The following is a 288,358-nucleotide window of genomic DNA, read 5'->3' on the forward strand; positions in this document are numbered from 1 at the left end:
CACCCCCCCCTCACCTACTATGCCTTGCAGATAGCATGCAAGGCATGGTTGATTCCATCCATCATTTTGATTTAGACATTGATTCATTTAGATCATGGAGGGAAAGCATGTGTGCCTTCTACTTTGATGGCTTATCATACAGAGAGGTTTATAACCTGCATATAGGTAAAGGGAATTTTCAACATTATTTTGTAAACCCTAAGATGGGTGAACCAATTAGTGATAAGAAGCCTCGCATTTCCATTAGGTGGTGTACACATCCATGCATAGCAGCACATTTTTGGGAGTGGTGGTGGATGGTATTTGACCATCCACCACATGCTAACCATGAGGTGCTCATGTACTTCCTTAAGAATTTATGGGCTGAGTTTGAGTTGGGTTTGAAACCCAACTATTTTGATATGAAAGCATTTCAGGGGGTTGGTAGAGGGATGCCTCAGGATAGGCCTAGGGCAAAGCTAAGTGACAGAATGAGAAACTGTAGGTGATCTGAGCCCCTTGTACCTCTTCATGCGCTTGTTGTGCCTGCTCCTCACCATCATCATGCAGTTTCATCTACTTTTACCCATTTGAGTGCCCTTTCAGGAAATTTAGTACAACAGTGGATGCAGGTGGTACATGCTCCTCCACTTGGACATGTTTGTACTAGCTGTGGAGGCATATGCACAAGCCCCCAGAGTGATCCTAGTGCAGCACATGATCGCCATTATGCTGAGGGTGCAGATTTTGATGATGATGTATATGCTACCCATGGTGATGGTAGTGACGAGATAAATGTGTCATCATTTGTTGACCTCATGCAGCAGGGAGAGCCTGGAGAGAGTCAAGAGCAGCAAGTAAAATTTTAATTTCAATATAAATATAAAGTGCACATAATTATTTACTTTCTACATACATGTGTAATTGTATTAACTATATTAATTTGTACTTTTCAAATAACAGAGGATGGATGATATTGTTCCTCCTAGGAGGCAGTATAGTCTTTTTTCGAGACCTACAAACATTGGCGTCCCTTATATGGTATGCAATTTGAATTACATTGTAAAAATGTACATTCATATTCGAATTTAATAACATGTGCTCATATGTTCTTTTTATTTGATTTTGTAGGGATTGTCTGCATCTACACATATTGATGTTAGTACAAGTCCTACTCCAGTTACCACTGAGGCACAACCTCAAATACATGTGGTATGAACTTTTGATTGAAGACAAATAATTTGTATTATTTTTATGTATGTACATTATTATTAACTTATAATCTAAACAATTTTGACTCACATGTATATATATTTTATGTGTTTTGATTTTACAAACAGGAGCATGGATATCATACTCATCCATACAAGCCTTGGTATAGTCTATTTTTGACTCCATCTTATGATTATCATGCTAGCATACCTATAGACACATTTGTGACATTGGCTACCACTCAGGTATGATATATACATTATATATACATATTAAATTTATAGTGTATAAAAAATGTAGTGTAAAAATTATGTACTTTGTAATTATTCATGTATATTTAATTTTGACTAAATGTTTATGTATCCATAATTTTAGGACTACGTCACCACGAGTGTTGTTGAGAGCATAGGACTTAGCCAGATGGAGGTACCTACATCATCATTTGAGGTCAGTATTGTAATTTATGTACATAATGTATAGTTCATTATGCTTTAAAATCAAATTAAAAAAATGAATGTATTGTAAATTACAGGACCTCACCACTGCTGCATTTGGTAGTTTTGATAATGCGCCTCCTCCCGTTACTGAGGGACACCCATCTCATGTGGTATAATTTATTTTATTATGTAGTGAATATTTAATTTATTTGTAAGCTAGATTTTGAGACCCATTTCAATTAAGCATGTACATGATAAGACGTGCCTCATGTTACACAGGATGATACATCTACCTCATAGGGTGTCCGACATGATGAGAGGACTCATATTACACATGATGACCCATCTGATTCCTCTTTGCATGGAGCAAAGAGGACATTCGATCAGATAGATTAGGTCTTGTTATAGATTTTGTTTTTATGATGTATATATTATTTATGATGTATACACTTTGTGTTAGGATAGTTAAAATTGTATGTTAGACCATGTATTTTTTCACTTCATAGATCATGTTATGATGTATGTTAGACCATGTACTATTTTTTTACGACTTCTTATCATGCTTGTGTATGTAGTACATATATTACTATGTTTCACCATGTTTTAAGTATATTCAAACTATTTTCTTTATTTTGACATATTTTATTCATGAACATATGACACATTTTGTAAGTATATATGCAAGATGAACAATAATTTTAACTATCTATAGAGCATTATTGGATAAATATCACATCAAATTTATGCATTAAGATTCATACAAATAAAATTTACCTACTAGATTAAAAAATGTATTGATAATGTACCTAACAATGTATCATAAGTGATCTTAATGTGTTGTTTGGTAATGTAAGACTCATTATCACCTAATAAGACCTATTATGTGGTAGTAAACATATGAATACCTATCATAAGCTATAACAGACATAATGACCTATTAGGACTCCCATGTCCGCTTAAGACACACATGTATGCATAACGTACCTAACAATGTACATCATAAGTGATCTTAATGTGTTGTTTGGTAATGTAAGATATAATCAATACAATGAATACAATGAGTAATGTTCTAACATATAATCAATACAATGAGTAATGATCTTTAAATTATCATGTGCAAGTAACTTTTTTTTAATATTACAATCAATAGTAATTTGAAACTTCAAACAAACATTAATTTAAACATGCTTGAATGCAAAAGTAATGGAACAAAATAGGAGGTCATTACTTAAATTGACAATTAATTATAATTTATCAAGTGCACATACCTTTAACTTTCAAATAGAAGTAAACTCTCATTTTTGAATTAGTTTGTACAACATATTTCACAATATATGTAAGACAATGTCAATAATATATTTATAGTTCAGTGAACTCATTTGAAACATAAAATTGGTTGAACATATCTCTTCAAATGAGGTCCTATAAAATAAAAATGTAAAACAAAAACACACATGTTAATAAACACATAAATTAATATTCAAGGTATCTAAACTATGTAAATATATATGTGTAATTTGTATGTACTTACTATGTGAAATTGCACAAGATGTTGATGTTCGATCCACTTTAACATTTAAATTTGCATAAATTGTAATTGAGACCTGAATAAGAGGTATATAAGTTCTCTAAATTGGTATTGACAACACAAACATGCATGTAATTAAATTATATAAGTACATATATATAGAAATAATACAATAATGAAAAAAATTACATGTGTTTGATTTAAATGTAGTCATCCCACTATACCATCTGCATCCTCTCTCTTTTGCAATGCATCTATGATTGTCTCGTGCTCGTCCATTGAAATTGTCCATAATACCTTATGGGCGAGTCTCCCTTTGTATCTTTCTAATTTGATATTTGTTGCCACAGCCAAATGAGAATAGTGTAAAATCTTCTTTTCGGTTTGGTAGTCTTCAAATGCTGACAAATCATTTCTTCTTGTTAGGTATCTACGTAGCCAGGTGCCAGCTACAACAAGAGACCCGATTGGATACTCAAAACCATCATTGTCTACTTGATGACATGTTAATTTTTTCTTAGGTTCCACACATCTAGCTATCCAATACTCAATCTATTCATCATTATCACTAGGTGCAATAATAGCATAAACATGTCCTACAAGATAAGATAAAGTATGGAAACACTTTAATGACATGAGTGTACATATGCAAATTATATAAATTGAAGCATGAGATCGCAAAAAAATCTAATTAAATTGTGCATACCAAGTTCTATGAGGTCTGAAATATGATCATAGTCTTCTGATGCAAAAGTAACATTCTGGCCTTCATTTACTATATCATCTTCAAAATGTGTGTCACTAGGTGCTAATGATCTTTGTTGCCAATCTTCAACCCATTCTGTATTCTCACATTCTTCCCATTCACCTGCAAGACAAAATTGACAAAAACAAGCAAGCTCCCTAATCCATATAGTCCAAGTGTTAGAATCTAAACTCCTAAATGAATGTCATTTAGCTTAGCAACTAATGGTATCACAATCATATCTTGAAGGGATATTATTTTCTTCAACTAGGTAGAAGAAATGTTTGATTGTAGAGTTTTGACTTGATCCCGTGTATAAATATTTGTTACACCATTCGACAATCTCATGTGCATTTTTGAATTTAGCTTTTTCCTCAAATTTTAATTGCTCTCTACTAAGGGCTCTCTTCACACATGCACTAGCACCATCATGTTCTCCTTTACCATGTCTAGCCTCAAAAAAACTCCACACATGTTGGATGTTAGTTTGCTTATGTGTCCTACTAAACCAATAGAACATTCTAGCATTCTTGAATTGTCCTGTACAATTATCTGACCATATCCAATGTTGTGTCATTTGAATTTTTCTCTCTTTTAAATTATCATAAAAGACCTTGAAACAATATTGGACAAACTCAGATGAATGGAGTTTATTATCACTTAAATAAAAATGGTACTCTCTCAATATTTTTTGATCCTCCTCTGTACTATCAAGTGCATGCCTATAAACTATATGAACATAAATTGTTACTTACACTGAATTGTAATATTGTGGTTGTACCTCTTCTTGCGGTGCAAGCGTGTAGTTCTCTGCAAAGTCAACAACTAAAAGTATAGTACCAATTGGAAATGTATTCTTACATATGCGAAATTGTCCATCAAGCCATCTAGAATATTGTGAATATTTAACATATTTTGGTATGATCACACTCTTAAACTCATTCATAAATGCATGAAAACTAACTTTATCTATAACTAGATCACACCTTCTTCCAATCTTCCCATCCTTCAATGGATATTCAATAGTTTTGAATCTTTTTACCTCAACTAATTGTTGTCCAAAAGTAGTCAAAGCATTTTGATGTAAACATTCATCTAACAAAGAAATATTGTCGCACATATCACATGTACTAGAAAGACATGCATTGAAAAGAAAGTATTGATCATTAGGTGGCTTACAAAACAAACCTGATATGAAATCTTTTATAGTTTGAGGTGGTATTTTTATACCACATTCTTGAAACATTTCTTTACTATGCATGATACCACGTATAGATTGAAATACGTCATAATGGTAACGAAATTGAATATGAGTTTTACAACAACATGTGATTCTTTCCTTGTTAATCCTTACATACCATGGTTTACACTTTTCAAAAGACCTTTGACTAATGGTAATATTTAATACCTTACCATCTACAAAATTTTTAAACAATTCAATTTGAGTCATGTCCAAATGGTGTTTAGGATGTGGATCACATATTTTTGACCCAATTCTCAATTTAAGAACATCTCTTGAATTAGGTGATACTCTTGTATTATCATGCCAAAATTTTCAATCAAAAATTTGATTTCACTAGTAAGTTTCATATCACATCTCGGGAGTCTACCACTAGAAGTCCATAAAATATTTGTTGGATCACATTCAAAGTTAACCCTTCTCTTCACAACTCTTTCTAAAGTCTTACGATTCATATTAAGATATCCACTTATGTTGGTAATCAATCTTTTGTCAGATGTTGATTTGTTAACTAAAGTTGTTGTTATTGCTCATCGTGCTGCATTCTTATCTTTAGACCGACTTCTCTTTCCGATAACATCAAAGACACTAGCAACAGTGGAGACAACTTTTTTTAAAGACTCATTTTTATTCTTGGGTTTTGCATACATTCCCAACCTTCTCATTACTTTTCGCATTTTAGACATTTTAATTTGTTGCAACATCAGTTGACATTGAAATCCAAATTTCTTTTTAAAAAAAAAATCTATTAGCATGTGTCCTGATTTGTCTCCATGAAACCAATCCCTCAGGATTATCTAACACATCATTAGGAATATGAAAATTATGTTCAAACACTTTACTATCATCCTAACATGTTTGTTCAGTAGTTGGTGTTTCTATGTCTACATTCATGCAATTTTTATTTTCAGACACTTTACTATTTTCACTGTTATTTGGGATTTGAATATCATTTTCAAATTTTCTTAGTATTTATTTTGAGGCAGGCATTTCAATTGGAGTGTTTTGTGCATGATCGTTTCACAATTGCTTCTCATGAAGAAAATCTAAATCATTTAAATCATAACCTGCTTCTAAAAAATCACCAATTTCATCATGAGAGAAAATTCAAGGGTTCGGAGACACACCTGTATTGAATGCATGATTAGAATGTGCACCTGAATTTTCTTGTATTGGGTTCTCTTCTTTGACCTCTTCATCCATCATGGTATCCTCAATGTCTTTCTCTTTTGAAACATTGTTCAAGTCTCTAATTCTCTGTCTTCTCTCTCGTTGACGTTGTGCTTCATTCTCTTTATTTGCTGCAATCTCCTCATCTGTCAGAACTCTTGCTTTCTTCTTTCTTCATTGTTTTGATCCCATGTTTGCACCAATTTTGAATTCGAATCAGTAGCCTGCAAATTGTATAAGAGGACAAGAAAATAGAATAAGCATGATGAAATTCGGTGTTGCAGGTCAAAACTGTTGTTCAATCATTGAAATTGGGTCAGTGGGGCAACTTTTGGGGCCCAACAGGTACATTAGAAATGAGTACCCAATTTCTTAAAAATCGGGCACCTGATTCTTTAAAAATCGAGTACCCGTTTATAAATTGGGTACCCAATTTTAAAAAGAATCAGGTACCCAATTTTCAAAAAGTTGGGTACAATAGTTCAAAGCAATCGGGCACCCAATTTTTGAATTACAATCGGGTGCCCGATTTGTGAGACATGAGCGGGAATTTGGTATGGCTCCCTAATTTTGCATGGGGTTTTGCCTTGAGGAAAGGAATGACATAGACTTGGTCCCACCAAGCCATGCCTTTGTGATCCTTTTTTTCTCTAAGGCATTTAATCGACAATTTCCAGTATTGTTGTAATTTTTTTATAGTCATTCCTATTGAATTTTTTGACGAGACAAAAACCTATTATAGGTCTTACTGTTCTGATTTCAAAAATGTAAAATTTATAGTGTTATTAGTTTATTTTCTATTTTTCCATTATTTATTAATCAAAACTATCTCCTAAATGTTAAAAAGTGACATTCACTAAAACTTTAATAACTTTTATATTTTATATTTGTTCTTAAATTAATTTGTATGTCATCAATCTACATACAATTCTTTTGATGTTAAAAATAAAAATAAAAAAAGTGAGATTTTGATCAAATTATGTGGTCCGTACATGAGAGGTTTTAAAATTTACCTTTATAGCCAATTAATAATTAATAATAAAAAAATTATTCAATAAAAAATTAAGAAAAAATATTGTCATCAATATTAGATGTATTAGGTAACTCCATTTAAAAGGATTTGCAAACTTTCATTTATTTGTGTCAAATTATGGTGTTCGTACACAAGCATGGTATGGTCCTGAAATAGGCATTTTGAAAAAGTGGTTTTTAAAGATCTATACCAAAAGAAAAATCTATCATATGGGTGCACAAATAAATTAGATATTCAAAAATTAGATTTTGAACACCAAAAAAATTATTTCTAGAGTTTTTTAATATTCAATCTCTAAATACCTCAAATTTTGACATCAATTGACAAAAAATTTCAAAAATAGGAAAAACACTTCCACTTTTTTGCCAAAAGTGAGACCCAACTTCTTGCACTGACCCTAGTGTATATTGTAACCTTTAATAGGGTTGGCCTTTCACATGGCATCACTTAAAAAGAGTGAAAAGGAGTAGCATGTTACTAGTGGTTTTTCTCAAATTGAGTTTCTACATAAATCATTGTGTCAAGTGTGTTGATGAATCTATTGTGTTTCATGCTTTACATTTTTGCAAATTGATTTGACAGTAACATACAAGTTTTAGTGATTGCATAATCCAGTAAGTTGCATGCATGGATAGGAATGTTTTATGGGTTCACTAAGTTGTGAAAAGTTTTATTTATGCATTTGGACCTTGGATAACTGATTCACCCCCCTGCCCCCCCCCACAATTATTATAAAGTATTCCAACATAAAGGAGTATGGTCATTTCTTCAAGTGGCAAAATTAGAAACATATAAGGTGATTTACTTAACATTTACAAGAAGTCTTAGAAAGAATGTGTGTTCATGTATCTTAGAGAAAATCATATGGATAGAAGAGTATTCTCTTCTCCCTAGTGGAGAATACTAAATATAGACTCGAGCTATTATTTATCCTATTTACCTATTTACACCTTTTGAGAGCTTGTTAGTCGAGGAAAAAATATCCCAAGAATGAATCAAGTGAGAATGAGTAGACACTTGATCTTCCACCCCACTATAAAATGAAAACCTCCCAAGATTAAAGTCTTAGAGGACATATCTAGTTCTATCCTTGGTGTTTACACCATTGATTTAATATTGATATTCATATGCATGAGCATCCCAAATCCTTCTTATAAGATTGATATCTTGACTACTCATAAGGCTGAGAGGCCTTCATCTTGCTTGAAAGACTATAGGGTATAGTTATGAATAAATTCCATCATACAACAACTTATATATTGTTTCCATTCCACACTATATTTCAAAGCGCTATTCCTAGCAACTAATTGGGAATGAAGTTCAATTTGTGACTCTTTAGTGGAGACTCTTCACTTCCTATTAGAAATCCTTTTAATTGTATGTATACTATTAACTTATTTGATTTTGAATTGTATGGGCATTATGTAGGTGTAAATTAAAGTTTGTCAATATACAAAAATCAATCAAGAAATTTTTATTTCTTTAAAGTGAATTGAGCTAATTGATGAACCAATATACGTCCACACCACCAAATGAGTCTTTGATATCTAATATTATAAATGCTCTAATTTGTTCATTTGTCACAAGAACAATTTAGTCCCCTAACACTAATACCTAATTCCTTAAACTCTAAATTATTGCAACCTAATGAATGTAAGCTTTAAAAACAATGAAAACCAAAACATTGAGCAACAATGAAAGCCAAACAATAGTAGACAACCTCGAGATAGCCAAGCAATATATACAATACAATATCAAGACCATCAATGATGAATAATCCAATAACCCCAAATAATGAACATATAAAAGAGTTGAAATCTTCTGAATCCAAAAAAGTAGATCCACTTGAAGTGCTAAATTGAATCCTCGAATCAATCTGGAATGGTAACATACTTTAGGAATAGTGATCAATTTTGAAGAAAGGACCTTAGACCTTGTGCTCACCACCTTCTAAACCTTGAGATTGCAATGAATATGATATCTTAACAATCAATAAATTTGTGTTAGGATATAACAACTTGTAATCTTATAATAACAATTAGTTTATTTAGATAAAATTTTGTAGCTAAGACTATACTAAAATCTTGAATAACAACAATATTAAAAACTAAAATGTCAAGGCTAATTTTGATGCAATAAGTATTCATGAAATCCAATCATAGTCCTAGAGTGTTTTCCTTGGGGTCACTATTTCATTGAGCATTGGATTGCATTTCCTCTAAAGAACCAAGAGGTTCAATTTTAACCCAACCTATTCTCTTAATGTATTTCTATACCAAGATGAGGAAGAGAAATAATGGTAGTTCCCCACATAGGCCATATTTTGAATGTTGTTTTTAGTACACTAGATGAACTATAGGGGTATGTTATTTAGGTCTTTAATTGAGACCTTAGCCACAAATCTATTTAAATATGAAGGTTTAGGAGGAAAAGTTGTCGGTTATGTAAATTATTACATGGTTGGACCCAACTATGATTTGGATATAGTAGTTTTGGGAAATAAAGGTCTTGTAAATATAGGGTTGATTTGGAGTCCTTTCTCTATTTTCTTCAACAAAATATAAAAATAAATATTTTAGTTCAAGTTTTAGGTATTCTATCATTTTTGGAATTTCCTTAACTTTTATAGTTTTGAACCCATTGATCTATTTGATTAGAAATGTTTCTTAGGTTTATTCACAAAATCCACAACTATCCTTATGCTCCATACTTGAAGGTGGCTAGTAAAATATAGGATTAGGTATAACCTTCTCTATTCACAAAAAATAACTAAGGATTTTCTCACTATTGAGCTCTAAATTATTAAATTATTAAACTAGGGGGCTACACGATGGAAGCTTTAGTTGAGTTGGGGGAATGTAAGGGAAACTAAAAGTTATTAAATTGATTAAGTTATAAACTATGCCCCCACCTAGATTTTCTATCCATTCATTCATTTAGGATTCAATAATGAATATATAGTGTCTCTTGTTGTAGCCTTCTAATCTATGTCTCTATAGTGATATTTTTTCAATAAAAGCTTTTCTTATTATTATATATATTTATATTGTATAATTCATTTGATTTTTTTAGATGCCACCCTTATTGAAGAGATGTTAACATTTAGTTATTTAATTATTTTCTATTTTATACAAGATACTACTAATTCTTGTATGTTTATATTTGATATAATTTTATAGCTCGAATATTTGTCTATGAAGAAAGTGCACGCCTAACAATATGAACACAAAACAAAATAAGGTGACAATTGCTAGATTTTGGTCTTAGTTCAAAAGAAAAGGTGATGGAAAATGTTATTTTCCTTGCAAAAAATGCAAGGGCTTAAAGAATCAAAAAATTCTAATCACAATAGCTTAGAGACATTGTAGGCAACATGGTCACATTGAAGGGGAAAATGATTCTCGTCCTTTGGTGAATGTGAATTTTGAATTGGTGGAACATGGAGGTGTGAATATCAAAGAAAAAGATAATACTACCATGGAAGAAGAAGATCCTGAGGCAGAGAACACAATTGAAGATGTTGGTATTGGCACAATTGATAATGTGTCAGAGAACAAGATTGAAGAAGATGTTACTGGTGCAATTGATGAAGATGATGAAGATGATGATATTAGTGCATCTAATGATGATGATGAAGAGAAACTTGATATACCTATAATTAAAAAGGCATACAAGCCCCTGTACCAAGGCTCCCAAAGAATTCTTCTCTCTATTGCATTGTTGTTGCTAAACTTCAAGGTTATGAATGGTATATCCAATGTATCAATCTCACATATGCTAAAGTATAGTGTCATTTATATCATTTTCTATGTTATTGTACCATTAATGTTATTTATATTAACAATTATTTTTCCATAGGTTGATAGGTGAGTTTTTGTTACCACCATCAACTATTCTACCTCATTCTTACTGAGAATTATCGACTATTATGAAAGATATTGGAATGGAGTATTAAATAATAGATGCATGTCCCAATGATCATATTATATATCATAAACAACATGAATTTGAAACAAAATGCCCTAATTATCACATTAGTAGATATCAATAAGATCAAATAACCAAAAGGGTTCCTCACAAGGTTCTTTGATACATTCCAATTATTCCACATCTACAACGATTATTCAAGTGCACTAGCTTGCCACTATTTATGGATTACCATGCATACAATATAAGTCAAGATGATATTATGAAAATACCTATGGATGGTTCTTCATTTAAGGAGATAGAATATAGGTGACCAATATTTTTAAAAAAATCTTGTAATTTGAAGCTTTCATTGGCAGAAAATGGTCTCAATCCATTTGGAGAGATGAGATATGTTTACTCGGTCTGGCCTTTTTTTTGGTATTAACAATAACATTCCTCCTTGGATGTCCATAAAGAGGGAGCACATAATTTTGACAATGATTGTACCAAGTATTTCTCCATTTAATAGTCATCTAAATTAATTTATAAACACAGTATCAAAATGACCATAATAATTATATTTTGTTTATGTTCATTCAACTAGGTAAGCACCAAGTAAAATATATGAATGTATCTATTGAACCCCTGATTGATAAGTTGTTGGAGTTATGAAATGGGTCACTATGTATGACATATATAGATCAATTGGTGAAAGAAAATTTCAATTATGTGCAATGCTTATATGAACAATACATGATGCCCCTGGACTAATATATTTTTGTGGTATGTAAATTTGTTAACACATATTTTTGGTATGTAATCATGCTAATGCATTTTTTTGTATGTTTAAGTCACACAAGATAATTGTAAATATGAATCTTCTAGCACACATGTCATCTGATTATACACAATCTTGTAGGTCTTCAGACAAAGGGAAAATTTGTATGTCCAATTTGTGGTCCAAAGATGAAATCTTGTCTTTCAAAAAGTTTAGGAAAGTAGGTGTTTGATGAGAATAGACACATTTTTCACAAAAAATCATAAGTATTAAATAAACCAAAAAATATCTTTCAAATGGGAAATAAGAGACAACATCAAAGCCACGTAGAATGACTCCTCACATATGGAAGTTAGAATATGATAGAATGAATTGTCGAGGTAATGTCATTCCATCTGATACACATTTTTGTATAAAATTTAGATTAGGATAGTTCCTTTTGTTTAATAATGATGTAATTAATGTTTGTGAAGGTCATTAGGGTATTGATGAGAAACTTCCAAAAGGACTTAAAAGCTATCTTAGACAGTTTAGTAGGTTGTCATACTATGAGCACCTCTCAATCATTCATTTGTTTGATGCTATGCATATTGGAAAGAATGTAACAAAGACACTATGAAAAATATTGGATGGAAGACATGAAAAAGTAAAATTGGTCAAAATTTGTAATGATATTGATGAATCCAATCATGCATTGAAGTTTTTCCTTGAATCAAATAGAAATGGTAACCAAATTAATATGAGTGCCATTCCTTGGTATTAATGCAGCAACAAATTGATGCCATATTTGAAGCCATAAAAAAACTAAATTTCCCACATGATTTGTTGCAAACATAAGCAATCTCATATCAAAGAAAGGTGAATTTGGGTCAAGGCTGAAAACACATGATTGCCATACCTTTGTTAAGGTAAGTCATGTTCTTCTCTATTTACAATAAATTTGTAAAACATTATGTACTTTTTATTATTTTATTTTATAATATATTGAAAAAATCATTTTATTATTATTGCAATGTGTTCTACCTCTATCTCTCCCATGCAAATTTGACATGAGTGTCAAACAAGCTATATATGATCTTGGGAAATACATGAGGTTAGAATTTTTATTTGTTAGATTTGTTGTATAGATATTATTTTTACATCTTACTCTTCTTTTTCTATAATTTATTGTATATTTTTGTAGAGTCTCATTAATATATTCTTACATGATGAATATCTTCTAGGTGGTTGTCATCTAAAAAAATTGATTTAAAAATATATAAAGAATTGGAAGAGAAAAATTCCTCAACTTTTGTGTGAGATTGAAAAATGTCTACCTTCAACTTTTTTCAATGCACAAGAACAATACCTCATACATCTAGTTGAGGATACCAAGGTCAATGTGGATGGTTGAGAGGCATTTGCAAATTTTGAAGGGCTTGGTTTGATAGAGAGCACGTCTTGAGGGTTCCATGGTGGAGGGATATATGGTATACTAGACCATGGTGTACCTTATTGAATATCTTCTTTAGTTCGCATCAAAGATCCATGTAGATTGCATTTGGGATCCCAACTCCATTAATAGATTCAAAGGGGAGTACTTTATGGGGAAAGGTAGATTGAGGAAAGTGAGAGGTAATTATAAGATGTTATTTTAGTTAATTAATTCTTATCCATCATCAATATAAGTTGTTTCTAACTGGTCTATTTATTTAGATGCACTTTATTTTTATATTGTAAACAGTCTTGATTGGATGGCAGTATGGGTTGAATGATCTCAAAAAAATGGCCACGCATTAACATGGGAAGGTGTTGCTTCATTAGTTAAAGAAGCTCATCATAATGGAGATTCCAATGTTATGCCAGTGGTAATTGATCTAGCAAATGTTTTAAGAGGTGGAAAGGTATGTATAAGCTAATCTATCATGACCCATTTGTTTAATATCAGCTCACAAGTGAATGCATAATTTTGATATGTTTAAAAAATAATAGGTCAAGCACCAAAAATATATGTACTACAATAATCGTAAATTTCACATAAAAAAGATGGACGACACTAAGAGGAATTGTGATTCTGGGATAATTGCAGTCTTTGAAGTCACTAATATTTCATCTAGAAATGACATGCATCCTCAACAATTTGAAAACATATACTATGCTTTTTTGGATGATATAGTTAAGTGTGACTTTAATTCCTTCAAACTAGTTCTATTCATTGTCAAATAGTATAGGCTACAACTCAATCAAAATGATTCAGATATAATTGTTATTGAAAATAATAATTAATTCAAAGTCATTTGAGTTAGTTGGAAATGAGCCTGATGTTCTTCCAAGCCAATATGAGCAAGCATTTTACTTTGGCATTCCACATAAATCGGGTTTGTCATTTGTTGTTAGACATGATCCAAGAGGAATACTGGTAAAGTATAATATGATTGAAGAAGAATACATTGAAGAAGTGGAATATGAAGTAGATGATGATGAATGGTGAAGATGAAGAAGGAGATGATGATGATGATGGCGAAGATGTTCATGATGATGGTGATGACATTGATGATGGTGGTGGTGGTGGTGATGATGATGAGATGGACAAAGAAGATGACCAATGACATGATCAATGGAAATGTATTAGGTGCTAATTAGGTGCAAATATTCATGATGATGCTCAATTTTTGGTGTTGATTACTTATAATATATATTTTCTATAGAGGCAATGAATTAAAAAGTATGCAATGATTATGATCTATGCATATTTTTTAGGTTATTTTCTATGTAATTTGTAGCATATGTATCATGTAATTTGTAACTAAATTAAGACAAATGATTTATATATGCAGGAAACTATACCCATTTGACGAGGATTGTACACACTTACATGGATGAAGAGGTATAAGATTATTACATGCTTTTTTCTCTTTACCTTCAACATTAACTTTAGACCAACTTCATCAGTATTAGCCTCATTTTATAGGAAAATATTGCACTCCTTCAACTATATCTCTCATTTGATGGGCTACAAGTACCACCAAATAGGTATCTGTCAGATTTGTCTTCCTCGAGTAAGGGAAATGCACAAATAGAAGAGGATAGTGAGACACATAGTAGGTCTACAAAAGAGAGACAAACTAGAGGTCAAAAGATTAGAAGAAAATTGAATAAATACATGCAATTTTTCCTTTCTCAAGGGGGGTCATGTTCTTATGATTATGAGACAAAGGGTAACTTCAAGGTTCCCTTGAGGTACACACATCTTCAAAAAGAATGAGTACTAAGGAATTACCTCCAATTAACATTGATTTTTGTGTTAACGAGAGGATATATTGCATAGCTCCATTAGCATTACATGGTTTGGGCCTATTTTCCATGGATGGCATAAAGGTTAGTTATAAAAAAGTTGTTGAATTAATGGAGTATCTAGGACCTTGTTACAATTAATTGGATGCAGATAGTTCAATATTGATGCAGGAACATCCAGAGGTATAAGGGCAATCCTATGTCACCCAAAAAAAATGTACTTAGACTTAGTTTCTGTTTGATGTGTTTTCATTTTTGGATACCCATTTGGGTCAAATAAAGGTTCCAACTCTCACAGTTCCACTATCAGTGTGTTTGAAAATCTCAAAAAAATAGGAGCATGTATTTGGGCCATCATTTTGGTAAACTAGAAGGTGTGAATTGGCCAAATGAATGTACTCATGATTTAGAGCATTCCAAAAAAAGAATCAGGTCAATAGGCCCCACGGTTTGAAAGTTATTGCAGTATTTCGAGTTTTGGAGACCTCCTAAGAATGCTTCAAAGTTAGGTTTGGGGCATTAAATGACCTTGAAAAGGGTCAAAAAATGGGGGACGAGCAAAGCTGTCCATTGGGCTATAGAGTGCTTCAAGAGCTTTCCGAAAATGTAAACGGTTCGTCAATCAGAGCTACGGTTCAAAAGTTATGCCTCCTGGAAGTTTGATTACCGTTTCTGGATTCTTCTAGATTTGCACCGACTTCTAACGTAGCTTCTGGAACCTTCTATTTTGTCGGTGGATGCCTACTAGCACTTTCTAGAATGTACTCCTAGTCCTTAACCCTCCGGGGTCTATTTAAGGAGATTTCTGGCATTGTAAAAGGCAGTTTTGGAGTGGAGTTTGAGAGGAGGTGCCATAAGGAGAAATTATCTCCAGATTTATGCTATTGTAAGCCCTAGGGCATGTTTTGAAGTTTATTTTCCTATATTGTTTGTACTAGCTTATTTTCTTAGTTAATATAATTTCCCTTTTTTGTTGTTTCCATTCTGTTCTTGGGTCGTGTCCCCATCAAGTGGTATCAGAGCGGGTTTTCCTGAGTGTGTAGACAGAGCGCCGACTGTGAGGCAGTTTGCACCAGGACTATGTGGTTGTGGGTTCGAGTTAGAAAATGCCTCCACAAAGAGAGAGTGGTGGAAGGGCCAGAGCTATTAATCCCAAGGAGGTTAGAGCCCTCCAGAGGCAGGTACAAGCATTGCAAGAGGAGCTTCATAGAGGAGCAAATGTTGTCGCAGGTGACAATAGTGAGGATGACAATGAAGAAGAAGTAATGGGACCAAAAGAGGAAGTTGATGGGGAAGTTCTGAATCCTGTAGAGGAAAGGCTTTTTAGGGCCATTACTAAGTTTGGGAAAAGACCTACAATTGAAGTGGGTGTATTTTCAGGAAATCTGAAACTAGATGAGTTGATCGATTGGATCAATGAACTGGAAGAATACTTTGAGTATGAGGATATTAGGGACCTAGATAGGGTTAAGTTTGCAAAGGCCAAACTAAAAGGCCATGCCAAAATCTGGTGGCAAGAGGTTCAATTGGAAAGAAATAGAAGACGAAAGGAGAAGATCACAAGATGGGATCGCATGGTGGACAAATTGAAGAAGCAGTTCATTCTTGTGGACTACGAGCTGGATCTGTTTAAGAAGATGCATGCGTTAAAGCAAGTAGGAAGATCAGTCCAAGACTATACAGAGGAGTTTTACCGACTCTTGATTAGAGCAGGGCATGCAGAAGCAAATAAGGAGAAGGTTTCTCATTATATCAGTGGGTTGCGACCAAGCATCCACGAGGAATTAAGTTTGGTAAGAATGACCAGCGTTGAAGAGGCATACCAGTTTGCCCTACGGGTTGAAGAGAAGCTAAATAAAAGGTTTGAAGGAAGACAAAGAGGGCACGGTCAAGGAGGAAGGGGAAGCGGTAGGTCATCTGGAGGCTGCAATGAAACCCAAAAGAAAAATGAAGATGAGGGTACTAGCAGGAACCAGAGGAATGAGGGTTTCAACCACTCCTGTGACCAAGACTTTGGAAATCAGAGAGGAAGAGGTAGAGGATGTGGACAAGGAAGAGGAGGCTTCTGTGGTACCTGTTTCCATTGCAATGAAGAAGGTCATCGTGCCTTTGAATGCCCTCAATGATAAGGAAGGATAGATAGGAGAGCTGAGGGCCAAGCTAGGGTTGCTCATGTGGATGAGGAGGCAGAATCATCACATTCAGAGGATGCAGAAAGAGGAGAGACCTTGGTAAATGAAAGAGTCCTACTAAGTGGTGAGATTGAACCAGGACAACGGAGGAGTTTGTTCCGTACCAGATGCAAGTGTGAGGATAAATGTTGTGACGTGATCATTGATGGTGGTAGCACTGATAACTTGGTATCAGAAGAGATGGTCTCTAAGCTGAAGCTCAAGAGGGAGAAACATCCCCAGCCCTATCGGATTTCTTGGGTAAAAGATGATCATAAGGTCCTGGTAAGTGAACAATGTTTAGTAAAATTCAAAATTGGAAGTTACCATGATGAAGTTCTCTGTGATGTTATTTCGATGGATGTTTTCCATCTATTGTTGGGTAGACCATGGCAGTTTGATAGACATGTAGTGCATGATGGACATGCAAACACATACTCTCTGACAAAGGATGGATTTTGCCACAAATTGAAGCCCATGAAAAAGGAAGGTGAAAAGGTATGTAGCAGTGCTAGGATTTGTCTTGTTGATGGAAGGAAGTTTTTAGATGGCATGAAACATCAACATATGTGCTATGCTTTGATTCCTAGGAAAGATAAAGAAGGTAGTAGTGAAATACCATTTGAAATTTCAGATTTACTAGGGGAATTTGGAGATATTATCTCTGATAATGTTCCAGATGGATTGCCACCAATAAGGCAAATCAGTCATTAGATAGATCTGATTCCAGGAGCTAGTTTGCCGAACAAGGCTGCTCATAGGATGACTCCTACTGAAATAGAGGAGCTAAATAGACAGGTTCAAGAGCTATTGAGGAAGGGCTTGATTCGAGAGAGCCTGAGTCCATGTGCAGTACCTGTAGTACTCGCACCAAAGAAGGATGGAGAGTGGAGGATGTGTACAGATTCTCGAGCTATAAATAGGATCACCATCACGTACCGATTTCCTTTGCCAAGGATGGATGATATTATGGACTGCTTGAGTGGAGCTCAGTACTTCACAAAGATAGATCTGAAGAGTGGTTATCACCAGATATGGATTCGAGAAGGAGATGAGTGGAAAATAGCCTTCAAGACCAAGGAGGGTCTTTATGAGTGGTTAGTCATGCCCTTTGGATTGACGAACGCCCCAAGCACCTTCATGCGGCTCATGAATGAGGTACTTAAGAAGTTCTTGGGAAAATTTTTTATTGTCTATCTGGATGATATTTTAATTTTCAGCAAGACTTTAGAAGAACATTTATTTCATATTCATAGTGTCCTTGAAAGGCTAAGGGAAGAGAAACTATTAATTAATCTGAAGAAGTGTAACTTTGCAAAAAGGGAGTTAGTCTATTTGGGGTTTGTTATATCACCTGAAGGTATAAGACATCTTGGAATGGCCTACTCCAAGGTCTGCTACTGAGGTAAGAACATTTCATGGTCTGTTTAGTTTTTACAAGAAGTTTATTAAGAATTTCAGTGGCATATGTGCACCCCTAACTGATACAATAAGAGGGGATAGAAAAGAGTTCAAATGGACTGCAGCAGCTGTGAGAAGTTTTGAATTGCTGAAGAAGAAGGTAACAGAACAACCTGTATTGGCACTTCCAAATTTTAGAAAAGTGTTCCAGGTGGATTGTGATGCCAGTGGCAGTGCTATTGGGGCTGTATTAAGCCAAGAAGGTAAGCTTGTTGCATATTTTAGTGAAAAATTGAATGATGCAAAGAAGAAGTATTCTGTTTATGAACAAGAGTTCTATGCAATAGTTCAGGCCTTAAAGAAATGGAGGCATTATTTATTGCCAAAGGAATTTGTTTTGTATACTGATCATCAGGCATTACAGTACCTAAATAGCCAAGGTAAATTGAATCAGAGGCATATGAAGTGGGTAGAATTCTTGCAGAGTTATACATTTGTGTTGAAGCATAGAAGTGGAAAATCTAACAGGGTTGCAAATGCACTAAGTAGGAGACAATTGTTGCTTACAACAATGCAGGTTGAAGTAGTTGGGTTTGATGAACTCAAGAATTTGTACCCCGAGGATCCTAATTTTGCTGAAGCATGGAAAGCTTGTAAATAACCTGTTGCTGTAGATAGAACCAAGTGGTTAGACTATTTGATTCACGATGGCATGTTGTTCAAAGGCAATCAATTGTGCATTCCAAGGAGTTCCATGAGGGAAAATCTGATTAAGGAGAAACACAGTGGAGGGATGGCAGGACATTTTGGTCGGGATAAGACCATTGCCATTCTTAGAGAGCATTATTTTTGGCCTCAAATTACACAGGATGTGAAGAAGTTTGTACAGAGTTGCCAGGTTTGTCAAGTTGCCAAGGGGTTTAGTCAAAATACTGGCCTATATCAGCCATTGCCTGTTCCATCAAGGCCATGGGAGGACATAAGTATAGATTTTGTTCTTGGATTGCCAAGGACACAAAGGGGTAATGACTCAGTATTCGTGGTGGTTGATAGGTTCTCCAAAATGGCACATTTCATTCCATGCCACAAAACTCATGATGTTGTCCATATTGCAGACTTGTTTTTCAAGGAGGTGGTAAGACTACATGGTCTTCCAAGGAGCATAGTTTCTGACAGAGATACTAAATTTGTGGGGTATTTTTGGAGGACATTGTGGAAGAATTTGAGAACAGACTTGAAATTTAGTTCCACGCATCACCCACAATCTGACGACCAAACAGAAGTGGTAAACAGAAGTCTGGGCAATTTGCTGAGATGTTTAGTTGGGGATAAGCCCAAGGAATGGGATTTGATTCTACCACAAGCAGAGTTTTCTTACAATAACTCTGTAAATAGGAGTACTGGAAAATCACCATTCCAAATTGTATATGGGAATAGCCCAAGGACTACACCAGAGATGAGAAAGATAGAACAAGGGGAGAGGACAAGTGTTGAAGCTGAGGAATTTGATGAACATATCAAGCGTCTACATGAGGAGGTTCAGGCACACATAACCAAGATGAATCAAGAGTATAAAGCTAGGACTGATCAAAGGAGAAGATATAAGGAATTCCAAGTAGGGGATTTAGTCATGGTGCACTTACAAAAAGAAAGATTTCCAGCCGGTACTTACAACAAGCTGAAAATGAAGAAATTTGGCCCCTGCAAAATTTTGATGAAACATGACTCAGGAAATGCATATGAAGTGGAGCTTCCAGATGGTATTCACATTTCTCCCATTTTCAACATTGCAGATTTAACAAAGTATCATGATGATGGTGCAGATGAGGAGCTGGTGTTAGAGCCATGTCCAATTCCTTCTTCTAAGAAGGAGGAGATAGAAGACATTCTAGATCATCGTGTGGGTAGGAGTACCAGAAATAGGCAGTATGAAGAGTATTTGGTCAAATGGAAAGGACAGTCGATCGAGGACTCAACTTGGATTTCAGCAGCTGAGGTTTCCCATTTGGGATTTCCTCTACCATCCATAAAGTGACAGGGTCACTTTTCAATCTACCCTGGGTGTCTGATGCAGGAGCATCCAGAGGTATAAGGGCAATCCTGTGTCACCCAAAAAAAATGTACTTAGACTTAGTTTTTGTTTGATGTGTTTTCATTTTTGGATACCCATTTGGGTCAAATAAAGGTTCCAACTCTCACAGTTCCACTATCAGTGCGTTTGAAAATCTTGAAAAAATAGGAGCATGTATTTGGGCCATCATTTTGGTAAACTAGAAGGTGTGAATTGGCCAGATGAATGTAATCATGATTTAGAGCATTCCAAAAAAAGAATCAGGTCAATAGGCCCCACGGTTTGAAAGTTATTACAGTTTTTCGAGTTTTGGAGACCTCTTAAGAATGCTTCAAAGTCAGGTTTAGGGCATTAAATGACCTCGAAAAGGGTCAAAAAATGGGGGACGAGAAAAGCTGTCCATAGGGCTATAGAGCACTTCGAGAGCTTTCCAAAAATGTAAACGGTTCGTCAATCGAAGCTACGGTTCAAAAGTTATGCCTCTCGAAAGTTCAGTTACCGTTTCTAAATTCTTCTAGATTTGCACCGACTTCTAACGCAGCTTCTAGAACCTTCTATTTTGTCGGTGGATGCCTACTAGCACTTTCTAGAATGTACTCCTAGTCCTTAACGCTCTGGGGTCTATTTAAGGAGATTTTTGGCATTGTAAAAGGCAGTTTCGGAGTGGAGTTTGAGAGGAGGTGCCATAAGGAGAAATTATCTCCAGATTTATGCTATTGTAAGCCCTTAGGGCATGTTTTGAAGTTTATTTTCCTGTACTGTTTGTACTAGCTTATTTTCTCAGTTAATATAATTTCCCTTTTTTGTTGTTTCCATTCTGTTCTTGGGTCGTGTCCCCATCAAATATAAAAAAAGGCATGCGTAGGTATGCACTATCAGTAAATTATCTACAATGGAAAGAAAATGATCAAATTAAAAGACTTGCTATGTACATTGATGGAAGGCTAAAAGCAATAGGGAACATTGTAGGTTTTATAAATAGTACACATCCTAGGTCAACTAATAAGTGACCCAATTTCATTTTCAAGGTGTGTGAGAGAAATCATGTTTTTGTATATGCAATAAAATCAATAAGTGTAGGGATAGAGCTACTAATAGATTATAATTTGAATCACATAGATACAAAGAAAGTTACTATTATGGGACTTGTAAGTACTATATATGTAATATTTAAACTAATTACTTTCAATTGATAACTTCCAATATGAAATATAATATTTAATTAATAAGTTTTTTTGCTAAGTCAATTATTCCTTTCATTATGCTGATGTTTTTATATATATTCTTTGTCATAGAGCGATATGGTCGATCCATCAGATGATAGAGGTAGAAATGTTGCTCCTACCCCTTCTTCAGCATAGGTAAACCTTTTGTATAAAAATTGGTGTAGTTGTAATTTTACAAAATGTCATATTATTATGTTATTTTCTTAAGGTTTTGGACTTTCTTTGATTGTTATATTGATGTTTTTATCACAATTTGATGCTAAAGGAAAGGGAAAAGAATCAATTACACTAGAGAAATTAGTTGTTATTATGCGATGATGACATCACATATACCGCTGACCCTATTAGCATGTAAACAGAGCCTAAAAAGAATCAATCTACAAATTCTTATGCTTGTGATGGATCCAAATCCAACTGAAGAGAAAGAGGTGACAAGAAATGAATTGTGTTAGAGAGGGAAATGTCTGTAAGTAAGCAACAATGAATCTTTAGCTAGGACAATAGTTCAATAAAGCTTTATGTTTTATACTAATTTGTGGATCATGAACCAAAATATGTATGTGTTGTTACAACATTTTTTGAGACCTCACCGAGTTGTTCCACCCGACGAAGGTACCATTACAACTCCTAAGGTATGTGATCTCTATTTTAAACTATCAAAAGGGACATCATCAAAATCACCAATGCTTCTCTATTGTAGTCCATTAATAGTCAAAATTGTACCATTATTTTCTTCATGATTTTTATTGACAATTTTATATTATTGTTGTCAAGTTTTTGCAATCTATATTTTAAAAAGACAATGCATTGTATATGTGATTATTTTTCAGGTCTTCATGATGTGCATATGCCTCCTTTAATGAGGCTGGCCAACACTCTGAGATTGTTGACTACAAGATTGACAACAAGGAGAATGAAAATATTCATGTCTCCTAGAACTAGAGTTGGTAAATCCTTGTTTTGCTACTTTTTTTGTGTTAAATATGATTTTATTTGTACTTTCTTGTTCATTTGATCATAATATGAAATTGATTAACTTTTTGTAGTGATAGGTACACCTCATAATGATAGAATAGATACCAATACTGGTGATAATTTACCATCCTTTCCTGGAGCAACTTGTGTTACTTCTACTAGATTGTTGGAGGCATCATTGTTGATGGACAAGAAAGATATGATTCCCTTAAAATTGCCTAAGCTTCCAGGTACTTCAAAATTGTAATTATTTAGAGTGTAATTGTAGTTTACTTATTCATAAATCATTTTTGACTAATGATCCCATGACGATTTTGCAAGAAACAATCTATTTTGATGAAACTTTTTTTGATTTAACATTGAAGATATTTGGGCCCACATTACGTAAAAGGTACGTAGCTTCATATAATTGGTAGAATATTTTTTCGTTCATCCATTTGTTGTAATATATTCAAGGTACATAGCTTTAACTAATTTTTAATCTAATAAAAAAAAATTGTTAAAAGGTGGAGTAACCAAGACCTCAAATTAAAAGATCATCTCATAAAATCTCTAGAGGATCTCATTGGTCAAAATATTTTTAATAGAGTCCAAATTCTTAAAAATGCTTCCAAACATCTAAAGACTATGAGAGACCAATATAGAAGGGCTCTAAAGGTCAACACAAAGTATGGGAATCCTCCTATGGTTCCAGAGATGGAATGGAATGAAATCATTGAAGATACAAAAGAGATAAGACTAAAAGATGAAGGGATCAAACCACCACCCGAAAAAATTAGGTATGTGGTAGTATTAATGTAATTATGCACAAATTAGTTATCTTTATATTTATGTAATCTAACATATTTCTAACATATTTCAAATTTTACATATATAGGCTACAAGATACATCAAAGGCTACACAAGCTAGAAAAGATAAGGTTTATCAACACCATCTTGGCTCTAGTGGATATATGATAGTTCATTCATGAATTGTAAGTAGTAGTAAATGAAATTTTGTATCAATTTTTTTTATATAAAATTACAAATAAGAAGTACATTCAATATTGATGATAGTATGCAAAAAATGTAGGGCATTAAATTTAATGTAGTGCCTATAGAAGAGGACAAACAAATCAGCTTCAAGCAAGGCTATATAGTAGTGGTTGCCTGCCACTACACAAATTCTAGTGGCCAAAGAGATGTAGAAGATTCTGGTGCATAGGTTCACACAAAGGTACATAGGCCTAATGAATAATAACTAAAATTGAAAAATTCATGAGAAATAATCTATTTGATGTTAATTCTGAACAATGATAACAATGTCCATGACATTTCACTACAACCTTCTACTCCTAGCACATATCCTACTCATGATGAAGGCACAAATCCTACACATGACGAAGGCCCTGATGTGCATCATAGTGATATTGGTACATATTCAATTTCTATTGAAATTTAATTAGGTAATTATAAATAAAATTTAACATCTTAAATTGCAATTAGTGTATCCTTTATGTGATAATTTTTGAATATGCAGAACATTGTGGTGACAGAGTCGAGGGTGATGTTAGTGTTAGCATGTTGTGTAATGCTACACTAAGCAAAACCCAAAAATTTGAAACAAAGAACAAGTACAAAGAACATAACAATTTTTTTATTTTTTTTAATTCAACTTAATATAAGTACAAATACAATGATTGAACCACTCTCAATCTGGAAACCTCAAAAAGAAAGATGATATCATCTAAATATGATTCCATTAAGATGCCAATACATATAGAGTTCTGTACAATAATGAAGTACAATAACATTCTTAAACACCTATGTCCAACATATGGACCCTACAAGTAACAAATATTGTTACAAGAAGTAACATCAACAGTCATCCTTAGCTATGTGTTAATCAACCTGAAGCACCTAAAAAAAAATACACAGAAATGCAACACAACACAAAGGGGGCTCAGTACACATTGAGTTGAAAAGCGTAATCCACCTACATACATGTTAGAATAAACATATACATAGCCATAATGCAGATATCTGATCCACTTAACATAGTGCAATTCCAAAATTAATATGCAAGAAGTAAACATTTACTTAATAATGCAAAATTAATCTCGCACTAAGAATAACCCATAAATGAATCATATATATACTGAGGTGTCATCATTATGGCACTAAGATTCTGCATCCATATATGGTATGCTCATAGTCAACACACAACGAAATTCTCTATTATACTTGTCCATGATAGTATAGAGATTTTTCTTGTTCTCTGTACTTAACCATACAGGTTTAAGTCATAGGTAAGGCCAATTATCTTTTAATATATAATTAACCCACCCAATTCATTTTAAAGTTATCACTTAATTAATTGACTGAATAGGATAAACCAAATTCAGCCACCCCGATATATGTTCATCACAACTATTCTTAAAATACACATCAAATAGATTTACAAAAGAATGTACATGCAACAGATATAAAATTAGTATAAAACATGATACTACATCCTTTAATCCATTTGTAACACATCTTATTCTACCAATTTCAAAGGTATAGATAGATAATTATAACAAAAAACACAAAACCTATAATGTCAAGATTACACAAACACATTTGAACTGTTGTCTCAGCTCAACGATACTTACTTAATCTTAATACCATACATTCAATTTCCTGCTCACATAACCATTTACACTTAACTTCAAAATGACCAAGATAACAAATCAAAAATGCATATGATATTCTTGTTTTAAATGACATATCATCAAACATATAACATAATCTGCCTCAATACTTGAAACAACTTCCATTTCAATTATGAACTGAAAACATCTTTATAATAAAAGAATTTTGTTTTAGACATCTTATCTCAAAACGACCCATAAATGAAAATTAGACACTTTATAAAAAAATTAAACATAATAGAAACTAAGTACAACCAATGCTTAACAAATGACCATTAACAATGTTATTAAATACTCAAGTGTCTATTGAAGTTATAACCAAAATACGATTCACAAAATGCAATATAACTTTCAGCATGCCATCAACCAAAAGTAATTAGGATGTAAAATCCCTAAGCTTTAAGATGCACACTAACTGTTCACATAATGTTTCCCTCAATAACCATTCACAACAGACATCTTTTCCATCCAACAACTAAAACACAGCTAAATATAAATTCATAATTCCATATTAAAACAATTTCAATTTTAAAAATAAGTAAATTATGCTATCACATCGAATTCTCTACTTGATTCGAGCTTTCTCTAAACTGGTTGATTTAATGTCACGACTGGTGTTGATAACAACAATAACTAAGTTTCCAAAAACTTATGATTACCATAACACTTGATAAGAAATTCGAACCACTTTACATTTCAACATTATCGGCTGTCGACAACATTTAAAACTCAATAACACAATACTGATAATCGCCAATACAACATTGTTTATGTTTCATACTAACTGTTTGACCAAATGCCTGCCCCGATTTCATACAGTTATTCGCTAAGTTGTCTATGTTATAGGTTTCATGTAACTCACATACCATTTAAGACTATTTTATTACCTGTGTTTTAAAACAATCACTTTGGGTTGAATGTAACTTCACACCCATGTTTATACTTTCATAAAACAATACACCTCCAAACTCATACAAACTATAAAACAATAACTGTGTCTCAACCATCATATAAGCTTTTCAATATTATAACTATACCCATGGTCCATGCAAACCTCTAAAATTGTAAGTGCAAATTCCTTACTGGTTCAACTCGGTTAATCCTCATGTTATTGCAAACAATGACACAAGTATTTATATAAACTGTTTTACCTAAAACCCGAGCCCAAACCAAAAATCCAATTTTTATTGCGACTGTGTCCTATGTCATGTGTCAACTATATGACAAAATGCCAACATCTCACATGGTGGTGAAACACACAAAAGAGAATCTTAGATTTACATAACTAAATATGGAGAACTTGATTTAACAACCACAAAATCCAAATGCAAACAGAAATACACGATAGTACATAATACCCATAGCCAAACATGGACATATACAAAACTTAGCACTTAATTTGTCCAATCCTGCATACACCCATGCTTGGGTATTGATACATTTTTAAAAAAAAATTGCAGCATCTACTAATTCCTTCAAACAAATTAACACTCAAATAACAGTAAAGGAATAGGTAAGAAAATGCCCCCTACCTCAAATCACAGTAGGTGGAAAAAAAAAACTCGACATGAAGCTCTACAATAAAACTTGTTGCCAAAGCCCCCAAATGCCCAAATCAAAACCACACTTCCAAACTGGAAATACCGATATGCAACAGAGAGATAATGAATGGTAGAGCGAAACCCAACAATGCTCAGCCCCATAAGTATGAATTCCTTTTTAACAAATTCCTCCATGATGCTGATTCTTAGCAACATGCATCACAGAGGCATAATAGAACAGAGAAATGCAGCCAAGTTTCTAGCCCAAATACAACAATAAACCCAACTCGCATATAGAAATGGCTGACCAAACTTCAAAGAAATAATTCCTCATAAATATGCATTTAATACAACTGAGACACTTCACTACCGAGTACACATGACAGTCTATCTGCCACCACCATTTATGGTTTCAAAAAATAGGATATAATACCTTTTCAAAGCATTCGAAACCCATCTAGGGTTACTTGCTAAAAGAGATATTTAAACCTATTTTATTATTTTATTTATTATTATTTTTTTTAAAGAAATAGAAAATGTTTATGCCACTTTCAACCTAGGGTATTTAAACCCTTTCAAACACAAGTATATAAGCAATGCCATCTGCAGTTATGACAAGAAGTTAATATATGTCATGTAATCAAAACCAACATAGGGTGATATGTAATAATTCAATCCCTTCTCAGTCACACATACGTGAATTCAAAGACAAGTTCCAAACACATAGAGCATATTAACATACAATTGTATTTGCAATTAACAAGTTAAACATACAACTTAAAATTTTTCTTTCCAATCTATTCAAACACAGAATGCAGTTTACCACCAATTTGAAATATAATAAACATAATTGTTATATATATATATATATATATATACCAGTTTCAAATCATGAAATCTTAAGTAATCCCCAAAACTAATATAATAGTTCAGAATAGAGAATACATTCAGCAAGTCTCGAGTTCCTAATGACACAAAAATATAACCAAGTTTTACAGTGAAAGACAACATATCTACTGAAATGAACTCCAAACAGTAAAGTCTTAAAATGCATTTGAACAGAAGTAGTGGTCAGGCTTGACACCCTCCTCCACTAGGATTCGACTTTCTCTCGAAAGTCAGCAAACAAGCGTAGATGAGCTACTCTCATCATTTTAGTATCCTCCCAGGTAGCAGATGTTTCATCATTGGGGTCAGATAGGACCTTTACCTGCCTTATTTATCTTCCTCTTAAACTCATAGTTCTGCTTTGCATGATCTACACTGGTTCCAGCATGATTTGACCATCCAATATCTACAAATTTTTCCAATCAAGCACGTGAGCAATGTCAGGAATGTACTTACGTAAAACTAAAACATGAAATACATTATGTATGCGTGAAAGACTCGGTGGCAAGGCAAGTTTGTAGGCAACAGGTCCTATCCATTCCAAAATTTCAAATGGACCAACAAATCGTGGTGCTAACTTGGATCCCTTTCCATAATGAATTGGACTCTTACGTGGTCTTACCCGAAGAAACACTTTATCACCAACCAAGAATTGACGATCGATTCTATGCTTATCAGCATATTTCTTCTGTCTATCTTGAGCAGTAATAAGGTGCTCTCTAATCCTCTTAACCTGCTGCTCCAAATCTTGCAACATATCAGGTCTTAAAAGAGTCTTGTCTTCCAAATTATCCCAGCTGAGAGGTGTCCTACAAGGTCTACCATACAATGCTTGAAATGGTGCCATACCTATGGAACTGTGATATCCATTATTATAAGCGAATTCAACCAAGTGTAGATACTCCTCCCATTTATTTTGTCTATCCATTACGTACATCCTAAGCATGTCTTCTAGAATCTGGTTGACACGTTCAATTTATCCATCTGTCTCTGGGTGATAAGCTGAACTGAAATTCAGCTGAGTACCAAACTCTCACTGCATGGATTTCCAAAGAGACAAAGTAAACACTAGATCCCTATCAAAAATAATCTTTTTAGGAATTCCATGTAACTTAATAATCTGTTCCATATATACTTTGGCAACCATTGTTGCATTATAGGACAATCTAACAGGAATGAAATGAGCAACTTTTGAAAATCGGTCCACTACCACCATAATAGCATCATGCCTACGAGCTATCATAGGCAATCCAGTAATAAAATCTATTGAGATGGTATCCCATTTCCATTCTGGAATACTATGTGGCTGCAATAATCCTGCAGGGTGCTGATGTTCAGCCTTTACTCGCTGTCATTCCAAACAACGAGCCACAAAATCTGCTATGTCTCTCTTCATTCCAGGCCAATAATAATGCTGCCTAAGGTCAGCATGCATTTTTTTTGACACTCAGATGAGCCGAATATGGTGCTTTGTGGGCCTCAACCATAACCAGATTTCTCAAATCGCCCAACTCAGGAACGTACACACTCCCTCTATACAACAGTAAACCTTCAAGGTTTACTGAATACCCCTCAAAACACCCTTCCAAAATGTTGCCACTGTCCATAACAGCCTTAACATCCTGAAACCAATGATCTGCAGAAAGGTTCTGTAAAATCTTATCCTTAAGATCAACTATTAGAATTAAAGAAGATAATTCATGTCGCCTTCTGCTAAGTGCATTAGCAACCACGTTCTCCTTCCCTTGCACATATCTAATCTTGAAGTCGTACTCACACAGGAACTCCATCCATCTTCATTGCCTAGCATTGAGGTCTGGTTGTGTGAAAAGATACTGAAGGCTTCGGTGATCAGTATGTAACTCAAATCATTGACCCAAAAGAAAATGTCGCCACTTGGTCAAAGCATGCATAATCGCAGCAAGTTTGAGATCATGAGTAGGGTAATTCACCTCATGACTCTTTAGCTTTCTGGACTCATAAGCTATAACACATCCTTCTTGCATCAACACTACCCCTATGCCATCCAAAGATGCATCAGTGCAAACCATGAACTCCTTAGCAGAATCAAGGACTGCCAGAACTAGTGCACTAGTCAAACATTCCTTAAGTTTCTGAAATGCTACCTCGCACTCATCATTCCATGCAAATTTCTTCCCTTTTCTCTGAAGAGATGTGATAGGATGCACTATTCTGGAGAAATTTGACACAAATCTGCAGTAATAGCTTGCTAAGCCCATGAAACTTCGAACCTCAGACACATTCGTAGGTGCTGGCCAATCAACAATAGCTCAAATTTTGGATGGATCTACAGAAATTCCATCCCCTGAAATGATATGACCTAAATAACAAATCTTCGATTTGAAGAATTCGCACTTCTCAAGATTGACATACAGTCTGTTCCTACGAAGGCATTCCAAAACCTGCTCTAAATGCTGCTCATGCTCCTTAGCAGAGTTAGAATACACCAAAATATCATCCAGAAAAACCACTACAAACTTGTCTATGTAAGTCCTAAACACACCATTCATTAGGCTCATAAAGATAGAAGGTGCATTTGTTAACCCAAAAGGTACCACTGTGAATTCGTAGTGCCCATATCTGGTGCAAAACGTTGTCTTATAAATATCAATTTCCTGGATTCTAAGTTGATGATACTCAAATTTCATATCAATCTTCAAAAAGACTCGGGCACCCTTGACTTGGTCAAACAAGTCATCAATTCTAGGCAAAGGATACCTGTTCTTAATAGTGACCTTGTTTAACTGTCTATAATCGATACAAATTCTTAAGGAGTCATCTTTCTTCTTGACAAAGATTACTGGAGCACCCCATGGCAAAACACTAGGAAAAATCAAACCTTTTTCCAAAAGCTCCTGCAACTGAAATTTAAATTCAACCAGCTCTTGAGCTGTCATCCTATATGGAGTCTTGGAAATTGGTTCCGTTCCTAGCACTAAATCAATTCGAAAATCAATTTCTCTTCTCGGAGGTATTCCAAGAATCTCCTCAAAAAAAACATCCGAAAAACTCTGCAAAACTGGATGATCGAGAGAAGATCTCTTAACCATAGAATCTTCTAAATCGTTTACCGAAATGGAAAACAAACTATAGCCTTTCCGAGCACACCTTGCCAATTGCTTGGTAGAAATTGTCCGCAAAGAGATGGGTCTCTTGATTCCAGCAATAACCCTAGCTGATCTAGAATCATCAACACAATGGATTATCTTATCCTTGCAATCCAAAAAAGCTTGATGCTGTTCTAACCAATCCATACCCAAAACTATGTCATACGATCCTAAAGGTATAACCCTAAGGTTCGCTGAAGTAGTAAAAGATTTCATACGAATCTTACAGTCAAGAGCAACAATATCAACATTCACCTTAGATCCTGACACTAACTCCACTTGCCATCTGTTCCTTGTCTTAATCATAGGAATTCCACTATGTGCAACTAAAGCAGAAGAAATAAATGATTGATGTGTTCACGAATTATTAATAAATGTTTATATGTATTAATGAATTGTATTTATTGTTAATGAATGTTATGTGATTATAATGATTGATGTGTTTACAAATTATTGATGAATGTTTATACGTATTAATGAATAAAATGTTGTGTTAATGAATGTTATGTGATTATAATGATTGATGTGTTCACAAATTATTGATAAATGTTTATACGTATTAATCAATTGTATGCCATGTTAATGAATGCTATGTGATTATAATGATTCAATGTTATAGTTCTTAAATGAATAAAATATTTACTTAGATGTTAATGGGGAATTTAGAGCGATTATTAGGGGTGGGGGGGGAGGCCAAATTAGCTTCCACCTTCATGTGGTTGGCCTTGTTATGGGGAGAATATTAAAGGACTCTTGAAACCAAGTGAAGCTCAAACTAAACCTATCAAACCAAATACCAATATATGGTCCCATCATCAAGTGGCTGGTGAATTTCACCATAGTCACTAATGACTAATTTCTTCCATGCTGATGTAGACATGTTTATGATGTTCGTTGCTATAGACTCTATATCAATTGCCATTACAATTTCATCACATGTCTACACTATTAGTTATTATCGCTACATTTCCATAATGAATACCATCTCTTCTGTGTAAATATTATCTATTGGTAAATAGACTTGTCACTTTGAAACTCTTAACAATGTGCCCAATGGAAGTGTGAAAAAAATAAATACAACTATAGGATAAACCACTTCATAGTGTGATATTCCTTTGCATTTAGGAGGGGAAACTCCCTTATATATACTTTAAGAATGAAACAAGAACATTTGAATACATTACAGACTTGGTACTGATAAGTGTAAGAATTTTCCTTAGGGAAAAATTCACCCAAGACCAAGAAATTCAAGCATAAGCACAACAATAGACCAAAAGAGTATGATCAAAATGACGATATGATATTCATTCAATATAATTGATATGAATTGATGTGATATGTACGCTAGAGGTGCATGTATATAAAGGCCTCTAAGATGCATCTAGAATGTCTAGGAGTTAGCAATATGATAAGCTCCACAACTAAGCACATGTCCACCAGGAATGGGTTATCCTCCATTAAGCATAGGAGTTAGTGCGATGATGAGAGGATAAGCCTACAAAGGTGTAGCACATAAAATTATGTTGTAGACATCACATGCTAAAATAATAATGTGAACAATTGTGTTGTCTACATGACAACTCAATTGATTATGCATATTCCAGTGTTATAGACACCATGTGCTAAATTAGAGTTGCTTACTCTAGTTGTCAACATGACAACTCATATGAGTACACAAACTCCTAGGTGTCTCACTTAAAAAATAATAAAATAATGCATAATAATAAAATAATGCATTAACCTAAGTAAACTTAAGTAAAGTGTAATAAGTAAATACTTATTTACACCAACACCCCCCTCCCCCCCTTAAGTGCAACTTAGGGGAATGCACTTAAGCTTACGAAAGCTAGGATGAAATGTAAGAAGGGTCCTGACTATTACACCATGTTAGGTACCCATGTACATAATGAAATGCAATCTCTCATAAAGTGGATAAAGAGGGAAAACCTCATGGGAAAAATCCTCCCCCAAAAAGAGAGATGAAGATGTATGAATGGATGGAGTAATCAAGAACCCCCCATTATGACATACATCAACTATATATAATAGAGAAATAGGAGAAGGACAAAACCAAATAAGAGAAAAAAGTCCCCCCCATAAAAGAGAAGGAGACAAGATAGTTCCCCCCCCCCCCAAATGTAGTGTATTGATCAGTGATGGTTGCTCCAATGTAGAAGTTGATCTAATGTTGTTGAACAATGTTCCTCCCATTTGGAAGAAATATTATCATAGGTATATTTGAGATGCTTCCCCTATGTGTAGAAAGAATCCTGAAGATCAATGATGCTTTTGAAACCTAATCAATTGTCCCTGTGTCGATATTGACTAATGTCCCTTATAATGTTGATGAAAAGAACATGGTCAGATCTAGCAAGGATGGATGTAGAACCTGCCTCAAAGAACCAAGTGTCTCCTCAAATGATAAAGAGACCTCCTGCAACTACTGTACATAAGAATCCACAATCATATCAACCTGTGAAGACTGATCATGTAAAGAATGGACAAGAGGGTCAGGGTGAGCCATTGCAACAACTGGAGAAGGATCTTCTTCATCAAAGAGAAGATGTATATCATTAATGATGTTTCCCAAATCCACTATGTGTGACTCCACAAAAAAACCTAAAATATCTATCAAGAAGTCATCCACTAATGATGGAGCTGGAAGACAAGGTGCAACCTACTTTTCTAGACCTATCACTGTGGCTATGGATGAAGTATTTGCCTCAACAAAGAGAAGACAAATATCATCGATGATGTCTCCCACATCTTCAATGTGAGACTCCAAGAATATACTTGCAATGTCTGGAAGGAAGTCGTCCCATGAAGCTAAAGTAGGAAGATAGGGTATATCTCGTTGCACTAAATTAGAAGCATCTGTGGTTCAAACTAGATCAGTAGAATCAACAGGAGTATCAAGAGGTGTGATCTCATCTAGAGTTGGAGGAACCATAGTTGAAGTGACTAATAATAGAATGTCTTCTGAAAAGGAGGAATTGTGGGATTTCCATATTCTTTCCAAAGAGCCATCCACATATCATAAAGGTGAATGAGCTTTTTGATGACAAGCCAAAAATCTGAACTGATATTCAATATAATGTTATCCAAAAGTCTATTAACAGGTGGTTGTTCTTCAGTGTTAGAGATCAATTCATTGGAACATAAATAAGGAAATACTTCCTTATGTTCACTTCTTAGATGATCAATGATTAAAGCACTCCATTTGTGATAGTTCCTTTTTGTCAACGAGGGTCTAATTCACCGACATGTGTGAAAAAATTCCTCCATGAGATCAATGAATGTACCCTCCAAGATGCAAGAGAGAATCAAAGAAAACCCCCTAATGGATGATTCAGGCACTTTATAGCCACTTGCCAATTTAGGGCCTATTTCTAAAAGTAGTATTTATGTCCACACAAGCCTATAATATGATTGTAGATTTGGAAAGTAGATGAAAAATTATGCACTTTCAAAAAAAATGAAACTTAATTATGTGTCCAAATGAGCCCGTAATAAGCATTTGAAGTGGCAAAAATTGAGATTTTCGAGTTGCAGAAAAATTCAGTAACAAAGATCTCAAACCACCTGCACCAATGTGTAGATCACAAAATTCTACCCCAAAACAAAAAAAAATTCTTTAAAAAAGGAGTCTGTATGAGGGAGATATCGCTATTTGAAAATCACCTCTATTATTATTTTTCTTGAATCGCCATTGTCGTGCCTCCAAAAATTAATTGACTCTAGATTTCACGTCAAATGTCTGATTTTGATGAATCAAAAGTCAATTTTGATGAAACAAAAATCAATTGACTCTAGATTTCACCTCAAATTTGAATATGGCCCAATATAGGCGAATTTACAGTTGATTTTCATCGAATCGATGTTTCAAACATAATGGTGAGGTCCACTTTAGCTCTAGACGCTCTCAATATCTACAGATTCTCTGGATCTAGTTCGAGGTGCTGAAGCAAGAATGGTCTTGAATGGCTATGTGAAGAGAATTTTCCCAAGCTCTAATACCATGTGAGAATTTTCTTTAGAGCGAAATTCACCCAAGACCAAGGAACTCAAGCACAAGCACAATAGTAGACCAAAAGAGTATGATCTGAATGATGATATGATATTCATTCAATATAATTGATATGAATTGATTTGATATGTACACTAGAGGTGCATGTATAAAAAGGCCTCTAAGATGCATCTAAAATGTCTAGGAGTTAGCAATATGTGTCATGCCCAAAATATAAGGGGCAAAACACACACACAAATTTTTTTTAAGAATAAAATAATAAGGTTGACAAAGGTTCAGATGATTATCTATAATGGAACTAATTGATCAAGTAGTTTGAAATTCAAATAACCGAAGGTACTAGAAGATAGAAGAAAGTTCATATTATTATAGAGGGGGTGACAACTCGGTTAGAAACATAACATAAAATAGATGTTTTGGATGAACTTAAGTTTCTTAGTAAATCAATTTATTTAATTTAGATGACGAATTCATTTAACATTAAGAGACTCTGAAAACTCTAGAAGGTCAATAAAATTTAACTATTCTACCATGCTAACTACGCTTACCACATTAATAAAAAATCTAACTAGCTTTTAATAACATACCATAGAGATAACATAATTATTGATGATACTATCTACATTTTAATTTTATAATTTTCCCCAACATACCCATAACAATTTCATTCATTAATTTATCCTTTACAATTTAAATTTGAAGACTAAAAGTCAATTCACTAATCTATAAGTTAAATCTAAACTCTATTTAAAACTTTTACAAGTTTTAAGTTCAACATTAATAAAGTTCGTATAAAAAAATCTAATCTAATAAAGCTCACCATAGTATTTAGCTGATTAATAAAATATTAAAGTTATTCTAATTAAGATATCCTAATTTCCAAGTTAAAACTTTTAAATTAATCTAATTTAATATTCAATCTCCCTAAGACACTATTTAATACTAACATCTGTATAACATAACATACTCTAATACTTCCTAATAGTATCAAAGGTTACTAATCTAATTATAGATTTTGATACCCTTCTTAATTAAAAGTATGACAACCTAAAACTAACTAAACAATCTTAAGTGTATATATATACTTAAACAATGTCACTAAGCTAATCAAGCACATAAAACTATTATACTACTTTTTTTAATTGGATAAAAATAAATACTGACCTAATGATTAACTCAATGCTAATCTTATAAAAAAAACAATAAATCTAAAACTATTCAAACAAACCTATATTATCTAGTCTACCTACCATCCAACCTCCCTATCACTATCCTAGCATTAATACCACACCATTAACATAAGATCTCCCACTAACCTAGGCCCTTCCTACAACCTAGGCCAAGTGCCCTTTTGACCCAAGGGACAGTGTGCTGCCCCATGTACCTGTGTGTTGACGTAGGCCTGGCAGCGCAGACCTATTCCCTTAGATTGCGTGAGGGGCGGTTATGCCTAAGGAAAGAGCATGGGGAAGATGGGCTCATAAGGGGGGGGGGGGGAGTTAATGTGAGTTGATAATTAAACATTAGAAATCCCCCAAATGTCATTGCCCAGTCAGTACTGCGCAGTACTTGCCCTTCGTACGTACTTGTTCAGCTACTCAAAAGTGCACTAAGGATGGGAGAGTATACAGTTAAGATGTTTATGATGAAAGCCAATGTAATTGCATGGGATTCGATTGCCCATTTCACCCACTACTTTGCCCACCCACGAGGTCCATGTCCAAGCTGAGGGAGTATGAATTTAATTTCGTGATGACTTCTTTGGCCATCATCCCCATCAACTCCACGCTACCACCTTCGTTGGAAGGAGGATAGAGTTAATGCCAAAAGTTATATGGTTGAGAGGAGAGAATAAACAAACATTAGCACAAGAATTTAGTTATATTTTTTAAATTTATTTACTTTATACTATTTAGAGGGCCTAACCATGACTTTGTTGAAATTTAAATGAGAATAACTTGAAGAATATTCTCTGTGGCTTGGGGGAATTTATTTTTTTTTTCCATACATTTTTCAGAGGGGTTTTTGAACTCTTGGAAGTGCATTTTTTTTTGAAGCCACTTTTGTTTTCTAAGCGATGATATGTTTTGCTATATACTTAATTCTTTTAATCATAAGAGTGAATCCTAGTCTAATGATAACATAAATTTCCTATGAACAAGTATACTAATACAAGGAGGTGCAAAGGATTATGCTCTTCTTTACTCCTATAATTCATGTTTTATCAATCATCATATATTCAAGGTGTGTGTTCCATTTATTCAGAATTCATGGTGAAGCATCATTCTTAATTAAATTTTGATTGTGTCAATTATGAATTTAAACAAGAAGAGAGATAACGTTGTGGTCACAATGTAGGATTTATATTTCATCTTAATGCTTAAACATCAAATTTGGAAATTCACCATATCAAATAGCTTCTCATCAACATAATTGAAAACTTGAACATTCATAATTCAAAGACATTATCCAATGAGCTATTTTCTCTCATACATATGCAAAATCTAAAATCACATAAGAGCAATACAAGGAGATTTTCATAATCTTTTTCTCTCTATTATTCATCCTAGTTCAAGGTTCCATTGGGAAAGAACCAGTAAGAAAACCCAATGTCTTTGCCATTACATCAAAATTCAAATACATTTTACATAATATTACAATTCAAAAGAAATCTCTTCAAAATCCTTCACAAGTACTCTCTTCCAATACCTTCAAAACTTCAAGGAAACACAAGGAGAAGACAAGATCCGACCCGGGTGAATCATCACAACATCAAGAACAATTCAAGCATGCACCCTAATCGAGTTTTGCTCAATAGGTCCAAACATAGAACCTGACTGGGGGGAGGTGGATTTTCTCAATGGGAGATGTCAATCACCATGCCATAACATAGCCCTTTAGAGGCTAAAACTTCAAGAACTTATGTTCTTCTACAAGGGCCTTTCGAGGCTAATACCACAAGGATTTTCATTCCTTTCCATATTCAAAAATTCACAATATCAAACAAGGCATGTGATGACAAGTAGGGGCCCATACACCCTACCCTCTTTCCCTCCTCTCACTATGAGAGGAGACTCTACACCATTGAGGACAAACTAAGGCCCTTCCCCCGTACATGGCCACTTCTTCCCTATCCAAAGGTGAGTGATGCCAAAAAAATCCCCATGAAATCCTCTCAAAACACAAAACATCAAGGCAAGCATAAGAATAACATCAAAAGAAAAACAAGTTAAAATCCCTCCCAATCAACCCCCAACACACAAGCAAGCAATACAAAAACAACACAATGTCTTATGCATGATTCAAGCAAGATTCAAGCATGAACAAATGAAGAAAACAATTCAAAGAAGTGAAGAACTCCTACCTTCACCAAAAGAGTTATGGCAAAAATGGTGGGTTGAGAAGAGCTTTTCCTTTTCTTCCTTCAATCTTCCAATTTTCTCCAAATCTAGAGATTGGGTAACAACCCCAAAACTCCTCCAAAATCCTCTAAGTATGATCCTTAACTCAACTAGACTTCAAGCAAACTCAAGATGGAGTTTGAGTCACCAACACATGGAGATGGAAATCAATTTTCGCAATCCATCAAAAATAGGGTTTTTGAGTGACCCTAAAAGTCAAACTAAGAGGCTAAGGGGGTGGAAAGTACTCCTCACCCATACCCTTACCCCTAGGGCACTTAAATTTAATGATTTTAAGCCTTAAAGACTTAATATAAACCAAACAAAAGCTAGGAAAATTTTGAGACCAATTAACAACCTTCAAAGAAGACAATGCAAAGATAGCACAAATTAACAAGGAGTTTTAGTTTCGTCTTTCCATTAGGTTTCTTGGCTACATATCCTGCACACTCATTGCACACATTAGTAGGTTCAAGAAATCACATGCATTATGAAATTTACATATCAGAAAAATCATATAAATTAAAACATCCATTTTTTTAATAATCAATTATTTATCTACTTCTACTCATATTTTCAACTATTAAAATTGCATAATCAAAATGTTGGTTTTGTATTCATTTATTTCATCATTATACATGTTCGTAAAGCATTAAATGACGAAATCAAATAACTAAAGTAAAGCATCACACAACGTAAAATAGCATAATAATGTTCAGTGCATCAAATAATGTTCTGACATATCGAGTCACGAGTATCAAAATAATAATGTATCATCGTTGCTAGGATGGTTCGGGGTGAGGCCTCACAATATGATAAGCTCCACAACTGAGAACATGCCCACCAGGAATGGGTTATCCTCCATTAAGCACAGGATTTAGTGCGATGATGAGAGGATAAGCCTACAAAGGTGTACACGTACAATTATGTTGTAGACACCATGTGCTAAAATAATAATGCAAACAACTATGTTGTCTACATGAAAACTCAATTGATTATGCATACTCTAGTGGAGTTAGTGCGATGATGAGAGGATAAGCCTACAAAAGTATAGCACGTACAATTATGTTGTAGACACCATGTGCTAAAATAATAATGCAAACAACTGTGTTGTCTACATGACAACTTAGTTGATTATGCATACTCTAGTGTTGTAGACACCATGTGCTAAATTAGAGTTTCTTACTCCAGTGTTGTCAACATGACAACTCATACGAGTATGCAAACTCCTAGGTGTCTCACCTAAGAAATAATAAAATAATGCATTAACCTAAGTAAACTTAAGTAAAGTTTAATAAGTAAATACTTATTTACACCAACAATAAGTTGTTTGTCTTCTATTTCTATTTCATAGGTATCTAAAGTAATTGAAGAAATACTTAAACTCTTCATTGCATCTACATCAGACACTTGTTTTTCTATCTATGAGTTAATCCTATTATTGAACATATTCAAGAGAAATTGGTAATTAATATGTTGGGTATCCTTTACTATTTATGTTTAAAAGAAAAATCAAAATATTATGTTTGAGTGGGCCAAATTAATGGAGATAGCGTTCAATGTTAACTGTGTCAATCTCTTGGTTTCGTGCAATGTAGAAGGAGGCCATAGTTCAACATGATATCTCAATTGATATGCCTAGGACATTGGGTGGAGTTGAAAAATACACCATATTTGCATTTTTTTTACATATCATTAATGTAAACGTGGTGCATTTTTTCAGCTCCAGCTATTGCCCATGCATATGGAACACAGTTGCATGTGTATTCTCGATTCAGAGTGGTTGAATCTTATTTTGGACAAGAGGGAGAGAACCCAAAGACATATGGATGCTTTACTGGCTACAAACAATGATTCTTCACTATTTACATTGTAGTTCTATTGTTGAGTTCCTTATTTTGACTATTGGTACATTCTACATTTTGATGTTATTAAAAGTAGTGTTTTGTTTCCTTTGTTGAAATGTGTCATGCCTTCATTCACTAAAATTGATCTCTACTAATTGCAACCATATTGGTAACATGCTGATCTTAGTCTTCTTAAAGTTGTTGTTATAACACTATAGATCCTAAAATGTATATAGCACACTCACCAATGCAACAAAACTAAAACATATCTTGAAAATTTTCAACATCTTTTGTAATGCTAATTGATCATGATTTCATTTTATTTGGTTGCAAAGTACCTAGCAATAGAACTAATGAGAAATTGAGGTTGTAGGGTAAAGAAAGCATCACTCTATCATTTGAGGGTAATTCTAGGCAAGGCCCGAATCTATTTATAGTTTGAATGTAGAAGGTAAGTATCGATGGCAATGTTTTTTTAAAGTTCCTGCATAATGTTGTCTTGTTACATGTTTGGTGCTTAATAAGGGATGTTATCTACCTTTACCTCTCTTGCTCATGAATTACTTTTTTTGTAAATAATTTCTATATTTCTAAATCATATCCCAACCATTCTCTTTTTAGAACCTATACCTCTCTAATGGTTAGCATACTGAGGTAATTGGTATCTTGCATTTATAACCTTTATTTGCTTTTCATAGTCATCATTTTAGCCTAGAAAAATACAAAAACATAGCTTGCATATCTTAGGGAGAGTTATTTTCTAAATTAGAAGGAACATTTTCATAGGTCATTCCTTTAGGGTTTGTTTGGCTTGTGGAATTGAAGAAATTGAGATTTCTACAATTCTAGATTTAGCCAAATCAACGTTTTGCAAATCTTGATTCCTATTTTGGGGATTTTACTTGAACCATTTATTTCACTTGGAAGATAAGTAGGTAGATATATTTTTATCCATTTGGTTCTTCAAAATAGAATCAAAATTTGAACAAACCAAGAAATATTGGATTGAAAAAGTAGGAGGAACTATATTTAACTTATCATTATTGTACATGTAATCCAGAAGGGAAAAAGACTTAGCAAAACTAACTAACATATCTTGTATACAATAAAAAATTGAAGACTACAGTCAAAGAATCATTTATAGTTCCCAAAGTAGATCCATATGGGAAGATAGGAATTTCCACAACTCCAACACCATACACTATAGATATCTTCCAAATTATCCAATCAGGCTTTATGCTCCACTTTCATTATCGTTTCAACAACTCTATTTGTTGTCTATCTATATCAACAAAATCTAATGCACAAACAATTTCTTAACAAACTAATGGTGGGACCCTCCTTATTTGATTCAAACTATAGTTTATTAGATTTCAATAATCTACAACAACAATAAATGTTTCTTTGAAGAGATTACACTATGGTGCAACAAGCATCGAATTTTGTTCATTGTGAATCAATTCTTGATCAAAAATGTAGCAACATTTGGACACCTAAATCTTCCAATTCCTCAATACTTCAATTATGCACGCAAACGCTAAAAAGGGTCATGCATCCTCTGTAATTATGTGCACAAATGCAAAAAAATGTCTATTTTTATTATTATCGGGTTCTTAAAAAGTGTAACTGGGTTTTTAATTTCAATTCTTGGTCCAAAGAGGGAAGTATGATAACCTATTTTTGAGGCAAAATTAGAAGTTGATTATTCTAATTCCATTTTTCTAATTTTGAAACAAATGCAAAAAAATTCAAATTTGAATTATGGAGATGTCGATTCCCATCATCTTCCGCAAACCAAACAGACCCTTAGTGATTATAAATATTGTCTTGATTTATCAAACATCATTTATATTCACTCACCTTGGATTAGGCACCTTACATTTGTCTTTGACTGACATTGTTATCACCTATTTGTCCTATCTTTTTGAAATCAACAAAATCCACAATCCTATAAAACTAGTCAATCTTCTGTCAAATGTAGGCAACTGGAGCTAATAATTAGGATTATGGTTTATTTTCAATATTTTGAGGAATTTCAATGAACCCCAACACAATGGTTATGATGCTATTAAGCTCTACAAAATATTTTATGTTTGGTCACAATAGGGACCAGATGTTCCACATTCTCAGTTTGGTCTTAGGACAAATGAAATTTGTTTTGAAAATTCACCATCTAGTAAGAAATCATAACAATAATATTCAATGTGTGTCTTGGTAGTGTTTTGGAATTGCCATCCGGTTCAATGTGTAAGCCGAGCATATGGGGAAAGTTGACTTGGGATCATACCTTTATAAGTTGGGGAAGAGAACATGATCTCATGATGTAGAGGGTTCTTATGATTTTTTTTTGGGTACAAAACAAGGATATCACCAAAGTTTTGATGACTATTCGTCAATCTATTGACAATAGTTGTCGTCGATGACATGACAATGTCATCAGAATCTTATAGGATTTCGACAAGGCCTATCGTCGATGGCATGGAAAGCTTGTTGATAACCATTCCTAATCATTGAAGTTTTGACGTCTATTGGTTATGGTCTAACACCATCTCCTAACAGAGATTGGGCTCATTTTCGACAAGGTTGTCTGTCAATAAATAGACAGCCCTGACTTTCATTGAATTTTGACAAAATTATAATGATAGAAGATTTTGACTAGTGATTTTTTTAGTGGCAAATCTTTGCCAAATGTCAATTCTGTCTCTTTGGGAAATCACAATTTGGCGAATAAAACCTACATATGTGGTCAAATAGGTCATTGAGATATTAAATAATTTGGGTCCAAATCCCAAGCTAATCTCCCATTAGTTTGACGTGTATCTCCAACTACCCTTGTTTAGCCAACTATTTTATATTTTGAACTTTGGGACACGTGTCTTGATTTCGAGAAGAATTAGAATTTATTTTATGTTTAAAATAAAGCTCGAAATAGAGTCAAGGCCATTGATCTATCTTACATCGACAGTCTACATCAATTCCTTTCATGATAACAATGATAACATCATACATGCAAAGTGATGACGACCAAGTTGGCAACAAGAACGAGCACATTATTAATTGAATCTTAATCGATTGGAAGACTACAAGTACATTGTACATCATATACTTGGTGTATGGGTCATGGCACACACATGACTATAAATTCACTAAAAAATTAAATAATCTCTCTATAGAAGCTGACAAATTAGCCAACTATACTAATATTTGTGCTATATAAAATAATTCAGTCGCCTCTTACATTACAAAAGTGTTTATGACCAACAAAAAAACTCCTACATTTATTCACATGCCATTTTTTTCAATAATTCGCTACAGTTATTATTAAATTTTGATACAAAAAGGAAAATTTTGCCAATAGGAAATAATATTTTGCATTGCCTCAAACAAAAAAATCACCCTCAATTAGAAATTTTCCCTTCACATTAAATGTTGAATTTGCCAACACTTTACATATTTTTCTTGGGAGGGGTTTCTTAAAGTTATCCCTGGTTTTGAGTTTTGACCATTGGCTATCAAAAATTCAACCAACCCTAGTTGAAAAATAGGTCCAAATTTACTAGTGTTTGTTATATGGTGTATCCCTTTCTAGGTTATGAGAACCATTCATTGGGGCAACAAAATTATCCAATATAAACTCATTGTATTTGATATCAACTCTCTTTCTAAGGATTTCGAAAAAATGTTCAGTTGAAACCATCCTAAGAGTGTTAAAAAGTCTTCAATACAAACAACCTCTTGTTTAGCAGTCTCAAGGTCACAAACCTTACTTTGCTTGAGATAAAATTTGACCTCCGGATGCAATGTTGCAATGAAAATTGATAGTAAATTTTCTTGGGTGGGTTGGTTATTTTGTTGGATCTTAGCTTTTGTCTAATTAAATCTATCCACAAAGCTACTTATTTCTTCATTTTCCCACTTTTGGGTTTTGAAAAATTGGCATAGAAGGGAACCCACATTAACTTCTATTTTGAATCTTGCAATAAATTTACTTTCTAGCATATCCCAACTGTTAATGCATCCAACTTCTTAGTGCTAAAATTAAATAGAAGCATCAACAACAAGGGATCCAATGAAAAGATGAAAAAAAAAAAATTCTTCGTCTAAAACCCCAAGAATCCCACAAGCAACTTTGAATGCTCAGATCTGATTGTCGAGATCTTGATTACTTCCTCTAACAAATTTTGGAGAGTATCTTTTTTATCTTGTTGGCATGGTCATGTAATGAAGCAAACCAAAAGGACAAAAATGTGGCTGCCATGATCGAGTTGCAATCAAAGCCATGTTCACACTTTACTTCTTGTACTAAATAAACTTAGAGTCACCAACCTCCATCCTTGGGGAGGAACCTTTAGATTTCTAAGAAAAGAAAGCACTAGAGCTTCGTTTCCTTTCCCCATTGGATTTGCCAAAAGTTTGTAGTTAGTTAACATATTTGTCCTTCTGAATATAATAGAGATTAAGATTCCAAATGCACAAAATAAAGACCACATCTAAACCAATATTTGTGACACTTGCAATAGTTACGTGCAAGTGTTTCTGAATGTTTATGTGAAGGTACAACTCCCTTCTTCAGATGTGCGATGAATAAATAACTAGTCATGCCTTTACCTTGAAGACACTTGAGGTTGATAACCATGTATTCATAGATATGCAATAGATGGGGAAAACTTGTATTCAAAACTAAATGAATGCACAAAGAAAACACAAAGATTTTATTTATGTACATTTATAGGAAAGAAACTATAGAAGATATTTGGACAAAACTATATAATAAATGATAGTCATGAACTCAAAGATTCAAGACACACATCTTTTCTTGGCATCAAGAAGTTTGCATTTAAGATAACAACAATGACATTGAGATTTTACAATTTAGAAGAAATTAAATCCCACACAAAGATGAATATGCATTTCTTTTGCCTCTTTCTGCAATTTGAGTGCAAAGACTTGATTCTTTTACAAAAAACATGAAATGGAAATTAAATTAATTGTTCTCCATTTTTTGTAGTTTCTCCCTTCTTATTAAAATCAAAATCAGAAGAATATCCCTTCTCCTATAGCTCAAAGACTTTTCAACCCCAAAAAAAGAACCCATGTTCTTCCAAGTTTCTTACAATAAATAGTTGCAAAGTGATATTGTTCAGTTTTTAGAACTGAATCTTGGAATGGAACTTGAATAAGATTTCCCATCTTTGTGATTCCCATTTTTTATATTGTAAACATAGTGACCTTATAATTTATACCTTTATATAAAATAGATGGAATTTGAATATGTTAAAACAAAATGGGGATATTCCTTATGCTGGGCAGATTAAATTATTTCTAGCAGTTAAATTGGTTCTTGATATGGGGGGCATAACTTTCAATCTCATTGTTGGATCTCCTTCATTTTTAGATATTGTGGTGAAATCCTAATTTTTTTGTGTTTTCAATAGTGTGTTTTGCAAAATAATACTCAAGTCAAAAGTTTTTCACCACTATGCATAGATTTATAAACCTGTCATTTTGAACTACTAAACTGTTTAACTTGTTGAACCAGTTTGAAATAGTCAAATCTGTGTGATCAATATTGAACCAAAATGAACCCATGAGAACCTCATTGAACTTTCCTGATCATGTTTTGAACTAGTTTGAACCTATTGAACTAATTTGAACTTTATTGTACCTTGCTAAACCATTTTGAACCATTTGAACCTCTGTGAACTAGTTCTAACCTCTATGAACCAGTTTGAACTGGTTTGAAGTAGTTTGAACCTATATTAACCTAAATGAATCATTTCAAAACGGGTTCAAGGATCAATTCCTTATCAACATTTAACATGTAAATTAGAGATGAAATCTCCATCAAAGCAAAGCATGCCAATGGGGAAGTCTAATTTTAGCAGTTTTAAAATGGTTCCATAAGAGGGCTAACGGTGATGTAACTAACAATGTCTCCTCCCTTGTTTCATCTATTTTTTCTTGGATTCTACCTAAGAATCAATTTCCTATTCATTGCTTCATTGTAGAACAATTTAAGAATGAAATTCCAATTTTTTTCTTGCAAGTACTAAATCTTGTAATATATGGTCTTTGACTTCATATTAGATAACATGCTAGATTTGGTATCCTCTTGTAATTTGCTAGTAAATTTGGATTTTTGGGTATAACAACATTGATCATTGCATACTCATTTGTTTCATGCTCTTAAAGCAACAAAAATATTGAGGATTTTCAAATACTAGAGTTTGATGCACCATATTGTATATCTTGATCCCTCAAACCAATTGAAGCCATTTTTTAAGCCCTCAAACAATACACTCAACGAATCAGAAGAAGAAATGAAAATCACATGGAGTGAAAACCTTTGATTTCTCTTTGAAGAATCAAAAGTTGGAAAAAAAAGGAAGAAAAAAGAGCAAAAGGACATGATGGGTTTGGATTGAAAATCTCTACTATTGACCACTATATCACTCTCAAGAACCTTAATGTTAAATTTTGGGATTGTCGAGGTAGAAAGATATTTTGATGTTTCATAAATTTCAAAAAAGCCCTTGACACAATTCCTAGAGACAAGCTTTGGAAAAGAATGGAGGAACTCAATATTTCAAACAAGCTTAGAGCACCAGTGCATAGAATTTACCAGTGGGTTAGATCCAAAATCAAAACTAAATAAGGTATGTTAGAATGCTTTGGTTGTGATATTGGGTTAACAGAGGGATACCCCATCTCACCCACCTATTTGGCTTATATATTGATAAAATTTAAGATTGGCTAAATGAAACTATGAGGAAGAATGTCTATGTTTTTATGTATGTGGTGAAGTTACTTCTGTATGCAAATGATATAATTTTAAGTGTACAAAAAATTGAAGATCTGAGAGAACACTTAAAATATCTAGAGAGTTTCTATTAGAAGATAGGGATGCATGTGGCCACTTGTAAGACTAAGATCATGATTTTCTTGTTAAATAGGAGGAATCATCTAGCTAACTTCATTCTTGAAGGAAGTCCACTTGAGATTGTGGATGAATATAAATACTTGGGAATATACTTTCAGTAAAAACTCAACTCAGAGACTTGTAGAGCTAATAGATGCATGGGGGACAAAGAGATTATTTCTTGTTGCAAAATAGTTGTAGACAAGCTATATTATAGGATTGAAAAACTAAGAAGAATATTTTTGGTTTGTTGGCCACCCTAGTTGTGTTACATGCTTGTGAGGTCTAGGGGAGAAACCTTTCTAACTACAAGTGTAAAATATTTGAAAGAATACAAAAACATCTTATTACCACTAGCCTTAAAGCCAAATCAACAATTCCATATAAGATTCTCTTGGTTGAAGCATATTTGTTCCAATTGGAAGCCTCAATAATTATCTCTTCGTTAAGCTATATAAACAAAACTGAAAATATGAATAATTATTGATGGTTCAAGTTAGTGATTAGAGAGAGCTTATTCTGTAGAAGGAAGACATGGGTGAGGTAAAACAAGAAATTGTTGAATATTTATTCGACATTGGTATAAAAAATACCCCAACACCAATGAAGAGATTAAAAGTCTTGTGTTGTAGAAATTTAGGGCTACCATGTGGACAAAACAAATATAGAGGAAATAGGGCTACTATGTGAAAGAGTTTAGTCCCACATAGGATCATGAGGATAAAGACTACTTATAGGGACAATGAGAGGTAAAGCTAGATTTCTAGTGACACAACTATGAATAAGATCTCATCATCTACAATGAGACCAATTAGATGGTCCCTGAGGAGGTTTGGGCAGAAAGAACTTGTATTTTCTATATATATATATATATATATATATATATATATATATATATATATATATATATATATATATATATATATATATATATATAAGTGGCATTGAAACATAATGACATTATTTTCAAATGTACTACTTAAATGCATATCTATGAGCAGTATGAAAATAACTTGAAGGAGGGTTGCCTAAACAAAATTTAAGCAAGGTTGCGCAAACCACTTGTTTTCTAATAAAGATTCATAACATGAGAGTTGACATTGAAAATAACATGAAATGGTTTAGCTTTTTGATGCTCAGTCCCTTAGACTTTTGGTCTCTTAGGATATCATCATAATACCTTCATTCATTTATTCATTGTTTGAAGTGTTTTAATATGAGTTGGTGGAAGAGAAGTCAAGTAGTGTTCATTGCTTCCAAGATTTTGGATTAATTTTGTATAAAGGAAGTCAAAAGTGAAGGTAGTTTGGAAGCATTTGTTAAATTTGCTTTGATATTGGTAAAGTGGTTTGACTCATGTTTTTAAATTTTGGGAGATACAAGAGCTTTTAAGGAAATTTCTCTTTGAGATTATGTACTCATAATAGAAATGATATTATATTTTTTAGTTTTGGTAGCAATTAATTGTAAATGTGTATAATTATGAAAAAGGACAACTCATGTTTATTTATGTTTTTTATTTCATTCTTTGCAATGCTCTCAAAAGAAAAGAAAAATCTAAATTTTGATTATCTTGTATTGCGCTACTTGTTTAAATACAAATTGTTCACATGATGAGAAACAAAAGGAGTGAGAATTCTTATACTATACTATTCTTGTAGTTATTGGTTTGCGGGTCTTATTTTGATAATAATTTGAGCATCTTTTATTATGTAATTGATTATTTTTCTTTGTTCAATTTTTTTATTTTAAAGAGTACATATAAAGTTAATTTAAAAAGAAGTTGAATTTACTCAAGTTGGAGAAAATTTGTCATTTAGAACAAGCTTCTTGTTTTGGAATGGTGCACCCTTTGAGAAGTGCCATAGGCACCCCTCCATAATAAAGGTGGGCTTGGTAGTTATTGAGAGAATTTCAGCTAATGTAACCTTTAAACTATGTGGAGCTATTGTAAGTAAATTGGTTTTGTTTGTGTTGTATGTTAAAGTAAGGATTTAGCTCTCACAAGCATCAGAGGAGGGATTTTGACACTTCCGAAGGAAAGTCGTTATCTAACGGGAAATCATTGAACAAAAGATTTTGACATTCTTAGAGGGGGGGAAACTGTTGGATAGGCTTTCTTTTTTAATTGTGCATGGAGTTTAGAATTGGTTCTTTCATGTGGTTAAAAGTCAATACATCTATTGATGCAATGAGTTTGATGGATACACCTCATTAAACTTTCAAATGGACTACTTTGTTTAGTCCATGGGGTATCCCATTCTTTATTCATATTGATGTCATAAGGGATGACATGTTGAGATCTTGTATTACACTTAGTCTATTAGATTAGTAATAAATAAATAAATGTCATTACAAATCTCATAGTGAATTAAGTGACCAAAGTACAGTTTGTTCTAAATAAGTAAAAATATCCCTAAGAAACATTAATGTAGCACAATACTAATATTGTATAGTAATAGTTTAATTTTTAAAATTCAATTGTTTAATTTCCACTATACTAAGATTTTTGTAGTGAATAAAGAAACCACACAATTCTTTACTGCGAGTTATATAAATCCACACACTCAATTTTCACAATATTCACCATAGATATTATTTCAATATATTCTTCAATTATTTGTTTGTCATTAAGGTTAGTTAGGGTAAGAGTGTGGAGATAGTATCATGATTGATAAGCGATTGCTTTTGGAAAATCTCTCATTCAATAATATAAAAAGTAATAAAAGACAAAACTAAACTAGGAAGATTAAACCATCTTTGTAAGAAAATACACATAGAATGGCATTATAGTCCCACACCCATTTAATGGGTTAGATTTATATCTTTATCGAGTGTAAAGTCATTCCTTTAATTAATTAATTATTTTATTTATTCATTACACATATTTATCCATTAAATTATAATTGGTTACACTCTTCTCTTTTTATGCCTTCAACCTTTATTTGTGATAAATTAAGCAGACTTAATAGCTTTATATTGTTTGGTTTGAATAATCAAATTTTTGCAAGTAGCTCATCGTCATTATATACACTCAATTATTTTTCTTCGCTTCAAGACCATTTTACACTTTACATAATTCGTTATTTGATTTTATCAATGCATAAAATAATTCATTTACATATAGATACTAATTAAACAATTTTTTTTTGTATTAAATAAAAGTATCCAAAATGTTACAAGTGATTGTTTAAAACATGTTCATTACCAATGATTACATCAAAATTTCAAAAGTACTTTTCATCAAATACAAAAAACTACTGATAAACCAACTATACAATAGTATCATGCTATACATAAGTATGAAGCAACTAGTAAAAAAAAGGATCTATGATCCTATCTTTCCCTCTTTTCTATATCCATGTAATCCAACTTGTGTGGCCATCCAATCACCTAAGCACATTGTTAAATTTTATTCTCTCTGCATATGGATGATAAACTCTTTCAACAACCAAAACAAACTGAAGGACCGGAGCAACAAGTACAACTAGTGGATGAACTACCACAATAAGTTGTACAGGGTCTGAAAGGCCTTAATTCCTTTTGTTCCTTTCCTCCCAATCCTTGATCTTAGGAAAGAAGTTTTCGATGGAAATTTTGAATGCGTTTTTATCAATTGTAGCTCAAGTCTAGGAGAAAACATTAGATATCTCCTCACTTATAATTATGACTAAACCATCCTAAAGAATGTCTTCAAACTTCTTTTTTGAGAGGCTCTTTGTAATTGTGACCTAAAAAACATCATGATAGGTGAGTCTCCTTGGAAACTCAATAAGGATTCTAGATGTGCCATTAGAAACGTTATTGTTTCTAATTCTCCAAACTAGCCAAAAAAATATCAACTAATTAGATGGAGAAAAAAAATATTAAAGTTTATTTTAAGACCCTAAGATTATTGCCAAAAAAACATCTTATGACATGTATTCTTATGAACAAACAAACCAAAGAGACTCCAAATTTCTTTGGCTACCAAAAAATCAAAGAACAAGTGCATAATAGTTTCAAAAGTTCTTCAGACATGGCATAAATTAAGTTCACCTTTAGGATGTTCCATAGGAAGTCTATGCAAAGAAGCTTCTAAAAAAAAAAAAAACCATTTCTTTTTGGGAGCCACCAACTTACCCCATAATTCATCCATATAAGTTTGCCACTAGGAGGGATTAGAGCTAAGAGATCAACAGTTATTGAGGTGAAAAAGATATCATTTTATTATCATTAAAAAAACAAGTTTTGAAGGGGCCCTAAAACCTAGATACAAAAAGGTATAAAATAAAACACCAGCTAACCCAACCCGAAAGATGAGCATTACAAACAAGTAAGTGAAATTAGGCAAAAACACAACGAAACTAAGATAGAAAGGGGGTGAACAACAAACCCCACAACAAAATCTAGTGGTCCAAGGAAGGATAAGCACTTAGAAATCAGACTGCCCAACAAAACAACAAAAAATAAGATTTCTCCTTAATCCCCAATTTTTGGTGATTAGAAGAAGAATGAGAGGGATTTTTTCTTGACTTTTTTCCTTTTACCATTATCCATCCCTCCTCGATCTTAGCCTAGGTCGATGACTTAGCAGAGCTATCAACACAACCCAAAAATTTGATAGGATCAATAGAAGCAACTCTAGCAACATAGGACCTGCCCAAAACTAAACCACATCTAATAGGGCCAACAACACTACCAACCACAACAACCTGTTGGGCTGATCCAACAGAATAAGCCAAAATCTAATCATCAGGAGTAGAAACATTAGAATCTGCAATAATAGAACCAACCATAAAGTCATGCTTATGGCCAGCTTCAACAACTTGTACAATAGTGGGGACAACATTAGCTTCTTGACATTGAAGAGCAACACTTAGGGATCATCCACATCAGATTTGATCACCGTATAATGTTTTTGCAAAAATCCTTGCCACCAAGTGGGCTTCTTGGGTTTGATCTTTCCAACCCCACAATTTGTTGCAACATGCCCAATATTAAAACATTTCCCACATCTATGCAAGAGACCCTCATAATCTAAGGATTGAGTCCAACAACTAATAGGGCTACATAGTTTAACCTCTGACGGAAAGCCTTTAGAAGCATCTATATCAAAAAGTGTCCGAGCATAGGTAGAGTGCACTATATTATAGGATTTTGAATCAACCATTAATAAATCACCTAAAGCCTCACCAACTTCCTCAAGCTCTGAATCATGTCAGAGATGAAGAGGGAGATTAGGAAGACGAACCCGAATGGGCATTTTGCAAACAGATTTAAAGGAAGGATTAAAGTCCTCGTGCCAAGGTTTAACCATCAAAAGGAAGCAATTATCCCAAGTGAAAACATGATTTGGACATAATTAGTAACGTATTGATCCTTGTGCTTTGAGGTCCAAGTGTGGAGCTCCTTGAGAGATGACCAAAACCTCCAAAATCGACAAATGAGTGCATCTACCTCAAGAGCTCAGTGCATTCCTCACTCTATAAAAGTTTGTTTAGTCAGATTGACAGAAATAGGACTACATGTAGGAAAAGGTGAAGAGACCTTAGACTTAGAGACAACCCAAAAACTGCCACCATTTTGCAAAGATTGGGCATAAGAGCATCTAGATAGGTCCTCAAAAACCGCCTTCCAAGCCCTAGCCTCTTGTAGGATAGCCACATCTAGGACAGAAAGAGAAACAACCCCCTCCTAAGAAAATGGCGTCCCAAACACTTGTCAAGGCACACCTTCACCATTCCATGCCAAAAGACCACTCACAGTTACCACAAAAGATTCATTCATAACTAACACAAAAGCATCATTACTATGTGCAGATGGACCACGAAGTGACAGACGTCCATATCCATGGTCACAAATAAGAACCCTGGATGGCAAAGATATGAGCAAAAGAGAAACTTTAAAATGAGGGTTATCTGCAAGAAGGGAATACAAAATTAATAGAGGATAACCACTCACAATTTTTAAAGTTAGATTCATTATGTGAGCCATGTAGTGAATGATATTCATGTAGGGTGAAGAAGTTTCTGGCAAAGGTCATTCCTTTGACCTTGCATTACTGAAGCTCCATCCCCTCCTACACAAACCAACTTTTTGGCAATTGTCAAGTCATTCATACTCCATATTCAATTAAAGAACTCTAAACTTGTTCAAATATAGCTCCCATTGTCACATTCTCCTTCATTTCAGCAATAAATAGTACATAGATGAGGTTTGTGGAGATGATTATGTACAATATAAACATGCATCTATATCTAGGGCATATGATCTATTGCCAAAACTTTATCTGAAGACAATATGATAAAATTTGACTCTTCTTTATATCTTCTTTTCCAATCTCAACAAGACAACTAGCCCTTTCACATCTATTGTTTACTAACCAATGAATAGTAAGATAACTAGGACCATTCAAAAAATTAAAACACTACCTTTTTATTTACCATCTTGAAATTTTGTATCCACCAAAAGAATTAGAGGTGTTGAATGGGGCAAACCACATCATTACTAAAAGACAAAGAATTCCAATAAACAAGAATCACACAAAGTAAAAAGGCAACAATTGCACTAATTGATGAAATCATAATAAAAAATTATTTTTCAAGGGACATTCCAAGAGTATTGACTCTTCAATAAATATTCTAGTTAACAAGGTGCAAGGAGAAGAAAGAATAAATTTTGAAAAATCAAGTCATTTAGAGTGAATCAAATAGCTAAAGAGGACTGGGGCCCTCCAAGATTCAAAAAGGAAATCTAAGCTCGAAAAAACTCACCTTCTATCAATTTAGTAAGTAGTAGATAACAACTCATTGCTTGACCAAAAACTAGAGAAATTCATATAAAAGGCATTGTTGTGAATTTAACCAAAAAATCACAGTAGAAAACAAGAATAAGTTATATTTCAAAAATATTTCATGACTTTTAATTTTGAATATTATAATGAAAACTCAATTTTAGATAAATTAAGATTTATAAATGTAATGTCACTATTATTTTGAGTTAGAAGTATGATTTAAAGGCAAATAAAAAGAAATGTGCAAGAACTAGACATTACATCTGGGTAAGTTCGTAGCAGCCCAAGTGCATTTAAAGGAGCCTACGCAATATTTGGAAGACCATATTATTGATTTAGAGAAACCCATCATCAATTTGGAAGAAATCTGATTAGATACTTAGTATTTAAATTTTCTTTCAAAATTTCATTTTTTTTTGAAACTCTTTTTTATTTCAAGTTCATGGACTAAAAACAAATTCAAGCTATTTTTAATTACAAATCTTAGTTGTTTTTGTGATTTGTATTTTTACTTTATAACTGCAAATTATAACTATCTTTAATATCTTTTTAAAATCTTAAAAGCCATAGCTGGTTCGATTGGAGGCTTTATTTATGGAACTAAGTTTGGCTTCAACAGATGGTAAATTAGTCCACAACTAGTTAGGGAGGTCCAAACACCTTGAAAATAAATTTGAACACATTAAAAATACACTCACTTCATTACAAGCACAATGCACATAAAAAACTATTGGAGCCAAAGTAACTTACCAATAGAAATACCAACAAAAAAAATTTAAAAGAAAATGAATTTAAAGATTATTTGGACATGTTTGTAATATCCCTTATAGTTCATCAAATACATCTGACCAACAACCAGACACTAATTAATGACTGTCTAAACTGTTCAGATACACTCTCATATCCTTTATAACAAGCTCCTCTAACAAATCAGAGTACTCACAAGACAAATGACTCCAGTCCTTAACATCCCACATTCACATGTTGAGAGGCACATTTGGCCAAACAGTCTACTAGCTTGTTCCTTTCCCAAGGGATATGACAAAAGGTAACACTCAAGAGATCAACTTAGCCTAGTAATTTGTCTGACCACACCCACCAATTGCCAGTTCTTCTCCTTTGTTTCCCCTTTATTCAACATGTCAATGACTACTTGTGAGTTAGATTCACATATGATCCTTTGCCAACCCATTGCACAACACATCTCTAGAGCATGGAGGATAGCCAAGGCTTCCATAAATTATTAGTGTCGTAGCCCTTTTCTAACATACCATTTTTATTAAGCTGAAAGTAAAGAACATATTCTAAGATTATGGCTCGATATCATAATAGAATTACATGAAGTAATTTAGAAACAATACATCATACATAAATGAAACTATTTCTGAATTTATTATACAAGCTATAAAATCAAATTTAAGTAACGACTATATCGATTTCATATGAAAGAAAACTAAACTAACTTCCATAACTAATTTTTGAAAATACATTTTGAAAGAAACAAATCAATTTAACTATATTTACGGCTATACATTTCAAAGTAATATAAAAGTTTGTACAAGTAAAAGATTTAGAATTTCATACATGAACTGAAATCAGCGTCGATGTGTTGTGCAAGCCTCAACATCTGGTGAAGAGGAGAACCATTGACATAGGCTTGACCTCCCAACCGCAAACCTTAATATATCCCCACACAATCTCTTACGAGAAAGACCCTCCCTAACCCGAGTTAGGTTTGGGGCACCATAGTCTTTCCATCCAAGCATTCCACTATTAGAGTGTCGGCTAAGCAACAAGGCTGAGGAATTCCTCCATCAACCTTTCTTCTATCAGCTAGCACTCCTGACCTCTACCGATCAATTGTGACAAGCATGCCTCTAATCTACCTTGGCCTAGGATTTAAATGGGTAAATGAACAACCCAATCACCACCACTCAACTTGACAACTGATTGTACTTTGGACAATCATGAGCCAACTTGGACTAAACAATTCTTTTTAAATGTTTATGCACTTTAGTTACTGATTTATGGGTTTTCCTTACAGAGATACCTCTCCTCTTCACCCATTCATACTTGACCTTGATGGTCTAGGGTGCATCCTAGGAGATTGTTGGTAACTATGAGATCTTTATCAATCAAAATTTATGTAAACCAATCTGATTCTTATCTCAACTTGTATATGGCTAATACTGATGTACACGTCGGTTATATACTTTGTGAAAATTGAAGGAATATTCCTTGAACAAAATGTACAATATTATGCATTATGCAATATTTGTTCAACATTCTAAATCTAACAATTTCAGATCAGATTCCATGGGTCTGTACTAGCACCTGATGTGCATGGATAAAAGAACTATTGTGTATAAAGAAGATCAGTGTTGATGCTTATCAAAATTCTTAATACATCTTGAGCCTTTACTATAGCCAAGATACATAAGCAAGATCGTGGTTACACATTATTATAATGTTCCTTCATTATGAAGTGAGATTCAAAAAGAAAAGATGCATCAAAAAAGGCATAGCATATGAAATATTAAATAAAACTGGTGAAAATGATTTCATGACCTGAAATGCAACTCAAAATCTGTTAACGTGATCTTATAACACAACTCCGCACAGAACCATTGTCTTAAGCATGGTCAATATTGTCGTTGAGGTATGGTAATTGATACCAGAATACTGCCAAAAGGAATGAAGAGAAAAAGCTTCGTCTTAGAACGATCGAGGGTGGAGAAGAAAGTGAATGATTATGTTTGTCCTCGACTGTGGGGAGAATAACTTAAGGCCTCCTGTGGCTTTTTCGATTACAAGAAAGGAAGCTTGATCATGACCAAACACTGGTTACAAGAACTTTAAAATTCTCAAAATTTAAATGAGTGATGCCAAAATGATGGTGGCAAGCACTTATCAATATGGAGTCATAATTAAAACATAAAGATTATAATTTCTTATGATATTATAAAAGAGAGGTAATAGTTCTTATGATATTAAAGACCATGATATCCGAGAGTTTATAACTAACCATTACAACAACTATAATATTATTTTAAAAGATAAAAAACTAGGATGTAATCTACACTCCCCCTTGTGTTTCATTGTTCTTGATGAACTTTAAAAAGGAAAAACAAAATTCTACATAAGTAACAAAGCATAGTTTTTTTTTTAAATAGATAGTCACAAAGAATTTATGCTCCGATCCTGGCTTAAAGACGGGGAAATGTTTGGAAGATCTCATCATAATCTTCCCAGGTGGCATTTTCCTCACTATACTGGTCCTACTGAACCTTGCACTAGGTTATGTCTCAATTTTGTAAGTGGAGCTTATGAATTTCAAGTATTTTGAGCAGCTCTATTTCTACCACCCTTGGGTTTTGTACCTACAATATATTCCAATCAATTACATGCTCATGATGGGTGATATATTTCTTGAGATATGAAACATGGAATACATCATGCATCCTAGCAAGGGCAAGAGGTAGTGTGATTCTGTAGGCCACCAGGTTTATAACTTCTAACACTTTAAAGAGTCCCCCATATCTTGGGGCCAATTTGACATTCTTTCCAAACTTTATAGTACTCTTTTGTGGTTTTACCTTTAATAGAACATTTTCTCCCACAGAGAATTCTCTAGGTATTCTTTTAGCATCTCCATTTGCCTCCCTCATCCTCTGACCAATTTGAACTACATGTTGTTCCACCTCTAATAACATCTTTGATCTAATGATAATTTTTTCCTCAATTCAATTCCACCTTACAAGAGTTCTACATTTATGACCGTACAAGGCCTCAAAGGGTGCCATCTTGATAGCGGATTGATAAGAGTTATTATAAGCAAATTCCACTAAGGGAAGATACATTTCCCACTAGTATTATCGATCCATTGAATACACTCTTAAGAGATCTTCCAAAACCTAATTTACTCTCTCTATTTGACCATCAATTTCGAGATGGTAAGTGGAACTAATATTTAGCTTGGTTCCCAAGACTAAAAATAGAGTTTTCCAAAACATGGATGTTATCCTAGCATCCCTGTTGGATATAATCTTTTCTGGAATTCCATGAAGTCTGAAAATTCCTCGAACAAACTTGTGAGCAATCTTAGGTGCTCCATCTATCAACTTACCTAGTATGAAGTGAGTTGGTTTGGTTAACCTATATACCACTACTAAGATGGTATTGTGTCTGTTCTGGGCCATGAGTAACCCTTGAATGAAATCCATGGTAATTATCTGCCACTTCCATTTAGGAACCTTGTTTGGGTGTAGTAGGACTATTGGGTAATGGTGTTATTTCTTGACTCGTTGACACTTGAGGACCCTAGCTAAGTAGTCTGTTATTTCTCTTTTCATTCCCTTACAAAAACACAAGGGTTTTATATTTTTCATCATCTTGGTCATGCCAGGATGTCCACAATAGGGAGCTATGTGGAATTCTTCTAAAATCATCATTTGGACTTCTAGAACCTTGAATATATACATCCTACCTCTATTCTCAACAATCCATCCTCTTGTAATTGATAATCTCCATATCAAGGATCTTGAGGATCTCTATGAAGTGCTTGGCTGACCTCACTATAGAAATCATCTCTGGTTAGGTATTGCAAACTTGCTCCCTAAGTCCGATAGTTATGGCTACCATAGCTGACACATGCCTTCACTAGCCCAAAGCATCTGCTACCTTGTTTTCCTTTCCCTTAATGTCGCTGATCTCAAAGTCATAATCTCTTAGAAGTTCCAGTCATCTCCTTTTTCGAGCATTAAGCCTAGGTTGAGTAAATATATATTTCAAGCTATGGTGATTTGATCAGAGCTCAAAGAGTTTTCCTACCAAATAGTGCCTCAACATCTAGAGGGCGTGAACAATGGTTGCTAACTCCAAGTCATGTGGGGCATAATTTTGTTCATAATTTTTTCAACTTCCTAGATTCATAAGCAATAACTTGATCTTCCTGAATCAATACACATCCTAACCCTTCCTTGGATGCATCTGTTGTAACTACAAATTAACCTTGGGGATCAGGTACTCTAAGTATCAGGGCGGTAGTTTACTTCTCCTTCATTTATTCAAAAGCTCCTTGACACTTTTCGGTCCAAATAAACTTCTTCCCTTTTCTTTGGAGTGAGGTAATGGGGTAAGCTATCCTAGAGAATCTCTAACAAATTTCCTATAAAATCTTGCTAAACCCATGAAACTCCTAACCTCTATCACGTTCCTAGGTACAGGCCAATCTCTAATTGCCTTGATCTTAGTGGGGTCTACAATTATCCTTTGGGCTGATTTAATGTGCCTTAAGTATTGGATCTCTTTTTGATAGAATGAACATTTGGATAGTTTTTCGTACAATTTATGTTCCCATAACCTCTACAAAATTATCTCTTAGTGCCTTTGATGTTACTCCTCATTTTGTGAGTATATGAGAATGTCATCGATAAACACCAACACAAATTTATCCAAACAATCTTGAAAAATGCTATTCATAAGATACATGAAAGTTGTCAGAGAATTGGTTAATCTAAATGGGGTTACAGTAAATTTGTAATGTCCATATCTAGTTCTGAAAGTAGTCTTGTGAATGTCTTCATCTTTAATGCGAAGTTGATGATATCTAGACCTCAGGTCAATCTTAAAAAATACAACTGCCTCTCTCATTTGATCAAATAAGTCATCAATTCTAGGAAGCAAATACCTATTCTTAATGGTACCCTTGTTAAGCATCCTATAGTCTATACACAGTCTCATGGTCCCATCCTTCTTCCTGACAAACAACACTGAAACTCCCCAAGCTAAGACAATAGGTCGGATAAGTTTCTTATCCAATAAATCTTGTAGATGCACTTGTAGCTGCATTAACTCAGTAGTGATCATTTGATAAGGTGCTCTAGATATAGATTCTACCCCAAGTACCAAATCTATGGTAAAATCAAATACTCTAGACGAAGGTAATCCAAGGAGTTCTTCTGCAAACACGTCTTGAAACTTCTTGAGGTATGGATACTTCTCCTCAAAGGATTCCCTCATTTTTTCTCTAATTCCTCCATCTTCGAAGATGTAGTCATCCTCTCAAGTAGTATCTATAGGTTCTCTCAAATCCTCAAATTTTACTACGAAGATTTCACATCCCTTCCTTTTGCATCTTTTAAGTTGCATGGTTGATATATGGCGTGATATGATCTTATGTATAATCCCCTTGATGGTTACAAGATTGTCTAGGCCATCTAAACATTCTACTATTTTGGCAAGACAATCAATCTAAGCCTTATGTTCACTAAGACAATTTATACCCAAGATGATGTTATAGGACCGAGGAGGTGCTACATACAGATTCAACTCTATAGAAAAATTTGGAAGTTCAACCCAGGCCTCAAATAGGCACTGCTCTACCTTAGCCCCTGATTAGTTTGCATACTTAATAGTCCATGAGTTTGCCATAAGATTAGTTCTTCTAAGGAATCTACTCAATAACTTTGGGAATATAAAACATTATGTCGCCTCTATATCAATTAATATAGAGATAGGCTTTCCGTAGATCTTACCTGAAGTTTCTATTGGGCTGAGTTGTTGTTCTGCATGGCAATTGTCTAGTGTTGCATAAATTCTTTGTTGGTAGACAGTCTGCTATAGCAGTAATGGGGGTCGAAGTGGTTGATTGATATTTGACTTGTTGGCATAATGATCCCCACCACAAGTGTAACATCCTGATGGTGACCCCTTCTTTTCATTCCCTTTACTGCCTCTATTTGAGTTGGAGTTACCCTTGAATTCTTTACCGCCATTTCTTCTAGGCTCTGGTTTATTGGGCTTGAAATTTTAGAAAGGCCTTTTATGGGATCTTGAATCTGATCCTTTTGTTCCTGTTAGTTTTCCTCTTGTTATCCTGGATAGAGTCATCCCTTTTTACTTTGAGTTTCTGACGAACAACTCTCTCGAGGGCTTCCTCCATAGTACGGGGAGCGAGAACATCCACTGCTCCCCCAATCATATTGTTCAATCCCATAATGAACTTCCCAACCTTTAGGATTCTTGTCTTGCTAATATGGGGGTACATACTTCTACAACCAAGTGAACTTCTCCCAGTACTTGTGTACAAACATATCTCCTTGTCTAAGGTTTTGAAAGTCTAACAATTTCTCGTCATAGAAGTCTAGGGTAACCATCGGTTCTTAAAGATGGATATGAACTTGTCCCATGTAACCTCTGTTGTCTTAATGTCAAGTTCTATCTTGGTGTTTCCACACCAAGTAGCCGCTTCACCTAAAAGGTGGTATATTCTTCATATTGCCTTTGAAATTTTAGAACACTCCTCATTTCAAAGTATTGTTCCATCTTAGTTATCCAGGCTTCTGCATTTTCTCCAAATTCAGAGCTAGAGAACCTAGGTGGCTTGATCTTTTTAATATTAGAGGAAAAGTCACTAACCATTTCAAGTTTCTTTTATTTCTAAGTTTGTGTGGGTGAGATTCGAGCACTCTTTTCAATGTGGCCAAAATTTTCATGTTCAGTTCTAGGTGGACGCGAGGATTGAATCTCCTCTTGACCTTGCTCTATCGAGGTTGCCAGATCATTCATTTTCTTTTCCATGTTTTCCATCTTTGTTTGTGTGTTTTACAAAACCTGAAGCAATAGATTCAAGGGAATCTGTGGGTTGAGCTCATTGGTCACCTCATTTTCTACACTGTTCTCGTTGCTACATGTTTCCTATTTTGAATGCCCCTAAAATGTAAATAAATTTCCTAAAATCAATTTCATGTTCATACTTTTAAATGTATAAACGTTTGTTCAAAAGAAAGTACAAGGACAAATAAAATATTACTAATAGCTCATTTTATTGATTTCATCAATTTCCCAGTTACATCTCTAACAAATATTTATTTACAAAAATCTCCTCTTCTAAGGATACTACAAAGGAATACTAATTTGAATGTTCAGATACCCTATTCCTAGGTCTTTTGTTCAGTTTTAATCCTGTGCTTATTGCACACTATCCAAGTTTTACTAAAGATCATGAGGGGATCAATTTGTTGGACATTCTATGCCTTGATAAGTTTCCCTTAGTATTGCCTTCCTCGTAGGAGTCCATCTGATCCTTTCCTTCTTCATTTGTTGCATGGCCTGAGCTAGGGTTTCATCATCTTGGGGTATAAAGCAATAGGAATAATCATGCTTCACATTGTTCTTTATCAAATAAAAGAATATGGGATGCTTGCGGGGAGTCTTCCGAGTATACATCCTGCTACATTTAAACATGTATTTTCAATTATCCTAATTTTGTTAAGTGGTGAGTCCAAGGTTCAGAGTTGAACCCAACACTCTAATACCATATGTAACATACCATTTTTACTAAGCTGAAAGTAAAGAACATATTCTAAGATTATAGCTGAATATCATAATAGAATGACATGAAGTAATTTAGAAATAGTACATCATACATAAATGAAACTATTTCTGAATTTATTATACAAGCTATATAATCAAATTTAAGTAACGCCTATATTTGTTGCATATGAAAGACATCTAAATTAACTTCCATAACTAACTTCGATGAATACAATATGAAAGAAACAAATCAATTTAACCATATTTACAACTATACATTTCAAAGTAATATAAAAGTACGTACAAGTAAAAGATTTAAAATTTCATACATGAACTGAAATAACTATCGAAGTGTTGTGCAAGCCTCAACATCTAGTGAAGAGGAGAAGCATTGACATAGGCTTAACCTCCCAACTGCAGACCTTAATATTTCTCCACACAATTTCATACGAAAAAGACCCTCCCTACCCTAGTTTAGGCTTGGGGCACCATAGTCCTCCCATCTTAGCATTCCAGTGTTAGAGTGTCAGCTAAGCAACATACAAAGCTAATGAATTTCTCCATCGACCTTTCCTCTGTCAACTAGCACTCTTGACCTCTACTAATCAATTGTGGCAAGAGTGCCTCTAATCTACCTTGACCAAGGACTTAGATGGGCAATTGAACAACCCAATCACCACCGCTGGACTTGACAACTGAATGTACTTTGGACAATCATGTGCTGACTTGGACTAATCAATTATTTTCAAATGTTTATGCACTTTAGTTACTAATTTATAATTTGTCCTTGGAGGGACACCTCTCCTCTTCACCCATTCATACTTGACCTTGTTGGTCTGGGGTGCATCCTAGGAGATTGTTGGTAACTATAAGCTATTTATCAATTAGAATTTATGTGAACCAATATGATTCTTATCTCAACTAGTATATGGCTAATACCAATGTACAAGTCGGTTATATACTTTGTGAAAATTTAAGAAACCTTTCTTAAACAAAATGTACAATATTGTTGTTCAACATTCTAAATGTGACCATTTCGGATCAGACCCCACTAGTCTATACTAACACCCGATGTGCATGGATAAACGAACTATTGTGTATAAAGAAGAACAATGTTGATGCTTATCAAAATTCTTAATACATCTTGAGCCTTGGTTGCGACCAAGATACATAACGAAGATCATGGTTACACATTACTATAATGTTCCTTCATTTTGAAGTGAGATTCAAAAAGAAAAGATGCATAAAAAAAGGCATAGCATATGAAATATGAAATAAGACTGGTGAAAAAAATTCCAGGACCTGAAATACAACTCAAAATCTGTTGACATGAGCTTGTAACACAACTCCGCGTGGAATCACTGTCTTAAGCTTGGCCAATACTATCTTTGAGGTATGGTAATTGATACTGGAATTCTTTGAGGAATGAGGAGAAAAAGCTTCCACTCAGAACAATTGCAAGTGGAGAAGAAAGTGAATGATTATGTTTGTCCTTGACCGTGGGGAGAATAAATTAAGGCCTCCCGTGGCTTCTACGGTTACAAGAAAGGAAGCTCGATCATGACCAAACACCGATTACAAGAACTTCTTTGAAGTTTTCAAAATTTAAATGAGTGATGCCAAAATGAATGTGGCAAACGCTTGTCAATATGAAGTCATAATTATAAAATAAAGATTATACATTCTCATGGTTGTGCCAAATATATATATCATCATGCTATTGAATTCTACATATAATTGTACATACATACATACATATACATATATCTATATGCGTGTGTAACTTCAGAATACATATAATTCCTTTTTATCATTATATAATTCATAGATATTACCAAAATATCATGGTGGCATTGTGTGTGTGTGTGTGTGTGTGTGCGCACGCGCGCACGCGCGCGTGTGTGTGTGAAGTTATAATGTTGACTACTTCCACAGTCTCAAAATAAAAGAGAGGTAATAGTTCTTATGATATTAAATGTTTAATATTTCTCTTGTTATAAAAATTGACCAAGTAGCTCATGACTGTCCAAGATATACTCTGTTGCCTAGCTGTTAAATCCTTCATCAAGGTAGTTAGAGTCTATACCTGATGGTCTTACGAAGGACTAAATTAGTGCCACATTCCTTGAATTCCGTTTAGCAACATTTCCTTCCATTTGTCTGCTCCTGCAACCAAAAATGCATATTCCACAATAATAACATGTTCCTCCATTTAAAATGAAATATCAAGGAAACACAATAACCGATAACCGTCACAACGGCTAACCACCACTTAATTTTTTCTTAAAATATAAGCATTGAAATAACAATAATCAACTAACAAGTCGTTTACACATGAATCAATTTTGGTTAATCATAACTTCCATTTCACAAGACCATGATATCCAAGAGTTTCTAACTAACCATTACAACGACTATAATAATATTTTAAAAGATAAAAATTTGGGATATAACACCTTATTAGTAGAGAAGACAAACTGGACCATCCCAAAAGAGTCTCTTCCTGCTACTCCAATCCTAGTAGGCCCCGAAATTCCTCTAGAAGATGCTTTAGTATTAATCATTAATACATCAATAGGGGGCTCCCCAACAAACCTCCAGCAAAATCTTATTCCTCCCATAATGAGCTTTACATGATGAGGAGCAATGAGATCGAAAACCCCCAAAAACAAATCTACTCCACTAGATATATCACACTTGGCTAGGAGAGTCTCTTGCAGACCACTAATGATTCACATCTATAATTGATAACTCATCACAGTCTTTCCCTGAAAAATCCTCCTAGTTCTTCCAACCATATTTTCCATTAAATAAAAGAGGGATCAATTTTCCATGCTATATGTTGAAATGAGGCGTGAGTTCGGGGGGGTCCCAACTAGTCCCAAAATGCCAACAAGGTAGAGACAAGAAAGCAAGGTTGATTCCAAAGTCCCCACCAACAATGCCAGAGTTCTCTTGAGCATGGGCATGAAAAGAAGATATGAGAGGAATTTTCGTCACTACCTCTACAGAGAACACACATAGAGGGACCCTTAAATCCATGTTTGCATAAGCTATCCCAACCGAGACATCTATTCTAAACCACCAAACACATAAAGAAATCACACTTAGGCCATAAAAAGTGAATCCAGATTTGTATCCACCAATGAACCTCAATGTCCCCAAAGAGCTTCTGTCATGCCCAAAATTCGGGGCAAAAACACAACAATTTTTTTTTTTTTAAAGTAAAGTTAAATAACCACTATGTTTAATACATGTTACCTTGAAAGTTACGGAAGGTTGACCAAGAATTTGAAGTGAATTTTGACTATATTTCTTTTAGATGCAAAGTTGACCTTTCAACCAAACTGCACAGGTTGGTACTCTCAAGCCAAGGTGTTATGGGAACATTGAGTTTGGGTTGACTAAACCCTAATTGTTGATTAAGTCAACCTTAATTTGACCATTTCGTACGTCACATTATTGATAAGGTTTCATAAGTTCTATTAGGTTATCAAGTTATTTCATATTCATTTGGTGTGTCAGCTCAATCTCCTAGGTGAACCAGTTTCATCATTTCAGAAAGTTTGTCTAATTACCTTAATATTTAATTTTCTTTATTAAAACAAACTTTTAAACTAGTTAAAATCATTAAATATTGATTTATTGAATTATACACATTAGTTTCATCCTTACATCATATTTCTAACCACTGTCAGGTTATCAACCTAAGATTCTTTCAATGACCCTTTGATTTGATAACCCTCAAGATTCAAATTAAAAGAATTTTTTAGTAAATGTATACAAACATTAAAATACAATAATTAATTGCTTTTTTGAATAATATATTATAGTTCGATGTGTTGATTCAATGTAAATTATCAATCCAACCTTTAACATAGTTATTCAACATAACTTCTTACTTGTAACCATAAATCGATTTAGCCCTAATAGTATAATGTTCATAAACGTTCCACCATCTTAATTAAATTTATTATATCCAATCATAAAAATAAAAAAACAAATATCAATATCAAATAAAATATTTAAATCTAATAACTAAGCTTCAAGCATTAACTTCTAACTAACCTCTAGAGTCCAATACTCTGTCTAACCATTTATCCCTTTAAAAATATGCTACCTCTAAATTCACTTTTTAAATTACATGTCATAATTACTAAATGACAAAATTACAAATAAAATAAAATAACACTAATTACTTAAACTAACACTAATCTAGCATCTAACTAACTCTTACCTACTAAACAAACCCTACTAACCTCCACTCCTTAACTAACCCCTACACCCTAACTACCCTTTCCACCAAACATGGGTGGCTTTCCAAGTGGATAGCCCACCACCCAACACCCTCCATGCTGCTCAAGAGATACATGTTAGAAATCGGTCTCCCTAAGAAGGTACACATAAAGGTGATTGGAGCAAGTTTTTTAAAAAGATTAGTTATCCCAAGTGAGACATCTATTCTGAACCACCAGCCACATAAAGAAATCACACTTAGGCCAGAAAAAGTGAATCCAGACCTATTTCCACCAATGAACCTCAACATCCCCAAAGAGCTTCCTTATCAATTCACAATACCCAAAGGCAACAGTGAATTTACCTTAAGGGTTAGGACCCCAAGCGAGCTTATCCCTTTCCACTGAAGAACTACAGACCCTAACTGCATTTTTTTATCTTTATTTAACTAGAAAAACATAAGTGTTAATTTATTTTCCATTTATTTCATATTGCAACACACTTTATATTTATCAAGGTTGCACGGGGACGGGGGTACTTGGGCTACTTAGGGTACGGGTACGGGTACGGGTACGGCTATTTTTTATAATAGGGGACGGGGGTACTTGGGTAAACTTTATTTTTAATTATACTTTTATATTTATAGAAAACTTGAATTTATGAGTCACGACAATGATTTTTCAAATCAAAAACAATGATAAAGTTTGCAAACGTAATGTATTGTTTTCAGTTTCAGATTTGTTATATGTTTGTAATAATAATTTATGATAAATGTTTAGATGCATAACATAGAAGGCAGACTTTAAACATGAACAAGAAGATCATAAATCATATGACAATGACATATTGCAAATGATAAATTTCTGGCTTTAACAATGATAAAGTTTATTGTTGATCAATATTGTATCAAAGTTTCAAACTGATTAGGTATTGAATTAAGCTTGATAAACATAAACAAAGGAAAACTTTAAACATGAACAAGATCATAAATCATATGACAATGACATATTGGAAATGATAAACTTATGCTTGAACAATGATAAAGTTTATTGTTAATCAATATTCTATCAAAGTTTCGAACTAATTAGGTATTGAATTAAGCTTGATAAAGAACGAGATGATACACAAACAAAAAATCGAAAAAAGAAATTCAGAAATCTCAATCAAGGTCCTTAGCTATGATTCTCTCCACCGAGTACCCAGTACTTGGGATACATGTACCTAGTACTTGGGTATGTGGGTATAAGTACTAGTGGTGTGGGTACAAGTACCCATGCAACCTTGATATTTATATATTGTCCTCATGCCAGGCCTACTTAAAAATTAAAAAGAATCATTCTCAAAAACATCATCCTTAAGTCAAAAAAAGAGGTGTACACAATGTCAAAAACAAAATATGCTTTGGGGATGCTTCAACTTATTTTTATTTTTTGAATTAAAGATGTAAATAAAAAAATATAGAGTTTCCAATCAAGTATATCTGTCATATCTTCCCAGAGATACTATGTGACCATGCAGGGTCAGCCGTACTAGCTATATTGAACTGTTTATCTTTATAATAAAAGAGCTTTGATATCTGTCTTTACAGGAGAGAGTAATCATATATAGACTCGATTATAATATCATACATCTCTTTAACTACATCAAAAAATTCTACTACCACAGAATGAGTCCAAATCATTTAGAGGGTCAATAGCTGATAACATCTTCATTAAAACTGACTTCTTCAACCGTAAATGCATCTCCTTGGTTTATGTGCAACCTGGGTCTCCTTGGGAGTTAATTCTCTAAAGCCTCTAAGGAGTGATGTTCATTGTAATTATTTTAAAATGCCAGATAGATTTGCACATACCTGACATCTTCAGCCTTATTGAAAAGCCACTATCTCCTGTACTTCATCTCTTCCCTGTTGCTAGCTACTAGTGTTTCTTTAAGTAACGTCTGAAACGTTTCCTTACAGATTTCCATTGTTAGAGTTACCTGCGCACCAATAGAATAAAATGAGTGCTTTTACAGACCCAATAAGCACTCTCCTAGTGCCCTAATACAAATCCTCATTCCCAGATTTACATAGAGTCTATTAAATATCAGCTGTCAGTATAAGCCAAAATAAGTCAAATGACTTTTTTCAACCATTGATATGACCAATAACAATCTCTTACAAATTCACCCCAGCTAGCCATTTTAACAAAGAACATCAACAGAATTTCTTTAGCATAGAAACAGTCAATAAAAAAATGTCTCATAGTTTCACGTTGTTTACACAGAACAGCGTTGAAACATTGGACGAAATAGAATTTTGAAGCTTCTGAAATGAAAAAAACCATCTGAAACATGGAATCTTGCATCGTAAGGTACTGCATAATCTTTTCAATGTTTTGGGCCAAACCTTGTCAGAGAAATCAATAATGCAATAGTAATTTAATAAAATTAATAAGCTAATGGGAAGTACTTAAAGATCTGTGAATGATCGCAGGAGATACTTAGTTCCATCTGACCATGGCATGCTATCAAGGACATTATCTTTGTTCAAAAAAAAATCAGGGAAAGGAATAATCTTGCAGGATTCTTTGGGGACAATGTAAGTCCTCATATGAGTTAAGTTAAATGTGTAACCCATGGTGCATCATGTTTTACATTGATTGTTGAAAACAAGGCCTTCAAAGCATCTTATGCATTTTGGGTGCTAGGTTGTTGTAGAGAAACCCCGAAGAAGCGCAAAGTGTTTCTTTTTACTTGCAAGGTTCCACCATATGGACCTTTCAGAAATTAATTAACCTGAAATTGAACATATTAAATCCCCACCTTTCAGATGTCACCATAAATTCCCCATGCTTCCCAAATATCCTTCAAGACATAAAATCTTGCTGGCACAGTTGGGAATTTGTTAAATAGGATATCATGCATTTGGAGTTGTTTCCAGCTCTTGGCCTGTTTCAAAACACCATTTTGTATGTTATTCCTAATATGCACTTTCCATGGTAGGGGCCATAAATATTCACTTGTTAGAAAGGGCAATACCATTGTTTATGATATCCCTTAAATCTAGGACACTTGTAATCATCTCAATACAACACCATTCCCATTTCACAACATGCTTTTTTATTGCCTCTCCCATCAGACCAAAGAAACTGTCTAATCCTCTTTTGAATCTCATACACCTTGTAGCTACTATAGAGCCAGACAATAGTAGTAAGTGTAGGAAGACATTTTTTTGACAAATTTGAAATCTACCCACTAAAGAGAGGTAATTCTTATTCCATTGACAAAGTTTCTTTTTAATATTGCTCTTAATCAATTACCACATCTCTTTCAAGCAAGGATTAACAGCAAGTGGAATACCAAGGTATCTAACTATTAGGTTACGTATTGAAATTCAATTTTCTTGAGCCAATAGGGAGGATCACAATTTCAACCGAGCATTTAGTCTTGGTTTTGGATATCCTACCTCCATATGCTTTGCAAAATGATTAAGTTTATTCGTAAGGCAGTTCACATTGATTTCATTAAGTTCAACAAATATGGTTTTATGATTAGAAAACTAGACATTTAACAATTCATCTCCGTTGGGAAGAAGGATACCTTTTGGTTTGGGTCAGAAGGATGAATCTTTAAGAATCTAATAGAAAACATTTGAAGCTATCCTAAAGAGTGCAGGAGCCAGTGGGCAACTTTGTCTAACGGATCTTTCTAAAGGAAATGGGTAAGAAAGGGAGCCATTGACATCAACCTGAGCAGTGCAGACATTTAATAGTGTTTTGACCATTTTAAAAAATCTCTTTGGGAAACCAAATACTTCTAGGGTCATTGTCAAGAATAACCACTCCACTCTAACATATGCTTTTTCAAAATTGAGCAAAGAAGTACCACTATTTTGTTTAGAACTTTTGGCCCATTTCATAGCTTCCCAGCTATTGATAAGGTTCTCTAGAATGTATATGCCTTTAATAAATCTATTTTGGGTAGAACTAATGAAACTGGGAAGGATATTCACCAATCTAAGAGCCACAAAACTAGCTAGGAACTTATATGAGACATTTAATAGGGTTACAGGTCTCCACTATATCCATGGACATGTCAATCACGAAAGGACTAAAGGTGGTGTTGTCCAACAAAACCTTCTTGATTAGTTCAAATCTATAATTGAATTCTCTAGTGAGGGAACTAGTTAGAAATAGGAAATACTGGGGGGGGGGGAGGGGGCGAGTGTGAATCAGTATTTCACAAACTTTTACCCAATTATGGATATAATTAACAATCTTATAACTTGCATAAATGAATAAATTGATTAAGCTGAATAGTAAACACAACCATAAAGCAATGCAACACATAACACAATATTTTGTTAACTAGGGAACCCTGGCCAAGGGAAAACTCCGGTGGGGATGGTACCCACAAAATGATCTGCTAAACAAAAGTATCTTGTGAAAGATATTGACCCTATTAGGAATCTATTGCATCTGTATAATGTCTCGGTCCTTGTTAGAAGCCTCAACCCTGTTAGGAGTTGCTATTACAATTACAGAATGTACGCAAGCTGAGCCCACTACCCAAATATGCAATATACAATGATATACAGTATACAAAAACCTCTTTACAATTGCTGATATCTTCAATATCTGATATGACCTTTGTAGCTTCTTGTATCGACTTAGCATATTCTGCCTTTTACTGATTTACCATCAAAGTTCACATTACAAAATAATCTCATACTTATCACATATAACCACACTTAAACTTCGCATTCAAAAACTTTCCTTTATACCCTATTATTCTATCTTGTTGGCCTTCATGCCTTCACACGTGTCCCAAAACACAAAATTATACTTTGCCCACTTAGGGTTAACATTTAGGATGTCATCCCTAATTAGTTAAGTAATTGTTTTGGTAAACAAAATAATTCCTTAACATAAAATATTCGATTCCATAACTTTGTCCTGTTCAGTCGCCTCATACCTATAACTAGAAAAACTGCAAGAACTCTATCTGTACTGCCTTGTGCTCTTAGGTATGATATGTTGACATATTGTACTATCACTAGGTAATTGCGCACGTGCCAATGATGACTCTGAGAACTGCACCAATCAAAGTTCTAATTGAGCTGACAAATAAACTACATGATACTCACAATTTTCAAAGTCAAACAACCAAAACTTCATCTTCATACTTTTCTCACTTTAGCATTGATTATATGTTGCCATAGGTGACAACTCTGTTGGATGGATATTTTGCAACCGATAGTTTTGGGTAAAATCCAGTCACAAAATAGGATGACCAGCCACAGCATGTGAGACAGTCTCTCCTACCTTAAAGGGAAGGCTCTCCCTTCTCACCGTTCCTTGGATCAATTCAAGGTAAGCCAGAAGTTGAGAGATTTTGTAAAGGGGTGTTACCAATATTCTTTCCCCTTAGCTTTCAAGAAAGAATCCACTTACCTGCAGAGCGAGTAATGGGCAAGATGAAACCTCAAACTATACTTCTATGATATAGTTCCAAGAATCACGGCGATTCATGCGATTCACGCGATTCGGCGATTCGATTCAAGCCAAACGATTTTTTGTGAATCAGTGAATCGAATCAGCGATAAAGGGTTTATGAAATAATTTACTCACTAAATTTCAAGGGTTTTTTAAATTTTCCGATTCATGGCCGATTCGATTCCGATTCATGGCCGATTCACGATTTGATTCGGCCTTGCCGATTTCGATCCGATTCCGATTCTTGTTACTTTGCTTCTATCTAAAGTTGTAAATGGTGATACCAATAAACCAACACTTACTCAAAGGCTAGCTGAAAGCGTATCAGTTTGGCTCTAAGTCCTATTTTAACCTATTCTATAAGAATAACATCTACCATTGGGACACAAAGACTTCCATAAGTAGGGAATTCTAACTATTTTTCGTGAATTTGAGATGGTAATACCAACTATAGTCAAAGCTCCTAGTCTATGTATTGCAACAACCGCTCCCAATCAAAGCTTTGGCTCCGATTGCTTTTTTAATCACTATGCTCTATTATTGAACACGCAATAACAACATGAATCAAAGACAATAGGCACAAATTATAGTCAAAGCTTTTAATTTGCTCTATCACAATTGCTTTCAGTCAAAGCTTCGAATCCAATTGCTTCTTTTGTTCACTTTTGTCCCAAATTCATACTACACAATCAAAGTTATGCTTATGATGTATACAACAAAAGATGATTTTTACAACGAAAGGGCACTCCTTTATATAGGCAAAGGAGTTGAGATAAAAGTGGACGAAAAAGTGTGAGCAACTCAACCAACTTTGACCTGGTCTAACTAAGAGAGAAATTATTGGGTTGCATGCAAATGCACATGCAACTTGCATTACAAGTAATTACATCCTTTCATGCTATACATCCTTTTCAATTACAAACATGAAAGAAGAAGATGAGGAAAAATGGAAAAGAATTGAAACAATCCTAGGGATTGTTCTGAAGGGCCTTGTACTTGGCGATGCAGTCCCAGATGATAACAGGGTTGGGAGTTCTTGTATTTTGTGTCACTATATTCACCTTGATAACCATGGTGTTGCGTCTTTTGATAACCTCTAACTCTCTTTGATGAATTGTTCGTTGTCATTTGAAAACTTGATGTGATTAAGCTTTCTCTCATTCAAGTTGTCGTGAATTCTCCTTTTGTAGATCAACACAAACTAGAGTCTCTGACACTTTAAAAACCTTCTTGACGGTGTCCGGATGTAAACAGAATAAATTTCCATCAGCACCTTGAAAGAAAGTGCTTGGCACATTCCCACACGAATTCAGGTTCTCAGACAACTATCGGGAAAATGGAGAACAAATGAATTCCCATTTTTTGAAGCACGCCTTCTTTAAGGGATGTCTTCATTCTTTATAGAAATCCGGGCATATCTTGACTTGCTACAACATGAAAGTTTCAATGGGATTGACTTCATAAAAGCTTTGAGATTTGAGTTACAATGACAAATCCATGACGAGTGGGTATTCGAAGTATGGATTAGATACTTATGGAACACATATGATGGCTGGAAATGAACCGGAAAGCATATTTATTTGGATGGAAAGGGCCAGAGTCAAACTTGGAAGGATGGATATGGTTTAAAACACGAAAGTGGAACACACGGGAATGTGCGTGAATGAAGACTCTTGACTTGAAAAAAGTGACTTAGGTTTTCAAGATGTTATTGCATGGAAAAGGATTACATGTAAGTGCAACATGTAATGAGGGATGGAAAGTGAGATGAGATGTGAATGTGGATTAAGGATGAGCTTACATGTAAGTGCGGATAATGGATGAGATGCAAAGTATGTAATGACACGGAAAGTGGAAAAACGTGTATTTGCTCATGGAGGCGTAAGTGCATATGCAAAGAATGAACACAATGTACCTTGAGGCAAAGTGAGCTTTTATAGACGTCTTTGAGGAAAGGTGAAGTCCAAGTACATGGGATAACATGCACATGACAATTTTTAACCTTTTAAAAAGTGACTTTTAATCAAAAACAGATTTTAGAGATGCAATTACATGTAAGACTTTTCATGTAATCGTGTCGTGCAATTGGATATGGAAAGTGAGATGAGTGAAAATGGAAATGAAAAATGGGATTACATGTACGTGCGGATGATGGATGGATTGAAAAACATGTAATTGCATTTGACGAATGAGATGCTTAGTGTTGTGACATGGAAATATGGAAATGGAATGTGATGATGCTTTTGCATGAAATGGAAGATGGAGTGAAGTGAAACATGACCAAGTTCTTGGAAAAGAACTTGCAACTTATCCAAAATGGAGAAAAACTGGAAAGCAAACACATAAAACACAAAATTAAATTTAAAAAAAAAAAAAACTTCAAAAGGAAAGCATACCTTTGGCAAATGACTCAAACATGTCAACAAGCAAAGCACTTCAATATGCAATTTCCAATTTGGAGTTTAGGGAAAAACCAAAAACATGAAAATGAACCATTTCATCATTTTGAAAGCAAAAATACACTTTCCATGGCAACAAAATCAACAAGTGACAATCATCAAGCTAAAATATGCACAAAATCAGCAAGATAAGCACAAATTTATTAGCAAGAAGGAGAATGTACACTTACATGATGATTAAGTACCAAAAATGGAGGGAAAAACTCCAATATTGAAAAATTCTTCAACTAACTTGGATCTTTTCAAACTTTGCAAGAAGAATTCGTAGTGGGCAGCAAAAGAGGCTTTTTTTTATGGACAATGCCAAAAATGTGCCCTAAGAATGCTCAAACTTCCAACGTTTTTGGCAAATGCATGCCTTTGGGCCGTTTTTGGAAAAAACGTGAATCTTTAAGGGCATGAAATAAGTTGTTTTTGACTTCCAAGTGCAAAAACATGACCCTTAGAGTATTGCAAATGATCAAACATGCCAAAACGCCTCTTTTCCTTGCAAAATATGATTTAAATCACTCTACAATGGAGGTTTTTGGAGAAAAACGTGACTGAAAATCATCATGAAGAACTCATTTTTAGCATGAAATCTCAACATTCAATGTTTGAAAACACATAGATTTGCAAAAAATGACACCAATGGAGAAGATTTCAAGAAATTTCATGGAGGAAATTAATCAAAAACTTCAAAAAAGTGTTCTTGAAAGCTCATTGCATGAAGTTTCTCCAAAAATAGGTATTGGAAGGGCAAGAGCATGTGTTTTAATGCAAAACATGTCTTTAAGTTAAAAACTCACCTTTTGGATGTGTATGCATATTTTAAAAACATGCATATGCAACTAACGGCAAAAACTCACCTTTTTGATGTCATTGCACATTTTAAATGAGTTTACATGCAATGGCATAAAAAAGGTTCACTTTTAAGTGACTTTACACTCTAAGTTGAAATTTACATGCAATGGCATGAAAAAGGTCCACTTTTGATGGAATTTTACATGTAATGACATGAAAAAGTCCACTTTTGATAAATTTAAGTGATTTAATAAGCAGATGTCAATTTAATTTCAATAAAATATTACTAAAGTGGGACATAAATTATATTTACATATCATATTAACAATATAACATGTAAATATTATTTAATAAGTAATATTTACTAGAGCATTTGATTTAAATGTTAAAAATTAAATTGAACTATATAGTTAATATAGTCACTTAACTGAAAAATCAAAAAGTAAACTCAACTTAAAAATATAACATAAAGTGCGCTATAGTTACTTTAAGTGAAAATTTAATTGATAAAGTAACTTAAAAACATAACATAAAGTGAATTTAAGTTATATTTTTCAAAAAGTGAATGTCAAATTAAAAATATAACATGATATTATTAATTCGTGCTGTTGCATCAAAAATGTCCACTTTTTGGAGATTAAAATGGCCATATCTTTTGATTGACAACTCCAATTAAGGTCTAGGTTAGATCAAATCGAAGAGGAACCAAAAGCCATGACTTCAGCAAAATCAAAGGACTAAAAACCAAGAAACGCACTCAAAAATAAAGAAAATGACAATGAAGGCCTCAAAAATCAAGCATGGGTTTGACAAAGAAAAAAAGAAAAAGACTTGACAAAAGCTTTTAGTAAAAGGATTCATTATATTAATTGGAGTTGATTGGTTGATCAATACTAACCAATTAAATAACGATCTAAACTCAAAGAAATGTGAAACCAAGTGGAAAATGTTTCCTACTGTTACCTGCATTAAATAACAAAATGCAGGACAACAAACACCAACTTATCTACCTAGCCAAATCGCCAACAATATCCCCCTTTTCCATTGATGGCAACATATGGGAAAATTGGCTAAGTCACAAAAAAAAAAATTCAAAATTTGTGAAAATCTTCACTTGGGCATTAGAAAATTTCAAAATGTGGATTATTTCTATTTATACCATCTTACTTCCTTATATCTACTCGTTATAGTATTACTCCCCCTTACATACAGATACAATTTTCCTTAGTACATTTCCCCTTTGACATCAATGACAAAGGTGAGTCAAAACTCTATATACAAATCAAAATTTGAAATTCTACCTTTATGGTTGCTGATTGGATATCTGTGAGATGCAATCAGCAAAGTTTCTCTTTAAAATAGAGGTGTCCCATTTATCCTTGACTACATCTGATATCCTTAATAGTGCAAATAATCCATATGATGCAATCTCTACTGCATTCAAGTCTGTGTATGCAAAATTTGTCATATGATGCCTTGGCTGAAAGGCATTCATCCAATTGTCTTTGTACACGATCTGTCTTCAAGGTAAGGTTCTCTCTCAATAATGAAAACCTTTTCAAAATCCTTTCCTTCTTTAGCTCTAACAACCCAATATCATCATGGACTATGCTAATTCTGTTGTCCAAATCATGAGGACTTTGTAACTCATTTACAAGGGTCTTCAATTCTTCTAGTTTGACCATCAGCTCAACTGAGATGACCTTGATAAAGTCATGTGATAAAGCACATTTTCCATATAGTGTTTTTCCTTCAGTCAAACATCTCCTTAATTCCTTAATACATATATCAAGAGTCTTCAAGTCTTTGCTTATGTTCCCACAAACCTTCCTAAACAATTCAGCATCATGAAGGGTTTGTGCCTTTGTAGCTGTAACTTTTGATAACTGAGTGAACTCATTATCAAATACTTTGATTACTTCTTTTGCCTTCATCCATGGGTCTGATTCAGTGACCATTACTGATATAGTACTTTCCAACTTTTCTATCACTTCCACTAATGTGCCTTGCAGACTTTTCACTCTTTTAATCTTTTTAATAATTTTCCTCAAAGATAATGTTGCTAAAACTGTTTCCAATGGTGATCTTGAAGAACTTGGTGTTTCTTTGCTTGCACTTCTGATATAAGTGATCAGTAAACTATCATCCTCATGCTGGAAAACAACTTTGTCAACCTAAGTCTTAGTGTGCTTCAACTGGGGTATGCTCAAAGATGTTTCATGTGTAATCACCTTCCCATTTCCTTGCAAATTCTTATCAATTTTCATGAGTTCATCTGCTAAACTAGCCAAATCATCATTCTTTTTCTTTTCTTGTTTCTTTTCTTCTCCTCATCTCCATCCTTCTCTTTATCTTTTGAGCTTGTATAACCTACCAAATTGTCAATAGTGGGGCCAAAATCCTTGAAAGAATCTTCTATTGTATCCACTGTGATGTTTGTGTTGTCAATGTCCATGGTATCTGTACCAACTGTGATCTGAGGAGCCTCTGACCCTGGTGCTTCTACCTCTATCATCTTAGTGTCCTCTGTAGCTATTGTTGTTGGTAGTGAAGGCACTGCTTCATCCTTTTCTTCTGTTGGTACTACAGATGTGACAAGAGTAGGGACTACTCCCCCTAGCTTCAAACTTTCCTCTGTAGTTGGTGTTTTCTGGGGACTTGATGGCTTAAGTTCTATCATCATCTTTACTATGTCTGCCTCAGTTTCTTTATTTACTTCCTCGTAGCTTCCTCCCATAATCAAAATAGCTCTTTTCTTGTTCCTCAAGTAAGGTTCAAGAGTTTTCATCAAACTTCCTTTGTGCTCTTCATTGTTTATTTCACACAATTTCCTTATCATGTTTTCTCTAATTTTCTTGTCTTCCTCTTGCATTCGCATCTTCCTATTCACAATCCTTTCATACAAGTCTTTCGGAATAGCTCCTTGTATGTCATTGAACTTCTTGTTATTCAAAATCATATGCCTAAATACTGCATTTTCTAACTGAAATCTGTAAAAAGTATTATACAGGTCATAGAATTTGTTCAATTGGGTCAAATTTCCATCATCAATGATTATCTTTTCAATCTTAGGCTTCCATTGTCTCCTCTATTTGCTGGCTGATTCTGTTGTTTCCTTCTCTTTTTATTTCTCTTTTAAAGTCTTTGCCCCTACTGCTTGTGCTTCCTCTTCCTTTGATTCCTCTGACTAAGATTCAGACTCTACTACTTGTGCTCTCCTCCTCTGTACTTTCATTATTGTTTTTGGTCTTTTGCTAGGTCCAGTGGCAAACTTCTTTACTTTTTTGTGCTTGGTAGCTTCAACTGCTTCTTGTTTGACCTCTGCCAACCTTGCAGACTTCCTTGATCCTTCAGATGTCTTAACTTCAAGAATTCTTACCTCTTGTTCTTCATCTCTACTGGTTTAGGCTGATGGCATGAACTATGGTTGCATTGGTGCAACTGCTGCATATGGTGTAGCTGATGCTTTTGTTGCTGGTTCAGCTACTGTGACTCCTTTTGCTAATGATGGAACTGATGGTGAGGGTCCTACTGTTGCTAGTGGTGGCACAAACATGACATTTTCCTGTCCAATTTTCTTCATACCAGACACTGTTTTCCATACTGTGTTAGATTCTTTTGGAGTCATTTGTACTTGCTCCATGATCTTCTTCATCATGCTTTCCACTTTCCTCATAGCAGACTTCTCAAGTTTCACTTGATAAGCTATATGCATGATTTCTTTATATGTATCAAATCTTTCAAATTCTTCATCTAGCTTAACTTAAAGATTTCCTTCACATATCCTTCAATTTAATCTTCAGTAGTCTCATATCCAAGGGGATTAACATATAACATCCTAGATTCAACTGCCTCAACATATGTGAAATCTGTGTCAACCATAAAACAAATTTCTTCCTTGTACTTGCTCACTATAGAGGTTGGAATCCTGAATCTCTGTTTTACCTCAGTTTGAAAATTCGTGATAATCAACTTTATACTGCTCTCAATCTTATCAATTGGATGTCTTTTACACAAGTCAGTAATTTTCTCCATTATGCATTTATCACTGTTATTCAATTCAGTAACTGACATAAAGGGAAATCTTCTCATCAAGTGGAAAAATATATAGGCAATCAAAGTCTAAAACCTAAACTGTCCATTTCTGACTTTCTTGATTCTTTCCAAGTTTTCTATCAATTGAGCTCTCAAGATTTTACACAAATTAACTTTGGATTTCTCAACACAAAGTTTGTATGCTGCATGGACAAATCCGGCTGCCATGTCATCCTCTCTAGAACTGGAACAAACCTTTGTAGCCATAATTCTGCTCACAAACCTTACATCATTCTGTTTGATCTTACTCAAAACTATTCCTCTGCCATTATACCGAGGCCGACGATGAGGATGAGGACTGAACTGGAGCCTGAGGTGATAGACTTGTTTTTTGTTAACAGTGCACACTTTTACAGTTATACATGTTTCATGGAACGTTTGATGTCATGCGTTTCATTGATTTTACATACACTTGACAAAATTTATAATTCTATAATGTGTCATTATTCATATGATTCTATGTTTACTACTTCCTTCAGCTACAATCTACATTTAACGTATGTGATGGATTTATCATTTATGTTCCTTGTTTATGTATGTGATGACAAATTGGCTTTATTTGATGGTGTTATAGTGTCTTTAAATTTTATTCATTAAAGGATGCATAGAACAAGTTTTAAATTATTCGAAATTTCTAAATTTTAAGGGTTTTATCATTTTGCCAAGTCCTAGCTAAGTCATTGCTGAGTCATGAGTTGAGTTGGCCTTGCTGAGTCCAATTTAAACTATGGGTCAGATTAATTGATATTTTGATAAAGAAAAATAACCTTTTAAGGAGGTTGCCAAAATTTTAAAACCAAGGGGCCAAAGTGGGAGGAAAACTATATTAAATCAAAGGCGATAAATGAACCAAGTAATTTTAAAACACCTTAAGTAAACTGAATAGAGAAAGAATTGGTACGATCATATTTGATATTGTAGTCTATAATGATGGGAATTTTATAATAGAACATCTTCATTCCTTTTATTGAGTTCTACAAAACTAATAATGAGTGGATCAAGGATGACTAGTTTGAAAAGTTTCACTAACTTGAATATATGTTCTACTGTCCCTGCATCCCCTTCCTTGAAATTTGGATAACCACGAACAATATAGAGGATGATTTCATAAAGCCAGTAAGACCTGATTATGTAAGGGATATCATACTTACTGCTTGAGATACCATACCTTGCATCACTTGAAGCTGAACTCAAACGATTTGGTTGTGTAAGTTCCAATCCTAGATCAAAAGATTTTTTCCCACCAAACTTTGAAACACTTTTGTGAAAACTACGTCTTCTATCTTTTCTTTCAATCTCTTGGACGATTTGATAATCCTCAGGATAGAAATTTCTGCAGACGGTATAAAAGAACCATTATTAGTTGGACATTATATGATGTCTATCTGACAAATGGAGTAACACTTTGTACACAAAACAGTGGACATTGTATTTCCTGCAGACCTGAAAAAGTATGTAAATGCCAAACTAGGTAGCAGTGCAAGTGTAGTTCCCATAAGAACAATTATATAGAAACTAGGAGTCGGTGCCATTACAGAAACAAATAGCCTCTGCAATTGGCCTGAAAGCTTGACTGGTAGCTGTCCCGTGCATACCAAAAATATGAGCCATATTAAAATTTCTCCCCAAATGGCCACATGGTGAATCCAAGTCCAGAACTGAAACAAAATACTTTACATTAGTACTGATGACTGGAAACTAGCAAGTATTTTGATGATGTGCAAAGCAAATAATGATCATGAAGAAGAGAAGAAGATCTGAATAGCTAATGATTCTACAAGGAAAATGAGAAAAGATTTTATGTTGCTAACTAGTAAGACCTTAATAATTCTGAATGAATGTTTCCACTGAAGAACTTTGCAAATCTTGGAGGATCAGCAAGGATATTAATAGAAATACAATCTGATTAATCAAGTTAGCCCTACATTGCTGCATTAAGTGAGAAGCTTCCAAACCAAAGCAATGAATATTTTGAGACAAGATCCATTTGTTCTTATATGCTGATAATGGCACATAATTTCCTACCAGATATCATAAAGTAACCTGAAATAGTTTCAACTTATACTTTTATAGATAAAATCAATATGTAATTCAAGTGTAACCCGAAAGACTGCAAAAAGAATCGACAGAAGGGAACTGATATTCTATGAGATACTAGATATGATGCTCTCAAATAATAATACACCCTCATATTAGCATTAGTGTTCCCAAACTGGAGGACAAATTCCATTCCATATTGACACATTCAACGTTTGGCATTTGTTGTTACGAGCCCAGGGATGCAAAGTTGGATAAGACCATTCAAAGAAACAATTAATTAGAGACTAATGTCAGCAACTCAAATTACTGTAATACTCAGAGGATGAGATGTGTGTGGTAAATGTGATTTGGATCAAAGGATATATTTGAAGGACATAATACAAGAGGGATTGATGTCTTACAAAGTTTGCGAATGGAAGCATAGGGAAGTGCCTATGTGTGAGTGTCATATCCCCATTTTAAGATAGAATTTTAATAATAATTAGATAATAACATGTTATTAAATAAATAATGATAATAAAGTTATATTTATAAAACTAGGAAATAATAATTATTTAATCTATATTATTAACGAAATAATATTTAGTATGATATTTTAAATAATTAAAAAATGATAAATTTTCAAAGAGTAAATAAAGAAATAAAATTAAATACAAGAGACAATATTGTAGAAAGAATGTTAACTTTCTAAATAAAATTTCATAATAAATAATAATAAACACAAATAAGTAAGTAAATAAATAATATAACAAATAATAATATAAATTAACTAAATCTAATGAAAAGTCGAGAGATTTAACAAATAGACATGACTCCTTAAAATTAAGATATAAAAGAGAGGAGAGTTTATTTTAGAGAGGGGAAAAAAAGAAAGAGGAGAAGAGAGGAGTTCAAAAAGAGAAAATGGAAGAGAAAAGTAATCTGAAGAAAATAAAAAAGTGACTTTTTGACAAGATATCAATGATATTGAAAGAATGCGAATCTTTGAAAGGGTCATAATTATGAATAGTTGTGACTTTTCAAAAGATTTGTATTATGAAAGGTTTTGACTCTTGAAAAAGAATAAGGTAAGAAAAGTATGTTTATGGATTATATTTGTTTAATTATATTTATGAATCATACTTTTGGATAATATTGTGTTATCTCATGGGGTTAACACTACGGATATTAATGAAACTCGAAGCATGGAGCATGGAGATATTAATATCTCCATTGTCCGCCATGGCCGAGAATCAATGTGAACTCGAAGTATGGAGCATGTGAGATATTAAGATCTACATTGTCTGACATGGTCGAGAATCGATATTGAAGCATGGAGCATGGAGATATTAAGATCTCCATTGTCCACCATGGCCGATAACCAATGTGCCAAAATATTCTGATGTTATCAAACATATGCATATGTCATTGGCCTTGGATAGAGGATGACCATTCAAGAAGAATCTTAAGGGATGCGCTCCCGGGATGACGGCAAGGTAGCTATGAGCTAAGAAGCTTAAACTGGAGACGTCCTTAAGATTGGGATTAACTTAAAGGGTAGAATAATATAGTTAGTTTTATTATTATTGTGATTCTAACATTTATTTTGCAAATATAACTTATCCCTGACTAACCCTATTAGTGGGGACATTATAGTGGTATCAGAGCATGATCTTGTCATCCTGTAGGGTTAAAGGAGATTTAGAAAAATTATTTATATGAAAGACTAATGTAGAGATTTAATGACTATTAAAAATGATTCAAACATATCCATGATAGCAACCTAAGAATTTTGACTAAAAGAAATATAAATTTCAACTCAACGGAAGAAGTTATATAATTGCTTGAAGACAAGCAATTTGAGGAAGGGCGGACTGTCATATCCCCATTTTAAGATAGAATTTTAATAATAATTAGATAATAAAATGTTATTAAATAAATAATGATAATAAAGTTATATTTATAAAACTAGGAAATAATTATTATTTAATAATTTATATTATTAATGAAATAATATTTAGTGTGATATTTTAAATAATTAAAAAACAATAAATTTTGAAAAAGTAAATAAAGAAATAAAATTAAATACAAGAGACAATATTGTAGAAAGAATATTAACTTTCTAAATAAAATTTCATAATAAATAATAATAAACACAAATAAGTAAGTAAATAAATAATTTAACATAGAATAATATAAATTAACTAAATCTAATGAAAAATCAAGAGAGATTTAACAAATAGTCATGACTCCTTAAAATTAAGATATAAAAGGGAGGAGAGTTTATTTTAGAGAGGGGAAAGAAAGGAAGAGGAGAAGAGAGAAGTTCAAAAAGGGAAATGGAAGAGGAAAGTAATATGAAGAAAACAAGAAAGTGACTTTTTGAAAAGGTATCAATGATATTGAAAAGATGCGAACCTTTGAAAGGGTCATAATTATGAATAGTTGTGACTTTTCAAAGGATTTGTATTATAAAAAGTTGCGACTCTTGGAAAAAAAAAAGTAAGAAAGGTATGTTTATGGATTATATCTGTTTAATTATGTTTATGTATTTATTTATATTTATGAATCATACATGTGGACAATATTGTGTTAGCTCATGGGGTTAACACCATGGATATTAATGAGACTCGAAGCATGGAGCATGGAGATATTAAGATCTCCATTGTCCGCCATGGCCGAGAATCAATGTGAACTCGAAGCATGGAGCATGTGAGATATTAAGATCTACGTTGTCTACCATGGCCGATAATCGATGTGTCAGAATATTCTGATGTTGTCAAACATATGCATATGTCATTGGCCTTGGATAGAGGATGCCCGTCCAAGAAGAATCTTAAGGGATGCGCTCCCGGGATGATGGCCAAGTAGCTATGAGCTAAGAAGTCTGATCTGGAGACATCCTTAAAATTAGGGTTAATTTAGAGGGTAGAATACTATAATTAGTTTTATTATTATTGTAATTCTAAGATTTATTTTGTTAACTATAACTTATCCCTAACTAACCCTATTTGTGAGGACATTACAGTGGTATCAGAGCATGATCTTGCCATTCTGTAGGGTTAAAGGAGATAAAGAAAAAAAATTATATGAAAGACTAATGTAGAAATTTAATGACTATTAGAAATGATTCAAACATATCCATGATAGCAACCTAAGAATTTTGACTAAAAGAAATATAAATTTCAACTCAACAAAAGAAGTTATATAATTGCTAGAGGACAAGCAATTTGAAAAAAGGCAGATTGTCATATCCCCATTTTAAGATAGAATTTTAATAATAATTAGATAATAAAATGTTATTAAATAAATAATGATAATAAAGTTATATTTATAAAACTAGGAAATTATTATTATTTAATCTATATTATTAATGAAATAATATTAAGTATGATATTTTAAATAATTAAAAAATAATAAATTTTCAAAAAGTAAATAGAGAAATAAAATTAAATGCAAGAGACTATTGTAGAAAGAATGTTAACATTTTAAATAAAATTTCATAATAAATAATAATAATAAACACAAATAAGTAAACAAATAATATAACATAAAACAATATAAATTAACTAAATCTAATGAAAAGTCAAGAGAGATTTAACAAATAGACATGACTCCTTAAAATTAAGATATAAAAGGGAGGAGAGTTTATTTTAGAGAGGGGAAAAAAAAGAGAAGAGAGGAGTTCAAAAAAGGAAAATGGAAGAGGAAAGTAATATGAAGAAAAATAAGAAAGTGACTTTTTGAAAGGATGCGAACCTTTGAAAGGGTCATAATTATGAATAGTTGTGACTTTTCAAAGGATTTGTATTATAAAACGTTGTGACTCTTGGAAAAGAAGAAGGTAAGAAAGGTATGTTTATGGATTATATTTGTTTAATTATATTTATGAATCATACTTTTGGATAATATTGTGTTAGCTCATGGGGTTAACACCATGGGAAATTAATGAGACTCGAAGCATGGAGCATGGAGATATTAAGATCTCCATTGTTTGCCATGGCTGAGAATCAATGTGAATTCGAAGTGTGGAACATGTGAGATATTAAGATCTAGCTCGTGAACTTTGATTTGTAATTTATTATCGACCCGTACAAAGGTCTTGCTGCTGGAAATAGTCTGCAAAATCCAGCACTTCAGATCAATATCGGGAATCAGGTCATGACTTGCGAATCCTTTTGGAATGATTGTGTCATTAACTATCGTATATGATATGGTTTTCTTTTACCAACTCTTTTATTTTGCATACTACTCATCGGCAAGAGTTCTGAGCCGAGCTTATACGATCTATGATGATCTCAATTTTCTTGTTGTTTTATTTGCTACACTTTGCTAGTTTGGCATTGTGTCACGGTCTTCTTTAACTATATAATCTGAGTATAGGAGCACCATATAGGGGCATAGTTAATATGTCCTTGAGATGGAGGTCTCCCTCTCTTGATGTGATAAAACAAAAATAAAGCATAGTAGCTTATAATGTCATAGGCCAATGAAGGCATTATGCATGGCAAAGGAGTAAGAGATCATGAAATCCTGAGATTTTCCTCCAAGTATCAAGGACCAACAAGGTCAAGCTAAGGGAGGAAAGAGTGGGAAGAATTCCTACAAACAAAGAAGGAATATAATCAGCTTAACATCTAAATCACATATAATGATAGCTCACGAAAATCCTTGTGAGGATTCTTGTTGTCAAGTCAAGCGATTGTTTTTTTTTAAACTTAGTTCTAGGTTGCTCAGTGATTGGGGTGGTGTCCAGGCCAATTCCCAGGGTAGGGAGGGCCTTTCTCGATTGAGATTGTGTGTGGATATTTAAGGGTCCACGGTTAGGAGGTTAAACCCCTGACAATGCTTTTCCTCTCCACCAGATGCCAAGGCTTGCACAAGACAAAGATACAATCTGCATTCAATATCTTCTGGTAATGGGTACTTTACTCTTATGATATTTTAAATTACAAGTTGAAGATATGTTAGATTGATTAATATTGTTGAATCAGTTATTTCCTTCAATGAAATCAACTTTTCCTAGTCAATGTGATTGGTAAATAGTTGGATCAGTTGATCTTCCAAATTGAACATGAAATATATCTATATGCTTTAGATAGGTCTACCTGATGGATGTTATAACTGTCCTTTTACGTGAATAATGAAAATGAACTTATCTTTTAACTATATGTTATTGCCATAATTAGCAATAGGAAAAGGGATGATATAGTGATATTTGATGCCTTAAGTGGTATTGGTCATTAACTATTTGTGCCTTAAGTGGTATATGTGGACTAACGTGGGTTCTGCAGATGCTGCCCTAAGTGGATTCTGGTTTTGGAATTTAGGGTATGGAAAACTTAATTCCTCTATTTTAGATCTATTGATGATGCCTTCAATTGTTAGTTATGATATTTCAGTTAAATTGAGTGTAACCGTTAATCACTTTCGCATGAATATAATTGTTATAATTGCCTTCTCATAAACGTGTAGTATCTATACTTCGATGTTATGCTAGTTGTCAGCTAAGATCTAGAAAATGGGGATGTTACGGAGTTACAATGAATCGACTTCTCTCTGCAAATAAAGATGAAGGGACAACAAGCATCAACACACAGGAAGAAATTAAGGATCGAAGATGTTAAAAGCAGTATAAAGGGAGAGCCTTCTAAATCAAGGCAAAGCATTAGATAAAAAATATCTAAAGTCGCCAAGTCATAAAGAGGAGATACGCATTGGATAATAGCATGGAGAATGATGTTACTATGCACTCAAATATCTAAGCCATGTAATCAAAATTATGCCCCTCGTGCTTCAGCCATTCTTATGTGAGGAATATAAAAGGACCAAAGACAAAAAAAAAAAGGGAAGCTTCATGAAGGAAGTGCTACAATATGAGTTATGAGAAAAATGATTGATTGTTGACTTTATACAAATAGGGGAAGATCAGCGATAGAAGGGGAAATAACCCAAAAAGGAGGAAAGGGAAGTTAATTGGCCAACAAAGCATAAGGAAAGATGACATATATTGCCACTCTTATAATATAATATAAATGAGATCAATGAATTTGCATATTAGATAAATGATAGTCCAAAAATAATATAAATATCACAGAGAAGAGGTATGCATATTAGATAAATGATTATTTCAAAGGAATAAAGCATCATAATTTATTGAGGCTTATGATTATAGAGACCAAGTTGGTCTTGGTAGAGGGCATCCATTATCCAATGTCGAGTTCTCGTCGGAGAGCTCAGGGACTAAGGAGCATTCTTAATTGAATTTTGGGTTCCGAATGGAATCCTAGAGAGAGATTTGTATGAGATCTCTTAGAGACAATATATATTGTAGTGATCAAACATATGCATATGTCAGAGATAAGAGACTTGGTTAGAGGTGGGATCACTACCAAGTAGTGTTATAAAGTACATAGTCAGAGATCTCAAGAGGCCTTAGGAAGTCGCACTTCATATGATGATTGCCTAATCAAGAATAAATTCTCACTAGAGGGTTAAGTGATTTGAGAAGAGATTCTTTCGAGGGATTAGGAGGGGTTAGAAACGACAGTATTGAGATTAATACTTAATTAGTTCAATATTTATAACATTCCTAATATACATTTTTCTATATTGTACTAGCGATGTGTTGCAAGTTTCCGCATTCATTTCTTAATCCAGAAGAAGGGACGTCACAGTATTAGACCATTATCTGCCATCCTAAAGGGTAAAGATGAAATAGGGTGATATTCTAATAAATAAGAAGGGAGATAACCTAGTCAGTGTAGGAAAAGTGAGGTCCAATCAGCAATATATGTCCAATCAGATAACTTGTTGACAATGAATGATCATCAACTCAAATACTTACAACATTGAAGAGTTGGTGAATATATAATATGTTTCGTATTCAGCAAGGAGTGAATAGTGACCAAAATCTAAGAACAAAAACCAATGCTAAGAGAACTGGAACAAAGAAATAGGGAATAGGTACGTAACAATGAATATAATGTTAAGTATGATTAAGGAATAATATGGAGATCAGCAATGGTTATTAGGATAGTTAATCAATTGAGTTAATATAGTTTCTCACTAACCCATTACTTGAATAAACTTACTAATCAATACCAAATAGTATAGGAACGATAAATGTTAATAAGGATAATCAAATTTCATTAGGTTCTTAATCACAAATCCAATCTAATAATGAATTATTTATACACCTCATCATAGTTGGAAGGAGAAAGTGTAAGAAGGGCATGCTCCACTCTTGGGCTTAGACTAGCCAAGTTGACAACCCCAATACAAGCTTCTTGACATTCCTTTGTGATGAGTGAAGTATATAAAGGGGAGGCATGCTTTAGAAAGGAAAGCACCTACTAAGTATGACACCTTGAGGCAAACTTTTGTCGGCAGGGTCAAAGTTCTGCCCTTGGGCTTAGTGAGGTCTCCTTGGCCAATCCTAAGATGGCCTAACCTATGTAGACAATGTTTTCTATTACCATAAGCTGTAAATATAAACACAATAGTGTATCTATAGGTTCAATGAAGTAACATTGTTAATTATTATTCCCAACTCTGATTATCCTAAGTAAGTGAATAGGATCTAGATAGGGTACACGAATGTACAAGTTAATTCTTAATCACCAATGAGATCTAATAATGAATTATCAATGACTTATTCACCTCAATCATAGTAGGAAGAAGAAAGTGTAGGTAAGAGTATATACTATTGATCTATAAGTGGGCTACAAGGTATGAGTATCACTCTGAAGATTAGACTAATTGAGCCGAGGACCCCACTACAAACTTCCTAACATTCCTTTCTAATGAGTTAAGTATCTAAGTGTTGAGGCATGCTCAAGAAAGACAAACACCTATTTAGTAGGGCACAATGGGTGGAATTTTGGCGAAGAGGGCCAAAGTCCCACTCTTAGGCTCAATGAGACCTCCTTGGTCAATCCTAAAATGGCCTAAGCCTATTTGCATCAAGACTACTTAGTAAATTGTTTTCTAACACTATAATTATATACATCCAATAGTATATTCAAGGCCTCAAGGCCAAAGAGGACCAAAGTTCTGCCTTTGGGTTTAGTTGGAAATGGCTTGGACAACCTCACCATAACTCAATTTCTATGAATCAATTTGTCTAAGAATGATAACAGTAAACTTGTGTTCCCTTTGTTACAAGGTTTATAATCAAGAGCATAGTGATGAAATAAATTTTCTCATAACCTTGGCTAATTGAATTGTAGGGTTTGATCAATGAATGTAACAATGCTTGCATTATGTGTATACACTATGTATGCTTTGTGTCTTGATGCATTAACATGTATACCTTGTGTATGCTCCATGTCTTCATGCATTTATGTGTATACTTTGTGTTTCAAACACATACTCCACGCATACCTCTATTTTTCAATAAATAAAATAGAGTAATAGATCATTACATTTAAGGATTGTATTTGAATTGACCAAGCCTTATTAGATTTCAGTATTCACCATTGGGAAAGCTGATACATGAATCAAAGATGCATCCTAGTTATAAAAGGTGGACTATAAATAAGATAATTCATGCTTGAGGACAAACAAATTTTTGACTGTAGGCCTGCCATATCCTGCCATTTGTAACCCTAATCACATAATCTCCCCAGCTTGAAATAAGATTTAATAATAAATAATAATTAAATAACAAAATCTTATTAGATTATGATTATAGAGAGAGAGCATCCCTGTGGGAATGGATCTCTAATAATCTTCGTAAAGTTTATTGGGCTTTTATAGGAGACTTCAACATGATTGAAAAAAGGAAAGACAAGTCTGGTGGGAACAATCATGAATTAAGGGGAATGAGTTTTTTCTCTGGAATAAATTTATGAGAAAATATATGTGACCCCCTAGATGGTTTGAGGAAAGATTATGACAATATATGGTTCACTTGGTGCAATACCTAATCTAATATGAACATAACTTATTGTAGATTGGATAGAATATATAATGCCTCCATGTTCGAGCTTACCCAAAACCTTTGCTGCAATCGGGTGGTAGTCATCCCAACAACTATTCATGATTACTCCCACATCAATTATTGCATTAACTTGAGAAACTCCTCATTTCAATTAGCAAAAAGGAGAAGCAATAGGCTCTTTAAATTAAATACCTCCCAACTACATGTTGAAGATTCTGAAGAGGCAATTAAAATAGCTAACAGTATTTCCAAATTTTCTCTGATTGGGGAATCCCCAAGAACAAAATGGGATCAATTAGTAGAAGTGTGGAAAAACATGTTACAAATTATTGGTACAAATGAAGCTTGTGATAGGATGGAGGAAATTTTTTATCACAGAAAGCTTTATGAGATTGAGAAGGATCTGCAAGATAGAAGATAAAATAGTAATCTTCAAGCAGAGTTGGTTCAAGTAAAAACTCAATTGAGGAAAACATCAAGATCCAAGCTCAAAAAGTAAGGTCCAAAGCTAAATGGATTAAGGAGGGGGACAGAGGGACAAAATACTTCTTTAATTTGATCAAAGCCAAACAATCCAGGAAGGAAATCAATGGCATCCAAGGATTAGATAGATATACCACAGATAATTCTGATATCATGAAGACTTTTGTTCAATTCAATAGTAATCTTTTTACCTCTAAAATTAAGGATGAAAACATCTATGTCATGGATCAATGCTTTGATTTAATTCCCAAAAAAGTGTCTAAAGACCAATTCAAGACACTTCAAAAGAACATTGATATCAATGAGATTGATGGAGCTATTGGATCACTGGCAAATGGTAAATCCCTCGGAATAGATGGTCTTCCAGCAGAATTTTACAAGCACAACAAAGACTGGATAGCAGGAGGACTTATGGATTTGTATGATTATGAATATGAAACTGGAACTCTAGGGAATGCTATCAACATGAGGATTATCAAACTGCTACCCAAAAGTGGAGAGAAGTCTCTAGTTCAGAACTGAAAGCCCAATACATTATTGAATATTTACAAGATCATTAACAAAATATTGGCTAGAAGGCTATCAGATTATCTCAAACACATAGTCACACCTACTCAGACTGGTTTTATTAAAGGAAGGTACATCCTTAACAATCTCATTACAAGTTGGGAAGACATGCATAGGGCTAAGATGAGTGGGAAAAATGTGGCAATGATCTTGCTTGACTTTGAAAAAGCTTATGATAGACTTCAATGACAGTTTGTTACTAAAATGCTTTATGCATTAGGTTTCCCACCTTACTTTTGCAATTGGGTTAACATTTTGTTCAAGGATTCTTCTACTGTTATTGATGTAAATGGAGAACTCTCTAAGCCAATCTCGTTGGGTAGATCTATAAGACAAGGGTGTCACTTGGCACTGGCTCTTTTTGTCTTAACAACATATGCTTTATCTTATATCCTCAAGAGTGCAAATATGGGTCCTCCTGTTAAAGGGATTACCCTCCCCAATAATGATGAGTTAGTTGTTGACAACTTGTAGATAATACATCTTTATTTGTGGAGTTGGAAGAAGATAACTTCAATAATACTCTCAACAGGCTCCAATTGTATTGCTATGCTTCCAGGGCAAAAATTGTTCCTAGCAAATCTACAGTGTTGGGATGGACTAAAGAGCCCCCTCAGTGGCTTGGAAGGAATGAATGGAAATGGGATGGGCCTGATAAAGTGGTTAGATATTTAGGGATTCCGTTTGTTGTGAAACCTTCAATCAAGGAAATGTGGTCTTGGATCTTTAAGGAAAATTGAGAAGAAACACCTCAAGTGATGAACTCATCTACTCTCCGTTGCTGGTAGAGCTCAAGTGGTGCAGAAAGTGCTATCCTCTCATGCCATCTACTATGCTTCAACTTGGTTTTTTGCTAAAACTCATACTAATAAACGAGAAAAGATTTTTAGGGAGTTCTTGTAATTAGATGGCATTGGTAAGTGGAAAAGACATTATGTGAAGTAGGAATGGTGTTGCTCTCCTAAGAACCTAGGGGGCTTAGGGCTGAGAGGTCTCCAGGCACAAGGTATTGCTCTTGCTTCAAAATGGATTATCAAGGCCCTAAATGGTAATGAACCTTGGAAAATTTTGATTAGGAACAATATGAAACTCTATTCCAAAAAAGGGGAGACAATGGAAGAATACACCTCTAATTGACATGGTTTTTGGGGATTTTCATAGCAAAGTGTTTGGCTCTAATGTGTTTTCAACTATATGAAAGGCATGGTGTCAGGTAAAGCCTATGGTCTATTCTAAGTATGTTGTGGGGAAAAACCCCTATTACTATGTTGAAGATAGATCATTCTGGTGGGGCATTTACCTTAACAATAAACCTCTTGCTCTTACACAATGGTGCTCAGCAAAAAATGGCATAACATAAACATTTCATTCATTCAATATTTACTGGTTGACAAGCAAATGGGGTCCTGGGAGGTTATAAGTAGCAACTACAACATCCTTGTGGCTCTGAAAACAACTTATATTTTGATTTCTAAAGTTGTTTTAGCTCTGTCACCTCTAATTTCATGAGATCCTCGTCCAGATAGATCTTAGTGGGAAGAGAGAATCACTTCCTCTTTGCCCTAAGAGTCTAAAGTCTATCAAGCAGTAAGAGAAAATGGAAGTAGAGGAGACCTTTGGGCCAAGCCAACATATATCTAGTGTAATATCAGAGATACCAGGCTGATCACTGAGGAAGGAGTATCTGGTTGAAGAAGGGTCATTAATAGAAAGAGGAAGACCCTAAACCCTTAAGTTTAGCACGCGAGAACGCCTCGCAAGCTCATCATCAATTTTCCCTTGGAAAATCTTTTCTACACCCAAAAATCAGTTTGGTTCTGGACATCAGAGAAGAATGTCTGGCAACAATTTCAGTTTTTTTGTCTTTGATGGTGTCTCGTCCATCTAGCTAGCCAATGACAAAGTCAAGGAGAGATTTGATGTCCATTGTCATAGAGGTAAATGTGGTGGAAAAACTGTTGAGTGTAGTGTTTGAATTTTTCTGTTATTTAAGTTGAAGAATTGTCTCAAAGAGAGACTCTATGTTATCTCTCAATTGGTTCTTCTTTATTTCCATTTTAAGTAGGCAATCATAGAGTCTCTGATAATTCAAAGATGGAGGTTGAGACAAGGGAGTCTCAACCGCAGCTATAACAGACATTATGGTAGTAAAAAAAGCCACACAAGAAACGCAGACAAGGGGTGACAACAAAAGAGCGGGGCAAAGCTCCAATAGTGATATTCAACGATGATAGTCAGAGCGATAACCATGAGGTACCACAGCAACACGACCAAACAAGCATCAAAGCCCACATGAAAATGATAGAGGAGAGTGAGCAACAACCCTCCAACCACTTGCAGAAATCGGATGCAAACAAAGTTTAGTCACCAATGGAAATGGACCTTTCAAACAATTGCCTGTGAAAGAAACACCTACAAGAGCACCCAAATAGGTGAACAACCCAACACCAAAAGCAGGAATTGTAAACAACTACAAAACCACGACGAGACCACTAACAGAGCATAGAAATAAGCAGCATAATGGATGGGGAATGCAACAAGAAACCATTGTAGGTGCTTGCAAGAAGGTAACGTAGAAGAGCAAAGAAAGAAACATCTGCAAGAAGAAACAAAGCACACACCAACCTACAGGAAAAATCTACACCAGAAAACAGGTAGGCAGCACCAGTGTGAGAAAGCGTCACCGGCCTGTACAAAGGATAGGAGGTAGTGCCAAAACGAGGAAGTTGAAAGAAGAGAAATGATGGTCCCAAAAACACCAGAAGTGGTAGGAGAAGCCTGAGCACAACGACAAAGCAATGCCAAACAACCAAAAATGAGAAGCTGGTGCAAAATCAATGGGGAAACAAATATGCACGACAACATGAAAATAAGAAGACACCAACAAGCGAAAGAACCTGTAATGTCCCCTCATCTGGGTCCTGAATTGATTGATGGAACCTGCAACAAATTGTCAATACAATAGAAAAAATGTATAACATTATGTTAGAAAAATTGAACTAATAGTATAAATTCTACCCCATCTAACCCTTCCTAATTCTTCGAAAGAAACTCTTCTCAAATCACCTAACCCTCTAGTGAGAATTGCTTCCCGATTAGGTAATCGTCATATGAAGAGCATCTTCTTAAGGTCTATTTCAAGATTTCTAATTAATCACTTGGTAGAGATCCCACCTCTACCAAGTCTCCCATCTCTGACATATGCCTATGTTTGACCACTGCAATATATATTGCCTCTAAGAATTCATAATGAATCCTTCCCTAGATTCCTACTTGGAACCTCAACATTCATTTAAATGCCCTCTGAATTATGAGTTTCCCTCTAACGGAAATCCTATATTTAGATTGGACATCCTCTATTAGATCTCTCTAAATCTCACTTAGTTAATAGATTCAGTATTAGAAAACATACCTCTATTTGTCAATAACAATTTGCGAATATTGACTTTTTTTAAATGGCTCTCATCACTGGATGGGATGACTGTGTTATAGTCAGATCGATCATCACTCTATTGCTAGCGAACTACGTGAGTTTAGAATTATCTGTATGTGAGATCTTATATCCTTCTTGTCTCTCTGTATATTATGGCTACTGCAATGCGTTCTTTGGTTATGAGAATGATGGGATGTTTCAAATTTAATGGTCTAACTATAGAGGCTTGGTTCCACCTACGTGTATGAATCTGGATATTACTTTGGCTAAGTATGAAGGTGATATGTACATCCCCTTCACCCAACAATGGTATTGAGTCCACGCTTGATGGCTATTCACCCTCGTATCGGCTCACACAAATGGTGTGATATCCTCCTACATTCAATGGGATGTGTCCGCTTGTAGTTTGTTTACTGCAACTGTTTGGTGTTGTGCTTCTTGGCTAATTTGCTAACTTTGTCTTTCCTTCAATAGATTTACCCCCGATAATCCTCTCTTCTTTTCTTTGGCTTACGTCATTATTATATATGCATGCCTTTGACCAATCGTTTCTTTTGGGAAGTAGCTGATTGTATTTTGTGGTTTATATTTATTAGTGGTGTAGTGGTGTTAGTATATTGTTTAGTTATTTAATTATTATTATTTATAATTTGTAACTGATCATTTGTATTTTAGTTATTTAATTATGATTATTTATAATTTGTAATTGATTATTTGTATTTTAGTTTTTTATTACTATAATAATATACATGTTTCAATTATGCATATTATTTCCTCATTTACTATACTTATTATAAAATACGAGTATTATAACTAAAAATTAAATTGCGAATCTCTTGTGTAGCAAATTACATTCATTACTTATTACGGGGGCTATCACAAAACCAGCAATATATGGTGTTAGCAACGGAGTTCATTAGTGTCGTGAAGTTGCAACGCTTGATCACATGAAGACACAATGCAGGGGATAGTCACTGGAAAGCACATTTGGGTGGCCGATAAGGCTAATGGGCAGAAGGGTAAGCACTAGGATAGAAAATTTCTCAATCTTTGGCATGAGCTATTCAGGTTGGTTGGCACTAAGTTGACTATGAGCACTAGTTATCAATCTCACAAGTATATTTATTATATTAATGATATATTATTATATCAATATTATATTATAATATTAATAATATATCATATTTTTATATTAAATTATATCATTTTTGTTTATTTATTATTATTATTTTCTATTTAATTTGATTATTTTAATTCTTATTTTGGCAGGTATCAATTATGTATAATATTACAATATAGCTATAAATTATATTATAATACAATTATTAATCATGAATTACCCGATAATTGTTATTCTTTTGATCACATTTTACCATTTAATTATTAATTATTAATAAATTGTATTCTCAAGGTGGGGACTTTAGAGTTCACCCTTCCCAAGATTGCTTGTCCTCAAGCAATTTGATATGTTCTTGTAATTTGGTCAATGCACCTCACTTTAGTCTTGCAACAACAATTCCAATTTGATATTAGATGGTTATAAATATATTTAAAGATCACAAGATTTATTTTGAATTACCAAGAATGATTCAAAAAAGAAATTTATCTTGATGTATTGTGGTGCTTCCATTCTCCTCTAGTAGGTATTGCCTTGTTCCTTGATGGTTCTTGATCAATTCTTTTCTTCCTTAGAGAGAATTCATAATCAAGTTCCAAGCTCTCTAGGGATGAAGTCCTACAGCTCTAGCTACCATCTAGCCATTCTAGAACAATCCTCAAGCTATTCACCATCTTATTACAATTATCCTCTCCTAAGGCCTTATGAATATCCAAAACATAGCATATCCATCCTTCCTAGAAGATACATTTAGCTCTCCTAGGTGTTTATAGATGTAATCTCTACCTTGTAGTGGGGTGCCCTAGCAGTTCTCCCATAACATGTAGTGTACCGTACCTGCTATAACCCCTTTTAATCGATGCACCAATTCCTGAACTGAGGCCATACAGTGGGTCTGGACAATGCAGTGTACGGTGACACGGTATGATACCCATACAGTGTGCCAAGGTCCGTACGGTAAGATAGCTATACGGTGACTGACCGTACGTTGAGACCAATGTCCGTACGGTGGGAACAAAGGCCGTACGGCAGGAAAGTGAGGGGGGTCCGTACGGAATGGCAAAGTATGAAATCATACGTTGTAGCGTGTGTCCGTACGGATTTGAAAGGTGAATGTGAGTTGTTGGGGATTGCAATGGCTGTATGTTAGGAGGTGAGGCACAAACAGTTGAGTTCTTAACAGTGCGATTTGTAGGTAGAGGAGGGGAAGTGAGCCGTACACCATAAACATCAACCGATATTATTTAATTAATGGCAAATAATAATGTAAACACCATGCAATGCCCGTACCAATTTGGATGAACATACGCAAATTGATAAGTATTTGCAAATAATGAGAGCACTCCAATTGTTGGATACAAACCAGATGAACACCGACGGAATAGGGTGAGGGTTGATTCCCACCGAAACCGTGCAAGCCAAATAGGGAAGGTCTTTCACTTCTGAAATGGCGAACAATGCCGAACTCCAACAGGAATCCGCAGTACAGAGAGATCAAATTCCAAAAGCATATCTATCAACTACTACGAGCCGTGCTTAAATACCCATCGAGAAAAGCTTTCTGAGGGTGTACAAAGATTAGCCGATGGCGACACAAACTACTATGACAAAATTAAATTTGAGTCCAAGTTAAATTAAACAATCGGCTTGTTACACAAAAATAATTAAATACATTTATTTCTGTTCGGGAACATTACAGTCCTCCCGTCCCGAAGTTTGCTTGTCCTCAAGCAAATGCAGTGCCGGATGCTGAAGGATGTGTTCGCCTTCCCACGTTGCATCGTCCAACGATAGATGTCGCCAACGTACCAAGTATTCTCTCACCGTTCGGTTACGCAAGACTTTTTCGCGTACTTCGAGAATCTCAGCAAGTTCCAAGATGAGTTTCCCCTCCTCATTGAGTGGTGGAAGATCTATAGTGACGGAGATGTTTTGCCCGATAGCCTTCTTCAAACAAGAAACATGGAAGACATTATGAATGCGACTACCTTCGGGAAGCTCCACTTCGTACGCTACCTCACCAATGCGACGAATCACGCAGTAGGGACCATAAAACCGGGGCTTTAGTTTCTCCTTCCCTGGTCCCTTCAGTGAGGACTACCAATAAGGCTGTAGTCGGAGATAGACCAAATCCCCCACTTCAAAACTCCTCTCTAATCGATGTCTGTCGGCATATACCTTTTGTCGGTTTTGTGCTTGCTACAGGTTTTCTTTCAAACTCTTCAGAATGTCCTGTCCTTCCTGAAGCCAATCCTTTGCCTTTGGAGCGCGACTGTCGCTCAACACTCTATTGAGGAAGGAGAGTGGTTTGTGCCCGTACAGAGCCTTGAACGGCATCATTCCGATCAACATGTGATAAGTGGTATTATAGCAGTATTCTCCGAGGTGGATCCATTTCACCCACGTGCGTTGTTGTGCCGAGACGTAGTTCCGTAGATAACCTTCAAGCCATTTGTTCACAATTTCAGTTTGGCCATCTGTCTGTGGGTGGTAACTTGTGCTCGGTGATAGTTCAGTTCCTGCCATCCGAAACAGTTCTGTCCAGAAGATACTGATGAAGCGTCTATCCCGGTCGCTGACGATGTTTCGGGGTAACCCGTGCAGGCGGAAGACTTCTCTGAAAAACAGATCAGCGATCTATGCAGCCTAAAGGTCCGAAGGGATGGCGAAGAAGTGAGCGTACTTTGTCAATCAGTCAACTACCATGAAGATGCAATCCCTTCCGTTCACCTTGGGAAGACCTGTTATGAAATCCATTGATATACTTTCCCACTTATGTTCGGGAATTGGCAGAGGCTGTAGCAGTCCAACAGGAAGAGTGTGTTCGGATTTGTTCTGTTGGCAAACAGTACATGCTCTGACATGCTGCAATACATCCCCTTTCAATCCCTTCCATGAGAATCTCTCTCGCATACTTCTGTAAATTTTTAGGAAGCCAGGATGACCAACTAGAGGGGAGTCGTGCACATGCTTCAGGATCTTTTTCTTCAACTTTGATTCAGGCACTAGGTAGATCCGATCCTTATAATAAATAATATCATTCACCACCTTATAACAATCATCGTGGATGTGACCATCCATTATCTCACAGGCGAAAGTATTCTTGGAATATTCCACCAGCAATTGTGCCTTCCAATCGGCTAATAAGATCTGCTCTAGTGAGCAGATGGTGGGTCTTCGGGACAAGGCATCTACAACAACATTGTTTTTCCCCTTTACATATTCAATATCAAAATCAAAAGATTGAACCTTGCTTACCCATTTTTTTTGTCGTTCGTTCAGATCCCACTGCTCCAGGAAATATTTCAAACTGTTGTGATCCATACGAACAACAAACTTGGCACCAACTAGGTACTGCCGAAACTTGGTCAGTGCGTGAACAATGGCCAACATTTCCTTATCATAGATGGAATACAAGCGCTCGGCTGGTGTAAGCTTCCTACTCTCATAGGCGATGGGATGTCTATTTTGCATCAAAACTGCTCCAATGCCTTCCCCTAATGCATCGCATTCCAAAATGAATGGTCGGGTGAAGTCGAGCAATGCCAACACCGGACAAGTGCTCATGGCCTCTTTTAACCTATCAAATGTGAGTTGCGCTTCTTCATTCCACTGGAAAGCTTCTTCGTTAGATCTGTTAAAGGCACGTTGAGCTGAGAAAAACCCTTGACAAATCTCTTGTAGTAGCTGCACAATCTAAAGAACCCTTGGAGATCCGCGAGTAATTTCGGGGGAGGCCAATCAAGGATAGCCTGGATCTTCTCCTAATGCACTTGAACCCCATATTGACTGACAACATACCCCAAGTACAATATCTCCGTCATTCCGAACTCACATTTGGATTGTTTGGCGAACAAGGATTGTTCTTCCATGATACTCAGAACCTCGTTCAAATGTTTCAGGTGTTCCTCCCACGTCCTGCTCTAAATGAGAAGATCATCAAAGAACACCAACAAATACTTACGCAACTGCTTGTTAAAGATGTGATTCATGCATGACTAGAATGTAGCAGGTGCGTTGGTCAGCCCGAACGACATGACCAGGAACTCATAGTGTCTGTAATGGCAACGAAAGGTCGTTTTCTCCACATCCTCTTCCCTCATCGGATCTGATGGTATCCGGAACGGAGATCTATTTTTGAGAAATAGACCGCACCATATAGTTCATCCAGCAGCTCATCTATCCTCGGAATGGGGTATCTGTTCTTTATTGTTCTCTTGTTCAATGCGCGATAGTCCACACACATATGCAACGTTTCGTCCTTCTTCTTGACCAACACCACTGATGATGCAAACAAGCTAGAACTAGGACAGATCCATCCCTTATCAAGTAACTCTTGTATCGTCCGTTCGATTTCATCTTTGAACTTCTTCGGGTGGCGGTACGGTGTGGTTATAACAGGTTTCGCTCCTGGTTCCAACTCTATTGTATGTTCAAATCTTCGATGCAGCGGTATGCCAAGAGGAATATCTATGAAAACCCTTTCATGCTTACTTAAAACATCCTGAAGCTCTTTATCCTGTGGAGGTGTTTGGTGCCCCTTAATAGGTTCGTCCGAGATGAAACATTGTGCAACCAATGCAACATCATCATGCCGTAGGATTGCCTCCATCCGATGCACAGACACTTCCTTCGGTCCTTCATTTGCCATCCCTCGGAGGACCACCTTCTTCCCATTAGCCACAAAAGTGAAGTCCATTTGCTTGAAACTCTGAGTGTATTCATCAAGCGTCTCCATCCACTGTATGCCGAGGATGACCTCCATGTCGGCCAGATCCACTATGAAAAAGTCCTCTGTCACCGTGTGATTTTCCATCATGATGCTCAGCTGAGGAACTAGGTGCATGCAGGGCAGGAAAGTCCCTTTGGCAACTTTGACCCGAAAGCCCACGTGTGCTTCCATCGAAAGATTTCTTCGCTGTACTAAAGATGAATTTATGAAATTCAATGTAGCTTCGCTATCCAGCATCACTGTGATCCTTTGTCCCTGAAGGGTACCTCACACACGGAAAACTGTGCACCTCGGACTACCAGCCAAGGCAATGAATCCTCCACATTTTATTAAAGCGGCAATCCTCTCCATATGGTTGAAGTTGGCCATGTCAATGTCACCGCTAGGTTGGATGTCTTCTACTGGCGTTTCCTCTCGATCCTGCTCATCTTCTTCATTGGACATCACTTCAATGTAATGAATTTTCCCTTTCCCAAGACATCGGTGGCCAGGTTCCCAAGGCCCCTTGCAATTAAAACATAACTTCTTTCTTCGGAGTTCTTGTCGGGATGCTTCATCCAGTGATGGCTTCTTGGGTGGAGGTTCATTGTAATGTCCCCTTTTTCTAGGACATTATAATTCTTTGTGGCCAGCTCACTTCGCCTAGGTTACAGGGGCGAAAAGGTTCTGTACAAGGTTCAGTCGAGATTTGGCCTAGACATTTCTAGTTCCGGACCCATCGGAGCAGTTTTGGCAGGTTGTCCAGATACTTACCATTTTTAGTAAGTAATCAAAGCTCAGTATTTTCAGTACTTCAGTGTTGGGATGGAAGCGTCTCGCCGAGAGCTTTCCAACGAGCTATAGCACGAGCTTATCCAAGTTCGTTCGGTCAGTTATTTTAATGCCTGAAGATTTTATGGTTTACTGGCTAAGTGACTTAAAGGTTTATTTAATTTGTCACTTTATTTTAAAAAGGTACTAAGTTCACTTAAGTGACTAAAGGACAAAAAGTTGCTTTATCCCACATTGCTTGAATGAGCGTGCATCTCTTTGGGAAAAGTAATAAAGGTACAACAAGCTCCACTTGAGAATATATATGAAGATTATATTATTGAAAACAAATATTAATCTGGGAGCTGGAAACAGTTGCTGGTTATTTCTTCGAGGACGCAAACCCTTGAAGAAACCTTGAAGGTTGGACGCAAACCTAGCCTTCTTTCAGGTTCTATCTATATTGCCAATCTGACTGTTATTTCTGTTTGTAAGATTGGTTATTTGGAATTTTTGCACGTTATTGTATTGCTGTTGTATAATACAGTAACGCATTTTGGGTTATTTGTATTAATCTGCTGGTTTATGAATAAGTCTGGATATTGGAGGAAATAAACACATTTTTCTGAGTTTTCTCGTTTGTATATCTGTTGGTTATATATCGGTTTAAGTTCTGAAATTTGTTTCAAATACTGGATTACTGTTTGAATTTAAAATGGGAAAGTTTTAATCGAGGGTTTTAGTAAATATCCGGAAAGGGATATTGCATTTGTCCCTCGGGAATGTCAGCGGTTTCAGATGTGAATGAATCTGAGAGTATGAGGATGATGCTGACGACAACACCATGCTTCGTGCCTTACTGATTGCTTCCGTCAAGGTTGACGGGTTGAATCGTTTCACCCAACCTTTCAGTGGTTCTACCAGTCCATCCATAAAGAGAACAACCCGCCTTCATTCAGAAATGTCTATCACCAACACAGAAAGTCTCTGAAACTCTGCGATGAATTGATCTACTGATCCCGTTTGCCTCAGCTGTGCCAAATCTTTGAAATTGAGCTCGGGGTCTTTTCCATCAAATCGTTCAATTAGTCTCTCCGTGAACTCAGCATAAGTCTTTATTTGATCATGCCCAAAAAGTGATCGTGTCGTGGTGCCACCATTCGTGCGCAACGCCCTTCAAGTGTAACGCGACGAATTTAATCGCTTCTTCTTCGGGCATAAGATTTAGCTGGAAGTAGGTGTTGGCTTTCATTACCCATGCCTACGCTGAAATGGAGCCTGAACCGTCAAATGGAGACAAGTTCACCTTACTCAATTTTCTCCTTAAGTCATCGTTAAAATATCCTCCTCTATTTCCACCTCCTGTGTATCTCATTCTTAGATCTGCGTAATCCTTGTAGGAGATGTCTTCTTCAAGATTTGCATTCCGCCAATCCTCCTATATTTCCTCGAAGGTTGGAAGTCTCTCTTTGTGATGTGTCTCAGTCCGTGGTGGGAAAGTCGGCATGGATGGTCGAGAGTGTGCAGTGTGAGGGTGTGATCTGCCTGCCACCGAATCTGCGCTATGTCCATTCGGTTCTCCAGAAATTTTATTTTTTGCCAACTTTTTGAGAGTTTCTTCCATAAGCCGTTGAGTATCAGTGATTTGTGCCTGGTTCCGTGCAAGACCCCTCAGAAGTGCAATGAGTTCAGCACCTGTTGGTTCCCGTTCCCGTTCCTGTTCTTCAGCCATTCGATCAACAGAATGTGTCCTTCGCTTCCGGCTATAAACTCGCATTCACTGATCACAGGCTGGTAGGATCGATTGCTCTGATACCACTGTAGTGTATCGTACCTACTATAACCCCTTTTAACCGATGCACCAATTCCTGAACTGAGGCCGTACGGTGGGTCTGGACAATGCAGTGTACGGTGACACGGTATGATACCCATACAGTGTGCCAAGGTCCGTACGGTAAGATACCTGTACAGTGACTGATCGTACGTTGAGACCAATGTCTGTACAGTGGGAACAAAGGCCGTACGGCAGGAAAGTGTGGGGGGGTCCGTACGGAATGGCAGAGTATGAAATCGTACGTTGTAGTGTGTGTTCGTACGGATTTGAAAGGTGAATGCGAGTTGTTGGGGATTGCAATGGCCGTACGTTAGGAGGTGAGGCACAAACAGTTGAGTTCTTAACAGTGTGATTTGTAGGTAGACGAGGGGAAGTGAGCCGTACACCATAAACATCAACCGATATTATTTAATTAATGGCAAATAATAATGTAAACACCATGCAATGCCCGTACAAATTTGGATGAACATTCACAGATTGATAAGTATTTGCAAATAATGAGAGCACTCCAATTGCCGGATACAAACCAGATGAACACCGACGAAATAGGGTGAGGGTTGATTCCCACCAAAACCGTGCAAGCCAAATAGGGAAGGTCTTTCACTTCCGAAATGGCGAACAATGCCGAACTCCAACAGGAATCCACAGTATAGAGAGATCAAATTCCAAAAGCATACCTATTGACTACTACGAGCCGTGCTTAAATACCCATCGGGAAAAGCTTTCCGAGGGTGTACAAAGATTAGCCGACGACGACACAAACTACTATGACAAAATTAAATTTGGGTCCGAGTTAAATTAAACAATCGGCCCGTTACACAAAAATAATTAAATACATTTATTTCTGTTCGGAAACATTACATAACCAAAGTGTAGTAGGGTTCCCTACTAGCAGTTCTCCCTTAACTACCACTACAGTAAGGTGCCCTTGGTGGTTCTCCCTCACTTGCTTCTACAATAGGGTGACCTTAGTGGTTCTCCATCATCAACAACTTAGTAGGGTGCCCTTATAGAAATTCTCCCTTAATTGTTGCTATAATGGGGTGCTCTTCATGATTCTCCCTTAATTACAGCCTAGGTCTCTTCTGCAATAGGTGTTCTAATGGTTCTCCATTAATCACAGAGCAGTAGGGTGTCCTTCTCGCAGTTCTCCCTAACATGTTATCTAATAGGGTGCACTAGCCATTCCCCCTTAATTACATCATTGGAAAGGTGCTAACAATAGGGCACCCTTAGCAGTTCTCCCTTAATTGCCTCTCTTTCCCTTCATTTATTTTATATTTTTAAGTGTCTATTAATAATAAGCAAAATAAATTTATAAGTATATACATCTATACATGTCAATTGTTTAGACTATTGGCATGGCTATGGTGAACCTCTTTGAACTCCATTTCCTTTTCAAATCCATAATAAGTATCACATTCTTGTGCTTGTCCATTATTGTCACGTCTCTAGTCCCAAAGGAAGCCTTCAATACTCCTTGTCATGTAGTATACCCTATAGGATGGCAAGATCATGCTCTGATACCACTTTAATGTCTCCTTGTCTTTCCTTGTGAATTTTAGAATAAATCTCTTTAAATTCAATTGCTAACTATTTCTTTCGCTAAGACTTCTACTTAATAAGGGAAATTTTAGATGTCAATGGGAATTTATTTGCATAGATTGACTTTCGTGCTTCAATTGCTATGATAATGAATGTGGAGAATGCTCCTTTAAAATTCTCAATATTCTTTACACATTGTATATGTTTTCATTCACTTGTTTTTATATATATTCCTTTCAATATTTGACATACTTTATTCTTTTCTATCTTACTTCATCCATTACTTCTATATTTGTAAGATCGTCTTATACCCACAATATTCTATCCTATCTTGTTCTATAGATTGAATGGCCATGCCTCCAAATATGAATGTTTTCATCATATATTTTCTCTCCTAATTAATTCATTAACATTTTAATAACTATATTGTCTAGATGAACATCTAATGATTGTATCATTTCTTTATTACCAACTCCCTTGTAAGGTGGCAACACTGGTATTTCTAAGTCTTTGTTGAATAGAACTTTTAACATTCTTCTTGGAGATATGATGTCGATTATTCTAGTATTATTCTATCATCTATTGTCTAATAAAATAAACATTGTATCCTCCATAATTTGAGATTGATTAGATGAGACACTTTAATTTAGTTGCTTGATTGATACTATGGGATAAACAGGTATGTTGACTTCGATGCTAATGATCTAGACTTCTTCTGGAAAAGGATATGCTCGAATTGTACTTCCACTGAAGCTTGTATGTGAGCACAACACATCAATCCTCCTTAGTTTGCCTATTTTGGTTTGGTGATGTTTTCCCTTGCTGATCTTATCTTTAGTAGAAAGAGACAACCTAATAGATGTATGAACTGAAAAATCCATGTAGGAATGACTCTTGATTGCCAATTGTTTGATTCTGATTGCTTATTAGATATTGCATAGAAGAAAACATGAGTATGAATAGGGTTTTAGAATAGTGCACATGAAAGAGGCCCTAAACCCATATTTTACACATACATATGAATTGTTATGATATGGAAAGTAAATCTAGATGACTAATATTCAAATGAATAAATAAAGGTACTTACCTCTGAAAAAATATCAGCTGAAAACCCTATCAAACGATCTCAAAATCTGTCGATTTGAGGTCGTAAATTGAAACTGCAAGATTTTCAAAACCCAAAAATCCTTTTCTTTTCTAAGGGTAGGTCAACCTTGACCCAATTAGTGGAGCACAATTGTGCCCCAAAAAGTCGACCTTGACTTGTACAACTCTGACAAAAATTTTATTTGCGGATCTCGCAAGTTCGACAAAAAGGGTATCCAAATTTGCACTTTAATTCATTGTTCCACACCTAAACCTACAAGAAAAAGGGGTTTTGTTTGTTGAATGGAAGGTTTGCCTTAGTCAAACCCTAGTTTGGAATCGATCTTGTAATTGAAATTGAAATAAGCATAAACAAAGTAAATGGAACTATACACCTTGCTTATGCTAAAATCCTTTTGCAGGATTCGAATTCTTGAATCCACAAGTAGGTATGCTCCAAATGGATGTAGAATAGGATGTAGGATGTCTCAAATCAATGGCATTAAATCTTCAACACCAATCTTGAATGGATCTTGGATTAGGAAGAGGCTTGAATGGAAATGGATGAATCTTCAACAAGAGGGCTCCATAGAGCTTGAATCCTTCAATGACTACTAATGGATATCCTTGATGAGTTGAATGCTTGAAGATGGATGCTTGCTTGAACTTGATAATGCTTGAATGCTTGATAATGAAAGAGTATAACTTCGTCTCATCTCCTTATGCCTTGTTATGCGTTCATTGGTTCATAGTAAGTAGATGTCAAAATGAGGGAAGAAGGCTTCCTTATGTAGAGATCTAAGGCACAAGCTTCCAGAGAAGGCTAACATGGGAGCATTAAATCCCATTTAACCTAAACCCCTAGAAATGGACCTAGATTAAATGCAATTTAAGAGTGTACCATTTCGAAACCTGAAATAGCTGACCCAAAAGCGAGAAAACAACTCTTTCTGAAACCTAACATCCAGAAATCATGGAACCTTGAAATTTGAACCTTAGATCAGGGTCGAGGTCGACTCTAGCCTAGGTCAGGGTCGAGATCGTCCTTGACCTAGGTTAGGCTCGAGGTCGACTGTGACCTAAAAGGTCATCCTTGAACCTGAGGTCAAGAATCTCAGGATTTCAATCCAAAATGCCAGAAAAGTGCAGAAAGAAAATGGAAAAGGGGGCAGAACAAGGGAAAAAGCCAGATCCAAGTCAAAGACCCATTAAAGGCGTTTGACATGACCCCAGACCACTTACTCAGAGGGCTAAACCAGTCCTAAATGGAAGTGCTTCCATTTTCCAACAATACAGATATATATAGATTGATGACTAAATGATTGTTGTCTATGAATGTAAAAACTCTAAGTATGCTTCTGATAGAATTGCCAATGTCAATGAACAATATTATTGTGTGTCTTTGTTTTATTTAATTTTCAATAATTATCAGAAGTACATGGCAAATGTTGAATCTAACAATTCAGCTTCAGATTACATATAATTCTATTGAAGTAAGGAAAACAAAATCTGAAAACATAACAAGAACCAAATTCTCAGTAATCAATAACAACAGTGAACCTGATTTTATTCATAGCACAATCCTTGCGATTGCCAGTTGAAAGAATAGCCCAAAATATATATCAGAGTTGAATCTTAACACAACATCTTCCCTAATATCCTCAACGAAAGCCAAGGACACTGTCAAACACTCTGATATTAATTCATATGGACTCCAATGCAAAACATGGTCAGGAAAAGAATGACGTCCACCTGCAATGCAGAACGTCAGTTGCATAGACATGGCATGTGGCAATGTAGATTTCCAATCTGCATTATTTCTCCCTGTCAAATCTCAAGTCTAGCAGCAAACCAACTCTCAGCTTGACGTCTAGCTGATATAATCTCAAATGCGGCCCAAGTAGTAAAAAATGACAGTCACAGTACGTCCAATCGATTATTAAATCGATTTCCAAATGCACAATTTACAATCAATTTCATTCAACATACCTATCTCTGTAGCCATAGTCAACACAATTGGAGAATTATGAAAATTGCTTGCCTCAACACAATTGCCAATGATGATTCCCAAACTTCTTCAAACCCTCAGCCAGGAAATTCAAGCAAAGATAATATGATATTCAAGATTATTCTCCTTACCTACAAGAATACAGTAGGAGAATGTTGGCCAACTGTATACTTCAGCACAATTGCCAAGAACTTCTCAGACGAGAACCTTATACTTCAGCAAGGGCTCACAAGTTAGAGATCAGAAAAAGCCACAAAGACAAAAAAACAAATATATTTTTCAAGCATGCTTTTCTCAATGAAATGAGCTCTCATTTATAATCCTTCATTGGCCAAAGTTTCCTAAAAAACTCCACTTTATAAATTGTGGAAGTTACCTAAAAGAAATCAACACTAGAAACTTTCCAACACACTTTTTAGAAATATCACTTAATGTCAATATTATAATAATATAAACATTATTATAATAATGCAACTTAATAATTCATGAATAAATAAGAACTCGAGCAATTATTAACTTTATTTACTACAGGTGATGACTAATTGTCGAAGCCACCCACTGCATTGCCAAAAGATAGACCTACTAAAAATAGTAAATCTATAACTAGGACCCCCAAAACACCCTATCAGCTCACAAAGATCACTATGATGAGCTAACTCCATCAAGTGCGTAGACCTACCAAAAACGGGGACATTATAATGAATAATAAGCGATCACGTTGAAACCTCAATCTAGAATACATGGACCTTTACCCCCTATCTAATTTAGAAGTCTTTGTTAAGTTGGTGTAGGAAATACTTATACGCGTGGTTGCCCTCTCGGATATCTACCAATATCTTTGATATTTTTCTTATTTTTTTCCTATTTTGTCCCCCTGTGGAGGAGAAGAGAATTTATCTAAATATCTAGTCATTCCCAATACACACATTTGTTGTCTCCAGAGATCACATCTCTCCCTACTGACAACATTTATCTAAGAGAAACCAGATTTCTCTAGCCGACAAGGAGTTTAACTTGTAAAGATGGATGGTTATCATTATTAAAAATAATGTCTCGATGTTTCAGCCATATCAATACAGCAAGTATGTTAATTTTAATATTATTATATTTATTTTACTTGTTTTTTTTATTATTATTTTTGTATTTAATTCTTATTTTTGCAAGTATCATGTATAATATTACAACATAATAATAAATTATATTATAATATTATTATTAATCATTAATTACCTTATAATTGTTATTCTTTTGATCACATTTCACCATTTAAATATTAATTATTATTAAATTAGAATTTTATTGAAACTACAAAGTGGATGATGACAAAGGGGTATGAATGTGTTTTCAAATAAGTGTTTGAATTTGATTAAGTGGATGATAGGGATGTCTTGACATTCATTACTAGAAATCAAGTTGTCTTGCATTCTGAATTCATTAAGCATCCTTAATAGCTATGCTCATAAAAGATTATCTTCATCAAGACTTGGTTCCTCAACAGTAACCCGCTTGATTTGAGGTAAAATATGAAATGCAAGTAATTCACAAAATGATGTTATGCAGGGTGAAATGGGGCTAAACATGGAAGGTCAGATTCAAGTATGAAATGGTTCAAGTGGTAAGACTCATTTGGAAACTAATTCAATTCAAACTCAAGGCAAGAAAATAAATACAAGGGCAGAGCAGAGCTGAGAGAAATTTCTAGGCAATGGTGATAAACAAGAAGATAGCATACAGCTGAATATTCCATAAGCAAGGAGATGTCAAGAGTGAGCACTTCATACATGGAGGCATCATCAAAGAAACTACAAGGTCATTCATGGAGATGGCAATAAAGTTCGAAGTAGGAGACCAAAGGTGAAATCTACAACTACAAGATCAAAAGGAGGTCAAGAATCAAGTCTACAAGCCAAGGCAGTGAGAAGATTTCCAAAGTAGAAGTTTATGAAGAGGACAAAAAGTATTTATCAAGGTTGTGAGAAGAACATGTTGAGGTGGCACCCATTCACATTTGACCAATCAGAACACGCCAAGTGTCCAATGGAAGGGCTTAATTATGTTATGTCCAGTTTCATTGAGTTTTCCAAAAGAGGAAAGCCAAAGAAAGTTATCTTCTAGAAGAGTATTTATTGTAGGCCCATGAGGCATTTTTATCAATGGCCCACCGATTGGTGCCTTCTATATGCTTCTATCTAACCTCTCTTCTCATTGGCCCACAAAGCACTGTAATTTTCTATTGGCCCACATGGTTGCTTAATTTTAATTGGGTGGGCATATAATAATTGTTGGTGGAGATTATGAAACCCTAATTAGTGTTGTATTGGATCAATCTTGGACATTCATTGTAATTGAACAATTGTAAAAGGCCACAACCTTCTCGTTTGTAACTCATTAGAGGTAGAGAAAAGTAGGAGAGGCTTGGAAAATTGTTGCCATAATACATACCAAAATTATTTCTTCTTCAATTGTCGGTTTTCATGTTGTCAATTTTTGCGACATTTGGAATATTGCATGGTTTCTTCACTTCCAAACTTTGAATAGATTTCATTTCATGTTAAGTAAAAGTAGAACTAGATAGACAAAGGTTATTATTGAATGGTGATTAATGGTGGAGCTAGTGTCCATACCTTTCGGTACTTGTTGATTGTAAGTAATAGTGTGAGGTTAGTTTGGTTGAACTTTGATTAAAAATGTTCATTTAGATTGCGCCTTCATAGGTATTTGAATGAGTATTGACAATGTGAAGGCCGTATCCACATCCTTAGAAGATAACACCCTCCTATGCCTAGTTGACACAACGAAGCAAAGACTAGTTAGAGGCTCACCCCATCATTAACATTGTCTTACATTCTTAAAGTTTAATTAGCTTTCTAAACCCTTTCCTCTTGTAGAATTTTTAGTTGGAAGAAGTTAAAGTCAAGTTGGTACCCTTTGAATGAATAGGATAAGTCCTTTTTTGATAACCAATTTATCACATCATTATAACTGAGTGAAAGTCTACAATCAAAAGGAACCTTAAATTTGTAATGTCCCTAAATTTAAATAAATGACTTAAATTAATTAATTAATTAATTAATTAAGTTGCCCCAATAATTAAATAATATTATAAAGAACTTCTTTAGTTAATTAATCTAGTTATCAAATAAAAGATGACCAAAATAATATTATAATAATTAAAATGTTCAATTAAATTAATTATTATATGGCCTTGAAACTAAATAACATCTTTCGGGATGTTTTTATTGATTAGTTACTTATTTGGTCGTGTCAACCAGTTTGAAACCCTTCGGGAAACTTTCTGGAACCCATTTATAAGGTTGAGTTAGGCATTGTTGTAGATATATTGACTTCGATATTTTAATTGCACTTGCAAACTCCAGTTGGAATTCAAAATTGTCTACTATTTTGGAGGTGCAAGATCCTCTCTACTTTGGCACTTCGCAGTTTTAGTGGGAATCATCCCTCACCCTATCCTACCTATGAATCTCAGTTACTGTAATCATGGATATATTTTCTGTAAAGTTCTATATTTGTTCCTCTGTGCAATTATCAACCATTATGTCTGGATCTGGTATAAATCAATAGCATTAAGTTTCTTATCTTGGTCATGTGACCCACGTCCATGTTCGTGCTAACATCCATATCTGTGCCCTCGTTCACATCCGTGCCAATGTTCATGTCTACAATTGTGCCTATCTATTTCCACATTCATGTCTGCATCTGTGTTTGTGTCTACGTTCACTGTTTGGTGCTCCTGCTTTGGTCGGCTCTTTTGTTTGTATGCTCAGTCCTATAAACCCTTGTGGTTTTTTGTTGGACATTAATATTATTATCTTATTTTATCTTATCTACATTCGTGCCCATGTTTGTCTCTATGCTCGTATCTATGTCTAAATCCATGTCCTTGTCTACATCCATGCCTAGATCCATGCTCGTATCTATGTCCAAGCTTGTGCCTTCATCCATGTTCATGTCACACCTACATCTGTGTATATGTCCATGTTTGTGAATGTGTCTATGTGCCTTGTCCATGTCCATATCGGTGTCTGCATTCATGTCTAAATCTTGAGGTGCGCCTTGTCTTCGTGCAATGAAAGGAAGGCCATCAGGTGGAGGGAACATATTGGTTGTACAGGGGTGGTTTTGTGCTGTCCTTGCATAGTGGTATTGACAATTCGAGAAAGAGTTGTAGGTCGTGTGGGGAGAGACAAGAGGTTCCATATGAAGGTAAGACAAAGGGGTGTCATATGGAGGTTTTGGGCAGAAAAGGGATTGTACAGGACATCACAAAGGCTGTCTCATTTGATCACACAATTCATCTACATCATTTAGCATATATGCATCCTTATTCAAGAAAGAGTTGGACATTTGACGTTTGATCCTGGAATACTAAGTATTCAGTTCTACATGTTCCAAATCCATGTATGAGTCCTTCAAAAATACTGTGAAGTCCAATCCACGGACTAATCTAGACTCAGCTCGAGAGCCTGTGGTGAGCTGACTTGGCTCGCTCATCATTTTGCAAGTCTATCCCAGTCAGCAGCAAGTCTGCAGATTTTTCCAACAATGATTGTATAGATTAAAGAAAACAAGTGAACAAAGGAAACTATAAGTGGACAAAAAAGAATAAAAAAGGGATAATCAATTTTGAATTCTTTGTGGTTTTTTAATCTGTCAAAATGCAAAGGAAACTGACAAATAAAATAAAAGTTAAAATGGAAAGGAAATGGGACTTACCGGTTCACTTTCAATGCAGTAATGAGCTTTCAGGTTGCTGCCTTTGGAGACATGCTCTCACAGAAGAAACCATCTGTAAAATAAAAAGCAAAAATAGTGTTGTGCAAAGAATATAGGTTGTGTTTGAGATTTTGCAAAGTCAAATGCCACATCATGATTGGAATCTGACAAGAACCAAGCTGGGTTTGCAACGTCATGGTTGGAAACGACCAGAAATGTTTCACTTTCCCTGGAATTGTTTCAGTGAGAGAGAAATATGAATCCTGTGTGTACCCACAAGCATTTCAGTTCAAATTTTGTTTTGGGAGCATTTTGTTCCTGAAATTGATGGCCCTTATGGCACAATTTGGCAACTAAGGTCTGATTTTATGTTCACTATGTACATTTGGAATTGTAAAATTATCTAATCATCAAAAACAATCATTAACCCAACACAAATGTGCAAAACACACAAACCTGCAATGAATTGTTAACAAGAACCAAGCTGGGTTTGCAATGTCATGGTTGGAAACGACCAGAAATGTTTCACTTTCCCTGGAATTGTTTCAGTGAGAGAGAAATATGAATCCTGTGTGTACCCACAAGCATTTCAGTTCAAATTTTGTTGCCCTTATGGCACAATTTGGCAACTAAGGTCTGATTTTATGTTCACTATGTACATTTGGAATTGTAAAACTATCTAATCATGAAAAACAATCATTAACCCAACACAAATGTGCAAAACACACAAACCTGCAATGAATTGTTATCTTATACAGAAAGTTGGATAAAGTGTTCGACAAAATTACACAAGAGGAATATGATAAAATTTGGGTTCAAACTTGTGATAATAACACAAAAAAATATTCTTATTCTTTAGTTAAAACTAAGTTTTAATTGGTAGATTAGATAAATAAGTTCAGAAAACTTCCTTGCCATAGGTAGCCAGCTATTAAGAAGAGAAACTAGGATCTAACAAACTGAAATTCTTTAAGATTGAGCTAGATTAGAAGCTAACTACAGATAAAAATATGTAGAACTTGTTTCAAAAAGGAACACTTAGTAACTTACAAAATACCATTCTCATACTTAATGATTGACTCTATGTAGAGGAAAGACTAAAAGTTATTTTCCCTCTTCTAAGAAGTTACTCATTCCTTAGAAAGATGATCATACAAATAGAAATTATTAATCTGGTACTAATTAGAGTGATGTTAAACTATGAACTTCGGTACAACAACTAGAAATATTTAACACTGGTATTAGTTAACAGCTTAACTATGATACCAATTCCACTTAATACTTCTGAGTATTTCTCTTTGTAGAATGCCAAGCTCATTGCAGATTGAAAATATTTTGATGTTATTTAGGCAAAGAGAATGGTCACCTGGATTGTAAGAGCCATTTGAAGATTCACAATTAGTACAATGGAGGTGAACATTGTTGTCCCAACCGAGTACATATCAATCATTTGGCCATTTTGCCGATCAGAATAATTTGAATAGCTGAGAAGAACAACAAAAAAAGAGAGAAGTGCCTGCCATAGTAACAAGCTCAATTAGAGAATATAAGAACATGAAAAAGTGAATATTGAAGCTGGAAACTCTGTAGAATCATAGCTGAAGGGCAGAAATTACACAATGCCCTTCAAGTTATTATGAGATCAGTGCCTGCCTGAATAATACCATTGAAGACCCATGAAGTTATTTTCCAGATAGTGAAAGATTGATTTCTTTGGCCCTACACGTCCAAGTGAAATTGAAACAGAACTTAGAAAGGGTTCTCGCAAGCAAACAGGTTAAAATGCAAGACCAAAATAATCAAAGTATATAATAGAACTTTTGTAAAAACTGCCAATTTGTCACAAAGTATATGCTTTCAAAACTTGAGAAACAACTGTTTAAAAAGAGAATAGAAATTGAAACCTATCAAATATCCATTTTGAAAATTGAGAGAACTAGAAGACTTCAAAATATGGCCAGTTTCAAACTGTCCTTATCAGCACTACAAATCTACCTGCCTATACAAACGTGGAAACTGTAACCGATAATCTGAATTCACATCTTGGTCCAAAGTAGCCACAACACCAATGGGAAATGCTGTGAAGAGTGGATTGTACAATGATAAAAACCAATCTGCGTATACTGACTGTCCTGAAAACATTGTTATTGCATTCCAGAAGAAAATGGAAAACCCAAATATAATGTTCTTGTAGAGAAAGTATTTTATCTGCAGGAAAAATGATGAAGGATCTGGATCAAATTCTGTCTAAAGAGTTTGAGAACAAATTTTATTTTATTTTATTTGTCATTTTTTAAGGCTTGATCTACAGGAGATGAACAAGCTTATTAGTAGGAAGAACAGACACAAAACTAGCATTTTTTAATACCAGGAATGAGATTCGAGAATAGCACCAGGCACCATGAACTAAAAGAAGACGTTCAAGAAAGCGGAACTGTGCCATGGAAAAGTCTGCTGCCATAGTTGCCTGCATGATTAAGGAAAATATATACCAATTCCATTTTCACTTATCATATCAACTGCACTAATATTGAAGAGCAACACTATCAGTTCCTCAAGAATTACTCTTGCTTGAATCAAAACTTATAGCTCCCCAAACGTAGAGCTTTAAAAAAACAGAATTTTTACTGAGTATTGGTGATTAAAGAAATTTTCTTATGTAACAATGAAAAATGAATGCAATCCACTAAATCTCTATCAATGTGGATCCTCCACCTAATCTATGGAAAAATGGAAGTTTTCAAGAAAAAGTATATTGGACAAGGAAGAACCTGTTGTCCTTCAACACCACTGATTCCAACACCAATGTTTGCTTTTTGGATCATACCAACATCATTTGCACCATCACCAATCGACAAACAAATCCGGTTCCCATCTTTGCGCACAAGTTCTGTGACAAGTGCTTTCTGTTTAGGAGACACCCGACAGCAAATCACAGAATCGCATTGGAGGGATAATGTTAAAAACATCTTGTTCAATTTTTCATCTGAAAGGACAAACCCAAGTGCCTTTCCATCAATGATGACTGCATTGGATGTTTCTTCTTTCCAATCACCCAAAGCAACTTTTCCTGCTTGAATTTGCTCAGATACTAATATTGAGCATATCTGTAATTGTTTTAAGATTACCAACATGTATAGAGTTAGGTTAACACATGATCCCCGTGGGTGATCCATTAGTAAAGATTTATAGAGATGCATATTGAATAAATACATATCCCTGTTTACATATAGATATTATCACTCAAGAAGCCAAGCAAATGTATAGTGTGGTGGTCTGAATTTCATAGAAGATTTTACTTTTTAACTTCCACTGCGCAGAAAACTACAGAAAATAAAAAATGATGCATATACACCTAAGTTTTTGTCATTGATTATTTATCATTTGTATGTCAAGTCCATATCAGTTTTAATTCTTTCTACACAAGTTATAAAAATGTCATGTATTGGTTTAGCATTTAGAACAAGCAGCTTTATAGATTATTGCTAATTGCATTATTATGAATAAGCACCCACCTTTAGCGCAGCTGACTACAGCAGTGGAAAGCTATAGCATAAAAGAAATGACTGAGGTTTCAAGAAAAGAGATTAGCAAGTGAGACTAAAAGGTGACATTCAAGCACAAAACAATATCCCTGAAAAAGACAAATGGTTTTTTCAAAGACATAAGGTGGCAACTGCACAGAAAAGTCCTTCAAAGTATATATTGGAATTGATAAATGACTGCAGGACACCCCCACGATCCTTGCAAGACCAGAAAAACTTCCACATGAGAAAATGATGAGAATAACTTGCTTCAACAGTGCAAGATTGATTGAATCTAATAATGGACATGAAAATGTACATGAGAGACTTTGCTTATAAAGGCAAGGTGAGACGAAGGATTAGTGTGACAAACCCTCACCACATAAGTCAAGAACTTTGTATCTAAAATTATATTTTATCATTAATATAGTGAACCCATTTCTTTTTTAAAAATTAATTAATTATCCCAATAAAGTAATCATTATTGACTTTAATTAATATTCTATAAGGCAATCATAATTATTATTAAAATTAATAATTTCAAGACCAAGATTATTATTTATGCAAAACTAAATAATGATAAAAAGAAAATCAAACAAGATATTAAGGTTAATCGCATTAAGGCAATTCCAAAATTATTTAAAGACCAAACACGAATAATGATCTCTCAAAAAATATAATTGAAGGAACAAATTAAAAGACCTGGCTTTTAAAATAACCCTTGAGCACGTATAAACTAACCATTGCGAGAGGAAAGGAAGGCAAGAGAGAAAGAAAGGACGGAGTAAGGAAAATACAAGCATTTCTGAGGTAGCATCGAAGTTTGAAGGCAGTAAGACAATCGCACATAGTGGGAAGAAGACCGGTCAAAGGGAAACAACCATTGCCAGATGAAATACACAAGTCAATCCTCACCAACATCCAACGCAACAAATAGAATCACAAGTTTACAGTTGCTACAGTCGTGGCAGCAGCAGATCCAAACACCAATACTGACGGGTTCAGGACAATAAGACTCTCAGCACTGTAGACGGCATCAGAAGGGAGGATCACGACAACTATATCCACAGTCAAACATTATGGTCAGTAACCAGATCAGTCAGAATATCCATTCCTGCAAGTTGAGAACGTACATAGACAGGAAATATTAAGTCACAACGCCGACAGACCAAATATTAGCCACTCCATACATACGTAAGAAGAACAATAATTGAATAAGGGACAAGGGATAGTCTGGACGTGAGAGACTCACTCACAAGGGTGAACTTGCATTCCTCATCTAAAAACTAAGACCCTCGGTCCTCTGAAAGGCTTTAGTAATTCCATATCTGTAAAAGAGAGAAGACTGAATCCAGGCAGAGATTAACAAACTCTGAAGGTCAGTATACTGGAAAGTTTATCATATGCATATGAAAGGATGGATACACCATCAAGGTTATCCATAAGGCCTAGTTTGCGAGAGCTTCTAGGAAGGATGGATGAATCAGGAACGATTATCCATAGGTCTTAAAGAGGGGTCAATTTGTGAAATGACGATACTTAGTGGAGAATTAGCCACAAAGAGCTAAAACCTCCCACAGGAACTAAGCACCAGATCACAGCCCATTTTTAAGAAGGAAAATAGTTAGGATTAGAGAATTAAGTTATTAGTTTTAAATGAGCAATACTATTTCTTTGATTTATAATTCCACAAAGGCACTAACATCCTTGCAGGTGCAGAATAAAGAAGTGGGAAGCCAACCAATAAACAAAGGAACATTACAGTGGTATCAGAGCACCGATCTTAAAAGCCTATGCACACTTACGAGAGGAGAACAAAAACCACAATGAACGACCTAGCAAATGAAGTCAGATCATATATGGAGCAAAACAATCAAACTATACTAAACCAAACTATACTAAACTATTCAAACAAACAATCAAAAATCATTGATGCCAAAAAATTAATACGAACCCACACTCAATATATTTTAAATGTGCACTTCATTGCACCTAATGTTATTTATGCCTTTGGTCTTTGCAATATTCACACCAAATACTTTTTGATATTACGGAAGTGGTACTAGCTTAGAATGATGCCAAATACATCAACAAAAAATAATCAGAATTCTTTTATTTCTTTAATAGTAAAAAATAAATAATACAGATTGTACCCAACAGGATGGCAAATTTGATGCTCTGATACCGCTATAGTATCCCTAACGAATATTCTCCCAAACTTATCTCTAAAACAGAATTCAGATCAGATTGCTTATGCAATAAACTTTCAAACTTGAACAGCAAATAAACAACAAATGCATATAGAAAACCTCAGACATTTCTATTGTATTACAATATTCAGCAATACAATAGCATGACCAACAAAGCTCATATAAACTTTTCAAAATACGTTATTGCATTATGCATTAGAAATACAATAACCAACTCTAAAAAATCCAATCTTAAACAAAATATTACAGTCAGAGTGGAAAACTAAGAAAGAACCTATAAGCATAGGTGAGACACTTGGTGCGACGTCTCCACGGACAATGGGCTTGAGTCCATTGTCTACCAACACGAGGATTTTTGTCCTTAGGCTAGATGAAAGCTGAAGCTTTCCAAATAGCTCCCTAAGAGAGAAAATGAAGTCTGAATCATAAACCAAGCAAGTCCAAATCAATGCAAACTTCTTTTAATGTTCGAAGCTATGACCCTTCAACTCCTCCCTCCTATCTTTTTGTTTTGTTCCCCTTATTTGTCACCTTTCGTCTCACTTTAATATATTAAATTCATCCCTTTTAAAATTTACATTAGGCTCTTAAAAGCCAATTTTAATATTTTAGTAATTCAAGTTAGGGCAGTGGCATACCCCCTACTATTTTAAGGTAAGGGCTGGGTGGGATGGGAAGAGAAAGGAATATTATGCCCGTAGGAGGCTGATTCGATTGTGGGCGGCCCTCTACAATCAGGCAGGCAGGCACATTCTATTGTTTAGGGGGCATGTTACGTCTATAATCTGCCCATAGAATAGTAGGGAGTTCCTAAAACCTAATTTTGATTGTTATCACCATAAAAGCATTCTTTTTTAGCTCAACTACATACATCCTTGCACTGTTCCAAAATTTCCAGCCATTCACCTTGTGCATAACATCCTAAAACTCATACTTGTGCGTCAAAAGACGTGCAGTGGATCCATCACATGAAGATGTTCTTGCCTTTTGGAATTTTCATGTAACAGTTATGTGGACGCACAAGTTTTCCATGTTAAAAGAAATTGCAAGAGGTAAAGGTAAAGAGAAGAAAAAGATGAAGTACCAATTGGTTCCCAAAACCACAGATTGAAAATCCAAGAGCTTTGCCAATTCTCCAGTAGGAATGCCCAATCAGTTCTGGCCAACAAACAAGAATAACCTTGATTCCCCTGCACTTTAGGCTTCGCTACACCAAGGCAGGTATATCATCATCTTAAACCCTGATTGCTGGGTTCAATGGTTTTTTTATAGCGAATTTAACTTTGTTAGTTCTTCAGTAGAAAAATCCTTGAACTCAATCAAAATAAAATTGAAAGTTCAGTGTTTGAAATAGTTGAATATTTATTGAAGGTTATCAATAATTGATTAGATGTTTGCAAGAAGGAAGTATATAGATTTCTAACTTCAACTATGCATCCGATAATTATATCCCAACGATTTAAATGACCAGAGCCTTCACTCATTCGAGAGAGAGTCCATCACAATGAAGATTATTATATACAAATTTCTAAGACAATATTTATCCATAATATCATCAATTAATCTTTAGCTTTGCAAAAGATAAATTTTTATATGCAATTCTACGTTAGCTAGAAGGAACATAACTTCTCAAGTGGGAAGTCGGAGTAGCTAGAGATGAGGAAACACATGTATATTTCACACCAACCCTTTTCTATTGAACACAAAATGTGGAAAATACCCAATGCAAAATAAAGCCTTGTCAAAATAATTCAATAATTTATTTATTGATCATAAAGGATGAATCAAAATTCTAATTGTAATCTCTTTGCCTCGAGTAGAAATAAACAAAAAGGCCTTTTATTTATTATTGAAATATAATATACAAACTTATATTAAAGTCATGCTTTAATAGTTTACATTCCTCCTACAACTAAATATGTCTTCTCTTTTCTTTTTCTTCTAAATATATGTCTTGCTCATTTTTCCATATGTCTTGTGTTTCAAAAACCATCTTCTATTTACACTTCATTGATAAGTCATATGATCGTGTCTAATAGATATGACTTCTCATAGATATAGACTTAACTAATTAATCATCACCGAGCATGTTTGCTTGATATAGTTAAGGATTAGTATGCCATTGGTTTCAAATTGCTGAGTGTAGATACAACTGCGATCATCAATTCAGCAAGGTAATGATTAGATATTAAATCATAACGATTACACTTCCTCCAACGTAACACACCCTTTGCTACTCCTACATGACGCTAGGTGATGGGATTATTACCTGGAGATGCTTGATGTCATCATTTGCTGGATATCACTTGCAAGTAAAGAACTGCCTAGTGATGCTCGTTTTTACCATTCGACAAATATTCTGGAGGATTATCGAATTCAAACACGTTCGATGCTAGTTTCCATAAACACCAGTGTTCTATTGTTTTTGTGTGATTTCCTTAATCACAATGTGGCAACAATGATTGAATTAATATTTTAGTTTGAATGCTTTCAATGAACTTTCTCTAACCCTCAATACATGTTCCTGTCTTAAACTTCATCCAAATATTCCACTCTGTTTGCCGTCGGTTAACATCATCGGGCCAAGAACTACATCAATATTCTTCATCAGCAGTTTTTTCTTTTAATTGTTTATTCCAGTATCAATGGTTGTTATAATCATCCAGATTGCCTTTCAAGCTTGAAGAGATTGTTAAATACCAAAATTTGCACCATTTGCTGAACTAAATGAGTTCAGTAATTCTCGTATAACATAGGAATCACTTCGATGTGGGACATGCAATTGAAGTGAGACTTCTGGTTTCTAGGGTGGTTCTTTTAAGATGCTTCATTTAAAACTTGAAAACTTATGAGGGAAAGGGATAGAAAGATAATTGAAAACAAAAACTAAACTTATGGTGACGCACCTAAAGTTCAAATCTGTGATATTCTTATAACTTTTACACTTAAAAACCACGAAACAATTTTCAAACTCACACAACTAGCCTAAAACCCGTCAATATTTGATCTATGGGGCCAAAAAATGAAAAAATAAAAACAACTCTAAAGTGACAACACTTTGAAAAGAAAATCTCAAAGTATTTGAAACATAAAACACTTGGTATTTGCTTAATTTGGCATTTGAAGAAGAAAGAAGAATAGAGAGGCTTTGAAGAACCCTAGCCACCATTGTTGGAAAAAATCTGGAGTATTTGCCGCATACACAGTCTTTTCCACCTAGTTTTTTGGGCATTTAATCTGTCATTCTACGCCATTCCTCACTGGGTTTTATTGTCCACCATTTGTAGAGAGAAAACTGAAGTTTGAATGCAGAAATTATGGCTTTGACTTGGGGTTTTTCTCTACTGATTTCAACGTTTTCCGAAAATCAATTTGCCTGATTTTGCTGCATTTGTTAATGATCTGGAGTTTCTGGAGAGGAAAAAGGAAACTCACCTTTATTTGTGCTGTGAATCACAAGTTCTTGCAGACTTCTGGAATGAAGAAATGTGTATGTCCTTTGTGCGATTATTTCTCTCTAAAAATCTCAAATTTTACTGCTCTATTATTTGCTAAAAAAAATGAGTTTATTCAGCATACGCACCATCTCTTACTGTTTTAGACATTTCATATAAATAATTTTCTGAGTTTACTAGAACTTCATTTTTCTGGGTTTTTCTTTAATGGCAAAACACAAAAAAACTCCCATTGAGAGATTACTATACTGAACTTTAGAAATCTGAACATTTTAATATATAAATTATCTAAATTACAATTATTATTAAAGATTATATTAAAAAGTTGGCCTATAATAGTATAAATATATAAATAATAATAGGAGTCTAATGAATTCAATAATAAGATATTAGCGGTAATCAATTATCATTTTCATTGATAATATATATTACTATTATACAAAGACCTCACTAAAGGGGTATACCTCACAAACACTTAAGAGATCAAGATAATTGTTCACATGTATGTTATGATATGATATGATATGATAGATTTTAATGACGTCCACGAGACTAAAGTAGTCTATGGGACCCATGCAATCACCCTCCCGAGTCAGGAGCCAAACTAGTCAGTTGCAAAGTTTTGGTTAACTTGTCTCTTCTTCTCTAAATTTTGATAATCAAATCCGCTGTTCTCTTCACTTGATCTTCCTTGAATAAATAGTTGAAGTCCTTGTTCTGCAGAATTTTTGTATAATCAGATCTGATGTCGTTGTAAACCAGGCATTCCTTGACAAAGTGTTGTTCTGTCTCAACTGTTCCCATATTGCAGAATAAACATGTTTTGTCTGCCCACTCTTCCTTTGGAACTTGCCATCTACCAGTTTCACATCGCAACTGATGTGAACTAGTTCTAATTTGTGCCATTAACATTTTTGCTTTCCAGTTAATAGGTGCCCTTATATAGGCCTTTTCATCATGACTAGAAGTGGGACTAAATTCTTTAATGTAATAAGATTTTTTCCGCACTATGTGTCTTGTCCACAGAATATTGCAAAATTTTTCATTGACAAACTTTTTTATTTCTTTAATGTTATCCGGGCGAGTTTGGATGTTGATATCCCATTTTTGCATCCATTTGTCATTTTGTTTCATCCATGTGCTTTTCCGCCTCACAAGTTTTTCCTCTATTATCAACTTGGGCCAACGATGTGTTTCCAGACCTTAGGTTTTCTTTAAATAGCTTAGCATTCGGATCAATGCGACGGCTTCTAATGGAAAGGAACCCACCTCCACCAAAAGGATTTCATACGGAACTGTGGTCTTGACTATAAGATTGCATGTGATGAAGTGCTTTTGAATTCTTTCTACTTGTCGCCATTTCTGTTTGGACATACTACCGCCCCACACTTCACATCCATATAGAATAACCGGAGTGACCAGCAAACCAAACAGAGTTTTCATGGACGTCCAATCCCATAATTCTGCGTTCCTGCACTTGTTTTGTAAAGAGTATAACGCCTTCCAGCCCCCTTGGATCCTTTTCGATCTGCAAGTATCCCAGTTGAGTTTGTTATGGAAGTCGATGCCCAAGTATTTGTACTCTTCCACAATCTCAAGGGGGCTATTTTCAAATAGAAACTTGTCTTGTATGCCCCTATTCTTCTTTAGTGAGAAGATCATAATTTTGGTTTTGCTAGTGTTAACTTGCATTCCTACATCATGACAAAAAATTTCTAGTGCTTTCAAGTGCTCTTTCAAACCTTTAGCTGTTCTAGCAAGAATTATGAGATCATCTGCATATAAGAGAAATCTTATCACGAAGTGAGCTAGCTGCACCCCCTCACCATTGGTCTTGTTTATCCACTCTTCTAACTTGTCAATATAGAGCCCGAATAATGTTGGAGAAAGCGGACACCCTTGCTTAACCCCGATGTTGCTGTCAAAATCTTCTAATATCCCTTCTGTCGTTCTGATTTTAGCTTTGACCTGCTCATATAATCTATAAACTGCTGACCTAAGTTCTTTAGGGACTTCCAGCTCTACCATTCTATCCCATAGTTTATTACGTGGCATTGTGTCGAAAGCTTTTTTAAAGTCCACGAAACAACAAAAAGCCTCGTTCCCCGGAGTGTCCCAAACTTTCTCTATCAAATGCCTGAGAGTGATGCCGTGATCTATAGTAGAGTGTTTCGGTCTAAAGCCTGCTTACCCTTTTGCACGTTTGCCTTCTCTTTCAGCCCAGTTGCTGATTTTTTGTTCTACCAAACTACCAAATAAGTTGCCAAATAGTGGATTGATCATGATGGTTCGGTAATTAGAAGGATTGTTTATATCTCCACTTTTGTGGAGTGGGATCACCACACTTGCAGTCCATTTTACAGGGAAACATTCTCTATTGACATTGTTGAAGATCTTAGTGATGTGTGGTGTGAGGATTTCAGCACCCCATTTTAAGTATTCCGCTTGTAGCCCATCTATATCTTGCGCTTTACCAGTAGCTAACCTCCTAATGCCTTGAATAATATCATTTTCTTTGAATAACTCCCCTGTAGTCTCTATTTCCATGGTACTGCGCTCTCTTAGATCACATTCGTAGAGAGTCTTAGCATATTCCAGCCATTTGGTTCCTATTATGTTATTCTCTATCTGAGTTTTTCTCTGCTGAAACTCTTTCCAAAATTTTCTGGGGTTGTTTTTACCAAGATTAATCAACTCTATTCTTCTCTTGTTCACATACTCTTCTTTCTTCTTTTTAATCAGTTGATCATACTCTTTTCTACTTTCTTTGTTCATGTTTTTTTCCAATTCCTTTTTGCCATTTTGCACTCTTCATCAAACCAAGGATTGGCCGGAAAAGTGTTCTTGGCTTCTTTTGTGGCCCTAGATCTTTTACACTCCTCCAATGCTTTAATGATAGTAAGAACAAGATTATCCTTGTCCATGAAATGCTGTTTTTCAGACTCAAGATGGTTTCCCGGAACCCTAGACAGCCGCAAAAGAGAGTCTTAAAAAGTATCATGGTTTTCTTGTGTCATTAAAACTTTGCCAGTCGGAATCATCTTCCTCTTCTGTAAAGGTTTTGGGACAATATGTTGATCTTTAAAGTGAGTGGCCACCCTTATCAAGATGGAGTTATGATCAGATTTTAACTCTATGGGGCAATCTTCTATCTCAAAGTTAATTATCTTTGCGACATAGTCTTACGAGCATATAACATAATCAACAACACTTTGTCCATTCTGTCTTTTGCATGTGATGCCTCCTAATTTAGGCCACTTTTCCATACCATTGCATATAACCATGTTGTATAGGCAGCATAAGCCTAGTAATTCAACACCAAAATGATTAATCTTTCCCATGCTATCCTGTGAAGATCTTTCCCATTTTTGTGTCCCTTCTTCTTCGAGCCAAACTGGATCTCTACTTTCATTGTAACTCTCCTTAAGATTGAGAGTTTGGTTGTTTGTTGTTCTAGCATTGAAATCCCCTATTAACATTATTTCCCCTAAAGAGCTAAAGGCTGCTATGTCTTTTTTTAGTGCAACGAACGGGTCTTCTCGATCCAATCTATGTTTTTTATATATTTTTGAGCCTTTTGGAGCGAAGTAACATATAGCCACCCTTGTAGAAATCTAATTCTCTGTTATTTTTATCCAAATATACTGCTTGTTTACATCTTCTTTCTCTAAGTTTACAAATCTGCTCCAAGTTTCTTTTATTAGAACGGTGATGCCTCCATGCCCCTTACCATTATCTATCTTTTCATTCCACAGTGATACCTTCTTATACCTTTCAAAATTTGGAACCCTACATCCATCATGTTCATGAGTCTCGGTAAGCATAATGATGTCATTATCTTTAGCTATCGGCCCTAACCCAGGTCCTCTTCTCCAAGGATAACCTCTACAGTTCCAGCTAACTATAGTTAAATGTTCCTGGGTGGGCCCGAGTTACTATTTATTGCGTGTGATTTTGTCTCTGATTTGGGCTTTGCCATCTTGTAGCCACGGCCACTTGCCTTTTCCTCTTGTTGTTTTCACTTTTTCCCATTCCTTCCTCCTTTCTTCTTGCTGAGTTACGGTGAGGTCATCATCAAGATATATGTGTGTGCCTCTAAGAAACTTCCTCTTGCTGAAAATGTTATTTTTATCTCCTATATTCCTCATTGCCACTCTAACATGTCTATCTTTGCCTCCTCTAATCCATTTTCCGATTCTTTGAGCTTGTATGGTTGTTCCATGCCAGTCTAATTGGTCTTTAAAGAAGTCTTTAACTAAATCCGTTGTTTTCTCCTGTTCTCCATAGTCTCATAGCCCTTTGACAACGATATTTGTTGCTTTCTCATTTCTTTCTTTTTCCTCTCTAATCTGTCTCCGAACTTGTTTTTCTATGTTGTCAATAGGAGTGTTTGTTGGCCCCTTTACTATGTTAGCCCATGATCTAACTTCTTCGATCTGTTCTCTGAGTTGATTCTCTTTTATTTCCATATTGGCCATGGCATCCTGTATATTTTTCATTTGCGGGTTTTTGTCTGCTTCTGTAGCCTCTCCTTCTCCCGTAGTACTTGTTGCTGTCCTCTTTTCCCCTACTTCTTTCTTTAACAATATTAATTCATACTCTTCTTTTTCCATATTAAATTGCAATTTTGGAATTTGTTCTCTAAATGACTTGACCTCCGCTGCCAACTTCCAGTTATCTTCGATAACTCTTTTCATTGTGATACTTTCTATTTGGCTCCTCTCTTCAAGTGCCCACACCCTTTCCTTCATAGCTACTAAATCGTTCACAAAGATGTCTGGATACCACGTCATAGGTGTCCTTGTGGGGCTGTAATTATTCGGTAGCCCATCCTCCACTGTGTCTATCACCTGAGAATTATCTGGCTTCTCTTTACCGTATATCTCTGATATTATCAAACTACTTAATTGTTTTAGAGATTTCAGTCGGCCTCAGACTTTGTTCTCCCTCCCTTGTGTTGTCTGGGGTTTGTGGAATCAGTTTCGGAAGTAAAGCTACTAACTTCCCTCTTTTTGCATTTTTAAACTTTCGTATCTTTCTCCGCCTACTTATTCTTTTATATTGTTTGGCATTCACATAGATGTAGTTTCCTCTTGTGAGTGGTCTGCTGGCTTGTGATAAGCTTAGAGTGTTTGTGGGTAAATTACCATTTGTCCCTCCAAGATTGAATGAACTTGTGTGTCCAGTTGAGGGTTCTGGAATAATGAGGAAGCTCCCTTGATTCCACTTGATGATGCTGCTGTCAATTAAACTATCCCCGTATGTCAGGACCAAGCCACTATTGTCAGAGATGTCATTGTGTTTCGTAGCTTCTTCCAGACTAGTTTGTTGTTCTGCTGTTACGGGTGCCCTGACTATCTGATTCTCTGCCACCCTGTTACTATCAGATCCTGTGTTATGCAAGGTGGACCCATCAAGTTTTGATTGTTCCTCTCTTATCTTAGGTTGATCAATCAATGATACTTTTACAAGTATCCTCTCTGCAGATGTATCTGTGATTTCCCCGTTTGTTCCATCCATGAGGACCATATCATTCCCACTGGTGCCTTGTTTATATGTTTTTAATGGTGTTTTACCGTTGTAAATTTACCAATGCCAGGAGAAGTAACAAAGGAAGCCTGAACAGGTGCAAAATCAGATGCAAGAAAAAGGGAAAAGGCGTACCTGGGATCTACCTGTCCGCCTATTGGAGGCACATAATGTTGTCTTCAAATGGAAACGAGCTAGAGCCCACTGAAAGAGAGGGACATCATATCAAGCAAAATCATCATCTGGAAGCCCGCCAATATCAAAGCCTTTCGTACTGGATGGTCCCACCGGTTGCTAAGACTACCGACCAAACCCTTAAATTTGCCCCTGCACTGATCCCGTGTCTTGTGGACCCCATACTGATTCTGGTCTGCTATTGTGTAAGATCAATATCACCGAATGAGAAGGGGGAATCTGACGTTTTGATCAATAAGCCAAAACCAACGTTGACCCGTAATTTGTCGCAGTGAAGGGTCGCATGTGGTGACAGACCCAAATGTCCAGAAAACCAAAGCCAAAAGGGATGGTCCGTCGGCCCCACCGTCTGCAGCTCTATAAACTCCCCGTTCTGACGCCTTCCAGACATCTTTCATAGAGTCATGCCGCTTGGAATAATGCACGTGGAAGGCAACGTAACACACCAATAGCAAATAGAGATAGGGCAGCGACTAGTCTATTGATCAGTCAAGGGCTCGGGAGAAAAGGGGAGCACAAAAACAATATAGTGGAAAATACATCCACATCAGTCCAGGTGAAATTCTAATAATGCCACATGAAGATATAGAGCATATCGCTTAATCGACACTGAGGAAGACACCATCATCAAGAACATATTGCTTGCATACCCACGACAAGTCTCACACACCAGTTTCCATATCACGTTGATAATTGTCTACAAGTCAATATGATTCAGTGATCATATAGTCATAAAGAAAATATTCCACAATATATTTCAGAGATGGAACCGTTGGATGAGAAGGAAGAATATGGAGCCGCCGAGAACAAAGAACATAGACTTAGCAGGTTATTACTCAAAGGTAACAAGATAGATATGCCTCTTGAGCCAAACGATGTGACCTTTCAATAATAAAAGATGTATATATTAAGATGAGGCAAGTAGCGAAGATTGGGGGAGAAATAGACAACGAACATCACCAAAGAAGAATAGCCAACAAAATGGCAACCGAGAGTCTTAGCCACGGTGGATACAGTCAACATATATTAGAGCCCAATCAGCGATTATGGACATGGAACCCCGTGCATAGATGGGGATAAACTTGACTAACGTTTGTCCTACGTGGACGCCTTAGGGGAAGATATTGGCAAACTCTAGAATGTTAACAGGATTCAATAAAACAATAATTGAAGAGACCCATCGAACAAACAGAATAATATATGTGCACAAAGATAGGGAGACGAACAATTCAAAAGCCATTGACCAACCAATCATAATTCCCACCGTAAACTAGCAGCTTCAACCCGACTGAACAATTAGCAAGGGAATGACAAATAGAAGGTAGTAGTCAATTGCAAGCCAACACTGAGCATTAGAAATGCATATTCTTGTCAGATCAATATAGACAAACAGAGGCACAGTCTAGTTAAGAAAATCACAGGAATGATTGTGCAAATTGTGAAGAACGCCAGGATGAGACTGGAATCCACATAAGCATTATTAGATATATCCACCTAACATATCTATGATCCAATGAAACACAGAAGATTAAAACAAGACAAAAATAATATTAACTAGAATTTTCGATATAGTCATTCAGCATACCTGCAGTCAAGATATTATAAACTTCAAGAATAAGGAACTTCCTAGATAAGAGTCGATGAGCTATAATTGCAAAAGTTAGAAGGGAAATACTAACAATAGTGAAATATCCTTGGAGATAATACATAGAAGTTAAAGATAATAAAGATGTTATAGATTACGAACCTAATCGGAAACGAGGGACATTACATGATAAGATTTTGTACAAGAAGCAAACATGTTAGCAATAAAACTTGATGTGATCATGATTGCCTCTTTATGTTGGTACATGTTTCTATTTTATGCGAGTGTATGACATGATGGTAGCATAGAATATTTGTGCATGAGGTGAGGTGCTTCCATCAATGCTTAGATCCATTGGATCTAAAACATTTTCTCTACATATGCAGAACTCGGACACTTGGAGGAGATACTGTTCAGGGCAGCGAACAAGCAGGCTTGAAGCAAGGCAGCATGACTACTCATTATAGGCAATGACAGGTTCCCTATGAGCTTCTCATTGTATGCTTTTCTTTCTTTTCATGTCATGTATTTTCATAGAATAGAGATAGATATCAGTAGTGTTGCCGAAAAAAGTGTTATGCCAGCGGGATTAGTTGTCTGTCAGTTAGTACCCAAAGGGTGTTCCGTTATGATGCGACAGTTCGGTCGCACCCCTTTGGAATCTATATATGTAACGAGAGAGAGAGAGAGAGAGAAAGAGAGAGAGAGAGAGAGAGAGAGAAGGCATTTAGTATGATCCATTCATGTTCTACTTGCGTATGATGTACTACAACATGGAAACATTAATAAAGTATGTGCCCGGTTCCTGAAGCATTGTATTTCTGTCTTATTCGTTTTGCTATGATATGCATTATTCTGAATTACCCTGTATGGTAAACATTTGGCGTCGTTGCCAACTCTAAATCTAGGAAGAGTGACGCAAACAATGGCATACAAAGAATAGAATAAATGGGAATACCTGTTCCGGAGTTTGTGAGAACCAATGATGATGTAGTGACCGAGCTATTTGAAGGGGAGCATGAACTAACGGCAAATTTCCAAATTTTGTTCCACACAAGTATTAAAACTTTGGTACAAAGAGAACACGTATGTGAACAAGTTCCCGAGGACACCGTTTGGGACACGTTGAACATGAGTCCTACTGCAAACCGACTGTTGCATCAGTTTCCTCGATTGTTCGTAGAAACGTTCCTAGTTTAGGCGAGGCAAAGGGAGGAAACAAAGAGGGAGCAAAACAGGCAACAAACTCTTAGAAACTTTCTGGAATGTAACAGTCAGGAATAAGAGGATCGCAATGAAACTCAAAGCGTTGTCTAACCCATGAGCCCTAAATCGTGGGAATGTAAATGGAGTGTGAGTGAAAAAGAGCACTGAAACTTTGTAACAGTCGCATAGATGACCCATGATGATGTACGGAGACTATATATAAATAAAAGTGTTCTTGTTATTTATGATGTGTTTTTAAGAATTGATGCCAAATCAATTGAATAAGAACAGAAATAGAAGAGAACAAAATGATGATGATGTCTACGCCACATCAGGCTTTGATCCTCGCACAACACGTCGAGTGGAGGCAAAGACTAAGGCAACTCGTTGACGAGTACCACGGTGGGGTCACGAAGGGTGACCACGGTGCCACAAGAGGTGCACTGAACAGAGAGCATGGTTTGCCTAACCATGTGCGACCGAGAAGTACAGAGGACTTCTAGAGGAGAGACAAAAAAGATTGAATCTAATCAAGCAAACAAGGGAAGAATTTCTAAATTTGTGTACACCACGGGTAGAGAATCTGGACAAAAGTGAAGAAGGAACTAACGTAGCTCAAGGTATCGAAGGAGCACGAGCGCAAGGTGACCACTTTGCCTATCATACACTGTACAAATGAGTATAGTATGATAATCAAACAACCCTCTTTTGTGAATATATCACAACACAGTGTAACGCATCGACACAGTCAGCATGACCACTGGTAGTACAATGGGTGGCACAACGAGTAGTCATGGCTAGGAACAAACAAGAATTGCCCAAGTTCATGAGCCAAGAGAAGGAGGATCATGTGCGTCATTGCCGAACTTGCGAAACCATATGGACCGCTAATGGCATCACCAATTAGGACAAGTGGATTAGATAGCTTCTTGCCACATTAAGGGAAAGAGCCATTGACTGGCACTCCAATGTGGATGAAACTGGTTTGACAACATGGGCGATAGTGAAGAAAGAGTTCCAAACAGAATTCAAGTTGCTAAGAGACGATAATGAGATCCTTTCCAACATTTAAAACACAAAACAAGCAAAGAATGAGTATGTTATAGCCTACGGGCAATGATTAAAGGAATTAATGGGGAAAGTGGAATTTGCCCCAGCCAACAAACTGAAGAAGTGGTTGCTCGTCAAAGGACTAAAAAATTCTATTTGAAAGAAGATGAAGGTTGTACTCCTGACATCGTACAATAATGAATATAATTGTGCAATGGACGTAGAATGCGAATGTAAGACTTCTGAGAAAATTAAGTCCGACGATGAGTCCTTGAAGGAAAGTAGTGAGGAGGAATCAAGTAAGAAAGTGCATGCCTTACAAATTGACCTCAAGACGATGATGAAGGAACTTAAGGCAACGAAAGGAGGATCAAGCAAAACTGAGAAGGATGGGATGTAGAGTAGAGACTCCAAGGAAGCCAGACACACAAAAGGCTCTTGTCCAAAGAAATCCTTTTGCAACATCCACCAGATTGTGGCACATTCCACCAAAGAATTCCCCAATAAGTTGAGGGCCAAAAACCAACAAGTGTTGTTCACGCAGGAGCAACCTTCCACATTTGGAGTTGGTGGTCAACAAAATAATAATGCGGAAATTGCAAATGGAAGGCCAATGATACAATGCAGAAATTACAACCAGTGGGGACACTTTGGCCGAGATTTCCCTAAGTAGGAAAATCCACAGAAACTGTGCAGGTGGTGTGGACTAGGGGACCACGAGGAGGCCAACTGTCTAGAGTCTAGTTGCAACCTCATTGATGTGGAAAGGAGAGATACCGAGGAAGAAATCTTGGCAATTACACAAGCACAAGTGAAGAAGGCTACGTATCCAGACCCTCGTACGGGGAAACAAAGAGTACTCGAGGCGAAGGTCGAGATTGAGAAGGAATTACAGGCCTGAAGGGACCTAAAGGATACTTGTGGTTCTTATACTCGAGCCATAGCAGAAGAAATCATCCAGAGGTAGATAATGCAATTTTAGATACTAGTGAAGGTCAAGGACCTATTGGAAACAATGCCGCATTTAAAAGCAGCCTTGTTCAACAACCCAACCATCCCAACAAGTAAATTGGGACAAACGGAGGTTTCTGGCAGTTCCAAAGCGGGCCCAATAATACGAAGTGTTAACACCAGACAAAACCCGATAATAGTGGACATGGGCATCTTGGGCACCGTGTTGACGAACACAATTGTTGACAGAGTGTCAAGGGTAAATGTACTACCCGAAGAGACTTGGAAGATTCTGGGCAAGACGATGCTCTGGCTGCCAACCTTCAACTTATTGGGGGCTGACCAATATGGTGTCAAACCCCTGGGAACATTAATGGCGCACCAAGTAACAATCGGGACACGACCCTTCACATTGGTTTCGTAGTAATCCTTCAACATGATAGATATAATGGCAAGCTGGAAATATTCATTGAGCTTTTGCAAAGTAAGTTGAGAGAATGTAACAATGTTATTTCAGAAGGCATCAACACACTTCAAAAAGTAACCATCATTGCATAGCCTACCGGTGAATCAGATGCTGCAGTTTTACGAGAATCTCTGCAGAAATTTGGAAAGCTAGTTAATACTATATGAAGATATCTTTCAAGTGTCCTACACACATTATTTGTATGCTTTCTAGTAATAGATGTAATTTTTATTACGGATTGTACTCGAAACATAATCCTTTGTAAATACAGGAAAACATGTACCTCTATAGTCGCTTCATGCAACCAGGTTGCATGTGCATTAGGCAGTGCAACTTTGAATAAGTCCTAGGTAGTTCTTGAATAAGTCAAAGTTGTTGGGGTTTTCCCTTTTTCTCTCCATTTTTCTCTGTCCTTTTCTCCTATATAAAGGAGACAGCTCATTGTAAATAAACATCTTTTGTTTTAGGCAAGGAGGCTATGCTTGCAAATTTGTATTTTTGAAAACTTTGCTTCAAGATGCAATTTTCATAATTGAATAAGAGAAGCGATATTTTCAAAACTTTGTGTTGCAACTCTTTGATTAATGTTTTTTTATGTTGCATTGTTAATGATTCTTGAGTTCATTGTTATAGCTTTAATTGTGTGAATCATTGGAGATTTCGGTTTTCCTTTTAAAAGACTATGAGCTCTTAAAAAGGGGAATCGCTGCAGTTAATAGTGGTTCTAAAATACTGAAAGCTAAAGATTTTGAACTTTAGTTTGAGCTATTGTTGTTCTAAAAGACACTAGATAAGAGACTTCGTGCCTTACTAAGGGTCTTCTTAAATTAGAGATTCGGGCTACTCGCAACTTTGTGTATGCATTATTATTCCACCAAAGTTTATAGTTAACTTCTGCGTTAGGAGTTGTTGTTATCTCAACCACCAAGTCATTAGTATTATCATAGCAATAGGACCTTTTTGTTGAATTTGAAAGTTGAAGTTGTTTGCAAATCATTCTTGAAAAAACAGGAATTGATCATGAGAGTTGTCCATTTTGTAATTTCTAGTAAGTTTCTATTACACCCACCTATGGAAAGAAGGGAGCCTCCCCTATTTCTGAGAGGAGAGATTTATCTGACTACACAGTTGCCTAAAGTTGCAATTTTGTAAGTTGTAGGCTTAGTGACTTATAAAAATTTTAGCCAACAATATTTATTATACTGTACCTATTACAATTGTAATAATTAATCAACGGCCATTTGAAACAATGTGCATTATTATATTACAAAATACTGAAATTGATCTGAAAATATTTTAGATTTGAATTTTGCTATTTAATTGTACTAGAAGAATGATAGACCTTTAACACTGAAAAATTCAATACAATTTTACACAAACGATAGTTTAGTAGAACTGACAATAGGGAAAAATAGCACTTACAATATAACATGCAATGGATAACAGACATATGTATGAGTTGAGTTGATTAATTAAGGATGTGGTAGGACCAGCGAGATGCATTCCCTAACACCGTTGTTAGAGTGAAACCAACAAAAGTTGCATCCACGACGTTCATCATTAATTTCAATTTACCGTTCATCATTAACTTCAATTTACCATTAGGATAACAATCAGAAACTTAGGGCTAAAAAGGCAAGAAATAACTAATGAACGAGAACCTTTCGATCATCTTTCACGCTTAAGAAGCGATATCAGCTGTCCATTGCACAATCCAGGTCATTAATATCAGATATGAAACACCTTTTCATAATAACATTATTCTCTTTCCATTAGGTTGGAAAAACGATGGGGACGTTATAGTGTTGGTTCCAAGCAAAACTAGCACAACAGACTTAGCTCACAAACTTGGAAAATTCTAAGACATGGGAAAAAAACCAATTTAGAAAGACAAAATTGTGGTAGCTAAGAAGAAACAATTGTAGATTACGATAGGGAGATCACTCAACTCACAGAAGTTTATCCAAATGATTAAAACTTCCCAGGAAAGACAGATCTTAGTAGCACACTGTTTGAAGGAATGGATGAAGGAGGTCTACAAATTGCACAATGTTGCAGGGGGTGTGCAGGGTGGCTTCTGTAGATTGCTAAAACATATATTTGTTATATTGCACCGGCAAGTGTAGTATGCACTGTTAATTGATTGAATTAGTTTTGGGTAATTATTGATGGATGGAATTTCTTGACAGCTTTCAACAAGTTTAAACTTTATATACTTGTTTTGAGGTTGAGAAAAGGAAATATTGTTGGAACAGCAGTCCCTTCCACATTTCTGTACAAAGCATAAAAACATTAAATGCATAAGAGAACTATTATATCTTCTCGAACATAACTTTTTTCCTCATACGAGTCACAATGAATGCACAAACCAGTTAACTTTCCTCGAGTAACTGTATGTATAGATAGTTTGATAAATACCAATGAAATATCCAATATCCTATCTATATTTAAAAACTACAATTCTACAATATTTGTGTCAATTATCTATTTGCGGTGTCTCCTTATTTATATCATTTTGGAGCCCATGATTACTATACAGGAAAATATGAGAGATCAGTTTTTTTTCAGTAACTTTCCCACCCTTACTTTTCTAACCCACTTAACTGTTTTTTCTCTTTAACTTTTGTTCTGTTCAGAAAACAAACCATTTAGATGGTTAAATATGTATAATAATTATAAAATGATAAAACCCTATTCCAAAATGAAAGGAGCAAGATAGAAACCTCATTTAAGTTTTTATTCTCTTTCATTGCTTCTGCTTGAAGCACATCATTATCTTCTAAACGTATAATGTATTTTCTCATGTTCTTTTGCAAAATTCTGCAGGCATAACCGATATTTATTGCTGTTTCCATTTTATCTCCAGTCAAAACCCAGATTTTAATTCCAGCAGTTGCGAGATTATGAATAGCTTGAGGAACACCAGCCTGCCAATGCCATGTACACTATTTTAATACAGTTACAACAGCCAGATACTATCAAAAATTTAAAATACAGTATTATGGTGTGAGCAAATCACTTAAATTATGAAAATCAAACAGATTAAAACCATAAATAATAAGCACAAATGCAGATCACATATTCCTTCCAACAGATATAAGAATCAATGTCTACATGCATTGCAGGTGTCAAGATCCAGAACAAGGCAATTAATAGAATAACAAGAGATTCGCACGCCAAAGCCTTCCTTTATGCAAGAGAACTATTATTATGGTGAAATCTTATAAAGTAATTTCAAAAACTCAGTTGATGTGGATAAATTATTGTAACCTAAAGAAAATTTTCATACTATGTCAACTTACAAATAAAAATCTTATTGCTTTCATTTGTGTGTCATACTTAAATTCATGTTCCAAATGGTTGTCAACACTGTCATTGCTTTTAACAAACTCATTCGCAAGGCAAAAAAAGGAGTTATTCAGTGTGTTAAACAACAAGGATTTTGACAATAATGGATTACAGCTTTCAAGCCGTGCAAGGTGTTTGTGAAAGTTTATTTGTAATTGACAAAGGTAGAAGTCACGTAACAGCAATACAAGCTCCTTATTAAATGCTATCAGAGTGGATTCGTCATCTCAAAAAGGCATACAGAAGTCACACAAAGATATTCTTCAAACTCGATTTTTAAAATTAGGTGCCATCTTTTGGCAGTTTGTTATGACAACAACCATGAAATAGTATTTTTCAAACTACTTGCATTGATTTCTATGGTTTATTCTCGTCATCAATTGAAAGGAACAGTATTAGAGCCAGATAACTGCAGATCCTCCATGTTTGGAGCATTGTGAAAACAACAATTTTGGATCCAGGACTCTCAAAGATATTTACATAGCTAACAATGAATTGCTGAAAACTTGACTGAGAGAACTGGGCCTGAGTTTTCCAAACTCACCAAATCTAGTAAGTCCTACTAGCAAGACTTGGATGCTTAGAAGTAATTTGAAAATTGAGAACAATAAAATCTAAGACTCTCGAGGACAATTATTTCATTTGCAAACACAACGAATAAAGAAAAATGGAGTATTGAAGGAAAAAAATACAATTTGAGCAGAAAGCATTGATTTAATGAGACTTGGGCAAGTTTGTAGCTTCCCTCGGTGTATTTAAAGAGCCCTAGGGTGCATTTAAAACATCAGTGTATATAAAGAAGCAAAAGTGCAGCAAGTTATTGATCATTCTAAAAGGTACTTATTTTGTACATACCCCCCATTCACACGCTTTCTAAATTTGATTTATATTTTCATTTTAAATTTATAAAATAAGAAATGAAAGAGATAAAATGAAGAAATACGCTTTCCTCTTTCCTTCTTGTTCTACTATGGCATTTTTTGTTTTCCATTAATCTCTTTTAATGTGCAAACCCCATCTATTTTTTTCTAACCTATAATCTATTTTTAAGCTACTACCTCTAAATTTTTCCTAAGTCTTTAGTCTTATCTCATCTAGATATCCTAAATGTTTATTTATTTACCATTTACTTTTCATTTAAGCATAACAGATTTTATTGGGCCTAATTAGAAAGGACCCCTTTTTAAACATGCCATCCCCAAGGAAGAGAAACTAGAGTTGGTTTGCAAATATTGCATGGCCAAGAGAAAATTGTGGAGAAAGCATTAAATTATATAAATATCATGTGCGCAAAGCCATATCAAAGTGTTGTTCAGTACCCAAAAGTGTCTCTAGATGTATGTGATGTACAAAGTCAACTACAAATCTCTTACTAACAAAACAAACTAAAAAGAAAGGCAAGGAGGAGAGATGACAATCATTTACAGAGTGTTCTTTAATTTCTTGACCTCCATTCCCTAGATCTTTGACCACTAACAGCAATAGCAATGCAATGTAATGTCCCCTTTTCGAGCCCATTAATTCGCGATGTGTCGTTAGCACCTTTTGCTTTCCTTCCACGGGATAACCAAGACTTTGCAAGGATTAGAGAGAGCTTTGGCCTAGGCAATTCCAATTTCAAGCCAATCGAAGTTGATTCAACAAGGTTTCCAAAAACATACTATTTATAGTAAGTAAATAAGGTTCAGTATTTTTGGAAATTCAGCATTGAACTTAGTGTGTCTTGTCGTGACCTTTCCAACAAGCTATCACATTTGGTTTTCTGAGTTCAATTGGTTATTTATTTTAATGCCTGAAGATTAAATAGTTTATTAATAAAGTGACTATTAAAATTAAGTACAATTAATCTGCCACTTTATCATTAAAAGAACATTTTAATTTAATGTGAGTTAATAAAAGACTCAGACGAAGAGACAGTCTAGGGAGAAAATGAATAGTCACAAGGATGTGTTATAAAAGAACTTCTAGAGGCTCATTCTCTTTATGTTTGGTTTATGTTTTGATTATTGTTCTCTTAGAGAATTTGGAAGCTTTAGCTTTAGAAGCTTTCCAACTTGAGCAGTGGATGAAAACCCATTTTCAGTTGGAGATATCACATAGGTGTCTTACTTTGTGCTATAGATTCATATTCCTAGTATCCAGTCTTTCTATAAGTTCTGTAACAACATCTGGATATTTTATTGTAGCTCTTCTGAAGATTTAAATGCATTATTATTTCAGAATCTCTATTTCAGCTGGATATTCTATATTTTTTTGTACATTGTCCTGCATAAGTTTAAGCAATTGAATGCAAATTATCTCTTTGAATTTCTTGGGATAAAATATGAAGAAAATATCCTAGTGGGATATTGTAGTGGTATAAGAGTTGGTTTTCTTGCCAGCTAGTGAGGTCTCTTGAATACATACAGAAAAGAAATTGACAGATGGTACCTACAAAGCCAAGGTATTTTCTGACTATTATGTAAAGATTTCTGAGACCCAATTATTCTCTTCAAACTTAGGTCCAAACCTTTATATGGCCAGGGAATATTGCAACAATTTCCAATACCATTGCATTTTTGTTTGACCATTATGTATGTGATGCTACACCCGGTTGGAGAGACCTCAAAATGATCAGTCCAATTGTGCAACAAGAGTAAACAAAATGGAAACAAGTATATGGAGAGAACAAGGTAATATCAACATTTATTCATAGAAAATCAGATGCACAGATGTTCGGCAATAGGCCTCCTTGCATGCCAGGCTCATATCAACATTGCATATCTCACATAAACTCATCCATTCTCCTTCTCACAGTTATAAATTGATCTTTCACTTATATCGATTACGACCAAAACTCATTATTTTGGTCAAGACCTAATAAAAGATATAACAATTATGCTCAAACACTAATGCGACCATAATAAGTCGGTTAGGACTTACTGTAATATCCCTTGACAATTCGGACCTCAACTTGCTGATTTATAGCTCAAGGAATATTGTCAAACACTTCTAAATTTCTAATACAATCTCTATGCTTGTTGTTTCTGAGTTTCAGACTGATTATGCTTGCTTGAAATGATATCAAAGGAATCTAAAAGCCTGTAATTGATTACTACTATATCAAAGCAAAGAACTAAATGCATATGCAATTCTCTTTTGGCCTTTCAAATGCATATAAATTAATTCTAAATAAAAAAGTGCAATTACAGCCAATTTGTATTTTGTCAAACACTTGGCATGCATACTATTATGTCAATCGTGAAAGATATAAATATGTACATTACATCCAATACATATGGACCTGCAACTTATCACTCCTTTAGTGAGATATTTTCTAATTCAATGCTTAACATAATATTCCAAGGCTCTTGGCTTTGCAACCCCAAAAATCTGAGTACAAATGAAATTATAAATCAGATATAAAATGTGCATCTACAGCTACCTTATGACAGCCACCTTTACAATGCCATATGACCAATTTAAATGATGCAAATTGAATGTAGAACATGATATACTAAGTTGCCGGATTTGTCCCTTGCTGCCCAGATTTGGGTCCGGGTCCGGATTCACCCCTAGGTTTGCTGCAGGTCCAGGCAAGGTCCTTAGTTTTGACTGTGGATTCGTCCGGGTCCTTGCTGGAGCGAACCCAGACGAACCCACAGCGAACCCGGGGCAAAAAACAACTTTAAAGAGTGTGTTTTTTATATTGTTTTCTTCTGTAACTCTCAAAGGAACTTAATAAAAATTTAAAGAACATTTCACTCATCTAATCCCTTATATCAAGGAGGAGGACGATGATATAACAGCATATGGGACTAGTGGAACCAGTTTGGGTTCTAATGATGAAGCTCTAGATATAGTTGCAATTGGGGATGAAGCCATTGATCTCTCATTTTATGATGATCCAGTTGACCCTTGAAGGGCATTTGATACTATGATTATTGATAAACTACTAAACACTTGTCATCTATCATCATGTTTCAAACTTTATTATTTGATGAACTAGTCTTTGTTTTGCAATTTAGTAATTCAATGTATTATTTGATGAACTAGTCTATGTTTTGCAATTTAGTAATTCAATGTATAATTTTCTTTACAATCATGAAGATAGATTAATGAGCGAGTATTTAATGTTTTTAGATTCAGGTAAAATCATGTTTTGAAGGGACCCAAAACCCTTTGCCATTTGGCATTGATCAATGATCAAGCAACAATTGTTCATATTGTGAAATGATTTTGTTTTGCAACTATGCATGTTTCTCTTCTGTGTGTGTGTCTATATATATATACTCACGAACCCACCCACAAACCCAAATGGAGAAAAAAAAAATTGCCTGAACCCAAAAAACGAACCCTGAACCCGAACCCGTCCCCGAACCCGAATCGACAACTTAGGTGATATACAAATCGCCCAATGAAGGAGATGAAATTGCAATCATAATCAAGCCAAGTACTGTAGCGTGGGTACTGTTTACGACACTGTTCGTGGCACTATAACAGCCAGCAATAAATGTATTCTCCAATTTAAGCACAAATGAAAGGACTGAAGAATCCCTTCCAATTTGCAACCCTTCGGAGGATATTTCACCACCTCAATTATGCTAATTTATGGGAGTTTTCGTTCACAAAGACAAAGTAGATAATATGCAGAAACCCTTGGCTCCACAAAACTCATCAAATGCAAATGACAATAATCAGATGATAAGAAAAGAACCTCTCATGTTAATTTATTCTTTCCTTGTGGGAGCTCACTTACTTTTCTCCCCAATGTTTGATAAAAGATATTCTTATATTTGCACTTTATTATAATATGATAATATGAAATTATGCACCATCATAAAGTGCCAATCCCCAATAAAACCCTCTAACCACCATATTAGCCTACATGGGTCACAATAATAAGCTAATCTCTGAAACTCTGATGCTTATAGAAAAATGGGGACATTACACTTACATAGGATCCAAATCATCAATCACAAACACACTATACCATAACTAAAGCAATACCAAGCATTAGAGCATGTTAATTCATAAGATCGATCGGGACCTAAATGAAGGAACATCCATACACTAGCAATCAAGCAATTCCGATCCTCCTCAATCAATGGGGACCACCAACATAGTTGTCACACAATCAAATAACACCACGAAGCTGCATGAATACTATCAAGAACCTTCAGAACATCTCCAACACAAAAGTTAGAGTCATCTTCAGCACCAAACACAAGAACACTGAAACTACTGAACTCAAAAAAATCAAAAGATAGATTGCGGTACTCAAAATCATGAATAACAACTACTAAAATAAAGATAAGATATGAGAGTAATTCCAGCATCACAACCTCTAAATCATTAAAACTAATTCATACTGAACCAAATACACATCCTCTAGACCCAAGAACACTATAGCACCAGTAACCAAAACTCATTCAAATAACCATTTGAACCTCTGTAAGTTGATAGCCAACAACTACAGACATCTTAAAAACTCTGACAAGAATAGCAACTGTAGATCTCCAATGTAATATTCAAACGAACAATAATACCAGAAATTCACGTTTATGTTAGCATTTGTGCAACTGACGAGTGTTCTACTTAGGTCACGTATTTGCATCTCATCGTTGAACATATCTTTAGTCATGGTTTTGAGATTAGTTTGCTGGCATTGAGGTTGGGGGAAGGATTGAGGACAATGTCATTGTAAATTCTATCTGCCATGTATCATGTCGGAGATGCAATCATTGCAAGTCTCCTGTTTTTATTAATATATAAATATTGAGAAGTATTCTATTGGTTTTCTGTATGTGTTGTTTTATTAAGAGTCATCTGTAGATGAGTATTGGCATGCATTTTGTAAGTAATGTCTGAGAAAAGGATATATCCAAGTCTGCATTATTGTAAAAGGAAATCAACATAGTGTTCATTAAAGCTTGTAGGCTTAGCATTTGTGAGATTTGTATTTAGATTCATCCATTATTCAGTAAAGTGACTTTTCTTGGTGTAGCTGGATATTTCCCACAAGGAGGGTTTTTCCAGGGCATTTCTGGTATTCATTTTCTTTTAGATATCTGTTGTTCGTTTTATGGTATTCTGGTTCTAAACTTAACAAACAGGACCTATAAAAGAAATGCATTGAAATTTATATTCTAAGCCACAACCCACAAAGTTCCTAGTGGTGTACATCTGTGATCAAGTTGTTTGAAGATCTATGCAACCATAAATTAGCAGTTAGTTTGTGGAGAGTTAAGTACCTTGTATTGGGTAGTTCATTTACATTGTTGGGGGTTGAGGACATTCTTAAGGATTTGAGACTAATTTTGCGAGCAGCCTAGTCACCTAAGAGAGTTCTAGTCTATGTCAAGGAGCTATTTAGTAAGTTGAACACTACATGAATCACCATTTGAGATTTTGTCTTGGGGGGTAAAGGTGGGTGGGGGCCCCCTTCCTTTTTGTATTAAAAGCTTGAATGCGATCGACCAATGGCTTGCTTCATTAATGTAAGTATCCCCCTCCCACCTTCCAGCTTGACCTGCCTTTGTTTGCTCTCTTCATCCGGTCATGAGCCCGGGGACACATCCGGTCATCAGTGAATTCAACACTTCCTCACCAAGTCTTCAAAATCGTCACATAAGTAACTGGATTTTATTTCTGAGATTGTAATAACCAGCAGTACACTTAAAGCAGCAATTAGTTTTGGGTCCAGGAAAACCTGTTATATACCTGTGAATTGAAGTTCTCGCCATGCTTTTGCAAAGAATTTATGTTTCTTCTTTACAAACTCTTACCGATTCGGATGCGGATTCCGAAGCGAATACAGGATGTGGGGAATTTATTTTTTTTGGATGCGGATGCGGGAGGAAACGTATATATATATATAATATTATAATATTAACATATGCAACGAAATGCAAGAAATATACAAAAACAAATCATTTGATAAAGCATAATATGACTATGAATCTATGATACTTAACAGTTAATTGAACCCTTAAACAAAATTCAAGATATTTCAAAATTCATATGACATTCATATATCAATATCAATATGTGCTTGTCCAACATTAGCGTTTAGTCTTGACTCTTAAACAATAAGTTCAAATAGGTCATGTTCAAGATTCCAACAAAATAAAATTTAAAAACATGGTAAATGATTGAAGTCTAAAGATTCAATCAATCAAAGTCTGGCTCTGAATCATAGTGATTTGCGAAAAAATCCACATTCTCATTCTCATCTCCAACTGCTGAAAGATCATTTGAACCAAGCATGGTTCCACTTATGCTAGATGCACCACGTGCCACACTAACATCATCACCGTCTCCAACTGTAACAAGATCATGAAGTGTTGCATCCAAATCTGCACACTTAGGGGCTACATCCCAAAGCTTTGTTGCCCCTTCCTTGTAATGATCATTCTTACATGACAAAAGACGCAAGTTGGTGTGGACAAAGACCAAGTCCTCAGCTTTCTTGGAGCCTAACCGGTTGCGCTTCACCGAATGGATAAAGGAGTATGTACTCCAATTCCTTTCAGCAGCAGAAGAACTAGCAACCTATATAGTTGTCACAAAACATACAAATGAAAAGCAAATTAATTTTATAGAATGTGTGAAACACTAAATTCTACAATGCAAGTGTAAACATAAAATTTTAAAACAAATTTACAAAACAAAATAAAAAACTTACTTGTGATGGGACTTTGATTGCAAGAGGTTGAAGATGCTTGAAAGGTTGACCATACATGTACCACCATGTGATAGCTCCCATTCTATTTTGGTCCTTTAGTGCAAATGGAGAATGCTTTAACCCCGAAGCAAACAACCCAAATTCTTCCCTCACTTTTTCATGCATTTCTTCCAATGGGAAGAGTCTTGAAAGGGCTTTGTGGCACCCCTCAGCAACCTCCTCATCCGCAAATGGTGCAACTCTACCCGGCATACCAGCTATCTCCTCACTATAATACCTAGGAGATAAGGCATATGCAAGGAGGTGCAATGGGGTAGTCATCTTATTCCAGCGATGGTTGATAATTGCTGGCACTTGTTTGCATAAGGCTTCACATTGTGTGGGGTCACTCTCATGTGCTTGTATAGAATGTTTTACCTTCTCAACCATGGTGTCCATGCCATCATACACATCCCCTAAGCAAGGTGTATCTGTATCAGCAAAACGGAGCATAGTCATGGTGGGCTCGGTGAAATCCGATACATATGCCACACGAGCCCACCAACTCTCATTCAAGATCAAATTCCTAATCCTTTGTGCTCTTTCTGAATTTGAGATCTTCCATACACCCCGTTGATGACCGATGACCATTTGACTTAATGCATCTTTTACCTTGAGGAGTCGTCTCATAACGATTGTATGAGATGCAAAACGGGTCTCAGCAACCTAAGAAAGTTAACAATATGTCAATTGACAATATAATTATAAATTTTAATTTTTAACTAAATTACAAAACCATGAAACTTAGTAATTTAAAAAAATTAATTTACCTTCAGCAACTCCAATTTGGAGTATGTTCTAAAAATGGATTGTGACATGTGGTGGTTGGTCACAAACATCTATATGTCCTCCCCCTCTTCATATATTTTCTTCACCCAATCTACTTCAGTGCCAATCCTCTGCATGATCAAGTTAAGGGAGTGAACAGTGCATGGAGTCCAAAAAATATGGTCATACCGACTCTCAACTAAAGCACTCGCACCCCTGCAATTTTTGGCATTGTCAGTGACAACCTGTACCACATTCTCACTACCCACCATCTCAATGGCCTCAATGAGAATTCTAGAAATGAATTTTGAATCCTTCACTTGCCCTTCACAATCAATGGCTTTCAAAAACATTGCCCCTTTGGAGGAAATTGCAATCACATTAATCAGTGGCCGGTTTCTTCTATCCTTCCAACCATCTGACACAATAGTTAGACCTGAAGTTTTTCAAGATTTTTTGACTGGTTGAAGGTCTCTCTCTATATGTGCCCTCTCTTGTTGCAATAAAGTTGTACGCACCTTTTCATAGCCCGAGCTTGTGTAGTCAGCTGGTGATTCTTTGATTGCTGCCACCATTTCCTTCCAATATGGTGATCTCACCAAGTTGAAAGAAAGCCCATTCGCATAGAGGCAACGTGCAATAGCTTCATCAGCGCGGTCTCTTGCCCCCATTTTAAATGCAGTGTCCAATGGGCCTCTTTTACGGATTGAAATTTCCACTTCTTCCTCATCCTCTTCTGGCACAGGTACCTGCAAGAATGGGTGTTGGGAGGATGCCATTGGTTCAGTGGGTGTCTTTGGCTTGCTCTTTGAGGAAGGACCTTGATAGTAGCTTTTTTTTTATCTATTGATCAATGCATCAGCAGCTTCTTGTTCTCTTACAAATGAAAGTATTTCCGCGCTAGTCATCCCAATACCATTTTTGCCTTTGCACATTCCAAATCCTTTGCCAGTAGGGCCCATAAAATGAAACTTCACTCGAGAATATGAGCTATTAAAAGGTTTTCCTTTGTTACTTTGACAATAATTGCACTTCCAATAGTATAAGCCACCTCCTGAAACCTGTGATATCCATGTTGTATGTCTCCACAAAGGAGAACCTACATCAATTTTGAAATTATCAGTCCCTTCCCCTCCTTGGCCCCCCACTGAACTTTGACTAGCACTACCACCGGTATCCATTCTTGCCTAGTTTTTGCAACCTATTTTATAAGAAAATAAATAAATTTTAATTAGTTCCTAACAACGATGAACATCAATGATCATGCATACAAGTGGAAAGAAGTGAGAAAAACTACTAAAATAGATACCCAAAGTCGCTTCTACATATCTTTCAAAAAAAAAAAAAATTGAAAAAAAATCTTCAAGAACTTAAAAAAATCATCAAAAACTCAAAAAAATTCATCTAAATACTCAAGAAAAGGATTGATCACTTACCTTGAATGGTTTAAACTTCTTTGAGAAAGCTATCTCTCCCTCTTCGATCGATCCTCTTCGAAAATGCTGAACTTAGCTTCACAATGAAGAGAGTGGTTGTAGGTGCAAACAAAACTCTAAAATGACTCTTGTGAATGCTTCTATGTTGTCTTCTAGGGTCGTTTTAGGGTTTTATTGTGAAAAAATGCTTTAAAAAATGCTTTTAGTCACATGTTGTTTCATAGTTTTAAGTTAAAATATACTTTATTTTATTGGTTTTCCGCCTAACTCCCGCGGATGCGTCCGGATGCTCCCGGATTCCCTGCGGATGCTGCCCGGAAGCCACCCGCAGGCATTCGGAGGCTTCCCGCATCCGTCCGTATCGGATGCGGAAGCCAGGGAGCAGGGCCACAAATCGGTATCAGAGTACAAACTTATAATGCATTTTTCAATATGGGATATATGAAAATTTGGCCTGTGTTTTGTGGTGTAAAACTCTGCCAGAAGGCCATTAAATCCTAAGTGGGACTGCATGTGAATGGACAATTGGCTAGTTTGTGGCATAGCAATCTGGTGGTGTTTGATGCTATTATTTGTGACAGAAAAAATAGGAGTGGTGAGAACATAGATATGGTAGCTAGCAAGTTGTAAAATTCTGGCTAGACAAATATCTATAGAAAAAGAGAGTGACAGATGCACATATATGTGCAATAATATACATATGTGTGTGCACACAGACATGTATATACATGTATGGTACATACTACATATATATGCACATATAGGAGAGCAACCTGTACACATAAACAAGACTTTCCAGATGGATAAATAATATTTAAATAAGGTGTGAGCCTCACTTTATGGAGCTAATGCCTTGTATGTGCAATGCATACATAGAAATGCGCAATAATATCCCCATTGAAATCAAGTGAGGGATTTATACCAGGTTCTATACATCTGTATATTTGTATGCATGCAACCTTCATATAAGTGTTCTAAAGATACTATTGGAGACTTGAATACAGGGAAAAACATTATTTAAGAAGAATTTGTGAGACTTGTGGTGTTCGAAATCTTAGCAGAATAAAACATGCACATCTCTGCTAAATTGTGATATTGCTATCAGGATTCAACAGTGTAGTTTTTAAGTCAAACTCATTGACTCAATAATCCCTACTTATCTCTGTTAAACTTGCAGCAATGATCCAAAGGAATCATACTATAATGAGTAAATGAAAACTCCCTGAGTGTAATCTGTAAAAGTTTGTAATTTATTGAAAACTCGAAATTTCTCAATGTTTTGCACCTGTAACTTGTCCTCAATGGCAGTGGCTCCAATAAGAGTCAAATTTCTTTCAATTTCTTCAGCTAACTGTTCCAGACTTTGACTCTGTTCATCAGAATTAATAATATCCTGTTTTGCTTTGATCCATCTCTTCTGTACATGTTAAAAATGATTACAATTAAATGAAACAAAAATAGATCTCAATGAATGAATTCATGTTTTCATCTCTATTACTTGAATTCAGCGTGCAAGAATACACCAACAGAAAACAAGACCTGCATCTAAATGCACTTGCCTTCCATTCCAAGTAGGATTCTTCATTAAGTTTTGAATATGCCAAAGCCAGCGTTCTAAGGCCTGCTTCTCCATACTCCTTCAAATGCTCCAGTGTTTTGTATCTCCACTCCTCTACTTCCGAAGAAAGTCTCTCGAAAATGACATTATCAGCACCTTTGCATAAAAGTAAAATCTCACCATGTGGATCACGGACAATCACAGACATACGCTTCCTGAAACCCAATTGAGAAAAATAAGTATATGCTATTAATTTCTTAGTAAATTTCACTCAAAACCTGTTACATGTATATTGTAAACAAATGAATTGTGACACGTAATTGATATCAACGAACCGTGTTACCTTGTACTACTAAAATCAATTGTGTTCAGCACCTCATATTCAAACTCATGGTACTTCCCAGTTGATTGATGAAATCGAATAAACAGTGAAGATGCTGACCGTTTGTAAAGGAAAAAACCTAGCATCTTAGCAGCCACAACAAAAGCTGCCTCATCTGGTGATTCTCCAACATACTTAACATTGTCATCACTAGAATCATACTCAACAACTATCGTATGACACAAAGCAAGAATTTCTAGAAATCTTTGAATCACATATTTGTTTTGCTCTTCCTGCCACCTCAGATTTTCAAGCCTATGATCTCTCAAATTATATCCTTTCTCAAAATCTGGATGAGAGCACTCTGTTTCATTAGAAGAAAGCTCCATGGAAGTCTTTTCAAGCACAAACTTCTCCACCTCAGTCATACCTGTCCCATAGGAAACACCAGCAATAGAACATTTGAAGAATTCCATTTCATTCCGTGTCAAGGTCCCTGTCTTGTCAGAAAGAATGATGCTAACCTGCATTTTATTCATGATAATCAATCTCATTCATCATGTCAATCAGATTCTGTTTTTTATTGTTACAAGTAGCATGATGCCAATTCACTGAAATGAAGAAATCATTTAAATCTGAAAGAAATTAAAATCCTTTTATCCAAGCACCACATTCAAAATTAGCTATTAGAAAAAGGTACAAATTCACATCACATGTTACTGTGAGAAGATATCATGACCGATAATTCATTCAGGTATCTTATATTGGTTCATCCTATCTAGAAAGTATTCAACATGCCATAGCTAAAAGTACCAATCGGTCTTATACTTTCTAAATAGAGATTTAGCATTTTGATACACTTCAGATGTGGATTACAGCAGATAGAACAGGAACTAAACAATTGTGTTTGTTCTCATGGAATTCATTTAAAGAAAGTTTAAGGTGGAGCCTTTTTCATACTGCGAATATGAAAAAGGTGATAAATAATTATGATTATTGTTAATTATCTGTTTTAATCTCATGGAGAAAGGACCAACACAAGTTCAAATGCAACCCAATGCAAAGCACGTATTCCATTGATATAAGGATAGCTACTATCTGATCAACCATAAAAAAAGATATCATGAAAAAAATGCAATCGAATTAAGTTGCCTTCCAGTAATTTGATGGAGCTGCAAGTTATAACCAATTAAGATGACACCAGCAAGGTGATTTTAAACTCATAAACAAAAAGATACATAAACAAGAAAATTTTGAAATGTTAAGACATTTTATCCTATACATAACCAAAATTGTGTTTTGATTATTCCACATACACTGTTAGCATCTTCAACATAGAACAGGCTTTGGAGTGACAGTGCCCAAATTGATGTGTTAGCCTCTTCCTTCTCCTAGGTACCAACATTACTTAGGCTTGCATGATAATTGGGTCTACTTGCCATGTGAGTTTTACCACTTCACATCAGATAAAAGTCATTAAAGATGACTATCCATGGATATTTATCATCAAAGATGAGACTTAAATGTACACAATAAATAAAAGATCCCACAGAAGTTTAGATCTAATTTCTTTGCTATTTTTACAACTACAGTTACATTAAACATCATCCACAAGAAAATACAGTATATATACCATATAATTATCAATAGGACAACAGATTACAGCCAATTAACACACCACAATAAAGAAGAATCAAATAAAACCATAGCAAAAGTAGAATTACAACTACATGAGAAAATGAACATAACCAAATTGAAAATATATAAACCTAATGCAAAATAACAATAAGTCAAGTGTATCTACAATAATAAGCAAGAAATTATGCTGGTTGTTGGGTTCTTGATATTGGCATTCAAAACCCATTCTGAGAGCATTCTAGTCGGGGTAATCATGCACAAACAACTAGGGAGCACCTTGAACGCCTTTGGTGTGCTCCTTGGGTGTTCTCAGGGGCTCAATGCCAAAAATAAGGGAAAAATACACTCTTCAAAAATCCACAAAGGTGCCAAAGACCCTTAAACAACCCTAAATGCCCAATTTCACCCACTTCAAAAATCAGTTTGCTCTTTTCACCCATTTCTTTCTTGTTTATGCATTTTGAAGATAAGTTGGTTTTCGAAGCAGCTCAATTGGAGTGTCAAAAGAGAAAAGATAATCTGCATGAAGGAGATCGAATTATCTAAGTAAAGCATTTTACCCGATTCTTCAGTCTTTCAACAAGTTTTATCAAGTTCTTGGCAGATTTTTTAAGTTCACTTGGAACACTGGCATTTCTTGTGACTAGCTCAGCAATTCTTAAGGATTAGGGAGCTTGTGTTGAAAGTTTGGAGTTTACTCTTATGGTGCATCAATTTGTCTTGAGGACTTGACTGAGTCTATGCAACATCTAATTGCTCATTTTACTAATGGTAATCAAGAGGTAACTTGTCTATGTAACATCTAATTGCTAGACAATGCTTTCAAAGATCAATGCCATAGATCTCCTAAGTTTACCTAAGATCTTGGGATCATTCTTGGTTTTAAATTGGACCGTCTAATGATTGTGGAGTAATATTAGAGTTTCTTAAAGACAAGCAACCTTTGGGGAGGGTGGACTATACTGTCCCCATCTTCAAGTTCTCTAGCAATGCAATAGTCACTAACTTTTGGGGTTTATGTCAATTTGTCCAGTGAGCTACAATAGTTTGTCATTTTGTGATGTCCTAATCCTTGATCGAATAGCAAGTAGCAATAAAACATTCATGTAACGTCCCTATTTTTTGCGAGTCTATGCAGTTGATGGAGTTAGCTCATCATACCAACCCTCGTGAGCTGACAAGGTGATTTGGGGGTCCCAACTATAGACTTGCTATTTTTAGTAAGTCTATTTTTGGCAGTTTCCATTTTTAGCAGTGCAGTGGGTGGCTCTGGTAGTTGGTTGTTACCTCGTATTTATTAATTAATTATTAAAATCACATTATTATAATAATAATGATGATAAGAGATAATGATTAAACGAGTTGTATTGAAAAGTTCAAAAGCTAAGTTCATTTGAAAAACATTCACAGCTTCTCAAGGTGAGTTCTTTTGGGAAACGTTTGATTATAAATATGAGCTCACTCCATTGGAAAAGGCACACTTGAATATTTATTTGCTTTTGTTGTCTTTGTGGCTTTTCCTGAGGTTGGTTCTCGTGCCCTTGCTGAAGTATAAGGGTTTCTGTATTTTCTTTTCTAGAGATTGATTTGGTCTTCCATTTTGTACTCACTATGGTTAGGAAGATCTATGTTTGTTGGAGTTATCAATGATCTGTTTTACACATAGGGAGTCTTCTTTGTTACGCTATAGCTGGAAGGCATTGAAGAATTGGTGACTTTTATTTCAAAGATTCGGAGCCTTGGTTACATCTTTATCTAGCATACACACTATGGATACAAGAGCATTTCAAATAAAGTGGATTAAAATATAGTCTGTTGTTGTGTGCATTCGCCAAGAATTCTATAAGTGTAATATCCCACTGTAAGCGTGTAATGTTTCCAATTTTTAATAAAGTGTTTTAGATAATTAATGGTCTCAAAATTTACCTAATATTATTTGGACCTTTAATTATTTAATAGAGGGACCAAAACTTTTTATTAATTATCAGTAGATGTTTGCCATGTTGACATACTTTGCAAACCCTTGAGAATTTTATCTGAAGGGGTATTTATGTGCGGCATTTAGGAAGTTGTTAGTATACGATTTGGATTATTTCTTTGTACTATGAATTCCTATTGGAGTTTGTATTGTTAGCCAATTTGGAAGTGGATGACCTTCCCTATTTGGCTATTCCAGTTTCAGTGGGATTCAACCCTCACCCTATTCCAATTGTGTATTACTTTGCTTCAAATTTGGCACATCTGGAGTGCCATCTTTGTATGTAGTTATATATTTCATGAATGAAACTACATTATCTGTATTTGGTCTATATCTGTTCGATTGGCATTTATCTGTGCAAGTGGCGAAAGTCTAGTTTATATTATTAATTCCATAAGCACTGTTACGACATCATTAATGACTATGCACTCCAAGTCTAGAATCTTCATCCATTTCCTTTCACGTATGATCATTCAGTTCCTTCCCCATACAGCCACACCAGAAGTGGGTAGGCATACAGGGATGGGAGTTCGGACATGATAATGCAGCACAACAAAAATTTGACAAGGATATTTATATTAGAATGGAGCAACAAAAGCTAGAGTCACTCTTCACCGCTATGATAGTAATGCCAACAAATATAGGTACAATGATGGTGGTGGAGTGTGAGTCGGTTGGATTCTTGTTGATACAAGACCATCCTTATGGAAGTGTCCGTTAAGGCTAAAATTTGCACCCTTTTAAACTAAACAAGTTTAATAATCTTGCTTAACATAGGATTCATTTTTGCATGTGGAAAATGCATAACTAGAAATGAAACCTTCAGATTCTAGGTCGGTTCCTATTGGATAATCACCGATAACTCCACAAAACTAACTTGAACTTATGGGAAATGAGATAGAAGTTACTAAAATGAACCTAAGATCTTAAACTCTAAACTAGAGAACTAGGTCATACACCAAAATATGATATGAAAGTTCAAATACAGGTAACTAAGAAGGATTACTAAACTATCTAAGTGAATACAAAACACTTCCTTTCTGTATAGGCTTGCATAACTATTTTGTAATAAAGTTTGAAAAAATGAACCAGAATAAAAAGGAAAACAAAATGCCTCTCTTATGAGCTTCACCTCTTAAAACATGAACTACAACCTACAAACTAACATACTTTTCTACAACTAGGTGTTTGGGTGAGACAAAACAACACGGAAAAAATGACAATTCACTAGTTGTCTTTATCAAATCACCTGAAAATACACACAGAATTATAGAAAGAAGAGAAGGCTCCAAAATAAATTCAGATAACATAAACTTAGCTGTTGTCGCTTGTATTTGATCTTCCAAAATGAGTTATAAATATCTGCACAAAACGCTAAGGACAAGAATGTCTCATAAGCCTCCTCTGCATAATCAAAACAGAACTAAAAGTGAGTCCAAAACTTCACTAAATACCCTTTACAACCTTTGGGTCGAATGTCAAAAAATAGCCTCAAAAAGAAGACCTAACAACCCATGAAATAAGGTTCCACCTTTGAACAAAGGTCCACTAAGCCATAAGAGACTTATGACTCACTAAAACTGCCCTCAAAAGACTCAAATTGTTAATAAATGACTTCAAACTGCCAAAACAAGGTCAAAATTCGACCCATAGTCCTGAAATGACTCAAAAGGCTCCTAGATATACTCTCCATGACTATAAATGATAATACTATGTCTTTGAATACAACTTTCCCCATAACTCCTAAGACTTAGTATTTTTAAACATGTCATATTGACTCACTAGTTCTAAGACCAATTCAAATTTCCCTCTTTCCCTCTTATTTGCATTTAAAAGAATAACAAACGTATTAAATGGTTTATAAAAATATCATTAAATACATTGTTTTACAATATAACCTTAATGCAAAATACTAAACACCTTTTCCTTCAATACCTAGCATGAGTTTAAAGTTTTATCACCTCAAAACATATTATTACTATTACATAATGTTTTAGAAGGAAATAAAAACTTTATTGGACACTTTCGGATTTCAAAACTTATGCAAGGTAATTGAGGGCATAATATATCTCTTTACAACCCTAAAAAACATTCATTTGGCATATGCATCTGTTTTGGAGATCTTAGAGAAAGATGCGGCTAGGGTTTGAAGGCATTTTAACTTCATTTGCGGCTGCCATGAGGTCTGCTTGACTCATTACATATTGCCATTTTCTGCGACTAGAACTTTTATGAGGCTAGAAACCACCATAACTGGAAGATACTGGTACATTTTCCTCTTGCTGGAGCCGCCATGCTTGGTTGTTTTGTTGCTGTTAGTTCATTTGGAAATGTGTGATTACAAGCCGCCATTCTTTTCCTTCCTTGCTGCTATTAGTCATGACTTATTGAAGCTGTTTTTCATATTTCGACTGGCATCCTCGTGGCTGGAAGTTTAAAGATGCATCTCTATTGCCATTTGAATCCATGGCTGCCATTTGAAATATTTACTATTGTTAGTTGATACATGCCGAGCACATTTTATTTGCTTGAAAGCTGAAACCTAAATCTGAAGTGAGACACCATAAATCTGAAGTGAGACACCATTGACATTATCAAAAGGTTTCTTGACAGCTTGCACGGTTTTCTACTGTGTGAGGGTTTATCTGTGACACCTTACCATTAATGGTTTAATACTCCATTTCTTTATCACCCGGCTGTTTGGGGTTATGCAGTTTTACCAATTCGGCTCCATTCTTTATTTCCTCCTGTGTCTACATTTACTTCGGGTTACTAGTTATTGCTTTCATTGTGATAACTAACTTGCCATTAATGTTGATTGAAAGTATCCTAGGATTTGCATTTGAGTGCCTACTTCAGATTACTCTTGCTGTTCATTTTTTTTAAAAGATGCATCTATATTTGTTTTGATACTTATGGCCATGAAAGAGGTTTCATTCACTTTGTTGTTGCAGATGAATTTATAATCTTTTTTGCTGTTGAACACTATCACATTTGCAAGCATAGATTTCTTAGTAGGTTTACATGTAATTTGCCGTACGAGACTTCTGTTTTCTAACCAGCTTTTTAATTTGTAAAACACTTTTGTTTGCTAGAAATTCTGTGACTAAAACGTGGGTTTTAGTTTCCAATCTTGCACTCTCTCTGCCTCTGCTGTGAGTTGGAATTTGAAGCCAATATACTATGAGGTAATGCTGTTGATATTACTGTCATAATAAATCTGTATTGCTGCATTTAGAAATAACAAGAAACAATGAGCTACCATTGGAGATGTATGCGATTTAGTCGGAGTTCCTCTGCTACTCTAGCTCTCTGCATTTTCTTGTGATGAATTGTTATTGAGTTGTTTCTTGTATCCATCTTATCAGCATATGCACAAGCTTTATTTCAATCAAATAAATGCAACACCAGCAAATAAAGATTATTTATGAGGTTCGAGCATGAACTCGTGACACCCATAAACCACTTTTTGTGACTTTGCATCCATAGTTTCTCGACACATGTTCCTTGTGAAATTAACATGCTTGTATTTGATTACAATGAAAGGTTTCATATCAAAAATAATGTCCCTTTAACATTATATTTTTCTGTTTCATCTTGCAGTTTTTTATATAACTATTCCAATGTGCATATCGGGCTCATACTCAAAGGGAGCCTCAGTCAGGGGCACATACATATTAGAATAGTTAAATTCCAGATTTCAAAAATCAAACACTACAATTTATTTTTCCTCACTTGGGCACTGAGGATGCACTTCACTATCTTTGATATATATTCAGAATAGGGAAAGATAGTATATATGCAGGGATGACTAGTTATAGGTATTAAGTCATTGTTTAGATCTTTCAAGATCTAACCCCACTCTTTCCCTTATGCAGGGAAATGAAAACCGGAACTTAACATATCAGGAGTCGAAGCAAGAGCAGCATCATGGATCATTTAACCAGTCAAAAGCTGAAAAGGCAATGACTAGTTACCTCTAACCTTACCTTCATATGTCTTATTTTTTATATTCTGAATATATACATGAAAGGCAGTAGTTAAACTCATAGCTTGTGTGGGATCTTCACTTTTAGCATTTCAATTCATTCCATGTTTGTAAATACCAGTTGTATATTCGAAAAATGAATAATACAAGGACATTTCTATTCCTTTGTAAATATCAAATGAAAAGTGTTTTTCAGCAGCTCTGAATACAAATTTGAATTTTCAAAACTAAATTTTAACATGAGTTAAAATTAAGTAATAGTGTCAAGATTCACCTGATTGATGAGACTCCAGAGGAGGTTGGTGTGCATGATCCCATGAAGATTTTGGATTGGAGCCCCAATGTGTTTTATGAGTGGCTCCTATGGGATCCTGGTGGTTTTGGGCATAGCATTGTTTATATCAAAGTGGCGCAGCAAAGGCTTGGTGGTGCTCTACTCATCTCAATTTAATTCAATTATGCCCATGTGATCCTAAAGACACATGGAGTTTCCAACAAATATAGCTATCCGCATCCATGCTTGGTTTGGGATCTTGGAGTTTGCGGATTGCTTGAGGGCAAGCAGTCTTTGGGCTGTAAGGATTTGTAATGTCCCCAATTTTAATAAAATACTTTATATAATTAATAGTCCCAAAATTTAAATAATATTATTTGGACCTTAAATTATTTAATAAAGGGGCCCAATTTTTGCCAAATTTATGTTGTACCACACACTTCCTTACCTGTACGACCATCCAGTTCCTTCCCTACGGCCATCCAGTTCCTTCTTTGTACGGCCATCCACTTCTTCCCCCGTACGGCCATCCAATTCCTTCCCCCGTACAGCCGTCCACTTCATTCCCCGTACGACCATCCACTTCCTTCCCCATATGGCCACCAATCTATAAATTGGGTTGCTAGATAGAATACAGGACATTACAGTGGTATCAGAGCTAGTGATCTTGCTAGCCTGTCGGGTATTGAGTTCAAATCATGGCATTGAGTGATGGGTTGGTTGACTCACTAAGAGAGCTAAGAATAAGTCAAGCTCCACAAACAAGCAAAAGAAACTCTCAACCTCTTGACGTGCACAAGGTCATCAGTGACAACATTCATTCTTAGGGCAGAGCAACAGGAAATGCAAACTCCCACGTTGGTTGAGACGCTGAAGAAAATCAAGCAAGATTGGGTGATTGGTGGATGAGAGAGATACATATCTCTCAAGGACTATAGATAATTTCGAATAAATTATCCGTCATCTCAGCACAATAAACTCTTCAACAATGGCCTGAAGTGGGAGATTGATAAGTGCCTACAAGATGAAGTCATATAGGCACAAGAGGTAAATGAAGTCACATGAGGATTTGCAAGAATCTGTTGCTATGACTACAAGTGGAGAGCACCTGATACTTCAAAATAACAAAAACCGTGAAGAAGATGCCTGTACTAATTTCATCAAACAAACACTCATCGATCAACTTGATGGAAATTCTCTATCAACAGTTGTTCAACTTCATGGAGATGCTATGAATCATTCCTTGCAAGAGCAATCGCAATTGGTTGAATATGGAGTTTATCCTTCAGTTGTGCCTAAGTCATACATGACTGCAATTTCTCCATATAAAGGGCCTCGTAAAAACAATAGGATCTACACAGGCTGCAAGATTCCTAAGGAGGTTGATGATTACATAAATATTGTGTATCTGAACATCGATGTAGTTTATGACTGGCTTCTTTAGGATCCTAGTGACTTCGGACATGACAATGTAGCACAATAGAAATTTGGCAGGGATGTTTATGGACCAACAAAAGCTAGAGACACTCTTCATCGCTATGATGGTGGTCCCAACAAATATGTGTACAGTGACGATGGTGGAGTGCAATGCATGCTGATGCAAGACCATCCTCATGGAAGCGGCAAGATTCACTTGACTGATGAGACTCCAAAGGAGGTTGGTGTGCATGATCCCATTAAGGTTTTGGATTGGAACCCCGATGTGTTTTATGATTGGCTTCCATGGGATCCTGGTAGTTTTGGACATAGCATTGTTTATATCTAAGTGGTGCAGCGGAGGCCTAGTGGTGGTGTAATCATCTTAATTGAATTCAATTATGCTTATATGATACTGAAGAAGCATGGAGTTTCCAGTAGATATAGTTATCTGCGTCCACGCATGGTTTGGGATCCTGGAGTTTGCGGATTTCTCGAGGATAAGCAACCTTTAGGCAGCGAGGATTTGTAATGTCCCCAATTTTAATAAAGTACTTTAAATAATTAATGGTCTCAAATTTTAAATAGTATTATTTGGACCTTTAATTATTTAATAAAGAGGCCCAATTTTAATTAATTATCAATACATGTTTGTCATGTCAACATACTTTGCAAACCCTCAGAAAATTTGTCCAAAGAGGTATTTATGTGCAACATGTAGGAAGTTGTTAGTATGCGATTTGGATTATTTCTTTGTATTGTGAATTCTTATTGGAGTTCTATATTGTTTGCCATTTTGGAAGTGGAAGACCTTCCCTATTTGGCTCTTCCGTTTTCAATGGGATTCAACCCTCGCCCTATTTTGATTGTGTATTACTTTGCTACAGACCTGGCAAATTTGGAGCGCTATCTTTTTCTGCAATTATATATTTCATGATTGGAACTACATTATCTTTATTTGGTTTCTATCTGTACGATTGGCATACATCTGTCCAAGTGATGAATGTTTGGTTTATATTATTAGTTCCATCTACACTGTTTCAACATCATTAAAGACTATGCACTTCAAGTCCAGTATCTTCATCCATTCCCTTCCATGTACAGCCATACAATTCCTTCCCTATATGGCTATCCACTACCTCCCTCGTATGGCCTTCCACTTCCTCCCTATACGGCCACCCACTTCCTTCCTCATACGACCATCCAACGCCTTCCCCGTACAGCCATCCAGTGCCTTCCCCATATGCACATCCACTTCCTTCCTCATATGGCCATCTACTTCCTCCCTCATATGGCGATTCACTTACTTCCCCCATACAATCATGCACTTCCTTCCCCATATGACCATCCACTCCTTTCACCATACGGCCACCAATCTATAAATCGGGTTGCTAGATAGATTACGGGACATTACAGAGCGCCCAGGTAATTTATGTTTAGACATCATTTTGTCTGCAATTTTGTGGAATTAATCTGCAAGTTGGGGTGCCAAATTTGCTTGTTTGATTGCTATAAATTGGGTGCCTAAATTATTGTCACTTGGCGAACTAAGCCTGCATGATTTTACACCAAAAAATTGTGCAAAGGCGCTGCAATTTGTGGCTTCACAAAGGGGATATAAACCCTATAGGATTTTGTGTTTGTACCAAAAACCGAGCGATTTTAATTACATATTTAGGGCACCCAAATTTCCAGAATATTGCTGCCAGGTTACAGAGCTAACAACCTGGTTTTTGGCAAGTTTTTGGTATGCAAATTTGCACTGCATTTAGGGAAGCAACTAATTATCCAGAGGGTCCAAAAATTACAAAGAAGTTGGGCATCATTCACCTTGAATTTTGACCTGCGAATAGGTAGCATGAGACTAAGATAAATAATTCAGGTTCTTCATAGGCAATTTAAGTTTGGAATAAGTTTATGACAATTTGCATTCACTTTCCATCAATTTCGGTGATAGAATAAACTTAGTTTGTTGGCATTGCATTCACAAAATTGTTTACAAAGGGAATAGTTCAGTTTGTTGATTAATTGTAAGGAATTTCATGCTTCTTGCTTCATATTTAATTAAATCAAAATTAGTCTAGATATCGCCTGACCCTTTTTAAATTATCTAAATGAGGAAATTGGAAATTGAGGAAGTTAATGTTTGGAGTTCATTGCCAATGTTTGATTAAAAGCCAAATCTGTGGTTAGTAAAAGTTGATGAGCAATCCCCACCAGTTGTTGAGGACAAGGGAAAGTCAGTGGGGAGATATGATAATACTTCTAGAGAAGATTTGAGGAGGCGATAGCTCTGGTATTGGTGCAAGGGGCCTTTCTCTATAGGTCATACTTGCACATTGAGGCCAAAGGGGCAATGAGCCATGGCATGTGGGTCTACACTGATGTGATTCAAGAGTCATCACAACAACATGAGGATGACAATAGAGATGATCATACTGTGATGAGTGTTTATAGTCTAGTATTTAACTCACATGTTCAGGATTTGCATCGGGCTCAGAGTTGGTCTATGCTTGAGTTGGATTGTCTACAAGATGATTGGGTAGATACAATGAAGGAGAGTGTGTTGAGATCTCCTATGGATTTGTCTACTAGTGATGTTCTGACTTTAACATCATCAGCACAGGTGTACGGTGCTATGTTGGAGGTCATATTATTGGTTACGATGATGGTACTGGCATATAGTTGGTTCACTGGTGACAGCAATATTACATACTTCTTATGGGATCCTGGTGGAGATTTAGTATGATGCCAGATTGCTTGAGGAGAAGCAATCTTGTGAAGGCAGGACTGTAATGTACCAATTTTTGGTGAGTCTATGCAATTGATGCAATAAGCTCATCATAGCAACCCTCGTGAGCTAACAAGGTTATTTGGGGATCCCAGTTGTAGACTTGCTATTTTTGGTAGTTGCCATTTTTAGCTATGTTGTGGGTGGCTCTGGCAGTTGCTTGTCACATGTAGTGGATATGGTTATTGATTGCATGAGCTCGTATTTATTAATTAATTATTAAAATCACAATATTATAATAATATTTAATTATTATAACAATGATATTAAGAGATAATGATTAAACGAGTTGTATTGGAAAGTTCATGAGCTGACTTCATTTGGGAGGCTTTCACAGTTTCTAAAAGTTGTGTTCTTTTGGGAAACATTTGATTATAAATATGAGCTCACTCCATCGGAAAAGGCACGCTTGAATATTTATTTGCTTTGGTCGTCTTTGTGGCTTTTCTTGAGGTTGGTCCTTGTGCCCTTGCTAGGGTATAAGGGTTTCTGTATTTGCTTTTCAGGAGATTAATTTGGTCTTCCATTCTATACCCATTCTAGTTAGTAAGATCTATGTTTGCTGGAGTTATCACTGATCTGTTTTACACATTGGGAGTCTTCTTTGTTACGTTGTTGCTGAAAGAAATTGAGGAATTGAAGACTTCTGTTAATCTGTAACTTGTTAAGCATACTGATCTGATAACAGATCGATCAAATCTGATATAGCATGATAACTAGAGGACCAAGTCTTTGCATTATTCCTTCGTCAAGATCGGCATCTATCCTTAGGAGGTTATATTAGTATTAATCTAACAACATTTGTTTGTGTTTGTAATTAATATTCAATTACCCTTAGAAAGTCGCTGACTTCTAGAGGTTAGGCAAATGATTTTTGGAAGAGACAAGGACATGTCCCTCGACTCCTATACTTATAGAGGGTAAGGATGAAGTCTAAGAGCACGCAAGATCAATACAAGTCTGCTCCTTAGTCATTACTACCTTCATACGAATTGCAGAAGTAAAATGCAGAATTCTGATTTACATTTCTAATCCAGTAAAAGGCAATAATCTGAAGTTACTCACAGCAAGTTATAAGAAGATAGAGAGGGCAGAATTTAATCTATATTCAGTCCAAATAATTTGCAGAAACTTTCCACGGTATCAAAGCTCTGGTAGTCGAACCTAGGCTCTACAAAATTCAGTAATCAGACTTTATATATCTAGCAACTATCTCCTATCTTCAATGGCATATACAATCAGACCCGAGGACAGGTTTGATAAGAAAGAACATTTTGATGCCTGGAAATCCAGAATCATGATGATTCTTGAAGAAAATGATGTAAAACAATTCGTTGATAAAGCATCCAAACAATCACAGTTGAACCTCATAAATCCATCTAGAGCAAAGGAAATAGGAAAGCAATTCAAATCATATTGGATGGAGTAAAAAATGATATCGTGCCCATGCTTACAAAACATCAAACTGCATTTGATATGATGAATGCATTACGAAATGCATATGAGGTCGACAATGCAACTAGGGTTCTCCCACTGAAAAGGCAACTAAATCACATTTAGATAAAGAAAGGAGAATCAATGAATTCTTACTTCCTAACGGTTGTCGGCATTAGAGATGAACTGTCAAGTATAGGAACCATTATTAGTGACACAGAATTAATACTAATGGCTATAGATGGATTACCAGATTCATGGAAGACTTTCACACAAGGAATGAATAAGTGTCAGAGATAATCTCCCTGACTTCAACAGACTTAAGGACGATTGTCTTCAAGAAGAATCCAGAAAACTAAAGGAGGAAAACTGAAAATAGAAGATGAAGAACTTCATGTTCTTAATACAAACTCTTATAAGGGCAAGAAGAAAAGAGGAAATCAAAAGAATGGAAAACCCAAGAAAGATCTATCCAAAATAAAGTGTTTCAAATGTGAAAAATTTGGACACTACAGATCTAATTGTCCTAAAAATTCTAAACAAGAAAACTATACAAATGTTACTCGGGAAAAAGATACCTATGATCCTGAGAATCGTGTATTGTACTTCTCACTATCAAATGAAATTTCAAGTAAAGCATGGGTAATTGATAGTGGATCTTCTAGACATATAATGGGATACAAATAAACACTAGACTCTTTATCAAAAAAGGTTAACGGTGAAGTTACCATTGGTGATAATTCAGCACATTCCATTGAAGGAATTGGAAATTGCACCTTGAAACTAAAATCAGGAAATTCTCTTCTCAAAGGTGTACACTACATACCAGAAATTAAAAGAAATCTAATCTCAATTACAGCACTTGAAGATGATGGGCATAATGTTGCATTCATGGACGGCAAACTATTAACTTGGGCAAAGAACTCCTCAATCAAGAAAGCAAAGTTGATTGGTCAGAGAAAAGGATATTTGTATGAATTGAATACAAAATCTTGTTGACCTATTCAAGCCTTAATTCATGAAGCTACAGACATAAATGAAATATGGCACAGAAGATTAGGGCACCTAAATTTCAAAACCTTATCAACTATCGAGAAGATGGTTACTAGATTACCTAAACTAAATAAAGACCACTCAAGCATATGCAAAGGGTGCACTCTGGGTAAGAACACCAGAAGTCCATTTCATGATAGCACTAGAAAAACAAATAATGTTTTGGAATTAGTTCATTCAGATTTATGTGGACCTATGTCTGTTCCTTCTCTTGGAGGATTTTGGTATCATATTTTGTTCATAGATGACTTCTTTAAGAAAGTATGGATTTACTTCTTAAAATGCAAGAATCAAAAGAAATCCTAAAGAGATTTAAAGAATTTAAAACATTAACTGAAAACTTTTCAAGACATAAAATTAAAACCCTTAGAATTGACAATGGAGGGGATTATACCTCAGACTTGTTTAAAAGGTTTTGTAAAGAATCAGGGATTAAGAGGGAGTACACTGTTCCTTATAATCCAGAACAAAATGGGGTAGCAGAAAGAAAGAATGAAGAATGATGTTTGGGAAATTGTTCTAAGACCTAAAGGAAAATATGTTGTTTCTTCCAAGTGGATATTTAAAATAAAGCATGTTGTTGACGGTAGCATTGAAAAGTATAAAGCTAGATTTGTAACCAAAGGATTTTCTTAGAAGGGATTGATTATGAAGAAACCTTTGCTCCTGTTGCCAAATATATCTTCGTAAGAGCAATATTAGCAATTGCAGCATCGAAGGGATGGAAAGTACATCAAATGGATGTAAAAATAGCACTCCTAAATGGAAAGATTACAGAAGAAGTATATCTAGAGCAAACTTGAAGGATTTGAAACTCATGATCTTAACGCTTTTGTTTGCAGGCTCAAGAAAGCTCTCTATGGGCTTAAACAGGCTCGCAAGGCTTGGTATGAAAGAATTGATAAGTATCTCACTTTGAAACATGTTTTTGCATCCAAACTATTCACTTTCATGCTTGCACACATTTCATCCGTGCTTGTTATATCCCTACGACAACAAAAAATTCATGATGGTGGTTGCTTGACAACTTGCTTATGACGAAAACGTACCAATTCATTATAAGTAAATGTTATGCCACCCATTTTCCATGCATTCTTCATGCATAAAGCTTACTACTTTGGGTCTTTCCAGTGTATAAGCACATATTTTAAACTGAAATACATGTATCTATTAGCTGTCCCAAAATATTCCAGCCATACTCCATATGCCAAAATCCCAAAACTCACGCTTGTGCATCCAAAAGAATACAATGGATACACCCCTTGAAGATGTTCTCATGTTGTGTAATTTTCATGTCACAATTGCTTGCACACACAAACTTTCTATGTGAAACGAGATTGCACTAGGTAAAGGTAAAGAGAAGTATCAATATGACCAGTACCGCAACTCTATACCACCTTCACGAATTTCTTCATACTGTGATGACATGAAAGATACCTGATGGAGCCCTATTTTTTGCAAAAATCAAGGCTTTCATTTACGATGTTTGAAAGTTGAAAAGGGATAATTATTAATGTCAAATCAAAGCTGGGCATGAAACAAAACTAATAATGCCAGCATTATTAAAGACAATACAAGACACTTATTATTGATAAAGATATATGTCATGTCCTGAAAAGGAGCTTTTGCCTGGTGACAGGGATATTTAAGTGACTAATGCAAATATGATAGTGTTTTATAACCAACAATTGTCTGAATAATCAAATCTGTAATCAATGTTGTTGTTTTCTGTGAAGATTCAAAGAGCTCATACAATCTGATTGGATAAGTATAAACTTTAGCCTCTGATATCAGGTTCAGTGGATGGCATGGACGTTGGTGACTTGCAGTCCCATATTCATTACGCTAGAGGTTGTAGTGAGGAAAATCCTGTCATACAAATGTTCTTGAGAGCTATTAAGAAATTTCAATCTGCAGCAGCAGAAAAGGTTTTGAAATTTGTAACTGGATGATCAAGAGGACCACTGCTGAGCTTCATATATTTGGAGCCTCCATTCTATATCCAAAGATCTTCTTCTGATAAGCTTCTTAGTAGCTGCAGCAACATTTGTAAATCTTCTGAAGCTCCCTCCATACAAAAGCAATGAAGTTCTGGAAAACAATTTGCTCTGTGCAGTAAGTGTTGAAACATGATTTAATCTAAGCTGTACTGTATCTCGGAAGTATCAGAATGATGACTCTTCATGTCGGCAATTGAAATTTATACACATCCATTCTATATCATGTTCACAATATACGGGGTCTTGTCCCAAGTGATATGATGGCGGGACCAGAACATGGAAAGAGGACATGATTCTCTGCAATAGCACCTTTGAAAATGTGTTTATCATTAAATAATTTTTTGTGCAATAGGTATCTCTGCAGCAAGAGTTCCGATACCACAATTCTATCATGACTTATGAGCATTCACGAAGATTCTAGTATGTTGTGAATAATCTCTGGCACCCACTCTAATATACACAGCCATAATTTATAAAGTGTGCAGACAAAGATATAAAAGTTGAGATGAGATATTTGCCTCCACGTTTGGGCTTACATATAACCTTGTCATATCATCAAGAGGGTCTGGAATCACTGCTCAGATTGAAGAAATACGGCATGTAGGAGCCCATAGATAGTAAAAAGCAATAACCTTACCGTCCCTATCTGAAAGTAACTACTATAATTTATAGAATGGTTGTGGAACAAATATTGAAACTCTATTTAAGTTCTCCATACTCGTGAAGCAATATGCTTAAGCGGCAATCCTTCATGCGTCAACACAAAGGTAAAAGCAGCAACAGCAATGTTTTATATTGAAGGAGGCCCGATAAGAATGAATATAGATGCACACAATAATATTGTTGATTATCGAAGGTCCTTGAATAAAGGTTGCGAGTACGAATTGAAGGGAAATCAGAATCACTGCACTTTCACAGACGTAGGATTTTTTATCTTCAAAACCACGACTCACGCATTAACCATAGGCATGCCAAATATAGAGTACTTATTGAAGACCAATGGCCGACTAACGACATTGAATATCTACTAGTGTCATCGCACCGAGAATTCATGTTTCCATTTATATCTAACAATATTCTACATCTTGCGTAGGTATGGAGATATATGCGAGTAGGAGGACCAGCAACGATCATCATCATGTAATGAACGAGAGCTGTTGTGTATATAAAACCATGTTTGGGGCGGTGAAGATATTCATGCATTTCTACTCACAAATAACATTTCAAAAGCATCCCAAGGCTCACAGGATTATGCCCAGCCTTGCCGTTGTCATGTCTATAACAAATTATCGAATACAACAAATAGATTATTACTTATTGTTATGAAATATTATTGAATTAACCAAGTCGGTTAGTTATTTCTTGTGAAAAGAGGTGATGTCTGGAAAAGGCAACCGACACCTTTTGATGGTGATGTCTGGAAAAGGCGACCGACACCTTTTGATAGTTTATAAATATGAGATGTAAAGCAAACCATAAAAACAGTTTCATATTCATATTTTAAATTTTTACCTATCCTATGCTCTATGATGTATTATATTTTCCATTTGCAAAGAAATATTTTTGAACTAAACTTGTGGATGGTGGATTGTAAAATAAATTTTTGTGCGATTCCGGAGTTGAACTGTATTGGATAGATAATGCGTAAGGAGTGTCTCTAGCACGATTTTATTTCTGGATCAGTAAGAAATACTTATTTTGATTTATTTGCATTAGAGTTATAAATTATTATTAAGTCATGTCCCTTACAAATGTTTTTTATTATTTTCTATAGATATTTTAATATTCGATTAAGTGGACTAGGTCATTATTGTATTTTAAATCTGATAAACATAAATATTGTGAAATATTTAATTATTTTCGTATTTGTCTAATTTGTCTCTGCAAGAGTTAAAGTGCATTTTAGACTAGTTTAAATTGCATTTATATAATTGATCCATCGCATTTGAACTATTAAAATTGTTTATAGTTTAAATATATTAAACTTTATAAAGTTGTACGTTTCAACTAATAATATTGACTCTATTGCCCATTTAATTAAGCACTGGTCTTTTACTCTTGATTCATAATCCATATGCTGGCAACTGTTTCATTTCTTTCCATTGAAGAATTATTATATTCATTTGTCGTATTTATTCTTTATTTAAAACATTATCACATTTATTTATTTATTCATAATTTTCAAGTATAAAATTTTTCTATAATTCTTGTCGTTAGGAAAACTTCCAATACATTTGCATTCTAATCAATCTACTATAAGTGTCTTGGATCTAAGTGTTGTTCTCCAGGATCAGGTACACCTGCCTCAGTTTTGCAGAGCCGAAAATGTAGGGGATTTAGATCGCATCAATCAACCCCATCAAGTTGGCCTTAACCGGCTGGATATCCCAGCATTGAGCAGGCAAAGCTTGTAGGATTCCAATCTGAGGTTTTGGGAACCAACAATACCAATATCTCACATATGGATATTGAAGACTTTTAGAAGAGCAGACAGTGCTGCCACAAATGAGATTTTCTACATCTAACAAAGCAGCATTCATCTCGTCTCCACCTTCCCATTGGCTTCCCACAAACTAGAGTTTATGCATACATGTGCAAGGAATTTTGATTCCAATCAAGGACCATCAGAGACCAAGATGATAACACCATCATCAGTCTAGTCCAAGAAACGCTTGATGGGATCTTCCAGGTTCCCCCATCTCTAGTGGTTACCAACATTTCAAAATAAAGGGCCTTGGATAGATGGAATATGACACCGCATATTGCATCAAGTATGTGAATGACAACTAGTTAATCAATAAGAGGCCAAATCTTATCAGATGACCAAAGAAAGTAACCTCTTATCTTATCAATGGTGTTGATACTAGTGATGAAGGACCTCTGATGTTTCACACAGTGATGATTCATATTGCAGCAAGTCCGCTATATCATATCAGATGTTTGGTGATGACTCAAAGTGGTTGTTGGATGATGATACGCCCCAAGATCGTGATTTGCAGGGACTTACAAATGAGGAGGAAGAAAAGACATGTGCGGTGTTTGATACAGCAATGGCTTCCATTTCTTCAGAGGTACTGGTAGAGGTACGCAGTGGCAGTATCTTGTTGGTGAACATGTGCGAGGTTGTTAGTGCACATAAGGAGAGTGATCATGAGGTGAGCAATGAGGATAGAGTTTCCTATCACAGTGTAATTAGTGAGTCAGAGAGCTTACATAGGAGCCAAGGTGTGCAAAGACATCATGTGGCTTGACAACTAAAGGTGAGAGATAGTGATATCTTTTCAACTCTCGAGCATTATGATGCTATCCGCCAAATGTTAGCTCTATTTGGTTGGGGCATAGATTGCAAACTCTGCGAGTACTCTCAGAGTTGTCGAGTACTCTCATTTTTTTTGCTAGGCAAGTAATCTCAAGTTTAACTCTCGCGTATTTATAAATATAAAAAAAGGTAGGTAAAAATGTTGATGCAAGGAAAACACTAGATAAGATGCATTTTTCAAATGATGCTACTACTATATAACTACGTGTTTTCTCTATTGAGATGTCAATTTCAAATTTAATAGAAATTTGTAATTGAATTCTACAAAAAATATATGTTTCTTTAAGAGATTTTAAACTTTAGTACTTACCGCTAGTTTTTCCCAAGTTTTTGTCAAGTATATGAAGAGTTTTTACTGAGTTGCAAATTTTGGGCTTCCCGAGTACTCTCCGAGTCTGAGTTTGCAAACTACGGGTTGGGGTACTCCTATGTCAAATAAGCACGACGGTAGTTGCTTTTGCCTAGCAAAGATTCATTCACTTCAAGAGGCTGTCAAGGTCTTGAAGCATAATTATTTGCAGTTGGTAGCTGACAGGGATTACCTTTTTTAGTGGGGTGGCACTTGTTATGAGACATTGTTAAGGAAAGAGAGGTGGTTGAGATCACCTAGGCTTCTAGAGTTTTGTAGAACACCCAGTTGGCTATCTAGGAGTCACACCCTATGTCAGCCCCAAATTGAGTTCAACTACACGTAGTGGTGTTTGGTGGTGAGCTGACTTCCATGGATAGGGACGATCAATGTGATGAGAATGTACATTCGCCCTTGACAAGAGTGTTGTAGCTACAAATGAGATGAGTGCATCAATGGAGGATCGCAGAGAGCTTCCTATTGTACCAAGTCCCCAAGTAGTTAGTTAGCACACTAACAAATGATGTTGAACAAGTTATTGCAAGTCTTGATGTGACAGTAGTGTATTCTTTAGAGAGTTTTATGCAAGATACTAAGAGTACTCCTGCTTCTTCACAAGACTTGGGTAGGGCATCATCTAATTCGGGGGCGAGCTTCTGTTGGAAGCAAATATATTACTTCATCTCATACAGCTAATAGTGATAGACAATTAGTAGTGCCACACTTTTAGACGGATCAGTTGTGGATTGCAAGGGAACAAGTTGATGCTTCTTCATATAATTTCTACTACACTAAATCATTATGGAGTATCTGCTTGAGAGTTTGGAATTACAGGATGGTCCATCTAGAGCTTCTAAGGGCACTCCCATCCAAGGTTCTCGCATTATTTGAGGTTTGGTGGGAAAGACTGTAGAGACCTTTGCCACAATGCTTCCCCACTGGAATTTTGTGGTTAGGTCTACTAAGAGGGTTACCCAAGATCATGCCTGGCTAGTTATTCGGAGTCAGAGATTGGAGCCATCTCTTGATTCCCAATTTGGTACTAATGAGCCTCTCCCAGAGATTGGAGCATTTTATCATAGCTACATAGTGAAGAGTTCTCATCATTTTTCCTTTGACCACAAGAGAGGAATTGGTTTTGTGCATGTTGGGTTGACAACAAGCACATACCATCCCTTATGGGATGGGTTTGCATCAGAGATCCCAAACTCACTACAAGTTAGGCAAGTTTGGCGATCTGGCAAGTTAAGTCAGACTTGTCGAGTCATGGCAACCCGTCTTCTTGGCTCACCGAGTTTTGGCCATGCCTCGCCTAACTAGATGAGTTCGCAAAAAATGCCGAAATTGTCAAGTCACTCGAACCAAAACCTGGTTGCGGGGCTAAGATATTTGACCACTTGAAAACATAAAAAAGCAAAATCATTATTTTTTAACATTTCTTTTTGTTATAACCCTAAAAGGTATTTTAAGTGCTTAGTATGGGAAGAAGAGAGGAAAACTGAGAGAGAGGAAGAAAAAAGAGAAACCATAGGTTTGCAACCAACAAGGAAGAAGAGCATCAAGGAGATCACAATCAATTTGGGGAGGTCATAAACTTGGCATTGGGAGCTTTAAGGAGTCAATAGAAACACTCCTCAACTTATTTGCAAGAGGTAAGTGTTAAGCTTTGTAGCTTGTGTTGATTTTATTTTGTATGTTAATGTATTTTTCATTGTTTGTTGATTGTTTTTAGTTTTAATTTGTAAATCTTGAATTTGTTTATTAAATTGCACAGTGCAAAGCCCTGCAATGCTTATAAAACAGATTTGCAAACATGTATTTACAATTTTCTCAAAAAAATGTATGGTTTGATGATTTTTTTATTAGTTTAACTTTATAATTTTGTAAAATTTTGAATTTTCTTATTGTAGCAATCTTAACATTCATTTCTTAGAATGCATAAAAAGGATGAGGCTTGGAAATATACCGAGGTATTTTTCAAGAAAAGATAACAATCAAACAAAATGTTTATTTTAATGACCATATAAATTCTAGTGGCATCAATAGATTCAAATACCATATTGCTGCCATACTTGGGCATGATATTACTGTGTGCACTAAACAAACTATTGAGGCAAAACGTTGGAGTCATATCCAATTACAGATAATTACAAATACATGAACAAGAGAATGTAACTAGGAAGAGGCAACTTGATGAGTTAGGTCTTATTGGCTCCCATCCTCCAACATCCGCATCCACAAGTTGTGCTAGAGAGGGTTCTACTAGCTCCATTTCATCCTAGTGCTACTACTTTTGCATCTTCTCCTGATAGTGGCACTGTTACATTTCGTCCTAGTGCATGGAAGTCTAGATTGGATAGTTATTTGTGTCGCGCTCTATTCTTGGCGCACAACCCTCGCTTGAGAGCATGGGTTGGAACAAGGAGATTCATGATGCTGCCAAAAACCAAATTTGCAAATTTTGGTACTTTTGCAACATTCCATTTATTGCAGCTAGGTAATTCTTTTTTATATTTTTTCTTTAAGTTTAAAGTTAATTTTTTCAATCAATAGTTTGAATTTGACTTTGAAGTCGAAGTCTACTTGTCTAATCATAGATTCATAATGTTTTATTACCTAATCATAGTCTATTTGTGACAAGTCTCCTCATTAGCAAGGCATGACAGATGTTGTAACTATTTGTCATGTGGAGTGTAAAACCTCTACTAATTCTAAGTTTAGTGCCCCCCCTCTTAGATGAAATGGTTGAGGAAATGAAACTTGAGCTAGAGGACCATTGAAAGTCATGGACCCAAAAAGGTTGCACTATCTTCACAAATGGTTGGACAGATAGGAGAAATAGAACACTCTTAAATTTATTTGTTTCATGTGAAGGTGATTGATCATTCTACTTCCCTACATGCATTGAGATCGAATAATTTAAATTTAGATTTGTTAATTGATCCATGCTATTCAATTATTTTTCTCTGTTTAAATTTTGAAGGATCAACCATGTTCCTAAAATCTATTGATGCTTCCTCACATGTTAAAAATGCCACATATGTGAGGTTATTGGGCAAGTCATAGAAGAGGTGGGGGGAAGAAAATGTGGTGCAAGTGGTGCCAGGTAATAAAGCAACTTTTGTTGCTGTAAGTAAACTTTTTAAGTTTTAACTGTTCAAGTTTTGAAATTTGATGGAGAGACATCTATAAATTTATTTTAACTTTTTTTAACATATGTAAATTTCTAATTAATAAATAGGAAACTTTGGCCAACAAAAGATTATAAATAGGAGCTCATTTCATTTGGAAAAGCATGCTTAGGTAATTTATTTGCTTTTTTTGCTTTTGTGGCTTTTTCTGAGTTCTGATATTTTGTGGCCCTTGCTGAAGTATAAATGTTGAATCTAAGATTGCATTGGCTATTGTGCTAAGGTATACAATTGGCCATTTCTCCTACTATATTTTCTATGACTAAGGAGATTATTTCTCGACTGTTATTTGCTTTGCTTGATATCTAGTGGATGGTTTATGGAAGTGTGGAAATAGTTTTGAAGGTTCTCTTGCAAATTATTGCTGAAGATTAACAATTTGCCTACTATTCCTCTACTGTTTCATTCTGTATCTAAGAAGAGATATTTGTGAAAGGTATAACCTTTGATTGTAACGAGATTGTGAATTGTTGGACTGATAATTACCTGTGTTTGGATCTGGAATTGATTGTGCATTGAAAGAGGATAGATTTAGTTTCTGTGGGCTGTGGTATACTCTATCTTTGCACCCGCATTTGAGGAAGAATCGATCTGACTAAGGGCGGCCAGAGATTAGAGTGTTCAATGTGGACTTGAAGGTGGTTGAGCTTTCTTCCATTTCCATTTATCTGCATTTGGGGTGCATACAGTTTCTAGTACTGGTGCGATTTATTTTGGATTGAAATTCCAATGTCTGAATTCATATTTTAAGGCTACAAACCGTGCAAACTGGGTGTTCATTTTTCTTCATAGCTGGGTGATATCTCTTATATCTGAGCATCTACATTTGGCAAGATTATCTGAGGTTCAAACTGCAACTTTGGGAGGTATTCCAATATCAGTTCTCTGCTGTGGCGTTGTGAGATTATTAGTTGGCATCCAGACCTGTGGACGTAATTGTTAACAAGGTGTATGTACTGATGATTGAATTTGCATAGTTGGTATGCTGCCCTTCTTTACCAAGTTCATCCCATCGTAATTTGTTGATATCTTTGCAGCCTTTTGATAGTTAATAAAAAGCATTCCAGTAACATTGAGGTTCAAAGTTAGTTGCTTGAGAATATTTTCAATTCAGAATTTTGTATGCACATACGTGAAGGAGGGTTTATATCAGTTGTGAAGTATTCAACAATACCAGAGTCTAAAAGTCTGATACATTTGGTGAATTATGAGTAGACCAGTACATTTCCTAGTGTTGTGATAAAATCTAAACACATATCTGTACTGTGATAACTGAATTGCTTCCCAATGGTTTGACAAAATGTCAAAATTCTGATTAGTTAGAGAAATCTATGTATTAAGGTTTAATTATTGAACTATAACCAGCTAGGGGTTTTTACAACGCTGTAGATTGGGTGAGTCACCATTATTGGTATGGTGACAGTATCTTAGGATAGCTTTGCGGATAGTGTTATCATCACAAGAGTTTGTAGGTGATGGCAAGAACATTATACATATTTATCCTAGTATCTGGGTGGATCATTGTGTTTCTTTGATTTATGTAATTTCTCGATGACAAACAACCTTAGGCAGGGAGGACTGTAATGTCCCCTTTTTAGCATGACCATGATAGTGGATGAATTTAGCCTACTACTGGCTCCTTGTCGGCTAAAACTGGTGATTAGAGGACCCTATTGAGGGTTATAGCTCCGCTCCATTTGGCAGGACTCACTATTTAAAGTAAGTCAATAGATGGTTCTGATGAGATCAGATGAGTTAGAGGAGTTGAATGATACTCAATTTCTATTTTTGGCTTCTGGTTTAGGCTCCAAGAATCTTGGAGAGAGTGTCTATTTTTAAAAGTCACCCTATCAAGTTCATTCATCATCTTTATTCATCACGATCACTCATGTGATGTCAAAGTTCAATTCTGATTATTCTTCAGTCATTTTCGCAAGACGAATGAATTATGATTATTATGTAATTAAATCCGCTGAGGTTTCTATTTTTCTCGTATTGTAAACTGGCCACCTTAGTGTCATAGCTTGTTGGAACTAAATTCAAAAAAATTAAATCTTAGGCACAGGAAAGAATGACCTTGTGTGTCAGAACATCATAATATGATTGAAAAGGTTGTTTTAGGAGCCAAAGGAAATTAAATATGTGCCTAAGTATAAAGTAAACGGCTTTAAAGTGAAAAGTGTCTTGAAGAAGTTATCTTTATTTATTACAAAAGAAATGCTTTGTGAGAAAGGAATTCATTGTATGGCTTATATTATTTTATTGTGCACTCTGAAACAAGGGTTTCAACATTGTTGGAGAATTGTGAATTCTTCACCATTTCAGCACTTTGAATCTGTGAAACACCAAGTTAGTTGTGTTCTATCTACTGAGTATTGGTCTGAGACTTATCTATGAATTAAATGGTGTTGTATACCATTCAATTAATTATTTGACTGTGTTTTGGAGAAGGATTGGAATGAGTTTCATAGTGTTGAATCTACTGCAACATTTTTGCAAATTGGTAGGAATATGGACAGCTATCACAGGGAATTATAGTTCTGCAACTGAAGTCTATGTTTGATGCATCTGGTGTATGCATTAAGCATCTGCGATCAGAATCACAGAGGTGGTGTTGAATTTCCAGCAACTGCGTCCAATATCTCAGGTTGGCATTACATTTGTATTGGCTGCGAACTCCCCTAGTACAGCAGCGTTGCAATTCCATAGGCTGAGATCAGTTCTGAATGTGGTGGCATTTGGATTTAAGGGAGCTGTGATAATTTCTGGGGTCAACATTTTTTACATTTGCAACTGCAAATTATCATAACAATGGAGTTGTCTTCATTCTTGCAAATGGTGAATATTTGTTGAAGTTAAAAAGGTGCACGTTAAATATAATAATTATTTACAATATCTTGTACATATTTGCAAGGAGAAATAAATTTCAGAAGTTGAGTTACTTTCTCATGCACACTATTCAAAAACCAAAAGAAACTCTTGCATTACACACAAAAATCAAAACTTGACTTTGTTTGCCAATTGTTTGATGAAATGTCAAAGAAGCAAAATTGAATTTTGAGGCGAGAGCCAGCAAGGTTCCTTATAGTGATATCAAAGCTTGCATCTTAAGTGTTTGAAAAACTGTCAAACCACTAGAATTGAAATTAGAATCGGTTGGGTTCTTTACAGTGGTATCAAAGCGTGCATGATAAGTGTTCCACAAAATATCAAACCACTAGAAATGAAGTTAGAACCAGTTAAGTTCTTTACAATATGGTTGCTTGTTCCTTCAATTTCCCGATTTTACATACTTGCGAGTTCGATACATTAGAGGTGAGTCATACACACTTCCTAGGTTCCCCACGGATAAGATCATACTAATGGAGTCGGCCAGACAACTCATGGTAGTACAGTCATACCAGTCTACTTTTCATAGACTGGGTGTGGGAATTTCTTCAAGAAATCCTTTAAAGATTGGTGGTTACTCTTTGGACACAGAGCCCAAAGCAAGGGATATAGAGTTTGAACTCTAGAGGATCACCTTGAAGAAGTTCATGGCAAGAACTTGCTTTTACTGGTGGGGATTGAATGATAAGATGAGAAGACAGTTCATCCATGTTCATTGTCTTGAGGACATCTAGATTGATTTGCACACAGAGATAGACATCCGTTGGATGGACTATTCTCAGTTAATTGCAAACCAAATTGAAGACTTCAACCTTGAAGAGATTCCTACCATAGTTTCCTTCAAATGCATCATACAGCATCATACTTGATCAAGGAAGCAACAACAGAATCACCTTCCATAGATTCTACTCTTTACAGACAGATGATTGGATCTCTTATGTACATGGTAAATACAAGACCTGATATTTGCTATGCTGTTAATGCATTAAGTCAGTTTATGTGTGAGCCAAAGGAGATTCACCTAGTCGCAGTCAAACACATCATGAAATACTTACAAGGCACTCTTAACCTTGGGCTCAAGTACGAGAAAGTTGAATTGGAAGCATTTTACTTTGGATAGATCTTTCTTAGGTTTATCATTCCTTTGATTACCCTTCTTCTTGAAATGTTTTTTCTTGCCTTTATAGGAATTTGTGTTGAGAACATGAAGTTCTTCATCTTTAATTTTCAACTTTCCCCCTTTCTTAAGTTTTCTAGATTCTTTCTGAAGACAATCTCTCTTAAATCTATTGAAGTCACAAAGATTGTCTCTGGCACTTACTCCTTGTGTGAACGTTTCCCATAAATCTGGCAACCCATCTATAGCCATCAGCGTTAGTTCCTTCTCGTCAATTATAGTTCCTATACTTGAAAGGTCATCTCTTAGACTGGCAACCCTTACGAAGTATGAATTCATCGATTCTCCCTTCTTTATCTGTATATGATTTTGTTGTCTTTTTAGTGCAAGGACTTTAATTGCATTGTTGACCTCATATCCATTTAATAATGCATTCACCATATTAAATGTTGTTTGATGTTTCATTAGCATGAGTACTATTTCATTTTTTACTCCATCTAATATGATTGGCATGGCTTTCCTATTTCCTTTACTCCAGATAGTTTTATTAGGTTCAACAACAGATTGTTTGGATGCGGAAACAACAAATTGTTTTACATCATTTTCTTCAAGAATCATCATGATTCTGAATTTCCAAGCATCAAACTGTTATTTTCCATCAAACCTGTCCTTGGGTCTGATTGCGTATGCCATTGAAGATAGAAGAATGATGCTAGAAATATATCAAGTCTAATTGTTTAATTTGCAGAGCCTAGGTTCGACTACTAGAGTTTTGATACCATGTAAAGTTTCTGCAAATTTTATATGATCAGACTTTGATAATAACTTCTATATTGTTTGTTGAAGATGATCTTCCTTCGATTTGAACTTGGAGAAGAGATGTCAATATCAATTGTTATTCTGAAATGTTTTTGTCTTAGAAAGTATTCAAGTTTAGGTAGAATTTCTTAGAGGAGCAGACTTGATCTATTTGTGTGTCCTTTAACTACATTTCCATCCTATATAAATATGCAACCAAAGGGCATGTCTCTCTAATAGACATGCCCCTATCTAGGTCGACCCTGATTAGTTTTCCCAGAATTGGCGCTCAAGGAACAATATCATTAGTTAGTGTTTATCCTAACTAATTAAAGACAAGTTTAGACTTGTCTAATTAACCCAAGAGAGACACCGATACCTTACTAAGACAAGACAATCATATATATAGCCTATCACAAGAAAGGCATAGAATTATTACTCTGATCCGTACGATCTGTACTGTCGGACCAGCATGATTGAGAAGTTACATAACAAAAAGATGCAGAAAGAGACCTAAAACTGAACTTATCTAATAGGTGATGCACCAAAAAATTATGAATACTAAAGACATGACTGTTAACAAAACAATGAAACTCCCCCTATCGATCAACACTTAAATCCTATACTGACTTGCATTGATATTTCATAATAAGATCCTAATAATGAGAGTTAAAGAACATGAAGACATTCACAAAACAGTCCCAAAACAGAAGACACAAATTACAAATTGCAACTAGGTGATAACCGAGATAGACTGATAAGGAATCCTAAAAATTCACTTAACCAATCAAATATTACTCACACACACTAACAGAAAGGATTAAGGCTAGATTTCAAATCAAAAAATATCACTAAATGATTCAGTACATGTATCAAATATCCTCCGAAACAAATTACAAAATATGTAGAAAATGCTTCAAGGACACAAAACTGTCACGAAAATCCTCTCAACATAATCAAAACTCCCCTTTACAATCATAGTCCAAAAGACTTAAGTACAAACCCCTTGGGTTGAATCCATGAAAAAAGGCTCTAAAAAAGGAATCAATACTCATCAAAAATGATGACAACTGACTAATAAATTGCACTAAGTCATAAAAGAACCTATGACTTGTAATGCCCCAAAATTGGCTCATTGCCATTATACCAATTCTGGTCTATTCTTGATCAATCCTAAGACCTATTCTAATAGGCAATTCTCATTCTGCTACTTGACTTAATTGTCAAATGCAGAAAACCTAAATCTGCATTCATCATGCTTATTATTTAATTCCTATAGTATTGACTCATATTAGCCACATTAAACCTATTTGATTTCAATTTAATTTAATCTAAAGTATTCATACTTTATTAAATTAAGTTATATCCTAAGGCTAATGTACTATGGAATTAAATTTATTTAATTTAATAAATATACCTATTTTAATTAATTAAACAAAATTATTTAATTAAATGGAGAACTTACTTCTAACTTATTTTAAAAAGTTATTTAATTAAATGGGAAGTTATTCCTAATTAATTAAATGAAGTTATTTAATTAAATAAAAAAAGTGCCTCTAATTAATTAAATAGAATTATTTAATTAAATGAAAAAGGTAATTATGAGAGCATATCTCACTTTATTAAATTAAATAATATCTTCAAAATCTTCTCTTCAGTTCTAAAATGCAAACTTTGAGTAAACTATCTCTCAAAAAGGAATTAAATCAGTTAACTCCTTATTCTACTCAAAAAGCTCAGTTAACTCCTTATTTTACTCAAATTAAATCAGTTAACTCCTTATTCTACTCAAAAGAAATCAGTTAACTCTCCTTTCTTAAGGAAGTTTCCATTTTAACTGAACCTCATCTTCAATCCTGACCGTTGATCCAAATCGATCTCAACCGTTGATGGTTTTCAGGAAAATCTATATAAGAGACTTTCCTCTCTTCATTTCAAAGAGAGGATGAATTTGGAATTTGCATCAAATTGCTGCTGGAATTCATACTCACATTTGCTCACATTTGCTCATATTTTACATACATTTACATCCTTAGCTTAATTTCATTTAGCATAATATGCATATGATTAATCTAGTTTCCTTTACTTGTTCTTAGATTAGAATGCATTTCTCATTCTAGATTAATCTACATAATAATATAGATTAGCTGCATTTCTTTAAATCTTTCGTTCTTAGAGGGTCTGGTTGCTTAACACCTCAAATTTGAGGATATCTAACAAGCAATTCTCTTTAGATAGAAGGCAACAGGTCGCCTTGCCGGCTGATTTTCGGATGAACAATCCAATGTTCATTCCGGGATGAATCCACAAATAAGGACCATGTTGAAGTGCGTGTGTTAGCATAGGCCACATTTTCACATATACATGACTCACTCCTAACCACTCATGAAACGCTCCAACTAATCATAAAGACCCTCAAGATGCTTGGTCAAAGTCCAAATTCAACCCAAACTGATTCCTATATTCATTCCTTACAATCCCAACCAATCCATAACACTAAGTCTTCCCTTAACATCAAGATAACTTCCAAGACCAAGTATTATGGCACATGTCAAATCCATTACTGCCCAAGGAAATATTCTAATATCCCTTTATTTGCATTTAAAACAAAATATCAAATGATTTATAATTATCATTTAACATATTTGTCTCACAATATAAACTTAATGCAAATAACTAAACACCTCCTAACACCTAGCATTCCTTTAAAGTTTCCCCCACCCCACGACACATATTATTACATTTTTTTGGGAAATAAAGAAATAAAACTTCACCTCAATATCATTAATATTAATACATTAATATTGTTGGTATCTTTCATTATTAGACATTAATATCATTATCTTATCTATCACATCCTCGGATTTCAAGATTTATGCAATACAGTTGAGGGCAGAATATATCACGTCACAACCCTAAAAACTATTCATTTCACATGTTTCATCTTCTGGAGAGCTTGAGAAGCAACAACAGCAAGGGTTTCCTGTGTTTAAGCAGCTTCCATTGGAGATTTTAATCCACCTTCTTGCATTTTTCCTAGTCTGGAGTTGATCTCTCGGGCTGGAGGTAGTTTGTTGTTCGGAACCTCTTCCTTCGATTTGTTGGGCACGTTTTATGTTTAAGCTGCCATGATTGGGTTTTACATCTGGTTTTATGTAAGTATACAACTTACCATAGCTGTGTTTTAAATTATTCCAGATTTAAAAGAAAATACGGGCTACTGGATTATTCTTTCCTTGTTCATCTCATGTTGTTTCTGATGTTTAAAATGTAGATATGGAGTTTAAACCCTTGCTTGCTGTTGTATCTTTATGGGATTTTGTTTCCTTCATTTGTGTTGGTATCTTTCATTTACAAAAAACTCGACCCCTGTAATTTGATTATTTGCCTGTAGATGCATTTATCTTCTTGTGGGTGTTCTATGTTTTGGAAACACAAATATGGAAGCCTTTCCTGGGTTTTATCTAAGCCTCCATTATTTGGTGGGATTTCAGAAGAAGTAAAGATATTTGCTAGCTGTGACTACATATTGAAGGTCTGCTGTAAGCTATATTTGCCATGGTATCCACGAATTATGTAATAGCTTTGAGTTTGTTCTATTCTTGCTTACGTCTGGTGACCTTGGACATTGGAGCATTGAGTTGTGACCTTTCTCTGCCTTTTCTGCTATAAAAGCCGTGATTTTTCTCTTCATTTTGGTTCTCAAAACTTCATTTCTTCAAAACCTGAAATGCATTTCTTACCCTGTTGTTTGGAGTTATGGGGTTTTGTTTTCTACTGTGTATTCTTGGCTCTGCTCTTCATTATTAGAATCAAATAATATTACAGTATGGAAATTCCCATCACCTGCATGCGCCATAACTGGGCATGTCAAAGGGGAAGGGTCAATTTCTTCTTTAAATTTTGAAATGACTTCTGCAAGATGAGGTACTGGGACACAAATATCCGTTGTCATTGCTTCATTTTTCTTGCAGGTGCTCCTTTCATATTATTTTGGTTTTCACTTTGAAGTTTTGTCATGAGCATTTGTTGTAACCTTCATGCATACCTCGGTTTCTAGAATCTTCTTCTATCTCCATATTGGGAAATCTATAAAGTTGCAACTGATTTTCATCCTTTCTGCCGCCAAGAATGAGGTCTTTGGAGAACATTTTCTGTGACTTTGAAGTAGGAAGTATGAACTCACTGTCACTCACTTACCCATTTCATCTATTCTCCATGTTGTTAAGGCGTGACTCTCTTCTGCTGGATATTAAAATTTCACGCATTTTGTATTTGGAATTTTACTTCTGATCTTGAGCACACTTGGTGGTTGAGCCACCATTTTTTGGAAAACCATATTTGTTCTGTTACTGCTTGATATATAACTGTTGTTGCTGTTGATGAAGATTTTTCAACGTCTGAAAACAAAATGTAATTTCTGATGTACATTATTGCTCTTATGTTCACTTCTATTTTTTTCATTCTTTTATCTGGAGCTTCCTAATGTACTTTCTGCAATTACATACTAACCATTATTGATCCGTCACTCTATTCATACTGTGGCTTGTCTCGCATATCTGCGTTATCCATTTCTGAATGTTGTTGTAATCTGTATTGTCACTTTGATGTGATACTATGAAGTAAAAGGTTTCAAGCATAAACTTGTCCCCTTAATACTACTTTTAATTTAGTATTCTGACACTTATGACCCAAAGAATACCACAATATATCTCCTTGACATCCATTTGCAGTTGATTTCTATTGTAAACATTCAGTCATGATCTTTGAATGGTTTCATTTCTATTTTATGCAAGTACTTGTAGAAGAAATGAAATACTTGAACAGATAAGAGGAGGTGAGCTAGCATTGCTTAGATCATATGATTTAGTACATTTTATTTCACTAAAGAACCTTGAAGCTGAAACAGCAAAGCCGCAGAACAAACATGGCAACCTTGCAAGCAATCAGCCAGTCATAACCAGGCAATGACTGGCTCCTTATGACTCTTACACTCTTTTATTTCATTTTCTTGTACACTTCCACTTGCATAGAATAGGATCATTTTATAATGAAAGCTACTCCCAAAGCTTGTGTGGGATTAACATTACATTTAGTTTATCCTTTCATTTATCAGATGTTAATATCATTTGTTCGTATCTTTGAATAATTAATACAAAAAAACATTTAACATATTTCAGTTGGCTCAAGATAAAACATGATAGCAGTAGAAGTGAACTGAATGTATTAGCTAGTCATGTGCATTTGTATGAAACTCTTTGCATTCAGAACTGAATTTCAGCATGTGTAGAAATTTAGTAACACTTACCATTAAAGGAGGAAAATCATAGATCGTGTGCTTGAAGTAAAGTGTGTGGGGCCTCAGAAGATCCATATTGATCTAACTGATGATGAGCTGCCACCACCACCAAGGAAATCCTCTCCAAAGGCACCTCCTCCTGTAGAAGTGTTAGTCGCCACAGCTCTCCATAGTTTTGCACCTGCTTCAAATGAATCACTTGATTCACCATTGCATGTGGCCATGGATTCATTTCGTACAGAGCAGGCACCTCCTCATAAGGACCTAACCCAGTTACAACAGCTTTGACTATTTCCTCGACTACCAATGCAATCTTGGCAGTTGATCAGTATCACAATTTTGAGAGTATGTTTGATGCATGCTCCATAACTATTCCCAATGTCAGAGTTCCATTCATGGCATTGATGGATACCTCATCGGCACAATTTGAACAACTCATGGTAGAGGTCACACTCAATAGTCTAACTCTAGGCGCAATCCAGACTGAAGCTCCACCCATTGTGACTACAATTGCATAGGTTGATATAGTGTCCACTTTGGTTACCACCGTTGCAGTAGGATCTTCTTCACTCTCTCTCCCTCCTTGACTCACTGCAATTATTCAAAAGAGTAAGAAAGAAATCCCAACCAAGGATCATGATTTAAGGTTGGTCTACAAAACCAAGGACCCTAAAAATAAGAAGGCAAAGATGGTTTCCAAGGTTACGGTTAGTGATGACAAAACTAAATATGTAGAGGTGGTTCAACCTCTTGTTGAAAAGCCAAGGGAAGAGATGCAATCCAGTGAGTACAACTTCGCCACCATTGAACTTGGCAAACAAACTTGTTTGACTTGTTAGCAAGACGCACATGATATCGTCAGCTTGCTTACTCTAAAGAATGACACGTTGTGGGAGAAGACCAACAAGCTCAAGTAAGAGAATGTGTGACGGATTGACATCATTGAGAAGATAAAGGCCTCTCCTTTGACGGCTGATTCTATTTCTTCAACAAATGCAATGCAAGTCGAAAGAAAAGCCAAGGTTGTGGATGAGTGGGGCAGTCACATAGAACAGAAGGTGCATGAGTGATTTGAGATGCGTATAGATTATTGAAGAATTGAAAGAAAATATCAGCCGCATTGAATGATCTACTCTTGTCATTCAACCATCAGCTCAAGCTTTTCGATGGAGATCTAGAGGTCTGGAGAAGCATGCCGGAGGTTGATCTCGATGTCTTGTCTAAATATGAGGTCATGTTTCCTATTAAGATGTGTTATGACTATTTACATCATATGGCCAACTAAGAACAAGTTATGCAAGCAATTGTAGCTGAGATCAAAGCGGCGATGGAACAAGGCAAAGCCCAAGAGAGCATGATCGATAAAGTTTATCAAGAGCAGACAAGTAAGATTTTAGCTGAAAATGGCAAATTGATTAACGAAGAAGATATCCTAACTCAGTTTATGGAAGCTATTCATCTACAACTTGAGACGAATGACTTTAATTTCAACAAGATAGATATACTAGCAATATGGAAAACTTCATTGAGTGTGTTGCAGGCCAAGCTAAGGGAATGTAACAAAGTTATTTAAGAAGGTGTCAACACATTTCAAAAAGTGACCATCATTGCACAGCATACAAGTAAACTAGATGCCATGGTTGTATGACAGTCTCTGTAGAAGTTTGGATAGCTAATTAATACTCTGTGAAGATTCCTTCTAAGTGTCTTGGGCACTTATTTTTCCATGTTTTTAAGGAATAGATATAGTTTATGGTAGATTGCATGTAGAAGCAGAACAATTTGTAAATATAGGAGAGAGTTCATTGTAAATATTCATCTTTTGTTCCTGCAAGGAGACTATGATGAAGTTTCATGTGGCTTGAAGACATTGTGTTTCTTGATACAAAAAATTTGAATTGAATAGAAGAAGGCATTCCCAAACTCTATGTTGTGAAGCTTGAGATTGATTGGTGTATTCCTATGTTGCATTAATTGATCTATATCTTTGATTCAATTTATAGTTTGATTGTGTGAATCATTTGAGCACTCAATCTGGTTTCTTGAAGACTTTGTGCTTCAAGAAAAGGGACTCGTATAGTTAAACATTAGTAACAAATACGTGGAATTAAAGACTTTGAGTTTTAATTTTAAGTATATTCTTTCAGTTTAGGATAGTTAGCAAGAGACTTTGTGCTTTGCTACTTATTCTGAATTTTCATCAAAACAGATTAATCATGAGACTTTGGGTCATTATTAATCTACCAAATATAATCATAATTGTTGCCTTAGTAGGGGTTTTTCTTAAGTCAACCACCGAGCCATCACTATTACCATAGCAGTAGATACTCTTTGTTAAGTTTCAAGTAGTTTTTCTCATATATCATTCCTGAAAATAGAGGAGTTGATTTAGAGAACCGCCCATTTTGTCAAATTCAGTTAAGTCTCTATTGCTGAGAGGAGACATTTATCTCACAATACCATTGCCTAAAGTCACAATTTTGTAAGTTTTAGTCTTTATTGACTTAATGAAAGTTTTAGCCAATGGGTTGGATAATGAATTTGTCTAATCCTGATCATGTGATAAGTAATGACAAAATATTGATCATGTGATATGTGTGTGTGCACACGCGCACATGTGTAAATATCTATATTTTTTATCTGTGGTTGTTTGGAGGGGATCATATGCAAGTTCAATTGTTTAATTGGTGAATCCCCAAACCCAAAACCCTATGTACTAAGTTTATGTTTTCCAGGTCAAGACAGAACGATTTTAGAAAGGTGTCATTACAGGGCATTTCATCGAAAACAATTCCCTCCTTCCCATTACAGGCATCTTCCAGACAGATCTCACACCGCAATGATTTGCTCCAATGCTCCTCATTTAGTTAATATTTTGTGTTTAAAAGCTCATGCTATAGACTTTCCCTCTTTATGTTTTAGGAGTATCGATTAAACATTACCAAATATTAGTACAAATGGTCAAAAAATTAGTACTTCTGTTTTTATGTTGAATGGAGAGGTGATATGCTGCCAATCATTCTCTTTGTTGCATATATGAAGATAATATTTTTCTTTTCCCTTTTTATCCTGCATGAGATTCTAAGTCTCAAAGTATGACTCAATGCAAATTTTATACCTCACCCAGTTCTTCATTCAAATTTGAAGTTCGTGCAGATGCAGGTTTGTCAGTTTCTTCATAGTACATTTCTACATCCATATTCAGGAAGATTGCCTGCACTGTCTTCACTAGTTCCATCGAAACATAAAGTGATATTGGGACAAAATAACCTGCAGAGTAAGCCATAATCAAATATGAACAAAACAAACACAGAGTTTATCTATCACGGAAATTAGTACTAATCCCACAATGAATTTCAATAAAACAAAAAGATGATATCTACTTTCATGGTGCATATTCCAATAACAAGTGTTTTGCATTCATCAAATGGATCAAGTGTGTTTATGTTATTTACCATAAGCTACAAAAACGGCAAGTAAAAATTTAATGAGTATATAAAAAGTGTTATAAATTGTAAGTATTAACGGGGAATTTTATATAGGAGTCTCAGTCCTTGAATTGAACATACAAGCTGGTTAAATAATTAGCCAAGCAATGAAACAATGATCAAAGAGAACAATTTTAATTTTAAGAAAATGACATATCCACCAGAGGAAAAGAAGATTCCAATTGAAAAACAAATTGGATACAAGAACAAGAAAAAGAAAAAAAAGCTTTTCTAGGGTTACATAGTGAAGACTGAAGAGCATATTTGACTGGTCTTGGACTCTTGAGATAATGATTTCTTTTTTATTATAAAATGAATGATCTATAGAGGACCTCACAGAAGAATGAAATTGGCAAACAATAAACAGCAAGAAAAGGCAAGAAAGTGACAAACATGACAAAACCAAGATAACAAGCTTTCAATCTAAGAAAGCAAAGACAGACCCATGTTAGCATTTTAATATGTGTTTTGCATGACAACAGAAAATGAAGCAATGTATTACAATGCCCTCTCTTCAAATTGTGGGGAGAGGTTCTGTAGCGTACACCCTGAAAATAGAAATTGGTTTCTTTGTGTTGTTGGAATGTTGTTCACTAACATTACCAGCATATAATTTGACACTTCTGTTCCGGTTTTTGACTGAATATTGTTCAGCATATAACACTATAATTGCAACTTGATTGAAAGAAACCACTTGAAATTGATTAATCATTGCAGGTTTTATATGGGTTCATTAGAAACAATAAGAATACCTGATTCCAATGCAGAACTAGCAATATTAAAGGTCTGATTTTAACAATAGCAGTGAACAGACATCCAACCAGCATCAACACCTTCCGAAATTGAAGTAAATGAACACAAGTCTGATAAGGCTCTGAATCTGATCAGATGACAGAAGTAGAAAAATAACCCTTTACCCATGCCAAACTGAGCATTCTTATGCAGCAATTAAGCCAAGGACTCCACCAGTGACATAACGAACTCATCAAAATGACTCAGAACAGGTTGATTAGCCCTATCCACCACAGAAAATTGCTCAAAGGGAACAACAAACTCAGAAACTACCCTGCTGCAGAAAATCTGAGCATTTAATACTGGGCAATTAGCTTCAAACTTCTTCATTCTACCCTCCTCTGTCCACAAACTTCACTGAATTCAGTCCCAATATCTTCTTCACACCTGAATGCCTCCTTAGTAGGATTGACAACTGTCAAAAGTGCCCAGAATATTTAACAATGAGAGATTGAAACAAAAAGAGAAAGGCAACCAGCTGAAGATGGTGACTTGGTTTAGAAAACTTCAAAGCTTTACCAAAATGACTAAAATCTGACATGAAGCACCTAGTACAAAGAGACCACTTTAACCCTACCTAAAAAAGATCACCTACCAATAAATCTGGGTCAAAAAGTGCGTTTTGATTCATTCTGGCTAGTTGTGCAAACCATTAACAGTCAAAACCATTTTGGGAAAAAATTGGCAAACCAAAAGTCTAAGATTTTCTGAAAAAAACAGGTTTCCGAAAAAAAAATGTAAAAATTGTAGCAAAAGAGACAATGTAATGAGCCCTACTGGCTCACTTCTGACTATGCTGTACAAGTGATACTGTTTTCCTTTCTTTTTTGAAAGTTTGTGATTTTTTTGGATTATATATTTTTTAGTCTTTTCAGATTTTGAGAAGAAATAAAAACAATATATAGAAATAAATGGAAATCCACACTCTTATTTATAATTTTGCAAATATATACAATGAATTGCAGCTGTATGAAAGGCACATTTATTAAATATATGAAATGCAAGGAACCTGGTATGCACATTGGGTCTCAATACGAGAAGGTATCGATCAAGAATAAACCCCAATATTGGCGTGGGCCTATAGGAATGTAATCCCAGACCAGCATAAGGGTAACACTGGCCAAACTTGCACTAGGAATGCCTCAAAAACAGATTTTAGCCTTGGAATCTAAATGATATTCCTCTATGTATAAACACAGCCCCTAATGCTTGTTGCCAATCACTTGTTCTGCCCTAGAAAATGCTATTTTTGCATTTGAAATTCAAAAAACACTAACCGTCTCTATAGTGCCTCTCCCATTTGATTTCTGTAAGTCATCCTGATGGATGCAACCTTGTTGATCTCTCCTTGAGAAGCGATCATGATTGGAACCATGAGTGGTCTACACCCTTGGGGTGATTTGATTTATATTACTGTATCAGTTGCTTCGATTATGCTTATGGCTGATTTATGAGATTATGATGTGTTAGATGGTTTCACTGAGGTTTGTGCTAGTGGTCACCAAGATAGATGTGGTATCATGATGTTGTTCTGTGATTACCCTGCGATGTGTGCAAAGATTGCATTGTGTACTATTACCCTGCTACATTGGACTAGGTTCCTGTAGTAGTGGTTAGTCATGTATATGATTGTGTTGGCTTATGTGTTTTAAGTGTCTTTTCATGTTGTTTAAACAACCATTATTAAATGCTTAAATAATTAGAAATGGATTGCCCATGGTGGATTCATTGGTTTGTTGCGGATATTTACCTTTTTATATTTTGATCCGAGAGATACTTGTTACTCATGTTATGTTTTACATTTGAGATGACTTCAGGGTAAGATGTTATACTTTGGTTTCAGATCATAGATGTTAGACTACTATGTTGTTCAGTTGATCATATTGCATGATGATGCCATTTTGAGATGACAGTGTGTTTTATGATGATATCTAGTTATCCAATATTTGGACATATCTCTAATTAAGATTTAATGCTATGGTTATTTACTTCATTCTTGCTTTTTTATGATATATGCGAGCGTGAGTGATGTAAATAGATTATTTCAATATAATTGAATAAATGGTTGAATTAGGTGATTTAATACATTTATTGCTTTGGCTAAGTTATTATATGCAATTGCACTTGATCGTGTATTTTAGTGTGCAAGATTTATATCCCTGGCAGTGGCACATAGAGATTAGTGATTTAGCCGTTCATATTTTACCAATGTCATCCCTATATGGCCAACATATCTTATTTAAATGTTTAAATTAAACCTTCTGATGATTTGATAAATCTGGACTCATTTGCATTATGTGACTAGACCTGTGAACGTGTCTGAGCATTTAGAGGTTTGCATTGTCGCAAAATTGTTAAGGATTCTATGATTTTGGTTTTTGGGTTTTCAGGCTTTATTTTTAATTAATTTTAATTTATGGCAGCTTTGCCATAGATGAATTCCAATTACTTGGAATAGCCTGTTTTCGTTTGGGTTGATTTGGGGTCTAACTAAGTACCTGGTTACTTACCCTAATCGATTACCTGGTTACTTACCCTAATCGATTATTCACTCGAAAGTGAATAAGTATCCAAAAAGGAATTTTATTCCTCACTTCTCACTTTTGAATTAGAAAGTTTGAAAGTAAAACCCAGAATCCTCTTCATGAGGAATTACTGTTATGTTTGTTGTGGGAGCTACGGGCGTGGGATCGTCGCGAAATCGGTCTCATTGGATCCAACTCGGGGAGGCCTTGGATTACCACAATTTTTGGCCTTGGATTACCATGATTTTCGGCTACTTCTATGAGATTTTTATTTTATGGTTCAGATTCTCATTTTGTCCTTTTGGTTGCGAGGTAGGGATCTCCCGTTTTATTGTTTTAACTCTATTTCTACTTTTGTTTTTGGTAGCCATTTATTAGGAGGCTGAGAACTAGTGTTCCCCTCTATTTTTGTATGCTAGTTGTACCCGGTTGGGCGAGTATGAGCATTTCCCTGTTTTCTGAGATGAGGGTTTGGGGTTTTGCATCGTTTTTGTTGGCCATTTTTGCATACGGACTCCAAACCCAAATTCTATTTGATATTTGTGGCTTTTGTGCCCTAAGACCAAATGGCTTTTAATTTCGTAGTTTTTGAGTTTTGAGGTTTTTACCTCGATTTGCATGTCGCCCAGTTTTCTTGGGTTTTCTTGGCATGATGTTGGTCGTGGACTTGGATTATCCATAGGATGTTAGTCAGACCTTTGTTGCATCTTTATGTTTGCATTGGGATGTGTGTTGCATCCGTACTCCCGAAGTGTTCGATTGAGTGACTTTATACCTGGTGTTATGGCTTCTTTTGGACCCTTGTTATTATTTAGTGCACAATAGGATTCGCGTAGAATCCATTCTCTCAGACTGAGGCCGGTTGAGTGATTTCATGACGTTGGTCTTGTTGCATCATTGGGATTCGTGTAGAATCCATTCTCCAAATTGAGGCCGGTTGACTGAGTTCATGATGTACGATTTCATTGTTTTTTGGGATTCATGTAGAATCCATCCTCCCGAGTCTATTTCGATTGAGTGTTTTCTTGCATTGTATTCTCATCCAGTCCTTGTGCTATGATCTTCGTGATGGTTGTGCGCCGCACACAAGCACATACGCGTGCATTTTCCAGGTGACTTACAAGGCCCAATCTTCCGTCGTACTTCCGAGAGTTATAATCATCAAGGTTGGGTTGGGAATATGCATGCCTACAAGCACTCATCGTTGGATGAGCATGGGTAAGGTAGGGTAGCATATGGAGGGGGCTTCTATCTCTGCAGCCTGGTGTCCATGCCCAGAGCATTGCGTGTAGAAGTTTTAATCAAGTGATAACTAAATAAAATGTGTGTAATAATAAAACTTAAGATACTAAAATGTTAAGTGAGCACTCAATTCAGTTTGAGGACACTTGTTATGTGTGAGCACCAAATTAAATTTGAGGACATAGTGCTAGAGCCTTCCATTGAGGAGTTGAATCTGAACGATCTGAGCGTGGGCTTTTCAATGCCAAATGACTCTCCATGATGTCAGCCCCTACATTGTAGCCCATTGAGTGACTAACTAGGACCTGTAGTAATTGTATTGTCTCATGATCTTGGTTTCAGTCATCATTACTGTCTAGTGTAAGTGTTAGCCATAGACGTTTGCTTTATGTGTGATTGTGGTTGGATCATTATCTCCATCATCACAGCGGAAGTGGACCTATGGGTTTCACGTGGTTGGGAGGCATAGCTACCTATACCACTGTTGGGAACCGGTGTACAAAGACAATCTTTTGTCCTAGTGCAACCGTTGTTGGATGTTTTCACTTGGTACTTCGGGTTTCGGAGTATGCTTTCTTGTGATTTATGCTTTCATTGGAATGCTTGGATATCATGTTTAGATGATGTTAGTTTATTTGACGCATTCCTATGTTATGATGTTTAGCATATGATTAGATGATGTGATTTGCTTAGTTGGAGTATCTATTGCTTACTGGTGTAGCATGTTAGATTTCCCGTGTTTATGATGTTTAGCATATGTTTAAACAATGTGATATGCTTAGTTGGAGTATCTATTGCTTATTGGTTTAGCATGTTAGATTTCCTGTTCTTATGATGTTACTACGTGTTAGTAGTGACGTCCTGATAAGACAGCTCCAACTATCTAGTTGGCAACTTGGGATGTTACACACGGGGGATGGCTAGGACCTTTGAGGTCTCATGATGTTATTACGGTTGGGAGGAACCGTGCACTTAGTTCGTTGTTTCAGTACATTGCGATGCATGTTCCTTCATATGCTGTTATGGATTAGATGGATAGTTTTATTCTACTCCCTGTTGCATAGTGTTGTGTATTTCTTGTGTTTGAGTGTCCAAGCCTCAATTTGTGGATCTTGTACTCCCCAGTATGGAGAAATTATCTTTTCTAGCTTTTTATCATTTATTTTTCTAGTGTGCTATCTTGGTTCCTTGCACAAGATTGTACTTCCTCGCACTAGATTGTGGAAGTTTCGCACAGGGCCTTGCATTTCCTCGTGCGAACCTCAGCACCAGTGCAGTGCTTTTGACTATTGGACCCGGCATTTCCTCGCGAGATATGGCGTTTCCTCGCATGGCTTAGTGTGCTTTCTCGCACGAGACTGTCAGTCAGTTATTCTCTTGTGCGAAAAACAGGGGGCATCTCTGTTGTTTTTCAAAGAACGCAATTTGAACTTTTGAGTACCCTTTTATGTAATATCGCCTCTCCCACAATAATTATATATATAATTATACTAAATTATGATTTAAAATATTAAGAGATGTTATAATTGATTGATTAATTAAATAAAATAGTAAAATATAATTATAATAATAATCGTATAAATTATTATTCAATATATTATAGATATTATAAAGAATGAAAACTTAAACAATAAATGAGTCAATCTTATGGGAAACATCAATAAATTTTATAACTAAATATGATATATTATAACATATGTGAATAATATAAATTATTTGGTTAAGTAGAAATAAACAATGGATCTTGTATAGACTCGACTGTTAGAAAGACATGAAATAATATATATAAGGTGGCAATTCCATCGATAATTGGGAGGGGATAGGCAGTAATGATATAACAAGAGGAATATACGGGAAAAAGAAGACGGGAAGATTGGAACATACAATTTGGAATTTACAGATAGAGGCCAGAACAAGTATCGAAGGCAAACTCACATTCCTAGCAAGATGACAAGTTACTTACCCATCTCCAATTAGTGTGGATAAGAAACTACGAGAGGCACAAAACAATATACATGCAGCGGCACAAATTAGTTTGTATTTAGAGGAGAGACCCAGAGTGAACTCTCCAACACGACGCGAATACATCCATTCCTGAGGAAACTACAAACGCAAAGACCAATAGAAGAAACCCTTGGCAAAGACATAAACAACATCATAATAACAATATAATTTTCACCACAATTGATGATAACTTGTATTCGAGCAATAAGAAGAGAGATAAGGAATATACAAATAGTAAGATTACACTAGAAGACAATGACAAGCATTCTGATCTTTACAGAGGAGAGAATTAAAGAGCATATAAAACATAATTCATTATCATCAAGACCTTGGGAATCAGAGTGGGAAACATTCCCCACTATTGACATGGAAGTGAGAGAGTCAACGATAGATGAAAAGATACAAATTGCTCCCTACATACAACAAAGCCCGTCACTTAGCCGCATACATATGTTCAAGTAACTTGAGTATCGTGAGTGAGGACGCATATAAAAACAAGAAAAGCATTTAATATCCTTTGTGCCAATGAAGGGAACAAGCATTACATTCAAAGATAAACGAGATCCAGCAAGACGATAATACAAGTGATCTACACAGAAACCACATGCGGAATATATAGGAGAGCCATGCAGAAGAAATTGTAACCATTGGGCAAGGAGAGATCAAATAAAAGGGAAGAGTGAATACAAGGAGAGAGTCAATAGTGATAGGAGATATTCACTGAGAAAAAAAAAAGTAAATGAAGAAGCACAACAACAATAAATATAAAAAGAATAGGACATTATTCTTATTTCATAGATTCAAGTCTCTAATTAAATAGATAACACAGAGATACTAATGAAACTAAAGACTAAGTAAGATCATATGAGATTAAAGACAATCCTAGGAGCAACATAGTGGTATACATTTATTTTTGGTTTATGTAATAATCATACTGGGATAAAAACTCTATTCTTATAGAGGCCAAGTTAATCTTGGTTGAGGGCATCCAACTATGGCTGTCAAGTTTCTCATAAGGAGAACTCGGAGACTAGAGGGCATTCTTAATGGAATGTCGAGAATCCAAATTGGAACCTAGAAAGAGATTTGTAGAGAATCTCTTAGAGACAATATATATTGTAGTGGTCAAACATATGCATATGTTAGAGATAAGAGACTTGGTAGAGGTGGGATCTCTACCAAGTAGTGTTACCAGAGATTCCAAAGAGGCCTAAGGGATAAGCTCTTTCTATGACAATTACCTAATCAAGATAAAATTCTCACCAGAGGATTAGGTGACTAAAGAAAGGATTTCTCCCAAAGGATTAGGAAGGGTAGCTTGGGTAGTATTTATATTAGTATTTACTTAAATCTAATATTGCTAATATGTTTTACATACAATTTTTTTGATATTGTACTGACAAATGGTTGTAGGCTACAGCATTCGAACCTAAGTGAGAAGCGGGGACATCACACTTTAGGAATGCTAGCGGTTCCATGCTTCGACAGATCGGAGATTCTGTGTTCCGATGCCGCCTTTAGTTTTCATTCTTCAGTTTGGTCGTGTCAGTTACGTAGTGGTGTTTGGAGATACATTGGTTGATGGGATTGTTGGTGAAGTCTTGTAAAAAAAAATTACCTTGGCTTGTATTGAATCCTTGTTCCAAGGATCTCAGGGCGGGGCATTACAATCTCAACCCCCTTTGTGTAGAATAGATCTTTAGCACACACTATCGACTCCCAACAGCAGATTTGAATATTTTCTATGCCCAAAACTTCAATACTAATACCAATCCGATTGAATAATGGAATAACCAGAACTAACATGATTCACCATTATCAAGAATGACTCAAAGTGCAAGCAAAGACATGGTGTCCAACTATGAAATTTCTTCAAAGCCCTCAAGACCAGCTTCTCCACAAAATGCAAACAAAAGATATCCAAGAAATATTTCATTTGCAACAAGCCATTGCTTTTGTAATAATAAAACAAATATTCCTTATCACTCCAACAATTAGCTACATGAAGATCCTTGTCACTTAGATCCCTTTGCTTTATACATAGGCACCCTTTGCTTTATACTCAGACACATATTTGAATAATATGATTTATTAACTCCCTTTGGCTCCAAAAATGACCTTTTCATCAATATCATGATATTCTAACACACAAAGTCATTGTTTCCTATTCCCAAGAACTAAAACCTTTCAACCCAGTTCCAATGAACTATAACACTAAGGTGACCAATTAACAATATCAGCAAAAATAGCAACCATAGCGTATTTAATTAAATAATAATCGTAATCCACCCTTCTTGAGAAAATGATTGAAGAAGCATCAGAATTGAAATCCGACAGTGCACGAGTGATCTCGATGAAGAAAGACAATCAATGTACCTGAAAAGATGACTTACTAAAATTAGACACTCCCTCCAAAATTCTTGGAGCCCAAACCAGAAGCCAAAAATAAATACTAAGAGCATCATTCAACTCCTCTAACTCATTTGAGCTCATCAGAACCATCCATTGGATTACTACAAATAGTAAGTTCCACCAAACAGAGCCATAACCCTTAACAGGGTACTCTAATCACCAATATTAGCCTACAAAGACCCAGTAACATACTAAACCCATCCACTATCATGGTCATGTTAAAAAGGGGACATTGCACAAAAACTTCTTTTTTTTTAAAAACTTATAGGCATTTCCATAGCATAGAGATATAGAGAGCAAATAAAATAGAGTTTTAACCCATTAATTGCAAAAAATCAACTTTTGTCATTTATATTCATATTACTGAATACATAGGGAAAAACTCAATTAGCATTTTAAGAGGGCTGTTACCAAATATTTGTCTATGTCACGGATCAAATATTCACCAAGTCTATGAACTATGAGCAATTGAGATCAACATTAATCAGACATTTTAAGAGGGCAGTCACCAAATAGTTGTCTAGGTCTGAGATTAATTATTAGCTATGTCTATGAAGTAACTGAGATCAAATTTTATCTGACAGCAATCTAGCCAGTTAGGAATTTAGTAAAAGTGGAAGCCAAATCTAAGTGATCCAAACCTTTCATTATAATTGAGGTAAGGAGTTTTATAGGCGTGGTTCAATATTTAAGAAAGTTAAATCATATTCCACATATCCAGTGCTTCGTGTTCCATAATGGCAATTGTTAAATCCTTCATGTGGGGTAGAATTCAACTAAAGGCATTTGTTTAGTTGTAGTAAAAGATTAGCGTAGTATCCCCTTTTTGGCTATCTCAGAAAGCTGGGACAATTACCTAATTCTTGCTTCTTATTTTGTAAAATAGTTGCAATAAGAACCAAGAAAAGTTGTTTCACAAAATGTCAGTTTGTATTTCTGCTGTAAGTATATGAATATATGCAAAATTTATATGGAATGTACAGCAATGTCAGAAATATATATTTATTAAATATGCTATGAATGTATTCACCTTATCAATTATGGTGATAAGTATATATGCAATGACTGATAGTCAATATGCCTGCGCAATCAATCAGTATTGCTTTCAGCAATTTGCTTGCTTTATCTAATTTAACAATCTGAAATATGCAATATTTTGATATCACTTAATATGTTGTTGTTTCTGATATGTACTTAGAAGCTTGCAACTACAATGATGAGTGCTATATCTGATAAATACTTTATGTGCCTGTAATGTCTTCAATTATCGCTTATAGCAATAGTGTTGCTGAGTCAGAATTAGTCTTGAAGAATATGCTATTACCATGTCTGATTAACAATTGAATAATATAGGCTACTGATTTGCCAAGAGGCAATGTGCTCAAAAGAGCAGATCCAATACTGGAAATGTAATAAAGAGAAAATGTTCAATGATATCTGGTGCAAGGTTTTTGAGGAGAAAATGTCCAATGATATCTTGGTGAAGGGTTTTTTACTCAGTTTCAACCTCTCAAGAGTCACACTTTTTTGTCAAATCGCATCTTCTAATTTATAGTAATCACATCCCTTCAAGATTGTTCTTATTGTTTTGATGGATAATGGACCGAAGCCAAGATTATTTCTTATTATTTGTTGAGATTAATTATTATTATTTGTTAAGCTCAAGTAGCCTCGAACCCAAGACCTCCTAGATGAGACACTTACAACTTTACCATTGTTGTCTCCTTTAGGATTGGTTTATTATACGGTATAATGATATTATTATTTTCATTGATTAGTGATTGCTTAGCGATTTTAATTAATCTAAGTGTGTCATCTCTGCTTTGAGACTTGATCTTAGTTGCTCCCTTAATTAAATGTTGTAATATTGTATTTACGATATTTGCTGAGGTATTGCTGATGGTAGTTGATACTTCACATAAGTGCATTGCTGCTGTTGGTGAAGGTTGCCATGTGAATTGGATTAGACCTTATGGTATCAATATGTTTTGATTAACATCATCGATCTTTGTTTATCCAAAATGCATCTTTATATATTATTGGTTCATATCAACAAATCACTGATTATGACTTGTTGTATCAAAGGCTTTGACTTTCCTCTGTTATTGATAAGTGCATCCCTTAATTTGTAAACCCGCTCATAGTCTTTGATTCTTTTTTAATGCAATGACAATCCACCTTTTACAGATGCAAAGATGATCACAGGAAATAACTTCCTTCATATTACTGATTAGACCGACTTCTTAATTGTTCCCATAATGGGCATCTAACAATTGCTACGATGATAGGCAAGAGCCTACAACACAACGGTAAATTATGAGCCTCCTATCTAGGAGATCTTAGGTTCAAGTCTACTCAAGCTTAATAAATAATAATAACAATTAATCACAACACATAATAATAATAATCTTGGCTTCGGCCTCTTACCAATCAAAAAAAAAAACAATTGTTGTGATGATATCTCAGCTGGTTGTAATTCAATTATTAGTTATTGATGCATAGTTAATCTCTTTTGCAATTAAAGAGTCTTTGTTCATGATCATTGCTCTTCAATTGCTATCTAGGAAGCTATTAACTATCGCTCCCTTCTGCAAGAACTCACTTCCCACATTTTATAAAGACGGTCAAAAGTTTGTCTTAATCAGCATTACAATCAACATTGGCATTTGAGTGATCTATCCAATCAGGTCTTCTCAACTTGTCCTTTCAAAACTTGCTAGATGCTTTTCGATGCTTTCATTAAAGTAATAGAATCTTTGACCAGTCCAAGAGAAAAATGATAGGTTGTAAACTCATATTCTTCATTAAATAACATTATCATTCCATATTTGTTGTCTTAGTCATAGTTGTTTTGAGAATATTGATGATGATTTGTAATGGTATCAATGCTCAATCCCTTTAATAATAATAATAAGCCTAAATCTTGGATTTAAACTTATTTAATCATATATCTTTTAGGTCCTTAATTGGGGACATTAAAATTAGCAAGTCAATGTTTTTTTTAAAAACTAGCTTACAACTATTATTTTAGGGGGTGATACATTTTAATAAGAAAATTAAATATATTAAATACAAATTAAAGATCATAGATGTAGATGGCAGATATGCCAACTAGTAATTAAAAGATACTTGTCCTCAATTTCGCAAAATTGGGGGCAACCCTACGAAAATTACGTAGGATAAAAGGCGTTTTCTTAGTTGTTTTGTTTGATTTGGTCTTGTTTTCACCCTAGGATTGTGGCATTTTCAATTCAGCTTGTTTCATCATATATGCAACAAGCATTATATATACAAAAAATATACATACATACATATGTGTGTGTGTGTGCGCGCATTATATATACAAACAAATAAGAGAAACCCAAGGGTCCTGGGTTCATCATGGGTCCTCCTAGGTTCACTGTGGGTCCTCCTGGATTCGCCATGAGTCCTCCCGAGTTCACTGTGGGTCCGTCCGGATTCGCTGCAGGTCCACATAGGGTCCTTCATTTGGACCGTGGGTCCACCCGAGTTCGCGCTGGACCCACAATCCAAATGAAGAACCCTTCCCGGACCCGCAATGAACCCAAGTGCGAACCCGAACCCATGCGAACCTAGACCTGAATCCGGGCAGCAAGGTCCGAACACGGTAACTAAGGGTTTCAATCATAAGAACCATTTTGTAATTATTTTGGTTTCTTAATAAAGGTATCATCTTTGGCAGGCTACGTTGTTTACCTCAAGACGAGGATTTTTCCCGGGATAACTCTTGTTTGTTATCTGTTTTAGAGTTTTTGTATTTTTGTTGCAATATCTTTATTCTGGTTCAAAAATTTAACAAGCACCATCTACACCCAAGATGGAGGTTGAGTCACAACCAGTTTTGCAGAGAGAGGAGGCACATCCACAGCCACAAGGACTTCCAGGTCTAGACCCCTACTATTCCAGCAGTTTTTACTAGAGTTGTTGGAAAGGAGAAGAGGAAGATGTAGACTATTTTGATATTCTACTTGTATTTGCTTATAGTTTTACAAAGACAATTTGCCACTTTTTAGTTTGCTTCAAACTTCCAACTATGGCTGCCAGCCATCAATATTCCACATAAGGATGCGATTTGTATCCTATTTGCATTTATATATCTAGATTCAGCTTGTTTGGTTTGTTTACTCTTATACTAACACATTAGATGCATCTCCATATTGAATTTTGCAAAAAAAATGCATTTTTTAAATTTTTAAGCAATTTTTTAAGTTCTCAGTAAGATGCTGACTTACCTCAGATAGTTTCCTGATATTTGTTTTTTTCCGTTGGTGATAAGTTGTCAATAACAATATTTTGAACTATGATGTAACTAATATATCCAATGGTAGAAGAAGATGAAATCTGAACACTACCAATCTTTGACAACAAATAGATGAACCCAAACATCCAAAATCATCCATCCAGCTGATGTCCTTAAGGACCAAGTTGAAGCCTTCATGATTAGAAGCATGAAACCTCCAACTAGCATACATTTAATGGTCCTAATCCAATGGCATAAACATAAGATACTGCTGCCCTCAACATGCTCCATGATGTTTTCTTCATGAAACCAATGATGTTGTCATGAAACCAAAATATGGTGACAAACAGTGTAGACCATATAGTACTTTATGTCACATGGTACATCTTCGTATTAAAACATAGTAAGTGAAACCATGAGTAAACCATGAGTAGATAGATGCCTCCCAAGGTTGCCTTCAGAGATATAATCATAAGCTGTTGTCCCAAGGTTGTGTAAAGGCAGAGAACAACTATTATAAATCTAAAAAACAAAACTTACTTTTACCATGTTTTGCATCCTGAATACACAAATAGGATTCATCTTTTACTCCCAAAGGACTGCCTGCCCTAGAGGAAAACTCCACACTAGCATCTGATGGAATAGAAGTTGTCAAACTGTGACCAAATGAAAACCAAAGACTACCGTCCCAGAACAGAAAGTCAAAACAGCTATCATGCCAATCAAACATATCCTTCCTCCTTGTAGGATTAAGTATGTTATCCTCCTCAATCTTCATCATCTTTCCTCCTGGGAAAGGATGAAAATCAACAAGTACAAATTTAAGGAGTATCAAGTTGAGTACCAAACTGATTTGGACTCACATGACTGCAAATTAGGTGTTCGCGTGAACTGGTATCATCTAGTGCCAAGACCTCACTTTCTTGGTTTGCCTCATGTTCCTTCCAAGTGTTGCAAGGTGGAAGTAGCTCCAACAAATCTTCATAAACAGATGTCACAGTGCTAGAAGATATTTCCTTGTGAAGATCTTCAATCCGTTTTTCAGCTTGTTCAACTCCTACACCATATGCCTCATTGCCTTGTACTGTAGAAGTGGCTGCTATAAAGGACTGATTTTCTTCAAAATCATCATGATCAATGTATGGAAGATCTATATCATTTGCCAATTCAAAGAGTGGATTTCCATGAACCATATCAACACCCACCTAAAGCAAGGGGTTATCAACAAACCACAAGAATTTACCTTTCCCATCGAACTCATGCGCAAACAAGTTGTCATCAGCATAATTGTGGATTGGTTTCCCTCAGGCTCCTCTTCAACTGCAAATCACCCCAAAGGCAATCTGAATTTCTACCTTTTTCCTTTTGTTTGATATCCTCGAGTTGAGTACCAAGCTTGGAAGACTCAGCCACCTTATATTTTTATTTGAAAGGATGTTTCATCATGACAAAGCATGAATTTTGGAGCTACAAACTCTGAAAAGATGTTTTCTACATTAGCACCGTTATTAATACCTGTCTCCATGTATATTTGGTAAGAAGAAATTGGGACTGCAGTACAGTCATAAATAGGTCCATTACAAGAGAGATCTATATCATATATAGGATTCATCAGACCCAGACCCCAAATACAACATTGTTGATTACTTATCTCAGGGGATGTGTGATCCAAGTCCTTTAGTTCACTAAATTACAAATTTTCTGAGTTTTCATCATGTGTAAACATCATCTAACTCAACAATTCCCAAACTATGGTTTAGATTCTTGACAAGGTGAGGTGAAGGTGATGAAACAATGCTAAACTCAATGAGAGGGAAACCAAATGAATTCCTACCTCATTGGGGCTGATCTATTTTAACAATGCTAAACTCAATTAGAGGGAAACTAAATGAATTCGTACTTCCTTGGGGCTGATCTATCATTGCTAGTTCTACAATCTCAATGACAGTATCTTCTTCAATCTGCATCTGCTCTTCCTTTGGAGGCACATGAGTTCACTCAACACCATTACTAGCTTCATCAAAGAAACTCATCATGCACAACCTTAACTACTGAGATTTCTTTTTCTTTTTCTTTAAGTACAAACTCATCAATGGTAGGTGCATGCATGGCATCATCAACAATCGCAAACCCCTCTTCCTTCTTTGATGTGTGATCTCTATCAAATGCTGGTTCAATATATGTATCCCAATCACGTAGGTTAGATTAATCCTTCAAATCATCCCCTTTCATGACATAGTCAACGTGTTTTTCTTCATTAGGTGGTTTGAAACCTTGTTTGCCGGTAGACTGATTAATAACTGCTAGAAACTCATCATAAGGAATTCTAGATTCTTCACTTGTAGCTACATCATGTCTTTCATTATTGTTTTGTGATGTAGAAGTAAATTGTCTTACTTTGTACCGATTAAGCATTATTCGAGCATGTTGTAGTGTTCTTCTTAACTTTGCAAGGTCCTTCATTATTTTCTCCTAGCTAGGTACCCTTCTTTGGAGAATAGAGAACGAAAGTAGGTAATAATCTTCCATCCTCAATTCTAGCCATTGATGTAATTGACAGCTAGAGCAAACTGATTTCTACCCTCAGGCTGGCAGAGTCCAAGCTCTTATAAGAACCCCCACTAGTTTTGGCTCGAATTTAATCACCAACCATACTTGCAATTCTTGCATATTTAGGCAAACACTTGGACAGCATCTAATATTCAAAATTTGCACCTTGCCCTCAGCTGGTTGTTTGCAGACAAACAGATTGAAAGACTGTTTAAGTCTATCATATTAAGATTCCCCAATGGAATCTTGCTAAATTTTCCTCTTTCCCTTATAAGGATTTTGTGAAACGGTTTGCTTGCATAAACAATTTCAGATCAGTAGAATTAACCATTCTCAAGTTGAGCTGATGTAGGCAACAACTCATCGGAACTCAACCCAACTGAAATACCAAGTCCCCATCAAACTAATACTCACACTCAACTGCACGATGGCGATGGTAACAACCATAGGTACCTCAAACACTACCACCAAGCCCAACCTCTACCAAACTGTCCTGGGTGTGTAGATACTACAAGGGGTCTAATTTGCAACTATCAATCCCATCTGCAAAAGATGGTGCTAACAACCCATCCCATAATGGATGGTATGAAACTGGAGCCAAATCACACCAACGTGAAACCAAATCCTCTACCTGTGGGGTCAAAATAAAAGTGATAAGCACTCCTCACAGTGTAATGTCAATAAAAACTCTCAATCTCTGTCAAGGTCTCATCAGTATCAGTCTGGGAATCAGAAGATGGCTCTAATCTTTGACTCTAAACTACTGATCGGCCAGGATCTTGGGAAATCCTCTCAGCAAACCCAACCTGAAAATCCTTGTGGGGAAGCATCGTAGATAGTCCCTATAATCTTTCCCACCAACCTCTGAATGGCGCAAGAGCCTTGAATGAGAGTACCCTCAGACACTCTATGAATCCTCTTGCACATCCGAACTCTCCAAAAGATACTCCATGAAAGACTTTGTGCAATAGAAATTATATGTGGAAGCATCAACCTTCTCCCCTGCAACCCACAACTGATCCCTCTGAAAATGTGGCACTACCATATGTCCAATGGTACCAGCTGTATGAAATGGAGAAATAGATCCGCTTCCAGTAGAAGGAAGCAAATCACCATGAGAGCTTGTCTCCCCTGATGCTCTCACCTCCTCCATATCTGTTGCACCCATATGCTGGATGGATGTGTTGACCACATCATCACGTCCCTCATCCCCAACCATGGAAGCAAACTCACCACCAACCACAATATGCAATTGAACTGGATCTAGGGCTAGTGTGGTCCGAACATGCTCCAACTCCATGATCACCTCATCTAATCATGACTATGACTCCTGAAGAGCCAACTGAGTACATTGAAGAGAGTCTACAGTCACCTCAAGCTCTTGGGTGAGCTCAACCACCTCCTCCTCTTTCTCTAACAATGTCTCATAACAAGTGTCACCCCACTCCAGAAGGTAATCCCTGTCAGCAACTAGTTGCGAATAGTTATGCTTCAAGACCTTGACAACCTCTCGAAGTGCATGAACCTCTGCTAAAGAAAGAGCACTATCACCATGCTCATCAGACATAGGAGCACCCCAACCAGATGTAGCCAGCATCTGACAGATCGCATCATAATGCTCGAACATTGAAGAGATGTCACTTTCACTCACCTTCAACTGACTGGTCACATGATGCCTTTATAACCCTACCTCCTACGCAAGCTTTCGATCTCACTAACTGCATTGTGATAGGAAATTGAATCATAACTACCTACCACAAGATCTCTCAACGCATGTGTGCTATCGACCTCGCACAACTCTGCATCTAAGATACAACTACTATGTACCTCAATCAACTCCTCATCTAAAGAAATGGAAGCCCTCACAATTTCAACATCCCCGCATGTCTCAGCTTCCACCTCAAAAGATAGATCATGTAAACAGTGATCCTGGGACCCATCCAAAACCTCCAAGGAGTCATCAGTTCATACCAAGCAAGGGATATCATACCCAGTGCAGCTCATAGCATCATCAAATGTGTCCATACTATCTGCATCCAAAACTCCTAATAAGGCCTCAACTGTTGACCACTGACTTTGCACACGACTCAACATCAACTTGTGAATCAATAATGCTAGAGTATGAACCCACATCTACTGACTCTGTTGTATCACCCAAATCACTAACATCAAAGTTGGGTGACTGCATACATGCATCGGTCCCACCTAAGGAAGCAGCTGCCTCCTGCACACAACAACACTATGACAACTCACGTATAAATCTCCAATAATAATCCCCTTGAGAGAGTGTGAAGTATCAGTGGTAATGATTGTATCAACTATCTCTACACTAACTGCAACAACAGCTCTAGCAGCCTCAACCTGATCAAGCTCAGTGCCGCTATCCTCTACTTTTGACACAACCACATGTCCCTATGAAATAAGTCCATCATCAACACTATTGATAAGACTAGGAGGTATTGTACTAAATATAGGTCCATCTGCATCATGGACACCTGTCGGGATAAAACTCAAGCCTTCTTCCCGCCAACCTTCTAAAGGTGGAAACCATGTATCTTAAGGCTCTCTAACTGTCTCAGGATTCGATAAACTCTCTACCAACCTCTATTGATGAAGCCTAAATTTCTCCATACTCTCCCTCATGGCATTTAATTTGCTGCTATCTCCCTCATTACTCTGCCAACTCCTAGAACTACTAGGCCTCCGATATCTGTCCATAGTTGGAAAAGCTAGAGTGTTGGTCACTCCACAAACAACAACAGATCTGAAAACGAAATAACTTTCCTACCCCATAAGATGGCAGGGAACCGCTCTGATACCACTATAATAACCCCAACCAGTTATAACTTCAACAAACACCAAATTCTTTTATAATTCAGTTGTTTGACATTTCGTCAAACACTTTGCAGGCAAGCTCTAATATCACTGTAATAACCCCAACCAGTTAGAACTTCATCAAACACCAAATTCTTTTATAATTCAGTTGTTTGACATTTCGACAAACACTTTGCAAGCAAGCTTTGATACTACTATAAAAACCCCAGTTAGCTATATCCTTAACAATAATCAATTTTCCTTTGCTAATCAATAGTCTAACATTTCATCAAACATTTAGCAATCTTTACTGTTATTGTTTCAAATTTGATAATCTAATTTTCGAAATTACACTAGAGAATGCAATTGGACACTTACAATTTCAGATCAATTTAATACTAAGAAGTTTGTATGAATGCCAACATTAATTCATAATTCTGCCCTACGAACTGTGCAATTATATATTTAACAAAGACAAACCATTTGCTCCAGCTTTAATTCATTACCAACAATCTTTCAAACAAATAGTAGCAGCAACAATATTTAAAATGCTAAGAACCTGGAAATATAGATTGATTTTGACTTTTAATTTGCAATCCAATGTAAATCTACTGCAGCCACAATAATATGTATCGCAAGCCATATAAATTGAACGCAGCTCTTGAAAATTGTAACACAGCCCCTCAAAAATGTCACACAAACCCTCCTTAGGTGAACATGACCCTGTAATTGATAAACTACTGCCCTATAGTGAAACGGCAGCCCTATAACATTCAGATTGAACTCCCAGCCAGGATGTAGAAGCATAAAATTAATAATTCAGCCTTCAAATCGCTCTCCAAAATTCAGTCTTGAACACTTGTTCAATCAACTTCTCAATTACAGTAGATACATTAGAGAAGCAATCACAATTTGCTTTACCTCAGCAGCAAATTGCAAAATAAACTCAGAATCTAACCCTTATACTTCAGCAAAGACACAAAACCACAAACTTAGAATTGTCACAAAGACAACAAGCAAACAAATAATCAGATGCTTTTCTCATCAAATGTCCTCATATTTATAATCTCCAAATGGCACCGATTTCCCAAAAGAACTCCACTTAAGAAGCTTGTTCTACACAACATTAGAATATATTAAAGTGTCATTAATATACTTTATTAATTGCTTTTGGCTCCAGAAAATGACTTTTCCACCATAACTTAAAATTTTGACATGCATGGCCACTGTTTCTTGTTCCCACGATTTAAAACTTTTTGTCCCGATTCCAATGAGCTATGATACTAAGGTGACCAATAAACAATACCAACAAAAATAGCATCAGAATCGAAATCTGACAACACCAAAGTGATCCTAATGATGTAAAGACCCTCCTCAAATCTGCTCTCAAAAAATGCTGATGAAAACTCAAGAAATTTCGTCAAACAATTCACATGCAAGGGACGTATGATTGATATAGTATTTCAGCTAGCTTAAAATGACTCTTTTTTCAATTTGCATCAATGAGAATCTTGTTCTAGAAGACTACAATGGACTACACAATGACCTAACATGCGTGTGCTACCAATTTTGACAATATTCAGTGCATATATATGATCTAAGCATGAGAAATGAACACCTACAGCCAACTGGCATTTTTACAAACAGTTGGTATGCAAACTAACTAGCTAATAAATAATGATATTAAATTGCTTAAATGACACCAGCAACTATTATCTTCTTAATTGCAATGAAAAATACAATGCTCATGAAATATGGCCAAAACTTTGGCATTTACATGGATTACAAAATGATAATGCTGGTATAATGCACACTTACAGCTGAAAGCTTATAACACCCTAAAAAGCAATACTAACAAAAGAACCTGATTGTAGGTGGCTGTAATAATTTCCTTCAATGCTGCCCCTTCTGCTTTGCTTTTTTCGAACTGCTTTTTCGGCCTACTTTTTCGGTTCTGCTTTTTCGGACTGCTTTTTTCGTACCCGCTTTTTCAGCCTGCTTTTTCGGTTCCGCTTTTTCGGACTGCTTTTTCGTATTTGCTTTTTCGAACTGCTACCCTGTTGAATCTCAAAACCATATCTTTCAATGACGTCAAGATTTCCAGCTTGAACGGATTTCGTCCTTCAAACTATTGAGACATAATCTCCAGAACTGCTTTTACGGACTCCTTTTTCTACTTTCTTTTTCGGTTCTGCTTTTTCGAGCTACTTTTTCGTATCTGCTTTTTCGGACTGCTACTCTGTTGAATCTCAAGACCATATCTTTCAATGGCGTCAAGATTTCCAGCTTGAAGGGATTTCGTCCTTCAAACTACTGAGACATAATCTCTAGAAAATTTTCCAATTTCTTTGATATTTCCAACCATGCCTAAAAGAAGCTCTTCCATTTCTTTTATAGTGTTCTCACAAGGGCTCAATCCTTCGTTTTCTCAATGTGGGATAAAACATCACTCCCTTTTATGTTACTTATGTCTCCAATGTGTTATAAAATAAAGGGGACTCTTTTAATTTAAATATTTCCCACAAACTATAGTCTATGCATTAATAAAGTTAAATATTTAAATTTAACTTTATAAAATAGCTTTATCAATGCATAACAAATTTTATCAATGATAAACAAGTGTTCTTGCCGATTTTAAACAATTACCATCGACATACTGCTGCCACTGGATGTCCGACCATATCCAAGATGACTTACTATAAATAGTAAGTATGCCCAAAGTTGCCTCAAAACCCCTTAGAAAGACCTGCAACTGAAACTATCTAGGCCAAATGGCCTCTAAGTCCCTTTAATGTCCTGGTTAGCCTACGAGACCGTGGGGAAATAGGCTAACGACAACATCATGCTATGAATGCTAAAAAGGGGACATTACAAATGATGAAAGACGATGAATGAACCTGACAAGGTAACTTACTATAAACAGACACTCCCTCCAAGATTCATGGAGCCCAAACCAGAAGCCCAAAATAAAAATTGAGAGCATTACCCAACTCCTCTAACTCAACTAAGCTCATCGGAACAAACAGTTTGACTTACTATAAATAGTAAGTCTCTCAAATTGAGCCAAAACACACCATAGGCTATTGGAAAGCCTATAACCACATAACTGAGACCCTCAAATCCTACTGCTAGCTCACGAGGGTCGCAATGGTGAACTGACCTAGCCAACTACAGGAACCTACTAAAAAAAGGGGACATTACATTAAACAAATCATTTGCATGCAACTGATTCCTCATTCATCCAAGAAATTATCATACAATATCAAATTGAAATAGAGATCTAAAATATGAAGGTAAATCATTACAAGTTTATTTTCCAAACAGTTTTAAAATACCTCATTTTTTGCAAATTTATCTTCAAGTGAAATCTTCACAATTTAGCCAAACTGTGTACTTCATCACAATCCACCTCCAAAGATGAATTAGGTTTCTATCCAATCCACCAAAAAATTCTGAAGGTTTCCATCCTCGAGTTTTCTAACTGAAAGCTAAAGCTACTCAAAGTTTTCCAAGAGAACACAATAAGCAAACATAAATCAAGCATGCCAAGAATGAGCCTCTCAATGTTCTTCAATAGCACATCCCTCTGACTCTTTGTTTTCCCTCTGCCTGCCTCTTTATATTCTTTTTCTTGTCTCTTTATTTTCCCTCTCACAATTGAAAATGACTTTATTAATTTTTCACTAGACTCCATAAAAGTCATTTTAATTCTCAATTAGATAATTTAAACTAAGTTGAGCATGAGCCCATAGCCCGACAATAGTTGTGAAGCGCTATCAACAGGGGCATCCACGGCTTAAAATCATGAAGGAGAATATGTTTGTTGCACATGTAGTCACAGATGGCATAGGTGTTAATGCCCACATGGTGGGGTGATGGTACATAGAGTATGGGGCAAGGAGACAACCAAGTGCAGCCAGAGGTGATAGTGAGGCAGGTGGGGAAATGATCCCTGTGAATAGGTGGCAGGTGGGGAAAATGATCCCTCTGAATAGGTGGCAAGAGAGGTGAATGATAGAATGAAGGGAGGGGGCGGTGGCAAGTGACATACGGGAGGAGACCAAGGGCATAGGGAGGTATAGGGGGTGGTAAGTTGGAGGGATAAGGAGTTATGCATGGAGGGATAAGGATGGGAAGTACGGGTGGTGAAACTGACAGCAGTAAGGAGGGAATATTACCACAGTTCAAGTGGAATGGAAGATTTGCAGGTAGGCCAGGATGGAAGATGCAAGCAGTATAAAAATAGAATGTCAAACTAGGAGGCATTAATACCTTGACAGCCATAAAAATTACCACGGGGATGGGTCTCCCATATGTGGCCCCAATGGTCCAAGCTCTAGCCACAAGTGGTTACCAATCAAAATAATAATAATAATAAACTAAGTTGTCATTTGTTTGATATAATTTGAAAAATTAAAACTTAACTATTTAATTGACTTCTAATGTCCCAAAAGGGGGACATTACAATTGCTTGAAAATGATAAAACAGCAACAGCTTTCACTTAGCATTCAGATCAATCCAAAAAGGATTCTGAGGTCTTTGATGACATTGACAACACCCTTGAAAGGTATAATGAGTCATGTGTTCTGTTTAGCAGAAGTTCACCTATGTGTGATTGTGTTTTGGACAAACTACCAACTTGGAAGGTCCCAAATTTGATCAGGAGTGGATGTAATTGAGGATGCCTATTTGGTAAATTTTGAAATGGAAGATTTGAATAGGTTATTATAAGATTTTCCGTAGGAATCTTAAATTATTGCAGCAGATGGTGAACTATATATTGACCAAGGGACTGTCTTAACTTATGATTCTAATAAATAGCAAGAAGATACTCAGAGCTGATTTGGAGGACCAATCTGAAAATGCATTTCAATATGATGGTGTTGAGACACACTTTCAAAAATCAGCTGAAGCTCACCAATGATATGATTATTGCAGCCTTAGTACATTATGATGACACACATAAGATCACCAAAGACTTTCTTCTGGAAGGCCCAGATTGAAAGGAGATGAAAAAGCATGGAAGTTGATTCTTATTCTGCAGATTTGCAAGTGGTCAAAGCAGCTCTACGATAAACGAGATGTGATTATTTGCATTTAATTTCAGACAAGAATCATATATCAAAGTTTGCTGCAGTGTTCATATATAAATTTAAAGGACAGCAGGATGAAGTCAACAAGCTCATCCTGGAACTTAAGATTACTAAGGAGATATTGGAATCAATTGGACAACACACAAATGCCTCTTCAAGATGCAGAAAATCAACTTGTTATCATAATACAATTCAAGGAGCAGGAAAATAGAGAAAGGGCAAAGGAAGTCGCATAGGTGTTTGAAGAACTTGACCAAATCCAAGAAGCCTTCTACTTAGAGACGTGTGCTGCATTGGCATTTTCAGATTTAGGACAACAAGATGGTTAACTAATGTTGACCAGAGGGAATACTTTTCAGATTGTTGATAACCCTCTTACTGTGATGAGTGTTGTTGATTTGACTTTGTATAATCCATTCTTTGAGTTGGATGATGAGATGACTATTGTGCCTGATGACACAAATGATATTTGGGATCCAGATACAGTATGTAACTATGAGCTAGAACATGTTGAGTTGTCTATTGGACCACCAAGGAGCATTGGTATATTAGTTTTTGCAGAGAACTATGATGCAGTGGGTTGCCATGGCTTGATGGTTCACCATGAGTGATTGTCAGAAGGCAGAGAGTACTTTGGAACTTGGTAGTCTGTATTTTGATAAGGAAGATACCATTGATTTTGAAACTAAAAGCATCATCATATGCATTCTGAATATAGATGTTTGTCTGCTGTAAGTTCTTTCAGTTGAACTGGCAATCAGCCTCCTTCCATCTGAATCATATTTCCTTAGTTGTTACTCTTGTTCTTGTACTCTAGAATCCATTTTTTGTGTTTGCATTTTGTCTGGTATGGATTACTGCAAATTAGTCAGGTAAGATAGTTAGAGGTATATTTATATATTTTGAATCATTTTCTTTATTTATTTTATCAAAAGACAAAAGGAAAAAAATACATATTTTTTGTGAGCAACACCTATGCATAGTAAATAGGAAGAACATCCTCTTCAACTGCCAAGAATCTTCAAAAGGATTGGGAAACATTTAATGTACCCCAAGTCCTAGAATTCTAGAACCTCCCTAGAAATGTGATCCTAGCTAAAATAGCTTTTTTCCAATCTCTAGAATATATTTGCAAAGTATTTGTTTGATTTTTACACTAGACAGTAAACATTTAATTGATTGATCACAGTTTTTCCAATCACTGCAACCAAAGCAATTGTGAACATGTCAAATGAGTAGTCTAAATGTAAACATATTGTTCAAAATTTCAAAATCATAGAAATATGGCAACAGCTTGCATCCATCTTTTACTTCTACCTTTGATTTACTATTTCGTAAGAGGATATAATGGCGGGAATCGACAAGGCGTTTGACATCACAAACAAGTTTGAGTCTGACCACAAACTCCGGTTGATCAAATCCATCATGCTTTTAGAAATTTTTGGGTCACATGATAAGTTCAATGATCACACTATAATTGGTCAAGTCCTGCCAGTTCTTGAGCCCTTTTTAATTGCACTAATACATATCTCAAAGCCCATCCTTTATATATTATTGCACCCTAAAATTAATGAAATTTAAAATTTAATGTTTTATTGTTAACTTGGGTGGTAGTAAAGAATAATTAAACACTGAGCTTTTGTTTAAGGTAGTTGTTACACAAAAAAGATATTCTTTATCTATATTATTTGAAATTTTAATATACATTTTATCCCTCCTGCATCTTTGTTTAAAGTAATCAACCCATTCTTTCCACATATCTTTCTTAAACTATACTATGGTATGATAAAGCTAAAAAATTATGAAGCCATAAGCTTGTATCTTCCAGGACTTGGACCTTCCTGTGAAAACAATGATAAAATTTATGAAATGCAAAGAAATCTTAACAAGCATCTTGATTTCATTTCAACTAACACAGAAGTGAGTCAAGCTTACCGTAGAGCACAAGACATGTGAAAAACTGTAAAAGTCCAGCTATGTAAACATTATCTTTATCAAACTGAGCAGAAGCTATCCAGTTTTTCCCATGTGTATCATCAGGCCGCAAGTAACTGTAGTCCTTAAAATTCTCACCGAGATTGATAGAAAATGCACAACTACTAATAAGTGACAGTATGATAAGAAGTACTAACTGGAATATAATCACTTTGTCTAAACGCTTCTCCATAGTACTACGTTTTGAAGGTGGCTGTGTTGAATTTTTCATTATCTTGGTGTCCTGTCCAGTAAAGAGGACTGCTCCATATACATGTGAAGTATTTCTCAGCTTTGAACCACGTAAAAGAACCTGTGTAGGACTAAGATTTAGTATCCTATCCTGCCACAATAATCTTCCCACAAAAGTATAAATGGAGGGATTTGGTAGCTCACACTCAACAACAGCATTAAAATCCTGAAAGGTAGGACTATCTGCTAAGTTCCTGGTTTCTTCAAGGCATCTTCTTAGTTTCAAATTTGTCTCCCCATCTAAATTCATTGTCTCAACATAGCATAAACCATCAGAATCACTTGATGATAGAAACAGTAGATCAGCAGGAAAGAATTCATCACGGTTGACCTTTACAATATCACCAACTTTTACATCTTTCCAGCGACGTATTTCAAATCCTTCATTTTGCTTCCATACCAAAATGAAGTCATTGTTAACTTTCTTGTCGAGCTTGCCACGGCGAAAGTCTTCTACAGCTTCTTTTGCCATTGAAATTCCAATGACAAAAACAAGGGGAATAATGGTCGAGGAGGGGTTGACTGGTGTTATTGGTGTGAGGGAAAGGGCTGCATGAAATGCAAAATAAAAATTTGCAACTCTTCGAAACTGCTCAAATAGTCCTTTGGGCAAAAAGGAATACCATCTATATTTTTTAGTTGAAATTGTGTTACTTGAATATTTTTGTTTATTATCATTTTTCTCATTTATGTGTACTATCGAATGGTCAATCATACTTTTCTCCTGATATTCAAAGAGATTCTGAAATACATGGATCATTTTAATCATATCAACCGCTTTGAAAAGTCATGTCTGCAAAGTCAAAAAAACATTATATTAGAACAGGTGTACTAAAATGAAAACTTCAAAAAACAAGTCATTGTTCATCTTAAAAAAACTTATACCAATAAAATTGTTATAGTACAAAAAAAAAATTGTAATCAATCAAATTATTTTATATGATATGAATTAAAAGTCTAATGTGATCATTACACAACTTAAGATGGTCTAATGAGATAATCAATGAATTCACAATTTTCCATATACAAACAACACAAGAAGTGATTCATATGGAATAATTTGCACTGATATGTCAGAGATTTGTGTTAACACTAAGTTAAGTCATCCTTACACTATGTGTTAGAAAGAAAGATAGAACCATGTTAATATCCACAAATGAGCAAATTGGATTACTGGAAGTCAAATGATTTTATATCAGATGTTCAAAGTCTAATGTGATCATGACACAAGTTAAGAGTCTAATGAGAAAAACAATGGATCATTTACAATTTTACAAACACAAACAAGAAGTAGTTCATATGCAGTAATTTGCACTGATATGTCAAAGGTTCTTGTTTACAATAGCTTAACTCACCCTCACCTTATATGTTAGAAAGACAGAAGCATCATGTTAACATCTACAAATGATCGAAGTGAGCCCATCGAACTTAAAAAATAGTCACTAGAAAATCAGTGATGGTTAAAAACAACAGATTAACAAAAAGTAATCGGCAGTTAGCACTAAATAATTGTAAACAAAAATAGTGGGTTAAGAGAGCAATTTAACCTCAAATCATTAAAAAGTAATACAAGTACCTTCAAGGGAAACAGCTCTCAAATGGCATTGAGCTCATAAAATCATAGAAACAATAATGGGATGCCATGAATGGAGATAGCATTAGCATAATCTAAACAATAATGGGATGCCATGAATAGAGATAATGGGAGCTCATAAAATCATACAAACAATAATGGGATGCCATGATGGAGATAGCATTAGCATAATCTACAGCAAAAGTTAGTTTAGAAGAATCAATGGCATTTTCAATTATCACTGCAGAAAGGACCAATCCAAGGCTCACTTCTAGAGTGAGGAAATGAAGAAAAGACCTAAAGTAAGAAGGGTTCTGAAGAGAAGAAAGGTATTTTCCCTTCTGGACTATTCATATCACAAGCGCACCCAATTCATTCTATTTTCATACAAGATCTAGAACATTTTCAAAATGCTCTTAAGGGACTGCCCAAGGCTAAGAGGACTGGGATGGATAATATTAGTAGGAAAACAAGCAAATAAGCCATAAAACATCTCATCCGAGGCCAAAGAATCTTTGGTTGCAAAGAAAAAATCAACAATATGTGACTCTCCTCTTGTAACCTTGGTTGCAAACAAGAAGAGAGGCCCCTCGTGGAAAAACAAATAAATGCACCCCTAGAATGAATGGGATGGGGATGCTTTAAAGATATGTGCAACAAGAAAACTCATCTCATTCAAAAACATGTTTATGTTCTGATCATATAGCACTATGACTTGCCCAGTCAATGGAGATAAAATGGAGGATTAGCTGCAAATTGTTGGAGTAAATTATTATTCACTAGCATTCTTAACTTGGGCATTAATTATTTAGTTGTTGGGAAAACATCATTTGATATGTTCTACCTGCAATATTATTTGTTCCAAGTAGTTGAGTTCTAACTACTCTCACCTACCCTTGCATCATATCATTATTATGTGCTCTCATCTTCCTGCTCTTGCCTATACAAGCAGAGTTATTGTACATTTTAATCATCTCAATATCATCATTATTTATAGTGAAATGTCATACTTTCTCTTGTGAAGGTTAATAATTGTGTATGATGCTAGAGTGGAGTCAAAGCTCCAACATGATATCAGAGCTTCCATTCAGCCACTCATCCCAAATTTTGAGAATTCTTGCCACTGTTAATTGAGGTCCTGGGAGATTTGTTTGGCAATGTTAGCGCCGTTGCATTTCACGCTCGTCTATTTGTTTTGAGTTCTATTCTTGATTATTTCACTTTTTATAGTTTACAGACCAACAGTTGTTTCTGTTTGTGGCTTACATTTATGATCTGAATGGTTCATTTCATTCAGATTCAAGGAAAATTTAACTCCGTTGTCCACTTATACACAAAATCAAGGAAGATTTACTTGCATAATAACAGCTAAAATTATGGCTCAAATAGTTGCTCTTTTTTTGTACTAACAGATCTTTGTTATCTAATGGGAAATTATTTAACAAACCCTTTACTGTTTGTAATGTCCCATCTCATGGCTTGAGTATTTGTTGCTTAAAGCCTGTAACAATTGTTAGTATATGGAAAAGATAATATAAACATATATGAGTATGAAACAATTATTAAAAATTAACAAGATAAATAATTATTAAATCATCTGAGTGCTAATTTCCATACTAAACCCTCCTAATCCTTAGAAAGAGGTTCTAGTCAGATTTACCTAACCCTCCAATGAGAAATAACTCAGTTAGGTAACCATCATGTCAAAAGCACCTTGTAAGGCCTCCAAGATCTCTATTAATGTGTGAACTCATTAACAAAACATATTTGGCAGAAATCCCACCTCTAACCTCTGCCAGGCCTCTTGTCTCTAACGTATGCATATGATTAACCACTACAATATATATTGTCTCTAAGAGATTCTCTACAAATCTCTCTCCGAGTTTCGATTTGGAATCCCCCCATTCAATCAAGAATGCCCTCTAATCTCTTAGTTCTCTTAAGAGAAACTCGACATTCTACTAAATGCCCTCTACCAAGTTCTTACTTGGTCTCTATGAGAACTATAAAGTTCTCACTTCAAAAATCATTATCAATCCTTGATTAATAACTTTATCTACCAAATGATTCATATTTTTTTCTGATAAAAAAATATCAAATGAACATACCTCTGGTTCCCTTTAGTTTTGCACTATATAATCCTTCACAAAATACATATTATTTTAATACTCAACATTCATTCAAAAAAAATATTAGTTTAACTCTTTTACTTTCTCTACTCTGATGGTTCTACAATCCAACTCTCTTGGGTATAATTGTTTTTCAGTCCTCGGATATTTTATTTGTCATCTTGGTCCTTTTGAAGAGTCACATCCTTTCATCATTTCAACCTTTTCAAAAAGCACCTTCTTTATTTTCTTCTCATTCTTTTCCTCTTCCATTAATCCTTCTTTTACTAATATCTTCTCCTCCTCTTCCTTCCTCTTTCAAATGAGCTCTCCTCCCTTTTATATCTTAATTTAAAGGAGTCACATCTCTTTATTACATCTCTTTACTTTTCATTAGATTTAGTTAATTTATATTATTCTATAGTGTATTATTTATTTACATATTTATTTTATTTTTATTATCATTTATTATTAAATGCTCTTTAGAAAGGTAACATAGTTTCTACAATACTCTCTTATAGTTAATTTTATTTACTTATTCACTCATTGTAATCTTATTCTTATTTAATTATTTAAGATAGATCATAAATGTTATTATCTATATTATAATAATAATATATTTTTATTATTTCTTATTTTATAATTTTAATATATGATTTTACTATCACCATTTAATAATGTTGTATTATCTACTTTCATTAATTATATCTTAAAATGGGGACATGACATTGATTTAAAAATCTGCTAAAATGGTTATCAAAGAAAACATTTCAATATCATCTATAGTCTTTAAAGAAATAAGATTCTTTTTTTAAAAAAACTTCCATTACTCTATCCTAAGCCATTTTGTATTTTACTCAAAACATCTTAATTGAGCTTTGCAATTGTTACCTTTGTCATGTGATTTCTCTTCCACACTCTTGAGTCTTAATATACTCTCTTTTACACTATTCTAGAAATTGTATGTACTATTTAATCCCATATGAGTAAATTGATTTCTTTTTTGTACATTATGATGTCTGCTCAGTAGAGGAAAATTATCTTTTTAATGACTTACTTGAGCATGAAGATTTTGAGATCTTGAAGGCCAACTTGGATAGTAAAGGCTCTAATCTAGGAGCTTCATCATCAGGACCTGCAGCATTTATAATGTCCCCTTGTGGAATCACCTTATACTTTGTCTTTCTTTATCACATCGAATCACCTTATACTCAATCTACCCATAGAATCTGAATAATAATCCTGTATTATTGTCCCCCATTTTCTTTTTCCAAAATCTGCATATATTTTTCCTTCAGTATTCTATGTACTTATACCATCATGACTTTATTATTTCATGATGCATCTCTCTTCATATTCTATACGTATCTTTATTTCTCTGTAGTCTTTATCTGCTTCTCATGCTTTGCATGATAAATCTAATCTCAGGCACTGCACTTTATATATTACTTTTTCATCCAAACACCTCCTCCACAAGTCTGTAATGATCTTGAATAATGTGTTCACTCAATTTGCTTTTCATGCTGACTCTCAATCTTTTCTTAAAACCATTTTGGATTGATCTTTAACAGCACAAGGGGTCTGTTTTTTTTTTGAGACAAACAATCCAAATTCTTTCATAACATTTGATTCCACTTCTGGATCTTTGAAGAGACTACTAAATGCCTGCTTGTGCCCAATAGCAACTTCAAAATCTCTATATGGAGGCAATCTCCTAGGATTAGAAAGTACAGAAGTGCTATAGTACCTCGGAGAAAAGGAATATGCGAGGCGGTGTAAAGGCATTGTCCATAATTACTTGGACAATATTTTCATTACCCACCATCTCCATGGAGTCAACAAGTCTGGAAATTAACTCTGCATCTTTCACTTTCCCTTCCCAGTCAACCACCTTCAGAAACATTGCCTCCTTAGGGAACACTGCAATAATATTGATCAATGGACGGTTTTTGCAATCTTTCCATCCATTGAAAACAATACATACACTCAGTTCACTCCAAGTATCTCTTATTGATTTTAGTTGGGGCTATATAGATTTTCTTCTTTTTGCAATAACATGGTACACACCTTTTTATACCTAAGACTTGTTAAACCAGGAGGTGCATTATTTATTACTGTCGCCACGTCCCATCAATCTTGTGATCTCACCAAATTGAATGGAATACCATTGGCATAGAGTCAACATGCAAATTTTTCCTCACCAATGTCTCTTGCCTCCATTTTGAATGCCTTCTCCAATGGACCTCTCTTGTGGGTGGGGAGTTTTAGTTCTTCATCTTCATCTTCAATAGAGCGTGTAGGCAAGAAGGGATGTTTGGAGGCTGCAACTGTTTGAGAGGGTAATGTCATTGTTTTTTCTCTTTCCGGAACTATAACTACTTTGGTTTCCTTTCGTAATCAATTTGTCAGCATCTTTGTGTTCTTTTATAAATGTTGTTATTTGTACAGCAGACAGCACCTTCTTATCTAGCTCTCACACAATCTTTTTACCACTAGGGCCCATAAAATGAAGTGTCACTCAGTAATAAGAGTTATTATATTGTCCATTACAATAATTACACTTCCAAATAAATCCCAAACCTCCAGGAAGTTGTGAAATTCGTGTGGTATGTCTCCATAAAGAAGATGCTTTATCAATTTTTGATTTTTTTTACTTCCCTCCCCATGCACTGAAGTTTGACTACTAGCCATTGTTCCAATCTACAAATAAAATGTTGTTGGAATCTATTAAAAAATGGAAAAAAAAAAACACCCTCGAAATCATCGAAAGACTAAAGAATAGGGTTTAAATGCATACCTTGGAACATAAAACAATAGATAAGAATAGGGTTTAAATGCCTATAGATAAGAATGTTCTATAAAACAATACAAATCTATAGAGAAATAAAAGACGACAATATCTAAAGGAACATAGGCAACATTGTGAAAGAAGAAATCAACACCCATGTAACATATAGAGATAATATATCCAAGGAACATGCAATTAGGAATTACCCTATTGCATAAAAAGAAAATGAAATAACCCTGACAGGTTATTGCTTTCTTTGACACCCAAAGAATTCAAACTTTATGAGTTAGACATTTCATCAAATACTTTGTTGACAAGCTCGGTTATTACTGAAATGACTCTTATTACAAAGGTCACTAAGAATCTGCAACAAGTAATATCTCAAATGATTCGCCAAGGGGCCAATTGATAACAGATGCAAGTGATATCAACAGAATTTAAGGACATAGAACAAGATTCTAATTAAATTGAATCACAACGTTCATACAGAGAACCTGGATTACTGCTGCCATTAATTGTCCGAATGGTAATTGATTCGGATTTTATTTCCTTCGAATCTGGGCTATAACTAGTGCCGCCAAGGTAGTCATATACTGTTTGTTTGCTTGTCGATTAATACCTCCGAATTAGTGTGATCTGGGAAATAGTTTGCAGCCTGCCTGGAGTGATCCAGCAAGTGTGCTAGGTCGTATTAGTATTCAGTTATTTCCCAATACTCTCCTGTCTGAAAGGAAAAACCGTGCTTGATCAATTCTGAACCGGCCCGTGCCCTTCTTCAATGGATGAACCAAACAACTACAAGAGTCGATTTAGATTCAGCGAATGGAGTTCGGCTCGACTTGATGATTTTGTTAACTCCAAAGAGACACGATAATGTGCTGAAACCATGGAAAGACTTCTGAATCGGAATGTGACCCGCGTTTTTTTTTATTTGCAGCTCGTGGGTGAACTGGTCCAAAGATTTGCCTGTTTTGGCCGTTACTCCTTATACTCGTTCTACGGGTTTTAACAAATTGATTTCCTCCCTCCGTTCTGGCACTCCTGACGCGGCTGAGACAGGCAACGATTTGCTTTCCAATCCGACCAAAGCCTTGCGTTGTCTCTATATAAATTTATGTCTTCTACAAACACTCGATTTGTTGTGATCTAAGCCAGTCTGGTTACGGGTGAAGCTAAGGAGCTACTTGCCAAAAAGATGTGTTCCCAATCTGTCAATAGCAACTCCCTTTCTCTGTTATTAATGGATCACGAACTTGACCTTAGGTCACCAATCTTTATCCAAGTGAAATGACTGAAATGTCTCCTCCTGTTGTGCAATGATTCAGATGATATTTCACATCCTCAAAATTGCTTATCAATGGAAGTTCTCGTTTCCAAAGATAATTAGAAAACAATGCAGACCAATGTCTACAATTTGCTCCAGCGGAAATAGAAGTCGAATCCACAAAATCGCTTGTCCCAAATGGGAGCCCTATGTCCTCTATTTATTCACTTCGCTGAGAAGTTTCTGGAAGTTTTCCGGAATCATCTTTTATGATGTAAAACTTTATAAAATTAAATAAATAACTTTATAAAGTTAGAGTACAACCTTAATTTAATATTAGGACGAGTAGGCCCCACTTACTCAATTATTATTCTTCGAGAGCAAAATTGTAATTATCGGAAGACAAAAATGACCCTCTTCCCATAATCATTTGCCTACGAGAGTCGATGATAGGCAAATCCCCTGTAAGTTATGCCGCTAAAAAGGGGACATGACAGAAAACGATATAAGAGGAAAAGAAAAAGATAAGAAAGAAGGAATGATCAAATCTACCTCCCACATAAGAAATGCTTAAGTATAAGAGGAAGAAGAGATCCTTAGAAGAAAATGAGAAGAAATAATTCTTGCCCCCTAGTAAAGGGAAGAAGAAAAAGGAGATCTATTGGGAGATTCCAAATGCACATTATACAAAATAATGGGGATTCCACTCCAATAGGTGAGAAGAAAGACTAAGTGAAATTATGAAGAAATTGTAACACCTCAAGCGTATAAGGAATAATTCCTAAAGAAGCTTTTTCCTTAACATAGAAGCGAAAATTTATATAATCGGCAATCATGTGAGAATCATCATAATGAAAAGGACATGAGAATGTAACAAGATAGTCTTCAAGAAGAATGCTAAAAAAATTTGGTTCAGCAATAACTACTTGAATATACACCTTCAAAGCCAAATCCCTAAGAGTATCTGATTGATCAAGATCAGGAGTATGTAAGAGAAGATGAAGAGGAGGTCGTCCAGAATATTCTTGCACTATTTCGGAAGGAGAAGAACCAATACCATGTTTGTCTACCTTAGGAGGTATATGAATAGGATTTTTAATACCATGTTCATTAATACCAAGTCCTAAGCCATTGTAACCTTGTTTTGTGATCATGTAATAACCTTTAGGATAATTATTCATCAAATCTTCAACAAGAGGAGGTTTTTCAATAGAATCATGAGCAAAGGTAGTGTAAGAAATAATAACAGAAGGAGAGATAAAAAGAACTTTACGTTTCCCCTCATTACGAGTAGAAGGAGAAGGTTCATCAAGGAATGTGGTAACATCCTCATCCTAAACTAAGGTTTGAGCTTGAACATACATTTGAGAAGTGCTAGGAGTTAAAGTGAGAGGAGGAGGAGGAGGATGATTAGGAGCAGCATCAACTAAAGCTCTCACATAATCCAAAGAAGAAATGAGCCAATCACACAAAGATCTAACCATAAACTTGAAAGAAAGAAAGAATGTATTCATTAACCTCATAATAGCATAAGCAAGAAGAACATGAAGTCATGAATACTATAAAATGTATGAAACTCTCATATACATCATAAGTGCCATAAAGAGATGCAAGAAGGAGAATATTGAAAAAGATAGCCATACACCAAAACATCTTCATAATGCAAGATGTAAGCTAACCAAGAGCATACAAATATGAAGAGGCAAAGAATCCAACCCCAAAAAGCGCACAAGTTGAGTTCACCAATTAAGGTAAACACACAATGAAAGGCAATAATGTAACTCCACAATTAAAGAAGAGTGCATCGGGTTCACCAATTTATGTATGGTTGGAGAATGGAAGCAAACCTAACCATACATTAAAGAAACAGGGAAGACCAAGATCCACCCCTTTGAATTAGATTTGATTGATGCAAAAGGGAGGTATCAATGCAAACCTAATGGGCAAAAGGATGAATAATTTGGATTTATTTCCCTCTCACCTCCACCTTAAGAGGGTTTAACAAAGAAGATAAATCAGGTAACACTGAAATGTAAAGTATGGAAATGGAAAGGGGAAGATGATATACCTCACAAAATACAAACCTAAAAACGGGTCGTCTAATGATATCAAAAACTGCTATAATCTAAGATTTAGACTGAAAACTGCACAACAAAAAAAAATCCAGAAATCGCTCAACAATTTGTCAAGACTGAACTGGAGCATCAGGGCCAACCTTGTGGGCATTAAGGCATCAAGGCCGATCTGATAGGCCTTGATGGAATGAGTGCGACGTTGATTCTAATTCCACAATTCTGAAGAAAGACAAAAACAGTTCTGCAGCCTTTTCGCCAATCTGGGATCCAAAACCTGCAAAATAAAGGATTTATTTGTTTGTTATTGGGGAGGTTTGCCTCAGTCAAACCCCAATTTGAGAATTAACCTTGAATTGGAATAAAGAGAGAATGCTAGCAAGTAGTAGTGATAGATCTAACATAAAGCCAATGGATATGCTCTTTATTTTGGAAAGGGCTTTGGGTTCGTTTGGGTTCATTCATACAAAAATGTGTAAAAATTATAAAATACATACATACATACATACACATATATATATATGAAGCCTAGAAGCATAGAGTATCATAAAATCATATGATGTAAACTCCACCTTGCACAAACTTATTTTGCTTACTCACCCATTTGCTCACAAAATCACCTATTTGTACACCACAAATGATGTAAGAAGCCAAAATAACCTACTTACATTCACTTTTTAGGGCAACCGGATCTCAAAAAATATAATATTCGCCCAAATTCAATCTGGGCAGCCAAAATTCGACCGGGTTTGAATTGTGGACTGCAGGTTTGAACCAGCCCAGGGAAAATTGAACCTGGGTCAAACCGGACCAGTATTTTGAACTGGGTTGAACTCAGGCAGGGTTCTTGGGCCAAAACAGCGAACCCGGGTAACTAAGACCAAGGGCAAACTTGTCTGAATGCAATGGTGAAGCACACTACATTTATATAATATAGGCAATGGTTTGAAGACTGCATGCTTTGAAACTGCTCTTTTACATTTATGCCGACTGCACTTATTGTGCCAGTAACATTTTACTTAGAAATATGGGTGACTTGGGAATATGATGTGCTAAATGGAGAATACCACCAGGGAACCCTGAAACTTTGCCAACTTTGCAAAGTTTGGCAAAGTTTATTGATGGTTCAACTAACACAATGTGCACTGGCAAAGTTTTTGAGTGTCTCAACCATGTTCAAAGCAGTGGATAGAAATGCCAAGCGATCAAACCAAACTGGGACTGTGCATCACTTTTAAGTTTTGCCACCTTATGTGCAAATGCACAATTTCTAAGCAGTTAAGGATCGTGAAGATCTGTCAGTCGGACGTTTCATATCATGTTGCCACTTCAAACATGTGCCGAAGTTGTATTTGCCACCTTAATAACTACTGGGCTGAATTTTCGTTTGCTCAAATAAAGCAGAATTAACACTCAGTTAAGCCAAACCAAAGATTCTGAACTTTTCAGATAAGCAGAACTTTCATGTACTTAAGACAACCTCAAGACCATAGGCAGAATTTTCCAGTGCTTGAACAATGTTGAACACACACCTCGTTGCCTTTACTAAGCAAAATAGGTGCACCTTCCATGCCAGCCATTTTTATGTTTCCCCTTCTTTAACAATGCAACTGACAAACTTTAAACCTTATCTTTATTTTCTAGTGAAAAGCCACAACCTCCACCATCCTATTAAAGTTGTTAGTCAAAGAACAAAAACCATGACATGAAAACCTTGTCAACTAATGGGTTACACCAAAAAATTAAGTTTGGTTAATATGCAATGATAACCAATATTGATCAAAAACAGGAAAAAGATACATAAAACAATTGAGTTTTATGGGGATGTAGCATTCATATTAGTGCATTTTGCACAAGCTACCAATATTTCAAACAGAAAACTATGAATAATCTTATCTCGAAAACAAAACCTAATTATTGTAAAAGCCTAGGAAACTGAGGTTATGGTAGACACAAAATTGCAAAGCTAGATTCCAGACTAAAGAATTTTTTATATATAGTAAATATTCAACAATCTACCACTATTTTGGGAGATAATTATGGATGTCTTTATCTCATAAAGATAAATAATGAACCTTTTTTTTGTTGTCTACAGTAACTTCTGAAATTTATAAAAAGAGATTGAACTTGCTTATGTGGATGAATTTTAATTTTGAAAGATAAGCATTGCGTCTGCCTAGATTTGACAACAATAACAAATGAACCAAATTTCCCAAATCAAATGAGGAACTCGAAAACAGTTAACCGTCCAAAATTCATGAGCAAATGATGAAATTTGAAGAAGCTTACAGCTAAGTAAAGTAATTACAAATAAATGGTTTAAAACAACTGAAAATATAGAAATGGTGAATGATTTTTTTCCAACCAGTTCAAATCAAATCAGAAACTCGAGCAGGAGCAATAATCCAAAATTAATAAGAATTGATGAAATTTAAATAGCTCGTGGCATGTAAAACAATAAGAAATATAATTTCATCCACAATGTAGGAGGATCTTTGGTCCCAATATAAATGACTAACTTGGAATGGAGTAATGTCGCGAAATTTATAAAGAATTACTGAAAATTATAAATCTTCCAGAAAAATAAAGTGATTTCGAGCTGAAAACGCAAAATTGAAGCACAATAAAGAAGTTTACATGTGATCTTCGTAGCCACGGAGTTCGAAATTCGGCAAAGAATTCAGAATTGATTAACCACAATATAGAGGGATTTTTGGTCCGAAATAAATGATAAACTTGGACTGAAGCAATAGAGCAAAATTTATATACAATTGCCGAGAACTAAAAATGTTTCCAGCAAAATTAAGTCATTTCGAGCTGGAAACGTAAAATTCAACTGCAGAAAAGAGAATTACCGGTGATGTTTGTAGCCACAAAGATCGAAGTTTGGCAGAGAACTCAGAATTGATTATAGGCGGCTGGCGAAATCTATCATTTATTTTTCAACTTTCTGATAGATCATGCAATGTTGATACAAAAATTTAACACAGTTTTTATCAGAAAGAAGTCATGAAAGAATCTGAAGCTACCTTTAGCAGGCCGGACTGTAGACTCCGATGGGAGCAAATTCAGCTTGGCTGTTACGCTTCCCGCATTAAACCCCAGCCGAGTCCAGCATTCCCAGAATATAAACCAAGCTTCTATTACGCTTACCAGGACTGAGATTATTTAGTAAGCTGAGAAAGAATTTAGAAAAAGAAGACGCGGATCGTCGGCTAGTCTGCTTTTTTCCTTGTTGACCACACACCAAATCTCAGGAAGCGAAGCATTTTCCGCATACGGGGCTGCCAGAATATTATTTTTTTCGCCTGAATTTACTATACGGAATGAAACGTTTTTTAAGCGCCATTAAAGACTAGTTAGATGTTGCCTAGTATAGGTACCAGTGATCTGGTTTTATACTTGTGTCTTATTCTGCTAAAATGTTGTTCAGTGTTAATTTATTTAAACTATAGAAATCAATGAAAATTGTACATTTATGTTTTATATATTTTGAATGTCTATATGTAATGTTTTGGTTTAAATGTATCATATTTTTTCATATATAATATTTACATAAAATTATGTATATATTTGAAATTAATAATTTTATTCTTTTAAATATCAAAATTGACAAGTATAAACTTAAACTAAGTCACTTGTACAATGACAAATAAAGATTCTAAACTTTTAAAATTGACAATTGACAAATTTTTAACTTTAGCAAAGTGTATATTTTTCTTGTATATATGTAGTTCCTAGCAACATCCCATATTCCTATCTTTCTTCTTATTTTACAACCACTTTATTTGTTATAGATTCTCATTCTAACATTATCTTTGCATATTTCCACCATCCATCTTAATGTTTTATCGGTACTACTACTATTACACATCTACTTTGAATATGCTATTAAAAGGATTTAATCAATTGATTTTATTGGTATAATTATGTACATAAATTTAACAAGTATATGTGAGAAAGTCTTTAAGAAAGAAATTACATTAGATTTACAAACTTAGCTTCACTTGCAATCCTCATTAAAATAAAGGAAACAAAATTCTTATAGTTCAAATGAAGACTTATTCACCCCATATTTGATTTAAAACAAATAAGTGAAAATGATGAAAAGAAAAAAATGATCTTTCATGCACGAAGAGCAATTGAATTTTGTAAAATTTATTAAAATTAAATTAAGTATTAAAAAATTAAATTTATTACAATTGAATTAAATATTTTTAAAAATTAAAATAAATATTCACATAGAATAATATTAGGAAAATAATATATATATATATCACAATCATTTCTTCCTAATAATTAAGTAGAAAACAAAAGTCTACTATACCATGTCTGTTCTATTATTTCGTTTAAGAGGCCTTCTACATTTAAAATTATTCATCGTGCAGTGTCCCGAGTCGTCGAGGTTCACGCGGAAACTTTGGAATAAATGTGGAAAAAAATGGGAAAAATTTGATTGGGGTTCCGGGACCAACGACCGCTCTGTCTTGTTCCTCGTTGACCGCTTAATATAATCGCAGGATGCCAAATTTAACGATACGAATCTTATCGCATGAGTTCATCGGGGGAAATGAAGACAGTTGCAAGTGAGTTCAAGAGAATTAGTTTAGTTAGCTGTTAGCGTGGAGGAGTCCTCGTTTTCAACTTTTATCTCATTCAGGGTCCATAAGGCATCCAATTCGCATTTGTCCTTTAATTGAATTCGGTAATGTGTTGTTCAAGAAACAAATAACGATTCTGTTTTTAAAATTTATAATTTTAGTTTAGGAATAAATGGATTACTACGTGGTTAAATTGGGGATTCATTAGTTTGGACTGGTTTAACTAAATGTTTTAACTTTTTATAATTTCAGTGCATTCGTGCGTCATCTTGGGTGGAACAGTCTCGAGACTTGACTTGAAGTCACTAATCTAATCATTATAAATCTTGAATTTATAAAATGCTTATTTTTACTTTTTTGTTTTTTTTTATGAATAGACCTTTTTCCATTACAGTTGTTATGAGTCAATTTAGAACACATTTATATTGAATTTTTGTGTTGTGCTGATATATTCAATGATATTTGGAAACTAATGTTTTCATTCTTGACTATATTGATTCTTGTAGTTAAGTTTGAAGATTTTTGTTTTTAAAATTTATTTTGTAATATCAATTTCTAATTTTTTATTGGTTGGTGATAATTTTTATAGAATAAAATGAATATTAATTTATAAAGTTTGAAGACTTTTATTTTTTTAAATTTTTTTTGCTATCAATTTTTTTTATTGGTTGGTGATAATTTTACTTGGGGTATAATTAGTTTTTGAGTTCAAATAATAACTAGCAATAGCATTTTGGTGTGCATTAAGGAATTTAACAATAGGTGTTACAATCATATCATATATCATTACAAGCATAAATAAAATGGTATTTATTTAAACTATACCAATAAAGTTATCCTTAAAGCTAATTTCTTTTGGTGGATTCTTACTATTGACAACCTAAGAAAAAGAGGCTTTCAAATCCCTAATAGATGTTACCTTTGTAAAGTTGATGAAGAAAGTAAACAACGTATTTTCCTTCAATATCCCTTTGCATAGATATTTGGCAATCCATTCTACAAAAATTCCAGGTGGAGTGGGTTTTTCAAAAGATTTGCAACAATTTATTTTAAATTGGGACTGTCCCTTCTTACATCAATTGATTCAGACTCATATGGAAAATGATCCCTCCTCATGTTTGCTAGGGAATTTGGAAGGAAATGAATAATAGGATCTTTTGGAAAACGAAGAGAAAGAGGAGATTAGGTAACACTATTATTATACCACTAAAGGAAAAATTGGAGAACGACAAGTGGAAGATGTCTCATGTCTCCCCAACTATAAATGAACAAAAGATTGCTATAAATTGGAATCTCTCAGAGTCTTTCTATAAGTGGTCAATGGATGGTCGAAATGGAAAAATGTCACAAAGGTCACTGATGAAACAAGCATTAATAGGTTCTTTAAAAGGGATGAAGAGTCTATGAGACTCAGAGGTAGGTTTAGCCTTGATAGCCTCTCATCCCCTTGGAATTAGGTATGCTTTGTGCTCATGAAATGTTTAACCCTTGAGGGTAGATTTGGTGTCTATTACTCAGAGGTAGGTTTAGCCTTGATAGCCTCTCATCCCCTTGGAATTAGGTATGCTTTGTGCTCATGAAATGTTTAACCCTTGAGGGTAGATTTGGTGTCTATTATTACCACCATTTCATACTATTAAATCATTTTAGGCACCATGATGAGGTTTCCATTCCATTTTATATTTTACATGATGTGGAAGCCTCTATAGCTAATGTTATGGATAGAAGGAAAAATGGGGAAAGTTATACTATTTTACACCAAGGTCTTATCCTTCAGCTCTATAATTTCCACCTGGCCCTTGCTCCTCCTTGTTGTGTTGCCTTAGTTAATGACCAAGTCCTACCTAATCCTACTAGCAATGGTGGGGGTTTCTCTGTGGCCCTGCTTATCAGCCTTCCCCATCTTCCATACCTTTAGGAAACCCTAATAAGAGTTCCAAAATGTTGGATAGGACCCAAAAAATAAATAATTTGGAAAATGGAAAAAATGGAGGGAATTGATCTTGTTGACTTTGGGTATGATAATGACAGGGGTCAAAGGAGATCAGGGAGATTAGCCAAAATTTGGGTCATAATGAAACCAAAGTCTTGTAGGAATTGGGAAATTAACGAGGAGACATAATCAAAAGCTAGTGAGAAAAAAAGGAGTAAGGAGAAGAAAAAAATGGGGAAGGAGGAAGATGACGTGGGGTTAGGAACTGAGGATAAAAAATCTTCTTCGAAGTCCAAATTAAAAAAATATATATAAAAGAAAAAAATAAGCCAAGACATAACCCATGTGTTTTTAATCTTTACAGTGAATAAAATGGATGACACCTCCAAAGCTATCCCTTCTCTAGAGAAACAAAAAGATAATCTATTGGTGATAGCCACTTCCCTTGTACGAGTGAAGACAAAAGAAAAGAAAGTAGTTTCCACTAACCTTGTGGTGATGTAGGTGCAGATGATGGAGATAATGAAATGGAATTGAGATGGATGCCAAGAGCTATGTGGTTTGGTCAAGGAAACGAAGTGAGAGATGGAGGCTCTTAATGCTTAATTTAATACATTGAATGAGAGCTTTGCAAATCTCTCTAGGTTTTCTTTAAAATTGACTCATGTCATTGCCACTACTCTCCAATTGGTGCATCAGGAGAATAAAGAGTCTTGGTGTGGAGGATTTCAAAAAACTCTATGGGTTTTTGGCTGACGATTGGGCCAAAATTTTGCTAGCCAAGAAGGAAAGAAAAAGGCCTAAGTTTAGACCTTTGTGTTTATTATATGTTTACATATGGACCATGGTTGTCAGAATTATTCAGCCTTTACTTTTCTAACATGGTCATTGGGCCTTAAAGACTTGTTATTATTTTGGTTAAAATATTTTGGTAGATAAAATGGTAGTAGTTTTTGTAGTATAGTTAATATGTTTTTAAGCTAGAAGAACATTATGTCATTTGTTAGTAATTTTTTCCTTGGAACTTGTAGATGGGATTTAATGTCACCTACTAGTAATTATGTGTATGTTACTAGTAGAGGGGATAACACATTTGTTAGAGTTCAATTTTGTTGGGTTAGATACTATTTTTTATATTAAGGGAGGGGTGGTTAATGTGTTGGTAATGTCTTATTGTTAATGTGATGTGAATGAATGGTTTTTCCATGGTAATGTACTAAGGGTCAACCCCCTTGTTTTGGTTTCTATTAATATAAAAAATAATACTCTTTTTTAATGTTCTTCTTGTTGAAAATAATTATTTAATTGTATGTTGTATTTGATGTTACACAAAATGTCAAGTCTTTATTGAGCAGTTAGTGATAGTCAAGCTCACTCGGGCATCGAAGGTAATTTCATATATATGTCAAGAATTCAGTTATAACCAAGTTCAAAGATAGTATTGACCAAGCTCAATCAGTTAATGAAGCAAAGTCTATATTGACCGAGTTTAATTGGTTATCAAAGGAAAGTTGGTATTGACTGAGTTGGGCCAGTTAACATTAGAACTCCTATTCTAAATGAGTTGTGTCAGTTAATGAAGGGATCCACTATGTTGATTGATTGCTCAATTCTATATTAGCTGACTACCAGCAAATTTAGTTTGCTAAATTTATTGGTTAATACAAGCTGACTTAAGGGATGAAATTTGTTTGATTAAAAGAGTATTCTAGCTGACTTGACAAGGTGAATCATATATATGAAAGGTCAAGTTGAGGATTGAAATACATAATTAATGAAGTGAATTTGAAGGATATCTGTAAGGGCTAGAGTATCCAAGTTGATTGAGTTGCAAAGAACATTCTAATCAAGGAGGATCAAGTAATCAAGCCAGAACTAAGATCTAAATCCGCAAAGTCAGTTTCATCAGTAACTAGGTCAAGTCATTGTTATTCTCTAATAATTGTAGAAGTGAATCAAATCTCCTAACAAAGTTAACCCAACAACTATTCAAAAAATCCTTTAACAAGGTGTTATTTCTAGATTGAAGTGTTTGAAATCCTCTAATAAGGCCACTCCTAATAGGGTGAATTAAATCCTATAATAGGGTCACACCTAATAGTGTGTTTTATAACCTTTAAATAGGTTGGCTCCTAACAAGGCTCGCTTTAGAAGACTAAAAAATAGTAACTAGTTGCAATTGGTGCTTGCAGATAAGGTTTCAAGGACCTAAGCTAAATATCAAGATGTCTAATAGAAGAGAAATTCCTAAGTTGAACAGAGATAACTTCCAAGCATGGCAAGAACTGATGAAGTTGCATTTGGAAACCATTGCAGACACATGCCTAAAATACCTAGAGAACAAGTATGTGGCACCTATTGGACCTTTGTTTGTGGGTCAAATAGTGAAAAAGAAGAATCACAACATAATGATGATTGAAATTGCTTCTACTCTCAATTATGTTGAATTTGATGAAGTCAAAGATTGTCCTACTGCTTATGAAATGTGGATCATGATGAAAGATATCTATGGAGGAGATGACAATGTGAGGAGAGCAAAGGTAGAAAGTCTAAGAGGTTAGTTTGATCAAATGAAGATGAGAGAAGATGAAAACATTACACAATACATTGAAAGAATCAAATCAAGTGTGAGTGCAATTAGGGCCTCAGGAGGGAAATAGATGATTTGACAGTGGTCAACAAGTTACTTAGAACTCTTCTCCCTATTTATGCAATTAGTGTTTTAGCTATTCAAGAAATGAGATGTTATCCCAAAATGATATAACCTTGGATGTACTAGTGGGAAGGTTGATAGCCTTTGAGTTAGATAACATTAATAACTATGTTCCTAACTCTAGTAGCATTGAGTCTACATTTCAAGCTAAACTATCACTCAAGAAGAAAGGTGGAAAATTTAAAAGAAAAAAGTCTGATAGTGAAGATGAAGATTATTATGATGATGACATTGAAGTCATTGAAGCCTTGCTTGCAATTGCAAGAAGATTCCCTAAAGGCAAAGGAAAGTACAAAGGTAAAATGCCCCTAATCTATTTTTCTTGTGAAGAAGTTGGTCACATTGTTGCAAGGTGTCCAAACAAAGAAGGCAAAGAAGAAAAGAAGCATGACAAGTACAAAGGCAACAAATATTTCAAAAGCTACAAAGAATACAAGGATAAAGGTAAGAAATCTTGTTACATGACTAAAGACTTTAATAGTAGTGATGAAGATGAAATGGTTTACATTGTTATTAAAGATGAATCAGATGATGAAAATGATAAGATGACCCTCATTTTTCATATTATCTAGTACAACACATGGATAATAGATAGTGGTTGTTCTCACCACATGATTGGTGATAAATCAAAATCTGAGCACTTGGAACACTATGATGGTGGGAGTGTCAAATTTGGAAATGATGAACATTGTTATGTAAAAGGAAATGGTTGCACTACATTGATTGATGAACTTAGATGTGACAATGCTTACTGGGTTGAACGACTTTAAAAAAATCTACTTAGTATGGCATAATTAAACAACATTGGATTCAAGGTAGAATTCATGAATGCAAAGGCCAAGCTTCTAGATGGTAAAGGAAACCTAGTTGGAACTGGTAATCAGACAAAAGGTAATTTGTTTTACCTAGACTTCACTAAATCTACATGTTTGCTAGCATAGACTAAGGGAACTAAGTCACCAATAGAGGAGACTGAGTTGTAGCTAGTGCAACTCAAGTTGTAGCCAGAGCAATTTGAGTTAGAAACAGTTCTAATTGAGTCTCAATCAAAAGAAGCCAAGTTGCAAACAAAGGAAATACTGAAGAAATTTGGAATGGAGGATTCTAGACTAGCTGAAATATCTATGTCTACTGGACATAAGCTTTCCAAAAATGAAGATTCCAAAGAGGTAGAATAGACTACATATAGATCAATGATTGGAGAACTTCAGTATGTGGTACATTGTCATGTCCCCTTTTCAAATAATTAAAAATAATAAACTTTGCTAAGGCAGGCAAGCTCGAGAAAGGTGAAGTTTTGGCAAAAGGGGCTAATCTTTGGAAACCAATGGACTAATAAATAAAAATTATTATTAAATTATATTTTATTAATCCCTCTTGGATGTCAGTTAGGGTTATGCCCTCTTTTAAGGGGTTTGGAGGCATTTTGGGCTCATTCCAAAACTTGATTTTGCTCATTTCTTTGTTGTTCTTTAGAGGCTGCCAAACCTGTGGAGAAGGAGACCCAAGAACGAGAGTTTGCAAGTTTCCAAGAAGGATAAAGATGGGATTTTTAAGCCATTCCATGTGCATGCTCATACAGAGTTTGCCTTTGTGCTAAACAATGCAGATTTGTGGGTTTTCGGGTGTGTTTTTTTGTAAGAGTTTGGTGTTTCAGGTTGAGTATTTCATATCAGTTTGGGTTGCTGCTATATTTAAAATTTTTAAATGTTAAAATAGAGATGAATATATGTATTTGGATATGATTATACTTTTGTGATAGATTATTAAGTTTTTGTGGTGATTTCGGGCTATTTTGTGTTATTTTCGGGAGCCCAATGAGCATTGTTTTGTCCTCCGTTTGGGAGCTATTGTGTGCATGTTATAAAGATTTGAAAATTTCATTTTATAGGCTGTTATGCTACTCAAATTTCTATAAAAATATCCACTTTCAAATTTATTAATAATAGGTGAAGCTGTGAAGCTTTTGGTACTATTTCTGGCATACCCAATTTGGGGTTTATTGAGAAATTGGTGGATCTTTGTAATATTGGTTATTTGATTTTGAAAATCTGATTAGAGGCTTGAAATATCATAAAATTTTAGAAAAGGGACATTTTAGTGGTATCAGAGCAATGATCTTGCTAGCCTAAGGGTTTGTAGAAGTTTGCATGTCAGTTTTGACAACTACCCAGATCTTGCATGTCATAATTTATGGTTGCATGTTGCTTCTAATCAGTTGCATGTCAAAACTTATGGTCACATGCAACTAAGTGAAAGAGAAAAAGATATTTGCAACGAGAAAAGAATAAAGAAATTTTGATCAAACCTCCAGTTGAAAGTAAAAGTACAAAATCCAAGGAAGGGAAAAGTATGGCTGATCCAGATGAGATGGCAAAGAAATTCTTCCAAGACATCCAAAATACTCAGAAGCAAACAGTGGATAGTTTGGCAAAAACTTGAGAGGCTTTGCGAATATTGATAGAAAAACTACAAGGAGTTGCATCTATTAATGAGAAAGGGAGCACTTCAAAGGAGCCAAGAAATCTGAAATCCACACCATCTAAATCAACCAAAACTATTTTCTTGCCTGCAGATGAGCCACCAGTACCAAATCCATCCATTAATCCCATGGAAGAGGTTACATGTAACTTGATTGCATTAAGAGCTACTTACAATGGCTTAGATGATGAGTTCGGTTCCTTTTAGAGAATATGTGGATATGATAAACACTTTGATGCCCAAGAAAGAGAACATGAGGGAGCATGACATAAGTGGAAGAGAGCTCAAAAATAAAATAAGCAAGTTTACAGTACCTACTTTTGATGGAACAAATAAAATTTCAGCTAGAGCATTGCTACAAAAATTACAGACTTTCTTCACACTTAACCCCACGAAGGAGAGTGATGCTGTTCAATTTGCAAGTCTACACTTGGAAGATGCAGCCTATGATTGGTGGTATCATGGAATGACTACTCAAGGTCATGATCAGGTAACTACATTTGATGATTTCAGTCAAAGAGTGATAGATAGATTTGACCTCAAGGATGATGAAGAGTACTTTAAAGAATTGTCAAAGTTGAAGCAAACCAAATCAGTTAATGAGTATATAGAAGAGTTTCAAAAAGTGGTTGTTATGGTACCTGATATGAGTGAAAAGAGGATTGTTTATCTTTTTCTTGATGGTTTAGAAGATTCTGTTAAGGGTTTGGTTAAGGCTTTCTCACCCTCAACCTTACAAGAAGCTATCAAAAGAAGCTTGCAACTTGAAACTTGCGTGCCTTTGAAATCAGTCACTAATCAAAAATCCCCAAATCTTTGGCAACATAAGGGAAATTTTCAGAAAAAGACTTTCCCAAAACTACCACCAAAAGATGTGATAAATGTGGCAAAAAAGAAGGTAGATGAAGAGACTAGGAGTGAATTATGAAGGAAAAAGCTTTGTTTTACTTGTAGAGAACCATGGGTTCCAGGACACAGATGTTTGGGGAAAGGTCAAGTGCACTATATTGAAGTTTCTTCAGAATCTGATTCAGATGAGCATGAGGAATTTCATGACACTAAGGAGGAGGTAGAAGAAGAGAAAGAAAAAGAAATCAGCAAGGATGACACTTTAGCAGCATTATCAGGAGTCCCAAGATACCATCCCTTTCGAATTTGAGGGGTACTAGCAGGGAAAAGGTTGACAGTTCTTCTTGATAGTGGGGCAACTCACAATTTTATTGATGAGGGATTTGTCATGAAAAGAGGGCTTAAAGCAGAAGATTTTGAGGGATTCAATGTTACTGTAGCTAATGGATTCACTATGCCTTGCACACGGGTAGTGAAACAACTCAAGATGACCTTAGGAGATTATGAGTTATGTGATGACTTCTATGTGGTTGGTATTGGGGATACAGATCTTGTATTGGGTGTTCAATGGTTGCACTCTATTGGAGGCTATTACATGAACCATCAAACTATGGAGTTTAAATTTCATTCCGATGGGAGAGAAGTCATATTGAGAGGCTTATCGAATAGAGCACCTAAGGCGGTCTCTGCAAAGAGGATGGAGAGGACTTTTCAAAGAGGACAAGTAGCATGGGCAGCAGGAGTCATAATCCATCCAACAAGCTCTCCAAAGAATCAAGGTAATTTCCATTTTAAAATTCAAAATATTCTTGATAAGCATAGTATAGTTTTCAATGACTTGCCTCTAGGATTACCACCAGATAGAGGTTTTGAGCATGTTATAGAGTTAGAACAGGGTGCCAAACCAGTTATAACAACCCCATACCACCATCTAAGAGGTTATAAGGAAGAAATTGAAAAAACTATTAAAGAACTCCTAGACATGGGATTCATAAGGCCTAGCTCTAGTCCATTTGCATCATCTATGGTACTTGTTAAGAAAAAGGATGGTACAATGAGAATGTGTATAGACTACAGGGCTCTAAACAAGAAGACCATAAAAAATAGGTATCCCATACCATGCATAGATGAACTCATTGATGAGTTACATGGTGTTGTATACTTCTCAAAAATTGACTTAAGATCAGGGTACCATCAAATCCGAATGAGGAGTGAAGATGTGGAAAAGACTGCTTTCAGATGTCACTATGGGCACTTTGAATTTCTTGTTATGCCATTTGGTCTCACTAATGCACCTGCAACATTCCAATCTTGTATGAATAAGGTATTCAATCAGCATCTTCAAAAATTTGTTTTGGTATTTTTTGATGATATCTTGATTTACAATAAAACATGGGAAGAGCATCTAAAGCACATAGACACTATTTTGGGAATCTTGGAGCAACAATCCTTCTATTCTAAGCTATCTAAATGTGAGTTTGGTTTGACGGAGATCCTATATTTGGGACATATTATAAGTTCTAAAGAAGTACAGGTTGATCAACAAAAAATCCAGGCAATTTTGGATTGGCCTCCACCCACTAATCTTACACAGTTGAGAGATTTCTTCGGGTTGTGTAGCTACTATAGGAGATTTTCCAAGGGATTTTCTCATCTTGCTGCACCCTTGACTAATTTGAAAAAGAAAGGAGCTTTTGTTTGGACTAAAGAGGCACAAAAAACATTTGATAAGCTTAAGGAGGTAATGAGTTCATGCCCTGTGCTTGCAATTCCAGATTTCTCTTTACCTTTTGTTGTTGAATGTGATGCTTCTGGAGAAGGTATAGGGGCTGTCCTAACTCAAAGGGGACATCCAATAGAATTTGAGAGTAGAAAATTAAATCAATCAGAGAAAGGTTACTCCATCTATGATAAGGAAATGTTGGCAATCATGCATGCACTTCATAAGTTTAGACAATATTTGGTATGTGGGAGATTCATTGTAAAGACAGACCATAATAGCCTCAGGTTCTTCTTGAACCAAAGGGATTTGAATGATCGTCAACAAAAATGGGTAATTAAATTGCAAGCTTATGATTTTGATATTGAATACATGAAAGGAAAGAATAATGTGGTTGTTGAAGCTCTCTCAAGAAAGCCCACTTTGTGTTCCTTAACATCTATCTCTGCTGATTGGAAAGTCTCCATAATTTTAGAGTATGCTAAAGATTCCTTTACCACCAAGATTTTGGATAAGTTAGTGGATGATAACAGGTACAAGGTTGTTGATGAATTGATTTATTACAAGAACAGGATCTTCTTAGTGCCAGGATCAAAAACTAAGGAGAGGATATTGAGGGCCTTTCATGACACACCTTTGGCTGGTCATCAGGGATACTTCAAGACATACAAGCAAATTCAAGAGTGGTTTTCATGGAAGGGTATGAAGGAGGATGTCCTTAAACACATTAAGGAATGTATGGTATGCCAACAAAGCAAGAGTGAGCAAAATTTTCTTGCAGGGTTGTTGCAGCCACTTCCTATTCCTGAACAAAAATGGGAAAGTATTTCCATGGACTTCATCACTGGTTTGCCCAAGGTTCAAGGTAAGGATTGCATATATGTGGTGGTAGATAGACTAACTAAGTATGCATATTTTTTTCCCTTTTTGGAAGGAGCTCTTTCATTTGGCAGGAACTGAACTGACTCCCAGTACTAGCTATCACCCTCAAACAGATGGACAAACAGAGATAGTTAATAAATGGATAGAGGGATATTTGAGGAACTATGTTTCAAATCAACAACATGCTTGGGTGAAATGGTTACACCTAGGGGAGTATTGTTACAATACATCTCATCACATGTCTATTGGTATGCCTCCTTTCCATGCTCTTTATGGTTATGATGCCCTTTCCTTTGTTGATCTAATACTTTCTGATAGCAGAGTACTTGCAGCAAGTGATTTCGTCAAGCAAAGCCAAGACATAATAAGGTCCCTCAAGGATAATCTACAACATGCACAGAACCAACAAAAGTTATATGCTGATAGGAAAAGGATTGAAAGATCTTTTGAGGTGGAAGATTTGGTATTTTTTAGGTTGTAGCCATATAAGCAAAGCACCTTGAAGAGGAGTGGGGCAAAGAAACTCAAGCCAAGGTTCTATGGGCCTTATAAGATCATCAAGAAGTTAGGAGAGGTAGCTTATGAATTGGAGCTCCCACCAAACAGCAAAATACATAATATTTTCCATGTATCTTGCCTAAAGAAGGTTCTAGGCCAACAAAGCATAGTATCACATAATTACCACCTCTTGATGATGAAGGGAAATTAGTTTTGATACCAGAAGAGATTTTGGATACAAGAGAGAAAAGATTGAGAAACAGGAGCGTCATAGAGCATTTGGTCAAATGGAAAGGATTACCACTAGAGGATGCAACTTAGGAAGGAGCACATATTCTTGAGAATTCCAACCTTCATTGCTTGAGGACAAGAAATATTTGGGAGGGGAGGACTTGTCATGTCCCCTTTTCAAATAATTAAAAATAATAAACTTTGCTAAGGCAGGCAGGCTCGAGAAAGGTGAAGTTTCAGAAAAAGGGGCTAATCTTTGGAAACCAATGGACTAATAAATAAAAATTATTATTAAATTATATTTTATTAACCCCTCTTGGACGTGAGTTAGGGTTATGCCCTCTTTTAAGGGGTATGGAGGCATTTTGGGCTCATTCTAGAACTTGATTTTTGCTCATTTCTTTGTTGTTCTTCAGAGGCTGCCAAACCTGTGGAGAAGGAGACCTAAGAACAGGATTTTGCAGGTTTATGGGAAGGCTAAGGATGGGAGTTTGAAGCCATTCCATGTGCATGCTCATATAGAGTTTTCCTTTGTGCTGGACAGTGCAGATTTGTGGGTTTTCGGGTGTGTTTTTTTGTAAGAGTTTGGTGTTTCAGGTTGAGTATTTCATATCAGTTTGGTTTGCTGCTGTATTTCAGACTTTTAAATGTTAAAATAAAGTTGAATATATGCATTTTGATATGATTAGACTTCTATGATAGATTATTAAGTTTTTGTGGTGATTTCGGGCTATTTTGTGCTATTTTCGAGAGCCCGATGAGCATTGTTTTGTCCTCCGTTTGGGAGCTATTGTGTGCATGTTATAAAGATTTGAAAATTTCATTTTATAGGCTATTATGCTGATCAAATTTTTATAAAAATATACACTTTCAGATTTATTAATAATAGGTGAAGCTGTGAAGCTTTTGGTACTATTTCTGGCATACCCGATTTGGGGTTTATTGAGAAATTGGTGGATCTTTGTAATATTGGTTATTTGATTTTGAAAATCTGATTAGAGGCTTGAAATATCATAAAAAATTAGAAAAGGGACATTTCATACATACAAGACTTGATATTGTATTAATAGTTGGTATGGTGGCAATTTTTTTGCTAATCCAAAGGAAAATTATATGATAGAAACCAAAATTAATTATGAGGTATCTAAAAGGTAATGAAGACTATGGTTTTTGGTATAAGAAAGGAGGAAAATTTTATTTGAAAGCCTTCATTGATGTTGATTGGGTAGGAAGTATTGATGACAAGAAAAGCACTAGTGGTGGAGCATTCTTTCTTGGAAAGAGGTTAGTGTCTTGGACAAGCAAGAAACATAATTTCATCTCTTAGTCTACAACAAAACAAAATATGTTGCAACAATAGTTAATTGTTCCAACATCATTTGGTTCAAACAACTATAGTTAGGTTTTGAAGGAAGAAATCAAGGATAGTTATCTTTTGTGATAACACCATTGCAATTAACATATCCAAGAATCCTGGATGTCTCAAAGGGCCTCCCTGAGCATATCTTCCTAGCCTCTTTGCAAGGCTCCTAGACTCAAATACTAGATTGTGAAGGTATCCCCTTACACTACAGGAAGTGTCATATGACTGGTCACTTGGCTACTCACTATTTTTCTATGAAGAATAAGCTAAGGCATCCTCCTTCCTAGTGGCATGGGCCTCCTCCAATCACTATACGGTGCATAAGTCTAATCCTGAGGATGGCTCTTCCACTGAGTCTATCCCTGAGGATGGCTCTTACCTTGTGGTTGGTTCTCCTCTAGTTGACACTTCTTCGGGGACCTTGGATGTTGTGGACGTCCGGCCTTCGGGCCTAGATCCTGTCCCTTCTCCTGTCGTAGATTTGGCTGCTCCTCCTAGTCCTGGTGGGGGCCTGTCTTCTTTGGTTTCTCCTAGGGATTTTGATCTTTTGGGTGCTTCTGCTTCCCCTGGTCTTCTCTCTACTTCTTCTAGGGTTTGGCTTGGTGAGGTAGCAAGATTGGAGGAGGGATGGATTGTAGTTAAAAGAAAGAAATCTAAGCCTTCTCTTCCTCCACTAGAAATGTTTCTCAAGTCGGGCAAGGGAGTCTCTAAATCAAAGGGCAAATTATGAGATCCCTTGCTGTGCCTCAGTTTAGGTGATGGAGCCCATTGTTGGATTCTTTGGCTCCTTTTTGTTGGTGATAGGCTTTATCACCATGGTTACCTCCTTTCCTAGAGGGTAACTGGTTCCATCTTTGGTTCTACGCTTATTGAAAATCCTAAGCTTTGTACAGGGTTTCAGACACCCTTCAAAACCTATTTTCCTTAATCAAAAACATATCCAAGAATCCAATGATTCATACCAAGACAAAGCACATTGCAATAAAGTATCATTTTCTAAGAGAATTAGTGCAAGACAAAAAGGTTGGATTGGAATATGTGATGAAAGGAACAAATTGTAGACATGTTCACCAAGCCATTACCTAAAGATGCATTTTTGTATCTAAGAGGTAAGCTAGGGTTCATTCCCCTATTTGAAGCTCACTAAACAAAGTTTAGTAATGCATCAACCAAGCATTTTGAAGATTAGTCAAGTTGGTGTAGTATTATCAGAGTATATTACATATGAATTAGTACATTAGGTACATGGTAAATACATTGATTGTTGTCTTTGGCATGAGATGTCAAAAAGGGAGAGTTTTCTATCATATTGAGAAATTTTGTATCATCAAGTTCATTTTGCATAAGAAGAGATCAATAAGTCAGAGGGAGAGATTTTAGTTAGAGAAAGTCATTCAAGAGGGAGATTAATGTCAAAGGGAGTTTTCACTGATAGAGGGAGTTCTCATGGATGGGAATTAGAATGAAACTAAGGATATTATCCTTACTTCTATTTTTCTCTAAAAATTTCTTTATATTATGACATGTTGTGTTACCATCAATGCCAAAGAGGGAGATTGTTGAAAACAATTATTCAATTGTATGTTGTCTTTGATGTTACACAAAATGTTAAGTCTTTATTGAGCAGTTAGTGATAGCCAAGCTCACTCGAGCATCAAAGGCAGTTTCTTATATATGTCAAGCATTTAGTTATAACCTATTGGAAATGTAGTATAGACTAGGTGCCTAAGAGGGGGCGTGAATTAGGAACCAATAAAACTTAATACTTTAATTCACCAATTAAACGTTCACCATGTAATCTGATCTAATTGCATGCATGAAAGACTTAAAGCAATAAATCACCCACAAGCTTTATTACAATAGTATAAAGTTAGCTTGTTAAAGCTTACAATTGATCACTTCTAATGATCTGCCCTATTAGGAGAAATAAGGACTGTTAGGTCCACCTTGTGAAAGGATTTACAACATACAATGAAGTATGCACTCTGTTAGAAGATTTGGAAAAGATTGTTAAGTCCACCTTGTTAGAGGATTTGGTTGATGCACTTGTTAGGATAAATTAGTGGCTGATCTATGATCTGCAACTTGGTTTGCTGAATGAGATTCCTTTGAATAACAATGATCACCTAATTGTGATAGATATGCCTTTGCTTTTCCTTATACTACTTGTAGCCTTCTTAATTTACACTCATCTACTTCTTGCTTGATATTCTTCAATTGTACACTCAATGGATATGAAAATATATATTACATATATATACCAATCCAATAAATTACCTTCTAGAGTCGGCTACAATACCAAATTCAACAATCATCACAAAGTCGGCTCACTGCTAGAACGTAGGTTTTGAAGGCCACTTAGGTGATGTTCTAACACTCAAAAACACTTGTCAACACTCAAAAAACTCTTACACTCAATTGATGTACAGATGCTTGGTCTATACTAATCACTTGAGGTAATAGGAACTCAGTCAACACTGGATGACTCAGTGAACATTGCAGAACTCATTAGACTTGGTTGACACTGAATGACTTAGCTAACAATACCTTCATTCACTTCCTTAACACACTATAGCTCAGTAGTAACTAAATACTTGGTAGACACCATAGAGATTGATTAACACTAAATCTTCATTATTTACACTTAAGAGCTTGGTAGAAACTAATATGTTTAGCTTACATTGTATTTTGTCTCAGATGCTTAGTAGACACTATGAAGCTCGAGAGACTCTTCTTTCTGCATATGGAGCTCGGTAGCAATGTAAACAACTAAGTGTTAAGTCACTAATAGACAAAAGATTTGACCTTAATGTCAACAATCTCCCCCTTTGGCACTAGTGAGAAAAACACTTATCATACCAAAATATTGAATGCTTAAAATATATGTCAAAACTCCCCCTATCAATATGTCTAGGTTTGTAACTCAATTTTGATTATTGTTTGTTGTTGTTGCTGCTCGGTACACTCTGACTCTATTTTTTGATTTTTCAAAATTATTTTTGTAAACACATTTTCTACTTTGTATAGACATCTTTCATATTGTACATGTATCCCCCCTTTGTATATACAATTCTCCCTAACATATGATATATATTCTACATTCCCCCTTTTTTGACACAAATGCCAAAAATGCATAAATACAAGGTAACACCAAAATGTGAAAGGAAATAACTATGTACCTTCAAAACTATGGAGATTGTCTTGTCTCAATTCTCTTGCAAAAATTTTGATGCGTGCAAAGCTATCTACACCTTTGCTGATAATTCCATTGTGTGATCTTCTATAGTTTTTGTATGTGCAATATGTTTTTGCATTGCATCCATGTTGGGAAGGATCATGCCCTATATATCTGCTAGTGTAGCCCTTATCCTGGCTTCTTCCCTCAATAATTATGCCTAGAGATCTGTTAGATATCTTAATTTTATAAAATGTGCAGAATTATAGCTAGGATCAAGCAACAATTGATGTGCACTTGCCTTCATGTTAGCATCTATCTTAGACAATTTCTCCTTTACTTACTTAGTGAATTTAGATGTGTCACTTAACTTTACAAATAAAACAACAACATTATTTACAAAAATTTGAAATGTAGCTAGAATGGTAGATAAATATACTTGATCAATAGCTATCCTCTGTGCTACCTTCTTTGAAACTTTATTTTTGAACTTCCTTTCTACCCTATACAGAAGTTTGTCTTGTCCATCCACTTCCTCATTATACTCGTGAACAATGTTAATAAGTTGATCCCAAATTTGTTGTTTATCATCAACCTCATTATTCAATGCATCAAAAAATATATTCTTGATGTCTACAAGCACTTGATTCTTCTTTTTCTTTTCCTCACTAAGCTTTTGCAATTTTTCCTTCTTCTTCCATAGCTTACCAAGAGTATCCATTTGATCAAGAGTCAGATTGGAAAGATCCCACCACCTCAACCACCACCTCCTCTTTCTCTAACAATGTCTCATAACAGATGCCAACCCACTCCAGAAGGTAATCCTTGTCAGCAACTAGTTGCGAATAGTTATGCTTCAAAACCTTGACAACCTCTCGAAGTGCATAAACCTCTGCTAGAGAAAGAGCACTATCACCGTGCTCATTAGACATAGGAGCACCCCAACCAGATGTAGCTAGGATTTGATAGATCACATCATAATGCTCGAACATTGAATAGATGTCACTTTCACTCACCTTCAATTGACTTGTCACATGATGCCTTGGTAACCCCTGCTTCCTATGCAAGCTTTCTGTCTCACTAACTACATTGTGATAGGAAACTGAATCAGAACTACCCACCACAAGATCACTCACTACATGTGTGCTATCGACCTTGCACAACTCTACATCTGAGATACAACTATTATGTACCTCAATCAACTCCTCATCTGATGAAATGGAAGCCCTCACAATATCAATATCCCTACATGTCTCAACTTCCACCTCAAAAGATAGATCCTATAAACATTGATACTAAGACCCATCCAAAACCTCAATAGATTTATCAGTTTATACCGAGCAAGGGATATCATACTCGATGCAGCTCATAGCATCATCAAATGTATCATCATATGTGTCCATACTATCTACATCCACATCTCTTAACAAAGCCTCAACTACTAATGCCTGACTCTGCACACATGACTCAACGTCAACTTGTGAATTAGCAATGCTACAATATAAACCCACATCTATTGACTATGTTGTATCACCCAAATCACCAACATCAAAGTTGGGTGATTGCATACATGCATCGGTCCCACCTGAGGAAGCATCTACCTCCTAAACAAGAGCAACACTATGACAACTCATGTATAAATCTCCAATAATAATCTCTTCCTCGAGAGATGTGAAGTATTAGTAATAACAATTGTATCAATTGTCTCTACACTAATTGTAACAACAACTCTAGGAGCCTCAACCTACTGAAGCTCAATGCTACTATCCTTTGCTTTTGACACAAGCACATGTCCCTATGAAATAAGTCCATCATCGACACTATGGATAAGACTAGCAGGTGTCATACTAAGTATAGGTCCATCTGCATCATGGATACCTGTTAGGATAAACTCAAGCCTTCTTCCTGCCGACCTTCTAAAGGTGGAAACCATGTATCTCATGACTCTCTCAACCGTTTCAAGATTCAACAAGCTCTTTGCCAACCTCTATTGATGAAGCTTAAATTTCTCCATACTCTCCCTTAGGGCATTTAATTTCCTGCTATCCCCCTCATTACTCCACCAACTCCTAGAACTACTAGGGCTCTAGTATCTATCCATAGCTGGAAAAGCTAGAGTGTTGGTCACTCCACAAACAACAACAGATCTAGAAATGAAATAACTTTCCTAACCCATAGGATGGTACGAAACCACTCTGATACCACTATAATAACCCCAACTGGTTATAACTTCAACAAACACCAAATTCTTTTATAATTCAATTGTTTGACATTTCGTCAAACACTTTGTAGGCAAGCTCTAATACCACTATAATAACCCCAACCAGTTATAAGTTCATCAAACACAAAATTCTTTTATAATTCAATTGTTTGACATTTCGACAAACACTTTGCAAGCAAGCTTTGATATCACTATAAAAACCCAAGCTGGCTATATCCTTAACAATGATAGATTTTCCTTTGCTAATCAATAGTTTAACATTTCATCAAACAGTTGGCAATCTTTACTATTATTGTTGCAAATTTGATAATGTAATTTTTGAAATTACACTAGAGAATGCAATTGGGCACTTACAATTTCAAATCAATTTAATACTACGAAGTTTGTATAAATGCCAACATTAATTCATAATTCTACCTTACAAATTATGCAATTATATATTTAAGAAAGACAAACCATTTGCTCCATCTTTAATTCATTACCAACAATGTTTCAAACAAATAGTCGCAACAATAATATTTAAAATGCCAAGAACCTAGAAATATAGATTGGTTTTGACTTTTTATTTGCAACCCAATGTGAATCTACCACAACCCTAATAATATATATCGTAGGACATATAAATTGAATAGAACTCTTGAAAATTGTAACACAACCCCTCAAAAATGTCACATAAACCCTCTTTAGGTGAACATGACCTTGCAATTGATAAATTGTTGCCCTATAGTGAAATGACAACCTTGTAACATTTAGATTGAATTCCCAACTAGGATGTAGAAGCATAAAATTAATAATTCAGCCTTCAACTCACTCTCCAAAATCCAATCTTCAACACTTGTTTAATAAAGTTCTCAATAATAGTAGATAAAATAGATAAGCAATCACATTTTGCTTTACCTTAGCAGCAAATTGCAAGATAAACTCAAAATCTAACCCTTATACTTCAGCAAGGGTACAAAACCACAAACTTAGAATTGTCACAAAGACAACAAGCAAACAGATAAACAAATAATTAGATGCTTTTCTCATCAAATACCCTCATATTTATAATCTCCAAATGGCACCGGTTTCCCAAAAGAACTCCACTTAAGAAGCTTACTCTACAGTGTCATTAATATCCTTTATTAATTGCTTTTGGCTTTAGAAAATGACCTTTTCCACCATAACTTAAAGTTATGACACGCAAGGCCATTGTTTCTTGTTCCCATGATTTAAATTTTTTTGTCCCAGTTCCAAAAAGATATTATACTAAGGCGACCAACAAAAATAGCAATCTCAATGTATTTAGGTGATTAATAACAATAATTCACCCGTCTTGCGAAAATAATTGAAGAGCATCATAACCAAAATCTGACAACACCAAAATGATCCTGATGATGAAAGATGATGAATGAACCTAACAGGTGACTTACTATAAATACACACTCCCTCCAAGAATCTTGGAGTTCAAACTGCAAGCCCAAAATAAAAACTAAGAGCATCACCCAACTCCTCTAACTCAACTATGCTCACTGGAACGAACAGTTTGACTTACTATAAATAGTAAGTCCCTCAAATTGAACCAAAACACACCATAGGCTGGTGGAAAGCCTATAACCACATAACTAAGACCCTCAAATCCTACTGCCAGCTCACGAGGGTCGTGATGGTGAACTAACCTAGCCAACTACAAGAACCTGCTAAAAAAGGGGACATTACACTAAACAAATAATTTGCATGCAACTGATTCCTCATTCATTGAAGAAATTATCATATAATATCAAACTAAAATAGAGATATAAAATATGAAGGTAAATCATTACAACTTTATTTCCCAAACAAATTTAAAATACCTCAATTTCTGCAAATTTATCTTCAAGTTAAATCTTCACAATTTAGCTGAACTGTGAACTTCATCAGTCTCCACCTCCAAAGATGAATTAGGTTTCTATCCAATTCACCAAAAAATCTTGATGGTTTCCATCCTTGAATTTTCTAACTGAAAGCTAAAGCTACTTAGAGTTTTCCAAGATAAAACAATGAGCAAACATAGATCAAGCATGCCAAGAATGAGCCTCTCAATGTTCTTCAATAGCACATCCCTCTGACTCTTTGTTTTCCCTCTGCCTGCCTCTTTATATTCTTTTTCTCATCTCTTTATTTTCCCTCTCACAATTGAAAATGACTTTATTAATTTTTCACTAGACTCCATAAAAGTCATTTTAATTCTCAATTAGATAATTTAAACTAAGTTGGGCATGAGCCCATAGCCCGACAATAGTTGTGAAGCGCTATCAACAAGGGCATCCACGGCTTAAAATCATGAAGGAGAATATGTTTGGGATGATACCCACAAGCATTATTACTGTAGTATAAAGTTAGCCTGTTAATGCTTACAATTAATCACTTATAATGATTTGCCCTACTAGGAGCAATAAGGACTATTAGGTCCACCTTGTGAAAGGATATACAACATACAATGAAGTATGCACTCTGTCAGGAGATTTGGAAAATACTATTAAGTCCACCTTGTTAGAGGATTTAACTAATGCACCTATTAGGATGAATCAATAGCTGATCTCTAATTTGCAACTTGGTTTGTTGAATGAGATTCCTTTGAATAACAATGATCACTTGACTATGATAGATAAGTCTCTACTTTTCCTTATACTGCTTGTAGCCTTCTTAATTCACACTCATCTACTTCTTGCTTGATATTCTTCAATTGTACACTCATTGGATATAAAAGGATATATTACACATATATATCAATCCAAAAAATCACCTTATACAATTGGCTACAATACCAAATTCAACAATCATCATAAAGTCAACTCACTACTATAACTTAGGTTCCAAAGACCACTCGGGTGATGTTCTGACACTAGGTAACACTTATCAATACTCATAAAAATCTAGAGCTTAGTTGATAGATGCTCAGTACATATTAATCACTTGGGACAATAGGAACTTGATCAATGCTGGATGACTCGACGAACACTGAAGAACTTGGTAGACTTGGTTGACATTGAATGACTTGGTCAACACTACCTTCATTCACTTTGTTAACACATTGTAGCTCAGTAGTAATTGAATACTTGGTAGACACCACATAGATCTATTAACACTAAATCTTCATCACTTACACTAAAGAGCTCGATAGCACTTGATATGCTCATCTTACACTGCATTCTGTCTCAGATGCTCAATAGACATTATGAAGCTTGGGAGACTCCTCTTTCTGCATGTGTAGCTTGGTAGCAATGTAAACAACTAACTAAGTGTTAAGTTACTAATAGACAAAAGATTTGAAATTTCAACAATAACCAATTTCATAGACAATATTGAATAAGCTTAGTCAGTTAATGAAGAGAAGTCTGTATTGACCGAGTTTAGTTGGTTATTTAAGGAAAGTCAACATGAAGTTAGTATTGACTAAGTTTAGTTGGTTATCAAAAGAAATTCAACATGAAGTTAGTATTGATCAAGTTGGGTGTAACGCCCCGCTCGGGAACCCAAGAGAAATAAACCTAATATGTTACAATGTTTACTGAACTATTTTTTTTTTTGAAGTTTAAACAACATCAAGATAACATTAATGCGGAAGCATACATATCAAATACACATTTGCAATTACAGATACAGTTTCAATTCCTCAAGAGTTCCTTTACGTTGAGTCACATTTAATGATTTAAATTAATTAGTTTAAGTTCCAAGTACAATGTCTCAAGATCATAAAGAAATAACAGATACATAATCGCATAAGCAAATGCATAAATATAAATAATACAATGAAAGTACATCCAAATAATAACATCCACTGCACATGTCGCAAGGTATGTGAGAATAGATACAATACATCAGAATACATGATAACATATATACATCATCTGAAAAGAAGTCTCTGAAATAAGAAATCAGAATGATAAAGGTACATCTTCTGCAACAAACATCCAACAGCTGGCAATGTGAAGGGGAACCCAAATGGTAAGAAGGCACTACCTCCCGACCACGTGGTTACCTAGTCAGGCTTCCACTCCCACCGTGCAGGGAAGATAATGAACAATCCACATACGGCTAATCAAACATAAAACATTCCTAAGCAAGGTACCCCTAATAGCCAAAACTACCTCAAAGGTAACACATCCTACTCAAGAAGATAAAATAATCCAAAAGTAAGAACACTCAATCCAATATCGATACCACATAACCAAACATCATTCACAAACCAAGTATAAACCAAATACCAAGATCACAAGATAAAGTCAACAAAAGATAATCATCTCAAGTCAAAAGCCACATGTCCAAAGTACAACATCCATGAATCACCAATCATCATCAAGGAAAGTAAATAACCATAATGAACATATCCAACAATAAATACACCACCAGAGGTACACATAATCTACAGAGGAGACTCAGGCTACACACTAGGGAGTGTCATCACATGGCTTCTTGAGTTACCCTGGACTGATCTCTTAATAGACCCCAGACCCTCAAGCGTTGAGTTACCCTAGATTGGTTACTCTGAACCCCAGACCCTCAACATCACACATATGGAAACTAGAAAGCCCTCTCAAGAAGACGAGGCACTCATCTCATTCCCATCCTTAGTCTATACAAGCACTCAAGGCATGGGTAGATCAAAAATCTCTAACTTATCTTTTTAGTGTGTTTCCCCCCATAAATTTTAATTACTAGATTATCACTTATTACATAACTAACATTAGGTTACCCTGGTACCGACCACTTTGGGTCTCGAACCCTTATGCAAGCCACTCCCAAGTCACGTACCTAGACAACCTCTTCTAAGCACATAAAAACACAGTTGTGTCCCATACCACAACATTCATAAAGATCGCCAATAGTGGCATGTTGTGATGGTTAAGTTGTTGCATTGTTATCCTTGCCATCCAGGTTCAAATCTCATGGGGATGAGGTCCCCCATTTGTGGCCTCATTGGTTCATAGCTCCAGGTCAAAGCGTTGGTGGTACCGGTGGGCGTGTCGCGCCAACGCTACCGGTCACGTTAAAAAGTTTACCAGGCGCATTTAAAAAAAAAAAAAAAAAACATTCATAAAGATCAAACTCGGTTCCTTAATAGGCAACCCGAAAACAAGATGGTTCTTCCATCCAAGTACACATAATTTCTCCACAAGTAAATCTCACAAATATAATCTCAATTTGAATCACATAACACATCATGACATCTAGTCCCATAAATAGTATACAAGAAATCTCACAAAACCTCTGGTGTACATCCTAGACTGGTCAACACCTAATCAACACCAAAATCCCAAAGCATAGACAGTATAAGCAAAACAATATAGTTTCATAGTTTGTGTTTGATTTACAATAATACACAATAAGGTAAAAAGTAAAGTTTCAGTTTTGTGTTCAATGTATGTTTCAAGTGAATGAATTCTCAGTTTATTCCACAAGTCAACTCTATAAAATTACCCCCATTTATTTATTTATGTTATAAAAAAAACAATCCTTAATGATTTTAAATAAAACAAATTCGACTTTATTAAAATTATTAAACCCTCATTAATATCTTCCATTAAATCAATAATCTAATTTTACAATTTTAACAAATAATGTCTGTTATTAATTAACTTTAATTAAGCTAATATTAATTAAATTAATCAATAATTGTTCATTTAAATACTTATATTAAAATCTTCATTGATTATCAATTTATTAATATTTAACTAAAAACTATTAATAATTATGAAAACTACATTTAAAATATATTAATATTTAAATTATTAAATATTAATAAAGATCATTAATAAAATATTATTAAATCACATTTATTAAATATATTTTAAAACGCATTAAAATTTAATTAAATTAAATTAAAAAAAATAAAATAAAATATAACTTGTACATATTTCGGTGTGTTTAAAGGCCTGCCGGCCTGGTACCTGTGACAATAGGTACCCTGCTGCGCGTAGCAGCAGTTGTACGGCTGCTTGCGGTAGTAGCGGTACCGGTTGCCGCGGCAGACTCTGCCGACAGCAGGTACGGGGGTTATGTCCCCACCCTAAAATTTTTATATATTATATTTTTTTTTTGAATTCAAAATTATATGATTTCAAAAAATGTTTTTATTATAATTTATAAAATTTCGAAAAACATTTTTATTATTATAATAATTATAATTTATAAAATTTTGAAAAACGTTTTTATTATTATAATTATTATAATTAAAAGCTTTGCGTATATATAAAATTTATTATATAACTTTCTTTTATCTCACTTATATATATATATATATATATATATATATATATATATATATATATATATATATCATTTTTACACAATACTTCTTCTAGTTCATAATAAAATACGTATATATATATATATTTTTAATCCATGATTGAAACTTCAGTCTAATAGGAAAAATAAATTGAACCCTTTGAATTTTCCATCCTAAGATTTTCATTTCCAAAAACAAACCCTTCCAAATTTAAATTTCTTAATTTTTTCTTAATTCAAAACTTAGATCTCGGTTTAATACTAATTTCTTTTACATGTAGAACGATGTTTTCTAAATGTTTGTTTCAATCTGGATTCACAGATGAAATCAAATAGCAAAAGATTCAGAACGAAGGGTGGCAAGATCATACAACAAAATTTGAGAAAGCAATTTTCAACAAGCACGAAGAAGACAGAGATCCGAAAGTGTTTCTAGAATGGTTCACAAACCCTACCTTGATCTGATGCTAACAACCTGGTGATCCCTTGCTAAACCAAACCCTTCAAAACTTCCAAAGATTTCTTTGTTCCTCTTCCAAAAATGTGTTCCCTGAAACCTGTGTCTGAAAACTTTCCCCCAATAATGACCCAAAAAACCCTCTAATAAAGAATCTAATTACCCTTTAGGGTTTCTATCTCCACAACTCTAAAATAATAATTATTTTATTTAATTAATTCATTCATGCACAATTAATTTTCTTTTTTAATTAAGATATTCTTTTATTATTCCTTCATGCACTTTAAGTGAATTATTAAATTACTTGATTTAACTTTCCACTTTACTTTACTTTAATAAATTTATAACTTTAATCTCATGCGCACTATAATAAAATATCTTAATCAAGTTCACATATTTTATCTTTTAAATTAATCTCTTATATTTAAAACTCATTCATGCGAACTTAAATCTTTTCCATAAATTAATATCTTTTTCCTTTTTAATATATTTTGAGCATTTAATTTGATAAATATTTATTAACTTAAATAACAATAATATTTAGCATTTATTTAAAAATGAACTCTAAATATATTATTATTAAATTAAATAAATATTATCATGTTCTAAATTTAATCTTAAAACTTTTATCTTCCAATTCAATTCTTTATATTTAATTAATTTCTCAATTAATTAAATATAATTAAATATTCAAAACGTCATAATAATTCTCCATTAAATTAAATTATTAATTTAATCTTTTAATTAGGCTTAATTAACAGAAAATACATCAAACACTCACAAAAACAACATACGCACAAAATACCCACGGGTTTAAAAAGGGTAGACAGTCTATTACGAGTCCTCCTTGCAGGACAAGTATTATAGGCTTATGGATAGGATTGGACCTGATCATTATCTTCCCATTCTCACCATTTGAGTATTTGTAATAGGGCACGCTCATCCTGGCAATTCAGGGAAGTCGATGCCCGATACCTGCATCCTGCATAAAAGACGAGCATGTACATGTATATAATATATCTAAACTAAACAGACAATGGCGAGGAGTGGTTCATCGTGTAGATCCCGACTAGCAGGTGACTACGACTCCCTCCCTTAACCACATCAAACACTTCAGATAGAAAGATAAAATAAACACACGCACCATACACATGCAAGTATGGGGTAAGTATTGTAAAAATCACAAGTCTAATATCAAATGTGCACGTGTAATAATGCATCTCTATCAATACAACATAATCATCATTAAAGATATCACGTTAACATTGTTACAAAAGAAACCACATTTACTAACTAGGATCATTAAAATAATTGCTAGACGTCTTATTTTTTGTTTTGTCCTTTCTTAAGTTTAGAGTATCTAGCTTTTGTTTCCTGGTCATGGGCCTATCTTTTGTTATGGATTTTTATAGGTAGATGCATAGGATCTGGACTTTATTTAAAATTATTATTTTAGATTTTATGTAAAAACTCTCAGGCTTTAGGATCCCTATAAAACCTATTTTTCTTAATTAAAAACAAACTCGGAGAAGGAAATAGAAAAAATAGGTAATATAGAAAGCAAATCATCAGAAGAAGAGAAAAAAATGGAACAACAAGAAATAAATTATTAAAATTAGCCAGAAATAGGGATTTATAGAGGAATGGAATCAGAGGAAGAAGTGAATCAAGAACAAAACCAATTTCTAGAAAAAAATGATCAGAGCCCCAAAATCCTGTAAGCATAATCAACACAATGGAGCAATGTTACCATTAGGAAAAATGCAAAAAAGAAGAGCTATAAATTTTGGCAAATACCAAGCAATGGGAATGACATGTTTTACCAAAGCAAAGAAGAAATAAGAAGGGCAGAATCTAGAAGAGAGATAGAAACATTGACACTAGTAGACATTGCAAAAATATCCTAAAAAAAAGTGCAAATCAATAAACAAACAAGCATCCTAGGAGAAGAAGAGGAAAATCGAAGAAAAGAACACTCAATATGGGAAGATTTTGGTACTATGATGGAAAACTCTAACTGGGAAGGAACATAGAAAGAAAGAATGGAGGAAAAAAGTAAAAATCTAGAAGCAGAAGATTATCAAATGAACAACCAATTAATTAAAGAAATCTTAGCAAAGGATGACCAGGAAATAGAAGATTCATAAATTATAGAAAGAGTTAAAAATCAGCTAAATTTGGAAAAATTGGGTATATCTATAAGTCAAGAAGCGTTAAAAACACCCAATTGTGGAAAACTAAAATAGAAACAAGCACAAAAATCATTAAAATAGCTCAAGGAGGCAACAGAACAAGCAAAGGAACAAATTAAGATTATAGAAATTCTTCAAGGCGACAAGGGGAAGAACCTTCCCAAGGATCAATGAGAATCACTACATGGAATGCTAGGGGCCTAAATGCCCCTAGCAAGAAATGCTTATTAAGGCATAATCTAACATTATTTGACACAAAAATCCTTTTATTTCAAGAAACAAAATTAAAAAAAGAAGAAGCTTTAAAGTTAGGATAGAAACTAGGAGCTTGGAAATCATAATTATAGTCATCACAGGGAGCCTCAGGAGGACTGGGAATAATATGGAATAAATGAAGAGTTAATCTAGAATGTATAACCTCTAATTGCAATTGGATGGGAAGCAAAGCCTGTAGCACAAAAACTGATCTCCAGATGATAGTAGTAAATGTCTATGGACCTACACAAACAATAGACAAATTAGTAGTATGGAATGAGATGAACACATTTCTCAATACATTATATAATGAGAACATTATTTTGGGAGGAGATTTTAATGCAATATTAAAAAGAGATGAAAAATATGGTGGAATTCAGACAATATCTAGAGCCATAGAAGATTTTAGAGAATGGAGAGAAATTAACTCTCTCAGATATTCTAACAAAAAATGGAATATACACATGGAATAATAGAAGGAAAGACTTCAATTATATAGTAGAAAGACTAGATAGATTCTTCTTTAAGGGAGAGCTAAGTAATTTGGATGGAGAAATCAATGCAAAAATTTTACCAATGGCAGGATCAGATCACTTCCCAGTTAAAATGGAAATTAAGGAACCTACCAAGCCTAGCAGAAATCCATTTAAGTGTGAAAAAATATGGTTCATGGATAACAACTTTATGGATAACATAAAAAATTGGTGGCAAGAAGAACAAGTCTACGGCTCAAAAATGTTCTTCTTTGTATCCAAACTAAAAATCATAAAAGAAAAGATTCTTAAATGGAACAAAACACAATTCAAAAACATATTTAAAGAAAAATTAGAAATAGAAGAGAAATTGGAAAATTTAAACAAAGAAGTTATTAGAAAAGGAATGAACAATGAAACTTACCAACTAGAAATAGAATATATACTAAAACAAGAAGAAATATTAGCTAAATAAGTGGAAGCAAAAATCTAGGAAGAAATAGTTGGCAAAAAGAGATCGTAACACAATTTTTTTTCAGAATAGCACACTACACCATAGCGCCCATAACAATATAACAAAAATTAAAAATATGCAAGGTGAATCAATAAACAATCTAGATGAATAGAAAATATTTTTGTGGAGTACTTCAAAGATATCCTTAATAATTATGCCACTTCTAATAGAATAGAACAAGAAGAAATGTTGAAAACAATACCTAAGGTGATCTCACTCGATGATAATAAAGCCCTCAATAAACCATTTAGATTGCAAGAAATCAAAATGACTCTTTAATATCAACCTAGACAAATCACTAGGACCTAATGGATTCCAAGCATTCTTCTTCCAAAAATGCTAGGAAATAATATGTGTAGACTTGTGGAAGGAAATAGAAGCATCTAGGAATAGAGGAACCCTCTTAGCAGAAATCAATCATACCTTCTTAAATTTAATACCCAAGAAAAATAGGTCTGAAGAACTAGGAGACTTCAGACCCATTGCATTATGCAATACTATTTATAAAATTCTCTCAAAAGCTTTAGCTAACCATCTCAAAAAACTTCTCCCTAAACTAATATCAAAATAATAAACAAGATTTATACCTAGGAGATCCATTCTAGATGACATTTCTATCATTCAAGAAATGATTCAGCAAACAAAAATAACGAAGCATGCATGCTATTAAATTAGATATACAAAAAGCTTATGATAAAGTAGATTGGAGATTCCTATGTAAAATAGTCAAAGCTTTCAGATTCTCGAAACAATGGATAAACATCATATTTCAGTGCATATCCACCCCAAAAATCTTTCTCCTTATAAATGGAACTCTAGGAGGATTCTTTAGTATATCTAGGGGCTCTGACAAGGTGACCCCATGTCCCCCTTTCTTTTCATCATTATGGTAGAATCCTTTGGAAGAGAAATTAAAATAGAACAAATTCAAAATAAAATTAAAGGGGTAAAGGTCACCAAAAATGTGGAAAACACCACACATCAACAATTTTTCAATGATACAATATTAGCTAGAGCAAGCACCAAGAAAGAGGCAGACTATTTGAAAACAATTCTAGACAATTACACGAAAGCCTCTGGTTAAAAACTTAATGCAGAAAAATTGGAAATCTTTTCCTTAAACACAATTGCAAATAGAGAAGAATATATATGCAATAAACTAGGATTTAAAAAGGGCACCTCCCCATTTAAATATCTAGGAATATATTTGGAAAAAGGAAATAAAAATAACCAAGGACAGAACAAACCTTGGGAAAAATAGATAATCAGCTAGAGGCTTGAAAAGGGAAATGGTTGACTAAGGCTAGGAAAGAAATAAAAATAAAAGCCATGCTAACAGCTATACCTACTTATTAACTCTCGTGTTTACAACTCCCTAAGAACATTAATCAAAAAATTGAAAATAAACTAAGAGATTTCATTTGGAATGGCTTAGAAGACAAAAAGAAGGCAACATTGATCAGATGGGAAAAATTGTGTAGGCCTAAAGAAGCAGGAGGACTAGGAATTAAAAACCTAGATTTGGCAGAAGGAAGCTCTAGGAGCAAAACAAGTATGGATAATGTATCAAGAAAGAAACAAAAAATGGGCCATAATTCTATATAATAAATATCTTAATGCATCTGATAACACTTCACTATTCAAAACTAGGAACCCCCCTAGAGGTTCTGCAACATGGAATTTCCTAATGAAGTGTTGTCCCCTCATAAATAAATATATGACATGGGACATCAGTAAAGGTGATTTCTGGGAAGACTCTTGGAATGGGTATCCCCCCTAGATATCTCTAATGTAACCCGTAATGCTAAAATTCACCTACAAACAATCTGGGAAACCAAAGTAGAAAATTATATTCAATTGATCCAATCCAATGGAGAAACTTCCTAGGAATGGAAATCCTTAGTCAATTGTGGTCTCAATTAGGAAGAACAAAAGATCTTAGAAAATATCCTTAAAGATCATCTGATCAAAGTCAATAAGAGGGAGGACATACTTATCTAGGAAACATCTAAAGACAGAAGCTATAAAGTGAAAGAAGGATACAAACAAATTATAAATCCACAAAGATGGGAAGCAATAAACATCCTGATAAACCTCTATTGGGATCCAGTAGGGCTTCCCAAAGCAGACATCTTCCTATGGGTAGCTATCCAAAAAATAATCCTAACAGCGGATAGAATTAGAAAAATGGGATTTGAAAGCCCGACAAGATGTAATCTCTATAAAGAAGAATTAGAAATAGCAAGGCACCTTCTATACCAATGCAAATTTGTGAAGGAATGTTGGACATGGCTCAAATCAAAACTAAATTGGACTTCCCCTCTACCAGGAAAATGGCAAGACCACTTGATAGGGTAGCCAAAACAAGCAAGTCATAAAATTTATGGAAAACTCTAGAGCATTACTCTAGCAATTCTAGCTTGGGAGATATGGAAACAAAGAAATAGACGAATCTTTTAGAATGAAGAACTCAGCATACCATCTCTTTGTAGAAAAATTGAGGCTAACATAGTGGATATTATAAATTGTGATCTAAGGAAAAATTCAAAAGAAGAAGGATCATTCACAGAGTGAGACACTGAAATTAAAAAAAATTGGAAACATATAATCAATCCACCCCTAACACACAAAAGGGATAACATAGCAGCTAGAAAAGAATGCAAATGGTAACCACCATTGAAAGGATGGAAGAAATTTAATTTTGATGGAGCTTCTAGAGGCAATCCTGGAAAGGTAGGAATAAGGTGTATAGTTAGGGAAGAATCTGGAAACTAGCTAGCAAAAAGAGCAAAGCCTCTAGGAGTAACCTCTAATAACATGGTAGAAATAGAAGCAGTAGGAGAAGGTCTAAAAATTTGTATCAATCTAAAAATCAAGAAAATTATAATAGAAGGTGACTCACAAATATTCCTTAATGCACTTAGGAAAGGGAAAACCCCAAAGTAGACATTATACTCCCGACTAGAAGAAACCATTAAACTACTGAAAGGATTTGAAGAAATTAGATTTTCTCATATATTTAGAGAAGGCAATACTAAAGCAGACAGTTTAGAAAACAAAGGTACATATGGAGAAAATATATCAACATTTAATCAGATCTAGTTAAGGATAATCATACAAAGTCTATATCACCTATTGTCACCCCCTTCAACACTTGGATTCATGATTATCTCCATTAGGTGCAAATCTTGATTCATGTATCTGTGCAAACTTAAAATTGCACCTCAGTGATATCGTGACTAAAAATCATCACATTAATTATGATCTCAAAAGGAGGATAATTATTTAAACACATATAGATGGTGTCACCACTTATCATTCTAGATGCTTCCCTTATGTTATTATATTAATTCGGGCTGGTTTATAGCTTTTCATTTCACCCCATTCCATCTAAATTTAGTTATGTGTTGCTCCCTCACAAATGGGTACCAACATTTTCTTGTATTATGCTTATGAAAACAAAACCATGGCCTTATGTGGCTCTTTCAAACCTAAAAGATGGAATCCCATAGATGATATGAGTAGGGTTGTAGTTAGTATGGTTTTGGGAAAAGGGGTTTTCAACTATGACTATTCTTGGTGCACTAATAGTGATATCTGGGGTTATGGATTGGATGCCTAGCTAGGGCTAGAGTAGAAAAATGGTACATTATCAGACTGAGTTATAATATTTTTGACCCAAGCTAGCTAGTAGGTTTAGAGTAAGTGGTTTTTAACATTGATGAAAAACTCAAAATTCCACTACTTGAAGCCTACATGGAGCATCAACTAGGAAGCCTCAAACTCACTAAAGGCCCTAAGTGCCCCAACCTGTTAGTCAAAGATAATGTTCTCTTCTTCTAAGAATGGCTAAGGATGGAGGCTAGTGTATAATTCCTATTACAATGGAGAAGCTTGAAAGAGGATCCAACAAGAGAGTGGCTTACAAATTATCTGAAGGCTTTTGACATGTATATTCACCTGGATGTGGACCTCACTGACCTGGAAGCTATTGAGTTCTACCTCCCTAACTTTGACAAATCAAGTAGAGCATAAAACACCTACAAATTCCCACCTAAGCCTCAGAGATCATTATGGTCTCCAAGAAGAAAACTCAAGAAGTATAGCCAATATCTTGGTTAGCCACTCATTTTCTCTACTTTGGTTTTTTCTCCCTATCTCCTTTTCGTAATGGGATGGTACTCTTGTTTCATCACTTAGGCTTGTTAGGTTTTGTTGCTACTGCATTTTCCCTAGGCAAATTATAGAAATTATAAGTTAAGGGCTATAGTAGGAATCAACTTGTTTTATTTTCTTAGACAACCAATAGTTTATATATAGTCTAGGGTTCTTTTAGAACTTGATAAAGATTGGCAAGCTTTATTATGTAAATTCCTGTTAATATTAATATTAAATCCTTATTGTTTAAATCTTGTTTTGAAATTCAATTGGTCTAGGATTGGTCCTTTGTTGGAACTATCATTTTCAAGCTTGTATTTGGTTTCCAAATCTGTATTTTAAAGGTCAAATCATGCCCTCTCTTTATCTATACTATTGTAGATCAATTTAATCTTAATACACTAGTAAATCTTACACTTAGAACCCCAAAACTATAGATGACAAGGAAGATTCTAGTGTTGAAATTCTCATTATTACCTTGTAATAGAAATCTAATTCAAAATGTTTAAAATTTATAAAAAGCTTTAATGGAATCTCTATAAATATCATATCAAAAAAACTATTAACAATAAAATCATTAATAAGAATAAAACTCAAAATCAATAAGAATGAAACTGAACATGTATGAGCTAAGAGAGATGGAGGTGATGCAGGTTTGTAACTCTTTGATGAGCTAGGGCGTTCGTGCCCTAGCTCGTATTGTGCTGGGTCTGAGTTTGCAAAGGAGGGGAGGACTGTTCATGCATGCGAGGGGGAGAAAGTAGCAGTTTTGCAGGGAATTTTTTTGTTTAAACTCTATCTTGCCACTAGACTGTGTTGCGTCTGAGATCTAGACGCGACAGTGCTGAGACAAGTTGGGGTTGTGTGATTAGATGGATCCCATTGTAGTGGGGTGTCCAAGGCTAGGAGGGATTATGGCTAAGGGAGAGCCATCTAGGGTTGAGCCTAGTTTAAGCTTTCAAGAACCGATGGGTATGAATATGGAGGGTCAGGAAGTGAGGGTTTTCAAAAATGCCTTTTTCTCTCAGAATATAGGGGTTATGGATTTGAGCTCACCTATTGGATCTCGGATCACAAAGATTAATGGTTGTCTCGAGAGGTGCAAAGATAGACCCAAACTAGTAATTCCATTTGAAATGATCACTGAAGATGTTGAATACTACTCTAAACACTCGTTGTATTGCAAGTTTTTGGGTTTAAGAGTTTCTCTCCAATTTTTGGAGAACTAGGCTCAGAAAGTGTGGGAACCAGAGGGTGAAATGGAGGTTACATTGCTAGCAAACAATTTTTTCATGGTAACATTTATTTGCATGGCTGGTTGTAATAGGGTTTTTGAGGGTGGGCCTTATTTTTATAATCAGGTAGGGCTATTTATTAAACCATGGCATGTAGGATTTAATCCCTCTGAGGAGCTTCCAAATTGGGTTCTGGTGTGGGTTCGATTACCTAGATTTCCTATAGAATGTTGTTAAGAGGATGTTCTTCATATGCTTGCATCGATGCTTGGGAAGCCGATGGGCCCTTCAACATAGACCCTAGGTAAGAAAGTTATGACTTTTGCTAGAATTTGTGTGGAACTTGATTTAAGCAGACCACTACCTGATGCGGTGGAGATGTGTGGGCTCACATTCCTATGTGCAACAATTGGATTATGAGACCCTTCCTTTTTAATGCTGCCTTTTTCATGAATATGGTCATCTATTGAGAAGATGCTCGAAGGCCAAGTCAGTGGAGCAACAACCTTCACCTCCTCCTTGTAATATTCCTAGTGCTAATAAAGGGAAGAAGCCTATTGCTGGTGAGGGCAAGGATGTTGAGGGTTTTTTTTAGGTTAAGGCTCAAAATTAGAACAGAGGCCAGAAGCCCACTCTAATGGAGTGGCAAGAAGAGGATACCTTTAACAGGTTTGAGATCTTGGACGAATTGGGTCAGCAAGAAGTTAACCTTGGATTAATTAATGTAGATCAACATGCAGGGGATTCTAGATTGGAGATTGTTTCTTCCATTCCTCCTGCTGATTCTCATGTGGAATCTACCATGCCTATGGTCACGGAGGGATAGATAGAGGTTTAGATGATTTTAGAGCCAAATGTTGAAATCGGACAGGGAGTAGAGGACATCATTGTTCTGGCATGGATTGGGATTTCAAATACAAATAAGTGAGGTAAATCTTCTTCTCATCTGGGCATTCTTCAAAAGGATGGTAAGAAGGGGGGCTCAGAGAAAAATGTTAAAATGGGACGAAAGAAGTACCTAGAGAAGATTAAGATGATAGGAGAGACATTGGTGGAGTCAGGTTCTATTAAGACCTTGGATTCACATTTTTTGACTCCTTCAAAATGATCATTATTTCTTAGAATGTAAGGGGCCTGAACAGTGGCCCTAGACAAAAGGTTGTTCGAGAGTTAGTTAGGAGTCATTCTCTAGATGTTCTCTTTCTTCAAGAGACTAAGGTTTCTATAGAATGTATGATGATTATTGCACCTGAGCTATGGAGGAATGATCTATGTTAGTGTATTGGAGCTCAGGGATCTTCGGGGGGTATGGCATGTTTATGGAACCCATGAAAGATCCAACCTGTGTCCTAGATATCATTTAAGTCCTCTTTATCCATGGTCTCTCTATGCATTGAGTTGGGGGAATCTGTCCTTTTTTCTAATATCTATGCTCCTATTGACTTCCAAGGTAAGCTCCTTATATGGAATAATATTCATTTGGTTCGTAGTTTATTTCCCTATTTTCCATGGATTATTATTGGAGACTTTAATGCTATTCTTGATTTAACTAAAAAATGAGGAGGTAATGCAAGACTGGAACCCTCTTCTATCTTGCTCTGGGATAATATTTCGGCACTCAATCTTGTGGATATCAAGCCTAGCAATGGCCACTTCACTTGGAATAATAGAAGGGTGGGTGATAGGTGCATTGTTGAATGGTTAGACCGCTTCATGGTTTCCCGTTTCTGGGTGGGTGGATTGTGGTCTTCTAGTTCTGAGATATTCAACTAGAGAGGTTCAGATCATTGGCCTATAAAGCTTGTCATATCTTCAACCCACTTGTCTCAGAATGCCTTTCAAGTTCCAGCTCATGTGGCTTAGAGACCCAGACCTGTATGGATGTATTGCTAAATGGTGACAGGTTGGTGGGCCTACTTTTGGTACAACAATGTATGTTTTTGCTAAGCTTCTCCAGTATGTTAAGTATCAGCTCAAACCGTGGAATCGACAATGCTTCAAAAACATTTACTAGGCAAAACATGAAGCTCAAGTAGAGTTGAATGATATTACCAGGCTGATTAGGGAGGATGGGGTATCTGAGTATTTTTTGCAAGAAGAAGCTAGATCTTTAAAAGCATTGGAGGAATGGGAGCTAAGAGAGGAAATCTTTTGGAAACAGAAAGCTCAGATTGTGTGGCTTCAAGAGGGAGACAAGAACATTGCCTTCTTTTTCAATTCGATGAAAGCTAGACAACATGGTAATGCTATTTCATCTTTGGTGATTGATAGGGGGGAGGTTATCTCTTCTACTTAGGATATCGCTAATGAAGCTATGCATTATTTTGCTTCCTTATTTAGGGAGGAATCGCAAGGAGACTCAGTTGTAGAGGCTCGGGTCCTTTCCTACATTCCTTCATTGGTTTCTTTGGAAATGAAACAACATCTTATGAGTGTCATAACTTTGGAGGAGATAGAAAAGACTATTTTCTAGATGAAAAAAGGTAAGCCTCCTAGTCTAGATGGCTTCTCGATTGAGTTCTTCCAGGAATTTTGGGACATTATCAAACTTGATTTATTGGCAATTATTCAAGAATCCTAGAAGAATAAGAAAATTCTCCAGACCCTGAACTCCACCTTGTTGGCTCTCATTCCCAAGGGGGAGGGGGTTGACCGGTTAAGTCAATTTTGCCCTATTTATCTTTGCAATGTTACTTATAAAGTTATATCTAAGTTGATTGTTGAAAGGCTAAAAAAATGGCTTGCACTGCTAATTTTTGAACAACAAAGTGGCTTTGTGGAGGGCCATCAAATTTTGGATGGGGTGGTTGTGGCTATAGAGACTATCCATTCCATGGCCAAATCCAAAGAAAAGGTTATGTTCATCAAAATGGATATGGCCAAGGCGTATGACAGAGTTCATTGGTCCTTCCTTCATAAGGTTTTGGGTGCCTTTGGTTTTGAGGAGGAATGGATCTGCTGGGTTATGAGTTGTGTAAATTTGACTTCTTTTTTAGTTTTGATTAATGGGGAGTATTCTAATCTCTTTGGGGCCTCCCAGGGTTTGCTGCAAGGTGACCCTCTCTCGCCTTACCTCTTTCTCCTTTTGGTGGAAGGTTTGGGACAGTTGATTAAAAGGAATGTTGAAGGAGGCTTCATTTAGGGCTGGCACTGGGGAGGGGGTCTTCTTGTTCAATATCACCTTCAGTTTGTGGATGATACTACTTTGATGGGTAAGGCTACCATTAGGGAGGCTTCTAATATGTGTAGAGTGTTGGATGTTTACCTTGCTACTTCTAGCCAATTAATTAACGAGGGCAAGTCTTCAAATTTTTTCTTCAACACTCCACCTTCCATTCAACAAAGAATCACTCATATTCTTAGGTTCCAAATTGGAAGTCTTTTGCTTCTATATCTTGGGATCCCTATCTCTGTTGGAAGGTAGTCTAGGGATTCATGATAGGTTATTCTAGATAAGTTCAGTGTCAAAGTGAATCATTAGACCCATCACTGGCTACCCTTTGTAGGTTGGATCCAACTGCTTCAATATGTGGTGCAAGCTCTTCCTCTATATAGGTGTATGATTCAGGTGGCGTCGATGAGCTTTCTTAAGAGCCTTGATTCCTTAACTAGACAATTTTTATGGGCTGGTAATTGTCATCGAATAAGTGGAGCCTTATAAAGTGGGAGACTATTTGTAGTCCTAAAAGATTTGGTGGTCTTGGATTACGAAAGTCATTGCTTTCTGGTACTGCTCTGGTAGCTAAATTGTATTGGTGATGGTGTGTGGAACAGGATCAGGTGTGGGCTAGCATCTTGTCTCACAAGTTTTTTTTTGGGATCCCCCAGAAAGATATCCCTCATTATAGCTTGGCAGGGAAAGGCTCGATGATTTGGAATACTCTCAAGAATGGGGCTATGCTCATTAAGTGTGGTCTCTTCTAGATCTGCAAGAGTGGGATAGAGGCACAATTTTAGCAGGATTCTTGGGATGGTTACCCCCCCATAGTTACCCAATATCCTCACTTGAGTATATTGGCCCAAAGGTTTTGTGAAGCTGGATGGAATAGGGTGTGTGACTTTAAGTCATTTTCCTTTCAAGGGAAGGTGGTGGAATCAAGATGGGAGACTCCAGGGGAGTGGCCTATTTTTGGGTTGGAGGTTGAGTGTGCTGAGCTTCATTACATTCTTTCTTGTCATAGTTGTAGCGGCCTTATGGATAGGGATGTGTTGGCCTGGTCCCCTAATCCTAAAGGTACATACACTGTGTCTTCTAGTTATCAAGAGCTGCTCTCTCAACAATTTGTAGGAGGGGAAGTCCAGTGGTGGAAGAAATTCTAGAACAAATTCTCTTGGCCAAAGTGTAACTGCTTTACTTGGACATTGGCCTGGAATAGATACTTGACTTGGGACAATATTTGGAAGAGGGGTTTTGTTGGCCCTTTGAGGTGTGTACTCTGTGGTGGTGGGGAGCAAGATTCTCTACATTTATTCTTTCACTGCCCCTTCACAATGCAATTATGGCACTTCTGGTGGGAGGTTTGGAAAAGTCAGTGCATTCATGCATCCTCCCTGACAAAGTTTTGGATGAGATTGGGAAGGCCCCCCTCCTTGGCCCCCTTCTTGCAGGATGTTTGGTATGCTAGCCCTATCTTTCTACTATGGCAAGTCTGGTTGGAAAGGAATTGTAGAATCTTTTGGGGTGAACAACTGGGGATTGAACAATTTTGGATTAGAATTATGTGAATGGTCCATAAAATTGTGGAAGCTAAGAGTGAGATTATTTTGCCACTAGAGAAAGGTATCGTAGAGATAGTTAATAGGTTTAGTATGCAGGGGATATCTCCGGCCTCAGCTTGCGTCAGGAGAGGTAGGCGTGTGAAACATAAAGTCAAAGGATGGGGAAATGGCTCCCCCCTCTTGATGGTTTTCTAAAAATTAACATGGATGGCTCTTCCAGGGGCAATCCAGGTTTGGATGGGATTGGTGGGATTGGTAGGGATTCTTTTGGATTAGTAGTCTTTATTTTCTTGGCTAATAAAGGGGTGTAGACTATTAATAGGATAGAAGGCTTGGCTATCTTATATGCTTTGAATTAGGCGTATGCTCTAGGGTGGCAGAAGGTGATTTGTGAAGTCAATTCTCAGGTTTTGGTTAATTTTCTCCTTGCGAGGAAATTTTTTGAGGTTAGTTGGCAACTATCTATGTTAGTGCAATACATATTACAGGTTAGCTTTATAATGGATTCAATGTCTTTTACCCATATTCCAAGGGAATAGAATAGGGCAACTGATTGTCTGGCAAAATGGGCATCAAAAGATATTGATGGCTGGAGGATTGACAGGTGGGAGCAATTGCCCTATGAGCTTTGTGAGGATTTGGAGAGGATTCTTGTAGAAGATGAAAGTGGTGTTGGGGAATGAGGTTCTCGTCCTTGTTTTTTCTGTAATCTTTGGTGGTTCCTGGGGCTATGGCCCTTTGCTATTTTTTACTCAGTTGTTCTAAGTTTCAATAAATTTTTTATCCCTATTTTAATTTTTTTTTTAAAAAAGAAAAACCAGTGAAGAACAAAATGGGCAGATTAAAAACAAATTGTCAATAAGAAAAACTTAATTTCTGTCAGAGGGCTTCAATTGTTTAATTCGGTACTGTTCTAACACACTAAAATTGGAATCTTAGTAAGACTAAGAATTGGAAGCATTTTATCCTAATCAAATTATCCTAATTAGGTCTATGCTTCTTTTTTAAATTTTTATTTGATTAATGCCTAACCTTTTCTAGCAGTTAGTTTTTGTTGTTGTTCTTTCCTTTTCAAAATGTCTCATAATCCCCTTTTGAAGGATGTATATTCTGATGCTCATGGACAATTTCCTCATGTTGTAACCATAGTACAACTTTATCCTATTAAAAGGAGATTTTGATCTTTTATCTCACTAGAGTATGCCCCTTTTATTATATGTATAATAAAGGACATTGGTCCCAGGCTAGATTGAAGGTTTTCTTTCTCCGTTCTTTCCTACTAGTGCCTGTCAGAACAGAGAACCTTGTAATTTTATTATTATTATCTAATATAATATAAGGCTTCAACCATTTACCAATAAAAAATATATTTATAATGACCATAAAATAGGGCAAAAAAACCTCTCAAAATTTAAATCTTATTATAATAAATATGTAGGTTTTTTATATGTTTATTAATTGTAAAATAATTTTAATCTATTTAAAAAAATACAATGTATCTTATGTATTATATTATATTTAAAATTTGATCAACAATATTTGATTTTTTTAATATAGATTAAATCTACATTATAACATTATTTATAAAAGTAATAATTAATAATTAAATATTTTAAAAACCATAACTATTTTACAATATAAAAATAATAAAGTATATTAAACCTCTCAAAAGCACCAAATTCCTATGTCTTATATGTTAATGATAATCTCCACCTCATTTAAGAAATCTATGTGTCCTTATGGAGAACAATTTTTTATTCTTTTTCACGATAATTACCCCATCGTCTAGAAGAGCTCAAACTAATTAGAAGTAAAAAATGACATGGGACATAGCTAGAATGATATATACCATACCACCATGATGTGACACAATAAGATAGGTCGTACGTCACATGATGGGACATGGATAGATGAAATAGGAAGCCTTAATGGTGTATGGTAGATGGTTGTCCATGATTGCATCATAGATTGTGCAGTTAAGAAGATTCTAGCTAATGGGAAAGGAGCTAGAAAGAAAATTAAAAAACTAGTTGAGATAGACACAACATGTTAACAAGCAATAAATTTTGTACTTTCAATGAAATGTTAGGGGAACCATGTGGTGGCTAACTAGACACGAACTAGGGGTGAACTAGGTGTGTAGTTTTTACAATTTCATTGTAGATGATCAAGAATGCGATGTTGAAAGAGATTAATTATTTTCCATTATGTTATATGTTGTGTTGCCCAATTTTTTGAAGCTCCCTTTATTTTAGGGGGGATTTGGAGAGACAACGGCAACAGGTATTGGTGGACAAAAAAAGCTTGTAGGCCAATAGGGGACATAGGATAACTAGGTAAAGCATATGCACATAATAATGATTTTAAGTTTGCCATAATTTTTAAGTTGTGAATTGAGAGGATGATAGAAAAAGGTTGTCAAGCTATATTTCTAGGGTTTTAAACTTTAAAGCTTTTTAAAACCAAGTTTTCATGTCCACATAAGCTTTGATCCAACATTTCTCCGTGAACGAATGTTTGTGAAAAGAGTATACTTTTCTACTGCCGTGTTTGTGTGTTGCCCATGTACCATGTCATTGGTTTATTTCAGAATAGACAAGTCTATTTTTACTCTATTTTTGTAATGTTTTTAATTTTTGTTAGATTCAATATTTCTCTATCAAAGAATGTTTCATAAAACGTGTATTATTTTTTGATGTGGTGTTTTCTTGTTGTTCATATACCATGCTATGGTTTTGAAAGAAAAGATAGCTCCCCTTTTGAGAGAAGGGTTTTTAGTTGTGGAGCTTTATTTATAGGGTTTCAAATATTCTTAAAACCAAGGTATTCCATTTTTAATAAGGTGTGAAGCTCCAATAAAATTCTTTGTGAATGAATGTTTCATTAGCAACGCATCCTTTTTTGTGGGTTTTTAGCGATGTACCATGTTAATTTTTGCATTAGGATAGATGGATCTTTGCAGATTGCAATGTCTGTTTATCTATGACCATGTCATTGTCTAGCAAGAATTGCCAAAAATTTACTATTTTTGAGATGCAGACAATGTAGCTATGTGGTTGATAATAATCAATACTTCCATCAATATTGAATTTTATTGCTTATCATGAATTGTGTCATTATTAAAAAGTGTTCTAGAATTGCATTGTCCCCATTTCTAGGTAAGAATGCTTCCAACTATATATACTTTTGACTGACTATGGTTTATTAACAATATAAACAATTAGACAATTAGTTTATATTATGTTTTGTATATGATCTCTACATCTTTTTTGTGACACTTGTGTACCACCTCCTTTGGAGCTATTGGTATGATGTGGCTCTCCACATGTTGTTGATGCAACTCTTGATCTTTTGAGGAAAACATTTCTTAGTGTCTATGGATATGTTGGTATGTTTATCATTACACCAAAAGCTTGAGCTATTAATGAATGTCACAAACACTAGACTTACCCAAAACCATGAGAGGCAGTTAAGCCATGTTGTGAAACCCCAAGGAGGTACTGACCACCAAGTCAACAATTTCCTCCTTAGCACCAATTGAGGGTTCCACACCAATGAAATGAAGGAGACTTCTTGAGATTCAAACCCATGACCCAAGGCTCTGATACCAATTGTTGGTATGCTTTCCGTTGCACCAAAAGCTCAAGCTATCAATGAATGCCACAAACACTAGACTTAACTAGAACCATGAGAGGTAGTTAAGCCATGTTGCGAACCCCAAAGGAGGTACTAACCACCAAGTCAATAGGATAAGCAAAAATTTTCCACTGATCCCAAAAATTATCTTCATTATATTCTTCTTGCTCTGTTGCAGTAATACGAATAGGTTGATAGACAACCTCATGCATATTGGCATGTTCTTCCTTGAGCATAGAGCTATCCTTGGGGTCCTCTTTCTTATGCTCCATATCATGGAGGGCTTCATATTCTTCTAGTTCTCAGTCCATATCATGCTTCCTCTTAATCTCATCAAGCTACCTATCTTGCACCAACAACTACTCACTTTGTTCATGAAGCCTCATGTCCATTTTCCTACTCCTTTCATGTAGCTTCAGGTCAATCTAGCTCTGGAATCCCAGTATCATATCTTCAAGCCTTTTATATGGGAATGCTAGTACTCATGGAGTAGGGGAAGGAGGATGGTAAGGATTTTGAGCATATTGGCTATGTCATCTTGAGGTTGAGATTGGTATTGGTAATTTGAGAAGCATCTTAGTGGCTCAATTCATCGCTCATCTGATGTTGTGTTTTCCTATTGTTCATTTACCATGCCATGTTTTTGAAAGAATAGATAGGTCCCCTTTCGAGAGAAGGGTTTCTTAGTTGTCAAGCTTTATTTCTAGGGTTTCAAACTCTAAAGATTCTTAAACTAGGGTATCTATTTTTAATAGGGTTTGGAGCTCCAACAAAATTCTCTGTGAATTAATTTTTCATTAGTAGGATTTTTTTTTTGTTGGTTTTTACCCATGTACCATGTCAGGTTTTTCATTAGGATAGAAAAATCTTTTTGAGACTAGGGGTTTTGCCATTTATCACTAGGGATTTAAACTCTAATATTTCTTAAAGACATGGTGTACATTTTATCAATGGTTTGAAGATCTAACATTTTTTTGTCAACAAATGATTCATAAACATCACATTTTGATATGGTGTTGTGTTTTCCTTCATGCTTTTGTTTTGGCTTTCATCACTAGTGGATGTCTTTTTTTAATCACATTGTGTTGCAGATTGCAATGCCTATTTATCTATGGCCATGTCATTGTCTAGTAGGGAAAATATTGGCCTTACAAGTTTCTACTCAAAATGTCTCTATTGTTTCTCCCCCTATTCTTCTTCTTGGGAGATAGGCCTAATATGTCATCTCTTCCTGTTGTCAAGTTATCTCTTGCTTCCTCTCAATCTCATCAAGCCACCTATACCCAACTGACAATTGCTGAGTTTTTTCACGAAACCTCATGTCCAACCTCATCAAACTTCAAGTCAATCTTCCTTTGGAATTCCAACATCATAACTTCAATCCTTTTTGTATTGGGATGTTGGGACTAATGGAGTGGGTGAAGGGGAATGAAAAGGATTTTGAGCATATTGGCTATAGCCATTCTATGGTAGAGATTGGTATTGATAATATTAGGGCTCAAGAATATCATTTTCTTTATATGTGGATGGAATAGTAGTCATTTATATGAAGTGTGTCCATGATTAGAACTTCATAAAAGATCAAAAAACTTGTAAGGAATGGAAACTAATTTAATAAGCCAGTTAATGACTTTGTTTAATTTCTTTCATTGTTAGTGCTTGTATTGTTGTCACTTAGATTGCACCCTTATTCTGAAAAGTAACTTCTAGCAATCTAATGAGACATGGGATGATCCTTGGCCTATGGGTATGTCATGCTAAGGATCAACCTCTAGTACAAAGGGCCGACTTCCCTTGAATCCCCTCTCAAAACTTCAATTGAAATTGATAGGAAAAAGATATAGAGAATTCATTTAACATAAGTTGATCTTAAACTAAGGTGATTCACCAATGTTATGAAGGTAATGCAACTTTGAAGGGAAAAATCACAACTGAAATGGATGTAACAACTTGACCACAAAAAAAACCCTACTAACATTAAGTGCATGAAATGTAAAAAGGCATGAGATTTAAAAGAAGGAAACTTGTTCACAACTTTTAAACCAAGATTACACACAAATTACATTTATTATCTGAAACTATCTCTCACATGCCTCATAAACACTTAACTTTTAAGCCAAGGATATGTAAAAAATCAGACTAACTTAAAGCTAACAACATTTAGAAGACAAATAAAAAATTAGATATAAGATCAAAGAGGATCACTGCTACATATTTATTTAGAAGGAGCCAACATGCTCAAAACTACATCACAAAATGGGACTTGAGCTATAAAACACTATCTCTCCAAGTTGATATAATGAAAGAGCCAGCTGAAAAATGCCAAGGAGAGGGGTATAAATAGGTTCAAAACCCAAAATTACATCATTCCCTCAAACTTGGAATATATTCAATGACTTGCATCTATTAACGCATGTAGCTTTAGTTTGACATTGCTGTGAGAAACACATACCCATGTATATACACACCACAACATGATGCACACACTATTATGCATATATGCATACATACGTGCTATTGTACTTTACACAGTCTGCAACCGATGAGACATATATATATATATTTTGAGATCATTAAGGCATGATCAAGATTATTTTTGTTTCCTTTGATGTTTAGATCATGATCAATCTATCATTTATATTGGGTCACAAATGTAATGATTGGCTATACATTTAAATCACTGTGTTAAGACAGTAACTAATGATGTACATTAGCTAACCATAAATGAGTGTGTGAATGAATGTCCATGTCTCTTATGGGAGACATGTCCATTCATCCCCACACGTCTTCTATGGTATTTATCCAATCTACTCGATGTAATATTGGCATTGTAATCTATTAATGCAAGTGCTCCAAAAGGATAGAAGAAAATCTCGAGTTTCATATATTTCAATTCTCTCATTACTAAACTAATAATTGCAGATTTTGGAAGCAATTAAAACATCGGTGTTATTTGTTTGTACTTGCAACAAAATTCTACAATCAATCAAATTTGGTAATTAAACTTTACACTATAAAAATTAATTTGACCCCAAAATGATGAATTGTCAATATAGATCTTCCATTTGAAATGGATGGCCCAAATGCTGCAAGAATCTCCCAATGAAAGATTACAACACAACCGTTGATCAAGATGAGCTTTTATTTGAAACAGACAACTGAGAGGCAAAAAATAATCTCCCAAGGTGAGATAAGATCTAATGGTTGTTGCATCTTCACAAAAGGGAAAAAGAAGCAATGCGAAAATGCGAGTGCTATCAGATTCAAAGCAACTCAACAAAAGAAGAAATAATGTTAACATGAATGTTAAACCCTCCATTTAGCTTATGAACCCACTATAAAGGATACAACCCATTGAAGATTTCTCATATTGGTTATAAGTGTTGGAATGAATGGAGGAAAAAATAGCCAACATGTACATGTTAGGGTAGATTTTTTGGTTGTCCAAGAAGTTTGCATGCACATTTGCTTCCATTCACAACTAATAGGAGATTTTTCTATTTTTTCGAGGTTGCAAATTTTGTGAAGTAAATGTAGGATAACAAATTCCCATAGTGGGCAACCTTCGCATTACATGTGTTTTTTAAATTCTGTAGGGTACACTTTGCTTCCATTGTGAAATAACAAAATATGCTTAAAATTTAAGGGTTCTCTATTTGTAAAGGGTTGGAAAGAATGTTTGTTGTGATGTGTTAAATCATTGCAACTTCAAAGGGTCTATGGCCTTAGGAGAAAAGAAAAAGCTCTTGACAACTCTAGGAGGGAACCCACTATGCACGTACACTTTTGGAAAGTTGTAATATCAAGTCTACTATGTACAAGCATCTACAACAATAGAAATCAAACAAAGTGATTAACTAGCTTTTTAAAGTAGTTTCCCTTGCAAGTTTTTTGTTCCTTTTATGTGTTTGGGTAGATGAACATGTCATCAAGTATGAAAGATATATTGTTGCATCTCAAAAAGCATTTCCAATGTTGAGGGAAAAAAATCTCTAGAACTAGGACACCTTGGATTTGAGCAAGACACACTTTCTCCCCCACACTAAACTCACCCTCATACTTTGAAACAAGCATGACTAGGGGGAACTCATTTTTTTGTTGCAGAGCTAGATTCCTTATGGGGAATTATCTTGATGGTACTAGGTCAAAGTAATCAACATTGACCTCTCTAGTGTGTTGTGCAATGAGTGTGTTGTGTTTATTTGAAAGTGGCTCATCCTTTTCTTTTGAAGATTTTATCTCCACATATTTTGTGTGACTCTCCTGAACCACCTCCTTTGGAGCTACTAGTATGGTGTGGCTCTCCATGTTTTGCTACTGCAATTCTTGATCTCTTGATGAAGGAGTAGATTTATTGTTGTCTATGGATAAGAAAAACTTTTCCCACTGATCTTGAAAATTATCTTCATCATATCCTTCTTGCTCTCTTGTAGTAGTAGGAATAGATTCATAGAAAACCTTGTGAATATCACCATGATCTTCCTCAAGCATAGAGCTATCCTTGTGGTCCTCTTTCTTATGCTTCGTATCATGGAGGAATTCATATTCTTCTAGTTCTTAGTGTATCTCATGCTTCCTCTCGGTCTCATCAAGCTACCTCTCCTATGCCAGCAATTACTCACTTTGTTCATGAAGCATCATTTCCATTTGTGTACCCCTTTCATACAACTTCAATTCAACTTGGTCATGGAATCCTAAAATCATATCTTCAAGCCTTTTATACGGGGTTGCTAAGAATTGTGGAGTAGGGGAGGGAGGATGGTAAGGATTTTGAGCATATTGGCTATAGCCATCTTGAGGTTGAGATTGGTATTGATAGTTTGAGGACTTAGGAATAACATTTTCATTATATAGGGAGGAATGGTTATATCTATGAAATTGGTCCATGATTAGAACTTCATAAAAGTTGCAATTCACATAAAATGTTAAAAATCACAAAACATCACGAATGGTATTTACATAGCAACTCTAGGTCTTCTTGAATCCAGTAGATATTTGAACTTAGAGTCACCATGGAGTTTGATGAAATGCCTTGGAAGGCCAATGCTAGTGAGAAAAGACCCAAATTCTCAATGAACACATATTTAAATGGCTATTGGTGGACTTATTAGATGAATTTATGTCCCACCATGCGTGCCAAAAACTCTTGACACAAAATTTATCACCCATTTATGACACCTTATCCCACATAGACATTATCTGACATGGAAACAACCTGCAAGTGTGGGACATGCATTTTGAGGTTGAATCTCCAGAGGAGGTTGACTTCCTTAAAATCATGACCACAAAACTTGTAGGAAGGGCAACTACTTTGACAAGCCAGTTAGCGGCTTTGTTTAATTTGATTTTTTTGTAAATGCATGTACATAGTAGGGTATGTTTATTCAAATTTCCAAGAAGTGCATGTATACAACCTTTCCCTCTCGATCTTTTTCCTTTTTTCTTAGTTAAAGTGGGCCAACACATCACAGGTCGCAAAAACACCATCATAACTAAGTTTTCTCTATTTCATAGGACACAATTTTTTGACCTTGCTAAATAGTGAAATGACCTTAACATCAAAGGTTTTTCTATTTTGCAAGGGATGAAAAGGTTACCCTCAAAAATAGTGAAACTCTCATGTATTGGGAAACCTTGATTTTGAGTAAGACACACTTGTTCCTCCTTGGTAAACTCCCCCTAATGCTTTAAATCGAGCAATGATCAGGGGCAAGTTGTTGTTTTTTTTTAGAGATATATGCCTTATGGGGCATTCTCTTGATGGTACAAGGTCTAAGGAATCAACCTTCACCTCACTAGTGTTCTATGAAATGATGGTATCCTATTAGTCTGAAAGTGTCTCCTCCTTTTCTTATGAAGATATGATATCCACATCTTCTTTGTGATGCTTGTGAACCACTTCCTTTGGAGTTGTTGGTATGGCATCACTCTCCACTTGTTGTTGTTGCAACTCATCATCTTTTGATGATGAAACAAATTTCTTGGTGCATGTGGATAAGCACAACCTTTTTAGCTCATCCCAAAAATTATTGTCATCATATCCTTCTTACTCTTTTGTAGTAATATGCATAGGTTGAAGGGTGACCTCATGCATATTGACATTTTCTTCCTCAAGGATAGAGCTATCCTCAGGGTCCTCTTTCTTATCTGCCATATAATGGAGGACTTCCAACTATAATGGTTTATTTTCTTCCTCATCTGCTTGCAGCAAGTCCTCTAATTTGTGTATAACCTCAAAAGCCATTATTTCTTCCTCAAGAGAATGATATTGATGCTGATAGCCTTATTAATAAGTGTGATCTTGAAGTGTCATTTATTTCATTATGACCATTAGTAGTAGGATAAGGTCCATATTTTTATTTAATCTACATACAACCTTTTATTGATGTGCGATATATTTCTCTTAGTGGCTAGGTTCATCTTGTATTGAAAGAGGGAAAAGTTGGCACTTAACTAGGCTATCACACCCCTATGGGAAAATTTCACCAACATATCTTGCATGCTTCATCACACATGTTGAAACATTGTCACTACCTTATTCATAAAATAAATTTCCTTTCTTTGAATTACAAAAAATGATAAATGACACATGTTTTGCATGTTTTTTGTTACCGTGTTTCCTTCATGGGATTGTAGTGTATGGACAACTTGTGTGATTAGGGGAATATAGTAATCCTATGTGGCACCTCATGTTGTTTACTAGTTCTAAACCCTATCAGGGACTAGTGGTCCACTAAGGTTGTCATTTGCTAGGATGCTTTGGCAATCATCAGGAGCATCAATAAATTAGAGGTCATCATTCTTATCATTAATCTATTCACAAATTTTATTATCTATTAGATATGTATATTATCCTATGCATTTTTATCTTGTGTCTTGCTTTCGTAACTTGCATGGCACATTTTTTATTTATGAACATGCTTATATATGTTATCTTTCATTTGATTGAACATGTTAGTTGTTAATAACATAGAATCATACATTGTATCAACTAGAATGGAGCTTTTGAGGTCATACTCCTCAAGATCTTTTATGTTCAGGCCTTAAATTTTATCTTCTAGGAATACCTTGTGCCTTGGCATCTTCATATACAACTGACGTATTTCCACTTGATAATTTGTATTTGAATGTACACTTTCTCTATTATACATATGTGATCAAATGTAGTTATTGATGTCATGAAATTTCCATATATGCCAAGACAGGTTTCGTATGGTCCCAAAGGTGAGGATGGAAAAGGTGATAGGTTTTGCGTGCCCACCTATTATAAACACACATGCTATTGACCTGATCCATATAATACATATGTGTGTGCACATTATAAATTGATAGAGAAGACACATTTTATATGAGAGATATGTTTGTGTTAATGTATAGATTAGTTAGAGTTATACATAACTCTTATAATTATACTTATGCCATTTTATATATGTGATATTTGATAAACATATATATATATATATATATATATATATATATATATATATATATATTTACATTAAAGTAGAGGTTCATCCGTATATGAATGTAAACCTGACTTACAAATTATTGGATGTCAGTTTATTAGACTCGATATATGTTATCAAGCGCTTGCATGTGTTTTATTATATGTTGTCGGGCATTTGTTTAAAATTGCCCTTAGTCAAGAATAGCCACGACTCAAATATGAGTCACGACTATTAGTCGTGACTCCTTTGCTTTTACATACACTGCTGTATATATATATAACCATCGTGACTCCTCTACTTTTAGATACAACGAACACAAAAATATTAAAGTCTTCAAGTTATTGAAAGCAGGGAAATTCTGAATATCAACTCCAAGATTAAAGTGCTGGAAACATTTCTCACCACATTCAGTTATTCATTATATTCTGATTTTGAACCAGTGATATAGTAAAATATAAGGATTAAGTCTGATACATTAATAGATTGGAAGTCACACTAGTCATGTACAAAATATGTGGCATTCCTTATTGCAATGCTAGAATACAAACACATTATATGAACATACATATAAAAATATATATAAATATGAGTGTGCACACCGGTAGAGAAGGCACATTTCATATGATACACTTGGAATTGACTTGTAAAGGACATTGTATTTGGATACTCATCTAGTTTCTGTTGACCTAGAATTGTCCATCTTTTCTTGCAAATCAACTTGATGCTATAGAAATAAAAGAAATGTCCTAAACTACACCTCTCGTACATACAAATTAAGAATTGATTCAAAATTATTACTGTTAACCTCAAAATGGTTTTTGGCACTTGAGTGCCAACACAATTAACCACTTTCTTCATTAGAGCCAAGTACACCATGTATGCCGAGCTACAACATGTGCCGAGTTAGGAAAGCCTTTAGGTGCCGAGTGATCTTCAGGTGCCAAGTGAAGTTCAAGTGCAGAATGACTTTAGGTGCCAAGCATGATACAAGTGCTGAGTGGTGTTTGAGTGCTGAGTCATAGATGATGCTGAGCAATACAGAAATACAATAGGAGCCGAGTAAGCTAGTTTGTTGCATGTGCCGAGCATCTGAAATCAGTAAGTGCCGAGCAAAACAGAATGCACATACGAGTTTGTAACTTTACAAATGAAGATGTAAACCATTTTCATGGACAACATATGATGAATCTTGAAGGATTAAAAAGATAAGAATGAATCTTTTGTTTTTCCTATGCAATCTACATGCATCCAATAAGAAAAATGGAGAAGGCATGCAACCAATAGTAAATGTGCAAGGAATGAGGAGGAAATAGAGATTCAATATGGATCATAGATCCATACCTAACCCTAAGTCTTCGAGTGTCTTTATAAGGAAGACTAAATCTCATTGTATGTGTGTGGATGGACGAGGGTGTGTAAGGAAAACTAATTTTTCAGAGTGAAGAGTATCAGATCACAAAGGATCAAGATTAGAGAAAGTAGATCAAGTGCTTGTATTCAACAATCAAAGGATTGTAATCTATTAGGTTTATTATACCTAATAATCTCCAACAATTATATTAGAATGAAAACCTTATGGTGATAGGTTAGCTTAGCAGCTATTTTGAAGATCCTTTAAATAGGTGATTAAATCCTTTAACAGGGTAACACTTCATGTAAAGTGTTTGAAATCCTTTAATCAGGTCACTATTGATACAATGTAAAGCCTTTAACATGGTAGACCATCAGAAGTGGTTAAACATTATTGCTACAGTAAATTTTGTGGGTATCATCCCCACCCCAGTTTTACCTTCTTATTTCTAGAGGGTTTCTGGGTTACCAAAATCTCAAGTGTTATGTGGTGATGCTTATATGTTTTTCATAATTGTTTGATATGTTTATATGCATGCAATCTACTTTCAGTTAAGAAAAAGTTTTAATGGTTTAAATACAGTACTTATGATTCACCCCCCCTCTCAGAAACATTCTTCCTATTTGAATATTCCAACAATTGGTATCAGAGCGGCAAGTTCTCACAAGAAGGAAACCTAATAGATTGGAGGAAAAGATCTAAAGATGGAAGTCTTCAAACTTGGGAAGATTATTAACAATCAAGTGATTGATGTGCAACTGGCTCTACACAAAGTAGAGGAAACAAGGGAGGAATTGAGAAAATCCTTGAAAAGAAGAAAGGATACAGCCATAGCTGAAAATGATAAAAACTACAAGGAGATAGATACCAAAAAACTATTTGCCAATGGAGACACTAAAGAGTTTGATGTAGCAATAGCAGAACTAATGGAGAAAAACAAAGTTCAAGCAGATGAGATAAGATCTCTGAAGATGGAACATGAATCTCAGGCCATAATGTTATGTGAAATCACTAAACAAAAGAAAAGAGTAGTTAAGGATAGAGTCATGATGGAAGATGACAAAATAAATCTTGCAAACAGACTTGAAGAAAAATGTATTGAATTATCAAGGATCTCAAACATGCATATGGATACACTTGCCCAAATGATGAATCTTCATCATGAAGTCAATATGAAAGATGTTGAGATCTCTACTTTGAAGATACAGAATGAACAACTGCAGAATGAATTGAACAGAGAAAGAGAGGTAGCAGAGAATCTCAACAAATCAAGTGAAGCCATCAAGTACTTTGAACAATTGATGAAATTTCCAAGATCAGCCTATGATACATCAGGACTTGGAAACAATATCACTGAAATTGGAGAATCATCAAAGAGTGTTGAGCAAAGAAGTGACAAAGGTAAGGATTCTAAACCTACTTGTCATTACTGTAATAAAAGGGGGCATACTGCTAATTTTTGCAGGAGTAGAAGAATCAATCAGACAAACACACTCAAAAACAAGAGTGACTATCACAAGTGCAACATGCAAGGACATATGACACAAGATTGCAGATCCAGAGTTACAAGAACACACAAATTTGATGGACATTGTCATAATTGTAAGAAGTATGGACACAAAGCATTTGAATGTAGATCAAAGCCTATGTGGACATCAATTTAGCCAACAAAAACAAAAGGAAATGAAAGTCAGTACCATTGGGATTACGATACCAGGTATAGTTGTCATTATTGTCAGGAATATGGACATATACCCCAGAATTGCATAAGAACACATTTCAGAGGGAATTATAGTAGGTGGCTAAGTCAAACCACATGTTTCAGTTGCCTGAAAATTGGTCATATTAGCAGAAACTGTCCTACAAGGTCGAAAGCACCAAAAATTGAATCAAACAAGGGAAAAGAAAAGATTGACGTGGAACACATCACAACATACATGAAGAAGACATGTCAGAAAAAGAATGAATCAAGTAAATCTAATGAAAGGGTCACTTCACCCACAAGGTCAAGTGATCATTTCTCATCCAATTAATCTTGAGATGGGCCTATGGGGTTGATACATATAAGGAAGTATCTAACATCAGCCCTAAACCATGAAGAAGCAATGCAAAGTATAAATCTACATGAAACAAGATGCCAAGACAAAATTTTAAATGATGATGCCGAGCTGTATTTGAATGCCGAGTAAAACTTTAGTGGATGCTGAGTTCCTAACAATGACCGAGTTGATGACTGATGCCGAGTTGAGTAACTCCTATGCAAGCCAAGTAAAATGGAAATGTAGTGCAAGCCGAGTGATGTTAAAATCCTTCATAAGCTGAGTTTGTAGTTGAGCATTTAATGCAATGGAAATAGGGTATATTATTGCGATTTCAATTGTTTTTCCTCATCGCAATAAAGAAGCAAAGGAGATAAAGAGCGCATAGCGACTTCACAGTAGAGAATCTAGTATTCTAAGTAGATTGCAACCTCCTACAATGCATTTTCATCGATCTTGAGGTATTTTCATTTGTGCTAAGCTATGCAGTTTCATATTTCTGTGTAAAGGAAACCCTAGTTTGCATAAATGGCTTCAAGTTCTAAGAAAACTCAAGAAAAAAAATCATTTGAAGTACAGCTAGTATCAAATGAGGTTAGGTAGCCTGATTTTTGCCCTATTCCTGAAGTTGCATACAAAAATGACCCATCCAGAGCCCTTTCTTAAATACCCCCAAACGTTGTTATGGTCCAAGATGCAAGAAGATGCTACAATTGCAAGATAGTAGCCCTAGGAGACATGGAAATAAGAAAAGCCTTTGCGAAGCTGTGTTCGATGGAGTATTGAAAGATGAATACAAAATTGTTGAAAGGAAGGGTTTAACACAAGTTTTGAGTTTTCCCACCATGTTCAAGACAGAGTGGATTAGACTTGTATTGAGCAAAATTCATGATGGTAGTCTGTGGTTAGAAGATGTCCCTATCAAAATCACAAAAAGAATCATTCATAGGGTAACTGGATATCCTACCCTAGATCAACAGAAGACCTTGAGAAGTGAATCCAAGGAGGTTATAGAAAAGAACATAGGTGCTCAGTGGAACAAAAGAGGAATGACTATTCATACCATTTAGGATCCTCTAGTTGAGTTTGTTGTTAGAGTTATTGCCCACAAATTCTACCAATCTAGTAGACTCAACAATGTGCCATGTATTGCAGTAGATGTAGGTTACAAATTGGTGAAAAAAGATTATACTTATGATTTTGCTAAACTACAACTATAGCAGATAAATGAAAACTTAATAGCCATAAGAAGGACAAAGGGTGCTCAATGTAAATTTGGAGCAATTTTGGTTTGTATATTCTTTTATGTTTAGAATGAATTGCCTTCTTTTGGAAAAGTTACATGGAGAAGTGATAGGACTATCATATCCACAATAAATGAATATATAGAACAAATGGGAGACAATTTTGATACCTTGATGACAAGCTATTTTGAGGATTTCAAGAAATCCATGAAGCAAAGAGTGAGAATACCAGTTTCCTTAGTGGAAAAAAATATTAATGATATATGCTTCTTAGTTGATATTGACTTCACCTATATTCAAGTAACAGTTCCAAGGGTGAGATGGCTAAGGCCATTTGGTTATGAGATTAACATTGATGAAGCATCCACAACAATAACTGCATTATTGGCAAAAGAGACAGATAAAAGTGCCCCACACTTTGGCACTTATGATGTGGTAAGGTCAAAGATAAATATGGAATTAAAAACTACCTCCACATTGAAAAAGAAAGATAAATTGATGAAGAAAATTAAGAAGAAATTTGGTGAAGGGGTAGAGGCTAAAGCTGAAGAAGATGATGATGACAATGATGATGAAGAGGATGAACAAGAGCAAGGCCCAATGGAATTAACTCAAGGTGGAAGGTGCTGAGAAAGAAGAAGCCAAGGAAGCACCAACCCAAGCTGAGCCAAAGAAGAGAAAGGCAACAGATCAGCCTCCAGCTTAGCCCAAACCAAAGAAAACTACCATGCCATCACCCCAAAAACCAATAACTAGAGCTGCAACAAGGGCCTCTACTCAAAAAGCTAAAGAGGAAGCTACGAAGAAGAAACCAATCAAGAAGACATAGGAAGAGCCAAGGAAAAGAAGAAAATATGTAGCTCAACCTGATACTGATGAAGAAGATCAATCTAAAAAGGTAAGCCATTTTTCAGTTGATACATTATGTAAAAAGATTGGATATGGAGATTTAAGCAACATAAATAAAGTTGATTTCAATAAATTCACTAAAGAAGAACATAATAGAATAGAAGAATTAGTTTATGAAATGATGGAACAGTTCAAGTACACTCCTCTTGAACTAGATGGACAATTTCCAGATGAACTATCTAAAATTGTAGAAGACAGATGGCATTTCTGTTTAAGAATGGAGAAGGAGATGAAAGAAACAACCCTAGCAAGCATACTGCCTAATTTGACTAAGGAGCAAATAGAGAAAGTAGTCGAAAGGCACAATGCCAGGTTTACACCTAAATATAGGGCATTCTTCATTCTCCAAAACAAAATGGAAGATATTGTACAAAGAACAACAAAATCATGGAAGAACTTGTACAAAAAGATTGAAGACTTTCTTGAAGAAGAATACAAGGAAGAAGCTACTGCTCCACCAGAAGAGAGAAGAAAAAGGAGAGAAGAGAAAATAGGAGTAGAGCAAGGTAGAGAAGAGAAACAAGAAGAAGAAAAGAAAGAAACAAAGGAGGAGACACAAAAGCAAAATGAAACGGCAACGGCTGAGGAAGAGCAACAAAAAGATCAGAGCGTGCAAGACACACAATTTCCACCTTCTAGCCCTCCTCATATACCCATCACACCTATAGAAACTATAACTGTACAGGATGTTCCTGACACTTTTGCTCAGAACATCAATCCATTAACTGCAGAGGATCTCAAAAGAATCCTTGACCAATCTACGAAACAAGCAAGATTATGTGCAGATCTAGTATAGGTCAGTATGGATGAATTACAAAAACTAGTAGAAAACACAATTAGAGATAAGTTGAATCCACAAGAACCACCTTCCATCATTTCTACAGCTACTAGTGGTCAAATTCAAATGCCAATAGTTATTTCAACAGACATAGTTGACACCACAGTTCAGAAGCTGAGTGCAGTAGCAGACAAAGTAATAGAACAAACAGGACAGACTATTACATCTGATCCTACAACACAAACTCAAGGTGCACTTCCTACAATTACAATAATTGATCAAGGTAGACAGCAGGAGGAGAAAATAGAAGAAACCCCTAAAGAGTAGGAGGCAATACAAACCTTGATAAATTTGCCTACCTCGAGGACTCCTTCACAACATCCACTGCAAATATCCACAACAGGATCAAGTTCTACCAAAGTTGCAAGGGTACTTCACTATGGAGACCCTGAACTAGATGAGGAGATATTTATACCAAGTTATGACTCAAAAATAATAAACATTGATCAAATCAATGAGGTGCAAGAAGCATTAAATAGAAGAAAGAGGCAAGAGATACTTAGGAAGGAGCATCAACAAAAACAAACTTTACATGAAATTAAAGACATATTTATGGATGCCTTTAGTATTCAGTCTCCAGATGAGTCCAAGCATATCATGGAACAATTACCAGATATTGTTGAATAGGTGAAAAATGCAGGCCTAGAGACAAATGCAAAACTCATGGAATGGTCTGAAAGAAAATTTCAAGGAAAAGTTAATGAGAAAATATCTAGTGAAATAGCACTTTCTCATATTGAATTGGCAAAGGTCATAGACAAAGTGAAAAAGGTACTTGAGAATATATTCTCATTGTACAAAAAGTTGTGTGACTTTTCATATTTCACACAAGAGACTAGCCAAAAGATAATGAGCCTGGAGAGAAATTTGAATATTTCTAGCATGCAACTACCAAAAGATCCAACTCAAAGTGAGAAGCATTTTGCTCAAACACTTCACACTCAAAAAGAAATAGCTATATTAACAACACAAGAGGTCACCATCAAGGAAAAACTATTACAACTCCAATCCTCCATTACCCCACATTTGGAAATCCTCCATAAAGAACAAGTCTATGCTGAAACTGTTCTCAAGAAAGACCCTAATCTTTCTACTTTAGAAGGACTTATTGACCTTGCTGCAGAGACTGCCATCCAACATAAATCATTGGAAATTGCTTTACATAATTGGGATGTAGCTCTCAGGATTATTATGGAGGTAAACAACACATTTTTGGCGAAATATGGTCTTAACCCTTAAAACCCTTTGACATAAGTGTCAAAAAGGGGGAGAAAAGATAAAAAGGGGGAGACAAGTTAACAAGGGGAGCATGAGCATGATATATATGATATAAAGACAATCAAATCAGGGGTAGTTACAATAATTTTTAGGTATATATATTGTAAATTACAAAATTTTGATTAAGGTTTTAAAACCTCTGTATGTACACCGGGCAGATTAGTAGATGTACTCATAAGGTTAGTTAAGTGTTTTTGTCACTCATGTCAAAGGGGGAGATTGTTAACCTCAAAATGGTTTTTGACACTTGAGTGCCAACACACTTAACCACTTTTTTCATTGGAGCCGAGTACACCATGTATGCCCAGCCACAACATGTGCCAAGTCAGGAAAGCCTTCAGGTGCTGAGTGATCTTCAGGTGCCGAGTGAAGTTCAAGTGCGAAATGACTTTAGGTGCTGAGCATGATACAAGTGCCGAGTGGTATTTGAGTGCCAAGTCATAGATGATGCCGAGCAATACAGAAATACAACAGGAGCTGAGTAAGCTAGTTTGTTGCATGTGTCAAGCATCTAAAATCAGTAAGTGCTGAGCAACACAGAATGCACATATGAGTTTGTAACTTTACAAATGCAGATGTAAATCATTTTCATGGCTGACATATGACGAATCTCGAAGGATTAAAAAGATAAGAATGAATCTTTTGTTTTTCCTATGCAATTTACATGTAGCCAATAAGAAAAATGGAGAAGGCATGCAACCAATAGTAAATGTGCAAGGAATGAGCGGGAAATAAAGATTCAATATGGATCGTAGATCCATACCTAACCCTAATTCTTCGAGTGTCTTTATAAGGAAGACTAAATCTCATTGTATGTGTGTGGATGGACGAGGGTATGTAAGGAAAACTAATTTTTCAGAGTGAAGAATATCAGATCACAGAGGATCAAGATCAAAGAAAGTAGATCAAGTGCCTGTATTCAACAATCGAAGGATTGTAAGCTATTAGGTTTATTATACCTAATAATCTCCAACAATTGTATTAGAAAGAAAACCCTATGGTGATAGGTTAGCTTAGCAGCTATTTTGAAGATCCTTTAAATAGGTGATTAAATCCTTTAACAGGGTAACACTTCATGTAAAGTGTTTGAAATCCTTTAATCAGATCACTATTGATACAATGTAAAGCCTTTAACAAGGCATGCCTTTAATAGGGCAGATCATCAGAAGTGGTTAAACATTATTGCTGCAGTAAATTTTGTGGGTATCATCCCCACCCTAGTTTTACCTTCTTATTTTTGGAGGGTTTCTAGGTTACCAAAATCTCAAGTGTTATGTGGTGATGCTTATATGTTTTTCATAATTGTTTGATATGTTTATATGCATGCAATCTACTTTTAGTTAAGAAAAAGTTTTAATGCTTTAGATATAGTACTTCTGATTCACCCCCCCCTTTTAGAAGCATTCTTCCTATTTGAATATTCCAACAATTACCCATCAACATCTTGTGCAAGTAGAACTCAAACATTCAGTTTTGCATGATTTGTGAAGAGCTAGTATAGTCTTCCATAAATTCATAGTTGTTTTCATCATCAATCTTCCCATGTAATTGTATCTGACTAACTTTTCATAGTATGAATTTTTCTTTTAAGAATAATGTATAGAGATGAAAATATTTCCTCATAGAAATTACCATATGCAAAATATGAACCAATTTTTTAATGGTCTCTATAACCTTTGAGAAAAAGCTTTTTTATTGCCCACGAGATCTAAGAGGTTTAATCTTCTCTTAATTTATTCTGAAAGAAAGATTCACTTCCTTTCCAAGTATTTTTAACAACTCCACATTCATCGTCCTAGAACTCCATCATGTTAAAATCCACTGCAATGATCCAGTATGCTTTTGTAGGGAACCAACCATCTAGTCCCAAAGTTTTTCTCTATCATAATTGTCATTAGCAGCATAAATGTTACACATCTAGATTGCCGAAGAGGTTCCACTTGAAATGAGTGGCAAAAACTAGTTTGAAAATGCTACGGTCATGTGAACACAACTTATGAGTTGTTTCTGAATATAAATCATGAGCATATTTCCCACCCTTTGTTTAGAACTATGCGGTTTAACCTTTTCTTTTCTAGTAGTTAACTATTCTTCCTTTCAGCAAGCACACTTTTCTCCATCAATAAGGGTCTTTTATGTTCGTTAAACTCTATTTGATAGAAAGAGTTTGAAGTCATCATCATGGGCCCACACCCTATGGAGGAACAATGGATGACCATCCTTGGAACACATGTCTTTATGTCATTTTCACCATCAAACCTATCACTTTTTGCATCAGGATACATGACTCCATCTAGAAGGGTATCCTTATACATAGTGTTGAATCCACCCTTGCTAATGAAGTCTCTTTAGCTGAACTTATTTATGGAAAAATAAATTTCATCAATGTTTAACCAAATATCTATAACAACAAGCCAAAGGTGCAGGTGTTTGTATTGTCAAGTCATAGTAGTTCACCAAACTTATGACATTAATAGTTCCACTTTTGACATTGGTGGTTGTAGACATTGCAATCATCTTGTCCATCCTTTTAATAAATAAGAATCATTTATAAAAAAAATCATTCTAAGCATTTCATATATGAAACACCTTCAGAATATATATATATATATATATATATATATATATATGTATATATATATATATATGTATATATGTATATATATATGTATACATGTATATATGTATATATATATATATATATATATATATACATATATACATATATACATATATATATATATATACATATATATATATATATACATATATACATATATATATATATACATATATACATGTATACATATATATATACATATACATATATATATATATACATATATATATGTATATATGTATATATATATATGTATATATGTATATATATATATATGTATATATGTATATATATATATATATATTTAAAGAGTGGTAAACGCTTTGACTTGGAGCTATGAACCAGTGAGGCCACAAATTGGGGACCTCATCCTGATTAGATTTGAACATTGATGGCAAGGATAACAACTCAACAACTCAACCATCACAACATGCCACTATTGGCAACACCTTTGGAATAGTTAACCCCAAGATTAAAAATATAATTTTCAATAACATTTACTCACTAACTCCCATGTCAATCACATTCATTTCAAAGTTTATAAGCAATGATAACTAAATATTTATAATATATAAATATTCAAGTGGTTGCCTTCGCTAGTTGGTAGCTCGTAGACCTCGTGCCTCGTTGGGCTGCCTCACAGGTTTGAACCCTCCATAAAAATAAATAAAAATTTATAATATAATAGTAACTTATCTTTTAAAAATATTTTTGGACTACTAGATGGTAAAAAATGGATGTTACCCAAAATAAGAAAAGTACATGTAGTATTAAATAAATTATAAATTAACAAAAATTAAATGTTGATTGTCATTTTTTTTCATATAACTTATTATAAATAAAATAAAAGAAATACAAAGATGGTGAATAAGATTTAAATCGTGTGGTATATTTATTTAAAATACTAGCTATCATTCACACTTACAAATAACTTTTCCTCTCATCCACTAAAAAATGGAGACAAAGTTGTAAGTTTAACATTATATTGGACTTTTTATGAAAGGTTTTATGTGAAGTTAAGAAGTATGAATTTAAATTGATATTTTTTAGGTTACAAGTTGATGACTTCATTTTTTATTAATTAATTTTTATTATTTCTCATGTTTTCATCTCACTCGTCATTAATTTTAAAATTCAAACTTCTTATCATTTGAAGTTAATAAAAAAAATTAATTTCACTTTTCTATTTTAAATTTAATTATAATAATTTTCTGTCATATTTCTAGTATTAGTTTTAGTGCTTGAAAAGTAATAATAAAAATATGTGTCTAAACATAATGAAATATGTGCATAAACATCAATTATTGGTATTTATTAAGATAATATTATATTTACCTCAATACATTAGAGGCTAAAAAATTATTGCTATTTTCTATGCTCTTAGCTTCAAAAATGTCAAACTTACTAAGTAGGTTTTCAAATTTCAAATATTTTATTTCAAAAGAAAAAATATATAACAATTCAACAATTTATTAACGGTATGAGTTTCTAGGACTGACGAATTTTCAAAGCACTCTAAAGTTGGAAAAACGATCATTACCATCAAATTCTTAGATGATGTGGAGGTATGTAGCTCACTAGAGTTGATAACTTTAAGAGGGATTGAAAAAATAAAAATTAATTCTTTAAAATTTATTTAAGTATTACTTTATGTATTGAGAAGATTAATCTTTCTTAATACATTGGTAAAGTGATCTAAAAGCAATTTATAATTTATAACTAAAAAGTTATAATCTTGAATGGAAGAATGCAAATATTTCACAATTATTGATATAAGTTTTAGGAAACATTTTGAAATATCAATTTAGAATTTTTAAACGTTCTTAAAAAAAAAAGAATGACTAAGAGTATGATGTTTAAATAGGATTATGTTTCTACACTTGCTTTTTCTTTGTTTAGTCCTTATGCTTTAATTATAGAATGAGTCTATCCTCTATTTTTAACAAAAGGCGAGGACTCTATCTCTTTTCTTATTATACGAAATAATAAATGTGTAATGTAATTAGCAATATCATTTAGTCATTCTTGTGAGTCAATGAAAGAAATATTTATGTTGATTTATGTCAATAGAAATATATATTTGACAATATGGAAACCAAAATATGAATAAATGCAAATATAGATAGAGATGTGACATATACAAATTATTTGTAGAAATCCTTACTCCTGATACAGATTCAAAGCTAATGTCATGATATTATGATTATAAGAATGTATTTATTTAATCAATATATTTTCAACATGATGTTAGACATAATAATGAAAGTTGTTGTTTGGTATTAAAAAAATGTTAACATACTATGGCTTGTATAATGCTCAAGAAAGAATTTGGTATCAAAACATTAAGGTAGAAAAGAATTTTAATATATATTTTTTCTATTAAATATAAGATAAGTCACAATATCACAATATAAGAAACTCAAGAAATTATACTAGAGTAAAGGTAATGACAGAGAACAATGCTACTTGGATTTGGGCCTGTTCAGGTCATATCACTTAAACATCTAGCCATCAAAAAAAGAATAAAATGGATGCACATAACATTATGAAAGACCACTTTGCCATTAAGGTAGTTCATGCTAAGTGTCCATCTGCCCATCTGAAGTGTAGACCTCCTTCTCTGATGATATTATACAGGTTATGAGAATTGCAATCATAGGAATTGCAAGAGGACTAGGAATCAGGATGACTATTATAATAGGGTGTCTTCCATCCCCGAGCTTAGGCATATGTTGAACAATGATAAGTGTGTTCTCAACCCTATTATTGGGGATCATTTTGAGTTTTAATAATTTATAATTAGTTATATCAACATATAGGTACACACACACATGTATTAGTGTATACTAAAATTTGTGTGCATTTTTAAATGACCTTCGTAAATGCTTTGATTTAAGCATGAGTTAATTGAGCTATTATCATCTAATGGTGGGAAACCAATTTTCTAGAATTCATTATTCTTTCCTTTCTTTTGTAAATTTTCCCTTATTAATGTCATTGACCTTTTGGACAATTTTATTAAGCGGACTCTATAAAAATTTGTTATCTATGTGATTATGT

The 288,358-nt window shown here is 35.1% G+C and overlaps 1 protein-coding gene across 6 annotated transcripts; it reads right to left on the reverse strand.

The window, feature by feature from the left end:
* Positions 1 to 64,620: 64,620 nt before the first annotated feature.
* Positions 64,621 to 224,340, reverse strand: LOC149561880 (putative phospholipid-transporting ATPase 4). 6 transcript variants are annotated; one of them, XR_016363871.1, is made up of 16 exons: positions 224,049 to 224,340; positions 210,924 to 212,007; positions 184,925 to 185,076; positions 148,294 to 148,796; positions 147,952 to 148,165; positions 147,678 to 147,809; positions 135,859 to 136,062; positions 115,736 to 116,071; positions 115,333 to 115,431; positions 114,960 to 115,172; positions 114,618 to 114,683; positions 114,331 to 114,480; positions 81,156 to 81,370; positions 80,881 to 81,045; positions 68,751 to 68,878; positions 64,621 to 64,828 (listed from the first exon to the last, which is right to left on the reverse strand). XR_016363871.1 is itself a non-coding variant. In XM_089825408.1 (15 exons), exons 2-15 carry the CDS (start codon positions 211,981 to 211,983, stop codon positions 68,875 to 68,877), a joined length of 3,513 nt encoding a protein of 1,170 aa, XP_089681534.1. In that variant the 5' UTR covers positions 211,984 to 212,007; positions 224,049 to 224,340; the 3' UTR covers positions 68,307 to 68,874. The 6 variants fall into 6 exon arrangements, 2 of the variants coding, with proteins under 2 accessions (XP_089681534.1, XP_089681533.1); XR_016363869.1 differs by having other exon boundaries at positions 80,864 to 81,045; XR_016363870.1 differs by lacking the exon at positions 64,621 to 64,828 and adding an exon at positions 68,307 to 68,660.
* Positions 224,341 to 288,358: the final 64,018 nt, after the last annotated feature.

Source organism: Cupressus sempervirens, chromosome 4, assembly GCF_028749045.1.
Source record: "Cupressus sempervirens isolate cs-2001-9-10 chromosome 4, ASM2874904v1, whole genome shotgun sequence".
NCBI lineage: Eukaryota > Viridiplantae > Streptophyta > Pinopsida > Cupressales > Cupressaceae > Cupressus > Cupressus sempervirens.

Bases quoted from the DNA above. Each gene is read 5' to 3' on its own strand.
- LOC149561880 (XM_089825407.1), bottom strand. From the start codon at position 211,983: ATGATTAAAATGATCCATGTATTTCAGAATCTCTTTGAATATCAGGAG. The intron at 81,371-114,330 runs GTGACCATTCTC...ATTTTGTTTCAG, and splicing joins AAATGGCTCTTACAATCCAG to TTCTGGACTTGGATTCACCA. The intron at 81,046-81,155 runs GTCTGCAGGAAA...TACCGTCTGCAG, and splicing joins GCATTTACATACTTTTTCAG to AAATTTCTATCCTGAGGATT.